Raw genomic sequence first — 288,358 nt, 5'->3', positions numbered from 1 at the left:
TTGCTCCGCGGCATGTGGGATCTTCCCAGACCAGGGCTCGAACCCGTGTCCCCTGCATTGGCAGGCAGACTCTCAACCACTGCGCCACTAGGGAAGCCCCAGAAGTGCTTTTGAGGACGATTATGGTAATGATAAAATAAATGACTTATCTTCTTGGATTTTCAAATGGTCATCAGTCATTTGTTGATAGCCTAAGCAGGGCTCAGTGCATTGCGAGGTCTATCAGGGACTCAAGCATAAGGTAAGGTTCCTGTCCTCAGGGCTGACCTACAGAGTCAGGACAAAGCTCAGTAACAGCATGGGGGAGCATGCAGGTAAGGCTAAATTGTGAAGTGGAGACTACCACAGGCTCAGCAATGAGCCAGCTCAGAATCATCTGTGCAGAAATAATGAGGACCTCGGAGAGGAGGGGCTCACATCTCATTTCCACTGGTCACTCCATCCTCCTTCTGCACCGACGCTCTGATGAACACTCTTAGCAAGCAGCACAGCTGGTGCATTTGAATTTGCCTCTTTTTCCTGGCAGGCAGTGATTTCTTTCAAAGTGTATCTCAGGGCAACCCAAATGGTTGATGAGGGAAAACTTCTCTGTATAGAAATATTCCAGGTCAGAAATGTAGAAGGAATGATAGAGTTAGAATCTTACCATCTTGCAAAAAAAAAAAAAAAAAACCTTAATGGAATAACAGGTGTAGGCAATGATTATCAGCTGTAGTTAACATCACGAGAGACATCTAGTCCTCAGGTGCCTGGATGGGAATAAACACCACCACCTATGAAGTGTGCCTGCCAAAAAACAAAACCCAAAGCAGATTGAGCCTCTAAATCTAACATTTGATTTATAGGAAATTCAGGGGAGTAGGAATATGCTAAATAATACTACAGAGATTCCATCAGAAAAATTTTAAATGGAGGGAACTCTATAGAAACAATGCCCTATTCTTCAGTAAATGACAAGGGGGAAGAAAGGAGGAAAAGAGAAACTTTAGGTTTAAAAAAGAGACTTAAAAGACATCAGTCAAATGCAATGCGTGGCCCTTGCTTGGATCCTGATTTGAACAAGCCAAGTATTTTAAGGTATATATACTACATATAATGTATACATATATTCATATGTCTATGACATAATCAGGGGATATTTGGTATTGAGGAATTTTTGGTAAATTTGGTAAATTTGTTTTGATATTGTTGTTTTGTAACACTCCCTCACCCTTTTTTAGAGGCACAGATTTAAACATTTACAGAAGGAAAAAAAAAAAGGCAGGCAATGGAAAGGAAGCTGAGAAAAAATGAGTAGGTGTCAACTCTCCATAAACTACGGGACGTGATTGCAGGTTGACTGGTGATTTTTACGTCCTCTTCTCCAGTCCTTTTACTTTACAAGTGCAGACCAAACCATGTGTGAGAATGTTAAACAAACAAACAAGACACACCCTCCAGGAAAAGAAAACAATAACAAAAAGCAGAGAATCAGTGACATGCTCGGACACCTGGGGATGAACTTGAGACTGTGCCAGCAGCAGGGCAGTCAGGCCTCGTGTGGATCCGGCCATGGGTTTAGGGCACGCTTTCTCCTTCAGGGGCGTGTGTTCTTTCATGTGACTTCTCTGAGCCCACTGACTCTGGATGAACGTGCTGCTTCCTCCCCAAACGCTGTTGCTTTACTTGGGAGTAATGATCTCCTCCTCCACGCTCAGCTTTTTCCCTTCATACACATGCCTTACCGTGGCCGATAATCACACGCTGATGCAGACCTAAAGAGCACAAATGGAGCGTTTGCTTGAAGACTGAAGAGTCTTGTGTCACTGCACACAAAGACTAAAGCGAGGACGAGCCCTAAATGTCATCACACGCTGCACACTGTAACATGTACCCATTAGAGAACAATTGGGTGGATTTTTAGAGCTGGAAAATTTTTTCCCATTAGGTCTCACAGCAAACCAGGAAGAATGGTGGTTACACTGCTGGCTTTTCAAGCCAGGACCCTGAGGTACAGAGCTGTTGTTACCAGTCTAGAACTGTCAGTTTGTCTTACTAAACCACTGCTTCATTGTTTCACAAATATTTATTGTGTACCTGCTTCACTAGGCCCGGAGGATATCCCCACGACAAGGCAAACATGGCCTGTGCCCTTCGACGCCGCTGCAGCCCCCTCTGGCACAGGGTGATTGAGAGGGAGTTAGCGGGGACCAGACGGTCTGTGCTCTGTAGGTTGTGGCCAGATGTTGGGATTTTATCTAATTGGGATGGGAATCAGATGGAGGACCTTAGGCAAAGGAGTAATATGATCCAATTTAGTTTGAAAGGATTGCTCTGGCCACGGTGTGGAAAATGGGCTGGGAGTGGGGGATGGAGAATGGAGGCTGGGAGACCCGTTAGAGGCTACAGAGGTGGCCCAGGAGAGGGAAGATGGCGACTTGGACTAGGGATGGATTCTGGATAAGGTAGAGTTGACAGGATTTGCTGATGGATTGGATGTTGAGGATGAGAAAAGAGAAGGTGAGGAAACCTCTAAAGTTTTTGGCCTGAGCCATTGGGTGTTTGGTGTTTCCACAGGGGAGACTGGATGAGGAACAGGTTGAGGGAGAAAACCTTGAGTTCTATTTGGGAATGTTAAATTTGAGATGTCAACTAGTCATCCATGTAGAGATGAGTTGGCCTTAGGATATAGAGATCAGGAATTCTGGGGAGAGACCAGAGCTGGAAATACAGATTTTGGAAGTAACTGGCTGTGGGCCTGGATAAGATTACCTAAGGAGAGTGAAGCTAGAGAAGACAAAGGATCAGCTGTAGGTCACTCTACAGCTTAGAGGGGACAGAGGAGGAACAAGCAACATGCAGGAAACCCCTTACGTGCTCCAACAACTCAACTTCAGAATGTGCAACCAGCCAGTGAGGTAAGAGGAAAAGTGGAAGACCAGAGAAAAAAGTGTGACATGAAGTAGGGAGTGAGCAGCTGGGTAGAAATGCTGCAGAGAGAACTAGTAAGATGACAACAGAGACGTGACCATCAGATTTAGGGACATGGAGGTCAACTGTACAGAGGTATGGAGGTGTGGATGTATGGAGACCCCTTGAAATGGGCTGAGTAGAGAAAGGCAGGTGAGAAAGTGGACCAAGACTGTGGACAATGCAAGGTTTGCTGTGAAGGGGAGGAAAGAAATGGGGCAGGATATAGGGGGAGATGTAGGGTCAAGGGGATATAGTTTTATTGTTGGGTTGTCTTGGATTTTGGCTTTTTAGAGACAGGAGATACTAGAACGTGTCTGTATGCTGATACAGATGATCTAGTAGAGGTAGGGGATATTTGTAGGGGCTGAGACCTTGAGGGCTCAGATGGGAAGCACAGGTTGGGGGTTGCCCTTAATGGGAAAAGGCATCTGCAGTCACAGGAGGAAAAGCAGAGGGTGTGACACTCTTTCCCCAAGTTCTTTTGATTATCTTAGATGCCTGGAGGCCCCTTCCGTGTGCATTACTTTAGCAAGGCCCAGTCTCTGAATTTTCAGAAGAATTACAGATAGCAAAAATTCTTAGCCAAAGTAGTGCATTCTGAATGCTGGACTTTCAGACACTGCATAGGAAATACATAGCTGGGCTGGGAAGTGTCTTTTTGGTTTCCCTGAAGCCACACTTTTTGGGTGATCATCTACTCCACTTATGTGTAAGACCAGTTGGGAAAGTTGTATCATTTTTTTCCCCCTAGGATCCCTTAACCAAGTCCTGGATCATCAAGCATTAAAATTAACAGCACCTGAGCTCTGAGTCGGCTTCAATGCTGTAGATCTTACTTTGTGCCCTGTGGGTTCTATTTTAAGTTCATTTCTCTTCTAGAATTGACTGCCAGGGGAAAAACTTTTCTGTGATTACTTTCATCACAGAACAAGAATATATGACTTATCTTGGTTTCCTCTTTATCTTTTGCTTCAAGGAAGCACAGAAATAAATTTAATGCTTAATCATAAGAACTTAGAGCTTTGGTCTCTCAGATTTTTATTTTCTATCTTCACAACTTTGTGTTGCTTATCCCTTTTCTTTTGTTTCTTTTCCAAATTAATTTTTTTATTTTGAAATAATGGCATATTTCCATGAAGTTGTAAGATATAATACAGAGGGATCCTGCGAACCCTTTACCCAGCTTTCTCAATGGTAACATCTTGCACAGTTACAGAACAATTTCACAACCAGGATATTGATATTGATCCAGTCAAGATACAAAACATTCCATTGCTATGAGAATCCCTCATGTTACACTTATAGCCACACACTTCTTTCTTGTCCCCACCCTCTCCTTAACCCCTGGCAACCACTAATCTCTCCTCCATTTCTATAATTTTGTCATTTCAAGAATGCTATATACATGTAATCATACAGTACCTAACTTTTTGGCATTGGTTTTTTTTCACTCGATATAACTTTCTGGGAATTCATCCAGGATGTTACATGTATCAATAGTTTGTTCTTTGCAGCACTATTTACAATAGCCAAGACATGGACAGATGAATGGATAAAGAAGATGTTGTACCTATATACAATGGAACATTACTCAGTCATAAAAAAGAATGAAATAATGCCATTTGCAGCAACATGAATGGACCTAGAGATTATCATACTAAATGAAGTAAGTCAGACAGAGAAAGACAAATATTATATGATATCACTTATATGTGGAATCTAAAAAAATGATACAAATGAACTTATTTACAAAACAGAAACAGACTCACAGACTTAGAAAACAAATTTATGGTTACCAAAGGGGAAAGGTGGGGGGAGGGATAAATTAGGAGGTTGGGATTAACATATATACACTAGTATATATAAAATAAATAATCAACAAGGAGGGCAATTCCCTGGTGGTCCAGTGGTTAGGGCTCTGCACTTCCACTGCAGGGGGCACAGGTTCTATCCCTGGTCAGGGAACTAAGATCCCGCATGCTGTGCGGCACGGCCAAAAAAAAAAAACCACAAGGACCTACTGTATAGCACAGGAACTCTACTCAAGACTGTAATAACCTATATGGAAAAAGAATCTGAAGAAGAATAGATATATGTGTATGTATAACTGAATCACTTTGCTGTATACCTGAAACTAACACCACATTGTAAATCAGCTATATTCCAATATAAAGTAAAAATTAAAAACAAATAGTTTGTTCCTTTTTATTGCTGAGTTGTATTCTGTGATGTGGAGGTACCGAAGCTTGTTTAATTCGTCCTTCAAAGGACATATGGATTGTTTCCAGTTTGGGCTATTACAAATAAAGCTGCGATAAATATTCATGTACAAGTTTTTGTGTGAACATAAGTTTTCATTTCTCTGAGCTTATACATTTTATAGTTAATTGTACCAGGTCTTTTTCTGTGAGTGGCTAGTATATAATCATAAATAAAGACTACCTACTATTTTTGTATTGTGATTGTTATTAGCATGTTATTATCTTTCATCTTCCAACTCCTCTCATGGCCTGGAAAAAAGCAGATGAAACTTGGAAGAGTTACATAGTGTGTTCGCAGGTCCAGTGGAGACTGAATTCTGATATATGTTCTCAACTCCTGGCTTTTATGTGGCTATTATGGAAATCACTGCAACTCTTAAGACAGAGTTTATTTTTGCTTCTTCTCTCTGGAATCCTGGTCGATATGAAACAAGCTTGATTTCTAGTCACTTGCTTAGGAACGGCTCAGAGGTGTGGTTGGATATTTTTTCAATGTGTGTGGGCAATTAAAACAAAAGTTCTAAAACAGATGCAAGTACAGCTGTCCCCTAGATTCACTTCATCTTGATCTCACATTTGAAATTAAGATAATCACTTCATGGCACCGTGGTTTTATACAAATCTCTGCTAAAAAGAACGTTCAATTTAGAGAAAGATACAGAATGAATCCACCATGAAACCCAAGCCATGTGTTTTTATTGAAACCACAGCTGACCAACCATAATGGAGAAATGGAGGGTGAGAAAGCATGTGTAGCTGTTCGTTTTTGAGATTCTAAAGTGACACGACCAGATACAGCTGTCACTCTCTCTGCCTATATTAGTCTAATATCTGGCAATTAAATTCTATTGGCTCATTTGTTTCATTCAGCATTCTGCTCACTCTGTGCCGGGGACTGAGGTGGGGTCTGGAAACTGGGAGATTAATGAGATGCTGTTCCTATGCTCAAGGGGCTCACAGTCCAGTGAGGGGTAAGGTGATGTCTAAACAGTCACAAGATGATGCGCTAAGAGCTTCCAAAGTGTGTTCCAAAGTCTGCAAGTTGTGCCAGCGGCAGCCTCCGGCCACCAGGCGTGCTGGCAGCAGGGGGCTACTGGACTCCTTCGGCCGTGTGGTCTTGTCTGTGGTTATAGCTTGCTGTCCGCTCTCCTCTAATTCTTGTATGTTTTCCAAGCCTTCCTGGTGATTCTACCCAATGTACTCCCAGTAAATTCTCTTTCTTCTTAAATCAGCCAATGTTGATTGATAGACTGCTAGTTTCAGGTTATTAGGTATCCCTCCAGGATTGATTTATGAATGTAAATGCAGGACTAAGCCTCACCCAGTTGTGAAAATGATGAAATACTTCCACGCCAGTTGGTAAATAAACACTGCTCCCAGCCCCCTGAGGCCCCAGGCTCCCTGGTCCCTCCCCTGGGACCCTCTCTCTTCTTTACAATCCATCATCTCAAGGTGTTACACTGGGCACAGGTGCTCTGGTACTACAGGTGGCATTCTTTCTGATTGACAGGTGCCTCTGGTGATGCATCTAAATGTACCCGGTATACATATATGTTATGTATGTAAGTATATATAAATATCAAAAATTCAGGATGAATTCGTGTCAAATGGGAACTTACTGCACATTCTGTGTGGCTAATGTGAGACCTTTCCATATAAGCACATGTAGATTTATTTCCTTTTCAAATGGCTGCTTGGTGTTTCATTACAGGGATTTAACTACAAATGATTTAACCAATTTGGGGAGGTTTTAAAAAATAGAGATATCCTTCCTCCACATCTCAGTACCACCTACAAGGGTGTGGCCAAGACAGCAGAGTAGGAAGACCCTGAGCTCAACTCTTCGCTCAGGCACACCAAAATGACAGCTATTTATAGAGCAGCTATCAATGAGAACAACCTGAAGACTAGCAGAGACATCTTCTACAAATAAAAATATAAAGAAGGAGCCACAACGAGATGGGTAGGAGGGGTAGAGTCACAATATAGTCAAGACCCACACCTGCAGGTAGGGGACCCACAAACAGGAGGATGACCACAATTGCAGAGGTTCTCCCCAAGGAGTGAGAGGTCCAAACCCCACACTGGGCTCTCCAGCCAGGAGGTCCTGCATTGGGAGGACGAGACCTCAGAAGTTTGGCTTTGAATACCAGTGGGGCTTAATTTTAGGAGACCCAGAGGGCTGTGGTAAAGAGACTCCACTCTTAAAGGGCACATCCAAAATCTCACACGCTCTGGGACCCAAGGCAGAAGTAGTCATTTGAAAGGAGCCTGGGTCAAATCCACCTGCTGACCTTGGAGAGCCTCCCAGAGAGGCAGGAGATAACTGGGACTCACCCTGGGGTGAGTATGCCCAGTATCAGTCCTGGGATGCCCCTAGCCAAGCAGCTAGCTGGGCTGGGACACAGCCCCACCCCTCAGCAGGTCAGCTGCCCTAGGCTCCTCTAAGCCCCCGGCTACCCTGGGACCCAGCCCTGCCCACCAGTGGGCTGGTACTAGCACTGGTTTGCAACCTCACCCGTCAGTGGGGCGGGGGAGGGCACCAGCCCTAGGAGCCCCTAAGTCTCAGCCCTGCCCACCAGTGGCCCAACATCAGCTCTGGGGCTCCCAAGGCCCTGCAGCCAGAGATCCTGGCACCCAGCTCCATCCACTAGTGGGCCAGCACTAGCCCCGGGCCCCCTGGTCCTGCAGCCAACTGTCGAGATCCAGCCCCCACCTGCCAGCAGGCCAACATCAGCTCTAGGACCTCGAGCCTTACCACCGGAGAACCCGAGACTTTGTATGGTGACAGATAGTAACTAGACTTATCATGGTGATTATTTTGAAATGTATAGAAATATCAAATCACTATGCTGTACACCAGGAAGTAACGTAGTGTTATAGGTCAATTATTCTTCAAAAGTAAAGAAACAAACCCATAGAAAAAGAGATCAGATTTGTGGTTACCAAAGGCGGAATGTGGGGATAGGTGGGGGTGGGTGGAGGGGGAGTGGGGTGAAGGTGGTCAAAAGTTACAAACTTCCAGTTATAAGATACATAAGTGCTAGGGATGTCATGTACGACGTGATAATATACTACTGTATTATGTTTTATGTGAAATTTGTTGAGAGTAAATTCTAGGCATTCTCATCACAAGGAAAAAAATATTTTTTTCTATTTCTTGAATTTTGTATCTATATGAGATGATGGATGTTCACTAAACTGTGGTAATGATTTCATGATGAATGTTAGTCACATCATTATGCTGCACACCTTAAACTTGTGCAGTGCTTGTACTGTACTTGTGCTGTGCAATTACATACTGCAATTGTACAGTATGTCAATTATATCTCAATAAAACCAGAAGAAAAAAAAAAACACCTGCAAGATGGAGATTCAAGAAGTCTAGGGAGAGGCTGACCATGTGAATTTTCCAAACTCTCCAGGTGGTTCTCCAGATCTGGGATTTATTGGCATGAGCAGTGCCTCAGCTGGTGCTGCAAACATGGAAGCAAAGAAAAAGCCATGAAACTTCCTTTATAAAAGAAGGCCTGTCTTCTCCTTTCTAGGACACAAGGTATAAAATAAACAATATAAAAACTTGTGTTTAAAGACTTCCAATCCTTAAGTTTATAGTTGCCCTGGCTTGCTACCAGATTGTAATTTTTCTCTGTTTAGCAATAACTAAAAGGAATGCCAGTCTAGAAACAAGATGAGGGCCAGAGCCCTCTCAGTAAGTTCCGTACATACAGGCCAAGCTTTTGTTTCCAAAGAACATTGCTGTCCCTCTTGTATTTAGAAAAAATTCAACTTTGGTTGTCTTCCAGGAACTGAGCAGTGGCCAAACATCAGTATTTCTTCAGATTTGAAAGTGAATCTTGATTTTTTTTTTTCATAAGTCGGCATAAAGCTCAGATAATCAACTACAGTTCTTGGAAAGGATTAAAATGTAATTCAGTTCAGCACTTCCAGGCAATCTGGAAGCTAGAAAAGTATATTTATGGGAAAAGAGGTTTATATAAATACTTTATTCAGTGACCCACATGATAGAGTTGAGAATAAGCATCTTGTGTTGGTGGATGATACCAAATTAGGTGGAGTTGCTAACATCCCATATAGTGAGAACTAAACTCACTGTGACCCTTTTAGATTGGCCTTGACACACTTTTAAAAAATGACCCATACCACAAATACAAGATGAAAAATGGCTCACAAGAGCTATAGTGAAAAAAAAATGAGATTTTCAAAGTTAACAACTATGTCACAAGTACAGAATTAGTCAGCAATAGAGAAACTATTGAGAAAACAAACAAAAAAACATGATACTGGAATGTTAATGAGGAAAAGATATCAAAACTCCTGAATACTTTTCCCGCATATGGCCTGGGTCAGGCCTTAACTGGAAAATACTCCTATCCAGTTTGGGTCTTCATAATTTGGAAATCTATCTAAAAAAATAAAATGTGCCTGAAAAATGTGGGTGACTTATAAGACAGGGGGAGAAAAATCTCTGAGAGAAAAATTAAGCTAATTGGAATTATTTAAACTGCAGAAAGAAAACTCAGAAACAGCTTTAGAACTGTCTACAAATATTCATGGTATGATTATGGAGTGCTGAATATCTTTTTCTCTTTTCTACAAAAGACACAACTGGAAATCAAGAGGTAAACACACAGTAATTTGGATTAACTTAGATCTGAGGACATGCGTTCTTGAAGTAGATTAGTGTACTGGGTAGCTGTGTATAATACCTAGAATGTACAGACCACGGACTCGGGAGCCAGGCTGCTTGAGTTCAGATCCCAGCTCAGCTGCTTAATATCTATGAGCCTGACTTACCCACAACCTGTCTCAGTTTGCCCATCTAAGAAGTGGGAGGTCAATACTGTCTGCCTCATAAGGTTGCGGGGAAGATAGTATGAGATGATGTAGGCAAGTCCCGAAGGGATGCGATTACTTGCTGATCACTAAGGATGGTAAAACTTCTAGAATGGACTCCTGGAGGGGATCCTTGAATCTTTTCCTAGACTGTCTCAAGCTTACGGTTAGATTTATAGTTCTAATTTGAGACAGCTTTGTGAACAACACATGGCGTCTGCGCGAAACATCTCACACAATATTTTAGCCATCATTTCAAAATTGCCTCACTCTATCACATTCTTATAACACAAAATTATAAATCTTGTGCACCCAGCTGAGACTGCCTTGCACACAGTACGCATATGCGATCAGGTGGATTGCAAACCTGGACATGGCTCATGAGAATATTTGCTCCTTGGTCTTTTGATATTGCAGAGATATTATCAAATAATCTTCATATCATATACCTTGGAATATATTCATGTCTGAAATTTGTGTTAATGAGCCAGTTTAACTCAATTCAAATAAATTCCATTTAGTTCAACTAAGCATTATCGAGGATGTGTGCTAGGCCCTTGGAACAACAAATGACTCTTGTTCTCTGCCTTTAAAAACCTCACAGTTTTACAAGAAGAAGAAGCAAAAATAGTTCATTTTAATATCATGTGACAGAAGACAAATTTCAGGGGCAAATTGCCATGGGAGCATAGAACCTGAATGATGATTTTTGCCTGGGAATCACCAAAGGCTCACAGAAGTCCAGACACTTAAATGAACTTTGAAGAAAGAGGGGAGCAGAGAGAATTTCTCAGGTGAAGCTGAAAGGAGGTCTAGAGAGTGACAGCTTCTATTGGGTCCAGGGGCTGGATTTTTGTTATTGTTACCATTATTATTGTCATTATACATTACCATTATTACTTTGCCTAAGTCATGTTGGCATAAATCTGTGACATTTCTAGATGAACATGAACATGAAGCAGTATTTGAGGCAACAAGAACTCAAAAGGCCATGGGTTTAAGTTGTACCTCGGCTTTGCAGAAAGATTTCAAAAGCACCACTAACAACTCAGAGTAAGAATCCTGGTGTGTGTGTGCATGTGTGTGTATCCATCTATGTGTTTATTTTTTGCCATTCTTACACATTTGGACCAAGACAACTTCTAAATAGTAAAATAATAAATGCCAGAGCAAGATGTCCTGTCTGTGATAAATGGAAGAGAAGGCACTCTTTCTAGATCCTCGTTTGGAAGGGTTCTGGTCATATCTGCCCAATCACAGGGGTGTATGAGATGTAAGCACTCTTCCCAGTTTATCTCTGCGTTCCAAATTGGTGAAAGCATACAACATTCTGCATGTAATGTGGGAAACTTCAAGAAATTTCAACCCCCTGCCTGCTGTTACTGACGCCGAAAACTTGGCCTCTGTGCACCGGTGCCGAATTGAATCTTGGAGACAGAGTTTTGGGTGAAGTAGAAAAGAATAGCTTTATTGCTTTGCCAGGCAAAGGGGGACACATCAGGCTCAGGCCTCAAAAACTGTGTGTCCTAACCTGGGGGGATTTGGTGAGGAGTTTTATAACAATGGTTCAAGGGCGGGGTTGCTGATAACGATCAGGGTGTGTGCAGGGACTGTACTCCCTTAATCTGGCCTCAGGGGGTCTCCTGATCTTTGAAGAAGGATTCATCAAGAAGTTAACATCTTCCATGTGTTGGGGTTTTTTGTTCTGCAGAAGAGCTTATCGTTATATGTATCCCTTGACCTACCAACAAGAAATGGAGGACATGGAAAGGTTTCCGTGCTCAGGAGCCCCCACAGGGTCCTGCTCGGTTTCATTCCGAAGGTTTTTAAGACAGGAATAGTAGGAGAAATGGTAAGAAGAGAGAAAGGAAAGCTCGGAGGAGGACACAGGTGTCCTGCCGAGTCAGGCTGAGTGGTGGTCCCAGGGGTCTCTCCTAATCTCCCTCCAGGCAATGAGGTCGTTCTCCTGCTGATGTTTTCCTCAATAACAAGAAACGAACCCTGTCATAAGTCAGGCCCTCCTGCGGTTACAAGGAGGGCAGCCCTGGCGCCACTGACTAGGCTGATCCCCACCCAATAGGCTCAGGATCCTGGGGGACAAAGCTGCATGTCTGTCCCTGGACACCAGCAAGTCTCTGGAATGGCGAACGGCCCCGGCAACATTGACAGGAAGGCTTTATTTTCAGGGCTGGGGGTGGAGAAGCAGCTGAACGAGGACTGTGCGGTGCTTTGCTGTGGTGCAAGGTCAAGGCTTTTTTTTCAAAGCAAATGACAGATTGTTCTTTGTCCATCTGTAGCTAAGTGACACCCGAGGCCCCAGGAGGAATAGTTGGTGCCCATCACGGGACGCCACGCCCTCATCACATGCTTGTGTCAGGCTCTAAAAGGAGTCTGATGAGCTGGCCTGCGGCCCTGCCCCTGACCTCTGGCCAACAGCTCTACTTTCTCCCCCTTCTCTTCTCTGGTGTCTGGTTTCACAGATGCCAAGTAAAAACCTCATTGATTCAGCATTTGAAATCACTGGAGCTGAACTAACTAAAGTCTTCCCTTGCAATACCTTAGCAAAGGGCTTAATAAATAAACAGAGATAAAACATTGTTAGAGGAAGAGGGGATTTAACCCAATTAAAATTATGAATGTATTGAAAATATTTTAAGTAGGGTTGATGTGCTAGTCCTCTGACGGTTGATAGGTTTTATATTTTGGCCCATCTCCAATGGATTGGCACAATGTTGAGAAAGATTATGCATTTTAAAAAAAGGAGAGAAGGGAAAGAAAGAAAGATTATATTTATTTATAATATAATCTTTTATTATATATATTTAAAACAGCACTGTGATTGATTAGCAATGTCTGCGCTGGGCTCAAAGGAAGATACAGGAGTGGTAGTAAATAGGCCAGGTATTTGCTTCCTTAATAGTGCTCAAATCTCTTTTAGAAACAGAGCTGCGTAGAAAACAAACAAACGAAATGAAAGCAAAGAACATTAATTAAGCATTTATTGTGTTCTAGGCCTATGCTAGATACTGTAATTAATTTTTCATTTGATTCTCTTTGTACTCTGAAAAGTAGTAATGATCGTCCCATTTTACAAATGGGGAAATTGAATCCTATAGAGATTAAGGTGACAAAGGCCAGATGGCCAGCTGGCAGCAGAGTCAGATTTCAAACTCAGGTTTGGTTGATTCCAAAGTCCACTGTTCTTTCAATTAAAATAAAAAGGACTTCTAGTTGACAACGCATTAAATGAATCTGTATGTTAAAAGGCTTTGGTATGTATGGGAACACTTTCAATTAAAATAGTTTAAGTGGAGGTAAAATGGAATAATTAAAAAATAGTAATTCAAAAGAAGAAAAAGAGAGAAAAGGAAGGAAGACAAGATGTGACAAATGGAAAACAATTAGCAAGATGGTAGACTTAAATCCAACATAGCAATAATTAGATACATAAATAGTCTAAGCCACCCCTAGTAAAAGGCAGAGATGATCAGATTGAATGAAAAAGCTAGATCCAACTATATGCTGCCTATAAGAAACACACTTTAAATATAAAGACGCAAATAGTTTAAAAGTAAAAGGATAGAGAAGGATAAATCAAAAGAATGCTGAGGTAGATTCAAAAATAAGAAATATTGCCAGGGATAAGGAGGTACATTACATAATGGTAAGAAATAATTTTATTGAGAAGACATAACAATTCTAAATGTGTAGTACCCAATAACGGAGCTTCAACACATCTAAAATAAAAACTGATAGAAGAAATAGAGAAATCTATAATTATAATTGGAGGTTTCAAGACTCTTCTCTCAGTAGCAAGATAGAATAAGCAGACAAAGCAGACAGAAAAATAGTGAAGATAGAGAAGACCAAAACAAAACTATTAACCAGCTTCATCTAATTGACCTTTATAGGATATTCCACCCAACAGTGGATACCTATTCTCTTCAAGTGCACGTGAAATATGCCCCAGTATAATCTGGACCGTAAAGTAAACCTTAGCAAACAAAAAAGAATTGAAAGCAAAGTATGTTTTCTAACCACAGTGAAATTAAACTAGAACTCAATAAAAGAAAGATTTCTGGAAATATCCGGTGGGTCAAAGAAGAGATCACAAGGGAAATTAGAAAATATTTTGAATTGAATGAAATAGTCGAAAATGCTGACATTTTACAAAGTCCACCTGGTCTGAATTAGTGTGATTTGCTTGCAGGTTTTCAGGCAATGTGCCATTGGGGCAATTTTATTAAAATACAGGAGCAAGGATACCATGCCATCCTCAGTCTTTCAATGAAGAGCAGATGGGTAATGTCTGTACAGCGCCCTCCCCTCCTGCTCCCACTCTTCCCACAGCCCTGGCTCCTCCCTGGTTTCAGATCACAAAGGAACACATACACAATGGAACTGCACTCCAGACACCATCCTAGCGTTGAGTATTTCTGGGAGAGCACCTTGCCCATGATACAATCACTGCGCAGTGAACCAAGAGCTGGGAAACTCTCACCTCAGGGAGCAGTTGTCAACTGTCTTCCTGGCTCTGGGTTTAAACACTTTCAGATAACAACACCAAGTATGTCTTGCCCTGTTGCAAATCTCTGAAGAGAATCAGAAGCCTGTGTGAAATTCATGCCATCATCATGGGTGAGGCAGGCAGAACGGGGCTTACACAACAGGAAAAACCAACCCAAGTATGGGGATGTATAGATTACGTGTTATTAATAGTAATCATAACGTGTATGTACTACTTACTCTGTCCCAGGAATTATCTCTTTGAACCTTACAGTAACCCTATGAGGTAGGTGCATTCTGCAGAGGAGAGACTGAGGCACAGCAAGTTAGATAAATTACTTAGAGTTCCACAACCAGCAAGTGGACAGACCTTGGATTCCATTCAAGCAGTTTGCTCTGGCAGCTGAATGGCTCAAGAGGCTTCATATTGAAATACATAGTCTCAACTAGTCCCCACAAGGACCCCTGAGGGAGGCCTTGTGATTAAATGGGGAAATGATGCTGGAGGAACTGACAGAGACCCAGAGAGGTTAAATCACTTACCTGTGGTTGTTAGGCTGTTATGGTAGATCTGGAGATAGGACTCAGCCCTTCTAATCCCCAGGCCAGTGCCCTTTGCATCATACAATGCTGCCTCCCTCACCTGGGAGCCCTGGGAGAATCACTAATATTTCTTACATCCTGGTGTATATACTTTCCCAAGCACCAGTGTGACCAGCTGTAGATGCACGTATGAATATGATGAACAGAGCAGAGGTGGTATTACTGGGCCACAGTTCAGAGAGCTGCCAAGTATGGGGGAGAGGGAAAGGACTGGGGATTATGGGGCTATGTGGGTCCATCTAATATGGATCTGGTCAGAGAGTCTCAGGTCACACACACGAGCTGTGTGACCTCAAGAAAGTTACTTAACTTCTCTGAGCCTCTATTTCCTTGTTTTAAAAAATGAGGTAAAAATACTAACGGCTTCATGGGGTCACTGTGAATATTAAAGTGGTCAATGCACATAAAGCACCTAATCCATTGCCTGGCACACAGGAAGTACAAAGGCAACACTGGCACATTTTCTAAGTGTTGCTTCTAAGAGGTGATTGCTTGCGTGTACACTCCTATAACTATAACCTCTGGATGAAAACAAACAAACAAATAAACAAGTTTTTCTCTTCCCTTCTTCCCCTCTTGAGAGTGGTGGTTTCTACCCTTGTGACTTCCCCAGGTGCTCACTAGCCTGGGGGCTATGAGACATTTGCCTGTCAGGGCCTGTTCCCACAGTCCAGCTCAGAGCCTCTCTCTGCTTTTAGTACACACCCACCATTTAGGAAATTCCTCCCTGGGTCCAGACAGGGTGTGTCTAGCCAGTACACTTTTTGTTTGTTTATTTGTTTTATCTTTTTTTTTTTTTAATTAAAAAATTTTTTTATTTTTATTTTTTATTTTATATTGGAGCAGTACATTCATTGCAAAGTTCAGAAATGGGAGAATTCCATCAGAATGCTTCATAGAATATGCATATATATTCTATGGGGACAAGAGTGCCTGTAAAAAGAAGCTTGTTTTTTGCTTCTTAGTTTTGTACATTCTGCTTCTTCTGGAGAGGGTTAAGGCTCCATTTGAGATTTTTAGAGATAACGTCTCTAGAGTCTGCCCAGAGATTTGTAGGGGATTGCCCTTAAGGTAGGGGATTATCCTCAAGGTTCAGACCCCTTCCACTGAGAACATCCAAAGCTGCCCATTGGATAGATGAAATGCTAGGATCCCTTTTCCTTGCACCAAAATGCTAGAAATGAGCTCTTGGCAATATGTATCAAGAGCCCTAAAAAAGTTCATTCTCTACTATGATCCTTTTTAATTTTCTAAAATGGACATAGCTTTAAAGAAAATTGACCTTATTTTGAGATGCAGTTTAGCGCAGTGAACAAAAACATGGACTCTAAAAAATGTAGATGGTTAGCTGGTTAGCTACTTGGTGGGAAGACTATACCCCAAATTGTTGAAGATGGTTTTCTCACAGTGGTAAAATTTTGGATGATTTTTTTCTTTTTGCTTCTGTATTTTTCTACCATAAGAAAGAATTACTTGAGTAATTTATCCTAAGGAAATAACCACTTACTCTGCCAAAGATGTTTTAACAGCATTATTTATGGAGAAGACAACAAATAAGCTAAATATTCACCAATAGGGAATTACTTATCTGAAGTATGGTTCACCCATATAATGATATATAATGCATCCACACAAAATGGTGTTTCCAAAGAATATTTAATATCATGGGGAATACTCATGATATAATGTTAAATAAAAAACACTGTATATAATAACACACTCAATAGAATGACTAGAATTAAAAATACTGACCATACCAAGTGTTAGTGAGGATGGGGAGGAACTGGAACACTCGTACACAACTGGTGGGACTGTAAAATGGTACAAATACTTAGGAAGACACTTTGACTTTTGAAAAATATACAAATTTAAACATATACCTACCTTATGATCCAGCAAGTCTATCCTAAATGTCTACTCAAGAAGCATATGTCCACACAAAGACCTGTGCATAGCAGCTTTATTCATAATAGCCCCAAACTGGAAACAATCCAAATGTCTATCAACAGGTGAATAGATAAACTGTAGTGTATCCATACAATGGAATACTACTCAGTAATCAAGAGGAATGAATTACTTGTACCTGCAACAATGTGGATGAACCTCAAAAACACTATGCTGAATGAAAGAAGCCAGACACAAAAGAATACATACTGTGTGTTTCCATTTATATGAAACACTAAAAAACCAAATCTGATCTATGGTGACAGATAGTCCCTCGGTGGTTGCCTGGAGCTGGGGATTGAGAGAATGACCAAGAGAGGGCACAGAGAACTTTTTGGGGTAATGGAAATATTCTTTATCTTGCTTGTGGTAGTGGTTTTAGGAGTGTATGAAGAAATATGTGTTGCCATTAATTACAACGTGACTAAATAAAAGTCATTATATAAATACATACATACACACACACACACACATATACACACACACACCCACAATAAAATCTCAGTTTTAAAAATAAAAGAGGAGGCAGAGAAAGAATACTGGAAACATTCTTCTATCAGCATTCATACCTTATAGAAAAGTAGCCACAACATTGTAAATCAACTGTACTTCAATAAAAATATATAAATATATAAAAAAGAGAAAGATAGCAGTGACTAACTCTAGTCTATGCAGTTACAAGAGATTAAAAATTATTTGAATAATTTTCTGGTTTTCTTCTAGATTTGCTCCCATAAACAAATATTAATATAAATGTTACCAAATGCAATCTTTTTTTTTTTTTTTGACCGTGTTGTGCGGCATGTGGGATCTTAGTTCCCCACCAGGGGTTGAACCCGTGCCCCCTGCAGTGGGAGCGTGGAGTCCTTTTTTTTTAAAATAAATTTATTTATTTATTTATTTATTTATTTTTGGCTGCATTGGGTCTTTGTTGCTGTGTGCGGGCTTTCTCTAGTTGCAGCAAGCGGGGGCTACTCTTTGTTGTGGTGTGCGGGCTTCTCACTGTGGTGGCTTCTCTTGTTGCAGAGCATGGGCTCTAGGCGCGCGGGATTCAGTAGTTGTGGCTCATGGGCTTTGTTAGAGCACAGCCTCAGTAGTTGTGGCACACGAGCTTAGTTGCTCCGCGGCATGTGGGATCTTCCCAGACCAGGGCTCGAACCCGTGTCCCCTGCATTGGCAGGCGGATTCTTAACCACTGCACCACCAGGGAAGTCTGGGAGTGTGGAGTCTTTACCACTGGACCACCAGGGAAGTCCCAGCAAATGCAATCTTAAGTTAATAGTTTAAATTATTCAAGTTAAACCGTTAAAAATTTTTTGCATCTTAAAAAAAATTCAAGCAGTTATATCTCAATAAAGCCGGGAAAAAAGGTAAGGACTTTTCTGGTGGCACATGTCCATAGTGGGGTAAAAAAAGAGGCAGCAGCACACTGTTCTCCTGCTCACTGGCTATCTCTCTTCACCAAGGCAGTAAACTGCATGCCAACCACAGCATGAGAGAATGTAACTCCCATAACGCTGAGTAACACACATCAGTAGTGGGTGCCTCCTAAAAATGTAGACGGTTTACATGAGGTAAGCAGATTTGCACTCATTGCCTACTGAGATCATTGAGCACTCGCTATGGGCAAGGCCCTATCCTCGAACCTTCAGGGGGCAGAGCTAACAGGACTTCCGGGTCGGTCTTTTCAAGACCCTGACCTCAAAGAAGATCAGTGGGTGGTCCTCACCCCAGGAGCTGTGCCCCCCAGTCACATGGGCATAAGGGGACAGACACCCTGGAGTGTTGCTCCATGGGGGTGCATAACATTGGGAAGGACTCCTTTTTGGAGGGACCCTCCCAGCGCTGGCATCCCCAGTGGCCATCTCCTTCCTTGAGCTCCAAAATGGTGGGGACCACAAGTTATTTTTCTTGGGTACCTCCCACTCCCATAGCTCCTGTACGTGAAGGTACCCAATGACTATTTTTGCCAAATTAGGTCACTTTTATTTAGTTGATTTGGTGGGACAAAGGGAAATGAGCCATATCCCTTAACAGAGTGTGCCAATGCTAAGGCCAAGGGAGAGAGCAGGGACCGTGACCTTAAACCTCTCACAGGATTCAAAAATCCCTGGAGGGACTTCCTTGGTGGTCCAGTGGGTAAGACTCTGCACTCCCAATGCAGGGGGACAGGGTTCAATACCTGGCTGGGGAACTAGATCCTGCATGCATGCCGCAACTAAAAGTTTGCATGCCGAAACTAAAGATCCCGCATGCCTCCACTAAGACCTGGTGCAGCCTAAATAAATAATAAATAAATATTAAAACAAAACAAAACAAACAAACAAACAAAATCCCTGGATACTTCCACGCAGTCCTTGGGAAAGACAATGAAGTTGGCCAAACCCTTCACTAGTCCAGATCAGAGAAGGTGCTTCCTCACTCTCTTCCTGCCTTTGGTACCTCTTCATCCAGGAGATCCACTTCCCCCCAGACTGGTTTTTCCACCAGAACGTGTTCCATGGCTTTGCTTCTGTTCATAAAGAAATAGCCGTTCTGGAATTTCCCTGGTGGCACAGTGGTAAAGAATCCGCCTGCCAAGGCAGGGAACACGGGTTCGAGCCCCGGTCCGGGAAGATCCCACATGCCGCAGAGCAACTAAGCCCGTGTGGCACAACTACTGAGCCTGCGCTCTAGAGCCCGCGAGCCACAACTACTGAAGCCCACACGCCTAGAGCCCGTGCTCTGCAACAAAGACAAGCCACCGCAATGAGAAGCCCACACACTGCAACGAAGAGTAGCCCCCATTCTCCGCAATGAGAGAAAGCCCGTGCGCAGCAATGAACACCTAACACAGCCAAAAATAAATAAATAAATAAATTTATTTAAAAAAAAAAAGAACTAGCCGTTCTGGCTGAAACCTGGCCCATCTTGTTCAACCCATCTTCACAGTGGCTCGCTGTGTGCTTCCAGACCACGCTCTTCGGCTGTGTTCTAACTTCCCCACACTGAGAAGGGAGCTGAGAAAACTTGGCACCACCGTGTCTTGTAGACCTGCCACCCACCACAGGAAATGGATGTGGCATTGAGAAACCAGGCTGGCTCTGCCCACAGCACGTAATCACCGGGTTTCGTGTTTGGATGGTCCAAGCCAGTGCCAGGTCTCTTGTACTTGTAGGGGCCAGGACATAAAACCCCGAACTTTCTTCCAAAACAAACCTAGGGAGGCTTTATTCTCTGTGATGATTTCCTTTGATGAGGTTTTCCAGGGCCTGATGGATGACTCTGTCCCCTCACCTTGGCCTCTAATTACTGCCCACACTTGCTCCCATCTGTTGTGGTTTCTGAGCTAGGAATGGAAGTGTACTTGGATGTTTTAGCATCGCTTTGGAACACGAGCCTAGAAAAGCACAACGTTCCCTGTAATTTCCACTCCTTTGGATTCCTATTGAGCCTCATTTTTTTGCTGGTACAGCATATGATGCAAAGAATAATCAAGGTCTGGGCTCCTCCCCAAAGTGCCAGCTACCTCCCTGTCTTACCAGGAGTGAAATCAAATGACGAAGCAAGTTTCCATCTTTAATCAGCCATCAATCAGCAAGGAAGTCCATACCTACTGCTACTATCAAGATGCCAAGGGGCGAGAGCAGTTCGCAGAGGTCGCGGCATGGCTTCTGTCCCCAAGGAGTTTGCCACGTAGACTCTGCAATCAGACGTACTCTCCGCAGAGACCCGTGTGGCCAGTAACCAACGGGGCCGCTTCTCAACCCAGGAGAAGACACACAGCAGCAGTGATTGTATTTGTTGCATATGCAGTGACGGCTCTACAAACTCAGAGCAACTTGAGGTCGCTGTGGACTGGGGGGCTCTGAGACTGTGACCTAGAAGAGGAGCCGTTGGAACTGAATCTTAAAAACCAAGGAAGGGGGCTTCCCTGGTGGCGCAGTGGTTGAGAGTCTGCCTGCCAATGCAGGGGACATGGGTTCGAGCCCTGGTCTGGGAAGATCCCACATGCCGCGGAGCAACTGGGCCCGTGAGCCACAACTACTGAGCCTGCGCGTCTGGAGCCTCTGCTCCGCAACAAGAGAGGCCGCGATAGTGAGAGGCCCGTGCAACGCGATGAAGAGTGGCCCCCGCTTGCTGCAACTAGAGAAAGCCCTCGCACAGAAACGAAGACCCAACACAGCCAAAAATAAATAAATAAATAAATAAATAAATAAATAAATAAATAAATAAAAAAGGAAAAAACAAAAACCAAGGAACGGTTATTTGGGCAGAAAGGGAGGGAAGAAATTAAGGGCGCTCCACTCTGCATAAAAGTGAGGGTGAACCCGGCACTTCCAGGGACCCCAGCTGTGGCCTCCTCCTTTGCTTTGAAGTCCTTCCAGACTCTCTCCTTCAACTGCTTTAACTGAGTAGGAGAAGGCCAATTCAATCAAGAGATGACCCAGACCGCCGAAGATGAAGCAGCCCCTAAATCCCAGCTCTCCCATGCCAGTCCCAAGGAACCCAGTGCACGCATAGTCACTGAAGTAAAAGCAGCTAATTACAGAAGCTAGGCAGAGGGTGGGGGGAGGAGAAGGCTGAGGGAAATAGCGTTGGGTGCCCAGGCCAGGTGGGGTGGAAGATGAGAGGGTCGGGGAGACCCCAGAGATGCTGCGGAAGAAGGCTGAAGGTTGGTGCTGAGGCTCTGCCGTGTCATGGGAGGTCAGGTGGCCAGACAGCTCTGTTTGTCTTGTAGGTGTGGGCAGAGGCAACTAGAAAAAAGAGTCAAGGGCTGATTGGCCCCAGCCTTTGGATTCTGTGTGGAGCCTTCATAACCCAGTAAAAAGATTTTGTTTGAGATAACAGACTGTATCTTCCCTCTCTTGCACTGCTACAAAGGATTTTACAGTCAAAAATTTGTTCCTGGAGAGAAAATACCAGGAAGGAGGTGTGTGGTGAGCTCTGTGACCTTGGGTCCCTGGTCCGTCTCAGAGCCTCTGCAGTATCTCCCTGCACTTGACCTGGGGTGTCCCAGTCGCTGCCAACCCAGAGTCAGCCTCTCCTGCCTCACCCGGCACGCCTCGGCAGTACTTTCTCTCCTTGACTCCCCTGCTAACAACAGCCCAGGCAGGACAGGGGTGTCCCAAGCCTGCTCAGGCTCTTCCCCTGGGTCAGGACCAGGGAGGCGGAGAGGGAGGAGGAGAAGCAGCCCAGCGCATGGGAACGCTGAGCCCAGAGGAGGCCAGGAGGGCTCCTGTGCCTGAGACAGGGGCTCTGGGGCTGTCAGCCCGCCTGGGAGCTGCGAGTATTTCGGTTTGAGTGTGGGAGTAGCTTTTATTGATAGCCATGGATTTATTCAGCAGGATTGTAAATCTAAAAGGTCTTGTCTGTGCCCTTCACCACTATCTTCCCAGCAAGAGGCATCAGAACGGCACTGCCAGGGGGAGGTCCCCACGAAAGTTTCATCAATGAAAAGAGAATATAAACTCCATGAGTTCAAGAGGCTTTGCTGTTTTGTTTACTGCTTTATCCTCGGTGCTTGTCACAAGGTAAGCACGAAATAAATATTTGTTTACTGAGTGGATGATGAGTGAATGGAGGAATTGGGTATTTAAAAATCACCCGATCAAGGCAGGAAGCCTTTTTAGAAGGTTGTAATTGGGGTAGAAATTAGGCAAAGCCTGAATTCAAGATCCATTCATTCTCTTATTGAGCACTACTGTATGCCAGGTACAATGACAGATGTTTGAGGTACAGAAATGAATCATACATGACCTCTGTCTTCAAGAAGTTCACAAGAGACTCACAGGCCCAAAATGCCACTGGAATTTAACCTCACAACAAGCCAATGAGGTCGGTACTATTATTTGACCCATTTTATAATTGAGAAAACAGGGGCATAGAGAGGTTAAGTAATTTGCCTGAGATCACACAGCTAGGAAATGGTCAAGGTAGGCTTCAAACCCAGGCATTCTGGTCCAGAGTTGGAGTTCTTAGCTACCACTCTATGTTAGAAACATAAGGAAGGGTAGAGAATCGCCATCTTTACTGTTTATAAAAACCCCAGAAGTTTGCTTCGCCAGGAGAAGCAGAGACCTACAGACAGCAAAACCTTTTCAGTTCCAGGGTCCTGAAGACTTTGAAAATCTGAAGACTGTCTGGACACTCTTTCTAGAAAAACACACAGTTGCAAATGTAGTCCTGGGGTTTTGTGGGTACCCAGAAGCCTATCCATAGACCCATCAGGCCTGTGAACTTCAGATTAATGGGTCGAAGTTTCTCAATTTGGCCTGGAGGTGGGGATGGGGGTGGGAGGTGGGTTTGCAGAATGGGATCAAGGTTTTTGTTCCGAGTTCGGGGCCAGACTCAGCTGAGCAGGGCGACAGGCTGCTCAGGCCACCGTGACTGCCTGCTGCCTTGCTCAGTGCTCCAGGGATGAAAGCACCCGCTTCAAACTCTGAGTCATCCGGTGCTATTTCTTTGCATATTTTTACAAGAAAAGAGACTTTATTTGGAATGATTTGCCAATGTATTATAAATCAAGAGACAAACAAAACAGACTTCAAGGCACTACAGAAACTTAGTTTCAGGAGCTATAAAAATAAACTACTTCCAATGTCCTCATAGGACATATAAATTCAACTCCAGAGAAAGGAACAGATGAAATCAATTCACTTTTCAAGATGTTATAAATCTAGCTAATACAATGCATAGTTATTTTCTTCTTTAAAAAATTACATCAAGGTAATACATGACCAGGATTAAAAAGTAAAACCGGGACTTCCCAGGTGGTGCAGTGGTTAAAAATCCGCCTGCCAATGCAGGGGACACGAGTTCGAGCCCTGGGAGGGGAGGATCCCACATGCCACGGAGCAACTAAGCCTGTGCGCCGCAACTACTGAGCCTGTGCTCTAGAGCCTGTGAGCCACAACTACTGAGCCTGTGTGCCACAACTACTGAAGCCCGCATGCCTAGAGCCCGTGCTCCACAACAAGAGGAGCCACCGTAGTGAGAAGCCCGTGAACCGCAACAAAGAGTGGCCCTTGCTCGCTACAACTTGACAAAGCCTGTGCACAGCAACGAAGACCCAGCGCAGCCAAAAAATAAAAATAAATAAATAAATAAATAAATAAAAAGCAAAACCTTTGGAAAATCTGGCAATGAAAAGCTACAGCTACATCTCTCTCCATCATGAATCCCAAACCCTAAAGGTAAGTACTTTTACCTGTTATGTTTTTACTGCCTCTGGGGGCTACCTCTTGATCTCTAAATAATATACTTGACGTCTGATGTTCTGCTGTCATAGCAAGGATTTAGATTATGTCACCACTTCTATGACACCCCTCCCATGTCTTTAGAGTTAAATTACTATTTTCCCCTGTATTGCATTGGTTAACATTGTAACTTTGACAAACACATACTTAAATCTCTATCTCTTGCTCATTCAAATTCTGACATCTCCCTTGTTCCCCTATTCTACAGATGAGAAAATGGAGGCTTGGACAAAAACAGAAATATAGATCAGTGGAGCAGGATAGAAAGCCCAGAGATAAACCATGCACATATGGTCACCTTATTTTTGATAAAGAGGCAAGAATATACAATGGAGAAAAGACAGCCTCTTCAACAAGTGGTGCTGGGAAAACTGGACAGCTACATGTAAAAGAATGAAATTAGAACACTCCCTAACACCATACACAAAAGTAAACTCAAAATGGATTAAAGACCTAAATGTAAGGCCAGACACTTTAAAACTCTTAGAGGAAACCATGGGCAGAACACTCTATGACATAAATCACAGCAAGATCCTTTTTGACCCAGCTCCTAGAGAAATGGAAATAAAAACAAATGGGAACTAATGAAACTTAAAAGCTTTTGCACAGCAAAGGAAACCATAAACAAGACGAAAAGACAACCCTCAGAATGGGAGAAAATATTTGCAAACGAAGCAACTGACAAAGGATTAATCTCCAAAATATACAAGCAGCTCATGCAGCTCAATATCAAAAAAACAAACAACCCAGTCCAAAAATGGGCAGAAGACCTAAATAGACATTTCTCCAAAGAAGATATACAGATTTGCAACAAACACATGAAAGAATGCTCAACATCACTAATCATTAGAGAAATGCAAATCAAAACTACAATGAGATATCACCTCACACCCTTCAGAATGGCCATCATCAAAAAAATCTACAAACAATAAATGTTGGAGAAGGTGTGGAGAAAAGGGAACCCTCTTGCACTGTTGGTGGGAATGTAAATTGATACAGCCACTATGGAGAACAGTATGGAGGTTCCTTAAAGAACTAAAAATAGAACTACCATACGACCCAGCAATCCCACTACTGGGCATATACTCTGAGGAAACCATAATTCAAAAAGAGTCATGTACCACAATGTTCATTGCAGCACTATTTACAATCGCCAGGACATGGAAGCAACCTAAGTGTCCATCAACAGATGAATGGATAAAGATGTGGTACATATATACAATGGAATGTTACTCAGCCATAAAAAGAAACGAAGTTGAGTTATTTGTAGTGAGGTGGATGGACCTAGAGTCTGTCATACAGAGTGAAGTAAGTCCAAAAGAGAAAAACAAATACCGTATGCTAACACATATATATGGGATCTAAAAAAAAAAAAAAAAAAAATGGTTCTGATGAACCTAGGGGCAGGACAGGAATAAAGACGCAGATGTAGAGAATGGACTTGAGGACACACGGAGGGGGAAGGGTAAGCTGAGACGAAGTGAGAGAGTTGCACTGACATATATACACTACCAAATGTAAAATAGATAGCTAGTGGGAAGCAGCTGCATAGCACAGGGAGATCAGCTCGGTGCTTTGTGACCACCTAGAGGGGTGGGATAGGGAGGTAGGGAGGGTGGGAGGGAGACGCAAGAGGGAGGGGATATGGGGATATATGTATACATATAGCTGATTCACTTTGTTATACAGCAGAAACTAACACAACATTGTAAAGCAATTATACTCCAATAAAGATGTTAAAAAAAGAAAAAGAAAATGGAGGCTTGAGAGGATCATCACTTGCCCAAGGCCACACAGTTTGTAAGCGGAGGAGCTAAGTACAAGCCCAGGTCAGCCCCCATGCCTGGCTATGGTACTGTGGTCCCAGAAACACTTTTGCCTGGCACCTGTCACTGAAGTGGGGTCACCTGCTATTTTTACACCTATTATTATGCAAAGAGAGCTGAATCCCCAAGGACTCAGCTCGCTGGCTGTTAAAATACAGTATTAGCTAGTGGCGGAGAGGTGTTTATAGAGAAGATTGCAGAGTCCAGTGATTCAGTCCTGGAGATATGGGGCCCTTTGAGTTCCCTTGTTCTCTTGCTTCAGGGAAGCAGGATTAGACGAGTTAGTCCTGATATTTTACAGTGATAGGGATGGTTAGGTAGAAGCCAGCTCAGAGGTTCCCCGTTCAGCAGTGTTCTTCAACAGGTATTGAGGTCAGTAGCTATTTGTTTAGTGTCCCACCCAAAATCTGGGAACACACAGGTGGTCTCAATGGGGTCACACTTATTTGAGTGTCTCTCTCTGTTGCACTGTGGAAGGCTGGATTTGTTCTCCTTGCTCCTGGATAGTTTAAAGCACAAAGTAGATCTGGGCACACCTGATAATAGTTATTGCTTCAGGTATCTCAGTTGATGCGCTGCTTTACCAGAACAAAGAGCCCGAGGCCCACGGCAGCATCTAGGCGATGGTGTGTGCGCTGGTAAATGCCTAACAACTGGTTCTCCTGGGGGTGGGGAGGGGGGCACTGATATGTAGCCAATTTCTGTGGTTTAAACACTCCCACCATAGTTGATTTCAATGTGATTTCACTGAACATGGAGCTGGAAAGAGATGCACAGTAGCAATTCAAAGTATTTCCTTAGAGACGTAATAGATACAAGTAACCTCAGAAGCATACATAATAGCAAAATATAATAAAATATTAGGAAGTGAGGATTTTTGAGTATTACTTTTGAAATCATATAATCGACTTGATTGTAAGTTTTAAAATTTAATTTTTAATAATGGCTATGTTTAATGACTGGCTCACAAAATTCCTGAAAATTCAACAGCCGGCTCTTGGGAGCTGGTACAAACCAGCTCCAGCATGACGCTGCTCCTCACACAGCTTAGGGGTCTGCTCCCTGCACTAAAGCAAGGAGTGAGGAGGCTGGGACCTATTATAAGACTATGATATCATACGTGACCAGCTTGGAAACCATAAAATACCTGGGAGGTGGGCTCTGGTCACACGGAGAGAGAGACCAGGGTAGGCTGAAATCTCAGAGATTTGAGACTAGTTGGGCTGATAGTCAGTACACTCCGATGTGCAAAAAAGGCCAGGCTTCTATGTCTGTGACTACGCTTATCTTCCTCGAAGGCCCCTGTTTTCTCTGCTGCGGGCAGAGGACTTCCACTGGTCCATGAAAGGTAACTCAAGGGGACTCACATTCTTTTAGTTTAGAACAGTCTTTTCCAGTTTCTCCCAGCCCCTCTTGAATTTAAGGTCTAGTCTTTCAGATTTCTCCCCATCTACCCTGCATCTTTAGCAAAGATGGTATTAGTTTGCTAGTGCTGCTGTAACAAAATACCACAGACTGGGTGGCGTAAACAGCAGAAATTTCTTGTCTCACAGTTCTGGAGGCTAGAAGTACCAGGTCAGGTGTCAGCAAAGTTGGTTCCTTTCAAGGGCCGGGAGGGAATGATCTGTTCCAGGCCCCTCTCCTTGACTAGTAAAAGGCCACGTTTTCCCTGTGTCTCTTCACATGGTGTTCTCCCTGTGTGCATCTGTCTCCAAATGTCCCCTTTTTATAAGGATCCAAGTCATATGGGCTAGTGGCTCACTCTCCCCCAGTATGACCTCATCCTAACTAATTATATCTGCAACCACCCTGTTTCCAAATAAGGTCACATTCTGAGGTACTAGGGGTTAGGAATTCAATGTATGAATGGGGGGGCGGGGGTGGGAACACAATTCAACCCATAGCAAATGGTGTTTGGCTGTAGAAGCATCTGAGTGGAAGGGGAGATGCACATGACCTCATGGGGGTGGAGGGGCTGGGAGCGGTCCTCCATGCCCTTCTTGGTCTTCACTGCAGAGTGGCTGGTTGGGTGTGGTTTCTGAACATCCAGTGTCTCCCAAGTGCTCATTCAGGTGAAGCTGGTCTCACTGGGTTCTTTTGCCTCCTGTGTCTATAGTTTCTCTAGTCACTTGGTTCTCACATTTTGTGGCCTCTCATTGTTCCTTAACTTTCTGTAATCCAATGGCCTGTGTCCTTACTCAACCCCTGGCTGCCTCTGTATTCCCACTGCAAGGCTCAGGGCTCTGTGAGACCACCTTGCAGACCACCTACCTCACCACCATCTTCAGCCTGGGAGGCCCATGTTGGACGTGGACCTTTCCTAAGGTGCCTGAGGAAAGAAGGGGTAGCCCCATTGCCCTGGGAGCCTCCTAGATTTACCCAACAGGGTTTCAGGCCTGAAACCTAAGTGGGGAGTGGGACATGTCCCCACACACACCCTATTTGCCTTTCTTCCTCCTCTTACTACCACTTTCCCACACTGAAGGTGCTATCTACTTTTCCCCTAGACGAGTTGGTACTTAAGTATTCTTTTCTTACATTTTGTAGTAAAAGTCAATGTAGAGAACTCCAAGCACTACTTTTGATAGTTAAAGGCAGCTTTTAAAATTTAGTGGAAAAATGATCTCCTAAAACAAAGTCTTTCAAAATCAGTGGCCTCAGTTTTTTTTTAATTAATTAATTAATTAATCTATTGGCTGAGTTGAGTCTTTGTTGCTGCACACGGGCTTTTCTCTAGTTGCAGCGAGCAGGGGCTACTCTTTGTTGCGGTGTGCAGGCTTCTCATTGCAGTGGCTTCTCTTGTTGCGGAGCATGGGCTCTAGGCGCATGGGCTTCAGTAGTTGTGGCGCATGGGCTCAGTAGCTGTGGTATGCAGGCTCTAGAGCATAGGCTCAGTAATTGTGGCTCACGGGCTTAGTTGCTCCACGGCATGTGGAATCTTCCCGGACCAGGGCTGGAACCCGTGTCCCCTGCATTGGCAGGCGGATTCTTAACCACTGCATCACCAGGAAAGCCCGAAGCAGGCAGATTCTTAACCGCTGTGCCACCAGGGAAGTCCTGGCCTCAGTTTTTTGATCATGCATTCCCCCCCCATAGCAATAAAAAAACCCCGAATATGTATATATATATACATATATATATATATATATATATACATATATGTATATATATATATATATGTTTGGTATATATGTGTGTCATATGTGTATGTCTTAAAATTATATACACTTAATACTGTACTAATTAATACATTACATGCTTTATAAAGCATCCATCCAAAAACAGACATTTTAAAAGATAAGATAAAAATGAAAATATTCTAATATTCACTAATATTACTAATATTCTTTCTGCACTGTGGCCACACCCCACTTTGGAGGCCACTGTTGCCTTGCAAGGGATTAAAAAGCAAACAAACAAGAATTTGGCGGCCAAAGCTGAGCAATGACCTGGTTGTCTTCACTGGCATCTCTTTCCCTGAAGCATGGAAACCCGTTGATTAAATGGGTGGAGAGCCACAGAACATCATGATTTAAGTGGAAAGAAAAACATACCAGTTTAATATATATTCAGAAGTATCATTCCCATTACGTGGAACCATGGACTGGCACTGATCACCAAGGCCTGAGAGCCAAACAAACTGCCTCTTTGTTGCATACAACATTCCCTTTGTCATCACTCGAAGACGGACGAGTTAACGTCTCCTACCCTCCCTGGAGCCACTGGAGAGCCAAGTGCTTGTCAGCAAGCGTGTGGGCACCCAAACCTGTATATGTATGTTGGGGGATGGGAGCTGCCAGGAGTGCTAAATTGCATGTGCTGAGAACAAAAAAAGGGCGTGGAATCTGAATCAGAGCTTAGTGATGACTATGCGTCCCAGAGGCTGGCCAAATCACCCTTTTGAATAATGTATTGCATTGCGTGGAAGTCTCCAAGTCAGAATACTAGTCCTGATTGTAGGGACAGAAACATACAATCCTTCCAAGTATAGCATTTCTCACGGGGACCGTTTGACAACTCAGGAAGTCAGGGGAATGGATTAAAATAACGGTGTCCTTGCACTTCAATAAAAACCTGAGACAAATATTATGGGGACTTTTGGAGATTTCTAGTCACTGGTCACTTCTCCACAGTTTGTGATGTTGGGTTACGCTGGCATAACTGCAGTGGGGTCAGGTAGGAACGGCAGAAAGGTCTTGAATTTGGGCTTGAATTCTAGTTTGAATCCTGGCTAGTGTTTATAAGTTTGGTGACCTTGGACAAGTTAACTTTGTGAAGCCTTGGTTTCCTATCCATAAAATGGTCCAATACTAAACAAAATGATGTATACAAAGTGTCTATTATACCACATGGCATACAGTAGGCATTTAACAATCTAGATAACAGTTAGCTGATAATAGGTAAAGGCTAGACATTAAAAGTTTTCCCCCCAAATTTCCTAGCATCTTCTGCCTGGCTGATGCCTGTCCCTCCAACCAAAACTCTGAGGTTTTCTTTCTTCCCTCCTCCCTCCCTCCTTCCTTTCTCTCTTTCTTTCTTTCTTTCCTTCATTCCTTCTTTCTTTCTTTCCTAACAACTTCAACTTTTAATAATGGAAACAACTTGCTGTTTCAGAAACAATTTTAGGGAAGAAAAATCTTCCCCATAAAAATAAACTTAAATTCATCATAATTATAAATATTATAATTTTTTACTTCTGCAATTTAAAATGCTCCCCTGCAATACTACACCTTCATTTAACCGCATTCTTTAACCGTCACATATTGAAGAGAAGACAGTATCATAGCAAAGCTTAGATAGTTTAACATAAGAATTTGTACAATGATTTTTGTAAAAAAACTTTGGCCTCTGAAGCATCATTTAAAGTGGCCTGTTATTTAAAAACAAAATTTCTCGGGCTGTTTAGCTTTCTAATTAACTTTAAAATTAATTCAGCTTTTGCATATAAAAATGTTCTACATTGTCATTAGGAAAATTAACAAAGAGTTTCTTGCCATATTTATCTACACTCTTGTCAATTACCAATTCCCATGAGGCAGCCCCTCTCCACTGCCATAACATTTATACCCCAGTTTGATGCCCTCCCTGCTACATTTACATTTTTAATAGGAAGCTCTTGAAAACCAGACCATTGTCAAAATCAAAAGTATGTCTCCAGTACTGAGACTTCAGGCTGTGTGACAGATGGTAGAAAGAAATATTTATATGGAGGCTGCGGGCAGGAGAGGAGACACTTCCCACTGTTGATTGTAGTTGGACTTGCGGTAGCTGCCAGTGGGCTGTGCAGGCACGGACCTGGCAAAGTCTCCATCAATCGTGACGGGTCTTCCTTATAGCCAACAGCTGTGGCCAATAGTTACCCCTTTGGGTCCCAGGATTTTTCTCAGACAGCTTGGTCTCCCTCACAGCCTCCCCCAGGAAGTGTGCTTGGTTCTCCCAGGAGACTCGCAACTAAGAAGGACAGTGCTGAATGGTGGGAGCTGGCTTTCAAGGAAGTGGGGCAGCAAACTGGCAGTAGATGCTGGGGTGGCAGGACAGGAGGAGGAAGTTGAGGATTTGAAATAATCTTCCTGGGTGTTTCTAGAAGGACAGCTCCACTGGGAACATCACAGTGAGGGGCTTAGACAGCCAAGGACATCTGGTGACATGAGAAAGGAGGCACCTGCTCTTACTTCTGCCATCTTCACGAAAGCCTACCTTGCTTATTTTTACTAAAATGTTTCAAAAGTAAAATGTAGAAAAAGACAAATTAAAAAAAAAAAAAAAAAAATCCGGGCAGGTGGTATGGTCTGCCCCTACAAATTTGTCTTCAGGTCTCTTCCTGAGCTCTCAGAGTAGACCCCGGTCGGCTCTGCTGGTGTGGGAAACACTGCCACCTGCTGGACCGTTTGAGAATGTCAGTGGGCCCTGCCCTTCGAACTCAGTCCCAAACTTTACTGGTGCCGGAACTTGGGCACCTCAGCAGGGGCACCCAGGACCCAAGACCTGTGGCTGCCTTTTCGAGGGGCTCCAGGGAGGAATTACTCAACTGGCCAGAATATAGAGATAATTAGTTAGACCTTGTTTTTAACCTTTAAGAGGACTGTATTAAATTAAATTCCAATACTTGCCTCCTGAAAAGATCCCATTTGCCCTGCAATTATGTTACCTCCATGGAAATGATAACAATCAAATAACATTGGAGTAGATGAGCAAAACTGTCCTTTTCCCTAGCTTCACCCTTAACCGGCTATGACACATGGGTGAAAGCCTCAATTCAATAGTAATATCTACCCTACCCCATAAGGTTGTTATAAGGATGAAAAAATCCTGGCATGTAGTAAATGCTCAATAAATGGTGACTCTTACTATTCTTAATTTGGTTCCAAAATTCTATGAAATCTAGAAAAGTGGTAACATATTTATTAACCCATTATTAGCCCAATACTTTTGTCAGAGCATGTGTTTTAGATAAGCCACTTTGCTCCCTTCAGCTGGGTCCAGCCCTAAGTGAGACAAGGATCATGGGAGTATTCTGTCCTAGTACTACCCTCTCTGTTATTCCAAGGTTACCCTGCCCCACCATCTTGTTTTCCTGAAAAACAAAACAAAACAAACACTCCCCAACACACATGCACACCAAGAATTCTGACCAGAATGTGCCCAGAAGAACTTCAGTTGACACAGCGGAGGAGGAGAAAGGCTACAAGGATTTTTTGGGGGAGGTGGGTGTCTTTGGAGGCTACTTTGTCTTCAGCACTTCCATCCCCTATTTCTGGCCTTAGAATTTTAATTTAAGCCACTGATTAAAGCTCAGATGTGATTCAGCAACACATGGGGAGGAAACACCTTTTAAACATATTGAAGCAAAACAAAACGAAGAATAGGAAGGCCATCTAAGGGAAAAGCCCTCTGTCTTGGGGGCACGAGTGGGGAGTAGAGCAAGGAGTATGAGAGGTGAGAAGACCTTCTGTAGGAAACTCTTAGCTAAGCACCTGCTATGACAGTGGGAGTGAGGAACAGAGGAGAGGAGAGAGAGGGAAGAAGAGAGAAAGTGAGACTAAAGTTCCGTAGGGCTTGTTAATGACCCCTGAGCCCGTTTTTCCTTCCACAAACACTTCCTACCCCCCCACTCTGAGCTAGACTTGAGGTTGGGGGCGTGAGGCATAGCCAGACGCGGCTCCTCTGGAAGGGACACCCAGGGCCTGTGACTGCTCCTTGGAGGTCCAAAGCTTTGCAGGATTGCTTCTGAGCCTCAGACCTTGATGGTAGACTTCATCAAACACCCTCCTGGCCTCGGTGAGAATGGGCAATGCTCCATTCACACTCAGGTTTCTCCTTTGTTGACACCAGCACGATCTACACAGAACATGTGACAGAATTGTTCATGTGTTTCCAGCTGTTGTCTGGGGGGGAGACATTTTGTTTTGGAGCATCCCAGCCTTAGAATCGATTGACCTAAACATTGTCAGATGTGTACTCAGAACAAATGAAATTGTATTCTGTGTAAATATAAGAGCACAACTGATCACTACAGAATCCATTAACCATATCTTGTATTCACGGTTGATAGACTAAAGACCACCCTCAGATTCAACCAATCAAGACTCAGCAATGCCCAACACAGGTCGTCAGAGTTCAGTGACTGAGTCGTGGGCTTAGCGGCTGTGCCATTTTATAACCAAATGAGATTAATTGAGCAAGTCAATCATTTGTATCTGGTAACAGCAGTTAAAACGTGAGATCACAACCTTATGAGAGCAAAAATTGAACCAAGTCATTCAAAAGATAAAGCAATTTGCTTATGTGTAATTTCTTCCTTGGGTAGTTATACTAAAAGTGAGCGGTGGGGTAGGGAGTATGGTCTGCAGGTTCATTAGGTGTGTGACATGTGCTTTATTTCTATGCCAATCTAGAACCATAGAAACATAAGCATAATTTGGATGATCTTTATGTCCACTGTGGAGCAGGATCCTGCCATGTGATTTTAAGGCAATTTTTTGTATGCTGTTTATGATCACCTTGGGGCCACACGATTATCCAAAGTAATAGAGTGTAACTAGTAAAGCAGTCTTTTTCCAAGTAGAGCATTCTGAAGGACTCTGCAAGTTATAAATTAGCCAAAACACTGTCTTCAGACTTGGAGAGCTTTAGAGTTCCTTACAGCATAATGACAGAATAAACCCATGGATGTCAAAATCTCAATGTAGAGTATGGAAGAATCTGCTGTGTTCCCTAAAATTCCTTTTCCTGGCCTCCGTTGTATTTAGGTGTGGCCATGTGACTGGATTCTGGTCAATGAACTGTGTGAGTGGGAGAGACCAAAATAGTTAAGAAATGGGTCAATATCACTGGATACAAGGTCAGTATACAAAAGTCACTCGTAGTATAACTGATTCGCTTTGTTATAAAGCAGAAACTGACACACCATTGTAAAGCAATTATACTCTAATAAAGATGTTAAAAAAAAAAAGTCACTTGTATTTCTTTATACTAGCACAAAAAAATTTGAAAGCAAAATTTCAAAAAAACAATTCCAGGGCTTCCCTGGTGGTGCAGTGGTTGAGAATCTGCCTGCCAATGCAGGGGACACGGGTTCGAGCCCTGGTCTGGGAAGATCCCACATGCCGCGGAGCAACTAGGCCCGTGAGCCACAATTACTGAGCATGCACGTCTGGAGCCTGTGCTCCGCAACAAGAGAGGCCGCGATAATGAGAGGTCCGTGCACCGCGATGAAGAGTGGCCCCCACTTGCCGCAACTAGAGAAAGCCCTCGCACAGAAACGAAGACCCAACACAGCCATAAATAATAAATAAATAAATAAATAAAAATTAAAAAAAAAACAAAAGAAAAACCAATTCCATTATCAATAACACAAAAAACATCACCTAGGAATAAACATAACAAAAGATGTGCAAGACCTCTACACACAAAACTATAAAACATTACCAAGATAAATTGAAGAAGGAAGAAAGAGGAGTTATATACCATGTTCATAGATTGGAAGAATATTATAAAGCTGTTAACTCTTCCCAATTTTACCTGTAGATTCAATTCAATCCCAAGCAAAATCCCCACAGATTTGTATGTGTGTGTGAAAACTGGCAAGCAAATTGTGAAATGCAAAGTACCAAGAACAGCAAAGACAATCTTGAGTAAGAACAAAGTTAGAGGATGTAAATTACTGATTTGTAAACTATCACATCATAATTAAAACTATGTGTGATGAATTGGGCGATTGGGATTGACATGTATACACTGATGTGTATAAAACTGATGACTAATAAGAACCTGCTGTATAAAAAAATAAATAAAATTAAATTAAAAAATTAAAAAAAAGAAAACTATGTGGTATCAGTAAAAGGATAGACAAAGGGACTAATATAATAAAATAGAGTCTCCCAAATTGACCCACACATGTGTAATTAACTGATTTGCAACAAAGGTACACTGTAATACAGCAGGGGAATGATGGTCTTTTCAGTAAATGGTGCTGACCCCCTGGGTATTCAAATGGGAAAAACCTTGACTCCTACATCATACCAAACACAGAAATAAATTATAGCTAAATTATAGACATAAATGTGAAAAGTAAAACAATAAAGTTTCCAAAAGATAACAAAGGAAACATGGAAGAATATCTTTGTGACCCTGGGATAGGCAATGATTTCTTTAACAGGACACAAAAAGTCCTGCCCATTAAAGAAAAGATTGTACTCCATATTTCATTACAATTTTTTTATTAAAAAAAAAAACAAATACTGTATGTTAACACATATATATGGAATCTAAATTTTTAAAAAAATGGTTCTGATGAAACTAGGGACAGGACAGGAATAAAGACACAGATGAAGAGAATGGACTTGAGGACATGGGGAGGGGGAAGGGTAAGCTGGGACGAAGTGAGAGAGTGGCACTGACATATATGCACTACCAAATGTAAAATAGATGGCTAGTGGGAAGCAGCCGCATAGCACAGGGAGATCAGCTCCGTGTTTTGTGACCACCTAGAGGGGTGGGATAGGGAGGGTGGGAGGGAGACGCAAGAGGGTGGGGATATGGGGATATATGTATACGTATAGCTGATTCACTTTGTTATACAGCAGAAACTAACACAACATTGTAAAGCAATTATACTCCAATAAAGATGTTAAAAAAAAAAAAACCATGAAGGGAGTGAAAAGGCAAGCCACAGAGTGTGAGAATATAATTGCAATCCATATAACTGACAAAGAATTCATATCCAGAATAAGAAAAAGACAGAATACCCAAAAGAGAAGTTGACCAAAGACTTGAACAGGAAATTCTCAAAAGAGAATACTGAAGAGGCCAATGAGCCTTTAAAAGGTGTTCAATACCATTAGTTTTTAGGAAAATGCAAATTAAAACCACAATGAGATACCGCTGCACTCACACCAGAATGGTTAAATGAGAAAGACAAGACAGTACCAAGTGGTGACGGGTATATGGAGCAGCTGGAAGTCTCATGAAATACTGATGGGCATGTAAATTTGTATAACCACTTTGGAAAACTGGCAATACCTAGTGAAGTTTAATGTGTGCATGCTTTCTGACCCAGCAATTTTACTGCTAGGTATATACCCAACAGAAACGTATAGATAGGGACTTCCCTGGTGGTCCAGTAGCTAAGACTCCACACTCCCAATGTGGGGGACCTGGGTTTGATCCCTGGTCAGGGAACTAGATCCCACATGCATGCTGCAACTAAGAGTTCGCACGTTTCAATGAAGATCCCGCATGCCACAACTAAGACCCAGCACAGCCAAATAAATAAATAAATAAATACATATTTTTTAAAAAGAAATGTATAGATATGTACACCAAAAGACACTTCATAATAGCTTGTTGATAATAGTCCAAAACTGAAAACAATCCAAATGCCCATCAGCAGTAGAATGTATAAATTGTGGTATATTCGTGAATGGAATATTATACAGTAACAAAAGAGAATGAACTACTGCTTCAAGCCACAATGTGGATGAATCTCACAGACATGATATTGTACAAAAGAAGTAAGTGGAACTTCCCTATGCTCTCTTTCCTCATCTGCCAAGTAAATAGCAAAGACTCCAAGGACCAGAAGAGGGTGGAGCCACACAATAGAGGGGGCTTGGGGAACCCTGAATGATCATGTGGAAGCTTACCTGATCAGGAACACCCACTTTGTATTGTGAGTGAAAATTACTTTTTGTGTTAAGTCACTGAGAATTTGGGGTTCATCCGGTTCAGCAGCCAGCATTACTTATCCTCGGTGGTACACAGAGCAATACAATTAAGTGATAACAGGTGGTACCATCAGAATGTGCTGGAGAAGCTCATTAGGAGAGGCCACCAGGAGCTGGTGCTGTCGGGAAAGACCTTTTCCCAACTACAAGAGCTGCAAGTCAAGTGGAGGGTGGGGCTTGGGTAAATCAAGGGAGAAATCATTCTGGGTAGGGGCAGAGGCTCAGCGGCTGATACTGACGGAGGACAGATGGAGAGCATTCTGTTCCTGCAGGTGGAAGATAGGGCCAGCTTTTGCAGCTGCCCCTGTCATCCGCTGAAGGATCTGGGAACAAAAGGGTCAAGGGCTCCTCTTTCCTCAGTAGATCGTCAGCCCCTGATTTGAAATGACGTTATGTGCTCAGCCTACACATTCAAAGCAGTTACAAGTGAGATGTATGTAATTCCTTTCCTCTGACAACATGCTTCACTGTGTTCTGTCTGTTTCATAATTATCTACTTTTAAAAGAATTTATGGAGGCTGAGGAATAGCTGAACACTTCTTTCTTTGAACTCCCAGATGTTCTGACCAGATTCCACCCTCCGGTCCACGTTCCCAGCCATTCACCAGATCTATCTGGTAATTTTCTAATCCTCCCTGGGACATTCCTATTTCCTTCTGAGAAGTAAGAAAACAACAATGCTTCCCTAAGGGTGATGTGCTTCGGCCCGGAGGCCTGGAATCTCCATTTTAGGAAAAATGTTTACAAGGGTATAAAAGCTCTGAAAGGAAACGGCCTGTGGTTCTCCTGGGAAAGAATATGAGACCCCATCATGAGGATTTGCCATAGAATTCCGCTGCATTCCTCATCAGGACGGGGCTGTCTAGGAAGTTCATTTTGATTAAAAAATACATCAGAGCGGAAGCGTGTGTGTGCATGGGCGTGTGAAACAGATCTGAGAAAAAGACAGGCAAAAATAAAGTGGAGGAGATAAGCAGAGAGGTCAAAGGCAAACACTTCTCTTTCCTTCCAAAAAGATCTCTTCAGGGTGCTTGAATTTTTTATTATGGAAATATTCAAAATAGAGAAAATAGAGAAAATAGTGTAATGAACCACCATGTACTCCTCATCCAACTTCAACAATTATCAACATTTTGTTAATCTTTTTCACTTATCTGCTCCTCTCCTTTCCTTGCACTAGAGCTGGGATTGGCCAAAACCATGGGCCAAATCCAACTTGCCTCCTCTTTTTGTAAAAAATGTTTTATTGGAACACAGCCATGCCCATTCGTTTCTGTATTGTCTATACCTGCTTTTGCATCACACCAGCAAGGGTGAGTAGTTGTGACAGATATCATGTGGGCCACATGCTTAAAATATTTGCTATCTGGCCTTTCACAGAAAAAATTTGCTGACCCTACGGTAAAGTATTTTAAAGCAAATACTAGTCAGCATATCATTTCATCTGTAAATGCTTCAATATGAACCTCTAACAGATAAGAGTTTTATTAAAGCCATATCTATAATAGAATTATCATATCTAACAAAATTAATAACTCTTTAATTTCACCTAATACCCAATCTGTGTTTAAAATTCCTCTGTTATCTTAAAAAAAAGGCTTTTTACAGTTGGATTTTTCACATCATAATCTAAATAAGTTCACACACTGCATTTGGTTAATATGTCTCTTAAGTATCTTTTAATCCATTGTCAGTTTTCCCTTACACCCCTCCCTTGTCTTCTTCACATTTATTTGTTGAAGAAACCAGACCACTTGTCCTATAAAATCCCCACTTTCCGGATATGGCTGGTTAAATCCTCAATGCATCATTTAACATGAACACAGTGCAGTTTTTTAAATAGGGAAGACCTTTTTAAAAACAAAAATTGAAGAAGAAGAAAAAAAAAAAAATGAAAAAAAAAAAACCCAAAAAACAAAAATTGAAGTATAGTTGAGTTACAATGTTGTGTTAGTTTCAGGTATACAGCTAAGTGATTCAGTTATATATATCTCTATCTCTATATCTCTTTTTTCACATTTTTTTCCCTTGCAGGTTATTACAAAATATTGAATATAGTTCCCTGTGCTATACAGTAGGTCCTTGTTGTTTATCTATTTTATATATAGTAGTATGTATCTGTTAATCCCTAACTCCTAATTTATGCCTCCCTACACTTTCCCCTTCAGTAATCATAAGTTTGTTTTCCATGCCTGTGAATCTGTTTCTGTTTTTTTTTTTTTAATTAATTAATTAATTAATTAATTAATTAATTTTGGCTGTGTTGGGTCTTCGTTGCTGCTTGCAGGCTTTCTCTATTTGTGGCGAGTGGGGGCTACTCTTTGTTGTGGTGCACGGGCTTCTCATTGCGGTGGCTTCTCTTGATGCTGAGCACCGGCTCTAGGCACACGGGCTTCAGTAGTTGTGGCACGTGGGCTCAGTAGTCGTGGCTCGTGGGCTCTAGTACGCAGGCTCAGTAGTTGTGGCGCATGGGCTTAGTTGCTCTGTGGCATGTGGGATCTTCCCAGACCAGGGCTCAAACCCATGTTCCCTGCACTGGCAGGCAGATTCTTAACCACTGCGCCACCAGGGAAGTCCCTCTGTTTCTGTTTTGTAAATAAGTTCATTTGTATCATTTTTTTTAGATTCCCCATATAAGTGATATCATATGATATTTGTCTTTTTCTGTGTGACTTACTTCACTTAGTATGATAATCCCTAGGTCCATCCATGTTGCTGCAAATGGCATTATTTCATTCTTTTTCATGGCTGAGTAATACGACCACAGTGCATTTTTGTGTCAGGCTACATGAGGTAGTAGAGCTTTTGGCCGTCCTCTGGTTTCCAGACCCGGCTAGGCATCCCGGTCTGACCTCCAGCAGTGGAACCACTGCTTTGAGGGTAAGAGTGTGCCTCCTTCCTTCGGCAAGCTCCATGTGTTCCTGGTGAACCTGCTGTTTTAGTCCATTTGGGCTGCTATATGTATATGTATAGCTGATTCACTTTGTTATACGGCAGAAACTAACACACCATTGTAAAGCAATCATACTCCAGTAAAGATGTTAAGACAAGAAAATATTAACACCATCATCAGATGGTGCTGGGTGGTAAAAAAAAAAAACCCACAGACTAGGTGGATTATAAACAACAGAAATTTATTTCTCATACTTCTGGAGGCTGGAAGTCCAGGATCAGGGTGCCAGCATGGTCGTGTTTGGGTGAGAGCCCTCTTCCTTGTTCGTATCTAATGCCTTCTTGCTGTGTCCTCACAGGGTGGAAGCAGGCAAGGGATCTCTGTGGGACAGCTTTTATAAGGCACTAATCCCATTTATGAGGGCTCCTTATTCATGACTTAAACACCTCCCAAAGGCCCCACTTCCTAATGCCATCATCTTTGGGGGTTAGGATGGGAACGTATGAACTTTGAGGAGACACAAACATTCAGACCCTGGCAGCTGCCTGTCACAACTCCCTGGCTTTCCCCTCACTACAGCCCAAGAGGTGGTCATGAGACCCCGCCCAGCCAACTAGAGCCCTTTCCTGGGAAGTTCTTTTCTTCCTTAGCATTGCCAAACTGGCGTGATCTCAGCCTAGAGCTACCCGTAGCCATGCTGAGCTTGGCCTAGTAACAAAGTCTGAATCACTAAAGGATGGTAAGGCTCCTGATAACAGCAGTCACTTGATTCTGTCCCCACCCAACCCATGGATACATGTCTGAGACCTAAGGAGAGAGAGGGTTGGGAGTAAAAATGGAATTATTTTAGTAAAATCTCTGTAAAACTGTAGCTCAAGGGCAGCACAGTGAAGAGGAGAGAATCATCTTCCTGCCACTTCATCACAGAGCATCTCCCAGCTTTGGTCCAGTGAGTTCTTCAGAAGCAATACTTGGAAAGTAGGGGTGATGCCCTGTGGGAGACTTTGGTGCTTGGCCAGGGGCACTGACCCCTGGTGACACAGTGGTACCTAGCAGGAGACATGGTATCTTAACGTCCATAAGCAGTACCCAGTGAAGGACAGCCAAACAGCACATAGGGGAGTTCTTAAACACACGCGAGAACGATCCCTCTTCTCCCAATTCGCAAACATACTCTTTATTTTCCTATGGGAGAGGGGAAACAGCTAATTTACAGAATTGCAAGTCCAGGTCTTTGGCAGAAGAGGCAAGAGAGCAGCGAAATCCAGGTATCCCTGTTGCTGTGTCCCCTTTTGTACTCATGGGCTGAGGTGGGAAACTCAGGTATACTTGCGTAACCTCAATAAAGCTGGGCCACCTCACCCTCAGTGTTTTAGTTATCTATTGCTGCAAAACAAATTACCCCAGAACTTAGACATTTAAAAATAACAGTCAATGTTTACTATCTCACACAGGTCAAGAATTTGGGAGTGGCTTAGCTGAGTGGTTCTGGCCTGGGGATCTCTCATGAGGTTGCTGCAAGCTGTCGGCCAAGGCTATAGGCTCCGCTTCTTGGCTGTGGCTGGGGGATGCACTTCTAGGAAGTCTCACTCACGTGTTGGCTCTTGGTGGGGTGGGGGTGGGAGCTGGTTCTCGCCCACATGGACTTCCCCATAGGACTGCTTGAGTATCCTCACAACATGACAGCTGACTTACCTGAGGGTAAGTGACCCACAGAGTGAAGTAGAAGCTACAATGTCTTTTAGGATACAACCTCATATGGTCCACTCTTTCGTTTCTACAATATCCTACTGTTACACAGTTTATCCCTATTCAGTGTGGGAGGGAACGACACAAGAGCCTGAATACCAGGGGACAAGGCTCACTGGGGGCCTTCTTAGAAGCTGGCTAGTGCAGCCAGTCTCAGTATGGTACCATATTCAAAAGAAGTACCAGTTTCACATCCAAAAGCACTGAAAAGCAATTAGAGTCTTGACTGAAGTCTCTAGAAGAGGCAAGGAAGAAGGACTTACATTGCCCAGTGCCCAGCAAAAGTTCTAAAGTTCCTCTTCACTCATCTATTTCCCCAAAGTTATCACTCATCACACCAAAATCTCTCTTCTTCCAAACTCACTCAAATCCTCCCATCTCTCCTGTCACCCCCTCCCCACCTCAACTATGTAGCTTAAGTCAACTTCTCTCAATTCTCAACTCTCCTCTTTACCTTGAAGCCCCAGGAACCAGATAGGCAGCCACAAAGACTCTCGAGTGGGGCCCAGAGGGTGGAGGAAGAGGGAAGGCTGGGAAGAATGGTACGTTAACATTTTGTGTCTGTATCACATTTATACCCTAAGTGCCTAATACAGTGCCTAGAACATAGTAGATGCTCAATGTGCAGATGAATTAAAGGATGGTGGCATTTAAAAATTCTAAATGAAAATTATTTATTCAGTGGTATTCAAAGCTAATGCTATAGCAACAAATTTCCATATGGAACACAAAAATGACATAGTATTACCTTCTGTAAAAATGTTCATGATAGCGCTTCCTGGTGGTGCAGTGGTTAAGAATCCACCTGCCAATGCAGGGGACATGGGTTCGAGCCCTGGTCCAGGAAGATCCCACATGCCGCAGAGCAACTAAGCCTGCGCGCCACAACTACTGAGCCTGTGCTCTAGAGCCCGCACGCCACAACTACTGAAGCCCACACGCTTAGAGCCTGTGCTCTGTAATAAGAGAAGCCACCTCAATGAGAAGCCCGCTCACCGCAATGAATAGTAGCCCCCGCTCGCTGCAAATAGAGAAAGCCCGTGCACAGCAACAAAAACCCAAAGCAGCCAAAAATAAAAGTAAATAAATAAATTTTTTAAAATGTTCATGATAAGGGTATGAAATGTTGCTATTGATATTTTTCTATGTATGTATTTTTTTTGGTTCTCCTCTGAATAATCCTCTTGAAATCAGAATCTGTGTTTTATTCATCTTTATGTCCCCAAAACCTGGCAATGCCTGGCTTGGGGTTGTCAGGAGTTTTGTCAATAATTTGTTTAACGCTTACAATGTATACCAGACATATTTTCAGAACCAATACATGTATTAACTCAATTAATTCTCATAGTTACCTAATGAGGTAGGTTATATTATTATCATCCCCATTTTTCAGATGAGAAAAATGAGATACAAAGAGGTTAGGTCACTTGCTGGAGGGCAAAGGCAAGAGCTGGGATGTGGACCAGAGCAGTCTCGTTCTAGAGTCTGGGACCACCCTCCCTACTACATCTACAGGGTTTGTGGAATTGAATTCAAGTTGAGTGAAGAGATCAGTTAGACCTCTTCCAGGAAAGCCTGTACATTTTCATCAGACACATCTAGAAAAACACTGAGGAAGTCCTGGAAACCACTAGTGTGCTTTAAGGTGACTTATGGATGGAAGAGAGGAAGTTGCAATGCCTCTGAGGGTGGTTGGTTTAGAGAAGGATGAAATATGTCCAAAAAAAAAAAAACCAAAACAAAACAAAAAAAGCAATGAACACACAGAGGATTTTTTAGGGCCATGAAGATACTCTGCATGATACTATAATGATGGATACATGTTATTATACATTTGTCCAAACCCATTGGATGTGCAACACCAATGGACTTTGTGTAATTATGTTGTGTCAATGTGGGTTCATCACTTGTAACAAATACACCACTCTGGTGGGGGGCTGTTGATAATGGGGGAGGCTATGCATTTGTGGAGGCAGGAGGTATATGGGAACTCTCTGTACCATCCTTTCAATTTGGCTGTGAACCTAAAACTACCCTTAAAAATAAAATAAAATTTAAAAAACATGATCAGCAGAAAAAACTCAATGAATACGAATAAAGCCAAGCAGCTGCGTTCATGTTAACACCAAAACGGAAACCCAGGTGGAGCTGGAGCCTTTTGATCTGTGGCCCGAGTCAGCTGTGATGGAGAGCTGGGCAAGTACTTGGTGGATGCAGGGTCCATCGCAAGCTGTAATAGCTCTGGTCATCACAAACCTCTGGTTTTTTGAATTTGTGTTCGGTCTCATACGGATATTAATGTTTGAGCAAAATTTTAGAAATCACCACAGAAACCAGGAAGCAACGCTCTTATTTGGGAAACCAGCTAATGGAAAGTTTTATAAAATAAGAAAGAAGCTTATGTTTCAGCAGTGGGATTTGTGGCATCTCTCCCATGTTACGCAGTTAATGTCTACCTCATTTGGTACCACATAATAATTTTAGCCTTCAGAATTGGAAACTGCATAACTATTGGAGAAGTTTAAAAAGAATGAGAACATAATGATTTCCCAAATAAGTAAAGACTTTGCACAGCTGAAGCAAAAGGAAGCCGACTTATGGAAATGAGAGGCGGTGTGGCACCAGGGAGGGGCTAGGCTGGCATCAGGACACATGGGTTTGAATTTCAGTTCTGCTATTTACTCACTCAGTGTCTTTCCACGGGGCACTTAACCTCACTGAGTCTTACTTTCCTCATCTGGAAGTTGAGAGGGTTGCCCTAGATAATCCTTAAGGACCTGCCCAGCCAGAAGTCTGAATCCACAAGAAACATGTGTGGTGAAGGTCATGGCGTTAGTTTCCATGTGGTTCATATACATAGTGAAGCCCACACTAAGTGTTCAGTTTGGAGAGGCAGATTGCACACTCGGCGACATGGAATCATCTGCAAAGGAAGTGGCCTTTTGATGTGCACCACAGCATGCCATTTCTGGGTATATATCCCAAAGAACTGCAGGCAGAGGCTCGAGCAGATATTTGCACACCCATGTTCACAGCAGCATTAGTCATAATGGCCAAAAGGTGGAAGCAACCCAAATATCCATCAACAGATGAATGGAGAAACAAAATGTGACTATATATATATATATATATATATATATATATATATATATACACACACACACACATATATATATGTGATTCAGCCATAAAAAGGAATGAAATTTTGATATATGCTAAAACGCAGATGAGACGAAAGCATTACACCAGAAAAAATAATCCAGACACAAAAGGGCAAATATTGTATGATTCCACTTATATGAGGTACCGAAGACAGGCTAATTCATAGACAGAAAGTAGAATAGAGGTTACCAGGGGCTGGGGGGGGGGGGAAGAAAGAAGTGGGATTTATTGTTTAATAGATATAGAGTTTTTGTTGGAGACAATGAAAAGTTGTAGGTATGGCCAGTCCTGATGTCTGAGTGATTCCCTGGGCCCAGCAAAGGGACCTAGTTTCTGGAGCCTTGAAGGCAAAGGGTAACACCCCCAAATATGGTCTCATTTTCCACTCTGTCTTCATTGGCCAAGCAGCTGCCAAGAACAAAGGCCGCATCTCCTGATACCTGGCAAAGAAATGCGGTATTGCCTCACGAATTGGTGCCCACGAGTGTATTTGGGGAAGAGCTTCAAGAACAAGTGGAGGGAAAACAGTATGGAGGTTCCTTAAAAAACTAAAAATAGAACTACCATACAACCCAGCAATCCCACTACTGGGCATATACCCTGAGAAAACCATAATTCAAAAAGAGTCATGTACTAAAATGTTCTTTGCAGCTCTATTTACAATAGCCAGGACATGGAAGCAACCTAAATGTCCGTCATCGTATGAATGGATAAAGAAGATGTGGCACATATATACAATGGAATATTACTCAGCCATAAAAAGAAATGAAATGGAGTTATTTGTAGTGAGGTGGATGGAGTTAGAGTCTGTCATACAGAGTGAAGGAAGTCAGAAAGAGAAAAACAAATACCGTATGCTAACACATATATATGGAATCTAAGGAAAAAAAAAAAAAAGGTCATGAAGAACCTAGTGGCAAGACGGGAATAAAGACACAGACCTACTAGAGAATGGACTTGAGGATATGGGGAGGGGGAAGGGTAAGCTGTGACAAAGTGAGAGAGTGGCATGGACATATATACACTACCAAACATAAAATAGATAGCTAGTGGGAAGCAGCCGCATAGCACAGGGAGATCAGCTCTGTGCTTTGTGACCACCTAGAGGGGTGGGATAGGGAGGGTGGGAGGGAGGGAGACACAAGAGGGAAGAGATATGGGAACATATGTATATGTATAACTGATTCACTTTGTTATAAAGCAGAAGCTAACACACCATTTAAAGCAATTATACTCCAATAAAGATGTTAAAAAAAAAAGAACAAGTGGAGGAGCAGCTGTCTTTCTATGAGACTGGAGAGAGTCCATGAAAGAATCTGGATACCGTGAAGGAGGCAATGGTTCAGGCAGAGGGAGCAGCTGCTAAGATTACTAGGAAGCTAGTCAGGAGAAGAAATGCTTGAAGAAGGAAGGGACGACTGGCTGCCATGGCCCTGGCATCTTCAGAAAACAGTAGTGGTATCCAGGGGGAGTGTGAGGGGACAAGTGAAAGACACAAAAAGAAGATAAAGCAAAAGCCCCAGAAGGCTCCTCAGGAGGATGAGATAGAACATCCATCTGTCTCTTTTTCCAAACCCAAGAAAAAGAAATCTTTTTTCAAGGAGGGACTGCTCAGGAGTGATCTTGAAGAGACAGCTGGCAGTGGAAGTCTTCCCAAGAGGAAGAAATCTTTCCCCAAAAAGGAACCAGTTAGCGACCGACCCTGAAGGCAGGAAACAAGAGTGACCCCAAGAAAAAGAAGACATTCTCTTCCAGGGAGGAGCCACTCAGCCGCTGAAGAGGCTGCTGGCAGCAAGGGCAGCAGCTCCAAGAAAAAGAAAACGTTCCAAAAGCTATCCCAGGGAGATGAGGATGGACATTTCCCTGCTGGGGCATAACCCATGGAGGTATCTCCCAACCCATCCCCTATATCCCAATAAAAACAAATTCACAAGAGTAAAAAAAGAAAAAGTTTTAGATATATATAGTGATGATGGTTACACAACCTTGGGAATGTATTTAATGCTACTGAATTGTATGCTTACAAATGTTTAAAAAGAGGGACTTCCCTGGTGGTGCAGTGGCTAAGACTCCATGCTCCCAATGCAGGGGGCCTGGGTTTGATCCCCGGTCAGGGAACTAGATCCCACATGCCACAACTAAGAGTTCGCATACCGCAACTAAGACCTGGCTCAGCCAAACAAATAAAAAACAACAAAGAAACAAAAGCAAAACCAAAAAAAACCCCCACAAATGTTTAAAAAGATAAATATTGTGTTATGTATTGGGTTGGCCAAAAAGTTCGTTCGGATTTTTCCATACGATGGTAGGGAAAACCCAGCGAACTTTTTGGCCAACCCAATATATTTTACCACAATAAAAATAAATGTTTTAAGTGAGTGCTCTGTGTGCTTCTGTTAAAAACATTTTTTTTGCATGTAAATTGGCTCTCTGTAAAGTGCAAGAGAAAGGTGAGACAATGGAAAGGGTGGTAGCTGCTTAGTATCGTAATCCAACTGGAAAGCATGATGACTGAAATGCTTATGTGTGTGCCAGTGCTTGTGTGCGTTTGGGAAGATGTGAGGAGGAACCAGATTTAAGAAATGCATGGATTTAAGAGAAAGTCAGAAAAGCAAGAGGGAGCCAAAGACTGAATGCAGGGAGCAAATTTTCCCCCAACAGGATCGCTATCTCCAGACTCCCCAAATCACACAGAGGCCCAGTTTGCTCCTGACTCAGCACCTGTGGCTGAGTAAAAGTTTGTCTGTAATCCTTCTCCAAGGGAAGCTTCACGACTATTCTTCCAGAGCTCTTCAGCTTTTATCAGCCAAGTCAGGTTTTCAGATGGGCACGTTTCCTTCCACAGGTAACAGAGTCTGAACAGAATTGGGAGGTGACCTCCCTTCTCTGCTTAGGGCCACCATTGCTCACCTGTGCTCTGTGACTTAGTTCCCACTCTGTAATACACAGCTCACACTCACTGTTACCTTCAAGAGCAGGAATTCCTTAACTGTGCATAGTGCTCGATAGTTTAGAGAACACTCTGGAAGCCTGCCCCCGAGAACGACAGCTTCTTGGAGGCACGCATTCTTTTCTGTTTTGTTCTCTGCTGCATTCCCAGCCCAAGAAACAGTGGGGCCACACAGCAGATGCACCATCAACAGCGCCTGAATATGTGACGAGGGGGGTTCTCAGGGCAATGCTGGGAGGTATTTTCTCCAGATGAGGAAACTGAGAAACAGCAAGACTGAGTAACTGACCCAACGATCTGGGATTAACACAGGTTTTTTGGCTCCAAGTCTAGTGAATAAGAAGTACATCAAAAAAAATGTATGTTTTTATTTATTTATTTTTAATTTTTAAAATTGAAGTATAGTTGATTTACAATGTTGTATTAGTTGCAGGTGTACAGCAAAGTGGCTCAGTTATACATTCATATATATATATATATTTTCAGATTCTTTTCGCTTACAGTTTATTACAAAATGCTGAGTATAGTACCCTGTGCTATACAGTAGGTCCTTGTTGGTTGTCTATTTTATATACAGTGGCATGTATATGTTAATCCCAAACTCCTAATTTATCCCTCCCCACCCCTTTCCCCTTTGGTAACCATAAGTTCGTTTTCTATGTCTGTGGGTCTATTTCTGTTTTGTATGTACGTTTACTTGTATCATTTCTGGGGGTGGGGGAGGGCTGCGTTAGGTCTTCGTTGCTGTGCGTGGGCTTTCTCTAGTTGCAGCGAGCGGGGGCTACTCTTCGTTGCGGTGCGCGGGCTTCTAATTGCGGTGGCTTCTCTTTGTTGTGGAGCATGGGCTCTAGGCGCCCAGCTTCAGTAGCTGTGACACACAGGCTTAGTTGCTCCGCGGCATGTGGGATCTTCCCGGACCAGGGCTCGAACCCGTGTCCCCTGCATTGGCAGGCGGATTCTTAACCACTGCGCCACCAGGGAAGTCCCTGTATCAATTTTTTTTTAGATTCCACATATAAGCAATATCATATGATATTTGTCTTTCTCTGGCTTACTTCACTTAGTATGATAATTTCTAAGTCCCTCCATGTTGCTGCAAATGGCATAATTTCATTCCTTTTTATGGCTGAGTAGTATCCTGTTTTATAAATATATATGTGTGTGGGTGTGTATATATATATGTCTCACATCTTCTTTATCCATTCATCTGTCAATGGACATTTAGGCTGTTTCTGTGTCTTGGCTATTGTAAATAGTTCTGCTATGAACATTGGAGTGCATGTATCTTTTTGAATTATGGTTTTCTCTTAAATATACGTTTTTAAATGCTCATGAAGGTGCATGAAGCAAATACTTTGAGCCCTTTGGATGATGCTGTTTTCTCCCATTATTCTCCTCCCTCCCATTTTTCCTTGCTTCCTGTTTTCCTTCCCCCTATTATATCAGCTTCATTCTTATTCTTACCCAGCATCCAGCTCTTGGCTCTTCCGTGTGAGGATACCTCGTGGGGCCTTACCCTCCTCTCCAAATGGCTTGCTGGAGAATTCCTTCCAACCACTCACGTTCCTGCCCTAGGAGGAGTGGAGTCCTGGCCAACACAACCTGCTCTGTCCTAATAGTTCCCCAGCAATTCTGTTGCTCCCCTTAGAGACCAGGTCTGGCCTCTGCCCGGCTGGCCCGCTGGTCAGAGTAATTAAAGCATTCGTTGTGTGGGGCAGAATTCCAGGCTCTTGCAGTCTTTCTTCTCATATAGGACTCCAAGTCCTTAGTAAAAATCCCTGTGTGTTTACCAGTAACAGGACAAATCGATGTCATGTGCCTCCTAATATAATGCTCTGAAAAGAGCACAGCATCCTTTTTGTGGTATTCCTGCCTCAAATACATAGATCATGAGGAAGCATCAGACAAACCCAAATTGAGGGCCATGCCCTAATGAGACTGGCCTGTGCTCTTCAAAAATGTCAAGGTCATGAAAGACATGGAAAGCCTGAGGAGCTGCCCTAGACTGAAAGAGACTAAAGGGTCATGGCAAGTGAATGCAACCATGATTCTAAATAGGGTCTGTGGAATAGACGGTATTCTTTTTTCAAAAAATAAATTTATTTATTTTATTTATTTTTTTATTTTTGGCTGCGCTGGGTCTTTATTGCTGCGCGTGGGCCCTCTCCAGTTGCAGGGAGCGGGGACCACTCCTTGCTGGGTATGCGGGCCTCTCATTGGGGTGGCCTCTCTCTCTGCGGTGCCCGGGCTCCAGGCGCGCAGGCTTCAGCAGTTGTGGCTCACCGGCTCCAGAGCGCAGGCTCAACAGCTGTGGCGCACGGACCCAGCTGCTCTGCGGCATGTGGGATCTTCCCGGACCAGGGCTCGAACCCGTGTCCCCTGCATTGGCAGGCGGACTCTCAACCACTGAACCACCAGGGAAGTCCTAGATGGTATTCTTGAATCAGTGTCAATTTCCTGATTGTCACGGTTGTACTGTGGTTATGTTGGAGTGTGTTCTTGAACTTGGGAAACACACACTCAAGTCGTTAAGTGGAGAACAGTCACTCTGCCTCTGAAAGCAGGATAACAGCAAAGTGGGTGGGAGGATGGGTTTTAAAATCCAACATACCTGACCTCCATCGCAGGCCAAGTCTCAGTTTCTTCATTTGTAAAGTGGAACTAATACTATACTTACTTCAGAGGATATTTTAAGAATTCGATGAGATAATGTTGGTAAAGAGCTTACCTTGATACCTGGCACAAGGAAGCCCTCCATAACCTTTAGCTATCTTTATTGCCGGCACATGTTTCGAGGGGATGATGAACTGTCATTGCACTAAACACTGGCTTTCCAGCTTTGTGGCTGAGACTCTCCCGGGTTCCCTCCTGGCTGCTCTGCTTTGAGACCATGTCACCGTCATCATAGGCATTGTTGTCTTTGGGACCAGCCACTAGCTGGAATTATTTTCTTAGGCCTGAATTCAGATTCCCAAGCTAAAGTGTTGAAGTCTGAAGGAAAGCTCTGGCACAGAGCCCTTGCTTCACAATCAGGGTTTCCTGTTCCTTGTGGCAGCAGGCTGGGGCAAGCTTCTATCTCTTCCTGAACAGCCTGGGGCTTGATTGAATTTCCTCTCGGCCTCCAGAGGGCATGACTCTGGATCCGGAGGTGGCCCATCTAAATCTTCTCATTTCAGAAGTTCTGGAAAGCAGCCAGGCAATCCGGCCAGTGTCCCTTAAATGTAGGCAGGTGGGGATTGAAGGTGCATGTGGGTGGCCAGACCCTGAGGGTCAGGTGTGTAGCTGCTGGGAGGGGAAGTGGCTTCTCTCTAAGCCAGACATTGGAGGGTGTGGTTTGGGCCCTACTCTGCCTCATGGCTTAAAGCACCTGCTCAGGAAGTCACTGGGGGTGGGGGTGTCCGTCGATTAGGGAGGGTGTGCTCAGCTTTCACAGACTTGATAGCAAAGCCTTCCTTGCAATTTTAATCTTCACCTTCTTTAGAGACCCTATCCATCTTGGTCTTTCAAGTATTGAATCGTTTAGATTAAAATTTTGAACTAAGTCTTGAAGCAAATATATTTATTTATTATCTCAAGATTTCTGATGGTTAGGAATTCAGACCAAACACAGTGAGGATGACTATTCTCTGCCCCATGATATCAGGGGCTTCAGGTGGCAGATGTTGATGAAGGCTGGGGGTTGGAGTCATTCAAAGGCGCCTTCACTCACATGTCTGATGACTGACACTGATTGCCAGCTGGGAACCTCACTGAGGCCATTGGTGGGCTTCCTCACAACATGGTGACTCCTTTCCAAAAGCAAGTACCCAGAGAAAAAGGGAGAGCAAGGTGAAGGCTGCATTGCCTTTTATGACCTGGTGTGTTAGTCAGAGTACTTGAGAGAAAAATAAAATAAAACAGTAGGAGAGATATATATACAATTGACCCCTGAACAACATGGGTTTGAACTGCAAGGATCCAAGGATTTATACAAGGATTTTTTTCAAGAGTAAATACTACAGTACGACACCATCCTCAGCTGATTGAATCCTTGGACGCGGAACCGTGGATACAGAGGAACTGCAGATTTTCAACTATGTGGAAGATCAGCAACCCTAATCCGTGCATTCTTCAAGGGTCAACTGTATATATATATTTATTTTTAGGAATAGGTTCATGTGATTATGGAGGTTGCAAGTCCAAATCTGCAAAATGGGCCAGTAGACTGGAGACCCAGAGAAGAGCCAATGCCACAGTTCAAGGCCAAAAGTCGTCTGCTGCAGAATTCCCCCTTGCTTGGAGGAGGTCCGTCTTTTGTTCCATTCAAGCCTTCAACTGATTGGATGAGGCCCACCCATGGAGGGCAATCTGCTTTACTCAAAGTCTACAGACTTAAATGTTAATCTCATCCCCCAAAAATCCTCACAGAAACATCCATAATAGTGTTTGACCAAATATCTGGGCACTGTTGCCCAGCCAATTTGACACATAGAATTAACCATTACACCTAGTTTCAGAAGTCACATAGCATACTTCTACCACATTCTGTTGGTCAAGGCAGTTACAAAGGTCTAGCCAAATACAAGGGAAGGGAACACCAAACACCCCCCTCTGCCAACTCAATAGAGTAATATCAATGTCATGTTGTAAAAAGCATACGCATGTGGCATGTGGTATACATTGGTGTGGCATCTTTGGAAAATACGATGTAACAATGCCCAACTGTGATGTAAGGGAAAAGGAAACCAATTTATAATAAAATATTATGTCTTTCAAAATGTAAATTCTCAGTTGTGGCTGCACTCAGAGTTATAGTAGAGAAGTCAGGTGTCCTGCACCTGTACACAGCATCACTTTGAATGTGAGCACCACAGTTACAGACTGCTACAGGTATGTCCCACGGGAAACTCAAAAAACATGAGTGGAGCTGCTGTGGGTGGTGTGATTTTCCAAAATGGTGAATGCTCTAAAATTCTACACAAGGCAAAATGCAATTTTCCCTCTGTTTACATGGTAGTTGTATTCCTGGGGCAGGGGGGTGGGTGGTGGGAAATTTAGGCGTATAAAAGTTTGCAAAAATCCCATTGTGTTTATATGTAGAGTAGGGTTAGGTTTCAAGACTCAAAGCACTATAAATAGATTGTTTTGCCTATAGGAATGTGTCGGGGAACTCTCAGACATCATGGGGGATATAAGACAATTCCTGTAGAACTTTCCAGCACATTGCAGGAGGACTTCTGGCCTCTCTGATCTTTCCCTACTAAAAGCCAATAGTGTCCTCTCCAGCACTGAGACCACCAAAAACAGCCACTATGCCTTTTAAAAACTCCTCCTGGAGGGCAGTAGCAACCCTATTGAGAAGCAGTGCTATAAAGGAAGGGAACAGAGAAATTCCAAAGATTCCTGGGGAGAAAGTCTGGGGAGTATAGAAATGAATCAACCAGTGACAAAATGGAGGATGGAAGGCAAAAAGCCTCATGCCACGTGTGATAGGTAAGACCACCCTATGCGTGTGTATGTGAGTGTGGGTGGGTGGAAGGTTCCCAACCCGTCCCAGAGACCACAGTAGAGGTCCCACCCTACTCCTCCAGGGATCCAGCACCAGCCAGGTTCAGCCAGAAGAGAGTCCTTTTCTACATGTCCACTGTCACCTGCATCAAGGGACCCTAAGCTTGTAGGACGTTTCCTACACTTGGAGCAAAGCAAGGGAAAAAGGAACTGAATGGCCAACAGTGTTCTCTTTTTGATCACTACACCCCAATAGTTGGGTCTCTCCTTGGTTAGGGATGAAAGAGAAACCTTAGACCTTGCTGGGACTATTTGATAAAAACAAGAAACTTCAAGGCGTCCTCATTTTTTTTTTTTTAACAAACAAAGCATCATTCAGGAACCCCTATGTTATACCTAGTGTATCTTTTAAATTCCTACCCCTGGGCCTTTGCACCTGTCAGGTGCCCAGTTGCAAAGTCATCTTCCCTTCTGGAAGCCCATGTAAAGCCTGTTTATCCTCAGTCTCACTTCCTTCATGAAGCCTGGGGTTCCCAACCCAACCCAACCCAAGGAGACCTCTTGTCCTCCCCCACATCACTCTGTCTCTTATGGACCCGTCAGACTCACGGGACTCACATGTGCTACATGCATCTTTCATTAGGCTCTTCTCTCTCACTGGATACTTTCTTAAGGACAGGACTGAGGCCGATGCCCCTGTTTCTTTGTATCTCCCCAGAGCACCTAACCCAGTGCCTTGATCAAAGTACAAATATTTTAGACTAATTCAACAGGAATGAAACTTTATAAATCCTGCCACTTGAAATATGGTGGCTTTAACCTCCTGAGGTCAAACTAAACTTTCACATCCCTGGGAATTAATTGCTGACATTTTCAGAGCTTCCCATCTTCCTGTGAGAGGCTGAACTTTAACGGCTACTTGAAACAATAGGGCATTGATTTTGTTTAAGTGGCTGTTGAGAAGGGCTGCAGGGAAGGGAAAGCTGCAAAGGTCTGAGTCGGGAAGGCAGAGGCAGCTGAGGAAGGGAGTAAATTGTCCTTGGCCTTTAAGAGGTGTGGCCCTGAATCCCTCTCAGTGAGGGAAGGCAGCGTGAGAGTCTCTTCAATCATCATCCTCAAACTTTATGACCTGTCCTCTTGTCACACTCCATGTCTAAATAGTCCTATAAGTCATTTCAGACACTCCCAGAGCCCCTGTATGGAGCTTCTCTGCCCCCAAACGGTGAGAATTTTCAGAAACCCACTGAATTACAAGAACTTCTTCATTTTAGTTTTCAGTTGATTGGGAGGTTTTGTGGTATCACAGGTTCTGGATTTGCTGTTTCTAGAGTGTCTGTGTTCTTGTCCTGTGACCTCTTTCAATCCTCAGGTCAGGCCTCCCTGCATTACAGTCTCATAGCAGCCTGAACTTCCCCTTCTTAGCATTTGTACAAGTGTGCTAAAAACTCTGTTTTTAATGATCTGTTTAATGCCTCCTTCTCCTGCTGAGCTGCATGCCCTATGAGGGCAAGTGGCCAGGACTTTCAGGTCCACCACTGTGCTGTTGGTTCCTGGCACAGAGCGTAGTGGGGCTCGGTTAACATGCATTGAGTGGGGAAAGAATCTGGCAGTTCCTCAAAAAGTTAAACACAGAGTTGCCATATGATGCAGCAATTCCACTCCTAGGTATTAACCCAAGAGAATTGAAAACACGTGTCCACACAGAAACTTGTATACAAATGTTCATAAAGGCAATATTCATAATAGCCCCAAAGTGGAAATACCCAAATGTCCATCAACTCATGCACACATGAATAGAATGTGGTCCATCCATACCGTGGAATATCATTCAACCATAAAAAGCAATGAAGTACTGTTACAACCTTGAAAACATTATGCTAAGTGAAATAAGCCAAACACACATAAGGCCAAAACACACAAGGCCAAACCAAAAGGCCACATATTATATGAATTCACTTGTATGAAATGTCCAGAATAGGCAAATCCATAAAGACAGAAGGTAGATTAATGGCTGCTAGGGGCAGGGGGAGGAGGTAATGGGCAGAGACTTCACATGAGGTTTCTTTTTGTCATGATGGAAATCCTTTGGAATTAGAGAGGGGTGATAGTTGCACAGTACAGGAAATATACTAAAAAGCATTGAATTGTAAACTTTCAAGTGGTGAATTTCATGTTTTTTATGTTGTGTGAATTATATCCCAATTTTTAAAAATACCGCCTTAAAATAGACATATTTATTTATTTATTTATTTTGGCCGCACCCTGAGGGACCTTAGTTCCCCAACCAGGGATCGAACCCATGTCCCCTGCAATGGAAGCGCGGAGTCCTAACCATTGCACCGCCAGGGAAGTCCCAATATACATATGTATTGAGTGAACAATTCATCCCTGAAAAAAACTCAAGGGGCTCTGGATCAATTGTAAGCCTTTCTGGACTTTCCTGCTGGCTGTGGTTCCCAAGAAAAGTTGGTCTCTAAGGGGTGAGATGTTGGCACTCTGTGTGAGAAAAGGGTGTGGCTATGGTTTATCTGTGTGCATTGGCTGCCAGAACTCTTGTTGGATATGGTCCATCACTGACATTTTTATTAACTTCAAGAGAGGAAGTTGGAGAGGGAGGCTTCCACCCTTTTTTCTTGTAACTGATTTCCTAGGTGTGTCAGAGGAACAAAAACATTCTCGATATCGAGGCCAAGTACATCAGCTTCATCACAGGGGGGCAGGGGCAGGTGGCAAATACTCAAGTTAGACTTCGGATGTATTTTATTGCAGGCTGTGGAAGTTTACGTAAGAGGTGAGAAAAACCAGTTGATGCCACGTGGGGTCATGGTTTAGAGCTGTCACGAATCCAGAGAAATGTGCTATGTCTGTAGTTCAAACCCTGGTGGAGTGGGTGTAAGGAGAGGGACAGACATTCCGCGTGTGAATATACTCAGGGGCCCTTCAGTTTGGATGAACAAGGGAAATTTTCAGGGTTTGTTCTTGCAGATGGATTTCCTCTGAATGAGAAGGGGGGACGGATCCTTTACCAGGTTATTCCTTCTTATCGAGAAGAAAAACATCCTGAGAAAAATCAATGTGGAAAAGGGAAAAACCATTTTTGCAAGAGAGACACAGGAATTCTTTGCTCTCAACAGGCCCTGGCCAGGGCCTCTTAGAGGTCAAGACTGACCTGCAGTTATGTGCTTTTTTTAAGCTTCCTAGTATATTAAAATGTGAAGAAATGCCCCCCTCAAAAGGTTGCTGAGAACTGTGGTATATTTTAAATGTTTACATTTGACAGATTAATACTTTTACTGCAGAAATATAGACTAAAAGTAATTATGCTTTTGCGAGATAATGCCAGGACATATTTTAAATATATGACATGAAGTGCTCTATAGGCAGTGATGGAACTCGGATTTAGAGTTTTACCCCGAACGTCAACTTCTCTCAACCCTGTCATCTAGAGATAACATCCAAAGCCAGAGTAGGGGGCCCTTTGTGAATCGTGAGACCACAGCCCAGTGCCCTCTATACTCCACCCTCACCCCTAAATAGGCCCCGTGGGCCCCAGCAGCTACTGCAGTTCACTTGGGTTGGAGTGAGATGGTGCATACTCAAAAGCTGTGTTTGTGCTGAAGCCAGTTCTTATTAAGACCTTTCTCTTCAGTCAATAAGCAGTTTGCTCTTGAGACCTTAGTATTCTTTCTGGCCAATTCCATATGCTTGTTTGCTGCTGCCCTGCAGTGCCTGAGTTTTTGTAGATTTTATTTTTGTTTAATTTTAGTCAAAAGCAGTAGCTTATTACAAGGGCAAAGGCAATAATTATTTGTTTTCCAACTATAAACAACCAAGTGTCAAGCAGGGTCACACTTCAGCCCCCCTAGGTCTCACTTGTCGACCTGGCTCCTGTGAAGGACGTCTTTGAGGTCTCAGTCTGCTCTGGACCCCTCATGCATCTCTTTTCCTGAAGCCTCAAACCCAGATGGCCACAGCCGCCAGTGACTTGGTAGTGACAATGTGAGCTCAAGGACCCACTGGGGACTCACCTGGAGAAATTTGGGAAAGAGAATTTGGCTTCATTAGAACATCTTTAAACAAGGTGGCTGGGCGGGGGGGTGGAATTCCCTGGTGATCCAGTGGTTAGGACTTGGCGCTTTCACTGCTGGGGACCGGATTTGATCTCTGGTCAGGGAACTAAGATCCCGCAAGCCATGTGGCATGCCCACCCCCCCCTCCAAAAAAAGAGTGAGGGGACACATGGCATTTCGGATCATTGTAGAAGGCAAGCTCCCTGAAGGAGTCACTTGGATACTAAATCTCTGTGTGGGGTACCAGTTGTGAACTACCTTGCCATTCCCCAGTTGTGGCAGTCAGGGAACATTCCAGAACACCTATCACGTACCAGGTATGAATCAAACACTTGTCATGGCATCATCTCTTTTCATCTTCACCACAATCCAATGATATCGGTACTATTCTCATGCCCATTTTACAGATGAGGAAACCAAGGGTAGAATGGCTAAGCAACTTGCCCCAAATCACACAGCTAATGAGTAGCAGAGCTAGGGTATGAAGACTGGTCCGTCTCACTCCAGAGGTCAGGTTCTCAGAAGCTCTGTTTCTGGGTTTCTAGAGAACTTTCTTTTTCCAAACCAACTTTATGTTCTCCAGGGCCTTTGTGTGACCAGAGAGCCAACTTTACACCCCACAGGGCAGTGAAAAGGAGAATCCTACAGTGTGGCTGTGAATTCAAACAACAAGGACACACAAAGCTCTGAACCTTGGGAGGAGGGAGACCACAAGCCTCTCTGGGAAGAGTTGTGAGCAGGAAGAGGTGTCTGCGCCCTGTGGAGACCAGCCTCCTCAGCAGGTCACCCAAGGTTTCCTTTCAACAGAGACAGAAAGAGATTCAGGAGTCTTGCAGCAGGAAGGAAGCTTGATGAGTATTCACCCTCTCCTGTTCCTCAAAGGGAAACAGGTCTGGAAGATTAAGTAAGGCACACCCTTTCTGCAAGCACAACCTGGGTCTCCTGGCTCCCAAACCATCTAGAAGATGGGCCACTTTCTACATTAGGAAGCCCAGGGCCTGAGAGGTGATGTAATTGACCATGACAGGGACCCAGCCTTGAGCCCCTTGAGGTCTGCCACCTGCTAAAGTAACAGTGGACTGTGGATGGGGGGAGGTCTTCAACCCTTTTTAGGATGAATGAATTATATGCATTTTTGTAAGAATTATCTGGGGGCACATGTTAAAAATGACTCCAATCTGACTGCAGGTCTTGCCCTTGATATACTGTTCTCACTGCTGATCCAGAAAGTTCCCAGTCTATTATCACCAACTTTTCATGGACTAAATGGTGTTCTTTTTAGATATGTTTCCTGCAGGTCCGGACCTGTCTGGATTTTGAGCACACTTTAACCCACTGCCTTCTTGCCTTTATTTTCTATGGTGTAGGCTGTGTCCTCTAGGGGGCAGAAATGAGCCACTTGTTCTTTGGGGCTGAGCCTAGAGATGTCTCAGAACTTTAAGGAGAAAGTAAAAATACCCAAAGGTGTTTAGAAAGGAAGCAGATCGTACACATGCTTTTCTCACTAGATTGAAGTGTGATCTAGAGTCCTCTAGGAGACAGAATACTGGTAGGAACTCAGGCTCTTAATTCAAACAGACTCAAGTTCATGGATCTAACATACTACACCATGACTACAATTCACAATACTGTACTGTGTATTTGAAATTTGCCAAGAGAGTAGATCTTAAATGTTCTCAACACACACACGCACACACACACACACACACACGGGAACTATGTGAGGTGATGGATGCATTAACTAACCTTATTGTGGTAATTATTTCATGATATATATGAATATCAAATAACGCATTGAACACCTAAATTTCCAGTGTTATTTGTCAATTATATCTCACTAAAGCACAAAAAAAAGAAGAAAAAACACAAAAAACAAAAAACCAGACCCAAGTTTACATCCAGTGGTCAGCCATCTACTGTCTTTGTAACCACAGCAGGCTATTTAAATTCATCAAGCCTGTTTCCAGTTTTGTAAAATAGGAATAATAATAATACCCTCTTAATAGGATTGTTGTGAGCTTTATGTCACAATTGCTAAAAAAAGTTTGCTCTCATTATTACCTTGACTGTTACTGCTGCTTTCTTACCAGCATATCATTTTTAAGTCTGACGGGAAGGTGAAACCCACTTTCTTCAATAGTTGGCTAAAGCTCCTTAAGGAGGCATTCAGCCCATTCTTTTCCAGGTTCTGTCCTAGGATGACATTTTCACATCCTGGAAACCAATAATATGAACAACACAGAGGCCACACTGGACAGAAGGAAACATGTTGACTTCCTCAATAAAATCAAACCAGCTTCCTCCAAGCGGGGACACGGACACTGTCTGCATAGGAAGGCTGGCTGGCTCTCTTGTTTCTATCCCCCAAGATTCACCTTCCCTCAGAGATTTCTCCGTAATCTCACTGGGCCCACCACGGGCAAGGAAAGCTGCACCCCTTCTCCACCCCCATGAGAATTTTGCCTCTACCGCCCACCTCAGTGGATCTGAGTTTGATTTTATTGAGGGTGTCAGTAAGTTCCTTTACCCTGAGACTTGGGGAGTCTCTCCTTTTTAGCTTCATCCTGAGATTTCAGGATCCTTAGTGCCTAATTGGAAATAACAATAATAATGATCATAGCAGCTACCATTTTATGTGCCAAGTGCATATGGATTCTCTCATTCTGCTACAGCCCAGGGGGTTAGTTCCTGTGACCACCTCATTTTACAAATGGAGAACCTGAGGTACTGGGACATTAGGTAACTTCCTCAAATCCTCTTTTTTTCTTTTCTTTTTTTAAAATATTTATTTATGTACTTGGCTGTGCTGGGTCTTAGTTGCGGCACGCGAGATCTTCCTTACCTCATGCAAGATCTTCGTTGCGGCATGCGGGATCTTTTAGTTGTGGCATGTGGGATCTTTTAGTTGCGGCATGCAGGATCTAGTTCCCTGACCAGGGATCGAACCCGGGTCCCCTGAATTGGGAATGCGGAGTCTTAACCACTGAACCACCAGGGAAGTCCCTTTTTTTTCTTTTTTTAATTGAAGTATAGTTGATTTACAATGTTGTGTTTGTTTCAGGTGTACAGCAAAGTGATTCAGTTTTATGTATATATTATTTTTCAGATTCTTTTCCATTATAGGTTATTATAAAATATTGAATATAGTCCCCTGTGCTATACAGTAGGTTCTTGTTGCTTATCTATTTCATATATAGTAGTGTATATCTGTTAATCTCAAGCTCCTAATTTATCTCTCTCCCACTTCTTTCCCCTTTGATACCATAAGTTTATTTTCTATGTCTGTGAATCGATTTCTGTTTTATAAATAAGTTCATTTGTATCAGTTTTTTTAGATTCCACATATAAGTAATATCATATGATATTTGTCTTTCTCTGTCTGACTTACTTCACTTAGTATGATAATCTCTAGGTCCATCCATGTTGCTGCAAATGGCATCATTTCATTCTTTTTTTATGGCTGAGTAATATTCCATTGCATATATGTACCACATCTTCTTTATCCATTCATCCGTTGATGGACATTTAAGTTGCTTCCATGTCTTGGCTATTGTAAATAGTACTGCTATGAACATTGGGGTGCATGTATCTTTTTAATTAGAGTTTTCTCTGGATATATGCCGAGGAATGGGACTGCTGGATCACATGGTAACTCTGTTTTTAGTTTTTTAAGGAACCTCCATACTATTTTTTATAGTGGCTGCACCAATTTATATTACTACCAACAGGGTAGATGGGTTCCTTTTTCTCCACACCCTCTCCAGCATTTATTATTTGTAGACTTTTTGATGATGGCTATTCTGACCGGTGTGAGGTGATATCTCATTGTAGTTTTGATTTGCATTTCTCTAATAATTAGCAATGCTGAGCATCTTTTCATGTGCTTATTGGCCATCTGTATTTCTTCTCTGGAGAAATGTCTATTTAGGTCTTCTGCCCATCTCAAAGCCTCTTGGGTAGTCTGACTACAGAGCTGAATTCCAAGTCACTTGACCATGAAGGGAATTGAATAAACACAGACACTGCGTCCCCACCCCTGATGACACCAGTTTCATCAGAAAGTTTGACTGCAGCCTGCGCTCCCTCTGGCTGGCCCCTGAGTCAGGTCAAGGTGTCAGTGACATCAAGGAAGAGTTGTCCTGAAGGGAGAGAGCCAGCATCCCACAGCCATACTCTCTTCTGGCACATACTCTCCCATATACTTCCTTCACCCACCCCCAACAGCAAGTTCCCTCCCTGCTTGAGACCCTGGGAGACATTCAGTTCCATGACACTTTGCAAAGGCTCGTAGAGGGGGAAGAAGGAGTGTGTAGCTCCCTTGAGGTGCAGTCAGCTTGCAAATGTCTGACACAGGCGGGAAGAGGAACACCTCTGAGGTCCTCCCTTGTCAGGCAAACTGAGCCCTGGGCCTAAGCACAAATGCTGTTCCCTCCTGTCTTACCTTTTCACCTCCCTATTTTTTCACCACTGTGAAAGCAACACTCACCAGGGCATGTAAAGACACCGTCCCTGCCCTGGAGACTCAGAATCTGTCGCCATCGCCATCGCTATGAGGTGAGAAGGAAATTGCAGTGTTGAGGTTTCTTGCTCCTTCCTCACTGAGAGAGAAGAACCCCAACTGACAACAAACCCCAAACCAATCAACCAAATGATGCCGAGAGGTTGCTGGGCAGCAGGGCTGTGTGTGTGGCAAAAAAGATCATGAGATGGCCTGGTCACAGAAACCAAGGTGACAAAGGACAGAGGATGAAAAGAAGAGGAGAAAGCTTGGGAAGGGGGATGCTTGCAATTCAAAGGGAGTGAGGCCAGGGTGTGTAGATTCCCCAGGTACCCAGGCTGCTAGGGCAGGCGGGGCCAGCCAGTGAGGAGGAAAGAAAAATGCTGGGGAGGGATCAGAAAAGAGGGCTTCCATGACCCAACAGGCAAAAAGGAGGACCTTGGAAAGAAAAGCAAAGGTTCCAGAGGACCAACAGGATTAGGACATTGAATATCCAGTCCCACTGACAGGACTGTATGTATATAAATTGTGCCTCACAAACCTGACTTAAAAATAAGCTGGGGGGGGCTTCCCTGGTGGCGCAGTGGTTGAGAGTCTGCCTGCCAATGCGGGGGACACGGGTTCGAGCCCTGGTCTGGGAGGATCCCACATGCTGCGGAGCAACTGGGCCCGTGAGCCACAATTACTGAGCCTGCGCGGCTGGAGCCTGTGCTCCGCAACAAGAGAGGCCGTGATAGTGAGGGGCCCGCGCACCGCGATGAAGAGTGGTCCCCGCTTGCTGCAACTAGAGAAAGCCCTCACGGAGAAACGAAGACCCAACACAGCCATAAATAAAATAAATAAATTTTTAAAAAATAAATAAATAAATACATAAATAAATAATAAAATGTACACATTTTTTAAAAAATGCTGGGGAAGGTGTCAAAAATTATATACTACACCTCAGCCACATTAAAAAAAGAGAACAATTTAGGCTCTTTATTTCTTAGAACCAATATAAGCTTCTTCACAAACTCTTATTCCCATTAATATTAGGTGGGAGAATTTAAACTTGCCAGTTAAAGGAAAACGAGTCTCTTCCACTTTAAAATCATTAAGTTAGTTCAGCCACTTTTGGATAAATATTCAGTGCAGTCCCTGCCTGGACTATTACACACTCTCAGGTGGGCCCCCTCCTGCCCCTCCCCCATCTGTCCCCACTCTGTGTAACTCTGGGACAATGGAGAGGGTGACTGGTCTGGGTGCTGGACCCTGTGTTGTGCTCTGGTCCTCAGTGACCTCTACAGAGATGCCCTTCACCCACCAGGTCTGCTGACATCCATGGTTGAGGTCCTGGCTGGCGGGGCCTGCTGGTTCACCCGGCTCAAGGGTCCTGTCTCAGTTCTGCTGGTTCTGTGCATACAAACCCGCACCTGTTCGATGTCTCTGCATGTTTTCCATTTCCCAAGGCAGGTCCACAGGATCGCAACTCTCAAGCTCCTCTGCGTTCCCTAGCAGCCTTAGGAGCTTCCGGGTTTCTCCCACACTCAAGCTAAGGGGAATTGGGGTAAGGCAGGGCGGGGGGCAGGGGACATCTCAAGTCCCTCTCCCAGACTAAACATATCATGCAGTCGTCTCTGCTGCACTGGAGCTGCCCTAGGTGGACATAGGGCCACACCCTATGGGACGTGGGTGACTGCCCCAGGGCTCCAGTGGAGGAGCAGGGCATAAATCTTTTGTGTTTCTGGCCTGTTCTTAACCTCTGTGGAGGTTTTCTACCATTGGCACCAAGGTTTGACAAGGGTGGAAGAGCACGGGCTTCTGGCCTCCCATCCCTCCTGCTCCGCCTCCAAGCACCAGAAGGCTTTGTACTTCCTCTTTCTGTTTTTCAGGGACTTCCTTTTCGTTGTATCTTCCTTCTTCCCTGCCCTCTGGGTTTTGTTCTAGACCGTATCCACCTTTCTCCTTCCCTAGGACAGTAAGCCCCGTGGTGTAGTGAGAGAATTTTGCTCACTCATAAGGAAAGTGCCTTGGAAAATGTTTCAAAAACAGTACCTCCATTACTGTAGGATTTTAAGAACAAGGTAGTCATTTCCAAGGGAGGGTTTTTTTTTTTTGGCCGTGATGCACGTTTTTCGGGATCTTAGTTCCCTAACCAGGGATTGAACGAACGTCCTTCGCAATGAAAGAGCTGAGTCTTAACCACTGGACTGCCAGGGAATTCCCACCAAGGGAGTGTTTTTGCCGGCATGTTAAGGGACAGTGTTTTTTTTTTTAATTAATTAATCAATTAATATTCATTTATTTATTTGGCTGTGTTGGGTCTTAGTTGCGGCACGCGGGATCTTCGTTGCAGCTCATGGGCTTCTCTCTAGTTGTGGCGCACGTGCTCCAGAGCATGCAGGCTTAGTTGCCCCACGGCATGTGGGATCTTATTTCCCCCACCAGGGGTCAAACCCACATCCCCTGCATTGGAAGGCGCATTCTTAACCACTGGACCAGCAGGGATGTCCCAAGGGACGGTGTTTTAAATGATACACGTTTTCTAAAAATGGGGGAATTCTCATCCACTCAGATAAACAACACACAGTTATCTTTCCCAAAGTCACCTCCTTCTGTTTTCCCCCAAGCCTGTTCCTCCTTCTGATTTTTCTAATCTACCCAGACACCCAAGTCGGAGACTGAGAGACTCCTAGACCCTTTGTTTCACATCCAGTCTATCACTGTACCTTCTTCCTCCTTCAACTGGAAGAATGGCTGTTTCTGTCCTCTCTCCCATCCCCACCGCTACTGCTGACGTTCAGGCCCTTGTGTTTCTCACCTGGATTGTTGGAAGGATTCTGATCAATCTTTCTATGCCCAGACTTGTTTACTTGCTTTCCTCTACCCGTCCTTCTTGCCACTGGCATGAGCTTTCCCAGTACATATCAGACTGTGTCATGCCTCCACTTAAAACACTTCTGTGGTTCCCCATGCCTGTATCACATGGCCCCTGCCCATCTCTCAAGACTCATCTCCTTCTGCTAAGTACACAACCTCTGTTTCAGCCACACCAAACAGCTTGAAGTGGACTGGCTATGCCGTGCTGGTCAAAAGCTGTGTGACTTTGCACATGCTGTTCCCTCTGGCAGGAACGTCTCTTCCCACCTTCTTATCACGCAACATTCAGCTCAAAGACTTCCTTCTCCTTGAAGACTTTCTGGTTCCCCAAGCAAGAACTCTATGCTTTCAATCATCATGGTACCAACTTGCCTCTCTTAGGACACTTGCCACACAGAATTGTATCACAGCGCTAGGCTGTGAACTCCTTGGGGCCAGTGATGGGTTATAGTAATCTTTGTTTCTCCAGCATGTAGCACAGTGTCTGGCCCAAGCTAGTTGAATGAATGAATAACACTGAGCATCAGCCCTGGAGTGGGAAGAGACCTTGAAGGTCACTAGGTTCAATGTTTGCATTTTCCAGATGATCCTCAGAGAGGTTAAGTCACCAGGTTGACCTCACACAGCTCACTGATAACATAACCAGACCTGGTCCTTTGAATCCGAGAATTGAATTTTCTTACTATTTTGCAGGGCCTCTAGACACAGCAGGCTGTGGGTAGGGGCTGGTGAGAAGACAGCAGAAGCAAAAAATTAACTCAGGGCCTGGTATAACTTATTCTCGAGCAAGAAAAGGGGTCAATCCCACAAAGGGTTTTTGTAAACCCCTTGTTACTCTCACTTGTGCAATTGGAGCGACGTACACAATATCTGCATGAGCAGCTGGCACCTGAGGTTACAATAACAATGCTGTGGAAGAAATTTAAATAGAATCCTCACTTGTTCACTACTGATTTGTTTGAGGCCCAGACAATTTATCTAGCCTGATTACACTACCATCATCACAGGGATTTTTTTTTTTTTTTTTTTTTTTTTGCTTTATTTCTTTCAAAACAGAGTCTGAATTTTATGGTTAAAAAAACCCAGAAAAACAGCCATATAACCCTCACCTTGTTTCCTCCCAGAGACAGCGGGGGTGATAGAGTGTGGGCTTTTTGAGCCCAGGTTGAAGCTTGAATCTGGGGTTTATTTACGGCATGACTTAGGACAAGCCACTTAACTGCTCTGCGCCTCAGCTTTTATGTTTGTGAAAATAGAGGTCATGCTAGTTCTACCCATGGTTGTCATGGGAATGGAAAAAAGACACTAGGGCAGCAGCCAGCAGAGTGGGTGAAGCCTGGCCCTACAGCCAGAGCACGTGGGTTGGAATTCTGGCTCCACCCTTGCAAGGTGTGCGACCTCTGACAGGTGACTGTCCTCTCTGTGACTCAGTTTCCTCTCTTTGTGAGTCGTTAGGACCCGTGTGGTGCTTGACAGTACCTGGCACATAGTAAGCACCAGGTAAGTGCAAGCTGGTGAAAACGCTGGGCCTGGTGCCCGGCATTTAATACATGGGAGCAGCTCCTTCCTCCTCGCACACCCAGAGGGACCCCGGTCTGTGCATCCGTCTGGGGGTGCACAGGACCTTGGCCCTGCTCTTCAGTCCACCCTGTATCAACTCATGATAAATCTGGAGGAACCAAACACTCCCTTTTCTCTGTTGAGCCAGTGGCAAGTGACTCTTTCTCCTGGTCACTGGAGTCTCCACATGTGAACCTCCGGCCCAGATATGGGGAGTCTGCTCGCCCCCATCCTCACCACAACAGGCGCAAGCCCAGTCTTGGGCCGAAGTCCCTGCTCCCAGGTCAGGACAGCGTGGTCTCCTGCCCAGCTTGACACAGGGTGCTTTGTTCAGTTCTGAGGCCTGGGCCCCAGCTCCCGAAACCTCCCTGAGACCTGTTTGTACCTGTTGTCTCTTGGGTTTATTAGTCTCAGCTCACTTGCTAGACTCTCAGCTCTGCGTGCCAACCCAGTCACCTCTCCCATGCGGACACACCCCTGGGCCCTGACAGGGAAGCTCAGCCCCAGGCCCCAGTCGCAGCCCTGGAGCCGGTGGAGGGAGGCCGGTGGGACAGGGGCTAGAACCTGAATTCAGAAGAGAAGGAGCCTGAATCCTGCTGCTGCTGGAAAGTTGAAAACAAAGACAGCAAAGGTCTGCAGGTCCGGCTCCTGTGTCTCTGAGAAATCCCTCTGCCCTGTGATAGTTCTAGGCCCAGCACCCCAGAAACGGAAAAGACCGTAGAACTCTTCTGGGCCCGCTCTTGACTTATCTGAAGCAGGAGGCCGCGCTATGGCACCCCAGGCAGGTGGTCTTCCAGGCCCTGCGTGAATGTGCTCTGTGACAGAGCGCTCAGTCCCTTTCCACCTGCACATGCCATGGCTCAGCCCGCTGCTGGCTGGAAATGTGGCTTCTGGAATTTTGACCCAGGGCTCCTAGTCTCTCTTCTGTGTGATGGTTGGTTTGAGCAGTTATTGTACCCACTCCATCCCCCCAGCTTCTCCAGGCTCAACACCCTCGTGGCTCCTCACATAACATGATTTCCAGACCCCTCCCCATCCTGCCTGTGATCACTGGACTTCTCTCATGCCCACAGAAAAGCATCGTAACAATAACAAGGAAGAGAGCAAATATTTCGGGCCCTATTGTGTGGCAGGTATGGTGCGGAGGTGGGGCGCACAGGTATCACATCTGGCCTCTGTCCTCAGGGAGCTGACCATAGAGGTGAGAAAGAGATAACCTACCCTCACGTTTGCAGGCCAGTGGAGGGCACCTGCCATATGCCTACATATGAAACATTTAACGGTTGGGGGAGGGGGGTTGGGTACCTTAAAGATACAAAGTTTCTTTTTGAGGTAATGAAAATGTGTAAAAATGATTGTGGTGAAGGCTGCACACATCTGTGAAGCTACTAAAAACCATTGAATTGTACACTTTCAATGGGTGATTTGTATGGTACGGGAATTACCTCTCAATAAAGTTAAGATTTTAAAAGTTTAACAGTTAAATAAAATGTGCCCTATCTTTCTACCTGGAAAGGTATTCCTTCATAAGGACCAGACCCAGAAGGCCAGCTTTGAAGTTAGAGTTCCTGGCATCCTTGGATCCTGCGTGGGAATGTGACCACACAGGGAGAGCCGGTCTGGCCCTCATGTCTCCCCCCACCCCTCCTTCCTACCTCAGCTCTTCCCGCACCTTGAGAGGCTTCATGAGCACGCAGGTGACTCTTCAGCTCACAAGTTCCAGCTCCATCCACAGTCCCCTGTCAGCCACCCTTGCAGCTAGGGGTGTGCACACTGGTGGTGGCATCTGCTCTAGGGAGGCCAGACGCAGGGAAGACGTCATCACACGCCCAAGTTGGCTGGTGGCCTTTTTTTTTTTTTTAATTTTTATTACAGAATAGTTGATTTACAATGTTGTGTTAGTTTCAGGTGCACAGCAAAGTGAATCAGCTATACATATACATATATCCACTCTTTTTTAGATTGTTTTCCCCTATAGGCCATTACAGAGTATTGAGTAGAGTTCCCTGTGCTATACAGTAGGTTCTTATTAGTTACTTATTTTATGTATAGTAGTGTGGACCTAGAGATTGTCATAATGAGTGAAGTATGTCAGACAGAGAAAGACAAATATCATATGATACCGCTTATATGTGGAATATAAAAAAATGGTACAAAGGACTTATTTACAAAACAGAAATGGAGTTACAGATGTAGAAAACAAACTTATGATTACCAGGGGGGCAAGAGGGGAGGGATAAATTGGGAGATTGGGGCTGGCGGCCTTTGGACCAGGGGATTCCAGAGCCTGGTCCAGAGCAGTGCTATACAATAGATCATTCTGTGAAGTTGGAAATGCTCTGTATCTGTACCGTCTGATATGGCAGTCACTAGCCTCGGGTGGCAGTTGAGCACTTGAAATGTGGCTAGTGCACCTGAGGAACGGAATTATTTATTTAAAAAAAAATTTTTTTAATTTATGTATTTATCTTTAAAAATTTATTTATTTTTGGCCGCGTTGGGTCTTTGTTGCTGTGCGCTGGCTTTCTCTCTAGTTGTGCTGAGCGGGGGCTAATCTTCATTGTGGTGCACGGGCTTCTCATTGTGGTGGCTTCTCTTGTTGTGGAGCACGGGTTCTAGGCGTGCCGGCTTCAGTAGTTGTGGCACGTGGGCTCAGTAGTTGTGGTTCACAGGCTCTAGAGCGCAGGCTCAGTAGTTGTGGCACACGGGCTTAGTTGCTCCGCGGCATGTGAGATCTTCCCGGACCAGGGCTGGAACCTGTGTCCCCTGCATTGGCAGGTGGATTCTTAACCACTGCGCCACCAGGGAAGTCCCAGGAATGGAATTTTCCAATTGAAAAATTGTCATTAAGTAACATTTAAATTGCCACACGTGCCTAACGGCTACCATAGGTCTAGAAAGTATGTGGAGGTGGGACTCTGAATGGACATGTCCTGTTGTCTCCATCCCACAGGGAGGGGGCAGGCAGGAGGAGCATCAGAATCGGGCTCTCAGGTCTCAGGAAGATACTGGAGAAGGAGATGAGATTTGTTCTGAGAAGGAGGGGACTTCCCTGGTGGTCCAGTGGTTAAGAATCCGCCTTCCAATGCAGGGGACGGGGGTTTGATCCCTGGTCGGGGAACTAAGATCCCACAGGCCGTGGGGCAACTAAGCCTGTGTTCTCTAGAGCCTGCACGCCACAACTAGAGAGCCCCGCACACCGCAATGAAGATCCTGCGAGCCACAACTAAGACCCAACACAGCCAAATAAATAAATAAATAAAAGAAAGAAACCGCCATATAAGGCCACTTATCCCTGGCCAGCGAGCTCTCCAGATCTCTGAGGAGAGAGGCAGATGGCTGTGGGCTGGGGGAAGGGGAGTGACTCAAGGGCACCCCCAGACAAGTCCTGAGATTTTTGCGGGGACCTGATTCACATGAGAGGCCTGCTTTGGTAGTTCAGGCCTGCTAGGACTGTGGGTATTGGCAGACGGAGAAGACTCTGTTATTTTTTTCTTGCAAGGCCATGTGAACGGGGCAGGCCGTGTGCATAGTTTCCATGGCATAATGGGACTAGAAAGCCCTGTGTGTCTGTGGGGGAGGGGTGAGGAGGGGCCCTCAGCCGGGCTTCAGTCAGAACTGGGCACAAGCCCAGGAGGCACGTTCCCTCGAAATTCCTGCAGGGAGGGTCCTGAGCCGTGAGGCGGGGAGCACCATGCCTGGCTGCTGAGCCTTTGGAAGCTTGTTCGGTTGCTGATGGGGGTGAGAGTGTTGGCTCTTCCAGATGCCTGGACATGAGGTAGAGGAAAGATAATGGCTGAGAACTGGGCCAGGCGGAGGCTCAGGCAGAACACAGGAGCCGGATTCACTGGGAGGCAAAGCAGAGGCAGGCGAAGGAGGGCAGCCTGTCTGCACTTGGCTGCGGGGCTCCCACCTGCAGAACAGAAGCTGCCTGCAGGCTGGCTGGGGCCCAGCCCTGAGGAGGAAGTGAATAGGATCATTTGCCCAGAGCAATTCTAGGCAGGTTCCCTGAACACTTTCGCTGCTGGAGAAAGGATGTCTCTAAAGAAAAGAGGCCACCCTGCCAGCCCTCGAAAACTGGGGATGCAGAGAAGTCAGGGATGCAGAGCATGGGCTGGCATTAATTAAGCATCTCTGTACTAGGTACCAGGCTCTGTGCTAAGCGTTTTGCACTTCTGATCTCATTTGGAACAATATAGATTAATAATCATTGTAATAGCTGATATTTCTTGAGTGCTTACCAAGGGACCAGACATCAATCCATTTAATCTTTACAACCCCTTGTCTCTGGAGTGAGGGAAGATATGCCTCATCTATAATTTTGCCCCAAGTCGCTCAGCCAGAAAATGTCCCAGTTGGAATTTGAACCCAGACACTGACCTCACACCCCTGCTCTTAAACCACTGATTTTCCTGACAGTTGTTCTGGATGTAATGTAGACTTTGGGAGGCTCTATCCTGGGGCCTTTGAAATGATCCCTTAGCTCTGAATTATCCAGCTTGTCCCAAAGCTCCTGCTTCCTTCTCTCTCCTGGCTCTTTGGGGTCTCAAAGCCTGGAGTCTCAAAGGCTCCCTGTCCTTAGACAGTGGCTGTCCCTTCACTTGCTCTGGGTTTGTTGTGACGTGCAGGCCGGCTGCCCTGGGCCACGGAGGTTGCCCTAGACAATCCCGCCTTTCTGAGGGGCGAGCTGGCCTCGGGTCTCTGGCCGCAGCCGGCACACACAATGCCCTCTCTCTCCGCCAGGGCAGAAAGGCGTATTATTGCGGTCGGGTGACTCGGGCCCCGCTGGGGTGATGTTTGTGGTCTGCACATCCCCCACCAGGCGCCTCCCCACGCCAGCCAGCTGGCCAGAGGCTCCAGGGAGGGGGCACGGGGCACTCAGGGCCTGGGGAGTCCCTTCCTCTTGAGGCTCCTGCCTTGCCTCCCAGATCAGACTTGTCCCTTGCCCTCCATCCCCTCCTGTAGATCCTTTCCCAGACTATGTCTCACACTCCCAAGTCTGTGATGCTCTAATTTCAGTTACTTCTGGGAAAGCACATAGCATCGTGCCTGGTACCACAGGCTCCCACAAATGTGACTTTCTCTTCTGTTTTCCTTTTCTGGCTTCTCACGTTTGCACTTTATGCAGGTTAGAGATCACTTTGTCATCAGGAATTTTGACAAAGACCCCGAAAACAAGTGTGTTCTTAATAGCAGTAGCAGCCACAGTTTACTAAGCCATCAACATGTGCCAGGCACGGGGCCAAACCCATATCCTCATGACAGCCCTGGGAGGCTGTGCTCTTTCCAGTCCCACGTGAAGTGTGAGAAGAGGAGGCTCAGGGGACTGGAGTGACTTGCCCAAGGTGGCAAAGCTAGTATGTGGTGCCCCTGGGAGTGAAGCTCAGCTCTGAGTTCAAGCACGAGCAATTGACCATTGTTACAGCGCCTGGATTTGTTTCCCAGGGCTCCAAAAACTAGGTGGCCTAGAACAACAGACATTTATTGTCTCACCGTTGTGGAGGCTAGAAGTCGGAGATCAAGGCACCGATAGGGTTGGCTCCTTCTGAGGGCTGTGAGGGAGATTCTGCTCCCCTCCTCTCCCCCAGCTCCTGGTGGCTTGCTGGCAACCTCTGGTGCTCCTTGGCTTGGAGATGCATCAGCCCAACGTCTGCCTTCATCTTCACCTGGTGTCCTCCTCGTGTGTGTGTCTGTCTCTGCATCCAAATTTTCTCTTATTGTTAGGACACCAGTTGTGTTAGATTAGGGCCCACCTTAAAGACATCATTTTTATTTGACCATATGCAAAGACCTTGTTTCCAGGGCTTCCCTGGTGGCGCAGTGGTTGAGAATCTGCCTGCCAATGCAGAGGACATGGGTTCGAGCCCTGGTCCGGGAAGATCCCACATGACGCGGAGCAACTAAGCCTGTGTGCCACAACTACTGAGCCTGCACTCTAGAGCCCGCGAGCCACAACTACTGAGCCCAAGTGCTGCAGCTACTGAAGCCTGAGTGCCTAGAACCCATGCTCCACAACAAGAGAAGCCACCGCAATGAGAAGCCCGCACACCGCAACGAAGAGTAGCCCCCGCTCACCACAACTAGAGAAAGCCCGTGCACAGCAACGAAGACGCAACGCAGCCAAAAATAAATAAATAACTAAATAATTTAAAAAAAAAAAGACCTTGTTTCCAGATAAAGTCACATTCACAGGTACAGGGGGTTAGGACTTCAATACCTTTTGGAAGGACACAATTCAACTCATAACAGTGTCTTTCCCTGCTCAGTACCTTGGTGGCTCAGACTTTCTTCAGAGGAGGTAATGCTTCCCTCAGCTCCATGGGCATGAGAAGCCTCTTTCTAGGACCACTTTCACTTGCTCACACGGTGTACACACACACACACACACACACACACACGGCAATTGTCATGTCGACTAAAAAAAATGTACAACCTAAAAGTTGAGAATTGCATCTTTTCTTTTCAGTTGGTAGAACAGCGGCTGGACTGCCACATTAATATCTGGATCCCATGGAGAGAGAGGGGCACATCCAGCCAAGGCACGGCATGGAGGGCGCCAGGTGCCGCAGCAGGATGGACAGGAGACAGCCAGCAGTGCAGACACTCAGCTCTCTGAGTCCAGCAGATCTGTTCTGAAAACATCCCCCATTTCCCCAACAACCCCTCCCAGACTCATCCCCCTTCGCCTCCCTTTGCTTGGCCTCCAGTCTCCCTGTAGCAGAGGGGCAGAGGCAGGGGCCCATCTCTGAGCTCTAGCATTTGGCCCAAAAGCGATTATTTATGGAGCACCGAGGGCAGAGGGAGGCAGCTGGCCAGCTTGCGAGCTGTGATGTGAATTCTTCCATCTGTACCTCCACCTCCACCCAAGTTTTCCCACCTGGTTAGCTCCTACTCCTACTGGGTCTCAGGTAATAAGCCCCCACTCATCAGGTATAAGTGGGGCAAGGGGAGGCCCCAGCTGGGGGCAGGATGGTGCTTCCTGGGCCCCCGGCCTGGGGAATACTGTCTCTGCAGACTTTTGGCCCCCGGGGGGCTCTTCTAGTACCTGAGCCTTCTCCCCCAGCTCCTCCCCCGGCTCTACCCAGGCCTGCCCCAGCCTTCAACCCTCCTCCTCCTCCTCCCACTCCCCATGGAGGTTCCACTTTCTGTCTCCTTGGTGTCTCACCCACCTCCGTGATCGGTTTCCTCCTGTCAGGCCTCCCAGGCCACAGTGAACACACTCACACATGCTTTGCACAGTTATACATGCACATGCTCACACCCACCCACACAAGCTCACACGTGTTCACACACACCCAGACACACTTACACACCCACATGTGCACATACACTCTCACACAGGCTTGCATACTCACACATGTGCACATCTTCACATATGCCCACACATTCACACACACCTGTACTTTCACTCACACACACTCACACACTCACATACACACACGGCCTCCTGCCTTCTCCTAGAACCTCCCTGCTAAGGGCTCTGCTACGCCCTGAGCAGGGGCTTCCTTGAGTTGGCTCCTTAGTGGCTGCTTATAAACGGGTCCCCTGGGATAAAGCACCCATTGGTCTTACTGGAAGAAAGAAAACTGAGACAGAAAGAGAGGTTCAGCCTTCAGATCAAACCTGGAAGTCTGCTTGACTTTTGGGTTAAATCCCAGCTCCACCATTTCACGGCTGTGTGGACTGAGGTACTTACTTCTCTGAGACTCAATTTTTTTATTTGGAAAATGGGGATAATGTTCTCCATTTCACAGAGTTGTGCTAAAACTAGAAAATGAATTAGAAAGATATAGCCTGGCATAAAAGAAGCATTTGTTATTATTTATTTCAAAATTCAGTTGTATTTACCTTTAAAAATAAGTAAGTCACATGATTCAAAATTCAAAAGGCAGAAAAGGATATACATCAAAGTCCCCCTCTCGTCCTATTTCCGAACCACTTAGCCTCCTTCCACACAACCACAGAATCATTGTTCTGTGCCTCACTTTTCTCACTTAACAATATATCTTGGAGAATGTTCCATATCAGTACATAAAGGGCTTCCCCATTGTTTTATGGCTGCATTGAATTACATTATGTGGAGGTACCATCATCTATTTAACCAGTTCTCAATGGAGGAGACATTTAGGTTGTTTCCAATCTTTTCCTATTTCAAACAAACCTGCAGTGAAGAATCTTGTACAGACATCATTTCCCAGAGGTGTGAGTGTATCCATTAATACAGCAAATATCGTCAAATGGACAATAAAAGCCACTTTTCCTGGCACATGGGTCACTCCTCTTTCACAGGCTCTCACTTCTACAACCAAAAAGTCTTTTTTTTTTAAAATTAATTTATTTTCTTTATTTTTTTGGTTGCATAGGGTCTTAGTTGCGGCACATGGGGTCCCTTTGTTGAGGCATGCGGGATCTTTTGTTGCGGCGCATAGGAGTACAAGTGACATAAGTTGGGGGTGGAAGGGGACATCTTGGTGGAAAGATAGGTAAGGGCCCTAGTAAACTCATTTTAAGGAGCTAGGAGACTATTGAAAATTGACCCGACCAGCAATCAAGTGAGCTTTAAGTACATTGTTTAAAGTTACAAAGATAACCGGTAGAATAACTGAAAATTGTCATGACTAAAAACAAGAGGATTGGGGAGAAACGTGGCGGTTGGGTAGTGGGCTAAATCCTCATCTTTCTTAGATAGTAGTCAGAGACATCTGAGGTTGAGAATGAAAGTTGAGCAGCAAATTCCTTGGTGGTAGGGTGATGACCATCTAAAAGCAGAGAAGTGTAAAGCCAGCTGTCCCTGGAAAGGAAGACCAGAGTAGCGCAGGGAAGTGTTGCTATTCCCTATAATCCCTATTATACCACATTAAAATGATGGGCAGGTTTTACTTTCACAAAACTTACAAGAAATGCTTTCTCAGTTTTCCACCTTTTCTGTAAAGGGCATGAATGATGATGATAATGAATGATAAGAGAATACAGGAAAAGCTTAATTAATTGATTAATTAATTGTAAATTTTTGATTGTGGTAGAAACACATGACAAAACCTACCATCTTAACCATTTTAAAGTTTACAGCTCAATAGTGTTAATTATATTCACATTGTTGTGCAATAGACCTCTAGAACACTTTCCTCTTGTGAAACTGAAACTCTATACCTCTTGTACAACAGCTGCTCATTTCCCCTCCCCCAACCCCCAGCAACCACCATTTTTTCTGTTTTTATGAATTTGACTACTTCATATATCTCATAAAAGTGAAATCATACAATATTTGTCTTATTTCACTTAGCATAATGTCCTCAAATTTCATCCATGCTGTAGTATGTGACGGGGTTTCCCTCATTTTTAAGGCTGAATAATATTCCATTGTATGTATGTATCACATTTTCTTTATCTACCATCTGTGGATGAACCCTTGAGTTGCTTCCACCTTTTAGATATTGCAGATAATGCTGCAATGAACATGGATGGATGTGTGAGCTTGATTTATTTCTAAAAAAGGATACCCCAACTAGATGCAGAAACTATGGTCAGAGAAGACCCATAAATTGTTTAAGTCCCTCTTGGACTAGAGCAAGCCCAGGGCATGCACTCTTGGGTTCCTGCCTTCACTGTCCTGACAGCTAAGGAGTTGGTCAAAGCTCGACTTCTTGAGATGGTCTGTAAGCTAGAGGAAGCATGAATGGCATGACAGGCACATGGAACGGAGCCAAGTTGGCATCGGCCTGGCACATAGTCCTCTTCGCCACCCATCCACCTCTACGGTACTTCTCACTGTTGGTGCTCTCCCGGCCCCACCCATACCTACCCAGTGCCCTAGTCTGGCTTCTGGTGCCTGTGAGCAGCTGTGATCAGAGTTCAATGCGAAAGCATTTGATTAATTATCTTACTTTCCCACAAGCTCACTTTTTTTCTTTGAGTCTTAGGCCTGTGTCTTGATGTAAATTTGCAGGGCTGATTGAGGGCTCTCCTGGGTTATCAGGACCCATTCACCTAGTCCCTTGACCGTCCTGGGAGAGCAGATCCCTTTCTGGGCTGGAGGCTGTGGGTGGAGCCATGTCACTAGTGCTGGCTAGCTTGGATCGTTTCCCACTGTGTTAGGTGACAGATTGTTCTTGGACAGGAAATCATTTAAGTTCAGCTTTTCCTCTGATGACCTGGGAGGCACTCAGTCAACACATGTGGAACTGAAATCCCGCAGGGACCTGGCCATTAATGGAGATGTGAGCTGGGGTCCTCAGGCAGGGCATGAGATACTTCCTACAGCGGGAGAAGAGTGTGGGGTATGGGGTATGGGGTCTCCAAAATCATGGGGTGGAGGCAGGGAGTTCCCTATGGGGCTACTGGGAGGCGTGGAAGTAATTTCCTTCCTCACTGGACTGTGGTGTTGGGGCCACCTGGTAGCCTCAGATGACCTTTCGTGAGGTCCTTTTCCGAAGCAGTGGCTCTCAGACGGGGAGGCTGGGTGACAGTTGCCAGAGTTCAGACAGCTGATGTCTGTGTCTAGGAAAGAAGTTGACACCAGGGGTCTTCCCCGTTTCCCATTCTACACCATCTGCCTTTTCTGACGTAGATCGTTGATTGGGATGTTCTGTTCCAATTTATCCTGCCTTTTCTCTTCCAAGCCCTGGAGGTGGGTGAAGGAAGGATGTTCTCTAAGGTTTCTGGTCTAATATGTAGCCTCTAGCCACATGTGGCTCTTGAAATTCAAATTCATTTCAATTAAATAAAATTAAAAATTCAGTTCCTCAGTTGCATTAGCCACATTGCCAGTGGCTACCATGATGGACACTCCAGACATAAAACATTTCCATCATCACAGAAAGCTCTGTTGACAGGCTGTACTAAGCCTCCTCTCTTTTCTCCTCTATGATTCTGATCTGGAGTGACTGGAAACTGCTGCTTCCTTAAGCTGGGGCCCCCAGAGAATGCTGCCTATTGAGAATTTAAAAGCAGAGAATTAGCAGCATGGAAATGCCCTCAGTCCCCCACTCAGTATTGAGTCCAAGGCAGCCTTGGGCTCTGAAATCTTGCTCTTCCTGAGTGTGGCACCTACAGTCCTGAAAGCTGCCACCCAAACCCTTTAAGTGAGTTCTGGTCTGCAGCAGGGATTCTGTTCTACTCGCCACCAAATCCTTTTCATGAATTTTCCAGGGTATGAGGGTGTTCCTGACTAACCTGGTCTTCTGATCCAGATCCCTTTCCTAAAACACCACACCACCTTGGGTGTTTATCCAGTTACTAACCCTGCTGCAGTGTCCTCTGATAGATAGCTGTTGTCTGTAGGTGAGCTCTCTTGGCAATTAACCATTTGTTTCCCTGTGAAAAGAGTCTGGCCATTAGGGTTGGAAGGAAGTGGGGACATGTGTCTATCTGGGAAGTAATAGGGGATGAGGTTTTTCCAGAATAATGCAACACAGCATTGCCTTCTTCCCCATATCTGTCCAAGGTTGTCCTTTTTGCCTTTCAGATCCACCCCTCAGTACCACGTATTCCCCACATGACAGCCAGGTTTGGGACTCCATCAGTGAACCTCTTTTACCTGCTTTGTCAGGGACCCTGACAAGAGGCCAAGAAGAGGCCTAGGAGGGATACTTCCTCTCTTTCCACTGGGGTTGATAAGCTCAGAGAATATGGATCTAGGGTTGCTAGCAGCCAGCTTTCCTGCCTCCCAATGAGAGCCAGCCTGTGAAGTGGATCCCAGTAGCGTAGGAAAAGAGAGAGACAACAGAGTCCTGCAATATTATTAGAGCCAACTGTGCCTCATTATTTTGCAAACTAATGTACTTCCATACCTGGACTTTTCCAGTTATAAGAGACAATGAAAGCTGAAGACAATATAAAAGACAATTTTCTACTGGAGTTAGCTTGTGTTGAGTCTCTGTCACTTGTAACCAAAAAAAAAAAAAAAAAAACCTAACTAATACAGAGTCATTAGGTCCAAATATTCGGGAGGAGGAAGCATCTGCTGGAAGACCAAGGTCAGGTCCTTGCCAAGATACCTGCGAGGAATGACCAGACTGAAATAACAAATGAACCAGAGGTGGGTCACACATACACCAGGGTCACACACAGACCAATCTTGACCATAGGCTTTCCTTCCCAGCACTGTCTTCTGCTCTTGATATTTCCTTTCCTCTTCAACTCCCCGCAGACCTCCTTATCTCCGAAGACCTTATGAAAGCCCACGTCTTCTAAGAAGCCTTCCCTGACCACCTCAGCCTCTACCCTCTGGCTTCTAGTATTAATTGTAATTATCAAAGAACTGTGAACCATCTTATACTAATGTCTGCTTTCATTGTCTAGAATGGTACTTTAAAGATTTTACTGTTATATGTTTACAGTTGGTCATTCTCTCTCACCTGGTCAAAGTCAGAGATGGGTCTGATGCTTTTGTGTCCCTGACAGGATCCAGCATAAGGCCTGGCACATAATTGCACCTCAGTGAATATTTGTGGATTAGAAACTTGTGGATACAATTGTGAGAGCCACAAGAGTCCAGTCTGTACGCAGCTCTCCTCAGTGGGAAATAAACTCCACTTGTGTCCAGGATGACAGCGGGTTACATTCCTCTAGCAAAGCTAGAGTGAGTGGTGATAAAAGAGGAGGAGGAGCAGGGGAAGAGAACAGAGATGAGGTGAGAATGTAGATCTTTGCTGATGGCTGAGACCTTCCAGGGAACGTCTCCTAGGTCCCCTGGGAGAGTGGAGAAGAGAAATGTCCCTGTGCCTCAGATTCCTCTGAACTTCCTGGGGGAGGAGTGTAGACTAGAAGGGTGGGTGTGGGGTGGGAAAAGGCGCAGGTCAGAATCAGCTCCTCTTTGGAAATGTCTTCAGAGATGGGGCAGGAGCCACGTGGGAGAAACCAGTGTTCTCACTCCATAGTCATTCCTCATTCTGGATCTATTTTAATGCAGCTGGAGATTATATTTTCCACCAGGCCTACGTCCAAATGGCATTTGACTATATCCCAAACATCCTACCCCAACCTTTAAAGCCCAGGATTTTTCAACACTGAGGCTAATATAGTAATTTAAAGGTCTTTTGAGTGATGAGAAGATCTTTAACATATGCATATATCCTCATTCTTTGAAAGCTAACACTATTTGAATATATGCATTCTGAGTCATTCCTATAAAGGGAGGGAATCTCTTTCCTCCCTTCAGGTGTGATAATAGTCACATCTGCGAGCATAGAAAATACTGCACAGTTAGGCCCTCAACTGTTCTCTAATTGTTTTCTGGCTCTTCCCCTTTTTGATTTGGTTATACATTTCCCTCCTGGGGCAATGCTATGTCTTATTCTAAGTGTACATCTCCCAGCAACCAGGACACCCAATAAGTGACTATTGGATGGATGGATAGATGAGCGGATACTGAGTAAATACCTACCTACACAAACAAATAAACAACAACAAAATCTGTATTAGTCCGGGTTCTCCACACAAACAGAACTAATAGGATGGAGATGGATATATACGTGAAAAGATTTAATATAAGGTGTTGGCTTATGCGATTATGGAGGCTGAGAAATCCCAAGATCTGCCTCCAAGCTGGAGACCCAGGAAAGCTGGTGGTGTGGTTGGAAGGCCTGAGAGCCAGAGCACCAATGGTGTCGGTTCCAGTCCAAGTCTGAAGGCCTAAGACCCAGGAGTGCCGAGGACAGGAGAAGATCAATGTCCTAGCTCAGCAGTCAGGCAGAGAGAGAATTCAAACTTCCTTCACCTTTTTGTTCTATGCAGGCCCCACATTGGGGAGGGCAATACACTTTACTCAGTCCACCAGTTCAAATGTTAATCTCTTCTGGAAACATCCTCACAGACAACCAAAAACAACATTTAACCAGATGTCTGGGCATCCTGTAATCCAGTCAAGTTGACACATAAAATTAACTCTCACGAACCCAAACATTTACCAAGCATTTATTACATCCCAGGCACATGCTAAGTACTTTACTGATATTATCTCATTCTTAGAGATATATATGTGCGAGAATTTCCTAGAGGAAAAAACACTTATGTTAGGTGACTTCTAGGATCTCTTCCAGTTATAAGATTCTTTGACATGATGTGGCATTAGGGAAAGTAGGATATTGAGGTGTGGGGCTTGGGAACCTAACACCTAGAAGCAGAAATAAAAATAACGTTAATAGTTACCCCTTTCTGTAGACTAGGAACTGTGCTAAGTACCTTACAGATATTTTCTCACTTATTCCTGAGTAACACCCTATGAGATAGGAACTACTACTCACTCTATTTTCAGATGAGGAAACTAAGGCACAGAGAGGTTAAATGGCTTGCCTAAGAAGCAGAGTTAGCATTCAGGTCTGTTGACCCCAAAGTCAGTGCTCTTAACCATCCTGCTTCCAGAGGGACTGCAAAGCCCTCATTCTTGGTCTGGTTGTCTGAGAAGGTACCCTTCCCTGGGGCCACAGGGATGCAGGTGAGCCGGGGGAAGGAGAGCATTGTGGTAGGACCTGTGAGATTTAGTGAGGAGGGGCGGCATGCAGGACAGCTGGGGCTGAGGAAGGCTCTGGAGTCAATTCTGCAGGAGTCACTGAGCCCAGCAGGAAGGAGACGAACTCTCCAGTCCCTTCAGCAGCACTTGGTAAAGCTCAGTTTTCCTCCCTCTGTCTCTCCCCGGGACAGACAGGACAGGATGTTCTGGAGTTTTAGCAGCGGGACCATTCCTTGGGAACAGGCAGCAGAGCTATGATTAGGGCTTAAAAGTCTGTGGTTGCCAGGCAAAGGCCCTGCCTCACCTTTTATAGCCAGCTAGCCTGAGACGTCACGTCACAAGTATTTAGAGACTTTTTGCTCCCCCCCCCCATTTGCTTTATGACCCTGAACGCATTCCTCCTTTTCCTCCCGTCATTCAATTTTCCAGCCCCTGGAACAAGTCTGTAACTCACTTATGAGCCTAGAGGCTCTCTGGTGAATTGTAAGGCAATTCATACCGCTTTGGTTGGGCAAAACAGGGTGGGGGCATTTCTTTCTTTCTTTCTCTTTAATTTTATAAATTTATTTATTTATTTATTTTTGTCTGTGTTCGGTGTTTGTTGCTGCACACGGGCTTTCTCTAGTTGTGGCGAGCAGGGGCTACTCTTCGCTGCAGTGCACAGGCTTCTCATTGCTGTGGCTTCTCCTGTTGCGGAAGACCGGCTCCAGGTGCGCGGGCTTCAGTAGTTGTGGCGCACGGGCTTAGTTGCTCTGTGGCATGTGAGGTCTTCCCAGACCAGGGCTCAAACCTGTGTCCCCTGCATTGGCAGGCGGATTCTTAACCACTGTGCCACCAGGGAAGTCTGCATTTCTTATCTTGGGTTTAATTTGCTTAAGTTGCTTCCACCTTTTCTGCTTGGGTCTAGTGACTCCTTGGGAGCTGGGGTGAGGTATTTGGTAGCCCGATGGTGGTTAAGAGCATGAGTTTAGGGCAGAGGGGCCTGGGAATATGTCCTAGGTCTGCCATTAAGGACCACATGACCTGGGACCTGGGACTTGACCTCTCTGAGCCTCAATGTTCTCATCTGTAAAATGGGGGAGAACTACTACCTGCCTCAAAGGGTTGTTGGGCAATCCTCAAAGGATGGCTGACTACTCCTAGCGTTATGTTATTCCCATAACAACCACAGGCTGAGGACACCCACAGGTCTGAGATAAGGGTATTTGGATCATAGAATCAGGAGTTATGAAGCCAGGTTTCTCTCCCTAGACAAGCTTGGAGGTGAAGGGAAAAGAGAGCTTGTTGTAGCTGAATGATCCAGTATGGTGTTCCTTAAGATTGTAGAATCCAAGATTTTCAGGATTGGAAGAAACCCTGGAAATCCTTTAAGACTGATAGGAAGGCAGTTATATAGCAGGAAAGTAAAAAAGAGAGCAGGCAAGGCTGACCTCCACAAAGCACTGCTTATGAAGGGATTTGAGATTCTGATGGGAGTGCCTGGCAGCCAATAATAGGATAGGACCAAGTGGGGTCTGGGAACCTGGTCACTGCTCAGGTGGAGAAACAAAGTTATTCCATCCACCCTTGGGTCAATTCTTCATTGCCTCTGGAGGAGATGCCGGTGGTTTAGGAAACTAGGTGGACCTGGTCCCATTTGTCCTAATCTGGTTATAACCCATGTTTCCTCTATGGTCTGGCACAGAAACCAGAGGAAGGGTATGCGGATCTGGGCTCCACTGTTGCCTTGGCACAGCTGCTCTGTGCTCTTTGGATAAGACGGAGAAGCCAGGGAACCCATAAGGCCCTGTCTAGGAGGAAAACATCAACAACCAAAATTACAGTCAGGAAGAACTGCCTCCATCTGCAAGTAACTGGGCAATGACCTCCTAATTAAGCTCTTATTAATTTGCTTTCTGAAAGTTACAGTATAGTACTTGGTGGGTGCACCCCGCCCTGCTTGTCACCAAGGTGTTGAAGATTAAACATTTCACGTGGAATCAAGGTGGAACTCTTTCATCTGATTAAATATAATAGCCTGATTTATTCCAACATCATGAAGTCTTAAAAGCCATACCCTTTTATCTTTGGAGCACTGGGAGGGATTGCAGGGTTTTTATCTTGAGTCCTGTGTCTCAGGGGAGGAAGAGGAAGCACCGGGAGGGGAAAAGACACAAAGCAGAATCCAGACCAATGTTTTTTAAAGTGTGGTCTATGGATCTCTCTTGCATCTGACTTACTTGCTTGTTAAAAAAATGCAGATTCCTGGGGTCTGTTTCTGAGTCGGAAACTTTCCAGGTGATTTTTATGAACACCCAGGTCTGAAAAATCTCAGGTACAAGTGGCAAGTCTTCTAGGGCATTAACCACATGGATAAATGAAGTACTCAGACAACTTAAAACGCCATCTCAGCTAATAGTTTCTTAACCCACCTCAGAAAATCTTTCACTTTAACATTAGACTGGGTAAAGCTTGACTGTTCCATGTTTATACTTCATTCACCTACAGGTAGTGATGTGGTGCAAATAGAAAAACTTCTGGCCTTTGGGACAGAGAAGGAATAGCATGTTTGTGTATAAATCACCCCTAGTTCATCAAAGGCTGATGTCTTAGTTCCAGCTCTCAGGTCTCAGGTGTTGTAAATGCTGACTTACAGCTCCTTTATCTACTGATAACAAAGGTGAACATAAGTGATCTCCAGAAATAGTTCACATGCGCTCCCGGGTTCTTGAAACACCACAGGTGATTGGCAAATGTTTCTGTTGCAGACACAAACTCAAACAGCTCATTCCCTTCAAGAGCTCCCCACAGCAGTGGCTACGAGCCTGAATGTAGTAAGGCGGGGACAAGCCTTCCTCTCCCTTGCCCCATACTTTCTTCCCCTTTCCGATGTCAGATTTTTCTGACATTTAAGGAGTCCAGACTGAGGGAAAGAAGTTATTGATAAAGAACTTCAGGAAGCAACTCCCATCCCCCCACGGCCCCTTGCCCAGGCCACTGCCCTTTCAGAGTTAGTTATAGACTCTCCATTCTACTCATTTCAGGAAGCCTGGGGGCCACATGGCTTTGAATCACTGTCTTGTAAGGCACAGTGAACTTCATTCAGTGGGCTCTGGGGAAATGCAGAGTTGGGTCCTGCCCGCCGAAGATTCTGGTAGGATTCTGATAGGTTCTGATTATAGGTAGCCTGGGTAACTCTGGAACATGTATTAATGGCACACGTAAAAAAAAATTAACAAATTTAGTGAGATATATTTCATATACCACATAATTCACCCATTTAAAGTATACAATTCAATGATTCTTAGTATATTAGATATTTTTAGTATTTGGATCACTATTAAAAGAAGCCCCTGGGCTTCCCTGGTGGCACAGTGGTTGAGAATCTGCCTGCCAATGCAGGGGACACGGGTTCGAGCCCTGGTCTGGGAAGATCCCACATGCCGCAGAGCAACTGGGCCCATGAGCCGCGATTACTGAGCCTGCGCGCCTGGAGCCTGTGCTCCGCAACAAGAGAGGCCGCGATAGTGAGAGGCCCGCGCACCGCGATGAAGAGTGGCCCCCGCTTGCCACAACTAGAGAAAGCCCTCGCACAGAAACGAAGACCCAGCACAGCCATAAATAAATAAAAATAAATTTAAAAAAATTATTTAAAAAAAAATACTGACTTAAAAAAAAAAAAGCCCCTAACCTGTTCACAGTCACGCCCCCCCCCCCCATTTCCTCCAACCTCCCTTTACCCCCAACTCCACCTCTAGGCAACCACTAATCTACTTTCTGTAGATTTGCCTATTCTGGACAGTTCATATAAATGGAATTACATATATGTGTCCTAGTGACTGGCTAATTTCACTTAGCATAATCTTTTCAAAATTCATCCATGTTGTTGCATGAATCAGTACTTCATTCATTTTTATGACTGAATAATATTCCATTGTATGGATATACATTTTGTTTATCCATTCATCAGTTGATGGACATTTGGGTTGTTTCTACCTTTTGGCTATTATGAATAATGCTGCTATGAACATTTGTGCACAAGGTTTTGTGTGGACAGATGTTTTCCTTCCTCTTGGGTATATACCTAGGAGTAGAATTGTTAGGTCATATGGTAACTCCACGTATCCTTTCGAGGAACTGCCAGACTGTTTTCCAAAGTGGCTGCACCATTTTACATTCACAAACAGTGTATAAGAATTCTAATTTCTCCACATCTTCCTTAACACTTACTATTATGTGTTTTTGATTTTAGCTATCCTAAAAAGTATGAAGTGATATTTCATTGTTTTTCTGATTTGCATTCCTATGATGGCTAATGACATTGAGTATCTTTTCATGTGCTTATTGGCCATTTGTATATCTTCTTTGGAGAAATGTCTGTTTAGGTCCTTTGCCCATTTTACAATTGGGGTTATTTGCCTTCTTATTCTTGAGTTGTAGGAATTCTTTACATATTCTAGATACAGTCTTTTATCAGATGTATGATTGCAAAATCTTTCTCCCATCCTTTGCATTTTTTCACTTTCTTAATGTCCTTTGAGGCATAACAGTTTTATGTTTTGATGATGTCCAAGTTATCTGTTTTGTTGTTGTTGTGGCTTGTGACTCACACTTTGGGAAGTGTTGCTAAAATGCACCTTGAAACTCTGGAAGCTTTGAGACCTCTAAGTTTGGCGGCGGTTTACAGGTTGACTTTGAGGTTGCCTTTGACAGGGATTTCCTCCAAGTTTGGGATTTCATTCCCCACCCAGCCAGCTAGCTCTTGCTCCTTCTCTGGGCTGGAAGCACAGAGCCCCAGGGGACCTTCACCGTGTTTACATCCCCTCCCTCTCCTGAGGTCTACCACAATAGAGCAGCTGAGATGACAGTTTGGAAATGTCCTTTATTGTGAAAACTCAATGGCCTTTGTCTCTGGGATTTGAAATTTTGATGCAAATGTTGGCAGCCAAGAGTTCGGAAGGAGGAGGGGAAGGGCTGGGAGAAGAAACCCTGCCATTGATTTCCATAGTGAGTCATTTCAACTCTGTGTTGTCTTGGTTTTCTCACCCATAAAATGGGGGAAAATATGTCCATCTCCCCAACTCAGTGGGGGTACTTTGAAGATGAGTTAGAATACTTTCGAGATCTTGGATTAAAGGCATTACTGAGGCACAAGGTGTTATTATAATAATAAATGACTTAATAGAAGAGAGGGTGAGGCCACTAAAGCAAAGGGTGGAAGGAGAGGCTCTGCACTGTGGAGTGGCTTCGGTCTAGAGCTCCTGGGCCCAGACAGAGTTTTATTCTTAGGAGTGAGATTGTGTAATTTCTCACAAACTGTTTGGGTTATTTTATTTGAGTTCAGCATTGCTCTGCTGAGTACATCCTATATGACTTCTGCCACAAGGAAAGATTACACTCTTTTTAGGAAATAAGATATATGTTAAAACAAATAGAAACAGAGCAAGATATTATAATCAAGCCGTGAACTGAATAACAAGTGTCAAAAAGAAAGCAGAATAGATAATGGTGAAGAGAAGCATTCCCCTATTATGAATCTGAGATCTACCATACACTAGCTGTGTGACTTTGCCTCCTTTTCTTCTTCTGTGACAGCAATTGTTCATATAAAGGACTTGGAATAATGGCCAGCACGTAGTAAGCCCTCAAATGTTGGACCTATCTGGGATCTTGTCAGGTTCGGCTTTTGCTGGTTATGTGATCTTGGCCAAGTGGCTAGATCCTTCTTATCCTCAGTTATCCCATCTGTAAAATGGGGATAAGGATACTTACTAGTGAAACGGAGCAAGACCCTGTGGGGCCCTCCTGGGTACAAACCCTTTCCGTGTTCCCCACTTCTTGTTTGCGGGAAATAGGCTTCATGCAGCGTCCTGGATCTTCCTTGAGGTCCAAAGGGCAAATTGAAAGAGCTGCTAATCAGGGAAGGGAGTGCAGAAACACAGGAGGAGCACTCAAGAAACAATAGTGCAGCCATGGGGCAGCGTCCGGGTTCCAACTCAAGGAACACACATAACAATATTTTTGAGTTCTTCTGCAGGAACTAAGGCCCCCATCCAGGTGGAGGATGGTAACTTCAGGCCTAGCACAAGATTCCTGGAACACTGCCCTGTTACCTCATCACCAACCAATCAGAAGAAAGTCTGCACACAGTGGAAGGTAAGAAAGAATCTGACGCCCTCCCCTGATGATTCTCCCTTGAAAAACTTTCCTGGGTGAGCAGAATCTCTAGAGTTGGTTTTTGGGCAGGAGCGTGCCATCTCCCCAGGTTGCCGGCCTCTTGAATAAAGCAACGTTTCCTTTCCAACCAACACTTGTCTCTGGAGTATTGGCTTTCCAGCGACAAGCAGATGAACCCGATTTCCGTTAACACTAGCTCACAAGGCGGAGGTGAGGATGGAGGGAGACAATGTTTGTAAATAGCATAGCAGGAGCCCTACAAATGGTAAGCATTCACTAAATTAGTTATTATTACTGTCAGTAACGCGATTACCTGCCCTGGCTGAGGGGTGCTGCTCACCGATGGCTTAGTTAAGTCAGAGGCCTTCTTTGGAAGCTGGAATTTGAGATGGGTAGGAAGGGATTGATAGGATTCGGGTGATGAGAGAAGAAAGCAGGATTAAAGAAAGGCAGAAGCCTGAGGCTGAACTGGCTCTGGAAGGCAGGAGGAGACTGGGGCTTCTCACTTTCCGGCCCCCCAAGCCCGGAGCCTGGCGGGCTGTATCTGGCAGAGCCCGTGGCGGCTGTTTACCTCCGACACCCCCCCCCCCCCGCCCCCCGCCTTCGCAATCTCTTTTTTCACCTTCGCAGTCGGCGAGGGCAGTGCTCTGCTAGGCTGGAGCAGGCTCTCCCTCCCTGAGGAATGTGCGACCCTCCCTCTCTGAGGAATGTGCGTCTAGCTTCCCGGGCCGATCCGGCCCAGCGCCTACCTCTTTCCCCCGCCGCGGGTAGCCAGGGGAGCCCCGCTGTCTTCACCCCACCCTCCGCCAGGATCCAGTTTCAAAGTCACCTGAAAGCCATTTCCTTCCGCGCACGCCCCTCCCCTCCGTGTAAATCACCTGGGGCTTGCACTTGCCTGGAGTAGCTTATTTTTCTTTTCCTTTTTGGCTTATTTTGTTTTTTAACGTGAATATTAGGCGTTTACTAGACACACTTACCTCTACCGGATGTCAAGTATACCCAGTGGTTCTGATGTCAGTGTCCCATCCCTCCTCCCATCCTGGGCTTCTCTTCTCCTGTCCTGTGCTGGGACAGCATCTATTTTTCAGCACATTTATTGATGAATTACTTCGGGTTTTTAAGTTTATGACCTTGCTCAGAACGCAACCGATCCTTATTGAGTGTCCCTGTCGCGCCCTCAGCCCCTCACTTTCCAGGTGTGCACCTTTCGATGCCCACATGATTACATACAGACATAAAAACAGGAGACAGGTTCTCTTCGTTTTACCAAAATGGGTCCTTTATTACACGGGTTTCTGCCTCTTGCTCTTCCCACCTAACAGTCTCGTGGTGGACTCCCTCCAAGTTATCGGCTTCTTCATCTCTTTCTTGTCAGCTTCTCGGAGGTTTGGATTTACATCTGTAAAGGGTCACGGGAACCGAATTTCGGTGAGGAATTCAAGACGTGAGTTTCTGACTCAGAAAAGCCGAGGTGACCTGCTCTGGTAGGATCAGGACTCCCAAGTCCGATCCCAACTAAGGACTCACTTGGAAGCCCCCTTTGCTGTCCGTACAATGGGGGCTGTTTTGGCCGTCCGGTGACCTCTTGGGAGGCAGTGATATCAGGTCTGTGACACCACGGTGAGTGTCCCCCCTCCAGCCCCCCAGGTGCGTCTTGGTGTCTTAGCGCATCTAGGTTGCTCGGGGGCGGCTAGCGTTCGGCCGGGCGGACACCGCCGGGGCCGCGCGCTCGCCCCACCCGCGGGCGTTAATCATTAGCGGCGCGCAAGCCCCCCTCCCGCCGCCGCAGCCTTTACCCCGGGTTCCAGCTCGCAGCGCCGCGAGGTTGCCCCCGTCCCCCGCTGAGCCGCCAATCGCGGGATTCCAGTCGCTGGCCCGAGTCTCCACCCACTGGAAAAATTCCTGGTCCGCCCTCCCTGTCCCCTCCCGCGGCTACTGCCGCTCTGCTCGGCCCCGACTTCCTGCCGGGCGCTGGAAGGCGCGCGCGGGCTGGGGTCCCCGGGGGCCGCGCTCGCAGCTGGCCGCGCCCCGGCCGCCAAGGGGCTGGCGGTGGGCGGGAGCAGCCGGCAGCCTCGGCCCCTTCCCGGAGCGACATTCAAACTCGCGCCCGCGTTGCGGCGGCACCTGGGTGGCTTCGCGCGCCGTGCGTTCTGGATCCAGCCGGGCGGCCGCTGCTCGGTGAGTGTCCGTCGGTTCTCCCCGCGTCCTCTGCGGGCGCAGCGGGCCGAGCGGCAGTGCCTGGAGTGGTTTTGAAGCCCCCGCCCTCCCGGGCACCCGCCCCAGCCGCCTGCGGGGTGAGGACTCGGCGCGGCAGAGGGGGGCCCGGGGCCACGTGGGCTCCTCCCAGGGCGACCCTCCAGGCCGAGGGCTGGAGCGCGGGAGGCTCGTGCAAGGAGACATTTTTCTGTCCTTTAGCCCCCACCCCGGAAACGAAAGGAGCGAATGCGCCCGGTGACTCCCAAGAGGCGCAGTTTGAAACTTGGGAAGCCCTCGAGGCGGCGCCCACCCGCGCCCACTGCGCGCTCTTTTGCCCGAGGGCTGGTACTTGCCTCGGACTGTGGGCCCGGGAGGGGTGGACTCTTTTGGGGAAGGACCCGAGCCTCTGGTCCCGGGAGCCCAAAGGCGCCAGCAGCCTGTTCCGGGTTGGTGTCACACAGTACTCGCTCTGGGAATCTCAGCTCGCGTCCTGGAGGGATTAGAGTGGGTGCCAGCAATGGGGTGTCGGGGAGCCGAAAGCACAGAAGCCACTGCCTGCCACTGCCTCCCTCGACCTCACCCACTCCCGAAACCGGTTTGGTTGATTTTCTCCTTATTCGCAGCCCTTTGGTCTGGAACGCTAGGAGGAGGCGTGCAAACTCGAAAATTTCAAGACGTTTTTAGGTAGCTACTTTTACTCTTTGGAGCTGCTTTTGAAAACAAAAGGAAGAACGGAGTGGGAAACGTAATGGTGGGAGGCTGGAGGGGTGTGGCCTGGGGTGGGGCGGTGTTATAGCGGCCACTGTAAGAGTTTCACCCTCGAAGTCACTTGCCTGTCTCCTGCTCTGGGGCCCCCAGGAGGCGATCCGGATTGCATCGCCCTACAGGGAACCCTGGACTGGGGGTTCCCAGAGTCTCCTCAGCCCTGCCTCTGCACGCAGCTCAGTCACACCAACCTTGCTCAAAGAAATAATGAGGGAGAGTAATGACAGCCCCGAGGGCTCCCCACTGAGCACATTGCCGGCCTCCCTTAAGGAAAGTGCCTTTCTAGCCTCGCCGTTGCTGGACTGGGAATGGAATCCTGAGTGACGTAGCTGGGAGTGACTTCACCCTAACCATTTCCAGCAGAAAACCTAGGGAGTAAGAACCCAAAAAAGGTGTACCCCTTCCCTCTGTTGTTCACCCTCTTCCCTGTGGTCCTGGGATGCCTCATCTCATCTCCTGCTGTTAATACTCCTCTGTCTCTGCTGCCCCCACTCCCTTCCCAGAAGGCTGGGCAGCCCCTTAGATCCCTGGACGTCTTGCTCTGGGGATGGGACAGGGAGTCTGCGTGGGGTAAACCAAGTCCTAGAAGCAGAGGAAGTGATTTGCTTAAGAGCTGCCTTGGGCTTTTCTACTGCATTTTATTAGAAGTGGCACATCGGGGAGAGTGGGAAGAGCACTGGCATGGGAGCCCAGCACAGGATTTTGCCTCTGCTTTAGTCCTGGCTCTACTGTATGGCATCAAAGATTGCTAGGGTCATTTGGGCTGGAAGGCACCTCCCATGTGCCTACGCCATTTACACATGAAGGCAGCAGAGCCCAGAGGTGTGACGTGACTGGAGCCTGGCTCCTGTTGGCCAAACAGGGACCAGAACTCAGATTTCCTCATGGTCTAATCCATACTTTTCCCAACATGACCTGAGCAAGTCACATATTTTTTTCTGACTCAGTTTCCACATGAGTAGAGTTGGGGACTTGCCTGCTTTTCTTCACAGAGGCTGTGGTAAGGATCAAAGGAAGCCACGTACGTGGAAAGTGCTGCATAAACTCCTATACAAAATGAAGGGCTCACTGTGGCTAGGAGGGGCCCTTAAGAGCTTTACAATTTACTGGATACATCCCATGTGTGCCACAAGGAGACGGTAGATACCAGGAGCCAATGGTGGATGTTTACACCCCTGGCCTGTAATAGCTCCAGGGTAAACATTTGCCTTACCAAATCCACAGCTATCCCAGGGTCACCGTGTTTACCCTGGAGGTGGCCAAAGGCCATGGCCTGAGGGATGACCAGGGCAGGAAGGGAAAAGGAACTGTGTTCCAGATGTATGGCTTGCCCCTTCACCTCCACTCTCCTCTCAGAACCTTGTGAAGGCTCTGGTTCCAAGTCTGGGGGTCGCTACAAGCCCAGGCTGAGCACTGACTTTGGAGGGTTAATCGGGAAACCAACTAGCTATTCCCTGTTGTGTTGAGGGTTGAGGGGACTCTGGGCGTTGGAAGGGTGCTGCCTTTGCAGCTGCACTGACGGCTGTCTTCAACTCCTCATTTGCCCCCCTCTCCCCATCCCAGGCTGCCCCTCTGGCCCAGGCCGCTGCTCAGTCCTGCCTCTCTGGCCAGCTGCATGTCCATAGGCCTTTGTTTCAGGGTTGCAAGCCCGCCCTCCCCAGCAGAAGCCCTCAGGTTGGGGCCCTGGCAGCTGGAAATCACTACTGCCAGCAGGAAGGCTTTACTGGAGTCCACAAGGGACCTGGCAGACCTTCATTTCCTCTTGTAGGTCGCATCTGGAGCCCCCAACTTGCCCCTGGCCAGATTCTCTCACCATCTTTTCTCATCTTTCCTCCCCTGAATGGATGAATCATGTTCTTTTTCTTCCTACACTCACACTTCTTAGTTCTATTTTAAAGGATTCATTCATTCAACAGGTTTTTTGGCATCTACTATATATGAATGCTGGACGCAGAGGACACAGCAATGAACAAAATATATGACAGTCATTGACTTCATGGAGCTGGCTTCTAGTGGGGGGAAGCTGTCAATAAGCAAGATAGATAGTGGAAAGCAAGTTAATGATAAGCAGAGCAATATGATAGGGAAGGTGGATGTGAATTGTCATGGCGGGGGTGAGATGGCATTATAGATGGGGTGGCCTGGGAGGCATCCCGAGGAAGGGCTATTTGATAATACCTGAAGGAGGAGTTTCCCTTCGCCTCTGGTTTCCTTTTCTTGAAACCCAGTTCAAGCAACTCACTGCAGGGCTTGACAGCTTACTAACCCTGCGGTGCTAAACTCCTTTGAGCCTGTGTTTCTCACCAGTAAAATGGAGTTAGTCATCATACCTACCACATATGGTTTTGTGAGACTGAACAGTGAGCTAACGTGTGTTAAAGGCTTAGCAGAGCCTATAGAGGTCATCAGTAAGTGATAGTCTTTTATTTTGTTATTTCTCCAACCAAATTCTGCAGGGGTAGCCCAAGATGTTTAATGCCATTGCTAAATGAAAAGCTTTCCGTTTCAAGAATTAGGCAAGTGGGGAATTAGAGGCAGGTGAAAACAGAAACCCTAGTTAGTGCAGACTTTCTAGTTGGTGAGACTTTTCAACCATATCCTAGATTCTGGGGGGGTTGAGGATGTGGGCCTCCCAGGTGTGTGTGTGCTGTTTCCCCTGCTGACAGGGTGAACTGGGGGCAGCCCTGACTCTCTTCCCTTGCTCTGGAATTCCCCCTCGCTTCCAAGCAGCCCTGATGAATCACACCTTCGTTCCTGGCCTCTCTACTCTGCCTCACAGCTGGGAAGGCTATCTGCCCCTCCCCCAACGTCCTGTAGATAAATTACGCTCAGAGAGGGAGAGAAAGGGATGGTGAAAACGAGGGAGGGGCAGGAGAAAGCCGGGCAGATGGTGGGTGGAGCTGTTTTAGGAGAGCCTGCAGAGGTGCAAGAGGATTCTGATGGAGGCTTAGAGGCAGCCCCAGAAAAAGTTTCAAGAAGTGTCCGCCATGGACCAGAATTTTGAGTAACAGAATGGACAGGCACTCTGAGTGCTGAGTCTGGCTGGACTCTACTCAGCTCTGCACTGCTTCCACCCAGGCAATCTGAGGAGTCTCTTCCCCTCTCTGCTGGAACCAGGACCTTAAAGGGAGGGGCCTGATCTCAAAGCCTGCTGTCAAAAGCTGCGGTGAGCGGTTTCCTGGGGGCCTGGCCCTGGCTCAGGAAGCAGGGATGGGCGGTGGAGGGCGGGTCCCGGGGGGAGTGGTCATCAGCCAGACCCCTCCCTCTAAGAGCCCTGTTGCATGAGCTGGACAGCCAGGCGGGCCCGGTGGTGAAGGAGCTTTCCGGGCTTGCCGGTTGGTGCCTGGAAACCAGGTAAAGCTAGATATAATATGGCTTCAGAGGAAGTGGTTGGGAAGGCCCAAACAGCCTCAGGCATTTTTATGATGTTGGGTGACCTCAAGTCAGAGGAGAATGAAAACTGGGTGGGGTCAACTAACCTGTGAACAGAAGGAGGAGGTACATCCAGAGATGCTGGCAGCCCTCTGGGTGTTGGCTGTCTGGGATAAAGGCTGGCCTTGTTAACAGGGTCTCTGCTCTATTCTTATTTTGATTAGCAGCTCTCTGAAGGCAGGGACTCTGTTTGAGTCATCTTTGTTCCCACATAGCATGGAGAACAGTGTAAAGTGTAATCAACAGGGCACGATGAGCTTGTGCTGGGGTCCCACCCTGAGGGCAATCTGGGCTCGGTGATCTCATCTGCTCCAGTTTTTGTTCCATGGAGTTAGAGGAAGAAGTCAGTGGTGGGGGTCAAGCCTAGCCCTTGGTGGGCTGTTGCCATCTGGGAATGCCAGCCAAGGGAGAATGGGGCTTTTTATAGTTCTCTTGCTGGCCTTTGGGGAGGGAGGCCTCCTGGCTTAAGCTCAAGGAATGGATTTTTAAGGACTCTCAAATTCTGTTTCATGCTGAGCAGAGTCTGGGCCAACCACAGGACCTGAATGAGGTACTAATGGGCACAATGGTAACTGTGCATGTAGCCTTTTGGGAGATAGAGTTTGAGGGTACTAGGGGTTGCTCTGATTGTTGCTGGAGTTTGGCTGGGACTGGAGGGAGAGATGCTACAGGAGTGAAGTCTATTTCACTATGGTAACGGGATCTTGGGAGGAAAGATGGGTTCTACAGGTACTGGAAGCTCTTAAAAAGTCATATCCTTTACTCCCCAGGCCACAAGACTGTGTGTGTGTGTGTGTGTGTGTGTGTGTGTGTGTGTGTGTGTGTGTGTACACATAAATCAGAGGTTCTTGACCAATAGATGGCAAGTGTTTATTGAAAGGAAAAGAGAACCAGTATTCTTGTGGTCTCTATCCTGTGCATCGCTACATCCCCAGTGCTTGATGCATAGTAGGATTCCAATAAATATTTGTTGAATAAGTAAAACCCTACTGTGTGATGAACCTTTAGGAATTAGAGAAATTTTCACGCTCTTCACAAATGTTCTAATCCTTGTCTGGAAGTATCTAGGATAGAGTATAAGATTCTAAGATGTTGAACCTGTGGTCAGCTGCTCTGGCACAGGGGCAGGCAGCTCTGTATTCCTCCAGCCTGGGCAAGTGAAAGGGTGCCTGGGATCACTGGGTCCAGTCCTCCCGGGCCTGCTGAGAGTTTGCCCCCATGCATGTTGTGTCCAAAGTGGATGGTAGGGTGTACTTATAGTCTTGAATATAGTTCATCCCATAATATGTCCTATAATATCCCATAACACCTCTCCTACCCTATTCAGGACATGGCCACCCAGTAGCCTTGCTTATCTGCATGTAGCCAAGAAGGTCCCCAGATCAGCCAGGACTCAAGTTCCTGCATTTTTTTCACAGCAGCTCCCTAAGACCCTGTTTAACTCTTATATAGGAGTTGTGTCATCCTATTTCCAAGCCCACAACTGGAAGGAAGCAGCAAAGGAGAGTGTAAAGAGACCAGCATAGAGAGGAAAAATGACCACAGTGCAACTGAGAGTTGACACTGATTGTGGACAGAGATCAAGACACTATGCAAAGCAAGCACTGAGCATAAGAGCCGGGGGTCATTTATTTAGGAGGAATGGCTTGGCACGCCTTGGCCCTTGGGGGGATCATTATTTTGATAATTGATGCTTTGCTGGTAATTGTGACGCTGAGTCATCAAGAAAAGGTTAAATGATGTTCCCTTGACTGTTTAGGAAGGCAGGGAAGGAAGTGTGTAACATGTTTTTAAAAGATGTCCCAGTCAGATTGACTAAAATTTTTTTTTTTAATTTATTTATTTTTGGCTGTGTTGGGTCTTCGTTGATGTATGCGGGCTTTCTCTAGATGCGGTGAGTGGGGGCTACTCCTTGTTGAGGTGCACAGGCTTCTCATTGCGGTGGTTTCTCTTGTTGCGGAGCACAGGCTCTGGGCGCACAGGCTTCAGTAGCTGTGGCACGTGGGTTCAGCAGTTGTGGTTTGTGGGCTCTAGAGCACAGGCTCAGTAGTTGTGGCGCATAGGCTTAGTTGCTCCATGGCATGTGGGATCTTCCTGGACCAGGGCTTGAACCCGTGTCCCCTGCATTGGCAGGTGGATTCTTAACCACTGCGCCACCAGGGAAGACCTAAAATTTTTATAAGTGTTGACTCTTAGGTAATATCAGTAGTCCTCTCAACAAGGCAAAAAATAAGTGGTGGTAACCCTCAACTACAGATAAGGAAACTGAGTCCACCCACACAAGGTAGGTAACTTTTCTGAGATCTCTCAGCTAAGACTTGGCAGGGATGAGGTCTGAACTTCTAAATGACTCTGGAGCACGCACACTGAGCTCTACCCCAGACTGTTTGGAAACCGGGCACACTCTTGAAAACATGGCTTTTGGACAGCTCTCTCTGCAGGGGTTCCGGCTAGTCAAGGTTTTACTGTGTTACTGTGGAGCCAGGATGGGCCCAAACTTAATTCAGCTCCACCCATAGCAGACTGCCAGTTATCCTAAAGGGCGCTTGCCTCAGTGGAAACAAGAATGCCTTTAATACATTTACATTTTAAGCACCTACCTGGGTGCCACACAACACTTTCTGAGGCCAGAAAATGTTAGGGAGGAGCTGCAATTTCAAAAATCCCAGGCCTCTTTCCGTCAGGAGCTTTTGTTCCTTTGTTTCGGTTCTGGATGCTGCTGGGAGATGCTGTGCTGTGCAGTCTCGGTGCTGGTTGTTCCGGTCTGTCTCCAGGGTGGCGGGGCCCGCCCCTGTGTCGGAACCGCTACCCCCATGTTCCCACCATCCAGATCTGGCAAATGGTAATTTTATCCTATTTACTTCTCTCATTTATTATAGAGATAGAACGTTACAGATGCAACTGAAGCTTTCTCTTTCTTCCTAATAGCTTTCTCGTCCCTCCCTCCTGCCCCAGAGGTAACATTCTCTTGAATATGGTGTTTATCATTTCTATGAATGTTTTTATACTTTTTACTGTTGTCTGTAAGTAATTTATAGTTTCATGTTGTTTCAATTTTGACTTGTATAGCATCATGTTGAATGAACATTGTTGTCTAGATTGACCCATGTTGAAATATTTAAATCTAGTTTATTCGGTGAACTGTTATATGGTTTCTATTGCATATTACAGTTCCCTTATGGACAGACATTTAGGTTGATTCCATTTTCTCACCACTATAAGTAATAACTGTATTTATTATCCATGCACCAGTCTTCTCTACCATGTATATCAGTGGTGGGATTACTGGGTTATAAATTTTGCTTTTCAAGTTACGGTCAAATAATGTCCCTGAGTGATTTGTAACCAATTTATGTTCTTACCAGAAACATGAGAGCCCCTACTTCACTAACATTTGGATTGTGTCTTGCAATCTAGTAGATGTAAAATGGTATTTTAAAATTATTTTATAAATTGGTATTTTAAATAAGTGCTTTTGATTAAAGATAGGGATGAGCACTTTTCATGTTTATTGGCTAGCCGTGTTATTCTGTGAGGCTTTGCCCTTTACGTTAAAAAAATAATTTTTAACCAGGTAATGTATCCACATGATTCAAAACTTGAAAGGTAATACAGTGAAAAGTCTCCAACATCTGTTCCCTTGCTCCCAGCTCCCCACCCTGTGACAAGTTAGAGGTTCTTGGTACTTTTTCAGAGCTTTAATTGCCATTTTCTTTTTCTTGTTGATTTTTAGGAGTTAAAAAGTATATATATATATTTATGTATGCTAAATAAATGATAATAAATAATCTTTTTAGGTTATATTCATTACATATAGCTCTGGATTGTTTAACTTTATTAATGTCATTTTTCATAGGGAAGTTTTAATTTTAATGTTGTCAGATTTGCCAGTCTTTTGTTCATACTTTCTGTGTCTTGTTCAAGAAATCTTTTCCTACTCTGATTTTACAGAAACATATTTAGTATATTTTCTTTTTAAGTTTTGCTTCCACACTTACATTTTAAATTCACCTGGAATGTATTTCTTTTATGTGACAATGGTTCTCAACTCTGGTTACGTATTAAAGCCTCATGAGGAGCTTTTTAAAAAAGTACTATTGTCTGAGCCTCATTTCAGATCAGACCAATAAAATTAAAATATCTCAGGGTGGAGCCTAGGCGTGGCTATGAAATGCCCCAGGTGACTTTTATGTCCAGCCAAGGTTGAGAACCACTCAACCTTGTAAGATGGAACTGATTTTATTTTTTCCAGAGGACTAGCCAGTTTTTCCAGTACTAGTTATTGAACAGTCTATGCTTTTCCTGCTGACTTGTTACTGTTAAGATTTGATTGATAACTTTATTGAGATATATTTCACATATCTTAAAATTCATCCATGTAGACTGGTTTTTAGTATATATTCACAGAGCTGTGCAACAACCCCCGCTATCCCTGCATCTTTTTTTTTTTTGGCCCGGGGGCCCTGCTGCTCGGCGGCTTGTGGAATCCTCGTTCCCCAACCGGGGATCAAACCTGGGCCCTCAGCAGTGAGAGCTCGGAGTCCTAACCCCTGGACCACCAGGGAATTCTCTCCACTATGTAATCTTAAACCATTTTTATTACCCCTAAAAGAAGCCCTGTATCTTTAGCAATCATTTCCTATTTCCTCCATCCCCTAGACCCAGGCAATCACTAATCTACTTTTATCTCTCTAGATTTGCCTATTCTGGACATTTTACATAATGAGTTCATACAATATATAGTTCTGTTGACTAGCCTTTTTCATTTAACGTAATGTTTTTGAGTCATCCGTGTAGTGGCATGTTATCAGTTCTTCACTCTTTTTTATTGCCAGATAATATTGCATTGTATGGGTATACTACATTTTGTTTATCCATTCATCAGTTGCTTTTCAAGATACGGTCAAATAATGTCCCTGAGTGATTTGTAACCAATTTATGTTCTTACCAGAAACATGAGAGCCCCTATTTCACTAACATTTGGATAGTCTAGCTGTTTCCACTTTTTGGTATTATAAATAATGCTGCTATGAACAGTTGTGTACAACTTTTTGTACGCAGCATATAGATCCCCTAGCTTCTATATGACCTACTGGGAGATGATTATTTACAAGTTAACTTTTTGAGGAATTGCTAAATTGTTTTCCAAATAGGCTACACTATTTTACACTCTTACCAGCAATGTGCAAGGGTTCTAATTTCTCCTCATCCTCACCATTACTTGTTATTGAACATGCTTTTGATTTTAGCCATCCTAGAGTGAATAGGAAGTAGATTTAGTTGTGGTCTTGGTTTGCATTTCCCTAATGATTAACGATATTGAGCATCTTTTCTTGTGCTTATTGGCCATTTGTATATCTTTTTTGGAGAAATATCTATTCAAATTTTTGCCCATTTTAAAATTGGTTTTGTTTTTTTTTTATTGTTGAGTTGTAAGGGTTCTTTATATAGTCTGGATACAAGTCTATTATCAGATTTACAAATATTTTCTCCCATTCTGTGATTTGTCTTTTCACTTTTTTTTTCTCTCTTTTAAAAATTTTAATTTAAAAATTTTAAAAAATTGAGGTGTAATTGATATGTCATTATTGGTTTCAGGTGTACAACTTAATGATTCAATATTTGTATACATTGTGAAATGATCTAGTCCACTTTCTTTATAGTGCCCTTTGAAACACAAGTTTTAAATTTTGATGAAGTCAAATTATCTATTTTTGTTTTGTTGCTTGTGCTTTCACTATTGTATCTGAGAAACCATTGCTCACCCAAGTTCACAAAAATTTACCCCTATATTTTCTTCTAAGAGTTTTATAGTTTTAGCTCTTACTTTCAGGTCTATGATCCATTTTGACTTAATTTTTGTGTATGTTATGAACTAGATGTCCAAATTCATTCTTTTGCACGTGAATATACAGTTATCCTAGCACCATTTGTTGAAAAGATGATCCTTTTCCTATTGAATGGTTTTGGTACCCTTAATGAAAATCAATTGACTGTAAATGTGAGGTTTTATTTCTGTACTCTCAATTCTGTTGCATTAATCTATATGTCTCTATGCCTTGGTAACTATAGCTTTGTAGTTGGTTTTGAAATGGGGAACTGTGAGTCTTCCAACTTTGTTCTTTTTCAAGATTGTTTTTCTGGCTCCCTTGCTTTTCCATACAAATTTTAGGATTAGCTTGTCAGTTTCTACAAAAATACCAGCTAGAATTTTGAAAGAGATTGGATTGAGTCTGTAGATCAATTTTGCTAACCTTAAGAATGTTAAGTGTTCTGCTTCATGAACATGGAATGTCCTTCCATTTATTCAGGTCTTTAGTTTCTTTCAGTAGTTTCCAGTATACAAGTCTTACACTCCTTTTGTTAACTATATTCCAAAGTTTTTAATGCTTTTGCTGTTGTTATAAATGGGATTGTTTTGTTTCTTAATTGCATTTGGCGGGGGGGGGGGGGGTGGTGGGCTGTACCATGCAGTTTGCAGGATCCTAGTTCCCCAACCAAGGATTGAACCTGCTCCCTTGGCAGTGAAATTGTGGAGTCCCAACTACTGGACTGCCAGAGAATTCCCCTTAATTGCATTTTTGGATTGTGCACTACTAGTATATAGGAGTAGAAATGATTTTTTGTGTATTGATCTTGTATCCTGCCATCTTCCTGGACTCTTTCATTAGTTCTAATCATTTTGTTAGTGGATTCCTTAGGATTTGCTATATATAAGATCATGTCATTTATGCATAGAGATAGTTTTACTTCTTTTTTTTCAATCTGAATGTCGTTTCTTTTTCTTGCCTAATTTTCGTGGCTAGAATCCAGTACGGTGTTGAATAGAAGTATCATGAGGGGACATTCTTGTCTTATTCCTAATCTTAGGGGGAAAGCATTCCTTCTTTCTCCATTAAGATGAAACGCCTGTGGGGTTTTTTGTAGATGTTCTTTGTAAGACTGGGGATGTTCCCTCCTGTTCCTAGTTTGTGTGGTGTTTTTATCATGAAAGGGTGTCAGATTTTGTCAAATGTTTTTTCTGGGTCTATTGAGGTGATCAGGTGGTTTTTATAGTTTATTCTATTAATATTTAAAATTATATTAATTGATTTTTGGATGTTAACCCAATCTTATATTTCTGGGATAAATTCACATGGTCATAGTGTATACTCCTTTTTATATGTTGCTGGATTCAGTTTGTTAGTATTTTGTTGAGGATTTTTACAGCCATACTTACAAGGGATGTTGGACTGTAGCTGTTTTTTTTTCTTGTGATATCTTGTTTGGTCTTGATAACAGGCCTCATAGAATGAGTTAAGTGTCCCTTTGTTTTTTGGAGGAGTTTGTGAAGAATTGCTATTAATTCTTTAAATGTTTGGTAAATTCACCAGTGAAGCCATCTAGTCCTGGGCTTTTCTTTATTGGAAGTTTAAAAATTATTTTTTTTTATTTTTATTTTTTTTAAATACTTTTTTTTTTTTTATATAGACTTTTTACTTTTTTTTTTAAGTATTTTTTTTTTTTTTTTTAAATTTATTTATGGCTGTGTTGGGTCTTCGTTTCTGTGCGAGGGCTTTCTCTAGTTGTGGCAAGCGGGGACCACTCTTCATCGCGGTGCGCAGGCCTCTCACTATCGCGGCCTCTCTTGTTGCGGAGCACAGGCTCCAGACGCACAGGCTCAGTAATTGTGGCTCACGGGCCCAGCTGCTCCGTGGCATGTGGGATCTTCCCAGACCAGGGCTCGAACCCGTGTCCCCTGCATTGGCAGGCAGACTCTCAACCACTGCGCCACCAGGGAAGCCCCTTAAAAATTATTAATTCAGTCTCTTTACTTATTAACAGGTCTCTTCAGATTTCTTCCTGAGTCAATCATTGGATTATGTCATTCTAGGAATTTGTCTAGGAATTTCATCTAACTTATCTAATTCATTGGCATATAGTTGTTCATGGTATTTCCTTATAATCCTTTAAGATGTTCTTTTTTGTCTTTGATGTTCTGCGTTTATACTATGGATGATGTGTCTAAATGTGAACTTCTTTTAAATTTAACTTAGTTGTGCTTTCAATATGAGGACAAATGTTCTATGTTCAGTTCTGGAAAATTCATATACATTCTATCTTTGAAAATTGCCGCTCCCCTATTCTTTCCTTTTTCTTCCTATGGAACTCTATGGACCTCTGTCTCTTAATGTTTATATTTTCTGTCTTATTCTTTGCATCTACTTCAGGATAATTTCCTCAGTTTTTTTTTTCCATTTCACTAATTCTTTCTTTAGCTGTATTTAATTTTCTGTTTAACGTACCTATTGGCTTTGAAATGTCAATATTGTATACAATTCACCCGTGAAAAATCTGGGTTTGAACTGCGTGGGTCCACTTATATGTGGATCTTTTTCAATAAATATGTACTACAATACTACACAATCTGCAGCTTGTTGAATCCGCAGATGCGGAACTGTGGATACAGAGGGCTGACTGTAAAGTTATATGCAGATTTTCTACTGTGTGGGGGGTTGGTGCCCCTAAGCCCCGTGTTGTTCAAAGTTCAACTGTATTTTATTTCCATTCAGTACTTTTTCAAAGTCTTTTTCAGATTTTTCTTTTATTTCTAGCTTTTGGAGTACCAGTTTGTTCCATCTTCTGATTCGCTTGTCATGGTTTGTTTTATTGTGTGGTTTGTAATTTTTATACTGATCTCCTCTTCATTGGGTTGCAAAGAGTGGGATGCTTAAAAGCAAGGTATTTTGGAAGTCTGCACTTATTGTGGTGATGAGGTCTAGGACATATCAAATGTGTGGGTGAGTGGCTGAGGTGGGGTAGAGGAAAAGACTGACAGAGGAACTTTGCATGTCTGGCTGCTTCCTGTCAGGTCTCTGCCTAAGAGTCACCTTTTCAGAGCCTTCCCAGGCCTCCCTAAATGTCTCCACCCCCCAGTCGTACTGTCTTTCTTCTGTTTTATCTTATCACTGTTAACACATCACTATTCAGAAATATATTAGCTATTTGTCTACCTTTTGTGACCTTCCTCCATATTGGAATGTAAGCTCCATGATCGTAAGGATTTGTCTTTTTTTGGGGGGCCACCCCACATGGCATGTGGGATCCTAGTTCCCTAACCAGGGATTGAACCCGTGCCCTCTGCACTGGAAGCACCAGAGTCTTAACCACTGGACTGCTGGGGAAGTCCCCAGTAAGGAGTTGTCTTATTCACTGCTACGTCCCCAGCACCTGGCATGTGGTTTATACTGTGCATAAATTTGAGTGAGTTTGAGTAGTCCTGTTTTTAGATGGAAGTCATCTGAGCCCCGATGCTGCAACTTTCAGCTGGGCTGAGTCTGACCAGGTAGCAGAGGTGAACAGTTTGCCTCTCCATCCCCAAACCTTTTTCTGGACCACCACTGGAGATATCTTTTTCTCCCATTATAAGAGCCCAGAAAATACTATCCATCCTGTGTGCTTCAGCCTTCTTCTGGCATGAGTTCCACAGCTGCTAAAATCAGTAGTAGGGATTTGAGCGCCAGAAGCCCTGGGGGAAGAAAATGCACAAAACCCTGGGAAGATCTGGTCCTTACCTTTCGGAGGCTGTGATTGAGTTAAGAAGACAGCACACACAGAAAATAGGTTAGGACGCTTGCCCACTCAGTGAGTCTGCTGTGTAGATTAGCGCTCCTTTCGGTAGAGAAGGCAATCTGTGTGCTGGCCCCTGGGTCACATGCTGTCACATAAGTGGTTTCTGGAGGGATCTATGGGCAAGTTATGAATTCCCAGGTGACTCCATTTTGGCCTCCTTCTGAGGTTGCCCCATGCTGTAGGAACTTGTTCTGAGCATAGTGTTACTTGTAAAAGGGCAGAAAGTGCCTGTGGGCGTTCCCATGATGTGGGCTAAGGATGGCACCTTTCCATTCGTCTTTGGCTGTATCTCTTGCCCCCATTGGTTTTGGGGTAGGGGAATGGTGACAAGCACTGGAATTCCAGCAAACCCTGGCTTTCCCACTTGCCTTGCTGCACAGCTTTCGGTGAGTGAGTAAATGGCTCTGCCTCATATGGTTATGGTAAGGAGAGTTCCTAGAGAATGTGTTTATTAGCACAATGCCTGCTACACCCTAATAAAATGCTAGTTGATATTATTCCAGTCCGGCACCTTGGGAGCCACTTGTGCCTCAGTTTCCTGATCTGTAAAATGGGGAAATAATACCCAATCCTTGCCTGCCGCCCCTCCCCTCTGCCCCTGGCTGTTGTAAGGGTTAATATCCTCAGGCTTTGAGGTCCTGGGGTGGGGGAGGAGCTGCATAAATGGGTTATTGTTGTGCTGCTGAATGATCTGGCTTTGTTCAAGTGTCTTCAGTATTTGACTTCCTGCAGTTAGTGTCCCCGAACTTTAATTGCTATAGATATTTGCATGTCCTCAGCGGCTGGCGGCGCTCACCTGCCCGGCTGTGACCTGGGTCCTCACCCAGCCAGGGACCTGCTGAGTTGGGGTGGGAAGCTCCATTTCCTCTGTTAGGGGCCCCCCAGGAGTCAGGAATGAAAGAAATGCAGAAAGTATGACCCACACGCGCAACTGATTCTGAATAGGACATTTATTGAAGAGGTTTTGCAGGAGGTGGCGGGTGCTTTAATTCCCAAGGCTGTTGGTGGCAGCTCTCTGCTCGCCCCAAGCCTGTTAACTGCTTGGCTGCTGGTGCTTAGGGAGAATGCGGCTCCCCGGCCCCACGCAGCTCTCCTGGTGCTCGGATGGGAGCCCTTTTGAGAAAAGCGGTAGGTGCCGGGCTGGGCCAGGCCAGGGGGTGTGAGTGGGGCATGACCAGGACTATCCCAACTCCAGACCTCCAAGTCTTGCCAAACTCTCCTGTGAAAAATCTGGCCGGCCACAGGCTTTGGGGCAAAAGGTAAATTTCTCCCTTGGGGCTTCAGAAACTAAGGATGGGTGTAGGAGAGTTGGTCCCTTTTTAATCCTGTCCTGGCTTCTTCCAGTGGATTTGTCCATCGAGGCCAGATGAGAGCAAGATAATCCTGTGTTCCTCTTAGAGGCGACTGCAAGTGGTTCTGCGAGGGGCTTCGGAGGGGCTTCTGATCTCTGAACACTTAGAGTTGTGTGATGAGAGAAAGGGGCTGTTCCTAGAGGGACCCAGCACATACTGGGAAAAGCAGAGTTGATCTCCCACTTCTTCCTGAAGTTTCCTTTTCTCCGAATCCACAGAGGGTGGTTATTTTGAATAAAATCAAGGGGTGGCAGTGGAGCAGGTGAAAGGAAGTTCTTCCCCACCCAGGCTGTCTTTTCCCTGGTGCCCAGGCCGGGGCAGTGCCCACCACTTCCAGAGCTCTGGGCTGCAGGAGCAGGGAGGTCAGGGGGCAGATTGCCACTCTGCTTTGGCTTGATTTTCAACCCTGAATCAAGGCCTTGATTTTCCAGGAGCAGGACTCTGCTGCCTGGGCCATGCCACTCCATGCCCTGTGTGTACCTGCTCGTCCCAGAATCTGGGGTTTGGTGACAGCTGCCCGCCCTGTCTGAAGTCTGGTCTGTGTGACCTCTCAGCTGAGGGAGAAAGCTGCTCTCCTCCCACCAGGGAACTGGTTGGATGAGTTTTCTCGGGCCTCCCTGGTTGAGGCCCCTTAGAAGGGAAGGCAGGGACCTGGGGGCTGGGGGCAGGTGCTGTGGGGCGGGGAGGGGCCCTCTCCTCTCCCTCTCTCCTGCAGTGGGATAGGGATCCCTGGGGGACAGGTGGTGCAGGAGGCCCTGCTCTCCAAAGGGCTGGCTGCCTTTGAGAATTGACCTTGTTGTGTGAGACTATAAGCTCTGCCTTGGAAAATCCACTTTCCTAACATGTCTGGGTCAGGTGCCAGGCCCAAGGTCAGCGTCCAGGGCAAAGAGGAGGTGTTGGTTGGAGCTCTTCTCTCGCTGTTGTGCCCGAGGGCCAGGGAGGACCAGGGAGGACCAGGGTGCATGACTGATGGTAGCAGTTCATGGAAAGGGGGCTGCTCACATTTACACACTTTTCCGGGTCTGGGTGCTCTTGCTTGGAATTGGAGACCAAGGTGTGTTTGGGGGAGCCTCCCTAATTCTAATTTGCTTGGCGAGGGAAAGTGAGAATTTGGGGAAGGGAAAAACCCTCAGGTGGTAAGATGTACACTGACTGCTCCCCCAGGCCAGCTGGGAGCTGCTGTTCTGGAATCACAGTGGGAGATTCCCTTCTGGTTAAGCCCTGGTATCTCCGTTTCTAGACTTGGCGTTCTCCCCCTGCTTTTAGCAGCATTTCATTTATGTGTAGGTTCATATCTCCACATTTATTGGGGGCCTCGTTTCTTCCCCCTTCACAGGGGTTGGGATAGGTGTCATTCTTTCTAGCATATGCTCCCTGACTGTCTCTTTCCTCCTTGAAGCTCTCTGTAAACAGTCAGCACCTTCTTGGGCCTCTGGATTCTTCAAGAACACTCTGGCTGTATAGATCCCTGAGGGCATAGCCCCACCTGGCGGTCTGTACCTTTTTAGGGCAGTTTCTCACACCTTGTCTCCTGGAGTCTCGGTGGTGGTTCTTCCAGGCCTGGCCCGGGTGTGCCCTTCCCCACAGTTCTTTCGGTCTGTCCTCGGCCTGCCTTCCAGCCTCGCCACTTGCTGCCAGACGCCCCAGGTCCTCAAGTGGTCCAGGTCCTTTCGGGACTCCACTGTCCCATGCTGCCACCCAGATGCCTTCAGAGCTCTTCTTCATCTGGCAGAAGCTTACTCATCATTCAAGACTCAGCTAAAACTTCACCTCCTTTAAAGCTGCCGGGTCCCCCAGGTGGCACTTGCTACTCCCTCTTCTGTCAGCAGAGTTTATGTGTACTCCTGTACCAGCACTTGAGGCACTGCTTTGTGGATAATCTGTTGATATAACTATTTTTTTAGTTATTATTTTGTTATTATTATTATTACTTTTTTTGGCCGTACTGTGTGCCTTGTGGGATTTTAGTTCCCTGACCAGGGATTGAACCTGGGCAGTGAGAGTGCGGAGTCCTAACCACTGGACTGCCAGGGAATTCCCCAGATATGACTATTCTTCCTTCTAGAATTCTGTTCCTCAAAGACAGGGACAGTGTCTTATTCCTTTCAGTATCCCTAGGGCCTAGCATCATGCTCGGAAGTGTTGAGTGATTCGCAGACTGGAGGCTGTCTTGCCCTCTCATATGGCTCCAACACCACCCTCTACTTCCTTTTGTTATTATTATTATTATTTTTTCCGGCCGCACCATGGCATGCGGGATCTTAGTTCCCCAACCGTGGATCGAACCCGTGCCCACTGCAGTGGAAGCGCGGAGTCTTAACCACTGGACCAGCAGGGAAGTCCCTGCTTCCTTTTGTTATTGATGTGCTTGTCTCGTTTCTCCTGATAGAATATCAGCTCTTGGGAGTGGGCTCTGTGGGTGATTCATCTTTGTGTCACCCACAAGGCTGCAATGTCCTTGTGCAAAGTAGATGCTTGAATATATTGTCCAGTGAATTCTGAAGCTCATGACTTGGGAAGGTCCAGTAGTGTTAATCCCTAAATGAGCGGTAGACCCTGTGGTACAGAGGGCTCGCTGCCCTGCTCCCTATCGTCCAGCGAGTTAGGAGCAGAGCTAGCACTGGTTTTGAGCCGTGCTGGCTGGAGTCCCAGGGCCGTTCATACACATTCTGCTGCTTTCCCCTCTTTGATATTCCCTGTGACTTAGGAAATGGGGCTTTCCCCAGTACCTTATGTCTTTGTTACATGCTGGCTCTCCCATATGTCCACCCTGGAGATGGATTGTGTTTTTTCTTTAAAACCCAAGGACCAGTGTCAAGGATGGTTTCTACCGATCACTTCTTTGTGCTTTTGTGCTGCCTCACATCACCTTCAATTCTGTTCCTCCTCAGGCCTGTTGTCCCCCATGGCTTTGTTCCTCTCCAGCTCCTAGCTGAACATGCCGGTCTCTACCTGTGGAACCCTGAGGAATGTGCCCTGCCTGCCACAGCAAAGGACGGTGACTCATTCATACTTCGTCTTCTGGTTTGACCTTCTGTGGGGCACAGATATCAGACTTTTTCCTTTCCAGCCGAATTGCTTTATGTTTGCCCTTATGATATCATGGTCCGAATGTATGTTGGGATCGTAGATGATGGATGATTGGTGGGGTGAGTGTGGAGTGGGGAGGGGAGGGTTAGGTCATGCTGGTTCACCAGGTTTAACCCATATCTTTATTATTGATTTGAGATGTAGGTCACCTTTTGTAGGCACACATCAGAAAAATCTCTTGTCCTGGTGCTGTGGCGCAGATAGTAATTCATCCATCCTCCTCGTCGCTACCATTTATGGAGGGTTTACTGTGTGTCAGTTGTACAAATTGCTCTACTTGTATCATCTCAATCTTGGAGACCAGTGAGGTTGGTAGTATTGCTGTGCTCATTTTACAGGTGAGGAACTCGAAGCTTGGTCAGGTCAAGTGACCTGCCCAAGGCCACACACAGCCAGCAAAACGGAGGAGCTGGGGTTGAAACCACGTCTGCCTGACTCCAATGCCTGTGAATCCGTTTAGTGCATTTAACCTCTGCTCTGTGGACTCCCACGTACTCACGTACTTGCTCATTCTCTCCTTCTCTTCTGACAACTCAGATCTAGTGGGCCCCTCTGTTGTCACTTGCTTCCAGCTGAGATTCTCCAATGCCTTTGAACCTGTTGCAATAGTAAGTGCTGCAACTCTTGAAAGTGTGGTTCAAGCCAAGAGGACTCAAAACAAGCAGCCCCTATAGTGGGCATAGGGGGGGCAACTAGATGGCTAATTTGTAGCATTGGGTCCCTGAATTTTGCTGATAAGGAGGGGTGGTCCTGTGAGCCTTTTTGACCTAGAGATGAGAGAGGTAGGGCCTCTGGGAACACTGGAGGTATCTGATTTCTAGCATAGCCTTTAGCTCCTCCATCTTCTGGGGATATTCTGTCTGTGTCATTTTCCTGCTTAGTTACAAGTTGTGCTGGGAGCAAGCTGACCTACCCTGGCTGTGAGCAACAACAATTTCTAATCAACAGTAATTATTCTCTTTGCCTTCAGTACGTGTTTCTGTGAAACCTCCTGGTGGACTGCTTTTCCTGGGGTATTTGTAGGGCCATTTTATTGTAGTCCCTTCTCCAAACTGCAAAGTGGTCCCTTGGCCACTTTCCCCTTCTCCCAGTTTTTGTGGCTGGTCACTTAATATGTGGCATGGCAGGGCAGCTGTACCCCTGCTCCAGTCCCTTGTCTGGGGCGTAGGGTACGGGACTGCTGGGGTGAATGAGCAGTCACTGCTCCTGTGTGCCTCTTGGTGGGTCGGAAACTTGCTGGCAGTGACTAATGTGGAAACTCATTAGACTAGGAGGAACTGGGTCAGGTCTTGACTTTGACTACTGTTTATCTTTCACCTGACTGTGGGAGTGCTCTAGGCACAATCCCGCAGGAATTTATTGAGCACCTAGTGTGTGCATTGCCTTCTGGGGGTGAAAGAAGGCCCAGCCCACTGGGTTTTATTATCTAGTCTGGAAGGAAAACTTGCACATAAGAACCCCCTAGGACCAGTGCTTTATGTGATACTCAGGCTCATTAGAGTTCAAAGAAGTGCATGTGTATTAGTGTCCCATGGCTGCTGTAACAAACTGCAAACTTAGTGGCTTAAAAGCACACATTTATTATCTTATACTTCTAGAGGTCAGACGTCAGTCTGGGCCTGCATGGCTATGTTCCTTCTGGAGGTTCCAGGGAAAAATTTGTTCTCTTGTCCTTTCCAGCTTCCTGAGGATGCCTAGATCCTTTGACTTGGGGTCCCTTTTCTCCATCTACAAAGCCAGCAGCCTAGCATCTACCAAACTCTCACTCTCTGTCCCTCTGCTTTTGCTGTCACATCAGCTTCTGACTCCTGCTGCCTCCCTCTCATAAGGACCCTTGTGATTACATCAGACCTACCCACATAATCTAGGACAATCTTCCCCATCTCAGGATCCTTAACTTGATCACATCTGCAAAGTCTCATTTGCCATATAAGGTAACGTGCATAGGCTCCTTATATCCAGGGATTAGGATGTGGATATTCTTGGGGGAGAAGCATTATTCAGTCTGCAACAGTGTGTGTGTTGGATGGGTTGGTGATGGTTGGGGAGACCTTTCTGAGGGAGATGATTTGACCAAATTTGTGTAGGGAGAGAATGTCTGGGACACCTTCCAGGTTTGAGAAGCAACATGAGCAGCCGTTGAGCTTGTGGGTGGTGGGGACAGTGAGGTGTGGGTGAGTGGTCCTCCCACTGAAATGAGATGCCAGGGGCTTTCCTTTCCTTCCAAGGCTAGGCCGAGGGAGTTTTTTGGACTTCAGTCTGTATGTCCAGACTCCCTCCCAGAAGTCAGGTGGGAAGGCTCCACTGGCAACCAGAGCCTTTCCTTCCTAGCAGCTGGCTCAGCCACACTTGGTGGCCCCTGCTATTCCTCGGTGGTGGGAAGAGGAATTCACGAGGGAAAAGGAATTTGAGCCAGCTGGCCTGGGTTTGGGTGGCCCAGAAACCCTGGTCACGCTGTTCGCACAGCCTCCGTGGCAGTCACGTTGCTCACATTGAACACAGTCCGTCCCTAGGGAGCCTTCCCTTGTCCTCCCTTAGGGTGCTTAGGGCCCCTGCGTCTCTGGGGAGGGACAGGAGGGTCAGAAGGAGAGGGGCAAAGGCCAGACCCTCTCAGGGATCCTCCCCATCCTCAGGAAAGCCTCGATGGTGTGGTGAGAGGTGCCCTCAGCTGGTATGACCTCACCCAGCTCTGCTCACCATCTGCTGGCCGGGGGAGCCTAGGAACAGACCCGAGAGAGCCCAGCTTCTGTGGGGACAGCGCTGGGCAGCAGCGTGTCTGGAGTGGTGCTGAGCTGGGGGGTGTGTGTGTGTGTGTGTGTGTGTGTGTGTGTGTGTGTGTGTGTGTGTGTGTGTGTGTGTGTGTGTGTGTGTGTGTGTGTGTGTGTGTGTGTGTGTGTGTGTGTGTGTGTGTGTGTGTGTGTGTGTGTGTGTGTGTAGAACACAGCTGGCCTCAGGATCTCAGGGTGAGATCTCTGTGGAAGTTCACCTGCGGCTTTTCTCTGTTGCTTCCTTCTGGTGCCTCTCTGAGCAGACCCGGACAGTGCAGTTGAGGGGTTAGGGGGAAAGGCAAAGGCCTGTGGCTGCCCCTGTTTGGAGAGCCTTTGGAATATCTAGCAGGTGTTGGTAGTTGGGAGATGAAAGAAGGTCAGGAAGGAGGGCCGCGCAGCGTGCAGTCCCCCGAGGAGGGAAGGACTTGGCCCGCTTGCCGGTACCCGCTGATTCCCTGGACTTTGGAGCAGCTGCCTTTGGGAGAGACCCCTCTCTCGGTTCCCGCCCACCTCCAGAGCAGGTGTGGCGCTCCGCCTCTCGGGTGTGGGGCAAAGCAGGGTAGGTGAAAGGATGACGTCAGCCGCCTCCGCACCTGGACCCAGCCTCTCTGAACCAAAATGTTTTCTGGGGCGTCTCCAGAGCACCGGCCTGCACAGCCTCCTCCCGGTCTCCTGCCTTCTCAGCCCACTAGACCCCGAGGGAGGGCTGGAAGGGAGTGTTGCTGAGTCCTGGGGACTCCCTAGGACCAGAGAAGCAGAGGTTCTCCAGAAAGTTCCAGGTGAGTTCCCCTCTGGGACCGTTCTTTCTGAAGCTGGCGGTGGGCTCAGGGAGCAGGGGCCTACTGCCTTAGTGACAAGAGGCCTGAAGACAGAACCTGGGGGCTATGGTGGGGTTTGGGTGGTCACTTTTTTCTGTTGGAGGCAGGAGGTTAGATCAGATCGGGGGCACGGTGCTGAGGCCTCGCGGGGAGGAGGGGGATGTGGGACTTGGCTCCGGTCAGCTGTGCTGGGAATCCAAGGGGCCTGCTGCAGCCTGCTTGCGTTCCTGCCCGGGGATGTTCAGGGAAGGTCCCCGTTGGTGGAGCCAATAACCTGGAGAGGTGTGGGTGGAGGAAGGGTGTGGATTAAACTTAGAAAAAGTTAAAAAAAAAAAAAAAAAGGAAACTGATCTCCCTTCCTCTCCTGCGCCTGCCGCGACCCTTAAAGGTGCATGTCTGAGCAGCTTATTGGGCCCATCAGAAAGATTTTACGAGACCCTATCAAAGAGAGCTTCCCAGGTGTGGGAGATACAGAGTTTTCTAGAAGACTGACTCACTGACTGATGATTGACTGGATTGATTTGTGTTGAAAGATGGAAGAGGTCACTGCGGAGCGATACTTAGGGAACTGGAGACTACTGTGACAGAATGGGGTAGGCGTGGACATCTGACTTGGGGTTTGGCTGCTGTCTGTTAACTTTCTCTAGGCGCCCACTGCCCCAGCGGACAGTGTCTTCCAAGATGAGTCTGAAGACCTGAGTTCTAATCTTTGGGGCTATGGGGTGATGCTCCGTGGAGAGGAAGGAAAGATTGCCTCCGCTCAGGAACACGTGGGCCGGTGCTTCTGCCGTCTCTGTGGGAGCCTGAACTACACACACAGTAATGGTTGGATTGGGCTTTTAGGACCAGAGTGCACTCACATTAGGTGTGATGTCTCTTTTCCCTCTCTATCTAATGGTGTCTGCTAACAGTGCCACTTAGACTCTGCCTTGTCTGCTCTCACTGCCCCATTTGCTGTTCATCCCTCCCTTTCTGGGTCTCTGTGTTCTTTTCCAGCGAGTCCTCCTGCCCAGGAGAGAGAGAGAGAGAGCCTCGTGATCCTAGGTCTCCTGGTCACTGTAGGGCTTCTGTTATCATCCGAGCAGTTACAGTCCGATCCCGATGCCCTCGTGCTTCTTCCCCTCTCCGTGACCTGCAGTCCTTTGACCTGGAATCTGTATTTTTCTACATTGTTCCAAGGAAAGGGAAAATGGGCAAATGTCACATAGTAGGAGGTCTAGAAATAGCCTTAAGGAATCTTAACTCTCTCTCTCTCTTTTTTTTACCTCCATTGGCCTTTGTGGGATAAGCGAAATGTCATGTTAAAAGCCCTGACCTTTATGTCTTAATATGTCCCCCGTGGCTTATGCTGAGGCAAAGCCACGGCATCCAGGGCTGTGACTAATCCTTTGCTGTGGTTCTAGCTGGTGTGAAATCCATCAGGGAGGCAGCCAGCAGCGGGCAGGGGCAGGAGAGCATGCACACTGAAGCCTGAGTGCCTGAGTCCAAATCCAGGCTCTACTGCATGCTACTTCTGTGGCCTCAGTTTCTGCATCTGTAAAATGGGGATAATAATAGTACTGACCTCATAGAAATGTTATGAGATTAAAAGGTCTTGTTATGTCTACAGCACTTGGAACATTTTTAGCTGTTAGTCATTATGCGTTCTTTTAACCCCAGGAGGATTTGGGCATGGACACTACTTTGAAAACATGAGCTTGGTTTGCAGGCAGATGTCTGTGTGCAACCAGAGAAAATTTCTCCAAGTAGAAAAGATGTTTTAGTTCCTGGGCTTTTGAAGTGTGCTTATGTTGCACCCTATGGCAACGGGGCCCCTGAAGAGTGACCCTCAGAAGGTACCCTTTAGAGATAAATCTCCCTGAGAGTGTGTGTGTGTGTGTGGGGGGGGGGCTGTGACTAATCCTTCACTTTAAGGCCGTGACCTGGCCAGCTGTGAAATCCATTAGGGACTTGGGCCTTTTCCGTTTAGCATCCCCATAGGGGCTGACTGATCCCAGGTTTGATCTGGGAAAGGTCTTAGGCCGTTAAGTCCCTACCCCATTGTTCTAGCTGGGATTGACAGGCCTGGGGGGCTGAGGGGGAGAAGGGGTGGAGGGGCTGGGGTGTGCCTGACAGTGCACGTGTTTTGAAGGACACCAGAGTCCCACAGGGCTGGGCTTAAGGGCTGGGGCGGAGTTTGGGTCTTTGTCTCTCTTTGTGCTGAAATGACACGCGGTGGGTAGAAATGACTAGCTGGTTAATCTTAAAGGCTCTTTTGAGGAGGTAGGAAAAAGCAGCGGTGCTGCATTTCCCAAGGGGCTCTCCTCTGAGATGCTCAGTTTCACCAAGATGATCCTGTTAATTAATCCTTTCAATGCACCTGGAGGGAGGGAGAACGCTGGACTGGCCCCAGTGCTGTCACTGTGGCCTCATCTGCAAAATGAGAGGCTCACATACAGCACCTCGGAGGTGACCCCGTCCCCCAGCTGAGACATGCAGTGGGAAATTGCTGTGCTTGAGAGGGTCCTTGCTGGGCTAGCGTGCATGGCAAACAGGTCTCAACGCTCCTGACTTTAGCTCAGTAGTAGTACATTATCCATTTGCCAGATCACCTTTTAAGGCCCCTGCCCTTAGGTCACTTATAGCCTAAGGCAGGGGGTCTCACACAGTGAGTGCTACAATAGGGGTACCCCTGGGGTGCTGTAAGAGTACATAGAAGGGGCCCCCAGGTTTGGTTTCTGGGGATGTATGGGGGGTGGCTTCTGAGACCCAAGGGTTGGTATAAGTGACACAGGTTGGGGGGCCGTATGGCATGGGGTGGATGGGGAGGAAGTAATGGCCAGGCAGAGAGAACATTTGCCAAAGCCAGAGCCCAGGGGTGCTGGCACAGGTAGGGACACTGGTTCCAGGTCGGGGCACAGGCACAGAAAACCAGGGGGCAAATTCAAGGCTGCCAGAGTGATGGTACCTTCTAGACCCTTCTCCTCATAGCTCTAGCCTGTGATCTAGTAGCTTCTGATCCTTAGAACTAGGGGTGGAAGTCTTTGGGGCAGTAGAGGTGAGAGGGATGCTCTAGAACATTTTTCCTGTGAAAACAGCAATCAAATGAACATTCTGGAATGTGGTGTTGGTAAGCTCTGGTGCTCTGGGATGGGGTTGGAGCGTCCTTGACCTTCCCAAAGCCCACAGCCACCACCCCACCTCCACAGACTTGCTGCTCCAGGCTGGCCTACCTGTGAGCCACAACATCTGCTTAGGGAATAAAGTCCACCTGAGGCTATGTTTGCCTTACCTGGGAGCAGTTTCCTGCTTGCTGTGCTGCCCTGATCTAGATCTAGCTGTGCTGAAGGGAACTTAGGGAGACTCATCCGTGGCTCAGCCCTGGGGAATTTCCTGTGCCCCTGGAGCCAGGGTGAGTCAGGGACCTGTACAAGGGGCTGGAGCTGGGGGCAGGGGGGGTAATGTGGGTTCAGCCTTTGTATCATCTCCTCTGCCTTCTCCGTCAGTATCCAGAAGGTTTCAGGTTCATGGTGAAGCCCCTGGTGGCCCCAGAGATTTTGCAATCCTGGGGAGCATCTTACCCCCTGACACGTCGACTGTTAAGAGCCGGATCCTTGACAGGTGGACACTTGGGAAGTGCTTTTTGACAACTGCCATTATTATCACTGTTTTGATGGTTTATGGAGCCGTTGCTCTGTGCTGGGCACCAGGCTCAGAGCTGTACATCCAGCAGGTCACTGCATCGTCGGGGGCACAGCCCCGGGGTAGGTGGCAAGGAGCTGAGGCTCTGGGAAGCTCGGTACTTTGCCGGAGCAGAGGCACTGGGCTTCGGATTCCATCACAAGGCACCCCGGACCGCTGCTCTGGCAGAGATGCCCTCTCTGCTTTTCTGGGGCCTCAGCTTTCTGAGCCCTTTATTGTTACTGGATGTGGTCCACCTTTCGTCCACCGTGGGAAAGACTGAGGTGGAGCTGTTGCAGTCAGGCAGGAATGTCGCTTGGGTATCCTTGCAGATGCTCATACAGTCTGAAGGCAGGGACCTCCTTGAGATTCAGAGCTGTTGCTTTTATAATTGTGGTAAAATACACATAACATAAAATTCTCATTTTTAAGTGTTCAGAGGTAGTAAGTACATTCCCATTGTTGTGCATCCATCGCCGCCATCCATCCGTAGAACTTTCATTATCTTGCAAAACTGAAACTCTGTATCCCTTAAACAGTAACTCCCCATTCCCTCCTCCCCCAGCCCCTGGCAGCCACCCTTTTGCTTTCTGTTTCTGCAAGGATTCCAGAGGTTTGCCCTTTGTCTGTCCCGCCCAGAACCTCCCCGGAGCGCCCCCACCAGGCAGCAATGCCAGAATGCCCGTCTCTGCCTCGCTCCACCAAGATGGCAGCCAGGAGCGGCCGGTGAGCCTGACCTCCACCACCTCCTCGTCAGGCTCCTCCCGTGACAGCCGCGGGACCATGGAGGAGACCAGCGGCTCCGAGGCTTCGGCCGAGAACGGGGCGGGCTCCCCGCGCGGCCGGCGTCTCCCCAACAGCAACAACTCCAGCAGCTGGCGGAGCATGAGGGGGCCCCTGTCCCCTTTCAACAGCCGGGCGTCGGTGGCGCCTGCGCACAAGCTCAGCTACGTGGGTCGAGTAGTGCGGGAAATCGTGGAAACGGAGCGCACGTACGTGCAGGACCTGCGCAGCATCGTGGAGGTGAGTCTCGCCCCTCGACCCCCGCGGGGCTTTGGAGCTAAGGTTGGCAGGGGACCCCCCTCTCCTCTGCGGCTGGGGCTGGCCTCTGGCTTCGGGTGGCCCAGATCTCGCCCATAAACCTACTTCCATCCAGGGAAGGAAAGTTGTCCCTGACATGTTTGTCTCCAGGAGCTGCTTCCCACGGAGTAGTGGGGAGGCCTCACGACTCTGGCCCCGGGAAGCCGCTGGCTGCTCACGCTGCCTTATGACTTGGGGTCTGATCAGTAGCTTGGGCCAGCAGAACTTCTTGCAGATGCTCGGGGCGTAGGCATCCCTGATAGGGAGCTGCGACAACTGTGCTTAGAGGAGACTGAACCGCAGTGAAGAAACTGGCTCTGGACCCCACCCTGCCCGCGCCCAGATTCCTGCCCTGTTGTTTCCTGCTTACCGGGTCTTGGGCACCTGCGTAAACCACCCCCACAGCCCCCAGCCTCAGGTTCCTCATCCATAAATTGAAGATGCAGGGCCTCGCAGGGCCATGTACGTGTGTTTCACACTGGGAGGCACACTGGAGGAGGTGACTGTGTGAGGAAGCTCTCTGCCCTTTGGAGGGAGGTGTATTCATTTCCTAGGCCTGCCTAGCAGGCAACCACAAACTATGGCTTAAGGCGCATTAGTTTATCCTGTCCTAGTTTATGAGGCCAGAAGTCAAAAATCAAGATGCTGGCAGGGTTGGTTCCTTCCAGAAGCTCTGAGGGGGGGAGCGCGTTCCAGGGCTCTCTCCTAGGTCCCGGAGGTTGCTGGCAACCCTTGGTGTTCCTTGGCCTGTAGATGTATCACCCCAATTTCCGCCTCCGTCTTCACATGACCTTCTCTGTGTCTCTCTGTGTCCTCCTCTTATAAGGACACCAGTCACTGAATTTAGGACCCACCCTACATCCAGTATGGTATCATCTCAAGGTCCTTAATCGTTACATCTGCAAAGACCCTATTTCCAAATAAGGTCACATTCTGAGGTTCCAAGTGGATATTAATTTTGAGGGGGAACTATCCAGCCCAGTACAGTAGGTGATGTCTGTGAAATTGTGTCATAGCTGTAACATGCAGTACAGAAATGAGATGTGGCTGGGGGAGGAGAGGGAAGACGGGAAGGGACAGGATCGTGCCTGGGGGGCTGGGCCCTGACGCCTCACTCCACGCAGGACTACCTCTTGAGGATCATTGACACGCCTGGGCTGCTGAACCCGGAGCAAGTCAGTGCCCTCTTTGGGAACATAGAAAGCATCTACGCACTGAACAGGTATGGAGCGGGCCTGACACGCACCATGTTCTGCCTGTGAGGCCCATCTCAGGGCCTAGGGAGGAGCCCCGGATGTCCCTGGTCTCGTGGGCTGTGACACGTGGGCCAGGGTCTGATCTCTGAGGGTGGGGAAGGGTGGTCCATCCCTGTACAGTGGTATAGTTAGCTCCCTGCAGGAGAGAGGGCCTGTGGGACCGTGTGCCCTGGGGCTGATGTGCTTCCTGTCAGGCAGGGGAGCTCATTTGAGGCCGTGTTCATGTTGGGTCCAGCCTGGGCCAGCGCCCCTCAGAGGACTGCTGAACCCTTGCACGTGATGCTCTCCCCCCTGTCCCTTCGTGGCCCCTTTGTCCCTCTCATCTTGGTCCCCCAGTGCAGATGTCTTCGTTTCTTCTCCACCTTCCCACTGATTCCGTGGGAAGTCAGGGCTCCCTGGAGGTGATCTGACCCATTAGGGGAACACACAAGCCAGGCAAGGCACGATGAGGGAGGCCGAGCGAGGCCTGGCGAGGGGCTGCTTCAGGGCAAAGGGGCTCCACGAAGATCACACATGAGTGGCTCCCGGGGCCCCCAGACTCCCCAGAGAGAGGGCACTGGTCCGGAGAAGCAGAGCTTGTGGGGACAGCATTGATAGGACAGGAGGAACCTTACCCCAGGTGCCTTAAGATGGGCAGAGGGACTTCCTGCTGGGCAAGCTGGGAGGGCAGACAGAGGCGAGACTTAGGCCGGGGGAGGGGGTGGGGGGGGTTGGGCAAAGAGGAGCACAGGAGGGGAAGGCAGGGGGAGCACTGGGGTTTCCTGTAGAGCCCCCATTTAAGAACAAGCAGTGCTGGGAGACTCGCCCTGTCTCTCCCCTTTCCTGAATCCTTCTGAACTGGGGGCCTTGGTTTCTTTGCGAGTTCCCCCTCTCTCCTTCCCCCTTTAATGTCTGCTTTTGTGTGTTTGACCCCTGCCTGCAGAGGAGCTGTGTCCCCTCCCGAGGTGGGTACTGGTGTCCCTTCTCCCTCTCCTGCTTGTGGAGCGCATGGCTCTTTTTTGTCCCCCACCTTTGCAGGGGTGCTGGATACTTTCTGTGTTGGCTGCCCCGGGCAGGGCTCGCTGACACCAGGGCTGGCGTGTGTGTGGGCACCAGGAGGGTGGGGAGGGGGTGTAGTGGTGACTGGAGGCTGCGAGCGGTCCGGGGTCTGACGACCATTCTCCCGTTACCCAGCCAGCTACTCAGAGACCTGGACAGCTGCAATAGTGACCCAGTGGCTGTGGCCAGCTGCTTTGTGGAAAGGGTAAGAGGGGCGGGGTCCTTGCTGCCATCCTGCCTTGCTGGGGGCCTCTCTCCACGGGAAGTGCTGAGTGCCCGGCCTCAGATAGGAAGGGCATTTGGGGTGGAGCCGGGGGCTGCTGGGTGGATGGCATGTCCGAGACAGATGGGTACAGACATGGATCTGCAGATGCTCGGCGAGAGTGTGCTCTGGGGGCCAGGGGCATGTGTCTGATACACCCAGGTTTATAGTCAAACGGGAGTCTCCCTGAAATTACTATTTTTGGTCTTTCTTTAGAGCCAAGAGTTTGATATCTACACCCAGTATTGCAACAACTACCCCAAGTGAGTAATTAGGGTGGAGAGGGGAAGCAGAGCCATTTGGCGAGTCCGGAGCACCCCACCTCCCCACGCAGGCCTTCCCCTGGTGACGGCCCCTTCCTCCACTCCCAGCTCAGTGGCCGCCCTGACTGAGTGCATGCAGGACAAGCAGCAGGCCAAGTTCTTTCGGGACCGGCAGGAGCTGCTGCAGCACTCACTGCCCTTGGGCTCCTACCTCCTAAAGCCAGTCCAGCGCATCCTCAAGTACCACCTGCTACTCCAGGTAACCCAAGGGTCCTCCCGAGTACACAGGGGCCTGAGGGAGGGGCAGGGCCTTTGAGTCTGGGCTGCCTTGAGCCCCTGTCTCCCTCACAGGAAATCGCCAAACATTTTGATGAAGAAGAGGACGGCTTTGAGGTGGTAGAGGACGCCATTGACACCATGACTTGTGTGGCCTGGTACATCAACGACATGAAGAGGAGACATGAGCACGCAGTCCGGCTCCAGGTGCTCTGGGGCTGGTAGCTGGAGGGACAGGCAGGGGTGGGGCGGGGTTTGGAAGAGGGAGTACAAGCTGAGGGGTGGTGTCAGTGAGGACGGGCTTCTCTGGGGGGAGCCCTTGGTGCAGCATGTCTCTGCAGAACCCAGGCGGTGGCTCCTGGGGCCCTGTGTGGTCCCCAGCAGGGTCTCGAGCACCCTGACCCTGGGGGTCGGGGATTCGCTGCTGCAGGAGATTCAGTCTCTGCTCATCAACTGGAAGGGGCCAGACCTGACCACCTATGGGGAGCTCGTCCTGGAGGGCACATTCCGCGTGCACCGTGTGCGCAGCGAGAAGACCTTTTTCCTCTTTGACAAAGCACTGCTCATCACCAAGAAGCGGGGAGATCACTTTGTCTACAAGGGTCACATCCCGGTAACGAGGCCACCGCCATCTCCTCTGCCCCCTTCCCACCTTCCCGACGGCCGGGCTCCACTCCGTGTCGTCTTCACTGGGCCCCGGGTTGGTGTGGACGCAGCTTCACCCTTAAAGATTACTCTCCCTGCCTCCCCAGATGGTCTTGAGGGGCTGGGGCCCCAGGTCAGCTCCCCGCCTCGTGCTTGACTGCCCTCTCCCTCTGCCCCAGTGCTCCTCCCTGATGCTGATTGAGAGCACCAGAGAATCCCCGTGCTTCACTGTCACACACTACAAGCACAGCAAGCAGCAGTACAACATCCAGGTGAGCGGCGGGCTGGGGCGCGGCTGGGGACAGATCCCGCCCCCTCGCTCGGCGGCGCGAGCCTCAGGGTCTCCCTCTGGAAGGTAGAGGTCGTTGTGGGCACCTCTCAGGCTCGTGCTGAGGAGTCAAGGTAACCTCACAGAGCCCCCAGCACAGGCCCTCTTTCGCCTCTGCCCTCCTCGGCGGAAGCCCAGCCCGCGCTGGATGGATTCAGGCCTGTCGTGATAACCCCCGCTCCCTCTCCCTTGGGTCCTCCCAGGCCAAAACTGTGGAGGAGAAACGGAGCTGGACTCACCACATCAAGAGGCTCATCCTGGAGAACCACCATACCACCATCCCCCAGAAGGTGAGTTCCCAGGGCTCCTGATGGGGTACAGGGAGAGGGTCCCTCAGGACCAGCTCCGGGGTCCACTGGGGCCTCACCTTCTGGACGTTGGCCCCGCTGGACAGTGGGGATCAGTTCAGCGGATGCCACGGTCCTCGGTGCCGCAAGAGTGAGTCTGGGCCGAGGCAGAAACGGCACGTGGCAAGGTAGCAACGAGGTGGGTTTCCTTTCCCTTCCAGGCCAAAGAAGCCATCTTGGAAATGGATTCCTATTGTAAGTGTACCCTTTCTGCCTGCTTTGTCCCTAATGGTGCACATCTCTGGGTCAGACCTGGGGATGCTTTGCCTGATACTTACATTCCAGAGAGCAGGGAAGATGGGGAGGCTCCTTCTGTCAAGACTGGGGGTGCACTGCAAGACTAGGGCTCAGTGCTGCTGGTGGCTGGGACCCTGTGCCTCGTGCTCCAAGACGGAAGAGGATGGAAGATGGAAGAGGAGGGAGCTCTGGAGTCCTGTGGCCCCTGGAGCTGGGCTGGGCGGCAGAGTTGTGGTCAGGAATGGGCAGAGTCCACGCCAAGGCTGATGGTATCCCAAAGGCCTGGTTGTCTCTCTTGGGTGCAGATCCCAATCGGTACCGCCACAGCCCAGAGCGCCTGAAGAAGGCCTCCCAGGATGAGGTGTCCAGCGATGTGCACCAGGGGCGCCGGCAGTCTGGTAAGGCAGGGGCTTTGTGGGCAGAGAGGCTTCTTTTCAGGACCCTTGACCAGGCGGGGAACCTTCTGCAGCAGCATTTGGGGCTGGCTCTCACCCTCCGGAAATCCTGGGAAAGGGCAGGAGGGAGGGTAAATGGGCGTGTCTGTAGCATCCTGCCTTCCACGAGGCCCCTCTGGGCCCTTCCTGCCCACCCAGAGCTGCCCACCCAGGACAGCCCTCCTTTTCCAAGGCCCCCCTTCTTAGCTCCTCTGCGATCAAAACCTCCCTCCTTTGCCACTTAGAATACTGGGAGTCAGCCAGAGTAACGCTCAGACGTCATGGATGGTCCCCAGCCCAGTTCTGGAACAGAGCGGAGGCAGGACGTGGGGAAAATGAGTTAGATTTTAAGTGGCACCAAATCCAGATAGGAAATATTTACTTTGAGTCTCAGGGAAAAGTTCTGCTTTCCTGGGTTTTCTTTCACGACTGGGCTTGCTGCTACGTACTTGGAGGTATTGGAATGAATCGTCTATTGAAAAGAGAAAACCTTGCTTTTATTCTCGGCTCTCGTAGTGATGAATGTGTGTGTTTTCTGCCTCGGTTTTTACCCTCGCCTTCAGTCGAGGCCCAGGGATGGATTTGGCTTCCTCCAGGCACTTGTCAAACTTACACATGAGGTGGGAGTTGGGGTGAGAACCATCTCAGAGACCCCTAGAGAGAAAGATTGAGGAGTGATGGGAGATATGTCCTGACTGGGATCCCCACAGGGAGTTGGGTTTGATTGGCATGACTCACGGGTCCTCTGAACAGCTGTGTGGATTGATGTATGGGCTTTGGTCTTCTGGAGGGTGGAGCCGAGCAGTCTTTGGAAAGCTTTTGTATTTTCGTTTTGTTTGGTATTGCTCCTGATGGATCTCGAACCCTAGGCAAACTTGCCATGGTTGCAAAAGTTCTACGGTGCCATGTGTTAAAAGCCCCAAATTGGCTTACAGGGTCTTGGTTCCCCGACCAGGGATCAAACCCAGTCCCTTGGCAGTGAAAGCACGGAGTCCTAACCACTGGACCACCAGGGAATTCCCCTCCTTTCCTTTCTTCTCCTATAATTCTCCTGTCCGACATTCCCCCTTAACTTGCCATAGCTTTGAACTGGAAGCTTCTGACACGTGGAGGTAGTCAGTAAGTGACTGTGGTGATGGTGGTAATAGTAATACTACCTGTCATAACATCAGCTTCCAAACTGCAGCAAGCAAGGCACTCAGGAAAGGAGCCGTTTCAGAGCTGAAGTTTCGACAAGGCTGAGATTTTAGCCTGTAAACACTAAGAGTTGGGTTTTGTTTGTTTTCGTGTTTTAGTTTTAATCGTTATGAAACAGACATCTTTCTAAAACATGCTTCATACGCTTGAGCCTTTTAAAATAGAGGAGGCTGACGCAGTTGAACTTTTCCCTTTCTGGAGTCGGTGTGGCAGCATCTTTGTGGCGTGTGAACAGCTCCATTCTCCGGGGCTGCGGGGGGAGGCGGGGCTGTGGGTTGCCATAGAGACAGCTGACATTGAGGTGTTGTGTCCATCTTTACACTGAAGAGTGCTCCTTATCAGTCTTGGCATGCTTTTCTGTAGTAGCCCTTCCTTCTTCCCTCTTCTGTTAGAAATTAATCGATTTAATGTGTGAGAAGCATGTGTAAAAGCAGGCCAGTGAGTCGATGAGAGGGAGGATTCAGGCCAGTGGAAGTGCTTTAGGGCCTGCTCTCAGCCATCTACTCTGACTGCCTCTGGGCCTTTTCTGCTTCCTACTTCCAGAGAGCTGGGATGGACAGATAAGTACACTATATGGATAAGTAAGGTGTTGTTGTCATCATTTGTCAATTATTAAATATTCTTTTATTTTTTTTTAATTTTTTTTTTAATTCTATTCTTGTCTGCTTACATTCTTTTTTATTTGTATGTATGTATGTATGGCTGTGTTGGGTCTTCGTTTCTGTGCGAGGGCTTTCTCTAGTTGTGGCAAGCGGGGGCCACTCTTCATTGCGGTGCGGGGGCCACTCTTCATCGCGGTGCGCGGGCCTCTCACTATCGCGGCCTCTCATTGCCGAGCACAGGCTCCAGACGCGCAGGCTCAGTAATTGTGGCTCACGGGCCGAGTTGCTCCGCGGCATGTGGGATCTTCGCAGACCAGGGCTCGAACCCGCGTCCCCTGCATTGGCAGGCAGATTCTCAACCAGTGCGCCACCAGGGAAGCCCCTCTTTTATTTATTATTTTATTTTTGGCTGCGTTGGGTCTTCGTTGCTGCACGCGGGCTTTCTCTAGTTGTGGCGAGTGGGGGCTACTCTTCGTTGTGGTGCGCGGGCTTTTCATGGCTTCTCATTGCAGAGCACGGGCTCTAGGCACGCGGGCTCAGTAGCTATGGCGCACGGGCTTAGTTGCTCCGCGACATGTGGGATCTTCCTGGACCAGGGCTCGAACCCATGTCCCCTGCATTGGCAGGCGGATTCTTAACCACTGTGCCACCAGGGAAGTCCGCTTATTAAATATTCTTGATTACAAGTTTTAAAATGAAAGAGAAGAGCATTTTGTATTTCTCACTTTAAAAACAATTGGATATCTACTTACCTCGATGCAGATAGAGTGTAGGTATGTGTGTGCCCATGCACATTTAGAAAAAACGTTCTTCAGTTTGCTCTCCTGTCCAGGAATAGCTGAGAGACCTCAGTAGACTTTCCTTCTGGCTCCAAGTTATAGTGGGCCTCCCACTGAATGCCAGTTGGTCAAGGGCAATATGGGCTAAGGGCAAGGTTCTGTAGAGAGGTTCCTTGAGACATGCCTCCCTATCTCAGGTCTGTCCCCAAAAAGGCGGGGTGCGAGGGGCTGATACCATCAGCCTAATGAATGTGTTTTGTATTCTGTCCTCAGAGCCTGGTCAGCTCCTGTACAACTGGGCAACACTCCCCAGCAGGCAGCGAGGCTTCACGGTGCCAGGCCTTAAGGGCCATAGAAAGTCGGGTGCGACCTCTGCTTTCCAGCTGGGGTGCTGTGAAGGGGCTTGGCGTTGGGTGTAGCTAAGGCGCTGATGTGCTCCATGCAGGGAAGGAAGGTGGGGCTTGCGGTGGAGCCAGGGCCCTCAAGAGAGGCTGGTCATTCTGAAGGGGGTAGCATGGGGCTGTGGCCCTGGAGCTGAGGGCCCCGGGCTGTGTGCTAATGCAAGGATGGGGGGGCAGGGCTGCTTCTTGGCTGTGGGTCACAGCAGAGTCCCCAGGTGGGTGGGGGCAGTGGCCCGGGCCCTGTCTCCCTGTGGGCTGGTCGCGAGGGCAGCCTCCTTCAGGCCTTCGGGCCGTGGGGGCCCCCGCTGGAGTGGACTTTGAGCTGGTGATGGGTGTGTGGCGCTGTGAGCGTGGGACCAGGGCCAGGCAGGGCTGCTTCAGGCCTGCTCTGACTCTGCCTGTTCGCTTTCCTCATCAGAGCCATCCAGACATCTGCTCAGGCAACTCAGCGAGAAAGGTGAGTGAGTGAGGGGTGGACAGGCATCCCCTTTAAGGTGCGCTCTAGGGCGGGGGTGAGAGGGTGAAGCAGGCGACCAGCAGGGTGTGGGCCTCGCGGACAGTTCAGAGGGGATTCTGCCTTGTTCTTCTCTGGAAGTGGGCCTCACCCCTTGCTGTCTGGGCTCCCCCTGCACACCTTGCACCCTGTCTCTCTGCCCTTGGGTGACAGCAGGAGCGAGTGACCGTGCCATTCTGCACCCCGGGCTCCCGGTCTGTCAGTCATTCCTTTGAAAGCCCGGGAGACCTGGTGAAGGTTCTGGGAGCAGGAGCCCCTGACGCAGTCTTCCCCGGGGGCTCTGGGCCTCAGGCCTCTGTGAGGGGCCTCTTCCTCCGGGTTACTGATCTCCGCTCCCCCTCCCCCTCGCCGCTGTGCCGGGACCCGGTGGTGGCGGAGCAGCCAGAGCAGCAGGGATGAAGGTAAGGCCAGGGGCACACGGGACTGTCTGGGCAGGTTGGGGGGCACCCCATCATCTTCATTCACTCAATAAACGCCTGTCAAGCACCTGCTGTGCACCAGGCTCTGTCATGAGGGTCACGGAGATGAATAAGCCGTGGCCCTTGCCCAGGGGACCCTTCTGTACCCTTTCCCTGGAGTGGCACCCTGGTGGTGGCCGACCCAGCCGGGATCCTCTCATTTTGCCCTCTCCCTGGGGCAGGCAGGCCTCTCTGGATCCTGAGTTCCTGACCAGACCCCAGTCCCAGCTTCCCACCTCGAGAACCCCCTGCTTCGCGTGGGAGCCTAGTGGAGACCAGGGGTTGGGTGTCTAGATGTGGCTTTCTCTGGGAAGCCTCCCCAGCCCCAGCTGCTGCAGGAGGAGGGGGGTTGCCCAGAGGCCTGTCACGAGGGGGCCTTGTGCTCTGAACAGCATGCGGGCAGTGTCGGCACGCTCCTGGACTTTGGGCAGCCCCCCTGTGCTCGGGGCCTGCGGTCGGAGGCTGAAGGGGCTGCCCGGGAGGAGCAGGAGGAGGAGGAGGAGGTGGTGGAGGAGGAGGAGGAGGAGGAGGAAGAGCAGGCCTTTCAGGTCGCTCTGGAGGACCTGGCAGGGCATGAAGGCAGCGAGAAGGGGGCCAGGCCAGAGCCCCCAGGCGAGGAGGAGGAGGAGGAGGAGGAGGAGGAGAGCCTGGCAGTGGCGGAGCAGGTAGCCGACTTTGCCAGCTCCCTGCTGGCCGCCCTCCACTGCTGGCACTATCGGGCCAACGCTTTACTTTTCTCCCGGGGCGCTACGGTGAGGTGTCTCTTTGATCTCCCCCTCCTCCTTGCATGCTCCCTGGCACACGCATGCCCATCCGAGAGTCCCCTCCCCTGCCCTTCTCATCCCTCCGTCCTTGTTCCTTCCTGCCTGCCGTCAGCACTTCTTAACACCTTGCTCACTGTCACGCCCTGCTGAGCCCCTGGCATTCGTTGTTCCAGCACTGGGTGCGAACCAGCATGCTACTCAATGGGCATGACTAATGGGGCGGGGTGGGGGGCGGGGGAGAGGCCCGCACACAGGGAGCCGCATGCCTGGCAGGGATTTCTGAGTCCCCAGACCTGGCAGTTCAGGCTGACTCTGGAATGGCTCAGGTCCAACGCTGGATCTCAACGCAGCCCAGCCCCTTTGGGGCTCAGGAGGTGCTGCCAGGGTTGGGATGCAGAAGGGACCAGCTCCCCGTGTCCTGGGAGCTGACGACTACCCTCTGCTTGCTGCAGGGGAAGGGGCGCAGGGAGCCCGAAGACCCCAAGAGCTGCAGAAGGCCCAGCAGCCAATCTCCAACCACCGCTGAGAAGTGCCTGAGCTTTGAGTCTGTGTCTTCCCTGCCGGAGGTGAGTGGCCAGCAGGCGGAAGGGGGATAGTGCAGAGGCGCCTGAGCCCAGATCTCCACCTCTGCTGATGGGGCTTTCAGGCATGGGCTGTCCCGTTGGGCCAATGGGGACAGGGAATCCCACTCCCTAGGACTCTCGTGCCCTCAGGAAGCCTGTCTGGCCTGTGGGCATGCGGCTTGGTGACCAATAGCCGCTTACTCTGAATTAGAAAAGGTGCCCCTTCCTTTGGGCAGATGCAGACTCTGGCCAAGGGGCACAGTTATTGGAAGTGACCAAATTATAGGTCCCCTTGGCCAGGCCTCCTTGCATAGAGCATAAAGCTCTGCCCTGCTAGTGTGCCAGACATTTAAATCATGCCTGTCCCACCTGGCAAAGGAGTAAGGTGTTTATCTACTGGACACCTCCTATGTGCCTGATGTTTTATTTCTTCCTTCTGTTTCCTGACCCAGCTCTACCAGGGAGAATGAGACTCAGGTTAGGTTGATGTGCCTGACATTGCGCAGCTTCTAAGGGACAGAGCTCAGATTAGACTTGGGTCTGTGACCCAGAAGCCTGCACTCTTTTTCCTGCCACCCCACACTATCTGGGGGTTATGTGGAATGGAGTCCTTTGCTTTTGCAGAGTTACAAGGAAAAGTTCATGAGGCTTAGACCCCGGGGTGGGCCTCGCAGCCAGGACATTGAGAAGCCTGGGTGACACTGGAAAAGAGTTCAGAATGGTGATGTCCAGTGATAACAGAATGTGAGCCTCATGTGTAGTTTTATTTATTTATAAAATTTTTATTTATTTATTTAAAATTTTATTTATTTATTTTTTTTGGCTGCGTTGGGTCTTCGTTGCTGCGCGCGGGCTTTCTCTAGTTGTGGCAAGCAGGGGCTACTCTTCGTTGCAGTGCGTGGGCTTCTCATAGCAGTGGCTTCTCTTATTGCGGAGCACGGGCTCTAGGTGCACGGGCTTCAGTAGTTGTGGCTCCCGGGCTCTAGAGCGCAGGCTCAGTAGCTGTGGCTCACGGGCCTAGTTGCTCAGCGGCATGTGGGATCTTCCTGGACCAGGGCTTGAACCCGTGTCCCCTGCACTGGCAGGCGGATTCTTAACCACTGAGCCACCAGGGAAGTCCCCTCATGTGTAATTTTAAATATTCTAATAGTCACACTAAAGAATTATTTAACCCAGTTTTTCCAAACTACTATCGTGTCAACACGTAGTGTTTTAGAAAGCTACTAATGAGGTATTTTGTACTTTTTTGGTATGCGGTTTTTGCAACGTGGACTGGCTACATTTCAGATGCCCAGGAGCCACGTGTGGCTGGCAGCCCCTGTGTTGGACATTACAGGCCTAGCTCCTGGGTCCCACTGTGCAGATTCTAGACTAGAACGATTGGAATCAGGTCTGATTCCTCGGGCTATAGAGTGTTATCTTGTGTTCTCCCTAAAGATTCCTCTGGAAAGCTGCCTGTACTGGCTGGTTTTATGATTCAAATGACCTTCAAGGTGGTCAAGAGGGAGTTGCCAACTTTGCTTCCTTCCTTGCCATCCGCTGCGCACATGCGGAGTCCTGCACAGGGGCGGAGGCTGGCTGGCAGGAGCCAGATCCCCATCTTCGCCCTCTGACAGGATTCCAGCATGTGGTCCTACTGCCCTCTGGATCCTGATCCACACGGAAGACCCTGACCCCTCAGGGAAGCTGTTTAGGTCCGGGTTTCAACCCAGAACAACCTCCATGTGGGGAGCTACTGGGGCTTGAGGGAGCCGCCTCCCATCAGGCAGGGGAGTCCTGGTGCCTTGGCTCTGACCCCATGCTGCATGTTCCCACCTTGTCCCTGTACTTTCCAGGCAGGCTGCCCCTGAGAGGTGCCACCACTTTACCCCATCTGCGTTCCTAGAATCTTTCTTGGGTTTGAGAATGTGGACCCAGCACCCCAGCTGCAGGGTGACTAAGGGACATCCTCTCCCTAAGGACCTGCTGCCCACTCCTGAGTCATGCTCATTCTGATTGCCTGCAGTCCGAAACCGCAGCCCCTCTCACTAGGCTCTGAGCAGGCTGTGCTGTCCCCACATCCCCCCGGGTCACGTGAGGGAGGCTTTTGGCTCATATGAGCTCTTTGTGCCCTCCCAGGTTGAGCCAGACCCTGAGTCTGGGACAGAGCAGGAGGTGTTGGTTGCCATGGAAGGTCCCAGGACCGAGGAGATGCCCTCAGACACAGAGGCTCCAGAAGTCCTAGAAATGCAGCTTGACACCCACCAGCTGCTGCTGGGACTGGACTCCCCGGGTGACATGGTGGACTTCATGGTGGCCGAGAGCACCGAGGACCCTAAGGTCCTGAGCAGTGAGGACGAGGAGGAAGAGATGGGGGCCGCCCACGAGCCCGAGAGCCTCCTGCCTCCCTCTGTGCTGGACCAGGCCAGCGTCATTGCCGAGCGGTTTGTCAGCAGCTTCTCTCGGCGGAGCAGCCTGGCACTGGAGGACGGCAAGTCCAGCGGCTTCGGGACCCCGAGGCTGACCAGCCGGAGCAGCAGTGTGATCAGCCTAGAGGACAGTGAGAAGGGCCTGGCCCCCTGTGGGAGCACCACAGACTCCCTGGGCTCTCAGCTCCCTCCAGAAGCGGACATCAGTATGGGGGTGGCCGCAGAGAGTGACCCTTCTGTCAACGGGACAGAGCCCCAGAGCCCAGGCTGCCCAGCGGAGCCAGACAGGCCTTCCTGCACGAAGGAATCGAAGCTTTCTTCCCGAGACCGGCTGTTGTTGGACAAAATCAAGAGCTACTATGAAAGTGCAGAGCACCACGATGCAGGCTTTAGCGTCCGGCGCCGGGAGAGCCTCTCCTTCATCCCCAAAGGACTGGTGAGAAACTCAGTCTCCAGAATCAACAGCCTTCCCAGGCCAGACCCGGAGCCACTGGCTCCGCTGGGGCATAAGAGACAGGTGGGCTCGCGGGCAGCCTCATGGGCCCTCTTTGACTACCCAGGACCAGGCCAGGCTCGTGCTGGGGACCCAGCTCCCATCACAGATGCTGAGTTCCGCCCGTCTTCGGAAATTGTGAAGATCTGGGAGGAAATGGCGTCTCCTGAGGGGAGCCCTCGGAAAGGAGCAGACCAAGGCCAGGCCAATAGCTTTGACCTGCACGAGCCCCTCTTCATCCTGGAGGAGCGTGAGCTGGGGGCCATCACTGAGGAGTCGGCCGCTGCCTCGCCGGAGAGTGCCTCCCCCACTGAGCCACCCAGCCCGGCCCACCTGGCCCGGGAGCTGAAGGAGCTGGTGAAGGAGCTGAGCAGCGGCGCCCAGGGGGAGCTGGTGAGCCCGCTACACCCCCGCATCCTGCAGCTCTCCCACGTGATGGACAGCCACGTGAGCGAGCGAGTCAAGAGCAAGGTCTACCAGCTGGCTCGCCAGTACAGCCTCCGGATCAAGGGCAAGTCGGTGACAGCCAGGCCACCGCAGCCGTGGGAAAAGGTGGCTGCCACCACCCCCCACCTGCAGCAGGAGGCTGGAGCACCATCTGGTGGCAGAGGTATGAAGGGGGTGGGGCGGAGGGCCCTGCCTGCAAGCCAGGGATGGAAGCACCTTTTAGGAGCCAGTTGGATTCTGGGAAAGTGACCCCCTAAAGGACCTCTACCAAAAAGAGGGCTGGGGCGAGTCCTGGAGCTGGTCTAACGCTCAAGGCCAAGCTCCTCCTGTGGAGCAGAGGGCCTGGGGCCACGGGCCTCTGTTTTCCAGGAGAGCAGAAGCTCTCGTCTCTTCCTTTGACCCCTGACCCCACCCCACCCCCTTTTCTTCATTCTTCCCGTTTCCCTTTGGTAAGGGCACCGTGGATGGTCAGTGAGGTTTCTCTCCCATCACACGCAAAACCCCAGCAACCAGCCTCGCCTGGAAGGGGAGTTGAGGTCAGCCCAGAGCCCTCATGTCCTCTTGCTCCCTCCTGCACAGGGATTCAGGCGGCTCGCTGTCTCCTCACAGGTAAGAGGAAACCAGTGCTGTCTCTCTTCAACCACGAGCAGCCCACGGCCCAGGAACACAGCCCGCCCAAGCCCGGCTCTGCCAGGGAGATATCGCCACGGCGTTTCTCCTTCAGCCCCTCGGCCACCAGCCCGAGGACCACCTCGCCTGGGGCCTGGCACATCCCCCGAAGCCCCCTCAGCCCCTTGGACACCGAGACTTTCAACTGGCCCGATGTCCGAGAACTCTGCTCCAAATATGCCTCCCAGGACGAGGCGCTCCAGGCCAAGGGCAGCCGGCCGCGCAACCTGCCCGTCAACCGGAGCCACTCGCTGCCGGAGAACATGATGCAGCCGCAACCGCCCCTGTCGGGGAAGGTGGGCCGCTGCTGCAGCCTGAACTCCAGGAGGGCCCCGGCAGGCCCAGGGGTCGCCCAGCCTCAGCCTCTGGCGGGGCCACCCCCAAGCGCGCCGGACGGAGGGGAGGCCCTGTACGTCACCGCAGACCTCACACTGGAGGACAACCGGCGGATGGTTGTCATGGAGAGGGGACCTCTGTCCGGCCCCAACGCAGGACTGGAGGCAGCCAGCGGGCGGGGACCGAGCTCACCAGCAGCCCAGGCGGGGCAGGGCCCGGAGTTCCAGGAGTGTGCAGAGTATCGGCCTAAAGAAGAGGGTCCCAGGAACCCGGCAGACCCAAGCCAGCAGGGCAGAGTGAGGAGCCTGCGGGAGAAATTCCAGGCCTTGAACTCCACAGGTTGACACTGAGTCCTGGGGGAGGGAGCCGCTGTGCCGAGGGACGGGGAGGAACGGTGGCATCCTCGCTCACAGCCTGGGCTCACCCTGCTCACCCGAGCCCCGCCCGGGGCCCTCAGAAAGGCCGCCCCTGGGAGAGCGCCCTGGGGCACCGGGCAAGGGCCTTCACCTGCCGTGGGCGCGCCAGTGACTTGCGGGCCCCTTTGCCCTCCGAGGCCGGTGTGGCCGCTTCCCTTGTATATATAGTTCTTCTCTAGTAAGAGGCCAAATAGTTAAGCTCATCTCTTCCCAGGGAGAGCGAGCCCTGCTCAGGCCTCCAGTGTCGCCTGGCCGCTGCCAGACTGAGGGCCCACCCAGGGGACACACAGGAGGGTGGCCTGGGGAGGCTTTGCTCTTTAACTGTGCCTTTTCTTAGGATCCGGGCAGGAACGAGGCCCATAATTTATTGCTTTCTACCCTGTGGTATGTTGGTGTGCTCGCGCGCGTGTGTGTGAGTGTGCTGTTGTTGATTTCCCTCCTGGGAGGAATGTCGTGGACTCCGTTCAGGTACTTTTGTGGGTTGTCTTGCTGGCCCCGTGGTTGTCACTAATGTACACACGTTTCGTTATTTGCCAATGGTGTAATAACCACTGCTGACCAACCAGCCTGTGAGTGGTCTCCTTACTGGCGTCTGGCCGGGCTGGGGAGAGGTGATCGTGCCCAGGCCTGTCTCAGGGGAAGCGGGACGTGGGCTTGTTGCTTCCACAGGCGCTCATTTGCAGCCATGCTCACGAAGCACAAGGCCCCAGGTGCTGGCCGGGGAGGCTGGGGCAGCAGGATGTGTGGGAGGGGACTTGTTCTGCTACTTCTGTTCCCACGGGCTTCTGTCTACCCACAGCCTGGCGTCCTGTCTGGGGTAAGGTCAGGGGGCACCATGCCAGCCTTTAGCTCTTTTCCCCAGGTGCCAAAGTTGGACTGAAAGGGGTGGAACATTTTTCTAACAGGCAGATATTTCCACGTCTGGTGCCTTTTATTCTCTCCCTCGCTAGCTCCCAGGAGACATCCTAGGGGGCAAGGATTCTTAACTTGGAGCCTAGAAATATCTTAAGTGGCTGGCAGTGTTGGGTGAGGGGTGCATTTTTTCTGGGATGGAGCCTCATTCTTCATTCTTATTCTCAAAAGTGTCTTTGATTCAAAAGGCGTAGGTCTGCCCCCTACTTCTGACTGGGTTTTTTGCCTTTTTTTTCCTTGGTGGACCAACCTTGTTTCACCCTGTTTCTTCTGGATGGGGCCTGGGAGGAGTGGGGCTGCAGGGCCAGGTGGTAGAGCCGTCTTGCAGGTCTTCTGACCTAGGAGGATGGGCTCAGCCTGAAGATGGGTCTGCTGAGTCTAATGAGGTCAAGGGAATATCAGAGGCAAGTAGAGGCCTTTCCTGAGCAGGAGCAGAGCAGGGCTGGCCCATGTTCTGCCAGCTGGTCAGAATGGTCTGTGGGCACTTGCACAGTCGCTGAGAGAGCTGGCTCCTACTAGACAAGTCTCTGATTGTCATGAGTAGCCACACATTAGAGTGAGAGTCAGGAGATCCAGCCCTGCATTTAACTGGCTGGGTCACCTAAACTCATGCTTTTTCCTCCTCTGTAAATCGAAGGAGATGGATAAGTTGTTGCTTCTCAAACTCTCTGACTCAGACTCTTTGAGAGGTGAGGCCTGGGGAGTAGTAGTCAACACCTTCCCCAGGTGATCCTTACACAGCCCTCTAGGTTATACCTGGGAACCCTGGACCAGCTCAGTGGTTCCTACTGGCTGCCCACTGGAATCATCAGGGGAGGGAACTTTTTGAAAAATGCTGATGTCTAGGTTTCACCCACCCAGACCAATTGAAACTGCACCTCCGGAGATGAACCCCAGGTGCGTGGATTCTGATTTTCAGATCTCTGTCCCGAGCTCCATGGGGAAAGGCCTGCAGCAGGCCCTCAAGATGGTTGAATGCGTGAATAAGCGAGCTTTTCTCAGGGTCTCAAGTGAAGCACAGAACCTAGGTGCCAGCAGAGTTGTTCCCATAAGACTCCAAGGACAAGCCAGAGTCTGGCTGTGCCTCTTGTCTCCATGGTGGTCCTGTGTTCACAGATTCCGCCTTGCTCAATCAACCAGCCCCCTTTGGTCCAGTTCAAAGGGAAATAGGCGAGTGAAATAAGAAACGGAAATATGGAGCGTTATTGATTTATTAGAAAAACTAGTAAATGGGTTTTCTCTGGTTGGTGGAAGCACATTTGAGCAGGTGGAGGACAAGGCCGAGCCGGCCCCAGGGCCAGCCCCAGATTGCATGGTCTGTGCCCAGCAGGGCTGCCGTCCTCTGCAGCCACCTCCTCTCTTGCATCCTCCCTGAGCTGACTTGTCCAAGGGACCGAGCCACGGGGTCCTCTGGATCTCTGCCCCCTCCTACTGAAGGGAGGAGGGCGATCCAGGGCCAGCCTTGGGGACTCTCTGTGCTCTCCGATAGGCAGGAAGAAGGAGTGGGGTGGCGGGGAAGCCGAGCCCCCCCCCCCCCCACCGCCCCCGCAGACCTCCTGTTATGGGTGCTAGGTGGGGGGGAGGAAGCTCGAGGACCCTCCTTACCTCCCTCAGCCACAGTCAGTTGAGGCCAGGGGACAAAGGGGAAGGAGAGAGGGAAGGAGGACCACCTGACCATGCCCAGAAGGAGCTTCCTCTAAACTGCCCTGGGGAGGACTCCTGGTTTGCTGGTGTGGACTGGAGCTGTTGGGGGATACTGTTAAAGAAAAGAACTACAAAATAGAAAATGTAAGGAGGGAAAAAAGAAACCTTGCCAGGGCACCAGGAGCTTAGCCCCCCCATGTGGCACAGAGTCCCAAAGCTGGGCCCCTGCAGTTTCAGTCCAGTGAGTTGAGTGTCTTGGGGCCTGTGTGATGTGGGGGGAGGGATGCGTGGGGAGCTGGCAGTAGATGGTGGGTCACATGCAGCCGGCTGCTGCCCTTGCCTAGTCTGGGGGCCCAGGGGTGGTGAAATCCTAGCTTTTCCTTGAGGCCTTTTCATTCTTGGGACTGTGGAGTTGCTTGCTGAAATTCTTCACTTCAGGTGCTGCTTTGGCACACGTGGAGGGGAGAGGGTGGCCTCTAGTCTCTTGGCTCCCTGAAGACTGGCCCATGGGAACAGTTGAGGGAGACTCTTGCCGCTATCTGCCCTGGAGCAGGACATGCCCTCAGATGCACCAGAGGCCTTCTTTATTGCCAGGTGAGTGTCATCACCTCACTGCCTCCTGCCTTGGTTTCCCTAGGTATAGAAAGAGGCTGGTGGGTGGTATAGATTAGGTTCCCTGTGGATGCACAGAGGGCCATAGGGTTAGGTGCATAGAGGCCAAATGAAGACCCTGGCTCCAGAGGTGGGACCACCTGTCAGGCTCCAGCAGAGAACTTCCCTCCTGTGGTTCTTGTCTGCTGAAATTGCCTTCCCTTGACGTGGTGGTATTGATCTCCAGCACTAAGGGCTCCTGGGAAGGCCTAGTAACTCTGGATGCCTATGGCTGTGGTTTCTACCTGAGCTTCACCTGCTTCCGGGGGATCATCTCAGTGTGTCTAAGGCTCCTTCCCATGGGGAAGGTGATGGAAACAGCGACTGCTGGCCCCAGGGACCTTTGTGGTCCCTGGGGAAATGCCTGCTGCCTGCAACTTAACCCCTCTTTTGGACCTAACCCCAGTTAAGATGCTGGGCTGGAGCTGCATTGCTTTCAGAGAGTGGCGGAGAAAAATCCCTGTGGAACTAGTGGTCTCTTCCGTCTGGAAGTCTGACCTCAGCAGCACAGGGAAAGCTATCCCTGGGGATAGAGGTTGCAGGGCCCCTTTTGGCTGTGCTTGGGATTGTGGGGTAGATACCCATGTGGCCCCCTGACTCAAGGCCAGGACCTTCTGGAGGAGCTAAGCAAGGGTGCCTGCCACACCTTAATGGCTTTGGCCCCAGCATTTGTCCCAGCCATCTGGGGTTGTTCCGTGGGTCGTAATAAATACCCAGGTGTGGCCACATTTGCCACCCCAGGGTGACGGGTCATGAAATTTGCTGTCGGTCCAGCCAGCACCCTCAGGTGGTACCAGCTGCAGACAGAACACATGGGGTATTTGGCTTTGGGATGCTCTACTCCAGGCATTGCGGTGTCCATCTTGTACCTGGGGACCTGCGCTGTCTCCCTTAAGGGCCCTGCGTCTGAGTGGGATGTTGCTGGTTCGGCAGCTACTGGGAGTGCGGGAGGACCCCAGAGTGGAGAGGCGGCGCCTTAGGCAGTGTGGAGACCTATCTGCCTCCTTCTGGCCTGAGCCCTAACCGCTTAACTATAGTTTTAAAAGAGGGCTGGCTTGAGAGCGTCCTGGTCCTCCCTACCACCATCGGGGGTGGCGGCAAGGGGTGCCAGAGGCCAGGGGAGCCCCTTTGCACTTAGGACCCATCGATCTTGTTGGGTGCCCCCCTCTTTCGGTGGGAGGAGGAGCGAGGAGGGGACGCGGTGGCCCCTGAGGTGAGAGTCCCCGTTCTGAGGAAGCCCAGGGGGGAGGAGGCCGTCGTGTCCCCTCAGTCCCCAGCAGCCCCTGGCCCAGAGCTCCCTGAAGCCTCCTTCCTCACGCCCCTAAGGGGCAGGTCGGGCATTTCCGGTGTCCTCTTCCCTTTCTCTTTCCCTGGCTGCGACTGAGCAGGAGGTGACCCCAAGCAAGACTTGCTTTGGGAGTGGGCAGCGTCTGAGGAACCCCATCAGCCTTCTTCTCCAGCTTATGTGTGAATCGGGGGACGGGCTGGCGCCCCTCAGCCCGGGAGGGGGGCGGGGAGAGGAGGGCGTGGGCCTCGAAAACCGTCTCCTGCCCCCAGCCCCGGAGGCACCGAGGGCCGGCGGAGCTGGGAGCTCCGTCCCTGGAGCCCGCGCTCGCCGTGTGCGGGGCGCCGGGGCTGCGGGCAGAGGGCGCGGAGGCAGGCGTGGGCCGGGCCGGGCCGGGCCGGTGGCGCGAAGGCAGCTATTGCAGCGCAGCGGGGCCCGGGGCCCGGCCGGCGACTCGGAGCAGGCAGGCGGCAGGCAGCGGCGGCCGGGCCGTGGGCAGGAGGAAGACCCTGCCGAGGAGGGAAGCGCTCGTCCCCGCTCCTCTCTCGTCCCGACGCACTGGCTTCACCCGCGGGGTGCCCGAGAGGCTACTTCTTTTTGGGGAAGAAGCTGAATCTCTTCTCCTTGTCTTTCTTGCCGAGGCTGGCGTCGGGGCCGGTGATGGAGGGTAGGGGCAGGCTCTGTGCCTTGACACGGATGCTCTGGGACTCGTTGATGGCGGTGCTCACGCCCTGCAGCCAGGACAGCATCTCCTCCTACAGGGCAGGAGGGTCAGGGCCCCGCAAAGGACGGGGTGCCTCTAGGACAGCCCCTTCTGAGGGAGCCTTGAGGTCAAGTGGCATGCGTCCCTTCCACCTGCCCCTTTGTTGGTGGGGGTCTGGGCTAGGCAGCCCTGCACTTACCTCATCCTTGCCATGGAAAAGCCACTCGCTGCCATTGCTCAGCCTAGGAGGACAGAGGGTTTCCTGCGTGGCCACCTCTGGATCTGATTCCCCAGCCCCCTGAGCTTTCCCATGACCAGAACCCTGTCAGGCAGCACAGCACCTTCTGAGAGAGGCAAAAATCAGGACCACCAGCCTCTCTGATTTGAAAAATCCCTGAAGGGCAACTCAGGCCTGAAGCTGGTCCCAAAGAGTGGGCCCCTGTCCAGCCACTTATGCCAAACCAGGGAAGGGGCAGTGGACAGGCAGGGCCTCACCTCAGCTTGAAGACGTGCTTCTTCTTCTTGTAGCTGGCAGCAATCTCACAGATGGCATGTCGCAGGGCCAGGGGCTCCTCCCCATGGTAGGGCACCCCCAGGGCCAGGTTCTTGGCATCCTTGTAGAAAGTCAGCTCGCTATTCCTGAGCACACAGTACAGGTTGTTCCAGGACCTGTGAGGGTACAGAGAGGCAGGTCACCTACAGTTCTGATACAGCATCTCTATAATCAGTTCCTATAGCTTTACCATTTTTCTTAATTATACCAATTTTACCCTGATCAATAGTAATACATTTTACTGTTTAAAAAATTGCAAATAAAAATCATCTGCACGTAATTCCACTACCAAAAGTTAACTATTGTTAACATTTGATGTATTTCCTTCTAAGTCTTTATTCACATATATAGCTAAAATTGGATTATACTGTATATTCAATTTTATGTCCTGCTTTTAAGTTTAACACTATATCATGAGTATTTCCCCATCCTCAAATATTTGAATTCTCAAATATTTCTTGAAAATAATTTTGAATAGTTATATGGTATTCTATCACACATATAAATAATCCCTTTATTGATGGACCTTTTAATACTGGAAATTTTATCCATGATTTAAACAGCAATATGATAAACATCCTTGCCTGTAACTCTGATCTTACCCTGAGATATATTTCTAGAAGTAGAATTATTGAGTCTAAAACCAATAGTATAAACAACTTTTCAAAGCATTTCCATAGCCACCAGCATATTTGAGTCTCACTACAGAACTGTAACGTGAACAGAGCAGGGTTTTGTTTTGCTGGTAGTGATATTTTGTTTTGTTGATGATATACGCCTGGTATACTGTACAGCACTTTTTTTTTTTTAATTAATTTATTTATTTTTATTTTTTGGCTGTGTTGGGTCTTCGTTGCTGCGCGTGGGCTTTCTCTAGTTGCGGTGAGCAGGGGCTACTTTTCGTTGCAGTGCACGGGCTTCTCATTGCAGTGACTTCTCTTGTTGCGGAGCAGGGGCTCTAGGCACGCGGGCTTCAGTAGTTGTGGCATGTGGGCTCAGCAGTTGTAGCACGGGCTTAGTTGCTCTGCGGCATGTGGGATCATCCCGAACCAGGGCTCAAACCTGTGTCCCCTACATTGGCAGGCAGATTCTTAACCACTGCGCCACTAGGGAAGCCCTGTACTAGCACTTTTTAAAGAAATGTATTTGTGTAAATCAAGGCTCATCTCAGCTGAAATGTTTGGTGAGAACATCAGGCTCATGGGCTCATGTGTGGGCTCACCTGAGCTCCTTCCCTGACAAATGGGGAACATGTTGCCCTTTCACAGTAATGAGTACTGAGAAACATTAAGCTTTTCTTCCTCCTCTTCCTCCTTTCCTCCTCCCTCCCTTTCGAGGGCAGAAAAGTGGAGAACTAGCAGGGCACGTAGGGAGGAAGGACTGGAAGGTCATAGAGAGAAGCTGACCTGTACAAAGCTGGCTGCAGAGCCATTCCACAAAGCCCAGATTTCTGACACCAGCTCAGGGATCTTTCCTCTGGCCCTCACCACCTTCTCTGAGCTTGTAGCCCAAGTAAGGCAGTTGCAAAGGAGGAGCTGGTCTTGGAGTAAGTGGACAAATGATTTAACCTCTCTCAGACTGTTTCCCCATCTGGAAAATGGAAACCTCAATATCAAAGGAGGTTTGAGAAGCTATTATCAGTCCTAACATAATGCCTGGCACACAGTAGGTACTTTATAAATGCTAGTTTCCCTTTCCCTGCAGACTCTCCATATAAGCAATAAACCTCTTCAGGTTGGCTGGGCCCCCCCAATTCATTTTTGGAATTTGAATTAACTTTGGTGTGTCCCCCAGGCCAGGCTCTCTCTGTATGCTGCCAGTTGGCCCTGGGAATGTGGCTGGCTTCAACCTCTTGATGCTGCCCTGTTTCTCTGGGACCCTGGACGGCTACCTGAAGGCAGGAGCCTCCAGAGACTTTGGGTCTAGGCATCCCTGGGTAGACCACACCCAAGGACATGACTGCCTCAGGGTCAGGAAACGACACAGCCTCTGAATGAATTCCTTAGGGTCATATGGTTGCTAGGAGGGACCATAGCAACTCTTTCTCCTCTCCTATTTTATTTTATTTTATTGTTTGGGTTTTTTTTTTTTGCATTTTCTTCTATTTTTTAAAAAAATTATTTATTTATTTATTTATTTTTGGCTGTGTTGGGTCTTCGTTTCTGTGCGAGGGCTTTCTCTAGTTGCGGCAAGCGGGGGCCACTCTTCATCGCGGTGCGCGGGCCTCTCACTATCGTGGCTTCTCTTGTTGCGGAGCACAGGCTCCAGACGCACAGGCTCAGTAATTGTGGCTCACGGGCCCAGCTGCTCCGCGGCATGTGGGATCTTCCCAGATCAGGGCTCGAACCCGTGTCCCCTGCATTGGCAGGCAGATTCTCAACCACTGCGCCACCAGGGAAGCCCTCCTCTCTTATTTTATAGCTGGGGAAACTGGGGCCCAGACTGGGTAAAAAGTGGGACTTGGTCAAGGACGTGTTGTTAGTGCCAAGGCCTACCTGTTACCCCGCCCTGGGATAATAACAGCTAGTGTTCACCGAGTTCCTGCTCTGCGCCAGGCATGGCATCTGCACTGAAGAGGCAGGCTGCCCCCGTCATCCCCATTTTACAAGTGAGAGGCTGAGTCACTAGTACAAGGTCATAGGACCACAACGGAAGACAGGCTTTTCCCATCATGCCAAGCAGCCCCCGGGCTGTCCCAGAGGATGCCCAGGAGCTCTCAGACTAGAGGCAGAGGGCACCCTCGCCCACAAGCATACCCATGTTGCTCTGTTGAAGTCCCTGGGAGCTGCCCACCCCTCCTACCCCGCGGCCCTCCCCCACACACCTGTTGGATGCCTTCTTGTTGGGCCCCTCCAGGTCATGCTTGCGGCCCAAGTAGCCCTCCATCTGCACGCTGTGCCCGTGGTCCACCTGGGCCGGCAGCGTTGTAGGCTCATCACCCTCGCTCAGAGGCGTGTCCAGGGCCTTAAAGAGGGGCTCTGTGGTGGGCCTCTCATCTGTGCTGGATTTCTCCTCCTGCCCTTCCTTGTGCGGCCCTGGCGGCAGTGGCGGCTGCAGGTCCTGGGGCCACTGCCTCTCTTCTTCCCCCTGCTCAGGGGCATATGGGAGGAGCACACCTTGCTGGGGGTTCAGAGCCAGGGGTGGCTACTCTCGGCAGAGCTGGGAGGTCAGCAGGCCCCACCTGAGTCTGGTTCCTCTCTCCTGTGCCCTTCCTGGCCCACCCTGGCCCTCCCTCAGCCTGCTGTGGGTTTCCACCTGGCCTGCTTCCCTAGACTGTGCCCATGTCTCTGGCTCCATTCCCCACTCTCCCCCTCGCCAATCTAACATAGGGGCAGAGGTTCTTAGAGTGAGCTGAAGGGGCTCATCCGGGGGTTTCCAACGCTGCTCGCTGCCCGGCTCCAGGGCCCACCCCTGCTTCAGAGAGACACTCCAGCTCCTACTGAGTCATGCGTGGGCTCTGGCAAGACTTCAAATGAAGAAAGGGTTCTGCTGCTAAGACAGGATAGAAGAACATTTGTGGTAGGATATTTTATGGGAACCTTTCTGTTACCTTCCACTTGTGTCTAAAACCCCAAAGCTAAGGGCACCAGGCCCTAAGCCTCCCCCACCACCTTCTAAAGCGAGACCCAGACCTTCCCGGGTCACGGTACAGGACCGTGACCTGCTCCTCAGGTCCTGCCCCCGTCATTTGGTGGGGATTTGTTGGAGTAGGGCAGTGGTTCCTAACCCTGGCTGCCTTTTACAATCACCTCGGGAGCTTTAACAAAGGATGCCGGGACCCATCCTCAGGATGCTGAGTTAACTAGCCTGGAGTGGGGTCAGCACACTGGAATTTCTTAGTCAGCTTTTCATGCACTCGAATGTGCTGCAGGGGTAGAGAATCACCACCTAAGGAGTCACTGCTCCAGGGAAAGTCGGCGGCTTTTACCTCCCTGCTCCTCCCCGTGGAGGGCAGGATCCTCCCAGCCCCTGCCCAAGCCAAGTGAGGGGCTTCCAGTGGAGCCACGTGCTGGTATGTCAGGTGCCCATGAGAAGGGGAAGCAGACCTCTTATTCCCCAGCTGGGTACCTCCTTACGCAGAGGCCTTGCTGATCCGCCTTCGTGCCACTGCAGCAGGAGAGAGGGCAGGACAGATTGCGGCAGCAAGGGGCAGCCAGCCTCCGAGTGCAGCGCAAGAATGCCGGCTGGGGCAAGAATGGGTGGGTCTCCTACGTGCCCAGCACCAAGGAAGTCCACCCTAGCTTGAGACATCTGGCCAGAACCCTGTCTCAAAGGCCTGACTGCTGGAGACCTTACAGCACCAGGTGGGAAGGGTCTTGTAGGCCCCCAAGCAGGTGGTATTTGGACACCTGAAGGACCAAGGGTGTTGACAGCCCAAGAGGACCAGAGCCAACCCAGGCAGTAAAGAGACACTGCCCCCTTTTCTACTCCCTGTCCCAACTGAAGATGGAGACCCAGGAGAGTGTTGGGGAGGAGCCAGGAAACAGCAGACCCTGTGCTCCCCATTGTGGGTCCTTCAGACCTTGGGTCAAAGCCAAAATAGAGAAATGGAGAATGAGAGGATCTGGGCACCATACTGGACATCAGATTGAAGCTTCAAACTGAAACAGACTGGTTAGACTTTTTAACAGCTAAAAGTGACCAAGGTCTGCCTGAGCTGGCACTAAGGAATGGGAAGCGGAGGCTCAACGGAGATGTCTGAAGGCAGTGGTTGGAAGAAAGGTAAAGCTGGTCATGGCTGTATCCCATCAAATTAGGGCTGGTCAATTAACAGGTTGGGGTTCCCTAAGATCTCATTTAAAGAAAGGATAATATGGCTGGAAAAGTTTGAAAACACTACCCTAGTCTAACACCTTCAATCTATGAGAAAACCTGTGCTCAGAGAGGTTAAGTGACTTACCCAAGGTCACACAGCTAATAGATACCAGAAGCAATCAAGAGCATGCACTCCAGAATTGGACAGGCCTGAGTTTTTACCACATCTTTAGGGCTCTTATCTTCTCCTGTCTTAGAGTCCCTTGAGAGTTGTGGCTGGGCCATGCCCATCTTTATGCATCTTGCAGTATTTATATCGTTGAGTGTCAGCAATGAGCCAGAATTGACCACAAGGATCTGAAGGCTCTAAAGCCCTGCCTGGATCCTCCTCCAGCAGGGAGGAAGGGCAGGAGTGGCAGGGTTGGATCTGGGAGCCTGCGTTTGGGCTCCTTCTATGGACCCAGTCAGGCCAGCCCTCTGACTTAGGCATAACTGTTGGGGAGGTAGTGAAGCCTTTCATCCTCTATCTTTCCAGCTGGCTGTGCTGCTCCTCCTGGTGATGGGCCAGGCCCTCCCCACACCTGCTCTGGGGGGCTCAGGGAAGATGCGTGGCAGATGCTGGGAGGAAAGCCCAGCAGACCCTCACAACCATGTTCACCCCTCTCACCCAGCCTCTCCCCTCCTGGGACTGGTTTTACTAGAGCCCTGTGTGTCCATATTTTCTTCCTATACTTTTCATTTCCATGCTCCTTCCTTTCGGGAACTCTCCTCTGAAAATAGAGATGATTTTTCCAGGACTGCCTCCCAATTTAACCTCACCTTTCTTCTGTTTCTTCCTAATGGATGCCTGACCCATGTTCCCTGGCAGGGCCAGTCAGAGGCCATGGCCAGTGTGATCGAAAGTTAAATGGCCAGGTCATGGGTGGGCTTTGGGAAATGGGGGTTTTCCAATGTATGCAAAGATTTCTAATGTTCTCTTGACTGTTCATGTGGAGACAATTTAAAACACACCCTCTCCCCTCTACCCTGAAGGCCAAGGCCTGAGGAGAAGGAGTCGAGAATGAGGGTGGGAGGTGGAGGGGTCTGGTGGCAGCCGCTCCTCCCAGGCCCAGGGCTGGCGGGGCTTCTCTCCCTCCTGGGTTAGGGGAAGGGACACACAGGAGAAAGATGGGGGCATGGTTTGGGCAAAAGGGCCCTCCTTTTATAGGCCCCAGGGGTAAATATGCTTTGCACCATCTTCTAAGAGAGCTGGGGGTTGAGGGGCAGTTCTCCTGCTGCCCCTGGAACCATACCATGCTCTGATAGAGATTCTGCCTTGCCCGACAGGCAGAGGGATCTGTGGACAGCAGAGCACCAGGAGGGGCTGCTGGCTACTCGTTGGCTGTAGGGACAGATAGGTTCTGCCAAAAGGCCCTGGATAGCTAAGATGATCCAAGACTCCCTTCTATCCTCCGTGATATAAGGCAGAAGGCCAGCTGCTTTAGCCCTTGGGTCATCAGGAAGATGCAGAGATTACACCTACACCGCTGAGGGGTAACCCAGCCTAGAGCAATCACTCAGAGGAACTGGGGGACACTCTGAAAAAAAGAGGATCCAGCTACTTGGAAGAAACTCTGGGCGTCAGGTTGGGGCTGCTGGAGAGTTTAGACCATAAGTGGGCGAAACAGAAGGAGGGAGAATGGCCCAGGGATGGGGGCCTGGAATAAGCATGGAGCTTCTGTTCTCTGATGTGAGGGTCTGGGTGACAGGTGTGTGGGTGGGACACATCTGAGGTAGGTGTGTGCGCTGGCTGCTGGGATCACGATGTCAGAGGAGGGTAGGGGACGGGCAGCATTGGATGCTGGGGGGAACATCAGGGGAGGAAAGGGCACAGACAGGAGAGCCTTTTAGGATCTCACAGGATTGTAGTCAAACAGGGAGAGGCCTGAGCCCCTGATGGGCAGGGGATGGCCACATCAGAGTCTTTGCAGAGTCTTGTAAGCTTGACTTTTTAGGGTCCTGCCTTGTTAGGAAACTGACTTGGGTGTGGGGAAGCAGGCAGATGTCTCTTCCCCAAAGGAGGTTCAAGAAGATGAAGGGAAGAGGGGCAGGATGGGTACATTTCTTACCTGGACTAAAGGTGTTGAAGGTGTATTTCCAGGCCAAGCCAGCAGGTGGCGCAGGGGGACAGCACACAGACAACTAACTCCAGCTCCAGGGAGAAAAATTACCAGGGGTGCGACCACAGGGTCTTTGGGAGGTTCTAAAAGATGCTCAGTGAACCCAGACACATCAACAAACAAGGAAACACAAGTGAGCTTCTCTCTAAAGGAAATGCCGATAAGTTAGAATGAGGGCAAGAGGTTGCACCCCAGAGACTGTTTGACTTTAGCCATGCAATGGTCTTACCTGCCTACCTCACAGCAAGGACTGAACCTAGAGTGTGTATGTAGGGGGCTTCCAGGGAGGGGCACTCCAGGAAGATTGGTTTGGGAGGGTGTTGGCAATGGATGTTAGAATTCATATGGAGGATGTTGAAGGACTGCAGTGAGAAAAAAATGAAGGGAAAAATGAACACAATCACCTACTAGGTGTTCTACCTATATTCTCTTTTTCTATCCTCACACCCTTTCTGCGAGGCAAGTATCACTACCCCTATTTTACATGAGGGAAACTGAGGGTCAGGGAAAATGAGTAACTTGCCCACAGTCACACAGCTAGTGAATGGAAGTCTGAAGATGCAAATCTCTCTGGTCCCAAACCCTGTGCTCTTCCTACTAAATCCTGCTGCAAGAGAAGACGGTGGTACTATTGCTCCAGAGAAAAGAGCCTATCCGATGGGGCTCATGGTCTAAAGGGGAATGAGTCTGGCTTATGTAAGACACGTGGCTGATTGGCTGAGGCAGTGTGATCGTGTCACGGCCACCTTGGAAAGGGCCAGAAGAGGGGCTTGAGGCCAGACAAGATCTATTGTTGAATACCTTAGGCAACCAAATAGCCCTGTGAGACGGTGGGGTGGGGGAAGCTGGCCACTTCTGCAGCCAAGAACTTTTTCCCTCCCCCAGTGTCTGACGTCTGGGCTCTCTCATCCTCTGGGTGAGAAGGCTGTTAGCAGACAGGTTGGGAAGGTTGTTCAGAAGACAGTTGTTTGCAAGAGAAGAAAAAGATGGTTGGCTGAGTTGAGAGCAGCCAAAGAGATGAAGAGATGGGAACTTAGGGTCCACAGAGACAAATGCCTAAAGGGAGAACAGAGACGTTGTTGCTGAACAGAGGAAAGAGCATGGGAGGAGCTGAGGCTGGAGCAGTGAGGGGTCCACCGGGTTGGTGGCAGGGATGGTGAGGGGCTCTCATGAGGAGTGGGATGGGCAGCGGAGGGGCTCAGCACTATGTCCCAGGGGCCAGCTGTCTGTCTGAGATGACCACTGGGAAGCAGGGAAGACAACAGGAGGGGACACAGAGCAGAAGGCCACCACGTAAAGTGATGGGGAAAGTAGAGGGGAGTGTGCAGGGTCCCCTTGGACAGGGAGGGGAGACCTGGTCCACGGCATCCCGGGGGAGAGAACGACTCTTCCTCAGGAGCTGTCTTTGCCATTCCCACCACCAGTGTGGGCTCTTCGGGTCCCTGCCCTGGAGGAGCTGGCAGCTGCTTGATGCCTTGGTGACTCTGAGCCAGCCACTCAGAAAGACTCAAAAGACACTGACTCCCCCATCCAGATCTGACACCCAACAGTCAAGCTGGCAGCTTCAAGCCTCATTTCTGAGATGCCTACGATGTTAACTGAGTCCCATCCTGGGTTCATCAGTATCGGGGATGCTCTAAAACACAGATTGGAAGATGAACTTAGGAGTTGCCTTTGAGCAGCGGGGCCAGGAAGATCACGTCCGACCATAGCACAGAGAGCTGGGCGCACCGAGCGGCGGACAGATGTCCACAAAGAGCCTAGAGCCAGCTTCTCCACGGAGCCTGGAGTGCCAGGGCGCGGTGCCAGACTGTAGGCAGACACAGCCCTGCCACGCTGATTCAGGCATCCTGGGGAGACAGACACGCCCAGGTTCACGGGAAAACTGACGTTCTTTCCAGGCTGGGTCTGCTCATTATGGACAAACACACCATTTGCCTTCACTGTAAAACGCCTGAATCAGCAGCTCAGTTCAGCCTCACAGGGGGAGGGGAGGGAGGATGGGGAAAGCTCGCTCAGGCAAGAAGAAACACAGCTGCTGCCTCCACACCCACATCCCTTCCCTCCAAGAACGTCAGAGCCAGGCCTCTGGCCGCTGATTAGAGCCCTAGGCTGCCTGCTGGGCAGGCTGCTGCTGTGGGGAGTTGCCAAGGGAGTGACAGCAGCTGGAGCCAGCCAGCCACTGGCTAAAAGGTGACCTGCTGCAACCCAGTGCCTGCTCAGCCTGGGGCACCAGCCCTCACGTTCTCAAGTGCCGGTTATTTCCCTGAAGCCACGTCAACCTCTAAGACGCTGGAAGGGAGAGGCAAGGGACCTGGAGTCTGGACTCCTCCTGTGCACTCCTAAGGAGATGCCCAGTCCTCTCGGGGAAGCCAGCTGCAGGCGGTCTTGGAAGGTCACGGGAAGAGTGACGTCTGTGAGCTGCTGTTGGGTAAGAGAGTTTTCCCTGACAACCTGATGAAGGCCTGATAATGACAGGCACCCAGGCAGCTGCTCCCCTGAGCGGCCTCACCCCAGAATCCCTGCACCACAGAGGAATGTAGCCTTGAGGCTTGGAGGCAGACGGGGCACGACTGCCCCAAACAGGGAACCCCGAAGGCAGACTCTTGCTTGTTGTCACAGCCCCTCGCAGCACCAATCCCTCTCAGGGGTATCCCTCTCGTCGTCACAGCAGCCCCATTGGGAGAGTTCCTAGAGCAGGGCCTGCTTCCCACCCGCGGCCAGGAAACAGGCACAGTGCACAGAAGAGGTTTCCGCAGCCGTTGGCTGGGGGCCCATAAGCCTGGGTTGACTCAGATCCTCCGCAATACCATTTTCTCCAGGAAATCAACCTCAGCATCTCAGCAATCAGCATCTCATCGCAAATGTTACACTGAGGATTCTGGGGCACTCAGAGCCTAGAAGATGAGGGCTCTTAGCAGGACCCTCAAGCCCTCCCCAGAGCCGCACCCAGGATGAAGGGGGGACACATAAGGTGGAGGGTGGCGGGGTGAGAGGAAGGGGGACGGCTCAGCCCGCTGCCGGGCCCCAGCCTGGGACCCCGGGACCACCTTCGGGGCACTGGCCTTGGCAGGAGCAGAGGTCCAACCATGCCTTCCTCTCTTCCCCAAACAAAGGAAACACCCTGGCCCCTTGCCATCTCTTTCTCACTTCCAGCCTCACACCAGCTGGCACCTGACCACAGAACCAGGTTCCTCAGAGTTCAGAACGAGACAAAAGTGGGGAAACCCGTCTCTTCCAACCCTCCATTTAGGTACATTGTTCACATACAGGAATGTTCTGGACTTTCTGTAATTCCCACAGAGTTTTATGAGGGCAGGGAGACCCAGGAGGATTAGGGGGTTTGCCTAAAATCATGCACGAAGTTTCTACAATTAAGAACCCAATGTCCTGACTTCCACTCCAGGAATTTTGCCATTTGTGAAAGCTTGTTTCTTCTGCTTGGCCTCATTCACTCTTACACACTTACCCGTATAATGGATTGGTTTTTTTTTTTTCTTTTTGTTTTTATTAGAACATGCTCTAATGTGGAAAGGTAAGAGGTGATAGAGGCAATGGATGTGCTTGAAGATAAGCTGAATGCGTGGAACGGTACTCCAGTCCCTGCGTGTGCATACGTGTGTGCGTGCACACACCCGGGAAGGGGAGGACCAGGCGGGGCTGGCAGGGTGGCCACCGTGTGCTGTGCAGCAGTCAACACAGGGATTCAGGTGCCTGGTCCACTCCCATGCAGGAAGCCGGCATGCACTAGTGATGGGTTTCACGTGAAGCCACAGCGCACGGATCTATCCCATAGGGCACCGACACCAGACCACACAGCACAGATCTATCCAATAGGGCACCGACACCAGACCACACATGGGACAGCAGGAGAGCCACTGGACCCAGGCCTACCCCAGAGAGAAGGCTCAGCGGACAGCCGCCTTCCTGGGAGAGGCCTGAGGTTTCTGGAAAGGTTTTGAACCCTGCATGTGACCCATTCTCCTCTCTTCTCATATCAAAGACCAATGGGGTATCCCACCCTCCCTCGGAGTCCCATGGATCCTCATGAAAACTCAACAAAGGGCTCGGAAAGGAGAAGCAGCAGGAAATCTGTTTCCATGAGGCCTCAGGCCTGGTGTTCATTTGATTCGCCATCTCGTTTCTTCCTGGTACCGGGCACAGGCCAGTTTCCCCATCTGGTGGGGTGGCTGGCTCTCTGGGAAGGGTCTCAAATGTGGGCTCACTCCCTCCTTCCAGAGACGCTCAGGTCCAAGCAGGTTATACTCCCCCCCAAATCCAGCGACATTCAGGCGGTGGATGGAGGCGGCTCTGATGCACATGTAATTACGTTGCACAGACGTACACGACACAGACAGTGGATGGATCGCACAGGTGGGCACAAAGGAACCCGTAGACCCGGGCCACCACCGCGCGCAGACACACAGGGATGCACAGCTGAAGCACAGGTGGCAGGAACAGTCCCAGCCCCAGTGTCCACAGTCCATGCCAGCCCCCAGAGTTCTCTCTCCTTCCAGTGGGGGCTGTCCCTGAGAAAAGGGGGCCGGGGCAAAGTCCACCAGAGACTCCCACATGTGCCGATGGGATCTTCAGAGGGAAGTCCTGGGAGAGACCCTCCAGCGGGAGCCCAGGAGTGCCCTCTGCTGGACATGAAGGGCTGGTGCAGCTCAGGACACCTCTGGCCGGTTGGAGGTGTCAGAGGGAGCTCAGAGAGTGTGTGTGTGTGAGTGTGTGTGTGTGTGTCTCAGAAGGGTGGGAAGGGCTGAAATCTAGACCTGACACGGATTCTGCACAGGAAATGCTCAGTGTTGTGCATTTTTCTGGGGTGGCTGGTGTACCAGAAATTTCCACCAAAAACTCCTAAAGGTTCAGGCAAGCTTACCTGGGCACCTGGAGAGGTGGTGGACATGCAGTGGCAAAGCCATGCAAGGCACATGCTGGATTCTTGCTTTCTTCTCAGTCAGCTGCTCCCAGGACATTTCCCCAAAACTTGGATCACAGCCTCCCAGACTTCCTGCATAGACCTCCTGGGTCCTTTTAGCTAAAGGATCTATTCCAGGCCAGGTCCTGAAGCCATCTGTCCAGGCCTCTGGCAGCGGGAGTGTTTGCATCCCTCCCTCACCTCCCCCACGCATCCTCTTTCTCTACAAGTTGGAGGCCTGTGACCCAGAAGCCCTGGGGCTCTCCCTCACTCCTGAAGGGCTCCGTCAAGTCTGTTCTTGCCTCAGAGCCAGCTCTATCTCCAACCCACTGACCCACAAGCATCAGGCCAGAAAGGTGCAAGGGGGGAGGGGCTCTGCTTAGGAGGAAGGAATCTGCTAGAGGGTGGGTATGCCCACTTCACTGCCCCAAATGCCATGGCCGGTGTAGGAAGACCAAATGGTCCATTTGTGAGTATATTTGTGTGTGTGTGTGTGGGTGTAGAGGGTAGAGTTAAGGATGGTGTTAGAGGGAAAATGGGTAAAAGGACAGTGTATAAAAAGGAATCATTCCTGCCTGTATAAAGTGCTTCCCCTGATGTAGATGGTAATGTATTTATATAATAAAATTTATTAGACCAGATAAAACCAAACTAAGAGGGTCATGTCAGTGGGCTGGCATGTCAGTTTCTTCTTGGTTGAAGGGAGAAGGGGAATTATTCTCGGAATTAAGAAAAGCTAAGTAAACAAGGAAGACTGATTGAAGGAGTCTGGTGGGTAGGGGCAGTGTGTGCCCATCCTGGCCTCCTGCCCCAGCTGAGCCTAGTCGGGATGAGGGGGCTCTGGCAGCAACGACTCCCAGGAACTAGACAAATGGGACAGGGAACTGACCGGGGACGTTCTCTCGGTGGCTGCTCGGTGGGGACCTCGGGGAGCCTCCCCTGCTGTCTCGCCTTCCTCCTCTTGAGGCCTATGGAAGACACAGTCCCGCTTTAGAAACAAACACCTCTCAGAGGCCAGAGACTACCTCCAAGGCCTGGCTTCCCACCCCGGCCCCAGAGAACACAAGCCAAGTCAGCAGCCTGGCAGACACTTAGCAAGGAGCTGCTCAATCTGCCTCAGCCTGAAAGGTTAGGCAGATGCTTCAGAAATGCCATGGCTCCGTGCAGCACGGCCTCTGGGACTCGTGTTCAGCTGGTTTCCAGAGCAGGGGGGCAATGGTGCAGCAGCCACTGCCCTCCACCCATTTTCTTCCTGCACGAGGCCTTCAGGCCACCCAGGATTGGGGGGAATGAAAGCTCTTCTCCGTCTTTAAGCTCCAGTGCAGCAGCCACTGCCCTCCACCCATTTTCTTCCTGCACGAGGCCTTCAGGCCACCCAGGATTGGGGGGGAATGAAAGCTCTTCTCCGTCTTTAAGCTCCAGGCACTCTGTATTTCTCTGACTAGTGGCCCAGGTGTGAGAGGTCACGTGTGGATTGTCAAGGCATCAGGGGGCAGTTTCTCATTAGAAGGACCCTCCTCCACCCTTCTCAGCAGAGGGCTCCAGCCAAGTTGTCCCCGCACTCACCCAGTCTCCTCCTCAGTTCTCTCCGGGGTCTGGTGTTCCTTGAGCTCAAGCTAGGGGAGACAAAGGCCGGGGGTGGGTGTCGGGTCAGAGCAGCCACAGAGGGGAGCCTGCTCTCAGACATCCTTCCTCGAAAGAGGCGCCCTATACCCGACACACCTGGTGGTTGTTCCTGTTGGAATTAGCCCCTTTTGTCTTTCGGGTTCAAAAGTCAGTACTTTCTCCCACTCCTATTTCCTTCCCACTCTCCCGCCTTGCCCAGCCTTTACACTGTCTGCAGGTCCCCAGTAACCGCCGAAGACTTCTTGACTTGAGGAACCCCCAAGGCGCAGCTGCCCACCTCCCCGAGCCTCCCGGCTCACCGTGGTGGGCTTCTCCAGGGCGGCGAAGCGCTCTGCCCAGCCTGCCGTGGATTTCTCAAAAGCCTCATGCCTCTTGATGAGCTTTTCCACACTGTCCACCGTGTGTCCAAAGTCCCGGCTGGCCAGGTAGGGCTCCTGGGCGATCAGCCACGCTTCAGCCACCGAGGCGTCCCGAGAGAACTGGCACACTTCCAGCCCTGCCACGGACAACACGGCCCGGGGGTCTGTCAGCACCCAGCGGTCCGATCCTGCCGGGACCCCGGGGCCCCTCACAGACAGACACAGAGCTGGCGGGCAGGCCGAGGCCCACATAGGTGTCCCTGAACCGCGTGGACACCCTGCTCAGTGGTGACCTGCTGCCCGAGGCTGCTCCATCCCCGTGCTGGGCCCCTACCTCATCTCCACCGATAGCGATATTTGAAAAACACATTAATTAGAACAAACTCTAAAACAAAATGGTTTCGACATCGCCCTTTGAGAACAGTCTTCTGCCCTGAGTGTTCCCTTCCCGGCCCCTGGCTGTCTCACTCCCACAGTCGTGCACAAGCAGCCACGGGAGAGTCCAGGTCTTCGTGGCTTGCGGCTCCTACCTGGGTGGTGGAATTTCCCTACCTCTCCTGTTTCCAGCTGCGGAGAACAGAGCTCTTTCTGTGCCCCACACGCCTCAGATCAAATCTTTGGGATGCGCTAGAGCCTTACCCTGACCCCTGGAGAGGCCACAGCTCTACGGGGACACCGGCCAAGCAGAAGGCCGGGGACAGGTGGGGCAGAGGGTGGACAGGGGGCAGGTGCTGGCTGGTCAGAGGCAGGCTTCCAGCAGCGTGTCTGCTGGGTCTTCTCCCCCAAGGCCCTTGGCCCTGAACTTTGCTGATGAGTGGTGCTGTGGAGGCTCTTCTCCAGCAGGGGGGGGAATCCACCGCGTTGTGACATCACCCCTCCCTGGCCCCTCCCCCCGGCCCCCCCCCCCCCCCCCCAGGTTCCCTGGCTCCCAGGCTGCACTCACACATGTGGAGCTGCTCCTGGCGGGCCTTCCACTTCTCCTTCATCTCCTTCCTCCTGGACACCACCTGCTGCAGTTTCTCCCTGATCTGTGGGGAGGAAGGGAAGACGGCTCAGGCTTTGGTAACCCTTCCCCCTGTCTGAGGTGGTGTGCAGAGAGGCCCTGCACAGCCTGCTGGGCTTTGTCACACCGACCTGGCTTCAAGTCTTGGCCCTGCCACTTGCCAGCTGTGCAGCCTTGGGTAAATTACTTAACCTCTCTGAGGTTACCACGGGCCTCACCCAGGAAGTGGGTGTCACCAAGACCAAAGCACACACACATGCGAGGGTTAGGTGGGTTATGAGCCCACTCTCCCTACAGAGAAGCAGCCAGTTCCTCGAATAGGTTTGGTGGAGCTATAATCCCCGGACCTACACACAGCCCCAGCCCTCCCCAGGGTGAAAGAAAGCTAAGCCTCCTCAGAGAAACCACGGCCCACGGGTTCCCTCCCAGGAAGCTGTCTGGCCCAGCAGGAGCGGAGGCAAGGACAGGAGAGGGCCCGTCTCTGTCCTGCCTTCCCCTCACACCTCATCCGAGGCTTGGTGTTGCCGCTGCAGCAGGGACTCGCCCAGCTCCAGGCAGGCACTGAAGTTCTTGCTTCGGGTTTCCATCTCCGCCAGAATGCCCTTGTGATACTTCATGAGCAGTTCCACCGAGGAGACGTCCCTGCAGGGGCGGGCGTTTGGTGAAAAAGGAAACTCTGGGTGACTCTGGCCCATCTGACACCAAGTCCCGATCAGAGGGGGGCCCCTACCTGCCTGGGAGTCTGACTCTCTCCTCTCTCCCTGGACAGCCAGGAAGCCCTCTGCCAGCTGCCCAGCCCCAGCAGGAACACTGATGCCCTAGTGTCCTCCCTTGGTCAGTGGTCAGGACACAGACGGGGGTGCAGTGAATGTTAAATTTGGCAATAAAAAGGAATGAGGTACTGATACATGCTACATGGATGAACCTTGGAAAGATTGTGGTAAGTGAAAGAAGCCAGTCACAAAGGACCACATATTATATGATTCCACTCATATGAAAAGTCTACAACAGGCAAATTTAGAGACAGAAAGCAGATTAGTGGTTGCCAGAGGAGTGGGGGGTGATGACTGCTAAGGGGTACAGGGTTTCTTTTTGGGGTGATGAAAATGTTCTAAACATGCTGTGGTGATGGTTGTACAACTGTGACTATGCAAAACAAGAATGGTACATTTTAAATGGCTGAATTGTATGGTATGTGGATTATAGCTCAATAATGATGTTAAACATAAAAGCTTGACCACCAGGACAGGCACCCTAGCTAGGGGCAGAGGGACAGAGGTGGGCACAAAGTGTGTAGAGAGCTCTGATCCTGGCCGACTACCCACGTGCCTGCCCCCACCTCTCATGCGCAATGAGCTCCTTTCCTGAGTTTTAGGGAAATGGCCCCCGTATGCCCGTGCTGGGGGAAGAGCAGGACCACTTCTGGACCTGCCCAGCTCTGAATGCGTAAACTGCTTATGTTCACTGACAACCACGGCCACTGCCCCCACTGTAGGATCTGAACGACAGATGTCTTTCTCTCCACTCTCAGGATTCCCTTTACTCTGGAATAGTCGGTTCTCCCGGTGGCAGTGGAGCCACTCAGGTTCTCCCTGGACCCAGCCTCAGGTGCCCCTTGGGGATTCTTGCACACCCACAGTCCAGGACGTCCCTCCGGGGTAGACCCTCGGAGCAGCGCCCTGCTCTGCCAGCCTCTGGGACAAAGTGGGCCAGGAGCGGGGCTGCCTCGAGGACGCTGCCTTCACCTGGGCTTCTCCTGGGTCTCGATTTGCCGGATGATGCTCTCCATCCAGGAGAGGAGGTCTCGGACCATGCTGAAGAAGCGGAATTTGTCCGCTGTGTCCACCAGCTGGGTGCGGCGCCCCGCACAGGCATCGAGCAGTGCCTGCCACGCAGCAGACACCTCCTGCTCCTTGTTCTGGATGGCATCTGCCTTCTCTCCAGCGTACGCTGTCTGCAGGCGGGTGGCCACGTCCTGGAACTGCTGTACCTGTGATGGGGCAAAACTGAACACTGTTTTCCAGGCAGACACGACTTGGGCCTAGGATGGGCAAGAGCGTCTGCCTCCTCCCAGTCTCCCTCCCGAGGACAGTGCTGGAAGCAGGATCCACCCACTGGGTGCTGGAGAGAAGGCTCCTTGCTTTGGCACCTCTGCTGACCCAAAGCAGCCCTTGGGCTCTGATGAGGATTCGGGAGTGAGAGGGGCTCTGTGCCCTTTGATGTATGATTATGAGAGTAATTATGTACCAGGCACTGCTCTAAACACTTTTTGTTACTCTCTTCATCTTTACAACAACACCATCAAAGAGGTACTATTACTATCCCTGTTTTTGAGATGAGGAAACTGAGGCACAGGGAGGCTAAGTGACTGGCCGGAGGTCACTCACGCTCAGAGAGGGTGCAACTGGGATTGGAGGCGTGCTCTCAACTCCCTGTTCCTAACCGTTCTGCATGGTGCCATCCGCTGTTTGAGGCCGGCCCCAGGGCAGTGAAGCCTCATTCCTGAGACCTCGGTGGGGCTGTACCTGCCACAGGGGCTCCAGTACCCCCAAAGCACCTCCAGCTGGAGGACAAATCTTTGGGCTGTCCCCTTCCTGGTGAACCAGGGGCCCAACCTACTTTGGTGTTCTTTCCTGAAACCCTGCTGGGTCGGTGCAGGACTGCACAGCCGGCCCAGCTCTCCCTGCTCCACTGGAAGCCCGGTGAGTCCCCACAGCTGAGCCCCTTGCCTTCACCCTTTCCATCATGCTGAACTCTGCAGAACCCTAGGGGCCTGTGGAGGTACCTCAGGGGGCACCCCATGATGAGAGGAGGGAGTCTAGGCTGGTCTTGGGCCCCCCTCCAGCTCCCATGGGGAAAGGCTGAACAGCTCAGTGGCTAAGGGTGTGGAGTCTATAGCCAGAATGCCAGGATCTCAATTCTGGCTCCACTGCTTAGCTGCATGTTTCCAGACAACTTAGTTACTCTTCTGTGCCTTGCTTTCCTCATCTAGAAAAGGCAGATAACATTATTCCCTTCCTCAGAGGGAGGCTGAGGATTCAGTGACCATGTATATTGCTTAGAACAGTACCTGGTGCTAGAAAAGTGCTACATGTATGTTCACTAATGATACTGTAATACTTTGACAACCAGAGAAATTGCATTTGAAGGTATTTTTGCATCGGGTTTTGGGAAAGGTTCAGTTTAAAGAACTAGTTCTGAAGCTAAAGAACATCTGAAAACCTCTGCTTCCTGCCCGGAGCTGTTGCTTCTCTAAGGAGATGCCTGTTCGAGAAGTCTCCCCTCTAGAAGCCAGGAGAGGACCTGACACTGCGCCCCAGGGAAGCTAGTCATGGGGAAGGCGTGGAGGGACAGCCAGGGATGAGAGGCACCTGCACACCCAGCAGGTGGAGCTCCCGCTCGAAGGCTGTGTGCACGCGGTGGAAGGACTCGGCGGTGCTGGCGTCCAGCCCCACATCCTCAGGCAGCTCGCGGTGCTTCTCATCAATGAGGCCCAGGATCTCGGCGCCAGTGTAGAAGTAGCGCTGCAGGTCATAGGAGGCGGCCAGCAGCTGCATGCGCGTGTCAATGAGCTCCAGCAGGTCCGCCCACATCTCGTTCAGTCCGTCCTTCCACTCGGCGATGGTGGCCGCCTCTGAGTGGCCCGCGTCGATGAGCCGCTCAATGATGGCGTTCACGTTGTCCACCCTCTCCTGCCCAATTGCCCCGGTCTCCCGGGCAAAGTCCCGGAACTTGTCCCGGAGCAGCTGGACGGGGGTAGACAGAAAAGCGGTTACCAGTTATCAGGACTCAGGGGTGCAGTGGTGTCATCACCCTAGCTGCCGACTCTCCCAGCGGCACCTGCCACTGCCTGGAGCTGGGCTCTCACGTCTTCCCCAGGGCACCTGAGCTCACACCGGGGGAGCCCGCATCTCTGAGGCACTTTGCATCTGGCGGGTGTGTGTATGTGTCTGGAATGACAGCTCCTAGGTCTACTGCATTAGAGGGAGACAAAGCAAGCGGTGGCCATGGGTACTCACAGTCACGTGGTCAAAGTCTTGCCCCATTTCTGGGGAGGAGGCCACCAGCTCCTTCTCCGTGATCCACTGCTCCAGGTCTTCCACCTCCCTCTTCAGCTGGAACAGGTGGCACATGTTCTCCAGCTTCCGCCTGCGCTCCTCTGCCATGTCCTTCAGCCCCGCGTACTGCTTGTCCACCTGCCCCTGAAGTCTGATGATCTGTTCCCTGGAATTCAAAACAAGAAAGCCCTCAGAGACGGCAACAGAGAGCCCAGAGCAGCCAGCCTCCTCCTCCCCAGCCCCGAGGCAGGGACGAGTGGCGGAGCACAGCTTCGGAGAAACGGCAGAGCGACTTTTCATGGGGAAGAGTTGGGGAGAGAAGGAACCATCCCTTAGACCATGATGCTTCAGGGGATAGTGAAATGTATTCCCCTAGAGGGGGTGCCTCCCGCCCCTGTCCCTGACTCTGGGAAGCTCAGAGAGACAAGGGCAAATGGAGAACTCCTCCGCTATTCTTCCAGGGAGGCTGAGGCGTGGGCTGTCTGAGCCTGGCTCCACCAGCAGCAGACCCTGCTCAGCTCTTCCGGGAGGGACATGCCATACCAGGGGCTCGATCCCTGGGGCTCCTTGGGAGATGCTGAGGCGGCTGCTGGGGGTGCCCTGAAGGTGACTGAGGACAGGGCCATGACTGGGGGTGGCCTGAGGTGTCTGGTCCAGTGGGCTCCCATTTATGCAAAACCCACGCAACTGAACAGTTTAGATGGGTATATAATGATTTCGCTGAGACACTGTGAGATCCTGAGGTACCTTCCAGACCACAAAAAGAAAAGCAAATTTAGGCTATGCTGAAAGATGCTGAAGACTAACTCTTGAAAAGACTGGAGCTCTCTGTTCACCAAGAGGGTAGTTTTGCTGTTCCATTTCCTAATCTCTTTGCAAACCAGGCCTCAGTCAGCCCTGTGTGAAGTTACACAAATCCACAACATAAAAGGGAATTGGGCCAATCAGCAGGCCAGAAGGCAGTTTTCTCAAACCCACAGTTTTCGGGAAAACTGTTCCTGTTTTCCGCCTTGGACCTGAAGGGATCCTGGTTGGTGGAGCCCCTGGCCTGACGCCCGGGATCTGGCCAAGTTGTCCCAGGAGGCACACGCACCCCTCGGGGTGGCCCGCAGACAGCAGGCCCTGGGCCCGGCCGGCCAGCTGCTTGATGTTCCGCCCGTACTCCTCTACTGTGCGTTGCTGCCGCAAGTGCCGCTTCAACATCACGATGGCGCCCTCTTCATCCTAGGAGGCAGCGGACAGTCAGGGCACGAGCTCACCTGGCCCAGGTTACAGCCCAGCTCCTGGAGGTGCCCGAGATGGGGGAGGGCCAGGCTCGCGGGACACCCATAGGAGAACTGCACACGGTCCCCTCCCCTCTCCTCCCGTTGCCCAGCAACACCCACACCCTACCTTCCATTCGTTGCCCTCAATTCTCGTCTGACATCCACCCTTCCCGGCCCAGATCCAACCTCTGTCCCCATGGAAACTTCCTGTATCACCCCAGCTTTTAGAGACCCCCCTCACCTCACCTCTCACCCCCTCCCACAGCAGTTCATCTGCACAGAATCCACGGCACAAAAGAGGTGAAGAACCCTTGGGTTAGAGCAAATCTAATTGGCAAACAGGGCGCCCGGCTGCAGTATGTGCACAGTATGTTCTTGAGAGGAGGGGCGTCCTGAGAAGGAGGGCATCTCATACACCCTCTCCCTTCCCTCACTCCTCACACACCTGGCCTTACAGGTTCCCCACTGACTGCCCGCCCCCACCCAGCTCTTCCTCTGGGCTGGTCTCGACGCCCAGCCTGGCACCCTGCCCGAGCCGACCTGGGGGGCCTCGTCGGAGAAGACGTAGAACTCCTGCTCACTGATCCAGGCCTCGGCCTCGCCCGCGTCCAGGTAGTACTGCTGCGCCTCGCTGGCGTCCCGCAGGCGCTGCAGCCGGCCGGCCGCCGTCTCCCGCAGTGTGTCCCACGAGCCCTGCAGATGCCCCAGGCGCTCCTCCACGTCCCGACAGTCGATCTCGGCCGCGGCCACCAGCTGCTGCCCTCTGTGCAGCACGTCCTCCACCCGCGGCGCGTGGCCCAGGATCTCGTTCTGCAGCGTCTGCGGCCAGAGGGGAAGGGCTCAGGGGCTGGTCTTCCCACCGTGCAGGGCAGCCCAGGGTCCTACCCTGGCACCTCTCGCCCTGAACCCCTTGGGGAAGCTTAGACTGCTAGTGACCAGGTGCCCAGCACAGTGCTGGGCCTGCCACCTCGTTCTCCTCTGGCCCCCACCATGACCTCCTGAGGTCAGCACTGGACACCAGCGCACAGCAGTTAGGTGACTGTGGGCAGCGAGTGGCAGGGTGGGATTTGAACACGGCTCTCTCGGAGCCCAGAGCCTGTGCTCCTGAGGGCTCCCTACACTTCCTGTTTCAGCAGAGCTTGATTTCTTAGCTGTACATGGTGGAGGAGAGGAAAACGATTCTTAAACGGCCTTTTGAGATCTGATTTTAGCAACTTTTTTACTCTGTATAAAACAATAGTTGACAGTTGCTCCTTGTTCAGAGTTTAGGATTTCGTTTTGTTTTCCCCTGTTTCTATTTCTCAAATCATTTTTGAGCTTTGTATTATTTCCTGCTTGAGCCTTTGGTCACCAAAATGGCATTTTCTTCCCACTCTGGTGATGGGTCACCTTTATCTTCAGGGGGCCGTGACATGTTGTCACTCGCTTTCTGGGTCCTAGAGGCCCCAGCCTGGTTGCTCCTTGCATGTGGGCTTTTGGCTCCTTACCCCCCATCTCCTCCCTTTTTACAATTTCCCATGGCCTTGAAAACTGTCTAGAGGGCGGGGGGTAAGAGCAGTACACACAGGCTGTGCTATGACTGTCAGCATTTAAAACACATAGAACTAGCAATACCCACAAGTCACCTAACCTGCTGAAATGCATCTTTACACTTGATGCTCAGAATCTCGATTCTGACAATTTCCCGTGGTCTCTGCAATTGTATTCAAACAACCCGTGATGTCAGCTCCGCTTGCCTCTTTACTTTCCCTGAGATCTTACAACCTCTCTTTTAGATCTTATATCCTAAAAAGGTATTTCTTTCTCTCCTTTTAAGCAATTCCTTTCTAGGCTCCTGTGCAGTATGCTTACTTAGGACATCTTCTTCCCTGACTTCATTCATTCAACCCACAGTTATTATTTCTGATGTATCAGGCCCTGTTCTAGGTTCTGGGGACAATATGGGAACAAGATAAACAAAACCCCTGCCCTCATAAAGCTTACACTCTAGAAGAGGAAATGATAAGCATGTAAATAAATGAATGAATGTAGATAACAGGTGCTACGAGGAGCAGACACCACTGAGATGAGGATTGTCTTCCAAGGCGTGGTGGTGGCCACTTTAACTGGGGGAGTCAGGAAGGGTTTTCTGTGCAGATGACATCTGAGTAAGACATGAATGATGAGGAGAGGGCACCCCCACAAAGATCTGGGGGATGAGTGTTGCTGGCAGGAGGGAAGAGCGAGTGCCAAGAAAGTGCCTGGGGTGGAAGCAAGCCTGGACGGTCCAAAGGGCCAGGCAAGCTAGAATACTGTGAAGGAGGGCGAAAGTGATAAGGGAGGAGATTCGGAGGAGATTCAGGAGGAGGCAGGGGCCAGACCAGGCAGGACAGTGGTTCTCAACCCTGGTTGCAGGTTGAGTCATCGGGGAAAACAAACACAGCCAGGGCCCCATCCCCAGAGATCCTTATTAATTGATCTGAGGTGGGACCTGGGCACTCGTATGTTTTTAGGTTCCCTCAGGTGATTCTAGTGTGCAGCCAGAGTTGAGAACCCTTCGTGTGGCACCTTGCAGGTTCTGTTCTAGTTGCAATGACAGCCACTAAAGGGGTGGTTCTCAAAGTGGGGTTCCAGGCCAGCAGCATCAGCATCGCCTAGGATCTTGATGGAAATGCAAATTATCAGGCTCTGCTCCCAGAGTTTGATGCAGTAAATCTAGGGTGGAGCCTGGTCAACTGTGTTTTAACAAGCCCTCCGGGTGAGTCTGATGCACACTGACCACTGCAGAAGAAGAAATGATAAAATGGGATTTCGGCTTTAGCAAGGCTAGCCTAAAAGAGTCTTTACTGGGGCAGCCGTGCTCTCCCAAGAGATTATCTTTCCCTTCTTGTTAAGGGGAACTCCATCCATATTAGTCTTGCCCTTCTCCTGAAATAGCAACCTTCAGCCAGGGGAGTTGAAAATCATTTGGCAAGAACACTTATTGAGGCTAAAGTCTTGAGTACTGGAAGGACTAGAGTTGGCTTGATTTATAGTTGAGGAAACTGAGGCCCCGAGAATAGTCTTCTACCAGTCTTCCCCACTTTAACTGGAGGGTGTGATGTTAGCAGAGCCCCCGCCTCCACCGCCTTCTAATTCAGGTCCCTACGTGTTGCCACCGGAACCTCTGTGATTTGATCATGCCAACTAGAAGCAAAGCGTTTGAGGGAGCTTTTAAGGAACCTCTTTGAATATAATTCATTCAGGCCTTTGCACAGTTGCTGGGTTCTGTGAGCAGATGTTGGCTGCTGATATCTGGGGGGAACGACGTACTGTCTGCCATGACCTTCCTTCCCCAGTGAGCTGCAGTACCGACTGGCACTCTGGGACACACTGCTCTTCTCTGGGATAAGTTCCCAGACTCTCCTTGCTCAAGGTTGCGGCTGCCCCCACTTCCTGAGCCAGAGAGCAGGCCAGGCAGGAGGGACTCTCTGCCCAAGAGCAGGGGTACGGCCAGCCCCTGGCTAGACCACGTGGCCAGACCATGACCACATGCAGCTGGCCTTCCTGGAGGACGCAGGCTTCCCCTGCAGCCCTGACACAGAGGAAGTGCATCTGCTCACTTCCAGGATTCTGACCAGGGCCGCAGAGATTCCCAATCCAGCCTGAGAAAGCAGAACAGCCAATGGATGTTTGCTCCAATGGCTCAGAGTCCAAGTTTAGCGGCTTCCTCATGGCGTTGCAGCCCCACAAGTATCCTCATGTGTCCAGAGAACAGGGGCCTACTTACCCGGAGGAGACTCAATAGGCCAAGCTTAGCCCTGGAAGAAGGACAAGGCAGTGATGGGAGAGACGCCAGGAGCTAAGAGCCTCCTCTCAGGGAGGTCACAGAATACAGAAGCTGTAAAGCACAGGAAACCCCAGGCCAGGGCCTCCAGGTCCTGCACGCACCTGTGCCCTGATGGGGCTGAATGACCCCAAATCCCAAAGCACCTGGACCCCCCAGCCCCATTCACCTCCGCCCCACTCTGTGGTCCTCCCAGAATTCTCTCTGCCATCACCAAAGCTGCTCCTTCTGCTATGAGAATACAAACACAGACTGGGGACCCTGTAGCTATCAACAAGAACAATAACCTGGGGCTTCCCTGGTGGTGCAGTGGTTAAGAATCTGCCTGCCAATGCAGGGGACACGGGTTCGAGCCCTGGTCCGGGAAGATCCCACATGCCGTGGAGCAACTAAGCCTGTGCGCCACAACTACCGAGCTTGCGCTCTAGAGCCCATGAGCCACAACTACTGAGCCTGCATGCCACAACTACTGAAGCCTGCACACCTAGACCCCATGCTCCACAACAAGAGAAGCCACTGTAATGAGAAGCCTGCGCACCGCAACGAAGAGTAGCCCCCGCTCACCGCAACTAGAGAAAGCCTGTGCACAGCAATGAAGACCCAACACAGCCAAAAATAAATAAATAAAATAAATAAATTTTTTTAAAAAAGAACAATAATCTGTTATCTGCTGCTGGGGACCTTGTGCACATCAGGGCTGGGGCTTCCTCTGTGGGGCAGGTGGGACTGACGAGGTGGCAGGACTCACCTGGTTCTTCTTCATGAACAGCTGCACAGTTTGCAGGTTCGTGCCATAGTCGGTCGACTGGGCCAGAGGCAGCCTCTCCTCCACCCAGAGCTGCGGAGACCAGAAGGCGGGGGACAGCTGATGACAATCACAGCCACCCTTTCCCCATCACTCACCGTGGGCCAGACAGAGCTCTGCTTACTGGGTCTCCCCAGCTCTTCCCAACACCCCATCAGGGTTTTGTAAAATGGGGGCATTTTGATATTTTGAACTGAGGTTCCAAATAACTTGCGCCTGGTCACTTGGAGGGAAGGCAACGTAGCTGGATCTCGAGCCCAAGTCTGCCTGGCCCCAAAGTCCACGAGCGAGCTACCATTCAAAAGGCACTGGCTTACACTGACGTTTAATGTAGTCATCACGACCACCCTATGAGACAAGGCAGTGAGATGACCAGACGTCTGCTACCGAGAACTGGCCTGGGCCGCAGCCAGCTATCCCGATGACAGCTGCCGGCTCAGCCGCTGGGGGAGGGGGGGAGCTGCGGCCCACCCACCATCTCATCCTCTAAGTCCCGGCTGATCTGCAGCTTGGCTCTGGATGATTCCAGCTGCTTCTTCCTCCTCCCCAAGGGCTCCAGAAGGTCCAGGAACCGCTTCTCGATGCTCAAGTCTTCATGCCCTGCCTCCTCTCCCAGCGAGGGCATCTGGGCAAACAGCTCCTCCAGCTCCACCTTCCGCACGTTCACTTGGTCCTCCACACGCTGGGACACAAGGGGACAGCGTCGGCACCAGCCCTGGCACCTGGGCAGCCCCTCGTCCACTTCATCGTGCAAATCCCACCCATCCTCAAAGGCCTGGTTTGAGCTCAGCCTCCCCTAAGAAGTCTCCTTGGATTGCCCCCACCTCATCTTTTGCCCCTCTGAGCATCTGTCCTATACTTCTCATGGACACTTTTATTACCCCGCCTGGATCCCTCCCTGTCTTACCCATTGCAAAAGGGTAGGAGCTGGGCTGTGAACCGGGAGACCTGATGAAAGCCAGCCCAGCTAAGGGCACAGGAGGGTACTCCCTTTCAGGTTGCAGATTTGCTTCCAAGACCCCCTCCATTCCAACACCCTCAGTCTACAACCTGCTCACTTGCCTTCAGCTTAGCCAGCATCCTGTTGACGCTGGTGAGGTCCTTGCCCAGGTCGTCTGACCGTAGCTGGTCCTCCATGGCCCTGATCCACTTGTTGAGGTCGGCGTGGGTCTGCGAGCGCAGGTCAGAGCTCCTGGCGGCTGAGAGGTGCTGGGCCGTCTCCTGTGTGGTGGCCTGAAGCTCATCCCAGAGCCGGTGCAAGGCTTCCAGCCTCTGGGACACCAGGGCCGCAAACTGGGGCTTCTCCTCCATCAGCTGCTTTCCTTCCTGTGTGGGGAAGGAGGAGAGTTCACCCTCTGACCTTGGAGAGCCGCCTTGTTCCAGGTGGTGGCAAAGGGCTAACCGAGGGGAGGTCAGTGAGGCAAAGCATCTGCCTAGAATTCGGGTGAGGCTCGGCTGAAAGACTCTGCACCCCCAGAGTTATTTGCAGTAGAAGGTGGGACAGGGAGAGCATGTCTGGGGCAAATGACTCAGGGAGATTGTAGCATAGGGAGCTGCAGACAAGAGCCAGCTAGTACTAAAATTTTTTTTTTTAATTAAAAAAAAAAAGATTCAAGATCCACCCAGGTACAACAACCATGGAAACCTCCCTGTGAGTTTGTTTGTTTGTTTGTTTATCGTGCCGCGCAGCTTGCGGGATCTTAGCTCCTAGACCAGGGATTGAACCTGGGCCCTCAGCAGTGAAAGGGCAGAGTCCTAACCACAGGACTGCCAGGGAATTCCTTCACCCTCTCTTAATTGTCTTGCCAGAAGCTGTGCACTGACCTTCAGTGATATCTTTTAGTTGCTGAGTTTGTCTTATCTGGTTTTCACCCACATAAATGTATCTTTTTCGGAAGGTTACAGTATGAGATGATTTGGGCCTAGGAATACGTACTTGCTAATAATACTTAATATTTATTGAGTGCCTAATAATTGCCAAGTAATATTCTAAGTGCTTTAATGCTCACAACTCCCTCGGGTAGGTACTGTTATTATCCTCATTTTACAGATGAAGAAACTGAGGCGCAGGGAGGTTGAGGAGTCAGACAGCCTGGCTCGGAGCCTGCACCCTTAGCCACTATGGACACAGCCTTGTGTGGCCCCTAGGCCCGCTTTCTCCAGATAGCCACAGCAGGGGGGGGCAGAGGTACCTCCCTTTCTATTCCCAGATCTAACTCCAGCCACATTTTGACTTGGGCCCCTGGGCAAGCTTGTCACAGAGGGGACCCTTGGTATGAATGACCACTCCCTGGTGGTTCTGCCCATCCAAACAGTGAGGGTCAGTAGTCCCCGGCCCATTCTGCTCATCTCACATATTCCCCTGCCCCTGGGCAGGACAGCGCGGGGCCCTGGTGTGGATGATGGAAGGCAGACAGAGGTTACTGCCGTCCTGGCACTGAAAGCTGAGGCTCTGACTCTGTGTCCTCCGTGTCCTGGACTGTCCCCAGACTCAGGTGACCCAGAGGAGGCACCCATTCTGACCGGGCTTTATAAGAGTGGACGTATCAGGAGCTCTGAAGGTTTAACTACTATTTGGAGAAGTTTTTCACGTCCAGGTTCTACACCGTCCAGCAAGCTGCGGGCCAGCGTCCATGCCCTGCGTGAAGCGCTGCTCAGGGAAGCATCCCGAGCAGAGAGTCCAAATGCTCGCTCTACTCACTGCGTCAATGTTCTCTAGCCACCCCTGGTGGGAAGCCAGCTCTGCCATGAATGCCTGGTGCTTCAGCCATTTGTTGTGAAGGTTTCGAGCGTCATCGTAGGAGACATCCTGAGATGTCAGCAGCTTGTCATTGATCCAGAGAGTGAGCTGTGGGCAGAAAGAGTGGGTTCAGTGGTCTCCGAGTGTCCTTCTTTGGCCAGGGGCTCAGGGCAGGACTGCCGCCCACCTCTGGCTGCGGAAGAAGAGGGCCAAGGGGAGGAAGTTTGAACACAGCAGAGTACTCCCCTCCAACTCTGGATCCCTAACTCCCAGCACAGGAAACTTAACCTGCGTTGTCTCAGAGCTAAAATACAGGCACTACTGTGTCTTCTCCTCTAGAGTGTGTGCAGTATGACACCAGGTATATTTATACTTCTCTCCACATTTCCAGGACCGAGGACAGGCCCTGGCCTATTGCAGGAACTCAACAAGTGTTTACTGAATGGATGGATAAATCCACCCTTTGGCAGTAGGGGGAGAAATCATTAATAAACATGGAGAAAATGTTCTCTGAGGAAAAAGCCAAGGGCAGATCCTATCATTAACAATGAAGGAAGAACTGTGATGAGACTCTGATGTTTCCAAGATGTCCTGGCACCATACCAAGCCTGGGTGGTACCAAGGGCAGAGGTGGGTGAAGACAAAGTCATTTGGGTTGAGAGGAAAGGGGTATGAGGATGGAAGCAAGAAAGAAGTCAGGGAAAGCCCCATTCCACATGGCAGTCCTGTTCACGGAAGGACCCAGGAGTGCAGGTTAAAGACCTTCCTGCACAGCTCTCCCCAGGCTGAGCGAGGACCTTCTGAGTCAGCAGTTCTCCAACCAGAAGCTTGGTTGAGAATGCTGTTCTTTCTCACCCCCTAAGTTCTGATTCATCTGGGCCCAAGTGGGGCCCAGGAGTCTGCATCTAACCAGAGCCAAGACTGGCTCCATAATTTGCAGGGCCTGGTGCAAAATGGACATGTTCAAAATTATTAAGAATTTCTCAGTGCTCTGTGACCACCTAGAGGGGTGGGATAGGGAGGGTGGGAGGGAGGCGCAAGAGGGAGGGGATATGGGGATATATGTATACATATAGCTGATTCACTTTGTTATACAGCAGAAACTAACACAACACTGTAAAGCAATTATACTCCAAGAAAGATGTAAAAAAAAATTTTTTTTTGAAAGTAGAATCTGCTAAAGGAAAACTATAAAAAAAAAAAAAAAAAGAATTTCAAGATGGCAACAGGAGAGCATTTTAAACTAAGCATGGGGCCCTTGTAAGCACGGGGCCCCGTATGAATGCACAGGTCACGTGACTTTCAGGCCGACCCTGACCAGGGCCCTAGGTGACTCTAATACAGATAGTCCTCAGGCCACTTTTTGAGAAAGCCTGCCCTGGACTTGACAAATTAGAAGATATCTTTACAGATTTGAAAAAAAATTTGTGGAACCAAAGATTCTAGAGGATGAAGGACTTAAGCTGTCAAGTGCCCAGAGCTCCCCACTTATGGAATCCAGACTCCTGAGTTAGAAAGGACTTCCCACCTCTAGGACACTCTGCTTCTAGAAGGAATCTCCTGCAAAGTGGCCAGCCTGGCTGGAGCCTCACCTCCTGGCAGTTCTGCAGGAAGTTCTGGAGCTCCAGGTTGTCTCTCAGAAGGACCGAGGCCTCCTGGGCCTTCTCGTCATTCTTCCTGTGCCTGGAAGGGAAGCCAGAGCCACAGTCACGATGGTGCTGAGCGCTGTACCACCACCCTACCTGGCCCCGTGACCCTAGGGGCAGAGGGTACCTGTCCTCAATCAGCTGCACCTTCTCCTTGATCTTGTCTGAGTAGAGGTTCCCTTCAGCTACCAGCTGGTTTCCAGAGTCCACAGGACTCAAAACCTTATCCCGGTTGTTCTCCATAGACACCAAGAATTCCTCAAACTTCCGGATCCTGGCCTCTGCAGCTTCTAGGGAGTCTGGGGGCTCCAAGTGAGCCAGAGTATATTCCTGTTGAAGCAAGTTTCCAGAACAGGCATGAAGACAAGCTGAGGAGGCGGGGAGGGCACCTGCCAGCCAGGAGCACCGTGTGCAGCCGTGCACGTTACAGCATGAATGGCACCCCCTGGAGCTGTGCAAGGAAGAAGCTCCCTTGGTCTTGTTCCCCACCCCCAGTCGGGGGCACCTGATCAACAGGGTGCCTAAAGCCACATGGAAGGGTAACCATCCAGGGAAAAATTCACTTCTCTAGCCTCTAACTGGCCCAAGAACAAGACGTAGTCTGGGACACGGGGCTGGAAAGGGCACACGATAAGGAACGAAGAGGACTGCTCCCCGAACCAGTGGCTAGAGAGAGTCCAAGAAAAGCATAATTTGGTCCCTGAGCCCTGTAGCACTGTTGCCGACTTACGACATAAATTCCCTGTTGCCCTGAGAGATGCCCCCTGGCCCCTGGCCCTGAACGCCTCGCCCTACCTGGTTGCTGAGGATGGCTTCAGCCTGCTTGGCATCTTTCTGGAACTCCTGGAAGCCGAGGCACTGGGTGAGGGCATGGCTGCGGCTCTCACACATCCGGTGCAGGGCATCCCAGCCCTTATCCAGGCCAGCCAGCCGCTGGCCCAGGAGCAGGTACTCCGGGTCCGTCTGGCCATGGATCACCTTCTCTCCGGATGCCTTGACCTGCTCGTAGCTCTTCTGGTGCCTGTCAATGTCGTCCTTGATGGCCGCGTGCTGCTGCAGGAGCTGCTCGGCCTCTGGGAGGGACTCGGGCATGTCCTTGGAGGCCACATCCTTCTGGGCCGTGGACAGCCAGGCCTGGAAGGCATCTAGATCCTGCAGGAAGGCCTGCAGCTGGCTGGCTTCCCCCAGCAAGGCCTCCTGGCTCTTCAGGGCTTGCTGCAGGGCCAGCCACAGCTCCTCCACGTACGCCTGCCGCTGGCCAATGTCCTTCTTCAGCTCAGGGTGTGACTCCATCAGCCACCGCGACTCCTGCTCCAGGGCATCCACGCGGGCATGGATGGCGGCCACGTCACGCTCCAGCCCCGACAACTTGCGCTGGATGGCGATGACGCCCGCCAGGTCGCGGCCCAGGTCCCTTGTAGACTCCACAACCTTCGTCTTGTCCACCACCCACTTGCTGGTCTCCTCGCAGTCCACGCAGTAGCTGTGTACCCGGAGGGCCGAGTCCACAGCCTCCCGCCGTTCCAACACCACGGTCTGGAATTCCTGCCACCTGCCGGGGGAGACGGGGGACACAGAGGCACCCTCTTCCTTAACGCTTCCCACAGGGTGTCCCTTCCAGATTTGGAAGGGACACCAAATTTCCCTTCCAGAGTCTCTCCTGACAGGCCTAGCATGCTGAAAAAAGTCATCTATCCAACCAACTGTCATGAGTCAAATACGTTTATCCAGTTTTACTCAAGACAACATAACTGCCAATCAGAGCTTTCCATCAGCAGGAGGTGAGCTGTGATGTTATTCCAACCATCAGTAAAGGAACACGATGCTCTGTATGTAAGCTCTATGTGTAGTTGAATTTCAGACAAACGTACAGTTTCCCCAGAGTTTGAAAAATACAAGCATACCTTGTTTTATCGTGCTTCGCTTTACTGTGCTTCACAGATATTACAGGGTTTTTTTGTTTTTGTTGTTTACAAATTGAAGGTCTGTAGCGACCCTTTGTTGAAAAATCTATCACTGGCATTTTTCCAACAACATTTGCTCACTTCATGTCTCTGTACTACTTTTTGGTAGTTATTGCAATATCAAACTTTTGCATTATTATATTTGTATGGTGATTTGTGGGCAGTGATCTTTGATGTTACTATTGCAAAAAGATTGTGACTCATTGAAAGCTCAGATGATGATTAGCAGTTTTTAGCGATAAAGTATTTTTAAATTAAGGTATGTACATTGTTTTTCTAGGCATAATGCTGTTGCACACTTAATAGACTACAGTATACTGTAAACAACTTTTATATGCACTGGGAAACCCCCCAAATTTGTGTGACTCGCTTTATTTTGATATTTGCTTTATTGGGGTAATCTGCAACTGAACCCACAATATCTCCGAGGTACACCTGTAATGAAAATAATTAGAAACCTCCCATTATCAACCTCAAGAATGCTTTAGGACATAGGGTCCCAGCTTCCCCAGAGGGACCACACAGACGCCTAAGACCAAGTTCCAAGTGCCAGGGCCTAAGAAAAGCCACCATGGTTCTAAAACAAAAGAGTCCTGGTGAAGAGAAGGAAAAGGAAGAGGAAGGGGGAAGGAGAAGCTGGGATTATAATTAAAACATCATCTTAACCTTCATGTGCAGTCTGGAATGAAACTGGGGAGGGTGCAGATGTCGGACAGATGTCCTGGGGTTGGTCTGCAGCCCACAGTAAGCTTCTTCTAAAGAGCTGCCCATTAGCCTGGGCCCAGACCACCAGGGACACCTCCCGTGGACCCAGGTTTACTCATCCTGCATCACCGTGATCTAGATGCACACGAGAGTATACTGAACACACATTCGTTAATTGAGCCTAACTCTCTTGAATATCCACAATGTATAAGCATTATGTTAGCCTTTGGGAGGATACAGTCATAGCTAGACTGTGCTCCACGGAGTGGACGGTTTAGAGAGAAATTAAGACAAACTCACCAAAAAACGATAGTATAAAATACTACGTACATAGCGCATACCAGGCAGAGAGGACTAAGGGAGCTGTGAGGAGGGATAATAGCAATCTCATGGTGGTCATCTGAGCTGTATGTCAGCGGGCAAACCTCCAGTGCCTCCACGGGAGTGATCTATTTAAGGATGGGGCCCCGAGTAGCTCGCTCAGCTTTGCAGTCCCAGCACGGGGGGATGGAGGTGGAGGCAGGAGGCAGATGGGCTGGGCAGAGCACACTGCGGGCGTTCCCAGGGTGACTGTGGCCGCTAGTCTGGGGGTGGAAGACAGGCCTGCAAACAGAAGTGGGAGATGGGCTGGGAAGGATCAGGAATTCCGAGAGAGAGACAGAGAGAGAGAGAGAGGAGAAAGAGCCCAGAGGAAGGATCGAGAATTCCAGGAAGGAGAGGAGGGAGAGTCCAGGCGTGAAGTCCCTCAACTCTGGGTAGTTCTGTGCCTGGTGCACGGATGCTGCTGAGGTTGGACCTCAAGGGAAAGGAGCAGAAGATTCCATCCAAGGTGGTCTGAAACCACTGTGAAAGGATAGCGAGGCACTCCAGGACTGTGAGATCTCCTGGCTCCGTCCAGAAGCCACAGGAGAGGGTCTGGCGGTGCCCCTGGGCAAGTGGCTCCATGGCGATTTTCCAGACTTTTCCTGGTGTGGCCTCACTGCAGCCACCAGGCAGAGCCCACACAGGGGACAGGGTGAGGTTTGGGTCTAGTCTGCCTCCGAAACCCACCTTCCCCTCCACTGCACCATCTCCAAAAGGGAGGCAGTTGATAGAACTGTTCTAGGCAGCACTGGCCAGACCATGTCAGGAGTCCAGGTTTGGTCCTGGGCCCAAGATTGTTAAGAAAATGTTGGTCAACTAGAATGCATGTGGTGGGAGGTAATCACATATTCAGTAAGTGTTTGAATGACTCATAGGTGCCAAGCCTGGCAGAAGATATTTCAGTTTTGTCCCCGCTCACTCATTCACTGTGTTATATCACACAACTACCAAGTGCCTTGTGCCAGGCCCCGTTCAAGGCTCTGGGCATGTAGCAACGAACAAAGCAAAGTGCTCTCATTCAAGTGGGCAGAGACAAATAAGTCTTTAATCCATCAGGTGGTGACAAGTACAATGGAAAAAACGAAAGCAAGATAACAGGATCGAGGCAGAGGAGCTGGATGGGAAGGAGGTAGTGATACTTTGAATGGGGTGGACAGTGTGCGCTGCTCCAAGAAGCTGACACGTGAGCTGAGATCTGAGCGAGGGACTAAGGCAAGTGGATATTGGGGAAAAGAATATTCTGAACAGAGGGACTCTCAGACAGCAAAATGCTTGGCGCTCAGAGCACTGTGGACAATATATAAAGATACTGCTCTTCATTCGCTTACAGTCTAGTAGAAAAGTTCTTCAGGACAAAAGTAATTATAATACAAGGTAGAATGTGAAGCTCTAAGCCAGTCAAGGGAGGGAAAGATACTTTTTCATCCTGGAAACTGGGAAGGAAAGGAACCTGGACTGGCCTAAAAACAAGCATGATTTAGACTACGTAGTTGGAGGAGGATGCATTCTGTAGAGAGAACAGCAGCGACTTGGAGGCAGGACTGTGGATGGGGTGAAGAATGACAACTGTCTTTAAAAATACTTGAAGAGCTATCATGCGGAAGAAGAATCAGGGTAAGTTTCGTTATCTCTAACGGGCAGAGCCCGAATTTCAAGGAGGCAGATTTCCACTCACGATGAGATCAAACTTTCTACCCAAAAGGGGCTGCTCCCAAATGGGATGGGCTACACGGGGACGGGGCGAGCTCCCTATGCTTGGAATGTTTGTGCAGGATGCAGGCTGTCTGGGGTACACGGCTCAGGTACCTTTCAACACTCAGATGTCATGGAAAACCATTTTACCTTTTCACACCTCGGGTTCTCTCTCACCTGAGGATGACAAGTATCTTGGTGTGTTCCACTTAGGATGGTGTATGGCTTAGAGGTCTGTGAGATCATTCTCTGCCTATAACTCATCGAAGCAGCAGATGTACTAGCTGACAAGTTCTTCCTGTGTGTCGTGCACACGCACACACATACATGCACGCACACGCATCCCGTTACCTCCAAACCTAAAGAAGAACAAGGAGGCATGCTCCTCCTCTGCATAAACCTTAGATTACAGAGGACCCTCCTGGACTACAGTCCCCTTCTTTGGATGCTGAGATAATCTAGTGGCTCCAAAGTCACCCCGTGCCTCCTCTTAAGCCCCCACTGTGCTGCTCCTTTTCTTTACAGCTGAGTCTTCCCTAACCCCACCTCCCAGGTTGCCTCGGGCAGAGCAGGGCTCAGGCACAAGTGTGGGGAGAGGGACCGGGGTAGTGGGGAGATGGTGAACACGTCCCACTGTGCGTGTAGGACCCAGGGTAACAAACAGAACACAGGCGCATGCTCTGTCCTCAGAGACCCTCAAGGAACTCGTGGCAATTACACCCTGTACTGAAAGCAGCCCCTCTCCAAAGGCTCCTTAGGGCCTGTTTTTTGTTCTGGCCACGAAGCGTGCTCAAGGCTTCCTGCTAATTCTCCTCTTCATTCAAGCCAGTCTCATTATCAATGCTACATTTTGGTGCAAGCAGGAGCTTTTTTTAATGGACAGTACTTAAGAGCTCTCAGAAAGCAATCTTCCCTGCCTAAGAACGTCCGGGGAAATGTGACATGAGTACCACATGGCCTGATTCTAACTATGGGTGCACTCAGGACATTCGCTCCATCACTCAGCACATGCCCGCCCCAGGCACAACATTCACAGCTCTGTGAACAGGTCTCTCTCCCTCCCTGGGCTGGTCACCACACAGGTCTCTCCTCCTTGCTGCTAAAGCTCCAGTGTCAGAAGGAGACTTTGTCTGAGTGAGGCAAGAGGTCTGAGGGTACAAACCTGGCAGTGCATAGCAGGCATCCTGACTTCTGGGCCACACCCGCAAGGCTGTGTCAGGTGTCAGGAAAAGAAGCCCCTAGCCCCAAGCCCTACCCACACCCCACCTGGTATTCAGGTGGTCCTGGCACTTCTTCACTTCCCCACTGCGTGGGTGGCTACTCTCTACCAGGCTGTTGGCAGCAAGGTTCACGCCATCAATCTGAGCCATCAAAGTCTTCATCTCCTGGTCCAGGATATCAAACCTGATGTGGACAGAGAAAATGAGGATTGGTAAGGCAGCAGTGGCCGGTCTCCAGTACCTGTAGCTCTTGCTTTCTCCTTCCACCTCCTAAATACCTTGACCAGGTAAGAGGGGAGAAAGGTGGGCTGACACACCCTATTTTCTGGTTCATGGGTCCAGTTTCATGGTTTAGCATTTCCTGGGTCAGGCTGGGAGAGAACTGGTTACTTATAAGACAATTGGCTAAACAGAGAGGTTTATGGGAAAATGCGGTGTAGGAGGTGTTAATCGCCACAGAGACTACCTGCCATGCCTCCACTGCCCCAGCTGCTGCTCATGGACCCTAATTCCACTGCCTTGACACCTGGACCTGAAGGCTACCTCCCCAGCCAGGTGCTCCGTCCCTGGGTAGGAGAAGGCAGAGCTGCCGAGGGGAGGGTCACTGTGTGGTTATGAAAGCTGACTCTTCTGAGATAAGAGCCCAGGTCCCTCCAGCATCGGCGTGGGACCACCTTGGCATGATCGAGGAGTGACTTCTTTTCCTCAGCTCCTTGGATTCTGTACTCAGGATGATGGGATGCCACACAGACTGGGGGACACGCCCTCCCATGCCAGAGTGCCGATGGAATCGGAATAATGGAAATGAGAGTGGCCTTGCAGACTGGTGATTTACGAACTGGTCTCTGTGGCCCCTCGGGGTTCTGTGGTCCCTCAGGGTTCTGTGGTTTAGGGACTGCCAAAGAAAGCTAGAGCTTGTGGGGTCCAGCCTCTCGTGCCCCCTTCACCACAACCACTCCACTTTCCACTGTGTTATATGTCAGGGGTTCCATATACCATTCATTTGAACAAAGGCTGCTGTAGCTGAAAAGTCCTCCAACACCTGGACCAGAAAGAGCCCCTTTGTCTTATTTTGAGGAATGTCCCAGGGGGTGAAGTACCAAGCGCCAAAGAGCCAGATTAGAACTCGTGACCCTCAGTGCCTGGCCTCTGTGATCCAGGGCATCCTATGGCCTCTCAAAGAGACCCTTGTTGATCTGGAGGCTGTTCCAGCACTAGGAGCACAGACCGCGTAGGGGGAGGCGAGAGGGGAGGGCCGGCCCTGACCTGTGCTGCACGACCTCCAGGTCCTCCAGCGTGTCTGGGATGTCCATCTGGGCCAGCCACTTCCCCTTCTCGCCCATCCACAGTTCACAGGCATCCGTCTCCCCAAACACCGTGTACAGGTCCAGGGCATCCTGCAGCCTCTGCCGACGTATGTCCGCTTGGGCCACCACCTGCTGGTAGAGATCCCGGAGGGCCTGCAGCCGGTTGGTCACATCTGGGGAATCCCGAAACTCTTGGGGGAACCCCTGGGCCTGCTGTTCCAGATGCTCCATCACCCCATGGCTCTCCTCTAGCTCCTCCAGAAAGTCCTTGTGCTTCTTCCCCAGGGCCTGTGTGGCCCCTTCATCCTGCCCCACATCTTCTCCCGAGAGCAGCCGGTGGGCATCTTGCAGCCAGGCCTTCAGATCGTCCGCATCGCCCTGGAACTGAAAGAAGTTCTCAGCGTCCTGGAGGTTCTTCTTGCGGAAGGCAGCCAGCTCCTTCAGCTGGTTCCACTGGGCAGACACCTCCTTGATCTGGGCCTCGATCTGCGGGTGCCCGAACTGCTTGCGTGCAACCATGCCCTCAGCCTCCTGGAAGATCTGGTCCAGGTGGGCGTCCAGCCCGCGCAGCTCGTCCTCGAAGGCCTTGTGCTTGCGCTGCAGGATGAGCACGCTGGTCAGGTCCTTGCCATAGTCCAGGGAGGAGTAAATCTGCTCCTTCTCCTTGATCCAGCTCTCGGCCTCATCCATCTCCCAGAAGAACTTCCAGAGCCGCTTGGACTGCTCCAGCTGGGCCTTGCGTCCGGCTGCCGTGTTGCTCAGCTCCTCGAAGCACTGCTCCAGGTGGCTGACACGGTCCCGGATGACCTGGGGGTCGCAAGGCTGGTACCCTGGGAGGAATGGGAGGAGGGAGAACAAAAAGGGTAAGGGCTTCATCTGAAGGGCAACCTTGAGATCAGGTGCCAGGCTAGGACCATGTCGTCTAGAACCTGCCATCTCACTGGGGCTTTGGGATTGGACGCAGGGGGTCCCAGTTCCCAGTTGCTTAGAGGACAGGCTTTTAATTAGTTCTTTTTAATGAATTCCCACTAAAACTTCAGGAATAGGAGAGGTTAAAAGTTGGGTCAACTCTCAGTAGAAATGCACAATGTAAAATTATTTTTAAAAAGAACCAGGCACAAATTTCAAGATGATTCTTCAAAGAGGCAGTGGGGGTCACCTATCTAAGACCAGAAGCTATAAACCTAAATTGTCTCTGCCATAACTTGAATTAGCAGAGAGAATGAAAGACGGAGCATGCCTTCTTGGTTCTTATAAACCCTTCTGATTATAGATGGCCAAAGCAGTTGCCTGCCCTCTGGAGAATTTTGCTAACCCTCTTGCACCATTAGTTGATGAAAGAGGCAGAATTCTACAACTAGATTTATCCAAGCTGGGGTGCTGGAGTGCTGAGCCAGAGGCCTCAACAGGAAAACACCTGTGGCCTCACCTGGCTCCTCAGTGAACTGAAGAGTGGCTGTGGTGATGGCCTTCACTTTGTCCCCTTGGATGGCGATGTCAGCCTCCATCAACTTGTGCTTTTGTAGCAAGTCCTCGACCTCCAACAAGTGCTTCCCGAACTCGGCAGACAAGAGGTGAGCCTGGCAAAGAGGACAGATAAGGTAGAGGGAGCGAGGAGAGGTGAAGAAACCCACACGCTAGCAGAAGACCCCTCTGAAGGGAGCGTCCGTGGCGTGTTGGGACCAGGATGAGTCAGATGCAGCTGGAAAACGGCTGCTGCTCAGCGGGAAAGCAGCTACAGAGCAGGAGTTCCCACTGGGGGTGCCCATTAAAATCATTCAGGGAGCACCATTCAGGAGCTCAAGCCCTACACTCAGTCTCCTATGTGTGTCCCTGACTTGGGGCCTGGGCATGTGTATTTTTAGAAAGCTCCGTGGTCAGTCTGATGTGCATCCTCAGTTGAGAGCCACTGCGGTAGAGGGAGAGGAGACAGACTTCTTGGTGGCCCTGTGCCGGGAGGTCTGGGTTCCCACCAGAGTCAAATCGTGATTACCCAGAGCCTGATTCTCCAGGCTCCTGATGGATGGATGTCTGTGTCTCCTAGGCCCTGCAGGTTGGCACCTGTGCTACTATGAACCCCAGATTTCTTGATCACGGGGAATACAGAAGATCTGCGCTGGAGCAGTGTGAGCTAAGCCGTTGAGAGGCGGATGCAGCCCGACGCTGTGCTGCCTCGGATTCTCCACTGTGACTCAGGGAGGTGGGACTGGGAGGTGCCTATGGAAGCACACTCCCATTGCAGGGCGGGTGCTGAAGCCCCAGGCGGACATGGGGGCGGGGGATGGGGGTGTCTGAACCCACCTTGATCTCGTCCATCCAGTCGATGCTGTGCAGCATGTCCTGGAAGAGCTTCTGCAGGGCCAGCGTCTTCTCAAGCCTCTGGCGCCTGGACTGCAGCAGCTCCTGCAGGTAGTTCCACAGGCGCAGGACGTTGTCCTTGCGGGCCGTGATGCGCTTCTGGTCGTGGTAATTCTCCCGCTCCAGCTCCTGGGCCAGGTCCTCCAGGGCCCTCACCCGCTCCTCGTAGGCAGCTGTGTCCGTCTCAATGGCCTCGTGCTTCTTCTTGGCGGCCTCCACAGCTGCCAGGTCGTACCCGAAGTTATCCTGTCCCCCAGGGAGGAAAACAGGCAGCTCAATCAGGCTCCCCTTGGCTGGTCCCCAAACGCAGAGAAACAGCGGGTCCCTTCGGAACAACTGCTGAACGGGAAAGCCCTTTCCCAACGAGTTACTTCTGCCATCTTTTTCCGCCTATCTTATCAGAGCCAAGTTCCAAAGACTAAATGAACCTTTACAAGAAGCTTGTGATTTTACTCACTGTGCCATCCTTGTGGGTAACACTGGGTGAATATTACTAACAGAGCTCCTTCACCACCTGCTGGCACTCACCACCCTGCCTTGCGCGGACCTGCCCGATTCTGGGCAGGAAGGGGCTTCTCACTAGGAAACCATGTTTACCCCCATGCTATCTGGGGTGCATGCACACTCTCCGATTCTCTCAGAATGCTTGCTTTCCCCTTTCTGGATGAAAGGGGAAATTTGATTCCAAGCTCCAAGTGGGAAGGAACAGATGCTCTCATGGAGAATCAGTCCCGGGGTCAATTTTCAGCCAGTGAAATGTGACACAGCCCCAGAGGCCAGAGTCCAAGGGGCATGTCTCACACATACGAGGTGCACTGCTTTCATCACATCCCCGGAGGACCACTGAAATGTCAGCCTGAACTCTGGCTCCAGGTGATGCCACTGGCCCACGTGAGACAACTTTTGGGGCCATTTTTGGATTGTGTGGCTCTTTCCTAAAAGTGAGGCTTTGCAAATCTGGGAGAGTTCCTTTTCGGATATGAATCTTGATTCACCCAGTCAGAGGGAGCAGGGCTGCAAGACCTGTGGAGAGGCTTATCCTGCTGCCGCCGCCGAGAGACCAGCGTGGGCTCCAGCCCTGCTGTCTACTGGGGGCTCTGGAAAGCTCCCCCTCTCCTGCAACCCCAAGTGCGGCCCCCTTTACCTGGGCCACAAGCCGCTGGTTTTCATTGAGCCACGTCTCTCTCATGGCAGCCTTTCGGTCAAAGCGCCGGGCCAACTGCTCTAGCTTCTCCTGCCGGATGAGCTCCTCCCTCAGAGCCAGCTCCCGCCGGTACTCAGCTTCCTCCAGGCTTTCCCAGGCCTGCACGAGGGGCAGGGGAGAGATCTTGGGATTTGGGGGTCCCGACTCTTTCACCCAACACTGAGCGATTTTAGGAATCTAGGCAGAGCCTAGATTAAAGCTCAGTGATAGCCTTTCGGCTTTCCTGTCTGGGCAGACGAAAGATTCAGGGAGCACTGGTCATGACCCCCCAGTTCCCTCTCCTCCTAAATCTGCCTCAGACTCTTGGTTTAGTACAGTGTTATTTGCCTCTGTCGGTGCTCAGTAAACTCCTGTTGGCTAAATGGCTACCTCCTTTCCACTGGAACTTCCAGGTGGTGGTAGGCCTCCAAACCTCCGAAATGTCATAAGGCATTTCCCTTCTGTTGAAAGTAGTCAGTATTCTCCAAAAAACCTCAAGGTTCTACAGAGAATAGGCTATAAAACTGGCTCTAAAAAAATGGACTCTGGGCATCTGAACAGGGGGCTGAACCGGCGGACAGCGGGTAGAGTCTGACCTCTCAGGGCTAGACTTAGCACCCTCAACAGCCAGGTGTGTCGTTAATAACACCACAGGACGTGGCTTGGCTTAACCCTGTCCTGGGACCATTACATGTGCCCTTATGAGGAGCTCACTCAACCCACTGGCAAACCCGCTGCATCCCCATTCTTACAGCAACTTTGAGCTGGAAATGTGTAGCAACTGCCTTTTTTTCTTTTTTAATTTTTTAAACTGAAGTATAGTTAACTTACAATATTATATTAGTTTCAGGTGTATAACAGTGATTCAATATTTTTATAGATTATACTCCACATAAAGTTGTTATAAAATATGGGCTATATTCCGTGTGCTGTGCATTAAATCCTTGTATCTTATTTATTTTATACCTAGTACATCCCCTTCACCTATCTTGCCCCTCCCTCCACCCCTGCACAGGGGGCTGAATGGACGCTTGGTGGGTGGAGTCTGACCCCTCAGGGCTAGGCTCAGATAGCACCCTCAGTAGGTGCCAGGTGTGTCATTAATAACACCACAGAAAGTGGCTTGGTTTAACCCTGTCCAGGGACCATTCCCTGTGCCCTTATCAGGAGCTCAATCAACACGCTGGCAACGTGAAATGGAAAACGTTGCTGTACCCGGTTGATGTCGGACACGAGTTTCCCATCATGGGGCGTGTACACTTTCTGATTGTTGGCTCTCATCCGTGACTGGATGGTAAAAAGTAGGACTTCTAGATTCCCCTTCTCCTGAAACCTGTCAAGAAAAAAGAGGTAGGGAGATGAGTGTCGAGATTCCCACAGCCAGTTTTTTTTTTTCTTCTAATTTTCTGGTCGGCCATGCGGCATGTGGGATCTTAGTTCCCCGACCAAGGATCGAACCCGCGTCCCCTGCATTGGAAGCGCGGAGTCTTAACCACTGGACCACCAGGGGAGTCCCAGCCAGTTGTTCTTTTTTAAGTGAACATGGAACCCTGGCGTCTTGGAGCTTGGATAGCAAAACACATTTCTCTTAAAAAAGTAAAGAGGATCTACATAGGCTTACTTACCTGTTAAAAGATCTATCAATCTATCATACTCGCCAACTGAGATATAATAGGGGTTGAGTCTTTGCAACATAAACCAGAGAAAACAACTACTGCAGCGTTTGCTTGTCATTTGCTTCCATGGAGGAATGGCTAACTGGACTGTTCCGGTAATTCCTATAGGTATCAAGTTTTACCAATCCATACAAAGAAACTCTTCCCTGTTCTGCAAACAGTTGAAGGCTTTTGACTAGTTCTTTACTCAGTTTTTTGCTGAGTGAGTCAATAAAACCATGTATGTTCTTATGTGGAAGCAGCATTATCCACGTAAGAACATATCGCACCGAGAGCAACTTTCACCTGAGTACTAATAAGTCAGCTCTCCTGACAACGATGCAAAAGCCCAGATGCTTCTGAGAGGGGAGGAAAGGCTAGGCTCCGGGAGGACCTTAGGTGTAGGAGGTGAGAACTGGCAGCAGGATGGATTTCTGGAACCCAGGGTCCAAGCTCCAGGTAACTGGGTACTTTCCCATTTCTGCCCATAGCCAAGTATTTACCCACTTCTACCTCCACCACGCAGTAGTCAAAGATCAGCTGGTAAGCAAGGTCCCCACCCTGAGGCCAGCCTAATTCATCTGCCTGCTCACAGGCACTGCAGGAGGGCTGTGGCCTTGAGCACTGTCTGCGCAGCCAGGAGATGCTACCCCGGTGTGCAGTGCCTGGTAGACTCATGGGGCATGTTATCTGTATTGGATTTAGGACTTTAAAAGTGGGCTAGTGTCAGGCCAGAAATCAGATACTTGTTTATAGTACATTCTAGACTGCGGGTCTCGCCTTTCCCTGTTTGCCAGTCATGAATGAATGAGTGGGGGAGGAACAAGGCAGAGGGTACCACTGATGAGCTAGAAATCTGTTTCTGGGGAGCCAGCCAAGCTAAGGGCGGGCGAGCTGGAATGCCCCATGTCTGTGTGGGTGTGCGTGTGCACGTGTGTGAACAGTTGTGTTTGTATGTGCATATGTGCACGTAGGCCCTGCACACGCTGGAGTGGAGCAGAGGTCCCGAGAGGCAGACTAAATGCTCTGCTAATGGATGAGCAGTGACAGATGGGAGAGAAAGAAGGATGTGCTTGATGATCAACAAGGCCTCACGTGGAGAGCTCTGGGGCTGTGGATGCAGAGGTCATTACCAAAGAACAAACCCGCAGCTCAGTGCACAGAAGAGAGAGGAACTTTCCAGCACATTCTTTAAAGAGACTCTGAAGTCTGAGATTTCACTGCTGCTCCCCTTCAGGGATCTGGGGAAGTATTTCTTTGGCTATGAGTCAGGGGTTACTTAGTGCCCACTGCCTGTAGGCTGACGGCTTGGGAGCAGGGAGACAACACGGGATGAAGTAGGTGACAGATGGGCAGCTCTCTAACCTCCAGGAGCCACCTCCCGGAATCCTTCTCCAGGCCCTCCAACCTTCTGGAGGTGGTTTCTCGGCCATGGTGCCCGCCCTCCCGAGCGCCCAGGCCCTTACTTGGGCGGCTTCTCCACAGTGCGGTAGGTACTGAAGGCCTGCAGCTGCTGCTGGACACCGGTCAGGGAGTTGGCGAACTTGCGGCTGTTCAGGACAGTGATGGTCTGCTCGATCCAGGTGAGCAGGTCTGAGGCCAGCCCGCTGTACTTTTCAATCATCTTCTCGGTCTCAATGGCGTGGTCAATTACCTAGGGAATCACCTTGTGACTCATCCTTGTCAGAAGGGCGAGCACGCCAATGAGGATGCCCACGGGGACCACGGGGACCACAATCGAGGTGGTCCTCCTCCTCGCAAGCCCTGGAGCGTTTACGTTGGGTTTGTTCCCTGAGCCCAAGACCACTGCTGAGCAGGGGGCCGGACTGGAAGTGCACCGGCAACGTCAGGAGGGACCTGGCTGTGCTCGGGATCAGGAGCAGCTCCCCCCCTCCCTAACCCTGTAAAAGACTGGAGAGCTGTCTGTGCTTTCCAATCCAGCCGCCAGAGAGGCCAAGGTCCTGTTTATTTAAGAGTGGGTATTAGGGATCGAGGGCTTCCTGGCATTGTCTTTGCTAAACACCAGTGCACGAAGATGAATGAGAAATGGTCCCTACCCTGGAAGGGCAAAAGACCCAGCCGGGGAAAGGACTCCGGCACGAGGGTCTGTACAGTGGGGTGGCTCCTCTGTACAGTAGGCTGCGGGAGCCTAAGAGGCATGAAAACACAATAAACTAACAAGTAAAAAGCCTGTTTTGTTCCTGTGGGAATGCTCATGAGACATGGGTCTGCAGGTGGAAGGTCGGCTCAGAGCTACGGGCTATGACCTTGTTTGGGACAGACCATCAACCTGTGTTGGAATTCAGCTTGGGAGCCATTAACCTGGCAATGCTTGGCTTCAGAGGAAGTTGGTGGGGGGTGATCTGCACCCTCTCCCACAGCTGGGGTCCAGACACAAAGCTCTTAGGGTAGAAAGGGAGCATCTCAGTCAAGGCCTGTGCGTGGCAAGCGGGGAAACGGTGACACTCTAGTTACGCAGCAGCTCAGTACCTTGCCGACGCGCTTGCCCTCCACTGCCAGCACCTTCATCTTGGAGAAGTAGTGGTAAAATGCCACCACATAGGTGATGATGGATTTCTCGTCAGGGTTTTCTGTGAAGACATCTGCAAGGGGAAAGGGTGGGCTCTCAGGACCAATTGGAAGTTGGAAATGTCAGGCTCAAGGGGTTCATCTCCCTGTGTCTCCAGCACGAAGTTCAACTACAGGCACCAAGTGACAGGCGAGAGTGGAAGAGGAATAGGCTGCGATTTCAGTGAGAGGATGAAATCCATATTAGGACCACAAAGAATGAAAGAAGGGAAAAGGATGGAAAGACTACAGTGGGCCCCCAATCAGGCAGGGGAGGTGTCAGGAACCAGCTTGGGTCTGAAGAGCAGGCCGGAGCGGAGCCCTGGCCCGGCCACCGTGCCCACGGCTCTCCCAGCACGGCCCACGCTCCTCCCGGCGCCCTGACGGTCTCGTGGGCGCTGGCTCACCTTCAGGGTCGAGGAGCGGGATGATGCCCAGCTGCCGCTCGGCCACGTCGAACGCGCACTCCAGGTTGTGCCGCGCGTTGGAGTCCTTCAGCTTATCGAAGTCAATCAGGTCGGGCCTGGGGACGAAGCCAGCCTGTTAGAGGGCAGGGGGCATGGCATCCCCACCAAAAGGGCAAAGACCCTGGGCAGACGCAGGGAGGTGGCTGAACCGGAGAAGTGAGGAGGAGGAGACCGGACAGAGGAGGGAGCTGTGAGCACCAGGGTGTGAGGAAGGGGGATTTAAGGGAGGCAGGATGCCGAGGGTGAGAGGAGAAGGCGCCACGGCTGTACCATTCCTGTGACACTTGAACAGTAGCCTACATGGTAAGTGCAAGGTGTCCCAATCCCCCCAGGGCTCCCTGGCTCCCACAGGGGCTCCTGCTCCGCTCCCCCTCTTACCGGTGCTTGTGGATCAGGGCGTTAAAGGCTAGGCCATCCTTCCAGCTGGAGGTGAAGTTGGTGACGTTGACATGGGGGTAGCTGCATCCAAGAAAAGCATTAAGACCTAAGAAACAGATTCTTCTGGGGTCCCTACAAGTGTGTGAACCGAGGGCCAACACCTCAGGAGAGGAGTGGACTGGACCCTTCTCGAGCCCCTTCAACAAGAGGGCAGCCGTTAAGTCACACAAAGAGGCTCCCTCATCAGGTGGGCCCAAGAGACTCTCACCCCCAACAGACCCCATGGTCTGACCCAGGCAATTTTGGGATAGAATCCTGTATTCCGGGCCTCTAAGAATCAGGTCAGGATAGACTGTGCATCAACTACGCCCAAGCCGATGTAGTTCTGGGTGATGGCGTCTAGGTCCCTTGGGGATGGCAATGCTTGGGAGGCACAGGGGGTGGTGAGGAACGTGGTAGTGGCTGGTCCCCAAGGCATACCCTGCCGTCTTCATCTGACACCATAACAGCAACGCGTCCTTGGCTGAGCGCGTCTCACGACCTTCCTGAGTTTGGACAACGATGTCCTGAATCTGTGGGCACAGGAACAAGAGAGGGAAGACTTAGATGTGCATCTGGCCCAGAGCCTCCCTGCTCTCCCTGGAAGGCCCCCTCCATCCTTCCTCCTCTGTAGCCATCCATCCGGTCGCCAGCCCTGCAGCCACCCCACAGCCTGAGGCCCCAGGTCCTGGAGGCCTGTTTCCCTGCCTTGGTCAGCTTCTCCACGTCAGAGGAGACCGCTCCAACTTGAAACTGTAAGGGGAGACCAAGAATAAACAGCAGGATACCCCCATTCCTCCCCACGAGGTGCGATGCCACCTGGGCCATGGAACGGCATGAACGCTGGAAGGTACTGTACTTTGATCAGCAGCTCCTCTTGCCTTTTCATCCTCCCCAATTCTGCTCTTATTACCGTTTCGTCGTACACACCCTCAGAGAGTGAGATTGGACACCCAAGACCACTTGGGTGAGACCTTCAGGCCGGGAGTTGTGTGTTATCTTCCTTCTCCCTGCCCTTCCCTCCTCCAACTAGGTTCTTTCTGTCCCCAGACCAGCAGGTGGAAGGCCCTGCTTTCCTCCCCTCGTGCTTTCTAAATTCCTTACAAATAAGCGACCTTGAATTTCAGGGTGGGAAGAGAAAAGCTTCTGAGGGAAAAACATAAAAGCAGATCTTCTGCACTCTTGCGATTTCTGAATCAAACTACTTAAAAAACCAAAAAGTGACACCTGTGGAGGGAAGGGGACGAAAGTAGGTCTTCCAGCCAGATCTCAGCCCAGCCACTAATTTCTATCCTCTCTCTCAAAAGACTATGCTATTGGCTGAACAGCTCGCCCTGAGCTTCAGCAACTTGGCGATGCCTAGGATGGTTTCTCCTTCCTACAAGCATTGTCCCCCAGGACGGGCTTCTAGCCTCCCAGAACGTGCACACACTCGCACTTGTTCACCATTTTATAAGATTCCCAAACCCAGTCTGGCCCAGGGAAGCTCCCTCCACCCCCTCTGCTCCCTGGGAACCCACCTGGAAGCGGAGGATGATGGTCCAGATGAGGCCCAGGACCAGGCGGTGGTTGCCGTCCACGATGTCGTGGGAGCCCATGTTCTCCAGGTGCACACGCTGCTCCTTCAGGAACTGCAGGGCCTTGTCCACATTCTCCAGGCAGTGGATGCGCATCTTCCCCTTCGTGGGCTTTGGCTGAGGGACAGCATTGCCCCGTGGGCGTGGAAGAACCTCACGGTCACGCCTGGACCAGCTCCGGTCATCAGCATCCACCCTCCATGCCAAACTCCAACTCCCATGCTCACTCCTTGACACTTTTCAACCCCATCCTTTCAGCAAAGTTCAGGGGCTCCCTCTCTTGAGCACCCAGAGCTCTGCAAGTGGGCTGCATCAGTACTGTTCCTGGGTCTAAACAAAGGCTTCTGAGTGGGTGATAAGTGGCATTCAAATATAGTAACACAACAGGTAGTTAGTTGAGCACTTACTATGTGCTAGGCACAGTTCTAGGAACTGTTTACTGCTGATTGGTGATAAGAGTGGCTTTTAGTGTGGTGACTGATAATGGGTCCATTCTGCCATCCAACCTCCTCCCTCCCCACCCCCAAACGGCCTCAGCCAAAGCTCAAGGGGACCACCATTGAGTAACTGCATCATCTGAAGGGTTCTTAGTGGTAACTCTCTCTAGTGGGCTAAGAGGCATTCTTTAACTTCAGCCTGGAGTTGAAAAGGCAACAGATGAATGTGGTACCTTCCATTCAAACCCTGAGGTCTTAGGCTACTACATCAGGTACAGGTATCGGTCTACACATGGGGGAAATGAGGCAAAGAAGGTCCTGCCTGATAGGCCCAAGGTCATAATGGAAGTAACTGAGCAAAACATGAGCCTTGATCTGGTTCTCCTGCAGGGGCAACATTACCACCGGGTGGGTTACAACTGAGAGGGCCTGTGATAAATTTCCACTTGTTAGAGTGATGGATACATGGGAAAACATCTTTCACACTTTCCTCCTTGTTCCAAGAAGGAGGCAAATTTTTCCAGCTGGGTAATGGGATATGTCTTAGCCTGTGCAAGGAGGCTGAGGGTGGGCCCACTGCAGGCCAGTCACAGATAACCAGATCCCAAGAGGAGAAAGTCAAGAGCTCTGTATGGCATCTGGGAGGAGCATGAAGGGGTGGGAGTGGCCAGAAGGAGGCAAGAAATTCTGAAATGCTTCAGCAAAATTAACAAAAGTTTTGATGATATATTAGATGGAAAGCCAGGCATTTATGCTGGGACATATTTAGATGAACACGTTCAGAGAACCCAGTCAGCCACACGGACACCTCACATCGTTAGTACTGAAACCTCCCAAAAGAATAGGGAGAAACCTTGGAAGGCCATGAGAACTGGAGAGGCCCCCAGACCATGTCTTTCCTGAAGAGGGGACAGAGCACCAGCCACAGGGCCTGGGGAAAGGGGCTTTACCAGCATCTCTCCAGAGAGCACTTCCAGCAGCTTGATGAGCATCTTCCCATCCCGGAGGTCCTTGTAGAGGTCAGTGATGCGGCAGGACACACGCGCCAGGTGTGAGTTCACCCATTTTGTGAAGGTTTTCTTCTGAACAACTTCCCGCTCATCTGGGTGGGGAGAAGAGCCTTGGGTGAGGTGCCTGAGGTTGGCAGGGTCCATTTGCAATGTGACATGGGGCTGAAGGGTTTTTCACCTTAACCCCAGAGTTGCCCCATCCCTGGCAGAGGAGGTCGATGTATCTATTCCATCCCCTTCTGAGGAGCATTTCTGACCAGAGCGTAGCCTTTTGGCTTCACAGGTCCACATGCCATGACTGGGGCAATGAAGAGGTAACTTCCACCACCACGGTATCAAGACACCCCTAATCCAGTCACCTGCTTCCCTGTGCGCATCAGAATGCTCTGGACCACTGGGCCAGTAAGCTCAGAATTCAATGCCAGGTTCACCTATCCACCCATCCAACAAATATTCCCTCTGCCTGGAATGCTCTCTCTCGGCCCCTCCACCCCTCACCCCATTCACCTAACTCCTAGTCATCCTTTAGGAATCAGTGGAAACAGCGCTTCTCCGGGAAGCTTTTGTGACCTCTCGCCTAGGTTCTGTCTCTCCTTGTGTGCATCTGCATTTCTCATTTCTCTCTCCTCATACTCAGATTAGTTGAAAGTCTGTCTTTCCTGTAAGACTGCAGGCTCCTTGAGCCCAGTAAAATCTGTCTGTCTTGTTCACTTCTAAATCCCCAAGGCCTGGAGTCTGGCACATAGTAGGTCTCCAGAGCTGTACTGTAGCTGACTGTGCAGAGGTTTATTCAGCTCCTACGCCAGGCCTGCTGATACGTAAAAGTAAAACAAACTGCCTATCCTCAAGGAGCTGCTGGTAGATAGAGGAGAAGGATGAGCATGGAAACAGTGAGATCATGTGGAACGTGTGATCTACGTAGGGTGAAGGGTAGTGGGGGCTTGGTCTGGGGGCTGTGCATGGCACTAAGCTCTCCTTCTCGCCCACAGAATGGCAGGCAGGATTTTCCATCTTCAGACCTGGGAAGCTGACATGCCACCCCCAGCTTAAATCAGCCTCAGCCCAAACCAAGCTTCCAGCCCAGGCTGTACCAGTTCAGGTGGGCCACCTTTTAACAACTCTGTTAAAATAAATACAGGGTACTGTAAAATAAATGCTGGTACCTGTAGGGTTAGGGCTGGGAAGCTTGATCAAGATGCTGGAGAGAGGACAGAGGCTGGGATAGCAGAAAGAATGGGGACAGGGTGAAAGAGAGAGAGAAGAGGGGCAGAAAAGGTAGAAACAGGAAGAGAAGTTTGCTTGAGTGAACAGTCTGTGGCAACCTGCTTCTGGGCACTCTGGCGGAGGATTCTAGGCAGGAGATGACCCAGCCATGTGGCTGGGCCTAGGGCCATGGAGGGTCCCTGGGGAGAGTGTGTTCAGGTTGGTCACAGCCAGGGCAGACTCCGAGCAGTCCAGCCAGGAGGGACTGTCAGTGCCGTGGGAACAGGCTAAACGTCTGCTCGGCTGAGCCCAAACTGTGGAAGGGTTGGCTTCTTAAATTATTAAATGTCTGACTTAATAACAACAGAAAGAGGAGCCAGGCCAGCATGGCCTCGAGGGTATAAGCCTGGCAGTTTCTGAGGCTCACAGCATCAAATCCTTCCTACTTCATGGCTATTTTGGTGTTAGGAACTCAGACCCTTTATTCGCGTCTTCATTCATTCAGCAATTGTTCACTGTACAGCCGTTAGGTGCCAGGCTCCAGGTGGAGGGGGAGGCAGCCAAGGACAGGAAGGAGCCCCCATCCTTGACGCAAACTCCATTATAAATATGATGAGTGCTGGAGTCACATGTAAAGAATTCTATGGAAGCCATCTAAATAAGACTTCCAAGGGGCTTCCCAGGTGGCGCAGTGGTTAAGAATCTGCCTGCCAATGCAGGGGACACGGGTTCGAGCCCTGGTCTGGGGGGATCCCACATGCCGCGGAGCAACTAAGCCCATGAGCCACAACTACTGAGCCTGCCCGTCTGGAGCTGTGCTCTGCAACGGGAGAGGCCGCGACAGTGAGAGGCCCGCGCACCGCGATGAAGAGCGGTCCCTGCTCTCCACAGCTGGAGAAAGCCCTCGCACAGAAACGAAGACCCAACACAGCCAAAAATTAATTAATTAATTAATTAAAAAAAAAAAAGACTTCCAAGAAGAGCAAAAATACTACTAGTGACTATACAAATCTGTAATAAATATAAAATTAAAATGGCACTTGTTTGTTCTGGGCCTCTGGGCAAAGTTTCAGGGGGAAAAGCCCCCTTACTCTATTGGACCATCTCCCTGATTTCACGGACTGCTTCAGCAAAATGTAACTAAAGTTCTGATGATATATTGGACGGAAAGCAATTGCGTTTATGCTGGAGCATGTTTAGATTCAACAGAGCCAGCCTCAGTCCCACGATGCTCTCCCTAGAGACCGGATCTGTTCTGTAAGAGGCTAACCCTTCCAACCGGTGGCGGAGCTCTGTCTAAGGGGCTGAAATTTGTTGCCCCTTTAGAGGTAAGTGTCTCATCTCCTTTTCTTGTCTTTAAGAATCTAAAGAGTTCATTATGTGGGTGCTGAGACCTGTTTATTTGTGCCCAGCAAAGTGTAAGGAAGAGCTGGGCCGTGGAATTTAATTCTAGGCTGCTGGGCTGGCACACACATCGGTGCAGATGTAAATCACCCTTAGATCTCTCCAGTTCTCAACACACAAAATAATGCTCTCTGGGCCCCAAAATGCTGGAGCTGCAGGTTTAGAGCTCAGGTGGGAGGTCTCCTAGCTGCATTTTATTTGAAGGCTGCGGTGCAATTGCCCAGGAACCCCAGTACCCTAAAACAGTCTGCAGTGTTGAGACAGGGGAAAGATTCTGAGAGGCTCATGATGGTCATCAGGAGAGGAAGGCCCAGGGGTGGGGATTAATTTCCACCAGCTCATAGCCCTGGCTGCTCTGCATCGGCTCGCTCAGTGCATCCACTCCCAGCAGGCACTCAGTGGAGCTTTCTGAGTGCAGGAGAGGTGGGAGGCCCGGAGCGTGTGGACAGGCCGCGGAGGCAGCTGAGCATTGGGCCTGCTGTCCCCAGGAGACCTGGGCCATCCTGCAGGGAACCCATCCTGCTGTGGAAAAGAGGCCTCAGCAAGGCCCTGCCATGGGCCAGGCCATATTTCCAGAGCCCTAACCCTGCCAGTGAAGGGGAAGCGGGCAAGTCCACCAGCACGGCCTGAATCAAAGCTACCAGAACCTCAGAAAACACTCATGTCTCTGCAACCATCAAGCTCAGGGCCTCTCCATTGCTGCCTGTTCCTCTCCCCTTTCCTTCCTAGGCTGTGGCCAGCCTCCTTCTTCCCTACAAAACTCCCCTTCCTCTCTGACCAGCTAGCTAGAATCACTGTCTGGATATTGTGACCAAGTGCCCTTTCTTTTATGTCCCCCTTCAAAGGTTTAATTTAAGGTCAAATAAACCCAACAAAACTCAAGTGTTTACCCACTAATGAGTTCATACATGGAAAGTGCTTAAAACAGTACCCAGCACACAGAAAGAAAGCTTGAGGTAAACATTAACTACCATTGTTATCATTGCTGCTACTATCGTTACTGCCTATAGGGCCCAGATGCTGCAGGGAGCACCAGGCAGGCTCACTCTCCCCAAGGGCCTCGCAATCTAGTTGAGGAAACGAGACACAGACCCACAAATAGTTTTGCAACCACACAAGAGATAAAGGGCAGTTCATTTAATAATACAAAAGCTGTCGCAAGGTAATATTGGATTAGTTACCAGATAAATGGCACATACAATAAATGGTCATGGGTGAAAGAGGAGAGAGGTCATTTCTAATTGGAGCACTCAAGGCGGGGCTCGTGAAGAAAACCACTTTGCACAGGCAGAAGAGGAAGGAGAGGAGCCACAAGACGGAATGCATAAAAGGATGGAGCTTGTTCAGGGGTTGCTGACTAGCTACAGGTAAGAAGAAAACATGTGGAAAATAGGTTTTAAATCGGATGTGGAAAGCCTTGAAGGAAAAGCTAAGAAGTTCAGATTTAATCCTAGAGGTGAAAGGAGACACTAAAGGGGTGGCAGGATCCTTTCCTGAAATAGGAATTTGGAAAACCCCCAATGATAATAAAAAGACAAAACATTTCAACTTAAATTTCAAAACAATTGTGTAAAATCCATATAAATCTATAAAGTCTCCCAAGGCACACCAAAGATATGAACAATTGGAAAAATCACACCCAGTTCTTGAACAGGAAAACTCAATATCATACAGATGTCAGTTTACCCTAAAGTTATATATTTAATATTATTTTTAAAATATTTATATTATATAATTTAAATTTTGGGGGAAACTAGACAAATGATTAGAAAACTCATTATAAAAATAAACAAAAATAGGCTTCCCTGCTGGCGCAGCGGATGAGAATCTGCCTGCCAATGCAGGGGATATGGGTTCAATCCCTGGTCTGGGAAGATCCCACATGCCACAGAGCAACAAAGCCCGTGCGCCACAAATACTGAGCCTGCGTGCCGCAACTACTGAAGCCCGTGCGCCTAGAGCCCGTGCTCCACAACAAGACAAGCCACCGCCATGAAAAGCCCGTGCACCGCAACAAAGAGTAGCCCCCGCTCACTGCAACTAGAGAAAGCCTGCACACAGCAACAAAGACCCAACACAGCCAAAAATAAATAAAATAAATAAATTTATTAAATAAATAAATTAAATAAACACAAATAGCTAGAAAAGTTTCAGAAAAGAAGAGTAATAAAGGGTAACCCACGTTCCCAGTTGTTTTTTCTAACAAATATTAAAGTATAGTATAAAGTTATAATAATGAAACTGTGTGGTACTAGCCTATGAATATATAGACACATCAATGGAAGAGAAATAGTCCCAAGTATATATAGGCATTTAATAGCTGATAAAGGTGGCACTTCAAATATGAAGGGGAAAGATGGATTATTGGGTACACGGTGTTGACAAAACTAGATGACCATCCAGGAAAAATTAAGTTAAATTCATATCTCATACTCCAGGATAAATTTCACTGCAGTCAAAAATTGAAATGTAAAAAATAAAACCATAAAAATACCAAAATCAATCATGATAGAATGTTTTTTATAATGTTGGTGTAGGGAAGGGCCTTCTAACTCTGAAACAAAATCCAAAAGCCATAAAATAAAAGATTGAAAGTTCAAATGTATCAAAAAAAGTTCTGTGTGAGAAAAAATACCATAAGCAAAGTCAAACAAACAAGGAAAAGTATCTGCAACTCATATCACAAAGGGCTAACTTACCTAGTATGTAAAGAACATCTACAAATTAATGAGGAAAAAGACCAATAATCCAATAGCAAAATGGACTAAGAATGTGAACAAAGAGTTAATAGAAAAAAATTATAAAAGTCTCTTAAATGTATAAAAAGTTGTCCAAGCTATTCATAATAGAAGTACAAATTACAAGTATACACATACACATAAACTTAATACACAGTCCTTAATTAGTTTGAACAAACTAATCATAAAAGACATCTCTGAGACAACTGGGAAAATTTGAATATTAAGTGGGTATTAAATTGTATTATGGAATTCTTAATTATATTAGGTGTAATAACAGAATTATAGCTAGGTGGGAAATGCTCCTGTTATTCAGATATTCATACTAAAGTATTATGATAAATTAAGTATTATAGTAAAATGTCATGATAATCTTCAATTTACTTTAAAAATACTTCTACCCCAAAATGGACAAGCAAATATGGCCAAATATTAATAGTTAAATCAAGGTGATGATTCTTTGTACTTTTTCTCTACTTTCTTGCATGTTTTAAAATTTTGATACTAAAAGTCCAAAAGCGAAATGAAAGTACATCAAGACACTATGTTTCACTTATCAGATGCACAAAGATCCAAAAGTGTGATAAAATACCACATTGGCAAGGATGCAGGGGAAAAAACATTCATATGTTGCTGGAGAGGGTATAAAAGGCAATTTGGCAAGACGGATCAGAATTACAGCTACACATACTTTTGGACCCAGTAATTCCACTTCTAGGAATTTATCCTTCAGATAGACATACATTTACAAAATGATCTACATACGAGTTTATTCATTGCATTTTTGGAAATAGCAGGAGATTGGAAACAGCCTAAATGTCCACCAATAGAAGCCTGGTTAAATTAAAATTGTATGTCCATACAATGGAATACTATGTCTGTGAAAAGAATGAGAAGGCTACTTGTGTACTAATATAAAACAATCTTCAAGATACATTGGGTGGGGGGACTTACCTGGTAGCGCAGTGGTTAAGAATGCAGGGGACACGGGTCGAGCCCTGGTCCGGGAAAATCCCATATGCCGTGGAGCAACTAACCCCATGTGCCACAACTATTGAGCCTGTGCTCTAGAGCCTGCAAGCCACAACTACTGAGCCCGCGTGCTGCAACTACGGAAGCCCACGGGCCTAGAGCCCGTGCTCGGCAACAAGAGAAGCCACTGCAATGGGAAGCCCACACACCGCAACAAAGAGTAGCCCCCGCTCGCCACAACTAGAGAAAGCTCGCGTGCAGCAACGAAGACCCAATACAGCCAAAAATAAATAAAATTAAAAAAAAAAAAAGATACATTGGGTGGGGAAAAAAGAACAATAAGGGACAATGTATGGTGGGGGAAAAAAAGCTGAGAAAAACAATATAGACCATTTGCTAATATATGCATAAAACATTCTTGGAAAGATACATGAAAAACTGGTAACACTGGCTGTGGGCAAAGAACTGGGCCTGGAGGACTGAGATGGGAATGAAACTTATTATTTGCGCTTTTGTATCTTTTGAGTTTTACCTACTGGGTGTCTATATTACTTATTCAATACAGAAATACACTTTTCTTTTCTTTTTTTAAAATGAGCCAGTTTTCCAAGGCTTTATCCGTTTGCAGAACACATGGAAATATATTAACAGTCATCTTTTTTTTTTTTTTGGCTGCGCCGCACAGCTTGTGGGATCTTAGAGCCCCGACCGGGGATCGAATCTGGGCCCCTTGCAGTGGAAGCACAGAGTCCTAGCTACTGGACCGCCAGGGAATTCCCACACTTTTCTTTTTCTAAAGAAAATATTAAACTTTTTCTCACCCCCTTCTCCAAGATAGTTTAGTTCCTTTGTGCACCCCTGCATCAGAGACTTTTCACCAGAAAAAAATCATAAGCATAGTTAACCACGTGAGCCCACGAGAGAGGTGGAAGGGAGAGGGAGAAGGTTTATGAGCTGAGAACAATCCTGTGACACCCTCCCTGCCCTGGGACAGAGCCTGGGAGTGAGGTCTGTGGGTCTTGAGGGCAGCGAGGTACACTCTGCCCCACTGTGGCCACACAGCCACTCTAAGGACTTGCCCTCTAGAATATTCCCTACAGGGGTATCAAAACGCACACCTCCCCTGAAGGTCAAGGCTCTTTCCTTCTCTTATGTTACACTTCTCCAGACTTCCTCTTGGTTCTTCCTTCAACCTCCCTCCACCATTCTTGCCAGTAGCACAGTAGCTGCTGGCCTCGTCCACTCTGGTACCTGCTCTACCTCTTGAAGTCATGGACATCCTGGAAGTTTGTCATTAAAAGTCCCCAGTGGGGCTGTTATAAAAATAAGAGCCTTTTACCCATTGGCTGGTCTTGAGCTAAATGGTAAAGTTGAAATATCTTATCTTTGGAAACAGTCACCCAGTTCTAGGCCCATCTATTTATTCCTGCCATGGCATCCTGTAAAATTCCTTGACTGTTTCATGCCTCTCCCTCTTTTCTCTGTTAAAAATCTGCTCTCAAAAGTAGAGAATAGCAGCCTATATATGAAGAAGGTGGGAGAAGACCTTTCAATGGCAAGAAAGGATATTATAATACATTTTGAGGGAAAATTCAGATTATAAAACCACATGCATAATATGAACCCAATATTGCAGACCTATATGCATAGATTCATAGAAAAAAGCTAATGTTGGGCTATGTTATAGCTGGGTATTAAGACTGTGGGTGACATTTTTTTGCTTATCTATGTTTACTAAAATATCTGTAATGAACATGTATTACTTTCATAGTAAGAAACAACAGATGTCATGAAGAAAAATAGGGTATAAAACTCAAACCCTGAGGAATAAGTGACTGATGAAAATCAAATAGGTATCCTTCTTGAGCAAGTCTGTATTTTTACCAGCACATGGCTTTAAGCTATCAGTAAAGCTATGTGGTCAGAAAGGCAAGTGGGAGAAAAGGCACCATGGGAGGCCATGGACCACTAGCCTGGGCCTGGAAACAGCATTTAATGTTGAGCCCTTTGCAGGTTTACAACTTGGGATTTCCCTCCTTCTCATGCCAGGAAGCCAAGAGCTTAGGGAACCTGAGCAAGGGATACTTTAACTCCCATGAACTTGTGACAAACCTCAATGATACAGATGCCAATCCATTATAAAGCCTAGCATGGAGCAGACCCTCAGGGACACATCGTAAATGATGATGCTGGCACAAATTCTACTCTTCCTGTTTAGTTTGGAGAGGAATTTTTCTTTCAACCAATCAACTTTCATTACACTGGTATTGTGAACAGCAAGAACATAGTTCTCCTGCCCATAAGGATTTAAGATCCAACTAGGGTTGACTCTAAGAGAGAACTTTAAGATGCTTACTACATATGCAAATGCATATTTGAATATATACATACTCTTTTATGTGCAAGAATGAAGCACACAAGACTGACTCTAAAAGTGATCAGAGTTGAACACTAAGATGCTGGTTAACTAGATCTGGGTACATTAATACAAAGGAAGACTATACAGCCATGAAAATTATAACCTGCATGTCTACAGACATGAAAAAATATGCATAATATATTGCTCAGTGAAAAACATTCTAAGATTATAGATAGTGTTAATATTTATACATATACATGCACAGTCATATATCCGTAGGCATTACAATATCTATATGGGGTATTAACAATGTCTCTAGTTTTCTCTTTTTTATCTGCTTTTCTAATCTTTTCTACACTAAATATATATCCTTGTGTATTAAAATGTTTAAAGATACAAAAGCAATCACCCTATATTTTTAAAAAATAGTTTTTATATATTATAGGAAAAGAGAAGTTATCATAGAACAGTTTAAATTAAAAAAAATTTTTTTGAAGAAGGCTAGTTTTGATCTGGGGCTTGAAGATGATGATGGTTTTAGAATGGCAGGGAAGGAAAGAGGGTTCTTGTTCAAAGCCTCTGGTGGAAACTGGCAAATGTGTATTTGTGTGTGCATGTGTGCATGTAGGTATGCGGGTGCATGTTTTGGGGGTGAGGGAAAGAAGCAGTTAACGTATCAGAGCAAAGAAGTCAAAGGACAGTCTAGGAAATCTGAACTTTATACTCTGGGAAAAGAAGAGCCAGATAAAGTGACATTTCACTAAAAATTTGTTGGAGGATAAAGATTCTAAGTGCCCTGCACAAATGGGATTGGACAGGGGAGAGGCTGCAGCCCAGGAAGCCAGCTTGGAGGCGGCTGCAGAAGTCTGTTTGAGGTGCCGTGGCCCCACTAACATGTGAACTATGGAAATGAAATGACAGGAGCTGATCTGGACAGCATCACAGAACAAGGGTCAGCTGGCCCTGGCAGGTGACAGCATTTGGAGGTTGTAATACAGAAGTAAAAATGAGCTCAGGGTTTTGATCAAAGAGGCTCTAGAGGCTGCTGGTGAAAGCAAAACTTTCCCATTCCGATGTATCAGGTGGGGTGTGGAGGGGGAGATAATGCAGGTCTAAAGGACATTCAAGAAAGCTCAAGTGCTGTAGCCTCAACAGCACAGGACTGATTTTAACACCCTGGGATTCCAGTCTTGTCCTGGCACTTCCTGCCATGTGACCTCCCTCATCTATAAAGCGGATGGTGATAGCTATACCTTGCCTACTTCAGAGTGGCTGAAGGGTCAGTGAGATCATCTGGTTAAAAAGCACCTAGAACACTAAGCAGCTGTATAAACACCAAGCACTGCTGTCCTGCACGCAGGTGGTGGCTGCATGGAGAGATGACACTCGCTGAGAACAAAAGGCTGCAGAAGTCAAGATGGTCCAGGAACTCAGCCTCAGTCTAGCCTTTAATAAACAGAGAGAATTTCTGGAGAACCCACTGATTTACTGAAAAGGATCAATTCCCTTCCCCAAAGCCAGGAGCCAAAGCTCCTCGGTTCAGGGTAAAGGCATGTGGTCAGCGCTACCTCAAGGGAGCTTCTTCCCACGCTACGAGCTGGGAAGACCTCCCGCGTCAAGCCCCTTGTGTTACAGGTGAGGAAACTGAGGCCCGGAGGAGCAGAAAAGTAAGTTGGCCAAGGTGACCTCACTGGGGAAACTCCGTGATAGCTTCAGGAGGACAGAAGAATGACGTGACGGGGATGGACCACTTTCTGCTCCCTGTGGCCACCAAGCTGACCCTCATTGCCACCTTCTCTTTCCTGGACTTTTGTGCAGCCTCTCCACAACCTGTTCTCCCCACTGAGGCCAGAGTGATCTTTCAAAGCTAAACATAACCATGTCACTTCTTTGTGAAAAGCACTTTGATGGGTTGGGAGCAGTTCCATCCATCCAGCCCTTTACTCAAGGCCACAGTCCCTGTCCTGAGAGCCTATAGCTCTCCCTGCTAAAGGCTCCCACCCTTTGACCCTTCAACTCTGCCACTCCTTTGCAAATAACCCCCTCATTAAACTCCTCAGCCAACGCTTTTGAGTTTCCTGCTGCTCGGCCAAGATACCCATGGCCTTTAAGGCCCCCATGATGTGGCTCCTGTCTGCCCCTCCTGTCTCTACCCACCAGTCCACACTCTCACTAAAACAAGCCCCTACTCATCCTTGGGTGAGTTATAAGCTGTGGGTTATGTTATAAACGCACAGTTCCCAGTTAATAACATTTATCATCATTTGTCATGACATATATGTCTATATGTACAAAGACACATGTGTGATTATCTGATCTATTTCTCACTAGACTGTAGAACAAGATGCCCTGATTGATCCAGTTTCCAGAGTCTGAAGGCCAAAAGGTTTGGAGGCAAAATTCTCCCAGAGACTCAGCTGCTACCAGCCTCCCTGTCATTCTTTCTCAGTGACATGATAAAAAGCGAAAACGAACAATTGCCACAGATGCTCTGCAAATGACACTCTTGGCATCTCTTCAGCCAAGCAGCACGCAGGGGGGACCCCATGGGGGGAGAAGGGAGGGAGTGCTGGCTGCTCCCAGGAGCCAAAAGCACAGTCCAGGCCTGGGGTCAGGACCTGCCCTTGGGAATGAAGCTGACAGCCCAAAGGAATGTCCCAAAGACGGAGGAGGCTATTAACATGGCTCACTCAGACTGCACCGCATGGGGAGGGAGCAGAGTCATTATTAACCTCGGTGTATTAATATTTGATAAAGCATCTTCATGATGATAGATAGCAGTCACCCAGAACAGGGGAACAGCTGTGGTTCTGCAAAGCATTCTCAAAGAGGAGGAACAGGTTTAATCAAGAAGGGACAAGGGGAGAAAGTGTTATGTCCTGGGCAGGGGAAACTGCCCTGGACCACACAGGGCAGGTGGCACACTGGCCTCCCTCGTAGGTTGGTCTGCACAGGTAACTGGCAGATTTCTCTGCACAGTGGCCTGTCTCAGGGGAAGAAGGAGAACTCACAATGGCTGACCTCCAAGAGAGAGCTGCTGAGCCAATTATATTTTTCTTCTGACAGCACATTAAAATGATTGCTGATGATTAAAGATATTTCTGTGAATAGTACATTTTCCCGATATCTAGTCTCTAAATAGAACTCCACTCCATGTTTTGAAATCTGAGAAGAAAACATTTAAAAAATTTCTCGTTAATGACACCATCTTTGGTCTCACAGGTAGCTTAAGAGAGACATTTGGGCCAGGCACACCTGATGCCTTGGTCTCCAGCAGCTGTGTTTGAAACTGTCAACTTAACAGGCTGCCAAGAAGCTGCTGACCCCTCCTGGCACAACTGTGATGGAATCCTGCTCTCTGAAAGAAATCATTCACCCTTTGGACAAAGAGCCCTCCTCACACAACTGGGGCACCTGAGCTCAGAGTCATCCTGGTGCAGGTGGGGTGAGACTAAGCATCACTTTTTGCCACCAGAGTCAGGAAGGAGTCCATACCACCCTCTCTGGGGAGTTTCCGGAGGGTCCAGGCTGGTGGGCAGGGAGTGCCAGGGTCTGAGGACCACTGTCCTAAGGCTCTGATGGAATACCTGCCGGTCAGAGAACTTAACCTTGGCGCCTGGGCACAGTGGGTCTGGAAGACATTCAAGGTTCAGAGTGGCAGCAATCATGTGCCTCAGGGCACAGGGACACGGCCTGCAGTGCACCCGCCGCCCTGTTGCGTTCTCTGAATTGTCCTAAAGCAACCTCACCTCTGGCCTCACCTCACTTCTAGTAAGAAGGCTACAAAGAGAGAATGTGGAAAGGAAGCACGTCTCTAGTTTGAAACATGACTTGGATTCTGATTGAAAGGCAAAAGCAGAGTGGGCTTCACAATTTTGTGCATTTTGTCTTAAAAGGCAGGCTCTGTGTAGTCTGTCCCTTAGTAATTGTTCAATGAGCCAAAAAAAGGGGAGAAAGGACATGTCGGGTCCTCCCCTCCTCACAGCCTCCTCAGGAGGCCCCAGCCTGCTCTCTGCGCTGCAACCTTCCAGATGCCTCTGCACCAATGAGCTGGAAATCACGCAGCGGGCGGCACTTGGGATGCGGGGATGTTGAGCTGTGTGCATGCATAAGGCAGGCAGGGGACGTGGGCTGGAGGCTAATGCACAGGGCTCCTCTTTTCAGGGCATCTTTCTGTCGCCTTCCTCCAAACCCCCACCGCCACCCCTGCCCAGTGCGGCCACATCTGCCCCAAGGCAGCATCCTCACCCAAATCACAGGGGTGCACAACCAGGTGCGAGGGTGTGTGCAGGCAGAGCCTCCTCTGGGATGAGGAAAGAGGGCACAAAGGGCAGGCGTTCTGGCTGAAAATTCCCCGCAGCCTGCAGTGCTTCGTCCCTCATTCAGACCCGCAAACGTTTACCTAATGGCGCCCAGTATGAAGGACAGGAAATGGGGTGAGTGACAATGAGGATGGCTCGAGGAGACACTGGGAGCTTTTTTTTACTGAAACACGAAGGCTGGAATCTCTTGGAGGGATAGGAACTTGGGCTTTCCAGCTGCTCCCCTTCCTCTAACTTTCAAAGCAAGTCTGAAAAGTAGGAGGGTGCCAGAGGCAGTCATCAAAGCAGAGAATGGCCTCCCGTTCAGGAAGAAGCCTCAGGACTTAGCCACCACTGAAACTCAGGAAGTGCTGCCAGCTTTAGAGGCTGACACTGAGAGCAACATCTGCCCAGGGACCTACCTGCAAATATTCCTGCTGGGCCCCCAACCCTCCCCTTGGCATGCCAAGGTCAAATCCATCCCCATCCAGGAGCCTCCCGCAGTGTTTTCTTACCCACCTCCCCTTTCACTTTAGTCAGGCTGATCCAGTTTCGAATCCAGAGTAATTCATTCTGGAGAGGAGTCAGGTATTTGTATACCAACGTGGCAGTTTCCAGGCAGAATAACCAGATGGCTTGTTTATTTCGGCCCCGGAGGAAGAGCCGGGAATGGTTTGAAAGGCTGAAGAGGGAGTGCTTCCTTTGGAGCTGAGAGGAAGATGACTTAAGAGGCAGAATCGATGGAGTCCAGTTAACCAAATGCAAGTCTTCTAACCACAGGTCACTAGGCAGAGAAGGACCAGGAGGAGCTGCCACACTAGGAATAGCATCTAACAAGGCCTCATCGTCCTCTGGTTTCTTGGGCCTTCCTGTCACCCAGCTGATGGCAGAGACACATCTGGGATCTAGGCTGGATGCCTTTGGAGAAAGATCTGCACAGCAGCGGGCTTCATCCCCATGGCCACTGGGTCCCTGGAGACCAAGCCAAGAGCTCGAAGTGCAAGCATTAGCCTAATTTCGCTTGTCCCTGGCTCTTTTTTCCAACCCAAGCCTTCTAAGATGAAGGAGGGTGGGGGTTAAGAGGGAAGAAACTGGCCCTGGATCAGGCCAAGGTAACTGGGACATTGACTGAGCTGATGAACTTGAATATCTGAAGTTGGGAGAAGACAAGGGACAGAAAGATATTATTCCTGGGAGTTCCCTGGCGGTCCAGTGGTTAGGACTCAGAGCTTCCACTGCCAAGGGTCCAGGTTCAATCCCTGGTGGCGGAACTAAGATCCCACAAGCCGCAAGGCCAAAAAAAAGAAAAAGAAAGATACTATTCCTAAGTAGATTTCCTGTAAATACTAACATTCACCTGGTATTTTATTAATAAAATAACTTTCATAAACCTTATCTTACTTGATCTTCACAACAACCTTGGGAAAATACTACTGTCTTCATTGTGTAAAACAGGAGATTGGGGGCTTCCCTGGTGGCGCAGTGGTTAAGAATCTGCCTGCCAAGGCAGGGGACACAGGTTCGAGCCCTGGTCTGGGAAGCTCCCACATGCCGCAGAACAACTAAGCCCGTGTGCCACAACTACTGAGCCTGTGCTCTAGAGCCCGTGAGCCGCAACTACTGAGCCCCTGTGCCACAACTACTGAAACCCACGTGCCTAGAGCCAGTGCTCCCAACAACAGAAGCCACCGCAATGAGAAGCTCATGCACCGCAACGAAGCGTAGCCCCCGCTCGCCGCAACTAGAGAAAGCTTGCGCACAGCAACGAAGACCCAATGCAGCCAAAAGTAAATAAATTTATTTTTAAAAAAATCTAATTCCAGTTTGATAAGAGGTTTAGTCCAGAAAATCCTCCTTTCTGAGGCAGTGTGGGGAAGATGTTATCTGTTCTCAGTTTCCTATCGAATCACCCTTTCCTTTCGGGGCCACAGAGAAGATGACGACAATTCCTCTATCCAGGACCAGGCAGGGCATCGAGGTACACAATGAGGTCCACGCACCTCTGCCCGGCTGTCCCGCCCATCACACACTCCTTCGCCCAGACCTTCTTTCACTTCTGACTTTGGACACAGGTCATTCAGGACAGAGGCTGAGGCCAAGGGCCCACTGGCACCACCTCACACCTGGGAGGAAGTGGGGGACATGTGGGAGGAGAGGCTGCCTGATCTGTGCTCCCTCCCGAGGGGCCCTGGCCTCTGGGCCACGCAGCCATGTCTCCATCACCGCCCTGCTAGGGCTCACGCCAACACACGCAAAGGATTCACCACAGGCAGGAAGGGCAGTGAACCTCGGGATTAGGAGAGCAGCTCCCCTAACCGCCACGGCCCCAAAGAGTACCTGCCAAGGCCTTGATCCGGGACCTCTCAAAGAGCCTGGCTGAGCTGCTGTCATTATCCAGCTCATCGTCCGGGGCATCCCAGCGGGCATTGATCCGGCTGTACGGTGGCTGGTTGCCCACGTTTTCAAACTCCGTGGCCGATGTCATGTCAGCAGGCTCTCAGCAGCTACGCCTGCCTCAGTCTTCATGGAAGGGTCCCTGGGGGCGGACAGCAACATAGTCAGAGGGTTAGTGCCCACCCCCTTGGACTTTGTCTCAGGGGAAGCTTATTTGGGGCGTCCAACAGGAGTAGATCCTTGCGGGAGCAGCACACGGTGCCCTCTGCCTGGCCATGCTTCCTACCCAGGGTCTCCAGGTTGTCAGGTATAAAATAATGCAGCAGCAGCAACAGTAACGGCGGCAGTGGCGGCGGGGACGGAGAGCTGCATGCAGCAAGGGTCAGGACAGCCAGCAGGTGGAGACGTCAGTCGCAGACAGGCCCGCTGCCTCCAAACCCGCCGCCGCGGCCACCGAGGGGGCTGGCTCTCCTGGGAGTCAGAGGCTGGCATGGACAATCTGGGAATAGCAGCCCCACCCTGTGGACTGGGGCCAGGACCCAACCTGGCGGGGAGGTGGGGACAGGGCAGGAAAGGGGAGAAGCTGGGAGTTGGCTGAGTCTGACTCAAACATGAATCAGTGGGGAGAGAGGAGAGCATGAGCTTTAAGATGCCACTGGTGCCACCAACCCCGGCAGCTGCACTGGGGAAGTTAACCCCTCCCAGTGGCTGCCCAAGAGCCCTCCAAGTTCTTTCCCTGCAGCAAACATTCAGAAAGCTGGGCTCTTGATTTTGCCTTCTCTGAAGTACGCCCAGGTGCTTGGACAGGTTCTCCTGTTGCATCCCAGGCATGATGGTGGTGTGGGGTGGTGAGGGGATCCCGCCCACAGTGGAGCTGTGTGTTCATCTGCGCCATGAACATGGGCACCGGGAGCACTGGCTTCCTCACTTGCCTGTCATTCATTCACGATACTCCTTCATTCATGATTATTTCAAATACGCGCCAAGTCCCTACGAGGTGGCAGGCACTGTGCCAGGCAATTATGAGAGTAAGACAGGGAAGGGCCCTGTCCTTGTGGAGCTTATACTCTGGCAGCAAGACAGATGATTGAAGAAGTAGTTACAATAAGGTGTGATGCTGTGCCACAACTAGGAAAGGATGAGGGAGCGTGAGGGACTCGTGCTAGAGGCTGGGTATCTGGGGAAGGAGGGTTTGAGTTGATTCCTAGAGGAAGCTTGGAAGCATCCTATAAAGGGATAGGTGGAAAGGAACGGGTCCAAACAGAAGGAAAAAAGAGCAGGTGCAATGTTCTGAAGGTAAGAAAGGGCGTGGCAGAACTTAGGAAACTTACGATATAACTGGAGGTGAGGGCAAGGTCAGAGAGAAAAGTGGGACAGGAGGCTAGAGAGGCCAGGCTGGGTCCTGAATGTCCTGGGCCTTTGGAACAAGACTGGCTTCCCTTCAGTCTTAACTTCCTCCCCTGTACCTGCCCTTCAGTCCTCTCCCCAGGGAGCTTACGGGACTCCAAGATCAAGTCTGTGACACAGAACAGGGAGCCCAGAGCCTTCCTATCCAAGAGAACAAAAGGGGTGGGAGTAGGGGAGGCTGTGAGGCGGACAAATGACAAGTGTCGACAGCGAGTGAGCTGTGAGGTAAGCCACTCTCTCCCGGAGCCGTGCATACACATGCACATCACACACGCACTCAGTCCAGCACACGCACTCACCCACCCAAGCAGGCACACGCTTGAGGAAGAAGTGAAGCCAGCTCACCAATCCAAGCGTGACTGCAGCGCCAGAGCCTTTAGTTTTCAGACAGAATCACTTCAGGCTCTTTTTCCCCCATTTGATTAATCAATCCCACCGCAGGCCTTTGAGGTAAGACAGGAGGAGCCGGAATTATCCACCCTAACTGCATAAGGGAGGAAACCAAGGCCTCTTAGGATGAGGCCTCCCCAAGGTCATCTCGGGAATTACTGCTACGGCTGGGAAGAGGCCAAACTGGTAAGAGGCCACTTTATGAAAGCAGGTGGGGAAAGAACATGGCACACGGGGACAGAGGGCATTCCCGGCTTCCAGGGCTTGGCCAAGGTGTTTGCTACTCATGCGGCGGGCAGGGGGTGGGGTGGGGGAGGGATGGGGGGGAGGCAGGATGAAGGCAGGGGAGCCAGCCATCACCCCACCGGGTACCCGCCGTGATTCCAGGCCTGGGATCCAGCACAACCTCGTCCCTTCTGCCAGCCTGTCGTCTTGCACAGACGCGCTGCTTCCAGGGCTGAGATGTCCCACTCGGCTGGCCCGGCAGAGGTGGCTGGGAGGGCCCTCCCCCCTCCACCACGCCCTTCCCTACTTCCCTTAAGGGAAACCACCACCAGCTTGGAGCTGTGAGTGGGGAGGGGCTGACAGGCTGACCGCTGGCCCCGAGCAGGGCCGAGCTGCCAGATGCAGAAGGCGAGGTGAGATCAGATCATGCGTGCAGGAGGTAACCAGACCCTGGCTCTCCTTCTCGTCTCAGGCTATTTTTAAGAGTGGCTGAGAGGGGCCCAGGCCGCGGGGCCCAGGGAGTGAGATTACCTTTGCCGCGGCTCCGTAAATAAGTCTGCCCCAGAAAGATGAGCCTGAGCGGGCAGACCAGCAGGACCGGGCGTTCAAGACAAGACTGATGGCCCCGGGAGCAGAAGAGCAGCCACTCGACAGCAATTCACCTTGCTTAAAAACGCCCGTGCCTCCTGCGACTGCAGCTCGGAGGAGGCTGCAGCGAGGCAGCGGCTCTGCCGGAACGCGAAAAAAACACACGTGCGCGTCTAAACACACAGCGCGAGGTGTTTTTTCTTTCTTTTTTTTTTTTTAGAAGGGTCAGGTCCCTGAAGACAAACACCAAGGAAAGAGATTCAGAAACTAAAGAGAGGCCCTCTTCCTCCTGCCCCCTCCCCCAGCCATGCCCACCCCAGCGGCGTGCCCAGATGGCATCCCATCAGGGCCAAGGGGCTGGGGGCTGGGCCAGTGTGCTCAGCGGCAAGGGGAGAATCAGGTGTGAGAGGCAGAAGAGAAGAAAATAAGAAAACAGGAAAGCTACAGATGGTTATTCCAGGAAAATAAAACAAAACAAAATATGCCTAAAACCAAATTCAACCCAGGGTCACCCATAACTGTCACAACGGCCCTTCAAAGGCATGGCAATAAAGAAACCACCATGACTGAAAAGAACAGCATAGGCTGGGGACACATGGTGGGGACACCTAACCAAATTTGGGGGGGGTCATGGAAATGACATTTAAGTTGATATCGGAGGGGACCTTGGAGCCAAGGTGATTCAGTCACGTTTTTAAGGATATAAGTCATCTATGCAGCCAGACTGGCCCCCCATGAGTACGGCAGACAGCAATTCCATGGCTAAAAATAGGCCCCAAATTGCACCTCACTTCCCTGCCAGCCCACCCAGGAAAAAAGGTATAAGAAGTAGTTCCATGTCCATTTACTCCCCAGTTCACCCTGAAGCCCCCTAGAAGCCCTTCTCGCAACCCACCAGACCCTCGTCAGGCTGTAGGTGGGTCTTCCGTGGTCTGTGGGACTCCGCGCCCCGGAGAGTCCACCTTCCCTGTCCATCAACCTGCCTGTCCAGCAGCGGGGCAGGCCCGTCTCCAAAAGCACAGTCCGGGGCTCAGCCTCACATGGCGAGCTTCTGCCGCCCCCTGACCCCAGGTTACACTTTGAGTGGGATGGGTCCCTAGAAGACTTGCCCACAGCTCAGTACTGAAAAGCTCATGTGATTGCACAGCGCACTCACTTGCAGAAGGAGCACCTGCCTGGGAAATGGATTTCACAACATCACTGATGCCACCCACAGCTCTGCCCTTCGCTCACGTGCCCAGGGACCTGTCCGCTTCTGAGATCAGGTGTTAGGCCTCGGAATTTCAAGCCCACGTGCTATGCTCAGTGAATTCCCGGGGCAGGTAGGAACCCAGGAGGTGGCTGCCACGGCAGCTCCTTTCCCCGCCTGCAGGGTGCTGCCAGAGTCCTAGGTAGAGCTCACTTCAGCCCTTCCCATAGCGCTGAGCAGCAGAGGATGGATGTCCTTTTCTTTCCCTCCCAACCGTATCCCCTCTTTCCTGTACCACACAAACGTGAGCAGCAACAAAGTCCAGGAGTGAGAAATGGGGGAAATACAGGCTGATGCTGTGTTTCCTTAACAGGGTCACCAGTGCAGGCTACTGCAGTAGCTTAAATTCAGTCTTCCTTAAACAGAGAATTTAGACCTTCTCTATCTTTATTTTCTCCTTAGCTGTAAGGTTTGACCCCCTCACTTGCTTCCTATTTTGTTCTGCCCCTTTATGCTACCCCAAACCTGCTTTTAACATTTTTGGTACTATGGCAACCCAGGTCAAAAGATTAAATCCTAAAGTTTCCCTGGAAATTTTCTGCCAATGCTTTTACCAAAACAGAACATTCTTCTACTCCCTTTGATCATAATCTCATTGCATATTCACAGACACCTTAAAGAATAGTTAAATACATAAACACTCACTAAAACAGCAGGAGAACCAGTGAGCTGCCCAGTGCAGGATACTCTAAATCTAGAGCCAGCCCCAACTTCCTCCCCATCCCCCATCTCCAGCCTGGCACCTCCATCCGTCTAGCAGACGTCTCCACCTACAAATTACGGCTCAGTCTCATTACGGCTAAGACTGAGCACACGGCTTCCAGCACAGCAGAGTAGGGGAGTTTCAGGACCATAGGGTGACAATGAGGCCCGGGCAAGCATACCACCTGTGGGTGACCTTTCCAGCAGATGGATATCACCAGCAGTGCCTGGGCCAAGCTGCTGCCTCTCCCCAGAGCACACTCTGCTTTCCCACACTCTACCGTTCCCATTCTGACCCAGCCTGGCTTCCAGTCCATCATTAGGAGGGTGTGGTTTGGGGGTTCTTAAAGTCTCAAGACTCCTCTCCATGGTTGCCACCATCAAGGATGCGCATACATTTGCAACATCCTGGTCACTCTAGTCCGCGGCTGTTTGGTCATTTTAATCCTTCTGCTCCAGCTTCTGTCACCAGGCAGGGACTTCAGGCCCACATGTCACAACTCGTCTGCCCTCATCATGGAAAAATCTCCTACTAAGAAATGGCTTCGGTCATGCTGCAGCTGCTTGGATGGGGGAGGAGGGGAGGGATCATGGCCCCAACAGTTCTTACAGGGATTTGAATGGGGAACAGGTGCTGCTCAGCTCTGATATAGGGATTGGCCCATCAGCCCTCTATCTTAACACCACCTATCAGCACCTCACGTCCAACACAGAGGCAAATGTCCACTGGGAATGATGAAAGGAGAGGGGAGAGATGGTCCTCTTAATATACGTAATTTTCAAAGATTATCTTCCATTGGGATTCTTGGGCTCCATAGCTACACGTACAGAAATCTATTACAACCCAATCCTACTTCTTATCCCTCCCAACTCATTTCTTTCAAGATAGTCGCTGGCCTCCTCCCCCAAAATAAGTAGTAATTCTACGATAGTTGAATTGAAAAGCTGAATGCCCAATTTCTGTTCTTCCAAGAAGACTTTTCTAGAACACCCACAGTTACCTCTCTCTTCTCTGATGAAAACTGAACAGGGAGGTAGTGTGGCCTCAACATTCGAAGTGGTCAAGAATAGGCTGAAATACCTATGGACTGGGAGAAAATATTTGTAAATGATGCAACTGACAAGGGCTTAATTTTCCAAATATACAAACAGCTCATACAACTCAACAACAAAAAAACAAACAACCCAATCAAAAAATGGGCAAAAGACCTAAATAGACATTTCTCCAAAGAAGACATACAGATGGCCAACAGGCGCATGAAAAGATGCTCAACATCGCTAATTATTAGAGAAATGCAAATCAAAACTACAATGAGGTACCACCTCACACCAGTCAGAATGGCCATCATTAAAAAGTCTACAAATAACAAATGCTGGAGAGGGTGTGGAGAAAAGGGAATCTTCCTACACTGCTGCTGGGAATGTAAATTGGTGCAGCCACTATGGAGAACAGTATGGAAGTTCCTCAAAATACTAAAAATAGAGTTGCCATATGATCCAGCAATCCCACTCCTGTGCATATATCTGGACAAAGCTATAATTCAAAGAATGCATGCACTATTCACAATAGCCAAGGCATGGAAACAGCCTAAATGTCCATTGACAGATGAATGGATAAAGATGTGTTACATATATACAATGGAATACTACCCAGCCATAAAAAAGAATGAAATAATGCCATTTGCAGCAACATGGATGGACCTAGAGATTATCATACTCAGTGAAGTAAGTTAGAGAAAGACAAATATATGATATCACTTATATGTGGAGTCTAAAATATGACACAAATGAACTTATCTACAAAACAGAAACAGACTCACTGACATAGAAAACAAACTTATGGTTATCAAAGGGGAAACGGGTGGGGGAGGGGTAAATTAAGAGTTTAGGATTAGCAAATACAAACTACTATATATAAAATAGATAAACAACAAGGTCTTACTGTATAGCACAGGGAACTGTATTCAATATCCTGTAATAAACCATAATGGAAAAGAATATGAAAAAGAATATATATATGTATATGCATAATTGAATCACTTTGCTGTACACCAGAAACTAACACAACATTGTAAAATCAACTATACTTCAATAAAATAAATTTTGAAAAAGAATAGGTTGAAATAATTAATTTGAAATAAAAGGTGAGATATTTCTCATGAAACAATTGATTCAGAAAAGACAATCAAAAAATAAAACCATTAGATAACAGATTGATGGATAATTATACAATGGAATCAAGTTCCCAACACCTGAATTCACTGATGAGTTTTAGCATCACTAAGAATAGGACAACGAGGTACTGTGTGCCTCCAGATATGATGCAATATGAAGGACATCACGGCCTATGACATTATTGCCAAAAAAGTTGAACCTCAATCTGATCAAGTCTGTAGAGCTAATTTCCCATTTACAGGAATTATAGGAGATTGATAGACAAGTTAAATGACAACATGAGGAAGCAAAGAGGCAGACCCAGAAGGCGGATCATTTTGCAGACAACCGACTCCACTTCTTCAACAAGTCAACAGCATTAAAACAAACAAACTGAAAAAGAGGCAGAGGGTAGGGACTGCTGTAGATGAAAAGAGACTTAGGAGATATAATAGTGAATGTAACATGTATTTTGTTTGGAATTTGAATCAAACAACACCGAAACACATTTTTTAGACAACCAGGGGTATCTGAATTATAGACTCAATAGTGGATAATGACCAGGAATTACAGTCAATTATGTTAGGTGTGATCATGGCTTTGAGGTTATGTTACCATGGCCCTAGCGCCTAGTATGGTCTGGCTTCTTCCTCCCAGTCGAAGCTCATCCTTCACCACATGCCCTACATGCATCCTGCAAGTCTCCTTTCAGTTCTCAACCGGCATCCATGCCCCAGGCCGCCCCCTCCCCACCCTACCCCAGCTCTTGTGCATACTGTGCCCTTGGCCTGGAACACTTCCTGGAGCATCTTTGCATGTCTGGCTCCTCCTCCTTCCTCAGGTCTCCTCTTAGGTATCACTTCCTGTGGAAGTCCTCCCCAAGTGCCACATCTAAGCTAAGTCCTTTGTCATCCTCAGTCTGGGCACTTTGCTTGACCCCTTCATAGCCCTCATCATAATCGCAATTACTCATACATCTGTTGGTTTACTTTTGTTTTTGCCTCTCCCTGCCTAGACTGTAGAGGTTCCTTGCAGGCAGCTGCAAGCCTGTCTTATTCATTATTGTATTCCAGTGCCTAGCACTGTGCTTGGGACATAGAGGTGCTCAGTAAATATTCTTCTCCTCCTAGATACCTAAGCTCAAACTCTGGAGCCTCTATCCCACCTTATTCCTTGATCCATGCAGTACTCATTCACATAGCCCACTTATGTGCATTGAGCACTTACTTATTCAATATTGATTCATCACCATGGCCAGTCATTAAGTCTCTGTAAAGTGTCTTCCATCCATCGCTCCTTTATGTTCTAAGGCTTCCACTTCACTCCAGGCCCTTACAGTTTCCTGCCTGGACTTGGGTAATGGTCCAACTTTGTCTGTTTTGGGCCTCTTCAATCCATCCTACACAGCCTTCCTCATAATGACTCGCCTCTACTCCATAACTTTCAGCAACTCTCTAACGCACAGTCTAATCCAGGGTCCTACACCAGTTGGTGCTGAGTTCATACTCTCTCTTATGCCAACTCTGCTCCAACCAAGAGGGTCCATGTGTCCTGCACCCCCCACCTTTGTACCATGTGCCTCTATAACTTTATTTGTGCCACATCCCATATGCTGAAATTTAGGCACCTCTCCTTGCAATTTAAAACAAATATAACTTTCAAACACTTAGAAACACAATATAACATTTTCCTAGAATAGGAAGGAGGTCACCTTACCCCTCCTATTCAACTCCATGGATCCTCCACTGCTTCTATGACCAGCAAGTGGAGGGGGCAGTCACGGTGGGCTCAGGGAAAGCTGCTGATGATCTGTGCACCGACTCTCCCTCCTCAGTCCTGCTCCCTCCTCCAGTCTCATTTTTATTGCTGGGTGAGGCCAGATCCTCACTATCCTTCCTTCTGGCCATCCTTCCAATCCTGGGAAGAAGATGAATCTTTAGCTTTTTCTCCCTTCCATCTTCATTTTAATATGTTCAAGTCTTTCTCATCTTAAGTAAAACTCCTCCTTTCCATCCTTTCTTTCCTCCCTTTCAAAGCCAAATTTCTTGACAAAGTCGCCAAGAATAAGAACAGGTGATTTACAGAAGAGGAAATCCAAAAGGCTAAGACCCTATAAAGAGATACTCAAGTTCATTAGCTAACCAAGAAATGCTGATTAAAATAAGGAGAAACCAGAGGCAAACATTATCAAGCTGGATAACATGAGGTGTAGATGGTGGCGTGCAGCACAGACACTTTGTGTGCTACTGGTGGGAGTGTGGAGTGACCCAGCCATTCTGGAAGGCAGTCTGCAGTTCTCAGGCAGGTTACATATCTACAACTCTGTTCCTAGGCATACAGACCAAAGAAATTCTCACACAGGTCAAAAAGGGGACATATGCAAGGAAGTTCACTGCAGCATTGACTGTGGTGGTGGGGAGGTGAAGATAGCCTGTGTGTCCATCGCTGGGGGATGGACAGTAAAATGTGGTGAATGTACACATGGAGGACACATGGCAGCATTGGAGGATCTTAAAAAATAGTGGATAAAATAAAGAAACAGAATGAGATCTATAACACACCACTAAATAATTTCAAAACATATGCACATAAAAGAGTATATATATTATAAGGATATAAACAAAAGAAAAACTTTTAAACACATGAAAATGGTTGTCTCTAGGTGGACTTAGGGAGATGGAAAAGGGAAATGGAGATAAAAGGAAACCAACCAACCAACCAGGGGAGGTGCCCTGCCTAGAAAATGATGACGATGAACTGAGAGGTATGATGAGGCCTCTGCTCCTAAAGTAAAAATAGATACAGTGTATTTAACTATATTCATGAGAACTTCCTCATCCTATAACAACTCACTCTTTACTGCACTGAAAGCTGGCTTCTCTATTAGTTCATGAAGCTATTCTTGAACTATTCTTGAAGCTATTCACTGACACCTCCCTTCCTTGTTCCTTAAAACAATAGATGCTTTTCAGGTCTTATCTTGACTTCTCAGAAGCCTTAAGCTCTGTTAGCCATTCCAAAATTTCCTGAAACCACTTCCTTTGTCTTCCAGGACATGCTCCTTGTTCTCCTTTAACTCTCTGGCCTTTCTCCTTGGCCTGCTCTGGGGGCTACTCTTCCTCTACCTGTCCCTTGAATGGTGATGTTCCCCAGAGTTCTGTCCTGGGCCCCTTCCATTCTTCCTCTGTCTACTCGCTCTTTTTAGACAATCTCCTGCACTCCCATGACCTGAATGACCACCTCGCGTGAATGACTTCGTGACCTTCACCTTGTGTGACCTCTCTGCAACACCCATCCATCACATCCAACTGCCTTCTGAACATCCACCTGGAAGGCCCACAAGCCTCTCACACTCAGCATTATTCCCAGTTGACTCTATCACCAACCCAGTCCCAGCCCTTCCTGCCATGTTCCTAGTCCACCAATATCCCAATGGCCCAAACCCAAACCTGGGGTGATAGAACCCAGTATCTCATCAACTCAGTCCCCTCGATGTCTCTCAAATCTCCATTCTTCTCTGTCTCCACTGCTCCCCTTCACTTCTCACCACTGTCATCTCAAGTCTAGTGGTTTCCTGCTGATTTTTTTGTACCCACATTTGCTCTTTTGCCTACCATCCTGACCTATCCTCTACACTGTGGCCAGAAAGATCATCTTAGAATATAAATATGAGGTCACTTCCATACTTTAATAGCTCCTCTCTATCTCAAAAGAAAGTTTAAAACCCATCATAAATCAGAGTCAGAGCCCTTTGTGATCTATCCCCTACCTGAACACTATTCTATCCAACCGTCCCTACTTCCGCAACCCTACTTTCCAGCCATAACGAACTCTATTCAGGTCCCCAGCTGTCTCTGGACACGCTCTTTGCACATGCTGTTCCCTAAGCCTGGAACACACTCCCTCTTTTTCAGAATAATTTCTTATCCTTCAGAACTCATCTTAGCCTTTGCTTTCTTCGAGAAAGCTCCCCATCTCCACCCCCATCCCCTGCAGCAGTGGGAGGTGGGAGCACTTCTTCCAGGCTCCCATCACACTCAGTGCTCATTGTCATCAACGCACTTAGCCACAATATAGGAGAATAATCTATTTTTCTGTCTTTCCCAATAGACCATAAGCTACTTGAAGCCAGGGACATCCTTAGTCATTCTTTTTGTCCCAATTGCCCAGCATAATGCCAGGTACACGAAATGGGGATAAAAAATACTGAACAAATGGGTGAGAACTGAGAAATGCAGAGCACTGCTCCCGAAGAGGACAAGAGCAGCTCCTGCAGAGGACACACTATTTGGAGGCCAGTTTGGAGGTCAAGGTGGTGAAGGGGCTGGAAACGTGGCATGTAGCAGGAGTGCTGTGGATGCAGGCTGGTCATCGATGCCCTGACAGTGTCACTGTTGCCCTTGTGCCACAATCTCACATTCCTGCTGTCTCTTCCTCTTTTGCTGGACTGTGGTGGCAAAAGAACAGGCAGTGGCAACAGGGCCCAACGCCTACGATCCAATCTTGAAACCTTTCAGAGCAGCTCCGACTCAACCCACACCTCAATTTTCTCACCCGAAACATTGATGAAAGCAGCCGTTCTCACCCAGAAGTCTTCTAGACAGGGAAGCCCCACTCCACTTAGCTGAGAAGTCTTTTATATATTCTTTCTTGTGTCACAGAAACATCAGTCATAGAATGGTTTCTATCCGTACAGCTCTGCTACACAAACAAAGAGATCTATTTTAAAAGTTGAACCTATAAATAATATATGTCATGGGTGCCAATTTGGTATTCATTCATGTTAGAGCTTTTAAAATAATTCAGTTAAAATTAATCTCTTAAAAGTTGCTCAGGCCCACAAGGACTCCTGAGGGGAAGGGCGCCGGCTGGAGGATTTCCCCACCTTTGGCCAGGGCGTGAGCCTGGTGCAGCGGGGCTGTCCTCTGGACACATACAGAAAGCTGCCTGCAAGGCTCCAGTCTCGCAGCAAAGGCAAGTGCAGCCTTTCCAGGCTTGGCAGAGCCGGTCCTCCTGTGCACAACCTCCCAGGCTCAGAGAGCACCTCTCGGCCACTAGAATCCGTTTCAGCCTCCTTCCCTGGACTCTGCTGATGGGGACGCACCAGCTGCTGGCTCATGCAGTCACTCTGCCGCCCACGGTCCTCAGGAAAAAGACTTGGCTCTTTACACAACTGTGAGCAAAGCCCAAGGCTCGGAAGGGAACCTGGAATTTACTAAGAGCGTTATATACATTGCCCCATTTAACACACACCTATACTCACAGACTATTAGATATTATTACTGTTATTACTGCTATTAGTTTTATTGTCCCTGTTCTATCAAAACAGCAGACCTGGGTTGAAATCCTAACTCCTGTACTTAACTTAGTAGTTGTTTGCTCTTCTATAAGTCACTAACCACTCTGTACCTCAGTTTCTCCACCTGTAAAATGAGGGAAATACCCTGTGCTTCCATGGCACAGGACAGGGCCTACCAATGTCCGAATTCTACCCTTTCTACGCCCAGCTTGGAGGCATCTTCCAGTCACCCCTATGGTTAGGTGTGGCTGTGTGACTGAATGAGCACAAGGGACACCACTTCGAGGCCTTAGCCATAAAAATCTTCCCCATAATTCCTCATTCTTTCCCCTAAACTCCTAGGACCTAAAGGGCCAACATGAGCGGAACCTGATTTCCTGGATGACTGTGGGGAACAAAGTCTCCCCCTCAATTTATACCCATTGACTCATCTATGATGTGAGCCAGAAATAAAATTTATTTTACAGTTCCTTATTAGAGCAGTTAGGATACCTAAATCAACACACCCACCACTTACCACATAAAGCTGTTGTACAGATTATAGGAAGTTATATGAAAATGATGTATAAACCATAGAGTACCCTATAACCCCAAGGTATAGTTATTTACAAAGAAAATGCAGTATTTCTTAGTATCAAGTTTGTGGGTGTGCTCAATACACACACTCTCACAGCAAAAAGGAAAGTACACAGTAGAAGGAGTCTATTGTCATTACCCCATTGCCCCTCTGCAACTGTCTTTCCTTTTCACCCCTGCCTCAAGCATCCAAGCTCTCTCAACCTCCCTTGATGCCAGGTTCCTCCACTGAGTTGAATGACCCAAGTGGAACTCCTCCTTCAGACTTACTTCCATCCCTACTTCAAAACAAAATTGACTTTGACAACCTAATTCCCTATCATAGTCAACTCCTCAAAGGGAAGGATGCCATTTTCACCTCAGAGGTCTCTGCACATGGTAGGCACTCAATTTTAGTACATGCTAATTGGATGAAACGGATGTATCTACTTTCCCAAGGGGCAGAGTATCTCTCCCAGGGAACACATCTTAATAAGCACCTTACAGAAATAGATCACCTTATTCAAAGGATGGATATGAAAGAGACAGTGTAGGAGCCAAGCCAGACAAATAGGTGAGAAATGGTTGGTCAGACAGGTTACTCAGCATGTTCAAATTGTGTGAGGGAGGGAACTGTGTATGGCACCTACAGGGAAAGCCAACTTTGCCTAGAGAGCCCTTGAAAAGTATAGTCTTAACTTAATGTACAACCTGTGCTAGGAGGTAAACCCTGGGTGGGAGAAGGAACTGTCCAAAGTTAAAGAATGTGGCAAGAAGGGTGCAGAATGAGGCCCTATTCCCTGCCTTCTAGAGTTACACTCAGACCTCTTAGCCTCACTGCCGGCCTGACCATAACCAAGGACTTTGATGAATTTTCCAACACTATTCTAGTACCCTGTATCTGACTACAGAATCAAGACGAGCATTCACAAGTAGGTTGGCACTGTTTATTCATTAATTCAACAATTTTTTATTGAACAAAGCACCCCCCACAAAACTCATGAAATATTTAGATATAAATAGAACAAAATATGTGCAAGATCAGTAGGCTGAAAACTACAAAACACTGATGAAAGAATTTGAAAGTCTAATAAATGGAGAGATATACCATGCCCATGGAATAGAAGATTCAATATTATTAAGATGTCAATTTTCCTGAAACTGATCTACAAATTCAGTGCAATGCCAATCAAAATACCCACAGGGTTTTTTTTTTTTTTTTAGAAATCAACAAGTTGATTCTAAATTTTCTATTGAAATACAAAGAAAATAGAACAGCAAAACCATTTTGTAAAAAGAACAAAACTGGAGGATTCACATTGCCTGATTTCAAGACTTACCATAAAGCTACAGCCATCATGATAGCATAGTATGGCAAAAGGATAGACATACAGATCAATGGACTAAAGTCCAGAAATAGACTGACATATATATATAGTCAAACAATTATTGTCAAAGGTGCAAAAACAATGTAACAGAGAAAGGGTAGTCTTTTTCATCAAATGGGTGCTGAACAACTAGACATCAAATGAAAAATAAAGTGAACCTCTACCTATACCTTACACCACATACAGAATTTAAGCTAAAATGGATTATAGACCTAAATGTAAAACCTGAAACTTCTAGAAAAAAAACCAGAAGAAAATCCTTGTAAAGTTGGGTTAAGCAAAATATTTTAGATACAGCACCAAAAGTATGATCCATAGAAGATCGAGTATTATAAAAGAAAAAATTGATTAATCTGACCACCAAAAATAAAAATGTCTGCTCTTTGAAAGGTATTAAAAATACAAGCTGCAGACTGGGAGAAAATACTTGTAAAACACACGTCTGATAAAGGAGTTATATCTAGAATATATAAAGAACTCTCAAAACTCATTAATTTTTAAAAAAAGGAAAAAACTCATTAATTTTAAAAAAGCCTCAATTTAAAATGAGGAAAAGTTTTGTTTTGTTTTTTTTAATAAATGTATTTATTTATTTATTTATTTTTGGCTGTGTTGGGTCTTCGTTGCTGTGCGCGGGCTTGGTCTAGTTGCAGTGAGCGGGGGCTACTCTTCGTTGCAGTGCGCGGGCTTCTCATTGCGGTGGCTTCTCTTGTTGTGGAGTACGGGCTCTAGGCACGCAGGCTTCAGTAGTTGTGGCAGGCGGGCTCAGTAGTTGTGGCTCGCAGGCTCTAGAGTGCAGACTCAGTAGTTGTGGTGCACGTATGTAGTTGCTCCGCAGCATGTGGGATCTTCCTGGACCAGGGCTTGAACCCATGTCCCCTGCATTGGCAGGCGGATTCTTAACCACTGCACCACCAGGGAAGCCCGAGCAAAAGTTTCATACAGATGTTTCATCAAAAGATATGCGGATGGGGGCTTCCCTGGTGGCGCAGTGGTTGAGAATCTGCCTGCCAATGCAGGGGACACGGCTTCGAGCCCTGGTCTGGGAAGATCCCACATGCCGTGGAGCGACTAGGCCCGTGAGCCACAGTTGCTGAGCCTGCGCGTCTGGAGCCTGTGCTCCGCAACAAGAGAGGCCGCGATAGTGAGAGGCCCGCGCACCGCGATGAAGAGTGGCCCCCACTTGCCACAGCTGGAGAAAGCCCTCGCACAGAAACGAAGACCCAACACAGCCATAAATAAATAAATAAATAAATAAAAATTTTTTAAAAACTTAAAAAAAAAAAAAAGATATGCGGATGGCAAATAAGCACATGAAGAGCTCAATTTCATTCATCATTAGGGAAATGCAAATTAAAACTACAATAAGATATCACTATGTGCCTATTAGAATGGCTTTAAAAAAAACTGACAACAAGTGCTGGTCAGGATGCAGAGCAACTAGAACTCTCAAACATTGCTGGTGGGAATGCAAAATAGTACAGCCACTCTGGAAAAGAATTTGGCAGTTTCTTACAAAATTAAACATACATTTACCATATGACCCAGCAATCCTATTCCTGGGTATTTTTACCCTAGAGAACTAAAAACTTAGGTTCACACAAAATGTAAATGTTTATAGCAGCTTTACTCATAATGACCCCAAATTAGAAACAACTTGTTTATTAACTGGTGAATGGATAAACCAACTGTGGTACCTCCACACAATGAAATACTACTCAGTGATAAAAAAGGAACTGATAAATTAGACACAGCATGAATGAATCACAAATGCATTATGCTAAGTGAAAGAAGCTGGACACAAAAAGCTGCATACTGTATGATTCAATTTATATGAAGTTTTGGAAAAGGCAAATCTATAAGGACAGAAAACAAACCCGTGGTTGACAACGGTTAGGGTTGAAGAAAGGGGCTGACAAAAAAGGGGCATGAGGGAATTTTGGAGGGTGATTGTGGTGGTGGTTATACCACTGTGTGTATTTGTCAACACCTATAATAATGTACACTGAAAAGTGTAAATTTTACTGTATGTAAATTATTCCTCAATAAATTTAAAAACAAAATACTGAAAAACTCTCTTTGAAACTCTCTTATGAAAAACATAAACATAAATAAAAAGACTAAAAACAAATATTTATTGAGTACCTACTATGTGCAGGTGCATTGTTATGAACTGCTTTGACAATAGTGATATAGAATAATTATTACAATTTATTTTAAAATAATGAGAGGTTTTCTCCAGCAAGGTACTATAATGGAGGATATAAATGTGGTAGAGGCACAGATTCTGCCCTCAGGTTGCCTAAGACGTGGATATAAGTAATGATACAACAAGATATAATTAGGTAAGTGTGAAGAGAGAGACATAAATAAAATACCATAGGAATTCAGAGACAGGAGAGAATACTGAATGCTGGAGAAACCAGAGAAGGCTTCACGGAAGAGATGCCATTTGAGTTGGGTGCTGTTGACAGGAAGTGGTGATTTTATTGTCCAGGTAAACAGTGTTTATCAGAAAGTTTTCTCACATAATTTCTCTTTGATCCTTCTAACAACCTGGGAGACAGGGTAGGAGTGGGGGAGATACTATTAATCGCAGTTTCAGTTAAACAAACTAAGACTTTGAGATGAGTTCCTTGCCCAACACTTGGGCGGCGTAGCTAAGGCTTAAACTCAGGTCTTCTGAGAGTTCGGTTCACTCTCTGTTCCCAGATGGTACACCCACCTAGAAGAAAAGTTCTTCCTTCTCATAATATCGAGAGTGACTGCTAATGGTGCCATTTCCACCTTTGGATCTCTCCAAGAGAAAGGGTTACTTCTAGCCGTTCTGGCCACTGAGAACACCCTATAAGGCTAAAATGTTTATTTGAGTCTTTCCTGCATGTGGAATGAGAGACAGCAGAGGGGAGATTTTCTGTGGCATTCGTTTAAACTCAAGGTTTAAATGTCTCAAAGTATCTTTTATAAATACTAATAAAACCAAAAGCCTTGAAAGTTACAAGGATAATATGGACTGCTTCAAATGCATGGTCATATACGTAACCCTGAAATTATTTAAGACACGACCCCAGACCTTATAGGGCAAATTACTCTTGGAGGGGATCAGCTCCCCCAAAGAACTCTGAAGCTATTCCAAGAAGCTTTCTTGTGACCTGAAGGAGGACACCTGTTCACATGCCTCATCTGGCTGAGCCTCTTATCCGTCATTCCTTCATGCGTGTGAGAGTTTATCTGGCACACACTGAGCTCCTTGGTCTGGAGCCTGTCTACATGCCAACCACTAGGCTAGCGATCACATTTCTCTGGGGAAGAAACAATACCAGGGAGATGTAAATGGCTTCTACATTTTGCTGCTGCTATCTCAATCCTTTTTGTTCACTGCTAACTTAAAAAAATAATGAGACAGTGCCATTATGAGTGGAAATTAATTTAACCAAATATTTCCTGAATGGATACTATATATGTGTTCATAATGAGATGGTCCCTGTCCTCAAGGATCTTACAGTCAGGCAGGTTATTCAAACATTTCTCATTGGCAAAACTGGAGAAACTTCTTTCTCCTTTCTGAGTTCTAGTTTTCTCATCTGGATACTAGGGAGTAAATTTCTCTAGCTATTAAGCAGTTGTCATCAAAAACATTTACTGAGAATTTAACTCGCGCTAGACACTGCACCTTATAAACACCATCACATGAAATCCTCAGAACAACCCTGTGAGACAGCCACTCCTTTTTTTGATTGAAGCATAGATGGTATACAATATTATATAAGTTACAGGTATACAATATAGTGATTCACAATTTTTAAAGGTTATACTCCATTTATAGTTATTATAAAATATTGGCTATATTCCCCGTGTTGTACAATATATCCTTGTAGTTTATTTTATACCTAATAGTTTGTACCTCTTACTTCCCTACTCCTATATTGCCCCTCCCCCTTCCCTCTCCCCACTGGTAATCACTAGTTTGCTCTCTATCTCTGTGTCTGTTTCTTTTTTGTTATATTCACTAGTTTGCTGTATTTTTAAGATTCCACATATAAGTGATATCATACAGTATTTGTCTTTCTCTGTCTGACTTATTTCACTTAGCACAATACCCTCCAAGGCCATCCATGTTGTTGCAAATGGCAAAATTCCATTCTTTTTTTATGACTGAGTAGTAGTCTACTGTGTATACACACCACATCTTCTTTATCCATTCACCTGTTGATGGACACCTAGGTTGCCTACATTTTGGTAACTGTAAATAATGCTGCTATGAACATTGGGGTACATGTGTCTTTTCTTTTTCTTTTTTTTTTTATAATCTTGATTGAGGAAAGGCTTTTTAAATATTTATTTATTTATTTATTTTTGGGTGTGTTGGGTCTTCGTTTCTGTGCGAGGGCTTTCTCCACTTCCGGCGAGCGGGGGCCACTCTTCATCGCAGTGCGCGGGCCTCTCACAGTCGCGGCCTCTCTTGTTGCGGAGCACGGGCTCCAGACGCGCAGGCTCAGTAGTCGTGGCTCACGGGCCCAGTTGCTCCGCAGCATGTGGGATCTTCCCAGACCAGGGCTCGAACCCGTGTCCCCTGCATTGGCAGGCAGACTCTCAACCACTGCGCCACCAGGGAAGCCCCATGTGTCTTTTCAAATTAGTGTTTTTATTCCTTTTGGATATATACCCAGGAGTGGAATTGCTGGGTCATATTTTTAGGTTTTTGAGAAACATCTATACTGTTTTCCACAATGGCTGTACCAATTTACATTCCCAGCAACAGTGTAGGAGGGTTACCTTTTCTCCACATCCTCACCAACATTTGTTATTTGTGTTTTTTGATGATGGCCATTCTGACAGGTGTGAGGTGATACCTCACTGTGGTTTTGATTTGCATTTCCCTGATGATTAGCGATGTTGAGCATCTTTTCATGTGCCTGTTGGCCATCTGCATGTCCTCTTTGGAAAAATGTCTATTCAGGTCTTCTGCCCATTTTTTAATTGAGTTGTTTGGTTTTTTTTATGTTGAGTTGTATGAGCTGTTTATATATGTTGGATATTAATCTCTTACCGGTCATGTCATTTGCAAAATTTTCTCCCATTCAGCAGGTTGCCTTTTTGTTTTGTCAATGGTTTCTTTTGCTGTGCAAAAGATTTTAAGTTTACTTAGGTCCGTTTGTTTATAACTCTTATTATCCCCATTTTATATGTGAGGACACTGAGGCTTAGAGAGTTCGGTGATTTGCCCCGTCCATTGGCCAGTAAGTGACGGAGCCAGGATTCAAGCTCAGGCAGTCAGGCTCAGAGCCCCTGCCCTTAACCACTGTGATCATAGCCCTGCCTGACCCGAGCCCTATGCAGGGAGGGATGAGAGATCAAAGGAGCAGGGTGCCTATAAACAGTTTTTAAATCATCTGGGACAGATTCGTCCACATCCAGCTCAACACCAGGCAACAAGAACATCAAGCAAAGCAACAGGAAAGAAAGATGATCTACATTGGGAGGCCAAGAGGCCCTTTAATGTCACAGTTAATCCAACCCTGAGATTGCAGAACACAAATACACTGGGTCTCTAGCAGGCATCAGACCCACATTTCCTCTGAGGATCTCCAAGCACCTTTTCCCCCAGAGTCGTCGCAGACACAGAGAGGACAGGAAAGCAAGGTGGGGTAACTTTCCCAGGAGAAACAAGTGGCAGCGTCAGAAGGGAAATGTCTGTGTTTAACCCCCCAGCTCTTCACTGAAGCCACACTCTATTTTTAGGGTCCCTCTTTAACATAACACACATCTATCTATTTTCAGAAGAAGGGAAACCCCAATGTGTGGAACCAGAGGAGGGTTTCTGCAGGTTTTCCAAGGTGCCACAGTTTGATAACACTCTCCGCCTATCTGTTAAAGAGCGCAGCAAATGTTATCACCTGAAAGCACCCGAGGCCAGGGTACCCCTGGTTCTGAGCACTGGAAATGGGCTACCCAGAACTGGACAGCATGTCAGAGCCTCACCCTGTAATCAGACTGAGCTGCTTGCAAAGGAACTGCTACCACATTCCTCTCTTAAAGAGGCCTGACACCAAATAGCTTGGCTGGGGCCAGGGCAGCCAGAGGTGCCAAGTGCCTGCCGTTGCCAGGGAGGCGTGTGTGTGTGGCCAGGGTGGTGGACACGTAAGCCACGGTAGGTCATCTGAAGAGTGTGGAGAAGTGAGTGATCATCGCTAAAACAGTCTGCAAGCAACTCCAGAAAGCTTGCCATGCCTCGACATTCTCAAGTACATGGTAGCAATACTCGACCATACAGCAAAGGCTTGAGCCAGCTTCCAGAAAGAACCAGAGGGTAGCACACAGGAGATTTAGTGCCAGAAATAGTAGACTAAGGCGACTTTGACCTGGGGAAATGAACCAGGCAGTGCTGCGCAGTGGTTGGGGGCATCTGGAGTTAGACAGCCCCGGGATGACTCTGGCCTTAGCCACTCACTAGCTGTGTGGCCTTGGGCCATTTCTTTAAACTCTTTAAGCCTCCGTTTCTTCATCTATATATAAGGTAGAGTTAATAGTCATCACCAGGGCTTCCCTGGTGGCCCTGTGGTTAAGAATCCGCCTGCCAATGCAGGGGACACAGGTTCAATCCCTGGTCCGGGACGATCCCACGTGCTGCGGAGCAACTAAGCCCATGTGCCACAACTACTGAGCCTGTGCTCTAGAGCTCGCGAGCCACAGCTACTGAAGCCCGTGTGCCTAGAGCCCGTGCTCCGCAACAAGAGAAGCCACCGCAACGAGAAGCCCATGCACCGCAATGAAGAGTAGCCCCCACTCGCCACAACTAGAGAAAGCCCGCATGCAGCAACAAAGACCCAGTGCAGCCAAAAATAAACAAACAAAAATAAATAAATTAAAAAAATAAAGTATCTGTATCATGTGATATGATATATATAAAAATACCCAGTCATCACCTCACAGCACTGCTGTTTGGATCAGATAAGATGATGTATTTAAGAGTCCTTCACAGAATGCCTGGCACAGAGGGCAGCCCTGAATACATGTGGGCCACCAAGCACTGCACCAGGTCTGTGGCCGCTCCCACAACTCAGAAGAATGAACTGTTGCCCCTCTTTGTACCTCAGTTTCTCCAGTAATAAAACAGCAACTATTCTTCCCCTCTCCCCTGTTTATGGCACTTAAAAGCTGGGGATATGCAGAAGTTGAGGGTTTCTTTAATCATCAGAAATGTTATCCAGTGTTTACACAGCATCTACTCAGGGATTGGCCATCTCTCCCTTTTTGGGTATCTGTGCAGATCCTCTAAATATTGGATGACAGATTTCTGATTAAAACAAGCTGTCTATACTTTTGCACTTCTTGAGGTTTTTATGGTGTCAGGAGCAGACATGAGGAAGCAACCATCTCCCATGATGTCAGAGACTCGTCTACAGAAGAGATGCTAGGGGAAGGATGCAGAGCAGCCAGCTGTCGCCACTCAAGATTTGTCATGTGACACCCCCTCTTTCCCTCCAATGAAAGGAGAAAGATGTCTTTATTCCATTGGGGGAAAATAAAATCACTGTTTGAATATTTGCCACAATTCTTCACAACAAACACAGCAGTAACTTCCTTACTTTCTCATTTCTACTTGGTCATGGCCCCATCACAATGCCCTCATTCCATCACCATCCCTACTTCTCATGCTAGAAAAAGGGATGGGAGTGACATTCTGTTGAGAGTTAGTACAGCTTTCTGGCTTGCTCAAGCTGCCTTCTCTGGATAAAGGCCATCAGCTGTCAAACCAATCCGAAGAGCTGAGCTCTGAGAGGAGAGTGGGTTTGCATAGAGGGGAGCGATGCCTGCCTCACTTCGGCAGCTTTCCCACCCCAGGTCAGTCAGCAGGCTTGGGAGGCATCAACATTAACCTTCTTCCCTTAGCATTAGCTCCTGTGCCTTGGCCTGAACCATTCTCCTACCACCAGCAGCCAGCTTACTAAACCAGAACAGCCTAGACAGGACCACTATTAATTGGATGTATTTCCTTGTGGCCAACCTAATATGTTTTATTAGATTGTTTTTAATTATAAAAGTGCTGTAACCCAGGCCTTTAGAAAATCCAACAAAACAGGTTGCAGTGGAGAGCCAACAATAGCAGTCTATCCATCCTCAATATGGTGCCCCTAAGCCGAGTAGACTGTCCTCACGTGCATGTGTGACAGCTGTGCCTCCCAAGAGCTGCTTAGCAGGAGTCCCCGTGTAAAAATGATGGGCTAGAAGAGCCAAACTTCCTTTAGTTTTACAGTTACCCTTGATTACCAGTGAATGAATGCCCTCAGTTGTGAACTGTGCACAGCTATTCCCATCCAAACCCTTTCCCTGCACTTCAGGCAGCCAGACCTCTGGCTACTCATGTGAAGGGAACCGGTCCCAACACACAATAGGAATGTGCATCTCCAACAACAAACGTCTGTAGAATACCATCACAGGACAGCAACGATAATAACAATAACAAACATAGGAACAAGCATATTCAGCGAGGACTCAGTACATGGGACGCATATACTAAGTGCCTGGCACACACAGGAGTGTATTGATAATGAAACGAGCTGTGAGCGCTTTTCACTTTCTCCATTTTATAAAGGAAGAAAGTGAAGCTTACAGGAGTTTAGGAACTTCCCCAGGTCACACTACCGTGAGAAGCAAGGGGTGAAGTACAACCTACACCTGGTCTGACAGCATAACTTTTGGATGAGTTGCTGCTAATGATAAATTTTAACTGTGTTAACAGTCCAGTAATCCATATTAACACTTAGCAGGGCTTCAGTTGAAAAGAAACGTGAAGATGGTGCTAGGGCTCCCTGTAAACACCTCCTATGTGTATAAGTCAGATTTACTATTCTCCTCCCAGATGCCGCATCCCATTTCTACCCAAAACATACAAACATTACCAAAATACATTCAAACCACATTCCAGGGATCCCACCTGCTCTAAGACTTCCCTTGGTGTTTAGAAATCTGTCTGGCTCCTGTTTCCTTTGTGACCACAGCATGCCACCGTAGAGATGGCAAGCACGCTGCTGTTTCTAAAGGCCTGAGCATTTCAGGTCACTAACCCCACCAGAAATGAGACCCAGAAGTCCAGAGTTCTCGAGCTATTGTTCTCTCTACATATAATACTCCCTTGTTCAAGAGGGAGACAGAGGGACGGACAGACATGCAAAAATACTGAAAAACGAAGGATCCAAAGTAGTCCGTAACCAAACCAGCCCAGGGCTGCCTTTATAAAATGAACTCCTCTAAGCCCCGGCCCATTATCTGGGCTTGGCAGAACTGGCCTGCTCCCCTGACTTATCTCTCTTCGTGCCTACACAGTTTGCTACACCCACTGCATGTGGGCACCCTTATCAGAAAATATCCACATGACAAGCGTTTGCCTTTGAACAGAAGTAGCTCTTTTGCCTGCCAAACATCAATAACTCTGTATACTTGTTGGTACATATATTGTGAGCACGTACATAAAGCTGGCAAAAACAGAACAGACACCCACTACAGGGCACAAGTGGCCATGTGTCTTTGGAAACTGCCAACCTATTACAAAATACCTGCCACTCTCCTCTTCCCCATCAACCAGGAAATGAGAAGAACAAAACTTGCAGCTCTCTGAATAATTCATTTGTTCCACAAATATTTTCTGAGCATTGTGTTGTGCTCTCAAACTGAAAGTTTTACCAAACTATAGGATTCTAGAGATGAGAAGAAGGTTGTCCTCTGTTCCTTTTACGACACTAGTTTCCCCAGACAGCAGGATCATCCAGCATCAGACTTGCCAAGAGGTAACAGCCTTTGACAATATGAAAATATCACTTTTCAGGGGTCAGGGGGTCCCATGTGTGTCTCCAACGTTGGGAAATAATGACTCAGCGACAACCTCATCTACTCCATTTCTGAGTCAAATTATTTTTGACTCTTTTTAAAGTTTATCATTTTGGTTTTCAGTGTGTACTTGTTATTTGTTAAGTATATTTCGTGGTCAGGCATTTGGGGCCAATATTGATTTTTTTAAAATACAGACTACATTTTATGCATAGAGTTGGTAGATCATGGAGTTGAGATAAAATGTTTACTGGCTGCATGGTTCTTAAATGAAACCACCCCCGGAAAGCACTGTTGCAGCCACAGCCTAAAGCACCTAGTGAAATGCGAGATGCTTCGTTCCTGTATCACCTGCTGTGATCAAAATGAAAGCAGAGAACTGTTACTCCTGACTTGTGGTAAGTAATTTGATTATAATGCATCAGGATGACTGGAATTCCCTTCTCCCTACACTGAGAAGCCTGATCTCAACAACAGAACAAAAGCCTACACAGTAATTAAAAACTCTGTCCCAGAAGTGGAGTAGGGGGTGGACCTCATTCTCCTTAAAACCCTTGGAAGGGTCAGGAAACATTGGGGGTGGGAGAGAAAAGGGGGAGTTGTAAAGACTCTCAAAGCTGGTGTATGTATTACATGAGCTGTGTGTAAAAGGACTGGCGGGGCCTCACACTTTGTAGAACATGTTTGGCTGCAGGGGTCTAGATGCCCAGCAGCAGAAAGCCCGTGCAGATACGGGAGTGAGGGGAACCCATGCTCCTAGGGTTGCTGAATGCACATGTTGTATTTGTAGCAGAATGAAAGCACAAAGGAGATAAATGTGTGCACCTGTGTTGTGGCAGCTGATTAATTCAATTAATATTTATTGAGCACCTGCAGGGCTCATGACAGCTTACTGTGGGGAAAGAAAAACAGTATATCCTGCTTTCAAGGAACTCATGATCTCCTTACAATAAGACAATGACAAGGAGATGATATAACTGTATACTCAGGTACTGTGTGAGCCATATACATGCATGGCTTGTTTAAATTGGGTCTAAATATCTGTCGGAAAAGGGCTTTGTCTCACTGATCCTTCACATTCTTGATGGCTGACAGCAAGAAAGAAGTCATCTCAACAATCAAATTCCAATCTGCTCAAGTTTTGTTGATAAGGTGAAAGAGGACATCAGGAGCTCTGGCCACAGCCTCTGGGCAGAGGAAGTGCATGCGTGTGTGTGCGTGTGTGTGTGTAGAAGCACTCGTCGAAAGCATGGCTATCAAGATCCAGGGTGGTCTGCAGCAGGCCATTAAGCTACCAGGAGCCCATCATCCATCAGCAGCTCCTCATCGCCATATGTCTTAACAGCCATAAAAGCCACTTATGTATGTGTAGAATCACCTCAAGGTGTTTGTGATTTCCCCAGTTTTCCACCAGCTTTGCAGCATCAAGCCTAGTTACTTTTGGATAGGCATTTAGTCCTCAGAGTCCCAGGAAACTGAAAGAGAATTTCACTAGAAAACAATGATTCAAGAGGCCTGTTTAGAGAACCCAACTTGGCTGCTGGTCTTCTCCTAAAAAACATCAAAGACCAAAATCCTGGCCGCATAAGAAGGTGTGGTCTATCCAGATGAAGGAGAATGGGCAGAACATGTCTGCAGACAGCTCTCTTCCAAGTATAGACCAGAGCTCAGGCTAAGATGACCCTCATGTGGGCATCTAGGGAGACTTTTCCAAGCTGGGTCCAGTGGGCATTGGGGGATGGGTGGACGAGAGGGAAAAGCCTATTCATCTACCCTTCAGGTACCTTGACAGATCGGCTTGGCTCCTTCAAGCCACACTGGCTTTGAATCAGAACATCAACTCAGAAGTGTAAATCCTGGGCTGGGAGGAACCACTGGACTCCTAAGTTAAAACAGCAAGCAGGACTCAGAGTCTGAAGTGAGAGCATTTACTACCATGAGACACTGCGCCAGCTGTTGGGAAATGCTTACCTGTATATTCCCTTCCTTTTCCAGCCAGAGTCTAGAACCGCTTGAAATTCACTGTGGAGATCATGCATAACAAGGCATCCACCCTTTGCTGCTATGTTGGCCAGCACAGACCAGCTCTTGAAAAGAAGCTGCTTTGCACTATATACAATAGCCAAAACATGGAAACAACCTAAATGTCCATCGACAGATGAATGGATAAAGAAGACATGGTACATACATACAATGGAATATTACTCAGCCATAAAAAAGAATGAAATAATGCCATTTGCAGCAACATGGATAGACCTAGAGATTATCATACTAAGTGAAGTAAGTCAGACAAAGACAAATACCATATGATACCACTTACATGTGGTATCTAAAATATGATACAAATGAACTTATATACGAAACAGAAACAGACTCACTGACATAGAAAACAAACTTATGGTTATCAAAGGGGAAAGGGGATGGGGGAGGGACAATCAGGAGTCTGGGATTAGCAAATACAAACTACCAAATATAGAACAGATAACAACAAGGTCTTACTGTATAGCACAGAGAACTATATTCAATATCCTTAATAAACCGTAATGGAAAAAATATTAAAAAGAATATATATATATGTATATGTATATGTATAATTGAATCACTTTGTACACCAGAAACTAACACAACATTGTAAATCAACTACACTTAAATTATAAAAAAGTGAAAAAAAGAAAAGAAGCTGCCCCTTTCCCTCAACACCACCCTGTCAGTGGGTGAGACAAAAGGAGGCGCTCCACATCAACCCACACCTCCACTTCCTCTGTAATTTCTGACCAGGTGACCGCACACGCCTTTCCCTGTAAAGTGCTGTCATCCCTCTCATCTGTGTCCTCATACTGATACTGATCAAGATAGCTAAGGCCACCCTTAAATATCCCCTGAGAATAGAGGCAACCATGATGCTTTTTGATGATCTCTTCTAATGCTTCACAACCATCACATTTATAAGTTTTATGCTTTGCTTTAATTCTTTTACTACCATTTAAATCTACCTTTAAAAAAAATAACAACCGAATGATGGTTCCTATTTCACCTTCAATACAGAGATAGAAATCTGATTATAGACACACACTCAAAGAAAAGTCACTATCACTCTGCTTGCTTTCTAATATCATGATCTAAATCCCTTCCACCTTTAATTGAAGAGCCTTAAAAATCACATTCATTTTCTTTGCTCTCGTTAATACCCACTCCAATTCCCCCCATTTTTCTCTCACTAGGAGCTCCCCAACGAGACTCAGCCCTGTGTGAAGAGCTGGCCAGATGTTCTGAGAGTATGACCTCATTGCTCCTCTCCTGTTGATGACAACTTTTCAGTATTGTTAGTACATCACAGTCATTTTCAGTTCATGGTTTAGATAAGTAGTTAAGGCCACAGCCCAATAAGCCTTCTCTGATATTCAGTTTTCATCAATACTATTAATAAGTCGATTCTTGTGCATATTACAGTTATTGAATTACGAAACTGCAAGACACCTCCACAAATTACCCAATCTATCACTAACTCACCCACCAACACACAGAGTCCATTTGCTTTTACTTTACTACTTTTCAATCTATGATCCACCAGGGCAGCTTTCAGTTTAGTTACAGCTTATAGGGGAATTCCAACATTTTGGAAAATACATTTTGAAATTAGAAAAATAAATAAGGGCTGGTTGTTTAACAGCAGCATAACACTCTTGACTTACATCATTATGCTTATGGTACTAAGAAAATCAACTGACTTTTAATGAGTACCTACCATGTACATGCACCATGCCAGGACACACCCCCTACACTCGCAAAGCTTCCAGTCTTAAGAGACATCACACGGACCATAATCCCTCATCCACAACAATTCTGAAATTCAAAAAGCTCTGAAAGCAGAAAGAATTTTGTAATTCATGTGATGGCAAAATCTGCCCTGAAGTTAGCTAATTTATATTCTTTATTTATCTGCTTTCATGTAAATATAAGTTTTGCTGCCAAAATAACATGCTCAATTATAGGATGCCACCCCACACACGGTTTAATGTTTCTAAATCCAAGAAATTCTGAATTCCAGGTTAATTCTAAACCCATGCTCTTAAGGGCTCTACCATACTTCTTCCCACATGATTGGGAAGAAGAAGAAAAAAAAAAGAAGAAGGAGGAGGAGGAGAAGGGGGAGGAGGAGGGGAAGAGGAGGGGAAGGGGAAGGGGAAGGGGGAGAGGAAGAGGAAGGGGAAGAAGAAAAAAAAGAAGAAAAAATCTGAATTCCAAATACATATCTCTTACCGGCTTCAAATAAGTTGGCTATGGACCCAAAGATTGACATGAAAAAGAAAACAACACAAACCAAAGTTACCCCATCCACTGAGTGGGGTTTAGGCAAAAGGTGGGTTAGCCCTGTTACTCTCTTCATTCTCAATAATTCTAAAAATCTACTCTATAAGTGACGAATGAGTGTCAGCAATATTTAAATTACCTTAGTCCCTTGAAAAAAGATAAGGACAATGGCAACAATATAATTGGAATTTTTGGCCCAATTTTATTAAAACTTGGACACTTAAACCTAACTCAATCTTGACAAAGCAGTATTTGTGCATCTCCTCTCTAAGAGCAGAACATTTTGCATTGTTGGCTACTGAATGGAACCTTCCTCATTTCAGGTCCTTCTCCAGCTCCAATGTCAGGGATTCCCATCATAGTCATTAAGATGAGGGTCATTCCTAGTACGAAGTCACCCTCAGAGTAGAGTCAGACATTTGCCCTTTTCCTTAACCAAAACTCACCTCTGTTGCCCTTGTCATCAGGGGCCCTGGAAGAGGGGCTTTGTGGTCAACACCCTCCTGCACACCTTCAGCAATAACCAGAAACCCCTAACTGAGTTCTAGATTGGACCCATGGTGTGGAGTTTGCAGACCCCTGGTGCAGAGTATTAACCCGTCTCCTGCCATGAGGGCTCACTACTCAAAGACAAAGTTTATTTAGCATATCCTGGGATCTCTGAGGCACTCACTCTGCCCGTGGCAGAGCCTGAAGCTACAGCTGGGTTACATGCTAGACAGGAGAAATCCAACGACAGCCTCAGCCTGTTTTTGTACAGCCCATGAACTGAGTAGACTGTACATTTTTAAAGGATTGTAAAACAAACAAAAGTATGCAACAGAGACTTATGTGGCCCCCAAAGTAAAAATGTTTACAGAAAAATGTTGCCATTTACAGAAAAAGTTTGCCAACTCCTGCTTTCTCACCTGTGAAGAGGGCAGGGCAAAGGATGTGTGACAAGATAAAGGCCTCCCCAGACCCTGGCCACATATACCTGTGGATGATTTCTTTCCAATCCCACCTTGGAACTTTCCAGCAGGATTTTAGAACTAATTGATTCCACCTCAGTTTTATTTTTAAAAAGGCCCACTTTTCCCTTAATTTCCCCCAAATAACCAAAATAGACACATTGGCAAACTCCTTCAGGTTTCAGGCCCCTCACCCAGGGCCCGCTCACAAACCCAGCCCCTCACAAGCCCAGACCTGCACTGTCACCTGGGCTAAGGCACTTGCGTCCCCTCCCCTAAACGTAGGTTCCAATCTGGGGGGGAAGCCAAACAGGTAGAACACCAGCAATTCGTATTTTCTTCTCATTCTTTAAGTTGCCTGTCTGTGTGAGAACTGTGAAGCAAATGAAGTTATTTTATGGGAACCTCAGCTTTCCCTATTCTCCATGACTCCTTTCCCAATGATGCCATAATTCTCTCTCTCTCCTCCTTTCCTTTCCTCTTGTCAGACTCTGCTCTGTGGTACTGACCATACCAGAGTTTAATGTGTTCCCAACCTCACTCAACACGGTGACAGTCAGAGCACCAGAGGGTTGAAGGTGGTCTTTGAGACATGAGAGATAGAAGTGTTAAACGTGGGTCTAAGCTGGCCCAATCTGGTCTGATTCCTGTCTACCTACCTGTCATACTATTCATTAACCTGACACTACTTCCATGGTAATAACCCACTTCTCATAGAAATGCTCATAGAGACCCATTCCTTGCCCTGTCAGCCCCTTTTGGATTCTTTTTTACCCTCCAAGGACAGAGACCCATGTCAGACTCACCAAGCAACACAACAAGTTAGATGCATAGTTTTAAAAAGTCCATGGATGTTATCTCTGCTAGTGGAAAGGCAGTACAAGGACAGGATTAAGAGCCAGGGCTCTGGAGCAGACTGCAGGAATTCAAATTCCAGCTCTGCCACTTATTAGCTGTGTAACCGTGGACAAAATAACTTAACCTCTCTGTGGTTTGGTTTCTTCATCTATAAAATGAGGATACTAACATTATCTACTATATGAGGTGGTTGTAAAGATTAAGGACTTCAAATACATAAAATACCACGAACAATGCTTGGCACCTAGAAAGAGTGTAAAAAAATACCTATTAATATCAGTAGTAGTAGTAGTCTGTTCCTCAATCCCATTATTTTGAGCTCATTCATTCTTTCCTTTAAAAGGCATGCTATGTGCCAGGCAATTCGCTAGGCATGGAGGTTACAGAGATGATTGATACCTGGTTTTTGCCCTCAGGAGCTGGCAGATGAGTATGTGAGACAGTCATAAAAACAGGCTAGGTCTTAATATAATGTGGAGAGAGAGAAATACCCAAGGCTTTATGGGAGCACAGTAGGAGCGTACAGGAGGCCTCTGCAAGGGTGGGTGGGTAGGGATCAGAGCTGAATCCTTAAGGAGGAACAGGAGTTATCCAGGTACAGTTGAGGGAGATGGAGAAGAGTCATGCATGGCAGGCAAAGGCAATCCAAGAAAGAGGAAGGCATACTCCATGCGTGAGGGCAGTAAGAAACAGCCTGAAGTTGATGGGAAACCGCCAGGAGCCTGGTGAAGAATGAGAGACAGACAAGGGCCCTATCACTGTAGGCCTTTATTGCCATGCTAAGGAACTTGAGTAACGGGGAGTCAGTAAAGGGTTCTAAGTGGATGGAATGGCTAGATTTGCCTTCTAGAAGGATCCCTTTGGTAGGTGCATGGAGGAATCAATTTAAAGGGGCAGAGACAAGATTACAGGCAGGGAAAGTGATTAGGATGTTAACTGCAGCAGTTGAGACAAGAGATGCCTTGGGTCAAGAACTAGGGTTTTGGTAGTCAAGGTGCTGAGGAGAGATCAGGTTACAAAGCTATTTAGGATATTGATGGGTGAGTGGAAACCACAAGTTAGAAGAAGCAAAGAGTCAAGAATGACTCCTCCACCTTGAAAGACTAAGTGGATAGTGGGTCTATCAATCTGGAGGGTGATCACAAGAGGAAGAGGAAGAGGAAGTTCAGGGGAAGGAGTGAAGATTTCAATGGGTCAGAAATACGTATCAAGGGACTTCCCTGGGGGCGCAGTGGTTAAGAATCCGCCTGCCAATGCAGGGGATACGGGTTCCAGCCCTGGTTGGGGGAGATCCCACATGCCGCGGAGCAACTAAGCCCATGCGCCACAACTACTGAGCCCACGTGCTACAACTACCGAAGCCCGCTCACCTAGAGCCCGTGCTCCACAACAAGAGAAGCCACCGCAATGAGAAGCCCGCACACCGCAACGAAGAGTAGCCTCCGCTCGCCGCAACTAGAGAAAGCCCACGCGCAGCAACAAGGACCCAACGCAGCCCAAAATAAATAAATAAATAAATAAATAAGAAAGAAATACGCATCAAGCCCTTATTCTGTGTTAGCCATGGTGTTAGGTATTGGATATGCGATAATGAAACAAAATAGAGAGGTTGTCTGCTCTCATGGTGTTTTCAGTCCGGTAGAGGAGGCAAATAGCCAATGAATTATTACAAATAATTAATTTATAATTTACAAATTGCAGAATGCTGCAGAGGAAAGTGCAGCGTACTAGGCAAGGTTAACAGGGAAGCCTCACCTAGCCTGGGGGAACGTGGGATGGCTTCCCCGAGCAAGTGGCCCTTACGTTGGTAGTTATGGGACAAATAAGACTTAGGCAACAAATGGGGAAAGAGCTTGTGCAACACCTGCAGTAGGAGTCTCAGACATCCTGTGAGACGTCCAGTGGAAACACGTAACCTGAGGCTGGGTATTCAAGTCCTAGGGAAATTGTCTGGGCTGGAGTTATTTTAGAATCATCAGCAATAAATAGGTAGCAGCAGAAACACCGAAAGTGGGCAAGATTATCCCAAAAGAGAGTACAGGTGTCCAGAATGGAAGCTGAGGATGGGCCCTGGGGAACTCCTTTCTTGCGGTACGCTGAGGAAGAGGAGCCAGCAAAGAACAAAGGGAGTCAGGAGATAACCACATCGAGAAGCCTTGGGGGAGCAAACAGCAGCATCCAGTACCCCAGAGAGCTTTAGTTATCCACAACTGGTGATCACAGTAAGAATAGTTTCTATAAAGTCATGGGGATGGAAGTCCAGGAAAGTGGGGACTGGAAAAAACGACAGCAAAATCATGAGTATAGTCCATTCCTTCAAAATGTTTGCAGAGGGAGGGTATGTAGTTTTGAGGGTGGGTAGACAGAGATGCAGGGCCAAAGGACAGTTTATCCAATGAGAGAAACCTGGGTGTGTCTAGAGGCTCTAGGAAAACAGCAAGAGAGAGGGAAAGATTGACGACTCAGAAGAGCTTGGGATGACCCACAGTGCAGACTTCACCACTTATCATTGGGCCAGAACCTTCCAGACTCTTGACTGGATACTGCTTTTTCTTCTTCCACCACACGGTCCAACTCTGGACTCGCTATATCATTTAGGCCTCAGCTGATTTTGTAGGATTCCCACTAGCTGGCCCAGGCCCAGAAAGCCACATGGGTGAGAGGAAAGCTCCTCCAATCACCCCCCACCCAGCCCATCCTCCAGGGTGCTGGGAGACTCAATCCCTATTCCAGGCCAAGGCTCTGCCCTTCATTAAGGGGAAAACTGAGAAATTTGGGATTATTTCCTGGTGAACAAAAAAATAGCGCTACCACACCCCAGAAACTTTCCTACAAATGAGCTTTCTGTGCACAGAGACAGGCTGGCTGAGAAGCGCTGCTGATTTCCCTCAGATGGGCCTGGCTCCGTGATGACCCCTTTCAGGAAGTGGCGCCTGCATGAGCGCATCCTTGGGGCCCTGGTCCTTCGCGGACGGCAACTCGCCAGAAAGCAGGCGCCTCTCGCCACCACTCCGTGGTCAAGCGACAGCAGGGACTCCTGGAATCAATGTGCTCCGTGGAAGAGAAGGGTGGCCCCAGTGAGCCACTAACCGGGCAAAGGGCTTTCCAAAGGGCTTTCCAAAGCAGAACGCTTTGAGGAGCAATGAATAAAACAAAAAAAGCTGCAGCAGCAGCTTGGAAAAAGCAATAAGAGAAGGAGAGAACATGTGAGAGACAGACAGACAGACCGACCGACCGTCAAGGAAGTGCCCAGGAGAAAAGTCTGGGTGGTTCAATAAGGGTGCACTGACACAGAGACCCTGACCCACCTCCCGCAAACACTATTCTTTATGAAATATGAAAACAACCCCCTAAAAAGTTATTCTTTATAGTTCAGGGAGATGAAAAAGAGAGAAAGGGATTGTGCTAAAGTACTTCATCATCACAAGTATCAGTATCACAAGACATCGTCGCCCCTTATGTTCTAACACAATGTAACTGGCTGAAGAGAAATGTAAGCTCTTCTTAGTAAGTGGCCTCCAAACTTGGATCTTCCACACAATTCATCTTGTAGTCATTGGGACCACGAAACCCAAAACACACACACGCACACACACACACACACACACACATCAGAGCAAGCAACCAAGGGACTGTGGTGAGTGAACACCAGCAGGGGAGAAAACTCAGGAACTCCTCCTTCCCCACCCCTGCCCCCCCCCTTCCCATCTTCTCCCAGCCACACTGCCCCACAGGGCTGGAGCGGGACCCCAGTGGGACACCTGTGCAGTGCCACCAAGAGGCTCACAGGGCTGGACGCTGGGCAGAGCTGTGGAAGCCCTGGCCGAAGCCCAGGCTCTGGCCCGAGGAGTGAGGCCTGGCAGATGGCAAGGACACACACAGCCCAGCTGGCTTCAGGGCCTCCTTGCCTGGTTCAGGGGAGGGAAGAAAAAGCAATGTGCTAATGCCGGGTCCAGAGCTTCCACTGACTTAAGCATGCAAAGGCAGTAAAGCCCAGGAGGCTGTCTCTCCAGGCACCTTGCTTCTGAAGCAGACAGGCTTGCTGTTGTTTTACAAGGCAGCTCACCTCCAGAGACAGGAGCTTCCTGAAGCTCAGGTTACAAGGTCAGGCCAGGAGCCCTCCATGGGCCTCCTCCCCAGGACTGTCCGCAACTGCCACCTGAGAGCGAAGATCCGGTGGGAGGGAGGGAGGGAGGGAGGAGCCCACCGCCAAGTTCTTTCCCTCTGCATCAGACCAACCAACTTTGTCAGCTCCGCAGACCTGCCTCTGAGCCATCTGCCCAGTGAGCTCAGCAATGACGCCCCTCAAGTCTCGGCCAAGTTCAGCGAGGGGGCAAGAGGTGCCGGGTTTTGATGGGGAAATTCAGTCCTGCTGATGGTAACTTTTGGATGCTCTGGGCAAGTCATTTCTCTTACTCACAAAGCCTTCTTCCATTTGAAAAGAAAGAGACTGTACTAGCCAACCTGCCCCAAAAGGATTAGGAGCAAACTTTACAAAGAGAATAGTTTGAGTTTTCTAATCCCTCCATCCAGGGCAATGAAAGGTTCCCAGGCTTTATGGAATGCCTGTCCATACAGGAGGTCAAAACACCTCAAAAGAGATGGGCTCTGCCTAAAGAACAGGAGTCCTCAAAATTTGTTCCTTAGTGGGCATGAGAGGAGGGACAACTCAACCCAAGTGTGGGAGAGGCCAGAAGCCTTGCTGGCACAAGAGATAAAAAGCAAGCTTGTAACTCCTACTGATCTGCTATGGGACCTTGGACCAGTTCACTACCTCTGTGTGCAGGGAACAAAGTGCTTGGTTTTCCTTGGGAACTCGAAGAAAATTTGAGTCTGTGTTTTAATTTCCTTACCATTTGTCCTTGTGGTCCAGTGCTTCACCTTGGGGGATTAGCATCAGAAACCAGTAGATGAAGAATAGACTCCAAACCAAGTGACTCTAGAATGCTGAGTATGAAACCCAAAAATGCAGCTTGCCTTCTGCAAGCAACCAGAGTAAGCCAATTTCTGAGGATACCAGAAAACCACTGTCATTCTTAATCTATGACAAACTCCCAAATGAACTGGCAAAGTCTTTGCTAAGAAACTCTTCATGCACTTTTGTGGCAATGATTAAACCACAAAGAGCATCCCTTAACTCAAGTTGCTGGACCTCAGAGGAAAAAAAAAAAAAAATCCAGATTCTGGGAACCATTTGGGATAAATGGAAACAGCCATTCTCTGGAAAATACAAATGATTTCTAGCACAAGGAACTTCAAAGAGATATCTAAATTTTTGTCCTAAATTTTTATTTTATTAATTATTTTATTTACTATTGCCAAGAATACTGGCAAAAATATTTATGTTCAAAATTGTACATCACTATAGGATCCGTTTCTAGTAAGACCTTGGATGCATTGGTTCTTTGACCCCTTATAACACATAATGAGATTCACTAAAAATTAACAAATTCGCTAAAGAGAAACCAAGCTATAATAACAATAGTAGCTATCATTTTTGCTCACTTACCACGTGCCAGACCTCTGACACACATTTTTATCCAGTCCATAGTGCAACCCTATCTGAAAAGTGGGTATCATTATTCCCCATTTTACTGAAGAGGAAAATGAAGATCAAAAAGATTAAATTACCTGCTGAGGTAAGTGTTAAAACCTGGATTCGAAGCCAGGTCAGACCATAGCCAAAGAATGTACTCGCTCTGCCACAACACAGGGCAGGAGTTTCCACTAGAAATGAAGTCACCTCACGAGGAATGGAAATTTACTATTCACAGTACAGTGAACAGAGGGTGAGGGTAAGTACCAGGCACATGGGGCAAAGGGGCAGTTGTGTTAAGCTTGATTTGTATTTAAATCCTTTAAAGGGTAGGCCAAGTGACTTGGGGAACAGTAGATTTAAAATATTTTGCAGATGAGACTACAGGGGAAGCCAGCGGACACTAACAAGGGCACCATCTAGAGAAACTGGAAACACTAGCAGGGCATAAAACAAGATCAAAGTCAGGAATGATGGGAGGCCCGCTGTGGGAGAGGAAGGCATGCAGAGCCCGGACACTCATGGGTGACTGGAATAGAGGAGAACTAGGGGGGGCGCTGTAACTGGACACCGAGTTAAAAAGAGGAAGGAAGGAGTGAGGGAGAGAGGAAGGAGGGAAAGGGGAGAAGCAAAACAAAATGGCAGTGTGATTTGGTCTAAGTACGTTTCATAACTAAAGGTCTGTGCCTGGGTCCTGCCTGGGAGAAGGGACAGGAGACTCCCCTGGGCTGCAGGAGAGGTCTTTCCCTACTTTGAGAATGGAGAGAATGGAGGGAATCAAGGAGACAGCCTTATACATCCCCACTAAACTTGGCCTCATTTTTCTAGCCCCTTTAGTTTAAACAGGCCGTCCATTCCCAGCAGTTTAAAACTAGCTCCATATTATTGGTTAGAGCCAAAACAAAATGAAAACACACAAAAATTAAGACAAACTAATTTGGCATCATTTAAAAATTGGTTAAATAAGTACGGTTTTTCCATACAATGGAACCATTTTGAAGGAGGAAAATCTACAGGTATACATATGTGGAAAGACAATCTTGTGTACTGATGAGTAAAACAATGTAAATGGTCAAATAGTATAGTATCCATAATAGAAATCCTTTTCTGTAAAAATAAATAGCAACCATATATTTTATTAGCATATGTATAAAAAATGTTGGCAGAATATGCATCAAATTGTAGTGAATGATTATCTAGGGGATAAGGAAGGTGGATGATGAGGAACTTTCGTTTTCTATGGTCTGTATTTCTGCAATATTTTACATTAGTAAAACTCTGTATTATAATTGTAAATAGAAAGGGAAAAAAATTAAGTGTTCCTGAAAAGTTAAGTCTCCCAGCTCATCTCAACCAGGAAATGTGAAATTGCCAAAACATAAGTCAGACTCTTCCCATTGAATAAAACTCTTCATACTCTTAGAATCTGAGAGAATTACAGCAAATGTGGCCTGATCCTTGGGTTTCTGCCTTTCCGCAAAATAGAGTTTGGGGTGGCAGGAGCACTTCCTAGCAAAGATCCCTCTTGTTCATTGGCCATCAAGGAAATCCCCCAGTGACATGAACCAAGCAAAGAAAGCGCATTCACACCCAGAGAGCTTTCAGGAAACCAGATCCTCTCTTATCTCCATCAACAAAGGAGACTCATCTTTCACCAACTCATTGAATGAGCCCCTTTGTTTCCCCTAAAGGATCATCATATATTCTTTCCCGGCTTCTACAGAAAGTCCAGGTGCCCCAGAATTCAGCACTGAGAGGCACAGAAGGAGTCCCAGTACAAACTTACTTGTCCACATTTTCAAGAGAGACAGGACCTGAGATGGCAGGGAACTGAGAAAAGGGGAGGGGCACGCAGGTAGGTGTAAAGTGTGAATGTGAGAATGTTTGCTTTATAACCAAGCTTCCAAACTTACATGAGCGGCACCTACATCATATGTCCCACAATAGAACATGAGAAAAGAGAAGGGATGGAGCCTGCTTCAGGATGTTGTGGGACAGGAACCCGAAGTCCACCAGAGCGCTGACAAATACGCACTGATGCATCATCCTGTGCCAGGCACTACTCAAGGCATAGAGAGCAGGCAGTCAACATAAAGTCCCTGTTCTTGAGGAGCCTAGAGTCACCTCACAGCCTCATTGAAGGGTGGGATGCCCCTGGAATACCCATCATGGTGCCTCGTATGCAGAATTGCTTGACAACTGTTTGCAAGCTTACACTTCATCAATGTCAGGGCACAGGTGTGACTGGGCTGGTCGGCTACCCTACTACTCGGTGATTTCCAGCCTCCCAGAGACTTCCACCATCCACCAATCCTTTCTCAGCCCAGCTTCCTTTCCAAGGGCTCCTTACCCTCTCAGCCCAAAAATCATGTCCTGCCAAACTTCCTTTGACCTTTCTCAACCCACCCTTTTTCTATCAAGTTCTCAGAAAAGCGGTCTGCATTCACTGCCTTCTCCTCCGCACCATGGCTTCACTGTAACTCCGGATAATTGAATGGGACCCTCCACTAAAACTACTTTCTTGAAGGTGACTTGAGCCTCTTACAGGCTAACGGTGTCCTCCTATCCTTTCCTCTCATCCCTCTCCAGCATCAGACACTATTAACCATCCTTTTCTTGAAGCTGGATTTGGATGGCTTTGGATTCCCTTGAATCTTCGTCCTCAGTATGTTGTTACACGGCAATCACGTTCTCTAGGTCCTCTTCCTCCGCCCATCCCTTAAATGTGGGCATTACCCAAAGTTAAAGTCTATTCTCTTCCCTCATGTGATCCTCTCCCTTTCTGTGCTGACTGAGGGCTGTCACATCAACACTCCCAACCCCAGCGCCTCCTGGTCTCCAGATTCACTGCAGCAGCTCCACCGAAACATGCCGCCAACACTTCCCACTCTACATGGTCAACTGAACTCTTTGTACCTCCTCCCCACCCTCAGAGCTGCTCCTTCTTTTAAGACTTAAATCTCAGGAAATTAGTAACACCAACATCCCAGACACCTGAGCTAGAAAATGCTAAGTCGTATTCAACAGCTCCCCTTCCCCCCCACCTTAGTGCCACTGAATTTTAAGGACTGGCGAATATACTCTAAGACTTGAAAAAAACTGACTGGTGCCAAAGTATAAAATTAACACCGTAAAATCAAAATTAAAAATAATTCCAAGAGGGGGAGGGATGAATATACACACTACTATATATAAAATAGATAACCAATAAGGACCTACTGTATAGCACAGGGAACTATACGCAATATTGTATAATAACCAGTAAGTGAAAAGAATCTGAAAAAGAATATATATATATATATACACACATATACATGTATAACTGAATCACTGTGCTGTTTATCTGAAGCTAACACAACATTATACATCAACTATACTCCAATTAAAAAAAAAACTAATATAACCCCCCCAAAATCCCTTCAAATATTTTTGACAGCAAAACATTATATTTCATATAGGATACTGGTAATTTTTAATTTAATTTAATTTTTTAATTGAAGTATAGTTGATTTACGACATTGTGCCAAGCTCTGCTGTACAGCAAAGTGACTCAGTTATACACATATAGACATTCTTTTTTTCTATTCTTTTCCATTACAGTTTATCACAGGATGTTGAATATAGTTCCCTGTGCTATACATTAGGACCTTTCTGTTTATCCATTCTAAATATAATAGTTTGCATCTACCAACCCCAAAGTCCCAGTCCATCCCTCTCCCTCCTCCCCTCCCCCTTGGCAACCACAAGTCTGTTCTCTATGTCTATGAGTCTGTTTCTGTTTTGTAGATAAGTTCATTTGTGCCATATTTTAGACTCCACATATAAGTGATATCATATGGTATTTGTCTTTCTCTTTCTGACTTACTTCACTTAGTATGATAATCTCTAGTTGCATCTGGATACTGGTAAATTTTAATACGTTTGGTCCTTTATGTGGCAGGGCCCACAAAAATCGACAATGGGTCTGACCTCACACATAAAGTCCAGATACTTGGACTTCACAGAATCTCTTGGATTCACCTCTTCCCTTCCATTCCCATTGCCCTGGTTTAGACCCTCTTGAGCCCTTCGTTACATTTCTGCAGGATGTCCTAAAACACAGCTGACAGCACATCACTCCCCTGTTCAAAAATTTGGATAGTGCCCCCAGGATCTAAAATATAAACTACAAGCTCTTTACATGGCATTCAAGGCTGTTACAATCTAGCCTCATCCTAACTGTTAGGCCCCTCGGTCACTACATCCTCCCACTCATCCTCTGCTGTAGCCACACCAGGCTCCTATGTCGCACGTGCCCCCATTTGCTCTATGGAATGCCCTCTCCCCTACTCGGCCAGTGGGAAACTTGCACTTGTCTCCAGGGTCAGTTCAGATGGCTGCTCCTCAGTGAAGGCTGCATTCCCAGGACCCCTGGCCCAACCAATCTTAGCTTCCTGGAGACCCTGGGGCAGTTTGTGATACAGTCAGTCCCACATGAGTCTTTCCCATTGCCAAACCAGAAACTTCCCAAGAGTGGAGAGCTGTGTCTCAGTCAATCCCTTTGTGTTTCCCGCACAGCCTAGCACATAACAGACAATAATGTGCCCTGAAGTGCAGCCACCTCTTGTCCCTCCTCCTCACATCACTCTCTCTCTGCTCCACTGCTACTTGGTCCTCCATATCATTGCTGGTGTGTGTAGTGGACCCTTAGCTGGGTCTATACCAACAAAACTTGGAAGATATGAAAAATGCTGAGCTTTAAACCCATCATAACCATTCTTCATAGTGTCCTAGATTTCAGACAATGAAAAATGCTTTGGAGTCAAGCAAATCTGGGTTCAAATCTGAAGCCTGGCACTTGATTGGCTGTGTGGCCTTAAGCAAAGCTGGCTTGACTAGCCTCAACCTCCTCATCAGTAAAATAGGAATTATATCTAACTCAATGGACTGTTGTGAGAATTAAATGAGTTAAAGCATTTAAAGTCCCAAGCATGGCACCTGGCATATGACAGGGGCCCACAAGTAAGTAGCAGCAGGAAACAGAAGCAAGGTCTCAGATTTCTCAAACCATCTGACCTTGACAGAAGTTGTTCCCCTCCCTGGATGCTAATATAAAATATTCTTACATCAGTAACATGAATTCAAGACTCAAACTCCAAACTAATGAGACCTACTGTATAGCTCAGGGAACTCTACTTAGTGCTCTGTGGTGACCTAAATGGGAAGGAAATCCAAAAAAGAGGGGATATGGGCATACATATAGCTGATTCACTTTGCTGTGCAGTAGAAACTAACAACATTGTAAAGCAACTATACTCTAATAAAAATTAATTATAAAAAAAAAAGATTCAAACTCCATGATGCTGCTTGTACATATTAAAGTCATCATGGAGAAATAGAAGGAGCATAAGATACTATACTCCTGTTAAGAATGAAAGAGGGGGCTTCCCTGGTGGCACAGTGGTTAAGAATCCGCCTGCCAATGCAGGAGACACGGGTTCGATCCCTGGTCCGGGAAGATCCCCACATGCCGCAGAGCAACTAAGCCCGTGCGCCACAATTACTGAGCCTGTGCTCTAGAACTCTCGAGCCACAACTACTGAACCCGCGTACCACAACTACTGAAGCCCGCGCACCTAAAGCCTGTGCTCCGCAACAAGAGAAGCCACCGCAGTGAGAAGCCCGCGCACCACAACGAAGAGTAGCCCCCCATCCTGCAACTAGAGAAAGCCCACGCGCAGCAACGAAGACCCAATGCAGCCAAAAAAAAAAAAAAAAGAGAGAGAGAATGAAAGAGGGCAATCTAATAATCTGATATAGATAGACATCCAAAGTGTCTCATCGTTAAATGAAAAGGGCAAGTTGTAGTATAGTACAAAAAATAATCACAACATACATATATATACATATGAGGGGGAGAGGCAGAGAGAGAGGTAGGACTAGGCCATGGATCAAGAGCCCCGGGTTCTACCTGGAGCCCTGCAACTAACTAACTTTGCAACCTCAGGCAAATCAGCTCCCCTCTGCGGATCTCCCTTATTGGTTCAAAATAAAAAGGCGAGTTGAATCAGATACTCTTCGGAGAAAATTTCTAGGTTTTTAGATGATGTCTGCAAGGTGCTCAAAGAGTACCTTTTATCCATAGAGCGTCTCTCTTTGAGTTGTTCTGATGCTTTAAGCATCAGGTTTTTAAAAAGGAAAATGCATACACTATTTCATTTTGACCTCCTTTACATTTCAACGAGAAAGCATTCCCACCATTTCACAGGCAGAGAAACCAAGTATAGACTGTGATGATTACTTGCCAGACAAATACGCTGCTCACTAGACTGCTGCTTTTGCAAAGATTTATGACGCCAGGAGTTTTATAGCTCCCAGTTCATTCCCTGCCTCTTCCGCAGAGGAGGTGCAAGGCTTATGCAAAACAAGCAGAAGGCACTCTTTGCTGGTGGAAACAGGGCGAGATGTAAAGTGACTTCCCCTGGGTCAGAGCATAAACAAAGCTCACTCCCAGCACATTTAGGAGGTAAGTATTGAACCCTTGGGATCAACTCCGCATCCCTCCCCAACCTGGACTGAAAGCTTCACCTTGAAGATGTGTTTCACTGCAGTCATTTTCTGAGTGTTTTCTGGGTCAGAAGCAGTGAGAGCAGCTAAACCGAGGCTGCCGTTGGAGTTGCTACACTGAGGGCACGGTACTGACTTACCTGCTCTACTTCGCACCCATCAGCTCACCCAACGACCTGCTGCTGGTCGAGTATTTTTCCAGTCTCCTGGGCAAAGTGGTTTCACACAGCTTTGAATGCAAGTGACCTTGTTTGTCCTCACGGGTGTGGGTCCCCGCCTTGCAGAGGGTACCTACTTCCTACCCCAGAGCAGTTTGCTTTGGTTCTAACACAGGGTCTCACTCTCTGTGCCTGTAAACACATCCATTCTTCTGATAACTTTCCACCGTGAGGGACTCTCCTGCTTCAGACTTTAAATGTCTGGGCATCGAGATTCCCAACAGATGCAGAAAGCACGTACAGAATGTAACATCCACCTTGCAGAGAAAGGAAGAGCCTGAGCCACTGACCCCACCAGCAACAGCCTAGATTTTAAATGGGAAAACCGAGACCAGACCACAGCTAACATAATACAAAGTAAATCATTCCTGAAAATAAAATAAAAAGGCTTGTTCACTCAAAAAGCACGCAGCCAGGCCACTTAACCAGTAGTCAGCCTGCTGGTAACCTTTACAATGGCAACTAGTAATCCTTGAGATGGGATAGTGACCACTGGCATCCATGGCATTCTACCTAGACCTTCTAGAAGCTGCTATTAGTTGACCCCACGCTCACTGTCACCTCTGGATCAAGTTTGCTGACTGCTGTCTGCTCATCACTGGCCTCCTTATGCCCCTCAGGACTCCCTGGGGCCTTCAGTTATCTTGGCTGAGTCCCTTCCTTTGTTTCTTTCCCCTCAGGTCCCCCGCTTGAGACCTAACGTTGTCCTCTGCCCCTCTTTTTACCGGGCACATCTGTCCACGGCCTTTTGAGGGCCTTCCGTTTATCAGTTCATCTCAGAACCCCTGCACATGTTTATAAAGGCCTAGCAGCCCTGCTCACCGCCTTTGGAAGCTAAAAACCAGCTCCTATCAACCACTGGGCACAGAACGCAGCAAAAGAAGAGAGCAGTTGGATTGCAGTGGGAGTGTGTCCATGACAGAGAGTTTTGTTGAAAGAAACAAAACAATCTCAAAGGCCTGAGCAAGCAGTATGCTGGGGAGTCCAGCCACTGGTGAAACTCACATTTTGTCCGGGTAAGGCAAAAAGCAGGGCAGAACATACCAAGAAACAAGCTCTGTAATATTTTACAAGGTAGTCTCTATTTCGACATGCCTTAAGGACAAACAAACAAACAAAAAAGGTTAAATGCACCTAGAAAAAATAAAACCTCTCTACAGGAATTTGAGGGTCTTTTCTTCTGAAATGTTTTTCTAACTCTTCACTATTATAAAGCAAATCTTGTGTATATTGCTCTGACAACACTCACTCAAAGAGCCTTTCATAGCTGCATTCTGAGGGTCAGCCTCAAACATTCACTGAAAAATGAGGTGGGAGTGACTGTATTCTCGATGAATACCTAATTTTTCTAGCACTAGACATATTCTGATGATGTAAATTAAAAGTCAGCAGTTACTTTCCCCTCTGCTAAATGGAAAGCAGTTGGGGAATACAGAGGTGGGAAGATAGCCTCCTCAGGTCTAAAGCATGCCTCTCCACTCCTTACCCCGAACCCATCAACAGCGTGTGTCTCCCATTAACCCTTCTTCATAATTGTCTATAGGTCAGAATGTGGGGATTATTTTCAGTGTTGAATATTCTTGAAACTTCCCCTATCACCCAATTCAACCAACACTTCTTGAGCACCGCCCATGAGCCAGACCCGGAGTTAGGAACCAGCTCCCCCGTGGGCACCAGACAAGTGTCCCTTCTTCGAGGAACTCATAATCTGAAGGAGAGTCACGCCTGTATACGGCCAGCCAGGGTACCACGTGAAAAGTGACAGCATAAGAACTCAGAGGAGAGTGTAGTGTCCTCCTGGGTTAGGGAAGAGGGAAAGCATCAAAGCAGTTATGTTTGATCAGGGCCTTTAGGGACATTTGTGTAAGAGTTCACGGCTGAGGAAAGGCAAAAAGATATTCCAGCCCTAGAAAACAACAGAAGCAAAGTCATGGAGGCATGAAAACGCACCCCAAGTTTAAACAGTCATAAGCATCCAATGTGGGGTAAACAGAGAGGGAATGAAGCCTGGAAAGGAGGTTGAAACAGGTTGTGAAGGTCCCTGCCTACCTGTTTAAAGTTTATTTTGGGGCAATGGGGAATGATTAAAGGGATTTAAAGCAGTTGAATGACTCAGTCAGACTCATGTTTTTAAAAATAATTCTGAGATCAGGGAGTAAGATGGGTTAGAAAGACAGAGACTGAAGGCCAATTATTCAAACATAGGATAAGAATAGGGACAGTGGAAATTGAAAGAAAATGAAACTTCACTTTTGGGGGTGAAGAAGGGGGCCAAGAGGTCCTATTGCTACATGGTGAGTTTGAGACCTCTTGTTACAACCAAATGAAGACAGCTAGTACACAGCTCTAAAGCAGCTTGGAACTGCGAGGGGAGACTGGGGCTAGAGATAAGGATTTAGATGCATTGGCAACCTCAACAATTAAAAACTGGTAGCGAGGAAGGAACAAAAAAAGCAGAAAGAAGCAATGGTAAGCAAGCTGGGAGGAGAAAAAGGAAGCCAAGGGAGGGCATAGTTTCAAAGCAAGAGTGGTTAACAGTCAAATATTGCAGGGAACCTGGGACTTGGGTCTAGATGGAGGCCATCACATTTGACAGTATCAGACCCCTTCGAAAGCAGTTTTAGTACAGCGATATGGGGAGCTGCCTTATGACAGTGGGTATATTGTACAGTACTCATTAGCACCTTCATCCTCAGATGTCAAAGAACTGTTTCGGAAATAGGATTCAGAACATCAATTATTTATTAACAGCTAATCAGGGGATTCAAGCCTATTAGGTTAAATCAGAAAATATAAAGCAACATATAAAGGTATACAAATAATTACCTCTCTAATTTCAGATCATTAAAGATGCATGATAAAAGAACAAAAGAAACTCTTAGAATTGAGAGCCGTGGAATATTGATGTCCACACAAATATGGTAGGCATGGTGATTCCAAGCAAGCACTCTAGAATATACACCAGGGTTCAAGTCCAGCTTTGATCTTCTAGGTATGTAATTTTGGGTAATTAAACTTCTCTAAGCCTGAGTTTTTTATCTCTCTAATTAGGATAATAGAAATAACAAATACATATAAAAGCTCTCAGCATAGTGCCATCACATAATAAATGTTGACTTATCATAATAACTCATTATTCTAATTATGCAATTATTATAATAATGTTTCATTTAGTCTTTAATTTTTTAATCAATAACTATTTTTGAGCCACTCCCCTCTACGTACCAAGCATGACTCTAGGTGCTGGGAATATTAATTAAAAAAAAAAAAAAAGAGTAAGACCCAGCTCCCCATCACAAGAAGCACAGCCTAAAGGTTTAGAAGGCAAATGGACAATTACAAAACAAGATGATCCTTGCTGTAACAAAGGAATGAGAAAGGTGCTCAAAAATATTCAAGAGGAAGCACTCGGTGCTACCCCAGGACCTGGAGAAGGAGAGGGGCTGTCAGGCCAGGCTACAAAGGTGAAGTAACAGTCATTACAAGGAAATCTGTGAAGAAATTTTAAGGATAATAATAAATATTAAGGTGCCATCACACTCACACACACACACACACACACACCTGAAAAAGTCAGAAAAAGAAGGTTCTTTGCCCAAGGGCAAACAGCAAGAGAAAAGGAGCTGGAAGCAACCCAAACTCTTGTCATCCAGCTCAAGGAGTTATTTTGGCTGAAATAATCATCATGTAATATTTACACTCTTCCCACCTGGGTTTGGGCTACATGTCCTACAAAGCAAATTAAACATCTCTTGCCTGTCCTCTAAAAGTCTACAGTTTAAAAATAGGTAACTAACACAGGGACAAATTCAAGAACTTTGATGACAAACTACCCCCTCAAGATAGTGTTCTCAAATGAACAATTTTCAAGTTCAGTTTGGTCCCAAAGGTGAGGATGTTAATAGATTTTGCCCTTCCCTTTGAAAACAACAAATATCAGGGAGAAATTTTAAAATTGCATGGTTTGGTTTCTCAAAAAGTCAAAAATAGAATGATCCAGCAATATACTGGAGTATACTTCTGAGTATATACCCAAAGGAAGTGAAAGCAGGATGTTGAAGAGATGTTTGTATATCCATATTCATAGCATCATTATTCCCAACAGCCAAGAGTGGAAGCAGCCCAGGTGCCCATCAGTGGATGAACGGATAAACAAAATGTGAAAAATACATACAATGGAATATTATCCAGCCTTAACAAGGAGGGAAATTCTGATACATGCTACAACATGGATGAACCTTGAAAACATTATGCTAAGTGGAATAAGCCAGTCACTAAAGACAAATATGATATGATTCTGCTTATCTGAGGTACCTAGAGTGGTCAGATACATAGAGACAGAAAGTAGAGTGGTGGTTGCCAGGTGCTGTGGAGTGTTAGTGGGTTAGTGCTCAGTGGGCACAGAGTTTGAGCTTTGGAAGATGAAAAATGTTCTGGGCATGGCAGTGATGATGTGGCTACACAACAATGAGCACATACTTATGCCACTGAACTGAGCACTTCAAATAGTTAAAAAGGAAACTTTTATTTTACATATGCTTATCATAATTTAAAACAATTTTTAAAACTCGAATGGTTGCCATGCTCATTAAATGCCTGTTCTTCATCACTTAGGGGCAAATAAAAACACCCCGTTTCTGACATTTAGATGCAATGCCATCTGAGGAAGGGACAAGAGACCGAGGCTAGGCGTATCAGAAAGTTCTTTATCCAAAGGAGCAGCATCCAGTTACCATTCCCTGGGAATGGACATCTTTGTAACCCACTAAGAAGGTGGCCTTTTTGGCAGCCATCATCTGACAAGTTTTTATTAAAATAATCCCCGTGCAACAGCATCACCCCACTAGGGGGTGACTGTCAAAGTGCACATTCCAAAAATTACTAGTTGAACTTCTATGTGCAAAAGCACTAGGCCGAGCTTTATGCAAGACCTGTGACTGAAATTCATAAATCAGTTCTTGCTCTTAAGAGATGTCTAGTTGAACAAATAATAGACACAAGAAAAGTTAAATAACAGTAAAAGAAGTCTATGATTATGTTCAATTAAGTAGTATATGTAACTAGCCCTTTAACAAACTTGGAGAAGGGAGAGATGAGTGGGGGCTGGAGTGTTCCAGGAAGACTGATGCAAAAGACTCTGGATGAAATGTTCAGGACTCAGTAAGTAGAAGCAGATGAACCTGGTTCAAGTAGTGGGTTTGTGATGGGAAGTGGTAAGAGAGAAGGGTAGAAAGAGATGGGAGCCAGATTACAATAGCTCTTAAAAAGTCACTTTCTGAGTTTGGATTTCTGCCTCTACCCACAGAGGAACCACTGTAGGTTTCTGAGAAGGGGCACTGTATGGTGAACATGATGTTTCCATGTGGGGTGGCTTTGGAGAGGGAGACCCTTAACTGGTAGAAAGTTGGATTCCAGCCCATTGAAGTATACACCTGAGGGCCACTGAGTCACAAAAAATGAAACCAAACACATGCTTTTGTTAGGTTAAAGTTAGGGCTTTAAAATCTGTCAGGCCATATGCTTAGAGATGCACTGAATTTTTCTTGAAGGATACACAGGAAACTGCTGACATTGCTAACTTTTTAGGAGTAGGACTGGAGGTAGGGGAAGGAAGACTTTGACCTTTCATTGTGTACCTTGTACAATGTGGATATACTTCTCAACCATGTGCATGAATTCATTTTATAATTTTAAAAGTTCTTTTTAAAATGACAACCAGGTAGTGTTAAAAAGTGGGCTCTAATCAGCAAATTCAAAACATTTCTAATTACAAAAGGTGACATGTATCTCAATCTTGTTTGTACCATATCTTAATCTCTATCACATATAGTGGAGATGTTGTGAGAATGACCTAAAAGGAATGGTACAAAGCATAGAGAACTAACTGCACATCTGAGGCTTTACCTCAAAACAAACAGATGAGCCACTCATAATAAAACACCTTTTTGGTGTATCTGCCTGAGTCTATTCCAAATCAACTCCCCACTGAAAACAAAAATCAAAAATAGTAGCCCACAGTATATTTGATAAGACATATCCCCATCTCAGTAAGTGGCTTTTTCATCTTTCTAGTAGCTCGGAGCAAAACCAGTTGAATCATCCTTGACTTATTCTTTTTCTCCCATCTTCTATATCCAAGTTCCATCAACTCTACCTTAAAGATTTATCCAGAAGCCAGCTGCATGTCACCAAACCTACCACCCTCACCCTGGTCCACCATCTCTAACTGGACCACTTACAGTAGCTTTCGTTCTACTCCCTGCTTCCACTCTTGTCCCATACAATCAATCTTCCACAGGACAGCCAGAAAGATCCTCCTAAAACACCAATCTGAACAAGTCACTCCCCTGCCCACAACTTCCTGTGACTTCCTATCGTATGGCTAAGACCCAAAGTTGTCGCCTGGCCTCAAAGCCTGCGTGATCCAGACCCAGTTTCCTCCCCAACATCACATCCTGTGCTCCCCGCTGGCTCCCAACACGCCAGTCACACTGGCTTCCTGCCCACTCCTTGGACACAGTAGCGACCCCATCTTTGGGCCTTCATCTCAACCAATTCAGGTTGAGAGTTCCCCTCAACCTGAATCTCTTCCCCCAAACGTCCCTGTTCCCCCGCCTCGCTTCATTTGGGTCTCTAGTCAAATGAAAACTCATCAGAGAGGCCTTTCCCGGCCATCCTACATCAACTTCTAGAACCACCTCCCTCTCTTTCCCTTTGCACTATTTTTTCTTTATATCACCTGAAAGTATGACACTCATCTGTCATTTGTCGTTGTTTAGTACCCGCCTCACCCAACTAGAATGTGCTCCATGATGTCAGCCCTTTTTTTTGCCATCTTCCCTGCTATATCCCCTAGGCCTAGAATATGCCTGGCAAATAAATGAGAGCTCAATAAATATTTGTTGAAGACTGAAGTAAGCACAAATCAAGGCACCCAAGATCACTGGACAAAAAGAGGTTTTTGAAGCCCCAAATGAGGCATATGCATAACAATGCCCAGTAAATTTGGGGTAAGAGAATGAAAAAGCCAAAACATCAATTGACAGCCATATAAGTCCATCGCTTATCTACAGCATGCTGGGAATCCACATGTATGCTTGACATTAAGTCATACTTTGCAACATCATCTGTGTACAGGCTGGAGGGCCATCCTTAAGGTTTTGTGGCTAAAGAGTAAATACGGTAACAACTTTCCTCCTCCCTTTCTCCAGGACCAATGAGCTTGGACTGAAAATTCTGCTGAAGAAAGAAAGCAATCACTGTCTCACCCAGAAGGCCCAGAATATTCAATTATTCCATGGAGAAGGTCTAGACAAAGCCCCAGCCTTGGAACTAGGAAACTAGGTCAAAGTCAAGTTCTACCACAAATTCAGGGACCTTGGGCAAATCATTGTATGTTTCTGATCCTGTTTCTTTGACTGTAAAGCAAGAATGATGACATGTTCCCTGTTTCTTCACATGGTCATTGTAAAATAAAATGAGATGATGCACTTACAAAGGCCTCCTGCAAACTAACTGGACCATACATCATGTGTGGTCATCAACTTGTACTGGCTGATCTCTAGTTCACATTCCCTTCTCTTTTGCTGGTGAGCTTTGTCTAAACAAGGATCTGATCAGGTCCCTCCTCTGCTCAAAACATTCACTGATTTCAACTTGAAACTTCAATGGTTCAAACTTCTTCACAAACTGAACCCAGACCATTTTTAGGGTCACACCTCCAGTCCATTCCTGTGCTGTGGCCTGTACTCCAGCCACAGAGAACTACTCCTCACCCTCTAATCTAATCATGATCTATTGCACGTCTATGCCAGGCTATGTGCCTAGGGCCCCACCCTCACCCATCCTCCCTTCTTCCATCAGGAAAATCCTAGACACTCTCCAGCCTGAATCAGATGCTTCCCCCTGTGGGCTTTTTCTCAGGCACCCTGTTGAATCACTGCTTGTTTGCAAGTCCTTTCTCCCACCGGACCAGTGAGTCTCCATCGGATGTTGTGTGTCCTCAACATATAACAGGGTAATGCATACAGTAGGTGGCCAGTGTTTGTTCTTTCCGAATATGGCTCTCTCAGGCTTCTCCAGTTCTAGCTCCCTATGACTTACGGCTTGGAGTAAGTGTTATGAAAGGCCTTTTCTTACTCTTCTACCCCTGAGGAAATATTCTTGAAGGTGAAACTGATTGAACACTCCTAGGGGGCTTCTAGAAACAGGCATGAACTGAGCAGAGGGACAGAATGAAGCTAGTGGCCTCTTTCCAGTCCTCATAAGTTATGTGTTTAAGGTGTGCTTCATTTTATTTGAGGTGCTTTGAATTCTCTAGTGAGACACACCCATATTTAAGTCTGGTATAAATGGAAATGATTTTCAACTTATTCATTTTCAGGATTATCCAATTTTCTCCTTTTCATGCTGGAGGAAACTCTTTTATTTATTTATTTATTTATGGCTGAGTTGGGTCTTTGTTGCTGCACGCGGGCTTTCTCTAGTTGCTGCGAGCGGGGGCTACTCTTCGTTGTGGTGCGCGGGCTTCTCATTGCAGTGGCTTCCCTTGTTGCAGAGCACGGGCTCTAGGTGTGCGGGCTTCAGTAGTTGTGGCAGGCGGGCTCAGCAGTTGTGGCTCGCAATCTCTAGAGCACAGGCTCAGTAGTTGTGGCGCACGGGCTTAATTGCTCCGCGGCATGTGGGATCTTCCCGGACCAGGGCTCGAACCCGTGTCCCCTGCCTTGGTTAAGGTGGATTCTTAACCACTGTGTCACCAGGGAAGCCCCTGGAGGAAACTCTTGAATTGACTATAATTCAAAGCAATTATTGTTCTTTAGCTGTCAAGGTGCCCTGTTATTCTTTTCATAAATATCCTGGATGATCTGAGCCCAGTTCAATGCAAACTCTATTTTTTTTCCCCTAGCCCTGTACCTTTTCAGTTGCTAAATTTACAGCATTAAAATGAAAGGAAGCCCCACTTTTGCCCCCACTGCTAACATGATATATGTCTGGATTTTAATTGCCCTTGTAATTATACTCTTGGCCAGGTCTGCACAGGTATAATGTAGAAATTAAACATTATGGCACAGCCTGAAAAGGCCTCACTGAGGTATGAAGACACGACGGCTTTGTAATATCTCCAGCCACCAGGAGAAGGAAAGAGAAAGATGAAAAGGAGGCCTGGGAATGTCATAAGCTAGCTAGCAACCCACTGAAGAAGCATTTTCTGTCTATGACCACCTCGAAGACTGTGTGAGCTGGAAGGCTGCGAATCCCCTGGTGGTTTGATAGTCAGCTAAGGCTAGATGAAAATGGAAGAACGTGGATTGCTTGACTGTGAGTTAAGAAATAAGCACAGCAACAAAGGGAAACATGCTATGAGATTTTCTAAATATTTACCAAGGGGAGTTGACAATTCATTGAGTGGAGCCAGACCTGACAGTGAGCTCTCCTGACTGCCTCCGACACCTTCCCTCGATCACCATCTCCATCTCTAAAAACAGGTGATCCTCACCTCTGGGGTTGTCAGAGGAAAAACCGCCTCTCTGTGATAAACCCGGCAAATGCTCCGTGATGATCCTAGCACACAGACCACTGCATTTACTCTTCCTCCCCAGATTTCTTATCTAAAGTAGAGGAGTAACCAAACAGCGGTCTGTAAAACACTGAGTCGATATAAACTACGTTTAAGGTAAAATACTTCTTTCCACAGTAATTTTCAACTAGTGATAGCCACATGATTTCAGAACCCAGTATCCATGAACCTCCCTGCCAATCCCCATTCCAAAGTCAAATTTCTCATCAGCCCACACAGCAGTTGTTTTCATTCTTGATCTTCCCAAGTCAATTGATAATTGTTAATCTGCAGGTCAAGGTTATTAATTTTTTAAAATTATTTTTATCACTTTAAACTTCCCACTGGTTATGTTTCCTACCATTTCAGGTCTCGAATGGAGGGTATAATTTTGCTTTTGAATTTGAAATTTGGAATAATATACTTCAAGAGCAATTTAGTGACTGGGCTTAGATTAAAACAGGTATTTGACAGTCCCAATAATTCCCTAAAGTCTTTTCCTTCTCTATTGCTCCAGAGATGCTACATGATTATTTGTCTTAAAATCTGTATTGTCTCAAGATACCTGTTGTGTAAAAATGCATACATCTGTACACCTAACAGGCAATGGGGAGGTTATGGAACAGTTTAGAGTTGAATGCTCCTTATGTCTTCTCTCCTATCGCCAATACCTTTTTAAGATTTCACTAGGATGAAAGTATTGGATATTAAAATATATCCTCTCACAATCTCCCTCAAAGGAAAGAAAATGTCAGTTGTTTTAATATTAGGCAGAACTTCAGGAAATAAACCCAATACTGGCCTTGAGAGAGAGACAGGAAAGAAATGGTCTAGAATGGTAAGAAGCATGGAAGGCACGTACCACCACTGCACATAAATGACCAGGTAAATTACAGTTAGGTCTCACCTTCAAGCAAGTAGCTATGCAAATAGAAGGCTAGACTCAATGACCTCCAAGGTCCCTTCCCAGTCCAATAGCGTTTGCCTCATGAATTTTTTATAGTCATCCTCCGTCCTATCACGCTGTCCCCATGCATCATCAAGCTCTCCTGGCCAATTCCACGACTAAAAGGAAAATCTGTTTTCAAAAAATCCATGCTTTGAATACTGCCAAAATTACAGTTCTGTCCTTGAAACAATGACCTGCACATAATGGGCATGGCTAAGTACCTCTGAGCAAGGAAGTGTCCAATACCTTTAGCAATATTTTTAAAGTTTCTTTGATATATGCAGAATTATTACCTGAGGCCTTGAGAGTGAAAGATTGTGAAGCTAAGAGACAATCCTATAACCAAACTTTCCAACTTACACTTCTATATCCTCTGCCGACTTCTGAACCTTAAAAGAGGGTGGAACTGAACAGCTGAGTTTGAATCCCAGCCTCACCTCTCATCAACTGAGTGATGGGAGGGAAATTACTTAATCTCCTTGAACCTGTTTCCTCACTTGTAAAATGTTGATTCTATGAGCAACCTTGAAGAGTTATTGTGACAACTGAATAGGACAATATAAAGAAAACTCTGAGCATTCATTTACTCGTTCCCTCATTCATTCAACAAAGATTAACTGAGTGTGCACCACCAGCCAGGCACCGGGCTAGACACTGGTATGTAAAAGACAGAAAAAAAAAAAAAAAAAGAACGAAAGCTACTGTTATTTTTATTTACCAAAAACAAGCCTGTTTCCAGAACTGTGGCAGAACCATCAGATTTTGACTCTAGTTCAAAACTTTCATTCACAGCTAGTTTGCCTAAAATAGTCATTTTTAGTTTGTCATATAGGAGAGTCTGCCTCCTGCCACACCTTTACCTACCCCGAAGCTAACCATCTAGCAGGTATTTTGCTAAAAGACACCTTCAGAACACTTGGGAGAAGCAATGACCAGAGCAAAAAGTGGTATCCCAGCTCTCAGCTGGGCAAGCCACTCAGGAAAACTTGATACGCCTGTGCTACAAGGCCCATCCTGGATGCCTGGGAGGTCTGGGGTGCTTTCAATTCCATGAGCAGACTGAGTCTTCTGAGAATTTGGGATTAACAGGACTGGCTCATCCCCAATCATTGTGACTCGACCACCGATAAAGAGAAGGGCAACAGCTAAAGGGGTCTAACGGCCACGTTTTTGTAATGTAGGGCTTATGTCTTTCAGCTGTACTTTATGCGAGGATTTGATAAAGTTCTGTATAAATGACCCACTTCTGAGGAGTCAGTTAGTTTCAAGGCTGGTGGGCTCTTCTTCAGTGTGAGCCTAATATTCCTTTTTCTAACTAGCCCACAGCCTCCAGGCAAGTAAAAGCCTAGCTGTGTTGGGTATTGAGCATTCAGTACACTTAGACATTTTGCACTTACAAAAAAGAGCTTCCCAAGACATTCTGGAACCCACAGCTCCTAGCAAAAGAGTTAAAGTCTGATACTGGAATAGGAAATGACCTGCCCTAGGTCATAGGATCAGAGGGTGGTCAAAGAGGGAATTCTAGAATAAAATTTGGTACGATCTTTGAAATTAAGAATCGGTTAGTGGATAGTACAGAGGTGCCTAAAATTTTTGATTTGCACACTCCTCTCATTCAAGAGCCGCCTGAATCACTTTCCTTAGGAATTCAAGTATAGATCGTGACTAACTCAAGGCTGTGGACTTTGCAGGGCTGCCTGCTACCTGGAAGTGACAGCCTAGCCTCCCCTCACAGGAGTTCTGGGTGCAAAAATACTGTCACTATATATCCACCCCCCTCCACCATCTGATGCATACAAAACTGTGGTTTCTTTTCATTTTCCTTCAGTGAGTTAAGCGTATTACTATTAACTCCTGGCGCCTCTAATTCCTCACTGAAAATAGTGGTTTGGATATTAATAGGCTGTAAATCAAGACCCTACCTGGGGCTCGTTGTCACGGAAACGGTACTCAAGCCTACCGCTACTTCCCCACCTTTGGACGTCTGGGCGAGTTGGTGGGAGTTGGGGATTGTTTTAAAGTTCCTGTTATTTCTCCCACTTTCTGCTATTTCTCAGGGCCAAGTTGTTGGAGAAAGAGGAACCCGTGAGGCAAGGGAGAGTAGAGTGGACCGTAGCAGCTTGGAGAAGCGGAACTCTTTGTGAGAGGAAAGGTGGGGGTCCTTGGAGGATGGCTTGGGGCACGCTGATCTCTCCTTCTTGGGGCTGCACCCGGCCAGTCTCCGCGTCGTTCTCAACGCTCGGAGACCCGGCCCCTCCGCCGCCCTGCCCTCCCTGCCTGGGCGCTGGGCTACTGGGGAGCGCGCAGACAAGTTCCCCAGAAGAGAATCTGAGTGGCCCCAGGGCTGAGGAACCCGGCAGAGAGGGCAGCGCGGAGGTCCGACAGGCTTGAGGCAGAACCCCCTTCGTCCCCACGCCGGGGTCCTGGAGGAGGCAGCCCGAGACCAGAACACGCACCCCCCTCACCGCCCTCCCAGCGCCCCCGGGCGACGCTCCAGGATCCGGCTCTCCAAAGCAAGCGCCCAGCTTGCCAAGCGCCGCCGAAGCCCACGAGGATTCCCGCGCCCCGGGGCGATAGCTGCCGCAGCCACCAGGGCCTCCCACGGGCTCTACGCCCGGCACCCAGGGCTGGGTCCCCACCCGGTCCCCTGGGCCCCGTGCGTCACGCGCCCCCTGGGCCCAGCGCCTCCGCTGCGCTCGCGCCGCGCGCCCCAGCCTCGCGCATCAGCACCCGCACCCAGCTCCCTCGGGCCGCCGGGCCCTCCCGGGACTCACCTGCGCTGGGGCTGTAGCGGCGGCCACCCCGAGCCCGGGGGTGGCAGCGGCGGCGGCGCAGGGGGAGGAGGGCAGCGCGGGGCTCCTGGCACAGCGGCCGCCGGGCGCCTGGTGCTGCCGAGCCGCGGACCCGCCCAGAGATATAAATAACATTATCTGAGGAGGGACATTCCTGCCGGGGGACATCGCTGCTGCCGGGACCAGATAGTCCCGCGGCGGGGGAGGGGAGGCGGGGCCGCAGCCTCCCGCAGAGCCAGGCCCAGCCCCCGCCTTCCCCACCCACTCCCGCACCTGCCAATCAGCCTCCAAGCCCGGGGCCACCTGCCCGGCCTCCGCCCGGCTCCCCGGGCCGGCCTCCGCCCCCCTCCGGACTGCATGAGCCCGACCCGCCAGAGGCCAGAGTCGGCCGCAGCGCCCCCCATCGCTGCTCACCGCCCCTCACCGCGCGCTACCCCGAGCCCCCTGCAGCGCGGAAAGGATTTGGCTCGGCAGCTCCGGCCTAATTCGTGCGCCCGGAGCGGCGAGTCTGGCCACGAAAATGAGCCCTCCAGTCTTTCCCGCCCTGCGTTCCCACTGTATACAGTCAGGTTTTTAAAATATATTAAAAGACACGCTTAGGCCGTAGGGTAGGCAAAGCGGGCGCCCCGGCAGTGCGCCCCCGCTGCGGCGGATTTGGGAGGGACAGATTGTTCCCGGGGGCTGGTGTGTTAGAAAGCGTCCTCCGGGCAGGCTTCTCCTGGATGGTAGTAAGAACAGACGCTGGGAGGGCTCGGGTGGGCTCTGGGCCCGAAACCCGCGCCCCCAGCCTGAGGGCTCGGTGTCTCCGTTTCTGTTTGCAAACCTGGTGTGGTCCAGGCGGACCGGGCAATGCTGGCGGGGCGCAGCCCGCAGTCCCATGGCTCGCACGTTACAGGGACTGTAATCAACAGGCAAGCTGCCACCCCAGCCCACCGACACCTCCTGGCCAGACCCGGTTTCCAGGCGAGCGGAGGCTTCCGCACGCTGGGTGGGGTGGGATGCTGTAGGCCAGAGAAAACACTAGAAGCGATGGTGCCAGAGAGGAAAGACAAAGCATCTCCGAGTCACCTCGGGAGAGAGACACAGAAGTGGCAGCTTGCAAGGCTATCCACTTTGTCGACTTTCTTACTATACAAGGTCATTGTTCAGTAAGGCTTGGTGGTACACCTTGCTGCAGCTTTCATCTCTTCTCTCCATCAGCCGTGCTGAGACAGTTTCTGACCAGACATCAGCCCAGGTAATCTCAGCTATTTTGGAGATGACAGTGGAGATTTAAAGTGCAAAGATGATAAAAGAGTTTTAACTTTGATGATGCCTAGTGTTCTTAACAACGAAACAGTCTTACTCCTCGTTATTTGCTTGGGAGTATAATTATGCTGTTTTCCAGGATTCACCAGGAAAAGGGTGTTTAAGTGCCAGATGTGTGTGCTTAGTTTATATATTGAACATATGCAAAGATACTTCACTTCCTGCTGCAGTCACACTTCTTGAGAGTGGGCATTTAGACATTGAGATGTGCCAGGTGGCGCAAACTCCACAGATGTTACAAAGCCACAGAACTCTCCACACTACCACCTTGTTGTCTGGGCCCTTATTAAGCTCAATTTCCCAAGACACACTAGTAATAGAGGGAAGATAATAGAAGAGTATTTGTGGTCACCCATTAGATTAGCAGTGATCCACCCTTCCCCCTTTCTGATAACATTTAAGAATCCATTTGTTTTTTTACTGAGTTAGAAACAACAAGGTCTTTTTCATTTAAAAATTAAGAACCAAATTCTGACGAGGAAAACTCAAGAAAAACAGGCCAACTTCTAAGGCTGAGACTATCATATATCTCAAGTAGAAATCTTTGTTCTATTTTTGAAATAAAAAAATGGAGAGAAATTATGTATTTGTGTTTTTAAAAAGCCTTGTGTAGATAAACTTATTAAATAAATTCATGATTCCCTAGAATTGCAGCTCTGCAGCTACATAATTATATACTACATAAAACAGACAATTCCTTAGCTTTAGGTTTGTGGCTCTGAACTGAAAAGTTGTACACATATATTTCTTTGTAGCCTTAAAACTTATAATTTTCAACCACGAGAAAAAATTAATATGGTAAAAGCACCAAATCAGTGGACAGATTACCCCAGGATTTTACAAACCTGTTCAGCTGCTTTAGTTATTTCCACTTTAGCTGAAATCTAAATAATTCAATACAACCTCATTTGCTACAGAGCCTGTAATCCTGACAGCATCCCCACATGCTTGACAGCTAATAGAGTTACAGTGAAATGATAAATTAGGACTGAGGGAGAGAGGAAGTTTAGAAGTACAGAGGAAAAGGGTATTGTCAAATAAGGAGGGAGGAAAATGGCAGATCCCAGGGAGTGGGAATGAGAAACTGGGGAGAGTGAAATAGGTAAGAAGGAAAAGCTCATATAAGGGTTCATATTTGAAGTCATTGCTGTGGGCAGCAGGGATTAATTCTGCAGGGACTTCCTGAGAAGAGTTCATAAAGCCTCCCTGAATTGTCTATCAGAAAGGTGGGAGATTGGTCCTCATCCTGGTTGGTCAAGGGACTGCCCCCCTAACCCCCTATTCCATGTTGACAGCCCACACTTCCAAGCTACCAAGCAAGCTCCTAACTGGCAATCTGCAGTTCTAGGGCCACAGAGAAGGTGTGCATTTGAAACTAGATGCTGTCAGCCAGGAACTGGGGCTTCTACTTAACCAGGAAGTGAGAGGAAGCCCTCACAGAACGGTCAACCCAGCTCCAGCTAAAATCAATAGGTGAGAAGCGGATATAAGTCAGGACATTAGAGGAATCTGACACAAGAAGGAACTTTCATTTTCTATTTCTATATTCTCTGAATTCTTCACATTGAGCTTGTATTATTTAATAATTAATTAGAGATAATAAAGAAAATAATAAGTAGAGATTGGGTCAAGATGGTGGGTTGAGCCCATGCGTTTACCTTCTCTTCCATCCTAAATCTCATAAAAAGATATGTCTTAAAGAGAATAGAAATCTAACAGCACAGGGAAATAAGAAAAAAAATGTGATCAATTTTCCAGGAATTTTTAGGAAATCCTGAAATATAGAAGAGAGAGACAGGACCTGATCTAGAGAAAAACAAAGTTAGAGGAAATCAAAACAGGTTCAGGAGAAGGAATAGTTTAGGGAAATTCCAAGCAAGAGTCAAAGGATACAAGAGGAGGTGGTGGGGGGGAACCTAGGATAGAATAATTCATTGAGGAGTCCCCTCCCCTGCTGGCCTTAAGTACCAAATGTTTGCCTGTGGGATAAAGTTAGTGGGGATCCTGGAACCAGAGGGGCAGAGCCCAAGTATATACTGACCGCTAGAAGTAATAGGGAACTTTCACTCTCTCTGGATAGCATGTTGTGCCTTCACAGTTCCTGAAGACAGGCTATGATTAACAGAACAGACAGGCAAACCGATCCTCAAATAAAAGATGATCGGACAATCAAAATCACCAAAGATTTTGTCAGCGGAGGGGAACCAATACCATGAAAGAAAAGCACAAAACACAACTAACAAAGAAGTAATATCAGAGGAAACTAAGTTAATAAAGGAAACAGAAGATAAAATTTAAATGAATTTAAATTTTATTCAGCAAGATTTGAAAGGATATTGTATCCATGAAAAATAATCAGTGAGAAAACGTAGAGATTTAAAAAGTGGTTTCTGAAGTTTAAAATTCATTAGCTGATCAGCAGAACTGATCAAGTTAAGAGCAGATTAGTGGAAACAGAAATTCTCCCCAAACAGAGGGCAAAAAACAAGGAGATGGAAAGTTTGTGAGAATGGTTGAAAGTCATGGAGGCGAGATCCCCAAGTTCCAATATCTGTTCCAATAGAAGTTACAAAAGGAGAGAAAAGAGAGAGCAGATGAGATGATAATAAGGAGAAAGTGGAATAAAATTTCTCAGAGTTGAAGAAAAATATGAATTTTCAGATTCAATAAAAGCAGTTTAAAGCAGGATAAAGATTTTTAAATACAGTTTACAGTTGTATGTACAGTTTAAAGTTTATGATTTGATTCTAAGACCCAAGAACTTGAAAAAATTAAATCATAAACCAAAAATATAGACTAGACTAGCTTCCTGTGCCTTGAATTAAATTAATCCTAAAAACTATTTTTACTGAATCACAGAACCAGTTATTTGTTTGAAATTTTAAGACTACTGTGACTTAGAAATGAACATGTATCAGAAAGCTACTTAAAAACAGAAATACAGGGCTTCCCTGGTGGCGCAGTGGTTGAGAATCTGCCTGCCAATGCAGGGGACACGGGTTCGAGCCCTGGTCTGGGAAGATCCCACATGCCACGGAGCAACTAGGCCCGTGAGCCACAGCTACTGAGCCTGCGCATCTGGAGCCTGTGCTCCGCAACAAGAGAGGCCACAACAGTGAAAGGCCCGCGCACCGCGATGAAGAGTGGCCCCCGCTCGCCACAACTAGAGAAAGCCCTCGCACAGAAACGAAGACCCAACACAGCCAAAAATAAATAAATAAATTTATAAAAAAAAAAAAAAAAAACAGAAATACGAAGCCAAATAAACCCAACCCTACCCAATGTTCCCCTCATTCAAATCTCTGCTAACAATGGAAAAATCAAGAACTCATGGTTATGAACAGAAAACTTCGAAATAGTGCCTAGAGCTCAAAAAACATTAGTTCCCTTCATCTTTACCTTGTCACCAAGAGATGTATTTCATAAAACTAAACTGAAATTTCTGTTCCATTTCTGGGAGCATCTAGGGGAACCACAGTCTCCACAACTTCCAAAGACAAAGCAGCAGGAGGACCCTTCTGAAAAGCCCACCATTTACAATGTAGAGGCACTGAGGGCAAAGGACTAAACTTCACCTTCAGATGCCTCAAACAGAACGGTCCTTGCAAGGAATCTGAAAACTGGCAGTGAGCGTGTAAATACCAAACTGACCTCCCTCTAAAGGAGCAAGTGACACCAATTTCAAATTTCCCTCCACCGATAATGGAAAGGAGCAGACGAGCAAGGCTTACAACCTGTCATCCACCAGTGCATGGAAGCACTAACCAGGCTTTGGAATAAATGGGCATCTTTCCTTCTATAGCTGTGCCTGAGCTTTCCTTCCTTTCCAGGATTAGATTTTCCATTACCTAAGAGATGTGAGCTTGTGCAGATGTAATAGCAGGCTTATACTGGGGTGTGATGATAAACTGGTGTCTGAAGGCGTTTATGTTCTGCTGCAGTTGCCTTGTTCAGGCTGTATTAGTTTGCATGGGCTTCCATGACAAATACCACACACTGGGTGGCTTAAACAACAAAATTAGTTTTCTCACAATTCTGGAGGATAGAAGTCCGAGATCAAGTTACCGGCAGGGTTGTTTCTTCTGAGGCCCCTCTCTTTGGCTTGTAGGTGGCCATATTTTCCCTCTGTCTTCACATGGTCTTTCCTTTGTGTCTGTGTCCTAATCTCCTCTTGTGAGGACACTAGTCATATTGGATTAGGGCCAGCCACATGACTTCGTTTTACCTTAATTACCTCTTTAAAGGCTCTATCTCCAAATCTGGTCACTTTCCGAGGTACTTGGGGCTAGCATTTTAACATATGAATTTGGAGGGCAGGCCACAATTCAGTCCATAACCCAGGCCTCATCTTTTCTCACATGAATTGCTTCTTATAAACCTCCTAACTGCTGTCCCATTCTCCAGTTTCACTCTCCTTCAATTCTTCCCTCACATAGTAGCCAAAGTACACTTTCTAAAAAAGAAATCTGATCATGTCACTCCGCTACTTTAAATCATCCAGTGGCTCCCTGTTGCTTTCGGGATACAGTTTTAAGTTTCCCAGCACTTAGCACAGCCCCTGACACACAAGATGTACTTAATAAAGGCCTGACGAGTAAGTGAGTGAATAAGTGAATTAATGAACAAATAAATCATGCAAACTAAAAGAGAGTTGCTGTTCTGGAGGCCAACCAAAGAAGTGGGTAATTGAAAGTCATTTCTACTTGGCTTAAAAATATATATTTGTGATTTTTTTTCAGGAGAATCACTTTCCTATTTATGTTTGAGTAAATTTATTTAAATAAATTCACATTCCCAGAGACATAATTGGCAATATTTGTGTCTGAATTTCACCAGCTCCTCGGCCACCTTGGCACATTCATACCTAACTTACTGTCTGTGGATGAGAAATGAAGTCAATTAAGTAGGTTTTATGTTCACACCCACTACCAAGTTCACCTGCCATCTTCCAATGTTTCATTCATAATGAGGTACAGCAAATACAATAGTGATGGTTCAGCTCTGTGGACTCTGTCTGCTCCACCCTCTCAGTGCCTTTTTCAGACTTCATCATGGGGCAGTGGCCCCACTCCAAACCCCACGCTCCAGTATGCCAAAGCCTTGAGCACGTAGGATTAAGAACGTAGGAAGGTGGTTCACAAAGCATTATAAGCAGTGAGTTAGTGTTGACATTAACGCTCTGTCTTGAGTACTCCACAAAGTGGATAGTCTGTATGTGAATAATCAAAAGTGCCTAAACCTGAAGCCTTTGTTCTCTTATAAATATTTATCAAGCCAGGAACTCAAATCAAGGACAGAAAATATAATTTAGAACTTGAGTTTGTTAACAAGGAACGACAGCTAGAGTGCTAACAATTCAACCAATTAAACAATTTTGTGTTTATGTGATAATTATTGCCAGCATAAATGATCTTGTTAATTGCTTTAATTTGTTAGTGAGCAGTTTCCAAACTTACAATTTTTTTTTTAATAGTATTAACCAAAACCTTCGGGAAATTTTCAATAACGTTTGGAAAGATACTGCAATGAAAGATTCCATTACCTTTGCAAATTCATCTCATTTTCTATTCTGTGGGATATTTCTGCAGCTGCTCAACTTCTGTTGGATATTTCTTGAATGCTTTAAAGACTACAAGAGACTCAAACATGATTTATTTTGTAGAATAACTGGTTCTTATCAAAAACACCATTCTTCTTCATTTTCCTTTGTGTATGGCAAATTTTATTTTTAAAAGATTTATCATTTTCTTTTTGCCAAATGCCATATAATCATTTTTATTCAATTTCATGAAGTAAATTGCTATCATTATCCTTATTGCCAGATAAAGAAACCAAGAAACTCAGAGTTCAAGTAATTGTCCAAAAATCACATAAAACTCCAAATCCCTTCCTTATGAAAGAGTTATTTATCTAGGTAGCAGTATCTCGTGGGGTTTTTTTTGTTTTTTTTTGGTTTTTTTTTGTTTTTTTGGCTGCGTTGGGTCTTCGTTGCTGCGTGCGGGCTTTCTCTAGTTGCGGCAACGGGGGCTACTCTTCATTGTGGTGCGCGGGCTTCTCATTGCGGTGGCTTGTCTTTGTGGCCGTACACGGGCTCTAGGGGCACGGGCTTCAGTAGTTGTGGTGCGCAGGCTCAGTAGTTGTGGCTCGCGGGCTCTAGAGCGCAGGCTCTGTTGTTGTGGCAGGAGGGCTTAGTTGCTACATGGCATGTGGGATCTTCCCAGACCAGGGCTCGAACCCGTGTCCTCTGCATTGGCAGGAGGATTCTTAACCACTGTGCCATCAGGGAAGTCCTTCTCATGGGTTTTTAAATTAACAGATCCCATGATATTTAATGTAGATGATCTACATTATAGACTAATTTTTTAAGTCAATAATTAGATCAAGAATTAAGCCCCCAATTATGCTGAGTGTGTACAAGTAACAACTCAGTGCTGCTAGTTCTACTCCATCATCATCTTAATCATCAAAATACACTTAATTAAGCATCTAGCTCTGGACCTTCCATAGCAGAAACTGAAATAAGCCAAAGCTTTAGACCCTTCTTTTAGAAGTGTTTCAAAGCTGTGAGTGAGCATCAGTATTCTGTTACAGACCCCAACTACTGCCTAAACCTATTTCTCAACTCCTACTCCTCACCTCTACCAAATATGGCCAGAAATTGAAGTAGGAGCTTGCCACATACGATTTCAAGTACTTGACGTATTCCCTGACCTCATTCTAATGGGAAGAGTTAAGTTTTAAGGCACAGGCTTTTGGCTACTGGAGTAAACAAAAGGCAGTGCCACTTAGTGACATTTTAATAGCCAAGCAATATTTTAGAAAGATGGTAGTAGGGTAGACTGAAAAGATTAATAGATGTAAAGTCAAAAGACCTGGCTTCTACTCCCCTTTATCCTCTCTATGCCTTTGTTTTTCTTCCGCAAAATGATGACATTGAACTAGCTAGTCTCTAAGGACTCTTTCAGCTCTAGCTTTCTATTATTTTACACTTACAGTAAGAACATACTAGATGTTCTTTAAAAGGAAATAATGTTCTTTAAAAGGAAAAATTGGAAGTTAGTTCAATGTTCATCACAATGGAATTGATGAAATCAAGTATAGTGGGTATACACACATGTATAAATTCTATGTAGCCAGTTAAGTGATGATATGGTTTTATATTTATTGATAGAGAAAGACGTCATGACATACTGTTGTTGTTTTTTTTAAAGTAGCCATCAAATAATTTCCATTTGACTAAGGAATAAAGTATTTTATATAAGGAAGGATACTCCTAAAAATCTCAAGTTATTTCTAGATGGTGGGATTAAGAGTAATTCTTACTTCCTTCTCTATTTTTCTATGATGTTTGGGTATTTATACGTATAGAACATTTTCATAATAAGCAACAAAGTTATTTCATTTGGGGTGAAATATAGTTAAATATAAGCAGCAAATATTAATTCCTTTCCTGTGAGCAAGTTTTGGTAGAGAAGAGGACCAGGGCAAGGACAAAACAGCAGTGAACTAAGGGAAAACAATGCCTGAATATTTTCATCAATAACTCAGATAATGAAATAAATATGTGCCATATGTGCTTGTTACACAAACTGGGCACAGCTGATCTGTTTTTCTCCATCATCGCAGTCATCACGTGTTGGAGGCGGATTTGCCTGACCCATGCTCCCTCCCTTACCAGTCCATCCCATGCACAATGGGAAGATTTATCAAGCCATCCGACTGGCCCAATCCAAGGCTAACCGTCTTATGACAAGATTAATCCCATAACTTTGTGTTCTTTACTACCCGTGCTTTAATTATCTGAGTTTCCTAAGGTTGCCTAATCAATCTTGATACTTATCAATTATCACTCAACTTTGAAAAAATGCAGAATTATTAGAAAGTAGATTAAATCAAAGAGGGATCCATACATACTGAGTCAGCAAAGGAGGAAGAATAAGCTTCCTAAATACAAAGTGGTAACTAACAGTTTTGACCCAAGTTGAAAACAGGTAGGAAAACAAAATCTTGTGGGAGATCCTAAATTAAATACAAGTCAACACTGAAGTTGTCATTCAAAAAGTGTGGGGTGTGGCTGCCACACCCAGCAGGAGGATCTCACCAAGAGCTAAGCTTCTGATGCACTCTACTTGAGGGATCCTTCTCTTACCAACTTGAATTTATTAGTTCCATATTATTTGCTTGTCACCAATTGCATCATGCCTTCTGTGCTAAAATTAAATTCCTTGATTCAATTTGGGGTCAATGGCTATGTAGCTTAACTATCCAGAAGCTAGAGGGGGCACCTGAGAGGAGCTACACTCACAAGGAAGACAATTTCTAAGGTTCAGACCACAAGCAGCTCAGGAAGTCAACTGGTCTTTGCCTGCTAGAAGTTCTGGAGGTATGTAGGGACCATGGTGGGAAACTGTAAGTGGAATCACTTTAAGTCAAAGACAGCCTATATAGAATTAAGGATAGTATTTTTTATGAATGTATTTATTATTTCTTTTATTTATCGTATTCTGCTTCTTGAAAGAATTTTTTTTAAGTCCTAATCAGATTAGATTTTTTTTTTTTTTTTTTTTTGCTGCACCATTCTGCATATGGGATCTTAGTTCCCACACCAGGGATCAAACCCATGCCCCCTGCAGTGGAAGCGCTAAGTCTTAACAACTGGACTGCCGGGGAAGTCACCCTGAAAGAATTTTTGAGGACGTTCTTGCATTTTATTTACTAAAGCAGCTTCAGGTATTAATCTCTTCCCAAGCAGACTGTATAATTCCTGATACCTAAAAGCACGTCCTTAGTTTCTTTTCAATTGTCCAAGGTGCCTAAACAGTGATAGATGAACATACATAAAAATAATACTGAAAGGCTTCCCTGGTGGCTCAGTGGTTGAGAATCTGCCTGCCAATGCAGGGGACACGGGTTCGAGCCCTGGTCTGGGAAGATCCCACATGCCGCGGAGCGGCTGGGCCCGTGAGCCACAACTACTGAGCCTGCGCGTCTGGAGCCTGTGCTCCGCAGCAAGAGAGGCCGCGATAGTGAGAGGTCAGCGCACCGCGATGAAGAGTGGCCCCCGCTTGCTGTAACTGGAGAAAGCCCTCGCACAGAAACGAAGACCCAACACAGCCAAAAATAAATAAATTAATTAATTAATTAAAAAAAAAACCCAATGAGTTTTTTTAAAAAAAAATAATAATAATACTGAAGACTGTAATAATCAGCTTAAGTACATAATTACTACTGGTAACTTTAATTCGTAAAGCCATGTTCAGATTCTAGCTCTTCTCCTGGATCCCACAGAAGACGTGGTGACCATAGGGTGACCATATGTCCCACCTTACCTAAGACAATCTTGGTTTACACTTGTCCTGGCAGAATCATTAATAGTGTTACTTTGCACTCTCAAAAATGCACAAATTGGGCTTCCCTGGTGGCGCAGTGGTTGAGAATCTGCCTGCCAATGCAGGAGACACGGGTTCGTGCCCTGGTCTGGGAAGATCCCACATGCCGCGGAGCAACTGGGTCCGTGAGCCGCAATTACTGAGCCTGCGCGTCTGGAGCCTGTGCTCCGCAACAAGAGAGGCCACGATAGTGAGAGGCCCGCGCACCGCGATGAAGAGTGGCCCCCGCTTGCCACAACAAGAGAAGGCCCTCGCACAGAAACGAAGACCCAACACAGCCATAAATAAATAAATAAATAAAGATAGATAGATAGATAAATAAATAAAATTAAAAAAAAAAAAAAAAAAAAAAAATGCACAAATTATGTAATAACACTATTGATCACGCATCACCAAGGGGCTTCCCAGTAAATTCCAACATACAAAAAGTAATCTGTCTTTAGCAGTAAGTGAAAGCTTTGTGACAAAAGATGACCACAGAGTACAATGTTTACATTAGATTACCTAAATATTACATTACTAATTGCTATTTCCTAAGACAGTTTATCTCTACATAAATTTGTCAACTCTGCCCTCTACTGTCTTACAATAGAATTATGACATCATGCAGATAGCACTATTTTGGCTTCATTGATTGAAACTGATTGTGTTAGTCCTGTTGATTACTTTAGACGGCTGGTCCTCAACTTTGCCTGTCGCTATATTAGCTTTTAAAGATCCGAACTGCCTAAACCCCACCCCCAACCAATTAAATCAGAACCTTCAGGGATGAGACCCAAGTGTCAATTTTTTTAAGACTCCCCAGTTGCTACCAACATACAGTATAGGTTGATAAACATTACTTACAATGTCAGATTAAATAGTCTGTGTGATTCATTTAGTTTTTTGATTCCATAATCCAGATGATGCTATACTCCTAATCATGTCTGGAGAAACCTTGGAGATTGGAAGAAAAAGATGAGCGTATCAGGACAAATCTATAACATGATTTGAAAAATGGCTTAAAAAAACATTCTAGGGCTTCCCTGGTGGCGCAGTGGTTGAGAATCTGCCTGCCAATGCAGGGGACACGGGTTCAAGCCCTGGTCTGGGAGGATCCCACATGCCGCGGAGCAACTAGGCCCGTGAGCCACAATTACTGAGCCTGCGCATCTGGAGCCTGTGCTCCGCAGCAAGAGAGGCCGCCATAATGAGAGGCCCGCACCCCGCGATGAAGAGTGGTCCCCACTTGCCACAACTAGAGAAAGCCCTCGCACAGAAACGAAGACCCAACAGCCATAAATAAATAAATTTTTTTAAAAAAGAAATACAACCAAATTAATTTTAAAAAAAACATTCTAAGGGATTATGTCTTCCTTGGGTCTAAAAATATTTTTTTACTGATAGCAATGACGTATATGGACAGTACCTGCTAGGAAATGAGTCTGTTCAGCCATCAGTTTTGATGCCACAGCTCAGCCCTAATTTTCTGCTGATGGAATTATCCGCTGAAGAAGCTCCAAGATAGCCAAGAAAGTTGGATCAGAAGATAGGGGCAAATGAGGTAGATCCCATGGTACTGAATGACTGCTTCCTTATTCCTGAATGTTCAGAGTTGTTAATGGAGTTTATCATACGGAAACGCAATGATGTGAAAGCCCAGGAAATCTGCTGGAGTAGAAGTTGCACTAATGAGAACATTAACTAAATTAAGTCACTGAGGGGGAAGTGAATCCCAAAGGGAATAAGAGAGAAAGGAGAAAGATACAGGAAAAAAATCATTAACAATCAGCAAGAGAGAGACAGCTTTTGCAAAAACTTAAAGAAGCAGGTTTTTAATAATAAGCTCAATGTTTACTTTCCACGTCCTTTTTCTAAAGTTCATCAGAAAAAGCTAATGATCTAATGTTGAGATTGGTCCTGTTAGAAGAGGTTTTATTCCCCTTAAACTTTTAACCAAAACTGTGGGATGAGCCAGAAGTGTTGGCATGAGAAAAAAGGGATCATTTGGGAACTTTGATAGTGTGCGCCAGAGTAAAAATTCCTTGTGAAAACAGCAGAAGCCACCTAATACTACAAGGAAAGGAAAGGAAGATGCATGTGACAGATGGTGAGGTCCTTGTACACCATGTCTGGGACTGCATTATTCAGTACTTCAATCCAGCCAAAGCAAGACACTTAGCATAAGTAAGGACAGTAGAGGTTTGGAAGAAGCATTAGGAATTATTCTAAGTGATTCTATCTGTGTTGGTTCTGTTGTCTGTAGAACAACTACTGATACTTAAAAAAATTCTTTTGTAAGAAATGAATAGGGACAAAGTGAAAACATTTCCATAGATATATTAACTCATAAAAATGGTTCTTACTCTTTTCTCTGTAATAGACACCTGTGAGTATCTGATGGAAGCTATGGACCCTCTCCCCAGAGAAAAATGAACATTTTTATACATAATTTTACATACAGTTCCATCCTAGTTTAAGAACCCTAGACATACAGATGGCCAACAGGTACATGAAAAGATGCTCAACATCACCAATCATCAGAAAAATGCAAATCAAAACCACAATGAGATATCACTCACATCTGTTAAAACGGTTATTAGCAAAAAGACAAGAAATAACAAGTGTTGGTGAGGATGTAGAGAAAAGAGAACACTTGTGCTCTGTTTGTGGGAATGTAAATTGGTGTAGCCATATGAAAAACAGTATGAAGATTCTTCAAAAAGTTAAAAATAGAACTACCATATGATCCAGCAATTTTGCTTTTTAGTATCACTGGATATTTATCCAAAGAAAATGAAAACACTAACTCAAAAAGATATTTGCACTCCCATGCACAATAGCCAAGATATGGAAACAATATAAGTGTCCATCAATGGATGAATGGATAAAGAAATGTGGAATATTTTTCAGCCATAAAAAAGAATGAAATCCATTTGTGACAATACGGATGGACCTTGAGGGCATTATGCTAAGTGAAATAAGTCAGACAAAGAAGATAACTACTGTGTGATCTCATATGTGGAATCTTAAAACAAAGAAACAGAAAAAACAAGATCATAGATACAGAGAACAGATTGGCTGCCAGAGGTGGAGGTAGGGGGTGGGACAAATGGGTGAACGTGATCAAAAGCTACAAACTTTCAGTTATAAAGTAAATAAGTCCTGGGGATGTAATGTACAGCATGGTGACTATAGTTAATAATACTGTTTTGCATATTTGAAAGTTGCTAAGAGAGTAGATCTTTTTTAATTTTAATTTTTATTTTACTTCTGGCTGCATTGGGTCTTTGTTGCTGTGCATGGGCTTTCTCTAGTTGTGGCGAGTGGGGGCTATTCTTCATTGTGGTGTGTGGGCTTCTCATTGCGGTGGCTTGTCTTGTTGCAGAGCATTGGCTCTAGGCGCACAGGCTTCAGTAGTTGTGGCACACGGGCTCAGTAGTTGTGGTGCACAGGCTTAGTTGCTGCTTGGCATGTGGGATCGCCCTGGACCAGGGCTCAAACCTGTGTCCCCTGCATTGGCAGGTGGATTCTTAACCACTGTGCCACCAGGGAAGCCCCGAGAGTAGATCTTAAAAGTTCTCATCACAAGAAAAACATTTGGGGGAGACCTTCAAGATGGCAGAGGAGTAGGAGGTGAAGATCACCTTCCTCCCCACAAATACATCAGAAATACATCTACATGTGGAACAACTCCTACAGAACACCTACTGAATGCTGGCAGAAGACCTCAGACTTCCCAAAAGGCAAGAAACTCCCCACGTACCTGGCCATGTGGCTGACAGGGTCTTGGTGCTCCGGCCGGGTGTCAGGCCTGTGCCTCTGAGGTGGGAGAGCCGAGTTCAGGACATTGGTCCACCAGAGAACTCCCGGCTCTCCATAATATCAAACAGTGAAAGGTCTCCCAGAGATCTCCATCTCAATGCTAAGACCCAGCTCCACTCAATGACCAGCAAGCTACAGTGCAGGACACCCTAAGCCAAACAACTAGCAAGACAGGAACACAACCCTACCTATTAGCAGAGAGGCTGCCTAAAATCATAATAAGGTCACAGACACCCCAAAACACACCAACGGACATGATCCTGCCCACCAGAAAGACAAGATCCAGCCTCATCCACCAGAACACAGGCACCAGTCCCCTCCACCAGGAAGCCTACACAACACACTGAACCAACCTTACCCACTGAGGGCAGACACCAAAAACAACAGGAACTACGAACCCGAAGCCTGTGAAAAGGAGACCCCAAACACAGTAAGTTAAGCAAAATGAGAAGACAAAGAAACATACAGCAGATGAAGGAGCAAGGTAAAAACCCACCAGACCAAACAAATGAAGAGGAAATAGGCAGTCTACCTGAAAAAGAATTCAGAGTAATGATAGTAAAGATGATCCAAAATCTTGGAAACAGAATGGAGAAAATACAAGAAACGTTTAACAAGGACCTAGAAGAACTAAAGAGCAAACAAACAATGATGAACAACACAATAAATGAAATTAAAAATTCTCTAGAAGGAATCAATAGCAGAATAACTGAGGCAAAAGAACGGATAAGTGACCTGGAAGATAAAATAGTGGAAATAACTACCACAGATCAGAATAAAGAAAAAAGAATGAAAAGAATTGAGGACATTCTCAGAGACCTCTGGGACAACATTAAATGCAGCAACATTCGGATTATAGGGGTCCCAGAAGAAGAAGAGAAAAAGAAAGGGTCTGAGAAAATATTTGAAGAGATTATAGTTGAAAACTTCCCTAATATGAGAAAGGAAATAGACAATCAAGTCCAGGAAGTGCAGAGAGTCCCATACAGGATAAATCCAAGGAGAAACATGCCAAGACACATGTTAATCAAACTATCAAAAATTAAATACAAAGAAAAAATACTAAAAGAAGCAAGGGAAAAGCAACAAATAACATACAAGGGAATCCCCATAAGGTTAACAGCTGATCCATCAGCAGAAACTCTGCAAGCCAGAAGGGAGTGATAGGACATATTTAAAGTGATGAAACGGAAAAACCTACAACCAAGAATACTCTACCCAGCAAGGATCTCATTCAGATTTGAAGGAGAAATCAAAAGCTTTACAGACAAGCAAAAGCTAAGAGAATTCAGCACCACCAAACCAGCTTTACAACAAATGCTAAGGGAACTTCTCTAGGCAGGAAACACAAAAGAAGGAAAAGGCCTACAATAACAAACCCAAAACAATTAAGAAAATGGTAATAGGAACATACATATCGATAACTACCTTAAATGTAAATGGATTAAATGCTCCAACCAAAAGACACAGACTGGCTGAATGGATACAAAAACAAAACCTGTATGTATGCTGTCTATAAGAGAACCCACTTCAGACCTAGGGGCACATACAGACTGAAAGTGAGGGGATGAAAAAAGATATTCCATGCAAATGGAAATCAAAAGAAAGCTGGAGTAGCAATTCTCATATCAGACAAACTAGACTTTAAAATAAAGACTATTACAAGAGACAAAGAAGGACACTATATAATGATCAAGGGATCAATCCAAGAAGAAGATATAACAATTATAAATATATATGCACAGAACATAGGAGCACCTCAATACATAACGCAAATGCTAACAGCCATAAAAGGGGAAATCGAGAGTAACACAATCATAGTAGGGGACTTTAACACCCCACTTTCACCACTGGACAGATCATCCAAAAAATAAATAAACAAGGAAACACAAGCTTTAAATGATACATTAAACAAGGTGGACTTAATTGATATTTATAGGACATTCCATCCAAAAACAACAGAATACACTTTCTTCTCAAGTGCTCATGGAACATTCTCCAGGATAGATCATATCTTGGGTCACAAATCAAGCCTTGGTAAATTTAAGAAAATTGAAATCATATCAAGTGTCTTTTCCAACCACAACGTTATGAGACTAGATATCAATTAAAGGAAAAAAATCTGTAAAAAATACAAACACATGGAGGCTACACAATACACTACTAAATAACGAAGAGATCACTGAAGAAATCAAAGTGGAAATCAAAAAATACCTAGAAAAAAATGACAATGAAAACATGACGACCCAAAGCCTATAAGATACAGCAAAAGCAGTTATAAGAGGGAAGTTTATAGCAATACAATCCTACCTCAAGAAACAAGAAACATCTCAAGTAAACCACCTAAACTTACACCTAAAGCAATTAGAGAAAGAAAAACAAAAAAACCCCAAAGTTAACAGAAGGAAAGAAATCAAAAAGATCAGATCAGAAATAAATGAAAAATAAATGAAGGAAACTATAGCAAAGATCAATAAAACTAAAGGCTGGTTCGTTGACAAGATAAACAAAATTGATAAACCATTAACCAGACTCATCAAGAAAAAAAGGGAGAAGACTCAAATCAATAAAATTAGAAATGAAAAAGGAGAAATAACAACTGACACTGCAGAAATACAAAGGATCATGAGAGATTACTACAAGCAACTATATGCCAATAAAATGGACAACCTGGAAGAACTGGACAAATTCTTAGAAAAGCACAACCTTCCAAGACTGAACCAGGAAGAAATAGAAAATATAAACAGACCAATCACAAGCACTGAAATTGAAACTGTGATTAAAAATCTTCCAACAAACAAAAGCCCAGGACCAGATGGCTTCACAGGCGAATTCTATAAAACATTTAGAGAAGAGCTAACACCTATCCTTCTCAAACTCTTCCAAAATATAGCAGAGGGAGGAACACTCCCAAACTCATTCTATGAGGCCACCATCACCCTGATACCAAAACCAGACAAAGATGTCACAAAGAAGAAAACTACAGACCAATTTCACTGATGAACATAGATGCAAAACTCCTCAACAAAATACTAGCAAACAGAATCCAGCAGCACATTAAAAGGATCATACACCATGATCAAGTGGGGTTTACCCCAGGAATGCAAGGATTCTTCAATAGACACAAAGCAATCATTGTGATACACCATGTTAACAAACTGAAGGAGAAAAATGATATGATCGTCTCAATAGACACAGAAAAAGCTTTTGACAAAATTCAACACCCATTTATGATAAAAACCCTCCAGAAGGTAGGCATAGAGGGAACTTACCTCAACATAATAAAGGCCATATATGACAAACCCACAGCCAACATCGTTCTCAGTGGTGAAAAACTGAAAGCATTTCCTCTAAGATCAGAAACAAGACAAGGTTGTCCATTTTCACCACTATTATTCAACATAGTTTTGGAAGTCCTAGTCACAGCAATCAGAGAAGAAAAAGAAATAAAAGGAATCCAAATCGGAAAAGAAGAAGTAAAGCTATCACTGTTTGCAGATGACATGATACTATACATAGAGAATCCTAAAGATGCTATCTGAAAACTACTAGAGCTAATCAATGAATTTGGTAAAGTAGCAGGATACAAAATTAATGCACAGAAATCTCTTGCATTCCTATACACTAATGATGAAAAATCTGAAAGAGAAATTAAGGAAACACTCCCATCTACCATTGTAACAGAAAGAATAAAATACCTAGGAATAAACCTACCTAAGGAGACAAAAGACCTGTATGCAGAAAACTATAAGACACTGATGAAAGTAATTAAAGATGATACAAACCGATGGAGAGATATACCATGTTCTTGAATTGGAAGAATCAACATTGTGAAAATGACTATACTACCCAAAGCAATCTACAGATTCAATGCAATCCCTATCAAACTACCAATGGCATTTTTCACAGAACTAGAACAAAAAATTTCACAATTTGTATGGAAACACAAAAGACCTGGGATAGCCAAAGCAATCTTGAGAAAGAAAAACGGAGCTGGAGGAATCACACTCCCTGACTTCAGACTATACTACAAAGCTACAGTAATCAAGACAGTATGGTACTGGCACAAAACCAGAAATATCAATGGAACAGGATAGAAAACCCAGAGATAAACCCACGCAACTATGGTCCCCTTATGTTTGATAAAGGAGGCAAGAATATACAATGGAGAAAAGACAGCCTCTTCAATAAATGGTGCTGGGAAAACTGGACAGCTACATGTAAAAGAATGAAATTAGAACACTCCCTAACACCATACACAAAAATAAATTCCAAATGGATGAAAGACCTAAATGTAAGGCCAGACACTATCAAACTCTTAGAGGAAAACATAGGCAGAACACTCTATGACATAAATCACAGCAAGATCCTTTTTGACTCACCTCCTAAAGAAGCGGAAATAAAAGCAAAAATAAACAAATGGGACCTAATGAAACTTAAAAGCTTTTGCACAGCAAAGGAAACCATAAACAAGACCAAAAGACAACCCTCAGAATGGGAGAAAATATTTGCAAATGAAGCAACTGACAAAGGATTAATCTCCAAAATTTACAAGCAGCTCATGCAGCTCAATATCAAAAAAGCAAACAACGCAATCCAAAAAAAGGGCAGAAGACCTAAATAGACATTTCTCCAAAGAAGATATACAGATTGCCAACAAACACACGAAAGGATGCTCAACATCACTAATCGTTAGAGAAATGCAAATCAAAACTACAATGAAGTATCACCTCACACCAGGCAGAATGGCCATCATCAAAATATCTACAAACAATAAATGCTGGAGAGAGTATGGAGAAAAGGGAACCCTGTTGCACTGTTGGTGGGAATGTAAATTGATACAGCCACTATGGAGAACAGTATGGAGGTTCCTTAAAAAACTAAAAATAGAACTGCCATACGACCCAGCAATCCCACTACTGGGCATATACCCTGAGAAAACCATAATTCAAAAAGAGTCATGCAGGGACTTCCCTGGTGGCACAGTGGTTAAGAATCTGCCTGCCAATGCAGGGGACACGGGTTCGAGCCCTGGTCTGGGAAGATCCCACATGCTGCGGAGCAACTAGGCCCGTGAGCCACAACTAATGAGCCTGTGCGTCTGGAGCCTGTGCTCCGCAACAAGAGAGGCCATAACAGTGAGAGGCCTGCGCACCGCGATGAAGACTGGCCCCCACTCGCTGCGACTAGAGAAAGCCCTCGCACAGAAACGAAGACCCAACACAGCCAAAAATAAATAAATTAATTAATTAATTAATTTAAAAAAAAAAAAGTCATGTACCACAATGTTCATTGCAGCTCTATTTACAATAGCCAGGACATGGAAGGAACCTAAGTGTCCATCGACAGATGAATGGATAAAGAAGATGTGGCACATATGTACAATGGAATATTACTCAGCCATAAAAAGAAACGAAATTGAGTTATTTGTAGTGAGGTGGATGGACCTAGAGTCTGTCATACAGAGTGAAGTAAGTCAGAAAGAGAAAAACAAATACCGTATGCTAACACATATATATGGAATCTTAAAAAAAAAAAAAATGGTTCTGAAGAACCTAAGGGCAGGACAGGAATAAAGACGCAGACGTAGAGAATGGACTTGAGGACATGGGGAGGGGGAAGGGCAAGCTGGGACAAAGTGAGAGAGTGGCAAGGACATATATACACTACCAAATGTAAAATAGATAGCTAGTGGGAAGAAGCCACATAGCACAGGGAGATCAGCTCTGTGCTTTGTGACCACCTAGAGGGGTGGGATAGGGAGGATGGGAGGGAGATGCAAGAGGGAGGAGATATGGGGATATATGTATATGTATAGCTGATTCACTTTGTTATAAAGCAGAAACTAACATACCATTGTAAAGCAATTATACTCCAATAAAGATGTTAAAAAAATAATAAATAAAAAATTTGGTAACTATATATGGTGACAGATTTTAACTAGACTTCTTGTGGTGATCATTTCACAATTTATACAAATATTGTTATACAAATATATACCAATATATATATTTGTATATATGTATATGTGATATGCAAATATCGAAACGTTGTTATACACCTGAAACTGATAGAATGTTATATGTCAATTATACCTCAATTTTAAACAAGAACATGATTTGTAAAACAACCCTCTGCAAATGTATTTATCATTAAAATTATTATTTTAAAACATTTATCAAAAACTATGTACATAAATCCTTAAGTTGTACATGATGTACACACTAGGTAAAACAATAGAAAGTTTCTGTCTTTATAATTAATAATTATAATCTTTATAATTTATTTATAATTCAACATATAATGTCATGATAGCCATGTAAAGGACATGCAGTTGCTTCATGAAAAATAAAAACATTTACATCTTCATGGGATCAGGTAAGGACATGCTGAGAGGTGGTGGGCAAAGGCAGAGTTATTTAAGGGTCCATGACCTCTTTTCAATACAGTCAGGGAATTTTTTTTTTAATGTATTGAATGCCCCAAGTGCAAGGCATAGTACTAGACCCTGGAGAGGATCAAAGATGAGGACATATGATTTTTGTCCTAGGACTGCATTCACTCTCGTAGGGTGGAGATAGGAAAAGCACACAAATGACTCTAATGTAATGCAGACTCTGGTAAATGCCCTATACAAATTACAAACAAAATATTTTGGGGAAGGGTTCAGATAGCAAGATCACATTGAACAGGACATGGAAAATGACCCCACACCTTCTTGTACCTTCCCTTCTGTGGGAAGTCCCTGTTGTTTTCACAGAGAAATTTCACGTGGCCACTCCAGATAGAAAGACAAAGTGACTCCCTCTTTTTCATGGCTGTAAATCAGTTTGAATACAAGGAAATTGTGAATATTAAGACAGAAAAGGGAAGCCAACGCCATACTGTGGCTGGCTTGAAAAGCCAGGGTGAGGAGCCTATACCTAATTCAGTTGACAGTGGGAATTTGTTGAAGGCTTTTAAGCAAGGCACAGATAAGATCAGAACTGTGCTTTAGGAAATTAATCTGGCAGCGGTGCTTAGGAAAGCTGGAGTGGAGAGACAGAAGACAGGTTATTATAGCAGTCAAGGTGAGAAGTATTGTGGACCTGAACTAGGATGGTGGCCGAGGAAGTAGAAAGCAGGATGGATGTCAGGCTGTGAAATTTATAGGCCACTGAAGGTTTTTAACTGGGGGTTGACTGGGGGATTTAGAGAACCCTCAAAAAAACAAAACAAAACAAAACAAAACCTCCTTGGTATTTTAGAGCTATCCTCTCCTAACTTAAATGTCTGCTCCAGCTACAGATACATATAGTTCCTGCCTGAACAGAAAGGGGCCCCGTCTATGTGGAAGAGATTAGGTCCATTTTCATCACCTGTTGATGACTAACTGTTGAATTCTTACTAGTTCTCTTCCTATCTATATTTTCTTCCTCCCTTGCTCTAGTAAGCTTCTTGCTTGGAATTCAGAGGAAGAAAGGTACTATGAGCAGTTTTTAAAAATCAGAATTTATTCTAAGCAAATAAAGTGCTATCTACAGTCTAACACAGAACATAAATTCCTTATCGTATTCTTTTAAAAAATCCTTCCTTAATCCTGGCTTATCCTTGAACTTTCGTCATATTTTTTTCCTCCCTTTACTGCCAAATTTCTCACAAGATCAACCTTCATTTATTATGTCCCTTGAATCATCATCTCTCATGCCTTAACCCTTATAACATGGAGCCCATTTCCACAATTACAATAAAATCATAAACTCCAAAGAACTATTTAATCCTCACCACCAAAAACTATGAATTTTCTCAGTCTTAGTCCTCATTGACCTCCTCCTTGACCAACGTTTGGTTCTGTAAATCAACCTCTCAAGCTTGAAACTTTCTTTTCCTTTGGTCCTCTTGACTACACACTGTTCTGTTTCCTTCCACCTCTGGGATCTCTATTCTGCAATCTTGGCAAGTTTTATTCCTTCCTACTCTACAAAATATAATTGCAACCCAAGTGATAATTTGGGCTGTCTGCTATTTCTGATCTTGAAGGAGAAAACTTTTTCATTCAATTATTCAACACTCCACAGAGTTCCTAAATCCATATCTCTAGCCATCACTACCTATCTCAGCTCCAATTTAATACTTCCTGTTGGACACTTCCAAATGGATATCTCAAACTCATCATGTCTGGAGGAGAGCTCCTCTATCCCCCCAAAAAGCTCCCCAAAAAGCTAACTTCTCTCAACTCTGCCACATTCATCAATGACCCTATCATTTTCTCAGTACTCAGGTTCTAAATCTTGAGTCACTCTTGATTGTTCCCTCTCCTTGCATCATTACCCAGTTACCAACACACTATCAATCCTGTCTTTGCAAACTCTCTCAAATCCGTCTCCTCATATTCCTTTCTACTGCCGCCACTATATACTCTTATCACATCTCTCTTGGGTGTTTCCAACACTTCTGAAACAAGTTCTTCTCCTTCTTTCTTCTCCTTTCAGTACACTGAACATTTTACTTGGGAATATTAATCTTCCAAAACCATTTTGTTGTAGGTATTATTTCCTGCTCAAAACTCTTCAGTTAAATTCCAACCCACCACAGGATAAAACTTAAATTTCTTGATCTAGCATTTAATATTCTCCACACCCTGTTTTTTGTTTGCTTCTATTCTTACCTCACACAAATCCTCTACACAAATTCTCTTCTCCAACTACAGCAATCTTCCAATTGCTCCCCAAATAAGACATATCCTTAGAGTCAACACTTGCACAACCCAGAGGGCACCATTCACAGAAACATAATGTGAATGGTATCCCCGGAATCTGGGCCATGGCTGTCTTTATTCCCACATCCATGGTGGTACCTTTGTTCTTGATATTCTCCTATAGTACGCTCTCTTCTTGCCTCTGCCCTAACTCTTCCTTCAAGGCCCAGCTCGGGTTCTGCCAGTTCCATGAACTCCCCACCAAGCTCCTTAGCCATAGATAATGACTCCCTCCCCTTAGTTCTTAGACCACTGGTCTATACACAGTTTAATTTACCGTATAAACTGTGATGTTTGAGAGTTACAGGGGACACAATTACTCTGGAACAACAGGCATAAACTGGGACAAACTGAGGCAAATGATCAGCTACTTATATATTACTCAGTCGGCACTCAGTATGTATTGTCTGGAAGGTTTTGTTTCTTTGTTTGTTAAAGTGAATGTATGTATTTAAGTTTACATGCCTTATCTCCTCAAGACAGTAAATCCTCTGAGTAAAAATCATGTATTCTCCCTCTTTGTTCACCTGGTGCCTGGCCAGTGTCTTACATACAATATACTCTAAAAATTGTTTGTTCATCATGATGATGTCTTCACTGTTATTTAGCAGTGAAACTTGGGCTAGGAGTGAACTGACAAAAGCTATAAATTCATCCAATTATGATTCTGGCAGGAAGACAAAATTCTCTGTGACCCTAGAAAGAGATACTTACATCAAAAAATTTCTTCAAGATTTTGGTGAGGGTTAGGTCGTGGCCTCTGGCATACGATTCTGCCTTGTTGCCTGTTACTTAGGAATGTCCTTGCCCTCTATCTTGACTGCATCCTCTTTCCATTGCTCTGTCGTGACGCCACACAGAAGAAAGCTGACAGCTCCAACCAGAGGCTTTATATAACTCACATCAAAGTAAAACCACATCTAAGAAGATGCTGCTGGGACTAACTAACCTGAAACAAAATGTTTGGAAGTTTTGATTTGCTTGACTTGCTTTGCTTAGTTAACATCTGCCTCCCGTTTAGTATCATCCCTGCTAAACTACCAATAACCAAAGGAGGAAAAGGAAGAAGGGCTAAGAACAGAAAAAGGCAGCAGGCAGTCATGATAGCTTAGGCTCCAAAAATAAACTAAAACACAAACTGAAAAATGAAAGACATGTGGGAAAGAAATAATTAGGACAGAATCATCTCTCAGGAGTAAATATATAATGAAGAGTCATATTACCAAAGAGCATCAAGTCAAAATCACACGGGGGTCTGGGGGCATATTGAAAAGTTCCTGGAAGGAAAACCATTTCATTCAAACTACTGATGGTTTGGGGCTTACTAAACTGCCTCCTGCCAAGTAGGTGACCAGCGTCATGCAGCATTTATCTGTTTTTACATGGAATAATGGAAGGAAGTTTGCCCTGGATTACTTTTCTAAAATTTGGTTCTCAGGCAGATTTCATCTGTACATCTTTGTCCTAGCATTTCCCCTTCTATCAGGTAGCAATCTCTCAGCCCCTCCTGACATCAGCGGTCTTACTAAACATAGTAATTTATCTAGGGAGTCTCTAAATATTCTCCAGAGTTTGAGGAAGAGCTCCTTGGAAAAGATGACTCCCAAACATTCCCAGAGATGCCCTTCTTCCTTCTACTTAGGATATTTTTATACCTAGACCTCTCTGGGAGTATTGAATATATTACCTCTTAGAGTTCCCAAACCTTTCATTTCATTATCTCAAATAGAGTCACCATCTGTTTCGGAAAATTTAAGCCAGAAATAGGCAGCTAATGGCAGATGTGCTACTGAAATGTATTTCCCATCCCCTTTGTCCAATCATTTGGCTTCCTTTTCCCTTTCTCACTCATTCCCCTCTTTCTGCTTGAGGTTTTATTTATTCTATTCTCCCACCCCATCTTTCCTCAAGTATATTTAGGGCCTTTGATACCAGGCAGGGCCCAATACTGTTGATTTAAGCATTGATCTTCTTGGATGCAGAGTTCTATATTAGATAACTTCTTGAGAGTCCTTCTACCTCTGGGGTTCTCTGGGGCTTCGGTTAATTACGATACCTTGATTACCACCCACTTGTTCTTATATCTTTATTAGATTCTCTGGACTCATTTTCATCGATATAGCTAACATGTATTGAATACTTAGTACATATATCAGACCCTGTGCTAAGTAGATTATCTCCTTTAATTCACTCAGCAACTAGATGAGGTAGATGTATTCCCAGTTTGCAGATGAGGAAAAAGGCAAAGAGAAGTTAAGTACCTTGCTCAATGTGTCACAGCTAATAAGGGCCAGAGCTAGGATGTGAATCCACATCTGTATGTCTTCACACAACCACTTTGGTGGAATACGTGATGCTGATATATATTAGGAAAAATGGTAAGCAATTTAAAAATTCATTACAGGGACTTCCCTGGCAGGCCAGTGGTTAAGACTCCACACTTCCACTGAAGGGGGCGAGGGTTTGATCCGTGGTCGGGGAACTAAGATCCTGCATGTTGCGGAACACGGCCAAGAAATAAGAAAAAAAAATTTTTTATTACATGTTAACTTCCACCAGGGCTGTGTTATGCATAATTATAAAGTGAGCCGCCCCTGACTTAAGGGTTAAAACTTTATCCTTCACTTGAATGTTACCTACTTTATACACCAGCCTTCCAAACTTGTTTTCCCATTCCTCTGTATCTTTGCACATGTTGTTCCCCCTGTCTAGAGAACACCCTGCCCAACAGCCACTAATGTCCACCAATGCTTAAGTCTGATGAAATATCAACTCTTCTGGAAAATCTTTGCTGACACTGTGTCCCTTCTCTCTCCAACCTCTCCCATGTTGAAATGCTTGCCCTTTCTCTGGGCCCTAATAGCATCCCTAAGAGCAATTATTACACTATATTGTGATAATTGGGATTTCTTTCCCCCCAGATTGTAAGCTGCTTGAAGGCAGGTAGGAACGGGTACGCTAAACATTATATGAATTGAATCCCTGAGCTTTAATGTTATAATATTACTTCTTCCAGGTGTATTTACATTTTGAACACCATTTAAACTTTTGTGATGGAAGATTCTTTGATGTAAGCATCTCAAGTATTAACTGAATTAGTGAGAAAGGACAAAGAAACCACACTGGTAGAAGAGTCACCTTACTCCCTTCAACCCAAATCAACCAACCATTATGGATCAAATTACCTATAAAAGAAAAAGTAGTATATAGAATCAAATGAAGTCAGAAAAGACATTGTTAAATCTCTAGGAATGAGGTGACAAACTGAACTCTAAGTTTACAGATCATTTCCTAGAGAACAATGAGGTGTTAAATTGAATGATATTAGGGCAGTTTGCTCTCTTTGTTGAGGCGTCTGCTCCTTAGACGGAATCTTCCTTTTGGTGGGCACAGCATGAACATATGACTTAGCAATAAATTCTTGGTGAGTAATTGAAGAAGAGGATATCGGATTTAATTTTTTTTTAAACCAAAGCTCCTTCTCCTAAAAAAAATTTGTTTTCCTTCTCACTTTTTAAAATCTTTGAAAGCAAATGAACTGGAGTGAACAGAGTGAAGTCTAAATGAGACAGGTGAAATGGTGGCTGCTTTGGGCCATGAAATTGGGGGTAAGGTAGGTTGGGTGAAACTGTGTGTTCAGCTTTTGCAACCAATCAAAAAACATTACTGAGTACCTACTATCTGTCAGGCACAATGCTAGGAGCTGGGAAACAGGCATCATTCTCAAGAAGTTCAGAGTCAAGTGGTGACTGTGCCTTCTATAATGGAAGAATGAATTAAGTGTGATTATAGGAAACTAATAGCCAGTCTTGGAAGAGGTGATGTTTGAACCATGTCTGAGAGACTGAATATAACTTCAACAGGCAGAGAAAGGGCCTTTCTGGGCAGAGGGAGCAGCATACAAAAAGCTCGAAAGGAGACTTGGAAGACTTTGGTACGGTAGGGTCATGAGAAGTTTGGGGAGGGAATTCCTTGGTGGTCCAGTGGTTAGGACTCTGAGCTTCCAATGGTGGGGCCCCGGGTTAGATCCCTGGTCAGGATCCCACAAGCGCAACAAAAAAAAAAAAAAAAAAAAAAATTGGGGGAGGCTACAAATAGGAAATGTGTGACAACAAAGAATGGACAGCAAAAGGAGATGTGGGAAGTAGCAGGACATGAAGTGAGAGAAGTAGACTGGAACCAAATTTTAAAAGGTTTTGAATGTTGTAGTAAGGAACTTGGTCTTTATCCTGAAGGCAATAGGGAATCTCAGAGCTTTTAAAGTGACATGAGATTGATTCTGTTACATTCTTGGCACTGTCTTACATAGTTGTTTAATAATATGCCTCAAGGGACTTGCCTAGTGGTGCAGTGGTTAAGAATCCGCCTGCCAATTCAGGGGACATGGGTTCGAGCCCTGGTCTGGGAAGATCTCATATGCCGCGGAGCAACTAAGCCTGTGTGCCACAACTATTGAGCCTGCACTCTAGAGCCCACGCGCCACAACTACTGAGCCCGTGTGCCTAGGCCAGTGCTCTGCAACAAGAAAAGCCACCGCAATGAAGAGTAGCCTCCACTCCCCACAACTAGAAAAAGCCTGCGCGCAGCAATGAAGACCCAGTGCAGCCAAAAATAAATAAATTTTTTAAAAATATATGCCTCAGTTCTCTCAGACCTTGGTATACACTTTCTCATTAATTCTCAAAGAAGATTTTGTCAAGAGAAAAAAGTACAAGGAACCAGCAATAGGGTTGGGAATTGTTGATTAGGTATGAACCCAAAGTAGCACTTACACAGAAGGCTCCTGCCTCTTTGTGCCTTTAGGTAACTTTCTAAGACTGGAGGAGCCTTTCTAGCTCTTTCTAACTTCCTGGAAGAGCCTTTTTGCTCTCTCCCCATCTCCTGTGGTTTCCCTCCCTCCCTAGCACAAGTCTTCCCCCACGGTGTCCTCTCCAACATGTTCCCTCAGTCTTTTCAAGTGCACACAAACCACCTTGTACAAATTAGTCAAAGTACACAGTCTCATATTACCTGATTCAGCTAGACCCAGATTCACACATTGGGCAGGCTATTAGTCATTACCAATCCCCTCTTCCTAATTTAATATCCTCTCTTCTACAACCTCATGCTTATGGCCAGAGTTCTTTTTCTCAGCATCCTTGAGTCATATGTATATACTCATATATCTAAAACATTTGTGTATCATTTTATAAAGTAACCCTGTAAGGTGGTTATATTCATTATTGTCATTATTTTACAGATGAGAACATTGAAGCCCAGCCAATAAGTGGACTTGCTTATGGTCCTACTTTTATTAAGATACAATTAGGGGCTTCCCTGGTGGTGCAGTGGTTGAGAATCTGCCTGCCAATGCAGGGGACACGGGTTCGAGCCCTGGTCTGGGAAGATCCCACATGCCGTGGAGCGACTAGGCCCGTGAGCCACAGTTGCTGAGCCTGCGCGTCTGGAGCCTGTGCTCCGCAACAAGAGAGGTCGCGATAGTGAGAGGCCCGCGCACCGCGATGAAGAGTGGCCCCCACTTGCCACAACTAGAGAAAGCCCTCGCACAGAAACGAAGACCCAACACAGCCATAAATAAATAAATAAATAAAAATTAAAAAAAAAATACAATTAGGACTGGAATCTAACATTTTAACTTTATTTAATTTATTTTGATTTTTTTAAAGATTTTTTTTTTTAATGTGGACCTTTTTTTAAAAGTCTTTATTGAATTTGTTACAGTATTACTTCTGTTTTATGTTTTGATTTTTTGGCTGCGGGGCATGTGGGATCTTAGCTCCCCAACCAGGGATCGAACCGCACCCCCTGCATTGGAAGACAAAGTCTTAACCACTCGACCACCAAGGAAGTCCCTAAAATTTTAACTTTATATCATCATGTTATTTCCCAAGTATACCATGCAGCGTCTATGTACCCCTTCTCCATTCCAAGTCAAAATTACCCAAGCTTCTTGACTCCTGTGGATTTTGTGCCTGAATTTCCTTGAAGCAAACCCTCCCTCTGCTGGCCATTCTCCAGGACAAAACAGAAGTCTCTTGACTTCCCTTTCCTCACTCCCTCGACTTCTCTGAAAATTCCAAACTCCTTCACCTCTCAGAGTCGACATAGGTAGGAGAGAACAAAAGTCTGCTCTGAGTCTTACTATATCCTTGGGGCACACATTAGAAATAGAATAAGAGGGCTTCCCTGGTGGCACAGTGGTTAAGAATCCGCCTGCCAATGCAGGGGACACAGGTTCAAGCCCTGGTCCGGGAAGATCCCACATGCCGCGGAGCAACTAAGCCCATGGGCCACAACTACTGATCCTGCGCTCTAGAGCCCACGAGCCACAACTACTGAAGCCCGTGTGCTCTAGAGCCCGTGCTCCACAACAAAAGAAGCCACCGCAGTGAGAAGCCTGCACACCACAATGAAGAATAGCCCCGCTCACCGCAACTAGAGAAAGCTCAAGTGCAGCAACGAAGACCCAACGCAGCCAAATATTAAAAAAAAAAAAAAAAAGAAAAAAGAAATAGAATAAGATAAAAGCATATCTAAAACCCTCTTACATTTTGATTATTAAATCCATCCCAATCCATGTAAGATTTGAGGGATAATATTTCCCCAAAGGCCACTACATCAGAGATTTTGACATAAATCATTAAAATTACATATGGAAATGATCATTTGTATGTGAAAAGAAAGTGAGGAGAGCTGAAGAAAACAATAAAGTAAACAGTAGCTATTCTGTTGCTTTTTTTTTTTAACATTTTTATTGGAGTATAATTGCTTCACAGTGTTGTGTTAGTTTCTGCTGTATAACAAAGTGAATCAGCTATATTTATACATATATCCCCATATCCCCTCCCTCTTGCATCTCCCTCTCACCCCTCTAGGTGGTCACACAGCACAGAGCTGATCTCCCTGTGCAATGCAGCTGCTTCCCACTAGCTATCTATTTTACATTTGGTAGTGTATATATGTCAATGCTACTCTCTCACTTCATCCTATTCCCTTTTTTTTTTTTAATTTTATTTGTTTATTTATTTATTTTTCGCTGCGTTGGGTCTTCGTTGTTGCGCGCGGGCTTTCTCTAGTTGCCGCCAGCGGAGGCTACTCTTCGTTGCGGTGCGCGGGCTTCTTATTGCCGTGGCTTCTCTTGTTGCAGAGCCTGGGCTCTAGGAGCCCAGGATTCAGTAGTTGTGGCGCACAGGCTTAGTTGCTCGGTGGCATGTGGGATCTTCCCAGACCAGGGCTCAAACCTGTGTCCCCTGCATTGGCAGGTGGATTCTTAACCACTGTGCCACCAGGGAAGTCCCTCCCTTGCTTTTTAATGCCATGTGTTTAGAAGCCGGGGTTTATAACCTGCATAGCTATGAGAACCATAAAGGGAAGAAAGTCCAACTTGGCTACTGAACTGAAAAAAAAAAAAAGGCCAGCCCTGAACTTTCAGAAGCTCTGTTGTACCTGCTTTCAGCCAGGCTCACGTGGGCTCACAGGGTCAACCCAGGATTGCTGCTAATTCATTCACCCCAGGCAGGTGAGGCCAGGTAAAGACACCACTCCTACTTCACACTTCCCTCGAGACAATGGAAGGAATGACACACACCATTCGCTTCTGGGAATGACACACACCCAGAGAACTTCACTGGGTGGATAGCCATTAGCTCTTGAATTTTTGTGCCTATGAATAAGATGACCTTTTTATTCACTTGCTCATTTTAGTAACAAGATACTATATCACTCTGGGAAGGTAAAAACGATGCTGGTAAATATGTAGATTGTCTTTCATGCCTCAGAAAATTAAATCAGTTCATGCCAAAAACCTACTCTTTGAGATCTTTGACTGCAGTGTAATTTTCTATTTGTTTAATTTTTTAAATTATGCATGTTTTCTATTAGTGATGAGGCAGAAAGCTATACATCTCCCCCTGTGGTTCCTGTTAGGGTCTGCCTTTCCAAATTCCTCTTTCCCAATCCCCCACCTGGAAGTAGTCTTTCCATTTTGTGCTCTTATAACACAATCTGCCAGTAATTATAGGTATTTGTGCTCATTTTATCTCTCAGACTCTATTGTGAAGATCTGGAGAGTAGGAAAGGACAAAGTCTTTCTCATCTTTCTGTTGTTCCCACCGTTCCTTGCACAGTGAAGGCACTCAACAAATGTCTATAGAACTGAATAAAACAGATACAGTGGTTAGTAAAATTAAGTCTGCATTAGGCTTTAGAAACAGATGACACAGGACTTCCTTGGTGGCGTAGTGGTTGGGAGTCTGCCTGCCAATGCGGGGGATGCGGGTTCGATCCCTGGTCCGGGAGGACCCCACATGCAGAGCGACTAAGCCCGTGCGCCACAACTACTGAGCCTGTGCACCACAGCTACTGAAGCCCATGCACCTAGAGCCCATGCTCCGCAACAAGAGAAGCCACTGCAATGAGAAGCCCACGCACCGCAACGAAGAGTAGGCCCCGCTCGCCGCAACTAGAAAAAAACCGCACGCAGCAACGAAGACCCAACGCAGCCAAAAATAAATTAATTAAAATTAAAATTAAATAAAATTGATGGAATAATTTTAAAAAAACAGATGACACATTTAAAAGTGGATCAAGAGAGAACTGCATAGACCAGCCCCATCCAGTAGAAATATAATTTGTGTAATTTTCAATTTTCTGGTAGCCAGATTAATGAAAGGGAACAGGTGAAATTCATTTTAATAATATATTTTAGCCCAATTATTTCAACATGTATCAATATAAAAATTACTGATGAAATAGTTTACCTTGTTTATACTAACTCTTTCAAATCTAGTGTGCAGGATGTAGTTACAACACATCTCAGTTCAATCTGCCACATTAAAAGTGCTTCATAGCCACACGTGGCTACTGGCTACTGTATTAAAAAGGTGCTGAGCCCAGGGTAGGAACCGAGTCTAGTCCTGGCTGACTACTGAGTAATTTTGTTACCCTAGACAAGACCTTTAACCACTGTTTCCTTGGTTTCCTCATCTGAAAAGGAAGACACATAGAGAGATAGAAACACGTTTCCCATTGCTTTGTCCTCCAGAGGCCTCTGGAATGGTCATTTATTATTAACATTTTGTGTTTTCAGGAGATTCTCTGCAGAACTATAAGTGCCTCTTCCCAAACACTTCATTTATTGCTTATTCCCCTGCCAAGATCTGAACTATCACTCTCACTGCCCTAAGAAATGGTATGGAAAGGTACCCAAATTGTAATTTCAGCTTTATATACGGGGTAAGCTGAGTCAGCAAAAAACAATTCCCTTTCTTGTGTATTGTGACTTG

General features: G+C 47.2%; 2 protein-coding genes and 2 long non-coding RNA genes across 30 annotated transcripts; 2 read left to right on the top strand and 2 right to left on the bottom strand.

The window, feature by feature from the left end:
* The first annotated feature begins 87,264 nt into the window (after positions 1-87,264).
* Positions 87,265-153,449, top strand: PLEKHG3 (pleckstrin homology and RhoGEF domain containing G3). Of its 17 annotated transcripts, XR_014260239.1 has the most exons (21): positions 96,366-96,480; positions 115,578-115,961; positions 117,143-117,240; positions 118,448-118,517; positions 118,791-118,837; positions 118,946-119,096; positions 119,189-119,320; positions 119,544-119,726; positions 119,866-120,030; positions 120,290-120,376; positions 120,595-120,628; positions 120,976-121,068; positions 123,956-124,045; positions 124,502-124,540; positions 124,979-124,998; positions 125,448-125,807; positions 126,272-126,385; positions 128,501-129,893; positions 147,328-147,348; positions 152,492-152,662; positions 153,254-153,368. XR_014260239.1 is itself a non-coding variant. In XM_082448329.1 (20 exons), exons 1-20 carry the CDS (start codon positions 96,478-96,480, stop codon positions 153,382-153,384), a joined length of 3,615 nt encoding a protein of 1,204 aa, XP_082304455.1. In that variant the 5' UTR covers positions 96,365-96,477; the 3' UTR covers positions 153,385-153,449. The 17 variants fall into 17 exon arrangements, 16 of the variants coding, with proteins under 16 accessions (XP_082304466.1, XP_082304463.1, XP_082304453.1 ...); XM_082448329.1 differs by lacking the exon at positions 152,492-152,662 and having other exon boundaries at positions 96,365-96,480; positions 153,254-153,449; XM_082448330.1 differs by lacking the exon at positions 153,254-153,368 and having other exon boundaries at positions 152,492-152,902.
* Positions 88,498-90,122, bottom strand: LOC309654421. Its single transcript, XR_014260240.1, has 2 exons — positions 89,370-90,122; positions 88,498-88,644 (listed from the first exon to the last, which is right to left on the bottom strand). It is a non-coding gene; the product is annotated as an uncharacterized lncRNA (long non-coding RNA).
* On the bottom strand, positions 133,257-255,991 carry SPTB (spectrin beta, erythrocytic). 11 transcript variants are annotated; one of them, XM_082448315.1, is made up of 41 exons: positions 255,819-255,991; positions 211,605-211,751; positions 206,839-206,868; positions 205,898-205,984; positions 202,889-203,178; positions 202,088-202,226; positions 200,279-200,477; positions 184,905-185,056; positions 183,461-183,634; positions 182,382-182,473; positions 181,902-181,982; positions 181,464-181,579; positions 180,979-181,091; positions 179,955-180,142; positions 178,049-178,166; positions 176,795-176,953; positions 175,594-175,896; positions 174,722-174,872; positions 173,252-174,122; positions 172,032-172,169; positions 166,837-167,593; positions 166,169-166,371; positions 165,988-166,078; positions 164,357-164,503; positions 162,718-162,981; positions 162,131-162,337; positions 161,599-161,688; positions 157,586-157,864; positions 156,874-157,004; positions 155,742-155,946; positions 155,094-155,468; positions 153,468-153,712; positions 152,226-152,364; positions 151,663-151,747; positions 150,660-150,856; positions 150,301-150,350; positions 149,624-149,702; positions 139,724-139,986; positions 136,842-137,015; positions 136,546-136,588; positions 133,257-136,398 (listed from the first exon to the last, which is right to left on the bottom strand). In XM_082448315.1, the coding sequence occupies exons 7-41, from the start codon at positions 200,424-200,426 to the stop codon at positions 136,231-136,233; spliced, it is 6,996 nt and encodes a 2,331-aa protein (XP_082304441.1). In that variant the 5' UTR covers positions 200,427-200,477; positions 202,088-202,226; positions 202,889-203,178; positions 205,898-205,984; positions 206,839-206,868; positions 211,605-211,751; positions 255,819-255,991; the 3' UTR covers positions 133,257-136,230. The 11 variants fall into 11 exon arrangements, with proteins under 11 accessions (XP_082304441.1, XP_082304448.1, XP_082304445.1 ...); XM_082448322.1 differs by having other exon boundaries at positions 202,088-202,185; XM_082448319.1 differs by having other exon boundaries at positions 211,605-211,748.
* Positions 255,992-256,110: 119 nt separating this feature from the next.
* LOC309655295 lies at positions 256,111-260,941 on the top strand. The gene is made up of 2 exons (XR_014260755.1): positions 256,111-257,073; positions 260,612-260,941. It is a non-coding gene; the product is annotated as an uncharacterized lncRNA (long non-coding RNA).
* Positions 260,942-288,358: the final 27,417 nt, after the last annotated feature.

Source organism: Balaenoptera physalus (assembly GCF_965194825.1).
Source record: "Balaenoptera physalus genome assembly, chromosome: 2".
NCBI lineage: Eukaryota > Metazoa > Chordata > Mammalia > Artiodactyla > Balaenopteridae > Balaenoptera > Balaenoptera physalus.
Note: the sequence above shows the minus strand (reverse complement) of the source record. Positions and strands in the feature narration are given on the sequence as shown.

Excerpts from the sequence above, each read along its gene's own strand:
- PLEKHG3 (XM_082448337.1), top strand. The coding sequence starts at position 87,475 with ATGTTTGTAAATAGCATAGCAGGAGCCCTACAAATG. Across the intron at positions 119,727-119,865 it reads TCTACAAGGGTCACATCCCG|ATGGTCTTGAGGGGCTGGGG; the intron begins GTAACGAGGCCA and ends CTGCCTCCCCAG. Across the intron at positions 124,999-125,447 it reads CCAGAGCAGCAGGGATGAAG|CATGCGGGCAGTGTCGGCAC; the intron begins GTAAGGCCAGGG and ends TGCTCTGAACAG.
- SPTB (XM_082448318.1), bottom strand. The coding sequence starts at position 200,426 with ATGACATCGGCCACGGAGTTTGAAAACGTGGGCAACCAGCCACCGTAC. Across the intron at positions 181,983-182,381 it reads TGTCAGATGAAGACGGCAGG|CTACCCCCATGTCAACGTCA; the intron begins GTATGCCTTGGG and ends TCTTGGATGCAG. Across the intron at positions 152,365-153,467 it reads GAGACCCAGGAGAAGCCCAG|GGACGTCTCCTCGGTGGAAC; the intron begins GTGAAGGCAGCG and ends CCGCCCCTGCAG.